Here is a 284,817-nt window from a genome sequence, read left to right as displayed (position 1 = left end):
CTTCTATTGAAGTACTTACCTTGTACCTGAAGTTGTCCATTGGCACAAAATCTACCAGCATGAGGTACTTGGCATATGGGATTAAGCCAGAAACTTTGATTTTACATTGTGGAAACATTCGTCTGAAGGAGAAATTAAATACACAGTGTAAGGATTTCTCTGTAAAGTGGGTATTGTCTACGAATGAAGCAGCAGGTCATGTTTACTCACTATTGTACCCAGTTTGGTAGCAGTATTTCTACAGACCGGCTATTGAACATTTTTACCATTTTACTGATGTATTGTCTAACCCTATGGGCTTATGTGGAATAGGCACCAACAGAGCAGCAGTTGCTGGTGGCCTGACATCGTTACTGCTTTTGTTTCTCTGATTCCTGCAATACGACAGTGGGAAACGTAGAAGAAAATATTTGGACCCGCACACAGCTCCTCGCCCTCTGCAGCTATCACAGCCCTGGAGGGTAGATCAGAGCATTTTCTAGCATGGGTAGAAAACGTGCTTTCATTTAAGAGCACATCTAGTTTTCCATTCCAGTACTCCCTGACACCACTTTCATCTTCTGACTCTGCAAAAAAGCTTTGACATCTACCTCCCTACCCAAAGGGATTATTTCAGCTCACAGCAGCTTTGACATAATACATTACAATTCACAATTTCATATTCTTTCACTGCTAGCTCCACAACACATGACTCATTTAAACTTTAGGGTAGTCTGTGCACACAGATTGATACTATTCTACACAATGCTCTTGCCTGCAAATGCAGACTCAAAACCAGGTATTTACTGCTCAGCTGCTGCTGCCTGTGACCCAGGCAAAGGAAGCCCAGGGCACTTTCCAGAGCAACCTCCCAGGGACAGGAAGAACATCAGCATTAAGGCCTGAGATAAGAGTACAGAAGTTTTCTCAGCACATCAGCCCCACTGTGACCTTTTGCACTTCACAGTTTGGATTTCTACGATATCCTGAAAATGCAATTCTTCTGCCGGAGGCAGCGAGATGCACATAATTGGCTAAAAAACTCGGTTTAATGGCAGCCATTCAAAAAATGAGCACTGGGAGATTTTGTTAGCAGTTTGGAGGGGTATGGTGTGAGCTGTCCTGCTCCCCTCACCTGCCAGATTTAGTGATGATCATCTCAGTTCCTATCTGATGAAACTTCATCCAGAGATCCATGTCCTCGAGGGTGACCACGATGGAGCTCTGCGGGTAGTGCTCCAGGCTGGGGGAAGGAAGAGCCTCACACGGCGCTTTCACGTCTGCCAGGAGACAGAGAAAATAGTAAGTTTGGACAGGCAGGAGACAGGGCCCAAGATGCAGCACCCACAACAGTGCCCCCAGCACCCTCCACTACAGGGAGCTACCGAATTTCACACGCTGTTGTAACAGACAGCATCTGTACGTTTGTCCATCACTCCTCCTGTCTGGTCATGCTACGTCTCAGCTCCACACGTCCATGTAGGGTACAGCGCTGGTTCAGCTCAGGGCGATCAGTGCTGAGATTTCACCCATGAAGGTCCTGGGTGCTGCTGAGAACTGGGGAGTCTGTGCCACAGCACATCTCTTAAAGAAAATTATTCTCCTTCAAAGGCTTTTTGTTACTTAGTCGGCTCAGAAGGCATAAAGGCTTTTCCAACAGGTTTCTTTTTAGCTCTTAAGTTCTTTAGTAGAGATTTATGTGTTGTACAAACTCAACCCGACCTCCTTTGCTCCAAAACTCACAGTGGCTGGCAGCCACAATCCACTTTCATTCCTGTTCTGCTATGATCAGGGTTATACAAAACACTTTACCAAGAGAATGAAATGAAAGCTGAAAGGATTGGAAAGATTTTGAGTGTATCACTGCGTAGTGGGAGAAAATGACAGGTAGGTGGTAGCAGAGGTGAAAAATCTCTCCAGAGGACACAGAAAGGATAGACACGAGATCCAAATGTAAGTGGGAAAGTGAAGTGATGGAGCCAAGCCACAGAATATTCTGAAAACAGGATAGCTGGTCTGAACTGGGCTGGGAGATGGAGACCACCGAGGAGCTTGCAATGGTGGTGGAAGGTGCCTCCTCAGTAACACCGCCCGGCACAGCGGCTGCCTGCACCCTGCCTGCACTTTCCCCTGCAGGCAGAGGACTGACTGCAGTGCTGGGGCACAGGAAAGGGCAGCTACTGGAGAAACTGTCTTTGGTGATGGTACCAACCTCCTCTGCAAAGCTGTTTGGATTACAAACCTCCTATAGGAGCTCCTTCCTATACTGTAGCTCACACAAGATTGCTGCTGTCATACTGAAAAGTGCAGGCGAAAAACCCAGTTCCATTTTAGGTCAAAATTGTGACTTGGTATAGCTACTGACGGACTGATTTCACACCCAGGAAGGCCTCACTAACACCGCCCTGCAGTCTGAAGGAGGTGTTGATAACTCTGATGGGCTGGGGGACACCCTGCGGACACCGGACGCTGCTGCTGGGGGACGCGCCATCGGCCGTTGGTTTAAAAGGGAGATTTTTCCACCTCTTACTCTGCATCAGATCTTATTCAGAGTATATCAGGAACAGAGGAATTTCCATCGTGTTACAGCTTTCCTGAGTAATGTCTTCAAAAGAATAAGCAAGAGAAGTAGACAACTATTTCCAGAGAAATCAGCAGTTTTCAGAAAGCAACATCCTTCCACAAAAACAACCCCATGCGAGTTCAAGGGGTTCTTCCCACAGCATTAGGAAGTGAAAGACATTTAAACACAATTTTGTCAGTTTGTAAAGGTCTTTAGGCATTTAAAAAAAATATCCTCTACCCTTTTCTGCTTTGATCCAACATTAATGAACTGGCTAAGAAGTGACACCTAGTTTGCTCACTAAGATTAGCCTGTTAACATGTTCTTACTAAAGCTTCCCCCATATCCTCTTGCAAAGACATGAAAGCTGCCATGAGACGATGCATTCGGTAGCTCAGTGCAGCACATGTATCAAAAGGAGTTACAATAAAGTCGGGCTGATTTCCCACAGGAGTCATCCAGTCACAAATACATGCAAACAGATTTTGATTAGCCACACAGATGCTCACTCCTGCCCCAAATGAATTTTGCAATTAACATTTTCGTAAGCAAATTCCAATGCCATTAAATGAGACTAAGACAAAAGAGTCCTTACTGAGGGGAGACTTCCAACGAAGTCAAGAGGAATTTAAGTGAAAGGAGATTGATGCTGAATTAAAAATAAAAGGCAGTTCTTACAACTTGTTTTTCACCAAAAAGAGTCCAAAATGCACTGGTGTAACGCTGGAAACCAAGACAGGAACAGTTTGCACAGGGATCTGGACGCCAGCGATGATGTGAGCTTGTGAACAGATCCGCACAGCCCAGCCTGTGCCTGCGGGTCCATCTGCAGATCCACTGGAGATCTGCTGTGAGGAGCCCAGGGCTGGCTGGAGCTAAACTGGGTAAAGTCGTACATCTGTTGTGTCTTCTCTGTAACTTAGTTTTAAGTATTAGTTGAAAGAAATTTAGAACTAAAATTCTTGGGAAATATTTAATCTATTTTAAAAGTAGTAGTGTTATCACTGTGGTGTAATACTGCATGTGGCACACTTTAAAACACATTCTTTATGCCAAGATGAGGTTGAACAGGAAGATAGCTGCTATGATAAAGGCACTGAAAATTAAGACATCTTCAATCTATTCCATGCTTGAAAATCAAGTCCCTATACAAATACGAGCAGTTTGTCCTTCAGTTTCTATATCTAGAACAGGCTATACATATATTTTCTTATCTTGGAGATAGAAAGGAGAGAAAGAGAAATGAGAATCAACTCAGTAATGCTTGCAGGCACAATTAGATCTTTGGACAGAAGATGCTTGAGTATAATCCACTCACCTAAACGAGTCTCTTAATTGTCAGCTACTGAGACAATGTTACAATGCCAGAAAATTTGTTGCAGCCTTCCCAAAATGTATGGAATAGGGTTTGCAATACCGGGAAAACTCCAAGGCGGCAAACGGTACGCTTCTTAGCTTCACTAATATCAGTTGTTATTGCATTTGTAGCTGTTACCTTCTGAGGGAAGAAGTCCAACACTAACAGCTACCAGTGTCCACAGGGAAGAAATACATGTCAATATATAAAGCTACCCAATAAATTAATCTCACCAATAACCAAAAAACCCCCCATGTTCTCTGACCTTATAATAAATGTCAGTAGAAACACCTCATTTCTCAGAACCACAAAGCTTTCTGGCAATAATAAAGTACCATATTTCTGTAAGTCCAATGTCTTCACCTCTCAAACGCACCCAGCCATCACCCAGAATATTTCTGCTGTGTGGGGTCACACACCAGAAACAACGCAGGAAGAAAATGAGGCGACTTCTCCAATAGCTGGAATCCTCAACATGATAAAATACCTAACACAGCCTGTGATTTTTTCTCCTGAAGTGGCAAAATCAGTATGAATCAGATCAACACAGTATGGACTGCTTTACAAAATCCCAAAACAACAGTGAAGGTGGAAATTATCTGAGCCATCGCACATGTATTTTGCTTATGAATGAAACAACACATTGCAGAGGTAGAGAAAGGAAGCTGAGAATCTGCGGGCACCTCTAACGCTCACAAGAACTGCATACCTGAACTAGGTGAGCAGTTGTTTCCTTCTGATGCAGAGTAAAACCCAGGATCAAGTCTGGGTTTCAGTTATCCTCACAAATGCAGTACCTCTGGGCTGGCCCTTATCTGTCATTGTGCCCAGCGTGACCATGCCCCAGACAGAAGAGCTTAACCACATGTTATAGGAAGGACTGATGAAGGAAAATATAAACAAAGCCCTCCAGAAATCAGAAAAATAGTATGTTTGGGCATGAAAGCTAGTAGAGGTGGGGTCCATCTGCTCGGGCTTCATACTTCTAAAGGGCAGAAAAAAAGACAAGGAAAGATGGAAAGGAAAGACAAGGAAAGGAAAACCAGGAAAGACAAGGAAAGACAAAACCAGATAGTTTTTATCAGAACTGTTCTTAGCAATATAAAAAAAAAATATTTCCAAAGCTTCCATGGCCTTCAACTCGAAGGAACGTTGCAGACCATATACAAGTAACACCTCTACCCTTCCGTGAATGATTGCATTGCACAAGGTGATACATATAAGCGAGTTACGGGCACAACTGTGAGTAAACCTTTGCTACCTTACAAAAGGTCTTCCGAGGCTCACAAAGAACACTCAAAACCATAGTTCCTCATCTATTCCTATTTAAAAATAAACCCAAATACACAAAACAAACAAAAAAACCCACAAAGCTAAAAAAATCCCCACCAATGTTTTGGAAATACTCTCCAGTGACATATAGACTACAATAAATGCTGGCAACCCTTCAGGAGCACTTCCTCCCTTTCTAAAATGATTGTACGCTCTTGGTGTAAGTCTCAGATCCTCCTGTGCGATAAGGAAAAGGAGGGAGACCTTTACCTACCTGGTAAAGCTTGCATCTTTCCATGTACTGGGGAGTCTGGGAGCTTGCACAGCTGAGAGAGTCACCAGAGTTCTTATAAGGGGAGCCAAAATAGTCCAGTTCAAAAGCAGGTCTGGTTTCCTGAAGCAAGCAAAAGCTCTTTCTTCTGAGATCCAGTGTCAAGAGTGAGCGGGATGAGGATGGGGCTCCACGCGCAGCCAGCCAAGGTGAGTCCCTGTTTTATGGAGGCTAATGAGCAGGGAGGAGCTTCTTGCCAGGGCTGTCCCCTTGCAATCCTTTGATGTCCAAAGGGACAAAGAGAGGAAGGATCTGCAGCAATGGCTGGGGCTAAGGGAAGAAAATCAAAGAGAATTAACATGGCTTTGACATACAGGAAACCCTACAGGGGAAATGCACCTTGATTTACTGCTAACGCACTTTTAAATGACTAGAGACAAGACCAAAAACATCAGCTGAAGACTTACCTACAAAATAACTATAAAAATATCCCCCCAAAAAACAGCAAGCAGGAAAAATTTCCTTCTGCCTATTCCAAGGATTCAAAATAATTTTCATCTCCAGAGCACAGAATCATTTTACTCTTGGTTTCTGGTACCAGAATCAGGGCTGAATTGAGCTTGTTCCTTCCCAAGTGGGTGATTAACAGCCTGTGGTAAAATTTGCTCTCACAACTGGGATGCTGCCCCAACGCATCCATTCACCAACAGACATCTTCTCCACTAACAGATACACATTTAACAATACCCGACCTCTGCACTCACAGCCTTTAACTGCACAGCTCATCTTCCCACCGCGCTGTCTTTCTACAGGAGGGTCCTCACTGCTCATCGCATCTGTTCTGATGCCCAGAACCAACTCTGCTCTGCGTGCACCATCCTTCAGCTGAGCTGCATGAGAGAAAGTTGCAGTTGTTTAATGACAAGGCCTTGCTGGCACACCATCTTACCCAACTCCTTCGTCTGACACCTTTCAGGGCTAATGCAAGCCATCCAGGCGTCACACGGTGGGTCAGGCACTGGTTTTAGGCCTTGTTCAAGGCACTACTCTCACTGAAGAAGGCTGAGCAGAAACTGAAGGACTTCAGCATTTTCCCTTAATTAGTTTATTCTGCAAGTGTGACCATTAGCTTTTGTGCTTACAAGTGCTAAGAGGCAGCAATCAAGTCTCATGCTTCAGGGCACAGAACAGCCGCTATACCTCGGTGAAGAAGGGAGTTCACAGAATCACAGAATCGACTGGGTTGGAAAAGACCTCAGAGATCATCGAGTCCATCGAGTTCTATGCGTTCATGTACAGAAACTGCTATGCTAACATTTAAAGGTCAAAGATGTCCAAAGAGGGAGGTCACAAGCAGGATATCAGTCTCAACTGGCCAGGGTTGGATGCTGTATAGCAAATTTAGGAGCTCTGTTCATTTTACAGAGCATTGCTGTATAGGTGCAGCCAATTCATGATCTAGTTTTGCTCCCGGTAAAACAAACGTTTTTAAAAAATGTTGTCATTGACGTTATTGGGACATCTGATTTTCAGTCTGACATACAAAACATACTCTGAATTTATTTAGTCAGTTTCTGTAACCAAACAGCATCCCTTTAGTTCTGCTTTTCTTGCCTTTTGGAGCAGGCAATGCAAGGACACACAAAGAGGACAGAGGAGTTTAACCAGAGGATGGACAGGCTCTTTTTCAATAGTATATTGAATTTTAGGCATCCCAGTACTAAGCAGGGGGAGGAAGGCCAATGCTTAGTGTGCCATCAAAGAACATTTAAAAGAAAGGGGCTAGAGAGTTCAAGAAGTCCTGAGGAGGGTTTTATAGCAGGAGATGGTCCGTTGGCTCCCGGCACCATAGAAGAACTACAACCAGCCTTCCCGACATCCCTTTAAAACTACTGGATAATGAGATCACAGGCCCTTCCCCTTCACCTATTTGGGGACGTCTAGAACTGGGGAGTCTCAGTACCACTGAGGAAAACAGAATGTGCTGGAGCAACTTGTAGCTCAACTGGAGATTATTTATTAGATAAGTGGACTAATGAATCAGAAGGGAAAAGATTGGCTGAAAACGGTATCAAGGTCAAATCTGTCCCGCCATGTCCTGCTTTTCTAGTGCTAGTATTTGAATAGTAGAAAGGAGAAAAGACAACCATCATCAGAAGACTGAAAAGGAAAAATAGAACAAAAATTGGGTCAGATTCAAGCTAGCAGCGAGATGGATCAACATCCCACACGGTTAGAAACCGCACAACAGCAGCGGCAGCACCGGGAATCTCAGACTCTTCACCTGACAGGAGCGTGGGATGTGGATCAGGACTCGCTGCTTCTCCCATCACAGCGTATGAGATGGTGTCCTGCTGCCGCTTCATTTGCACGCCCCTATCAGCACGTCTGAGAACACACATTTGCTACAAGTACTGAAATCCTTTTGGCTCTTCCCAGCTGATTGATGGGGAAGGTGGAGCCATTAATTACCCATGACTAGTTAACAACTGGCTTTCTCCCAGCCATCCTAGTTGCACTGGAAAGGTTTTTAAAGTGGAAAAAAAAAAAAAAGTGAATTTGTTACTGTTGCTGGAAAGTGTGGCTAACAGGAGCAATCCCCATGAAATTGATCACTAGCAAAGGGGGAATTTAGCACATCACCCTCTTGTCTGTCTGTCCGTGGAGTGCCCTCAGGCAGTTTGCTGGGCAGTCAGAGGTGAATGTGCTGGTGTCTAACAATTCACTGGTAAATTGGAGGCTGGCGGGGTGGAAAGGGATGGGAGAGATAGTAGATCTGACATGTGTAAGTCAGTGAGGTACAGAGCTCTGCTTCAAGCTCATTTACAGCAGCAGGTAAAAATCCCGCTGTGCCCAGCTCTAACAGTAGGCTGTCTCTCTGGGCTGAAAGGATGGGACATGTGATGACAAAAGCAGAGGCCAAGAGCTTTTGCTTTGCATCTCTTTGAGGAGGTGATTAGAAAGAAACATTCCCCTCTGGATTTTGTAGTAAAGCAAATGTTTTCTGGCACTTCTCCCACCTTAAGTGAAGCTTTAACCCTTAACACTCAGCAGGACCCTGTAGGGAACTGCTCTGCACACAAACCCTCCTCCATTCCCACCTTCTGAACTGGGAGCTCTCCGAGATGGGGTGATCACCTTGCCGTCTCTGGATGGTATCCAGGGCGCTCAGACTGCAGAAGAACAGATAACGCATGTCAGCTTGCAGGAGGTTTCAGCTATCGCGACCTGAGTCTGGAAGTGGCTGCGCAGGACACAGCACCTCTGTCCAGACAGAACTCCCAGGACAGACAGCATTCTGCCCCCGGAACAAGCTGAAGTGCAAGGTGTAAGGAGACCACCGAAACACAACAGAATCATCTTTGGAAAGAACCAGACTTGGATTATTGCTTTGTGCATATCAGCACTTGGGTGAAGCAACCAGCAGTCCAACTCCTGCAGGCTTCCCCCTGTGCACACAGCTGTGAGAAAGGGTTATTGTACCAGTTTTAACAAAACTGGGCTTAAGTGAAGCAATGCTGTCTGCCTGAGTTTGCACAAGTGAGGAAAAAATAACACTGTGAAAGGCAAACTGCATTTAAGAGATACTCCCCTCTGGAACACCAGGACAGCCTTACTGCCATTTAAATGCGACTCGTCCAGCAGATTCCCACCTGGCATATGTAGGCCACCACCCCATAGCGTCTGGGCAACTCTTTCTGAAGGATACTCTGCCATCTGCATGGGATGAATACTGAAAATGTGGAAAGACAGCGTGTCATCAACAGAACCTCAAATAAAACAGGCAGTCCTACACTGATAGCTATGCATTTTCATACTTAATTAAAAACATGAAGTGGCCTCAGACTCCCCAGACAGCTTCAGAATCCACAAACCTGACCCTCATACACAGGCTCAGCTCGCTGCGGAGCAAACGGGGCCTGATTATGCACACAGGGCGGGGGAAATGCTGTGTTTTTTCAAAGAATAAGCCCGATGAAACTATTACGGCCGTGCCTGCCTCAAAGCAACGCAACTCCTTGCTCTTCTTAGTAACCAATATCTCACAGAGAAAAAAGGGAATAAGTGCAACTGCTCAGACAGTTCTGAGCTGAGTGCCCAGAGCAGGGAGGGTCGGGACAGAACAGCCAAGCCCTGGCAGTGTGGGCACAGCCTGAATTTGGGCAGCTCTATGAGCAAGTCTGTCGGCAGCCTCAGGAATGGTAGAAGCCTGCAGAGTGCTTTGAGATCCTCTGAAGAAGTAGTACGTATAATTTCCTATCATGTAGTAGCACAAGGAACAGTTCCTACCCAGTTCCTTATGGCAGCTCATATAACGAAGCATTTTCTTCTGATGGTGGGAAATGGCATCTTCCCCGCCTCCTCCCCCTGCTTTTTACAATTGGGTTTGACTGCTTTTTCCTGGGAAAAGCTGCCTGGTGTCTTCAGGCACCTTACATGTGCATTGCCATGCGAGGCAACCCTACCCTGGGACCCCTGTGAGGGGCCTTGCAGAAGGCAGATCTCTGTGGGGCTGAAAACCCCATGCTGAGCCCCAAAATGTATGACCCCAAACCTTCCCTGCGCTCTCAGAAAGCAAAAATCACATTTGGCAATAACAGAACAGCTGGTTGGAGAGGGCCTGTTGGTAACAGCTCCATGCTAATTCACAACAGGCTCTCCGAACCCAGGTGCAGGGTGTGTGGGGACCGGCCCCACGCCTGCACCCACCCTGAAGAAGGCTGGATTTCAGCAGTGACAGCATCTGTTTTGGAAAGGAATGTGCAAAAGAGGCTCATATAAGTGAAAAGTTGTACATCATTAAGTTTAACACGAGGCTTTTCCTCTTGCAGGTTTGTGGATTGAGGTATGTGGCCACAAAGCTGTGCTCCTGAACTAAAGAAACAGAGGATGCTCTTCTGTCTCCCCTTTATCATATCCGCCCTCCCCAGCCCTCCTGGAACATGCCCCTCTTGTCCCAGCAGTTAGTTTGCATTGAGACAAGAAGGGAAATACTTAGCAGCCACTTAACACTGAAGGCCAAGTTTGGCCTCAAAGGCTACAATCCAGAGTCAAATGCAAAATATTTCTGTCTAGAGCTTTTTCAAGTCTTCACAGACTCCTGATGTTAGATGCAGGGCTTTCCTGCCAAGCCATTGTGTTTGCCAGACACAGCTCAGCACTGTGTCCCACTCAAATCCACAAAGAAATACATCCTGGAAGGACCTTCCAGCAGCAAGAACAGCTTTGCAAGACAGCCGGGGAAGGGTCACCAAGCAGCAGCAAACACCTCTCTGCATGGGGAAGGCTCCTCTGCCTCCCCGCACCAGGGACAGCCCTGCCAGAACCCACCCATCCCCATCAGGAGCCATAAAGGATCAGCCTTAGCAAACAGCTCTGGATTAACATTCACACATAAATACTTTTAGACTTATACAAGTGCACACACACTCATATGCAAAGAGAAACATCGTGCAAGGCTTAAAAATTGCTGGCAGTTTATTTAACCCCGAATTGAGCCGGGAAAAAAATCCTGAGCAGAATGGATTTTGCTGAACAGCCCAGCTGACAACGCTGCAGCAACCGCGGTTAAAAAGCTGATCTCTACAGGAAAACGCAGCAGCCCAAACCCAGAAGCTTGTATCTAAATTGCTGGACTTTTGAGATTGTAGAAACGCTGTCACGCTACTTTGGTTTCTGCAAAAGATTATTTTTGTCGGTGTGCAAGCATTTGTGAAGCCATGAAACCAACAGATCAAAAGCCAGGCTTCAATCATGCAAGGCAGCTTGCAAGTTACTCGGTTTTGCCAAGACAGATTTGTCCTATCAGTTCCATAAGGAAGTTTCCATATTCCATCCACCATAGTCAGGCCCTGGTCAAAACAGGAAATCAAATAAACAGTTTAATTCCTGATCAAAAGAAAATAAACAGTTTAATTCCTGATCAAAAGAACTGTTTTCAAAGAGCAAATGAAAACTGTTAAGATTTAAATGTTTTGGAATTTAAAACTAAAAACTGTTGTGAGCTCTACAGAGCTGAGTAGAGCTCAACATCATCAACTCTGAAGAGACTGTTTGAGGAAGATAAAGAACGTTACCAGAAAGCATGAGAGAATGATTAAATCATATACAGTAGATTATGATTCAGAGCATTTTACAATAAATCATGTTACTAAGATCTTATTACTGGATTTTTTCTTCCTTTTACAATATTATTTATAATTTTAAAAAACTGTAAAACTTTATATAACCATAGGATACATACAACTAAACATACATGTCATAGGAAGAAGGGAACAGAACCCACAACTCGTCTAACTAACCTGTAGAGTCTGAGCTGAGCTATTTATAGGATCTCTCATTAAAAAAATAGACAAGCTAGATTCATGTAGTATATCCTGCCAGACAGTTTTTGAAAGCTGATATAGAACATTATGATGGGACATCCATAATCTTTGGAAAGTTTGAAGTCAGTAACGGAGAACTGGAAATATGTGTTCATTTTAAGCAGAAAGTCCTTGGATAAGCTGCACTTTTTTTCACCCAACTTGTTCATCACCTGGTAGCAAATATTCAGGTAAGAATCCTTCAACATCACAAATAATGGAAAAAAAAGCACCTGTCAGGTTTCACAGAATCCTCAAATGGGTTGACACTGTCATAAATGTACATGAAGCGACATAATCAATCACAGCTACCCCTAATTTGTCTAGATTTTTTCCTCCATTCTTCTCATATTGGCAAATTCCTCCTACTCATTCTTTGTTGCAGCCACAGGCCAGGGTACAAACCCCAGGCAGGATCACAGACCCAGCGCTCCCTCCCCCTACCCAGCAGATTGTGAAATGTTTATGACCTGGCTCTTATGGCTCTGGAGGTGCTGAATGGCCTTCCCACCCCCCCCTCCAAGTCTCAGCTCCTGATGAGCAGCTACAGACCAACTTTTAGCCGGTTTGGTCCGTAGTTGTGGCTTTTATTGCCCAGTTTGTCTCTTCAGCTCACATTTGTAAGCTCCAGAGTGGATTTTTCCCTGGGTAACACTCTGCAGCTCAAAGAACTCTTCTTGTTTTTATTACATCCTTAGTGATTAAAGGGATATTTAAACCACACTACACCACGCACCCTGCTGTGAATATAAAAGCCTTAACATCATTTTGGATAGATGTGTTTAGAAAAATAAATAAAAAAATAGCCCTACTATAGCAGACAAATGCTTCTAAGTTGTTAAGAATACCGGGCACTTGAATGATTTAAATACATTGGTTGCAATTCCTTGGGAAACCAAAGAACAATGCATCGTTTTGAGCCATCTGAACAGTTATACAGGCAAATTCCACTGGGACTGAGGATGACAGAGGTGTGCAGTGACTGCGTTATACTGAAAATACTGGATTTCAGCTACTTAGGCATAAATGACTTCAATTTCTTCTCCTCTCTAACCTCATGATCACTAACGCACACATAATAGGTACCATTCTTAGAAACACAATCTTTGCTGTTGTGACGGCAAAACTGTTTCTAAATGACCGGCACTTTACAACCTAAGCTGCACCTGCTGATCAAATGGAGACACAAATAACGATATAATGTAAATTCAATGGAAATATTTAAATTCTGCTAAGAAGAGTGCTGAGGAGCGTGCAGGAGGAAAATGAAGTCGTATTTGAGAGCAAGTATTCTTTCTGAGCACAGATTAGATGGTTATCAATAATGAGGTTGCTGGGTTTGCCACCCCTTCATGCTGCAGTTACTGGTTTAAGCTTCTGCAGGGAGCTACTGCCAGGTCAGGCTCAGTGGAGTTAAGTCTGCCTGCAGCACAGGTTTGGGCTCACCACGGAGGAGCTGAAGGTTCTCCTCTTCCTCCTCGCTGCTGGCCTGCTTTGCTGCTTGGTGCTGCTCAGTTTCTTCCTCCTAATACAAAGTAAAAAACCAAACCAGATTATGACAGGGTGCAAGGAATATTCGCATTGTGCATTACTACAGCATGTACCTGGTGGCCCACTGAGCTCTGACTGATGCTCCTCTCATGACTGAGGCATTTAAAAACGAACTTTCCTGTTTGGATCCCCTGCTATTACGTTTACTCACATTGCACCTCAGAGCATTCTCAAAAACCCCAAAGGACCCAACTCATCGGTGTGACTTCTACACTTCTGCCAAGCTGGGCTGAAACCAGGAAAGTGCGTTAAAAAAAAAATCATTAGAGAGGAAACACCAGCAGCAAGATCATGCAAGTCTTTAGATCTATTTCACATACACTTGTGAAGTACTGGTTATGACAGGAGCACACATTTGACACAGATTCAAGCAGAGGGAAATGTCCAGGCTTCTATTATAAGATGCTGCCGCTTAAGAGCTTTACTGGTGATCTTAATTCTCTGTCAGGAAACTGGCTCTTTCTTCCAGTGACTCCTAAGAGCTGAAAAACCTGGATGGAGTGTCTGGGGGAGGGGGGTCAGCCTTCTCAACATCTTCTCACTTGTAGTGTGCACTGTCCAAAGGTGCAATGTTCAGGGTTTTCTGCTAGACATTTAGGTCTCATGGTAAATACCTACAACTACTTTAGTACAGTCTGAGGTGATAAAATCACAAGCATATTAGGTGACTCAGATGATGGACCACCTCCTCCCACCTGGCATTGCCACTGGTGTTATTTGCTGCTGGCCAAAGCTGCAGCTGTCGCAAAGCAGGTCCCCATTTTGGCACTTGGTGTTGTGAGCCACCTGCAGACAGGTTTCCTGAAAAACGCTACAGCAGAAGTGCACAAAGGCTCCATAACTCCTGTTCTTCAGAGGAGGCTGTTTCTCATTTGTTCAGGAGAACCTGCGTTCCTGCCAAAAAAACACAACGGGGTAGGTGGAGGGAAAATATATATGAAACAGTGTGGTTACAAAGAAAGTAAGAAGGGAAAAAACGGAAGGGAAGACATAGTGAAGGAAAATAAAAATGCACCAGGCTGTACCTGCTTCTGTCATTGGTATTCTCCTGCTGGGCTCAGGGGTCCTGCCATCAGCTTTTGCACCCAGCTAAGGATTTACAAAAATAAAATCCTAGATTTCCACACATCATAATTCACAAACGACCAGCTACTGACTCCCACGGGAGGCACGACTGCAATCTAAATGTTGCTGAGCCTGGCAGAGCACTCCTGTTCCCCACTCCTAAACCCAGGCCAGAGTGATGGGGAAGGTGTCAAGTTATTGAGCCACTGGGTTTCATCTCCCAAGAAGTGCCTTTGGGTGACAGTGGATACACTAAAGCCCTCAGCCATTGTGTTAGGGCTGACAAAAGATTGATCTGTATATGAAATAAGCTGTTTCTCTGCAATTCTGAAGCACAAAGTTTACCGGCTGTTGTCCTCTCTGCTTTCAGAGTGCTCCAAACAGCCCTCAGGGGAGAAAACAGGACTTCAGCTTACACAAACCAAGCCTACCTTGTTTATTTAACTCACACACCAAGCCATTTTCCATGTCCCGACAAACTCCTGCCATGCGCAGCTACTCCTTCCTTCCATCACAACTTTCTTTTCTATCCTTTGTTATCCAAGAGCAGTCCAGAAACAGAACATTCCCCATGCTGAAGTCTTCTCATTTGAGGCATCCAGGCCACAGCTATTCTTGCAGCAAACCAGGATGGTCAGTCCCTCCCTCTCTTGTTTCAGCCCTAATGTTCACAAAAGTGCCAGATTCAGCTTTGAAGTCCTTTTCCCCAGAACTGATGCAGCTCTGGCAGAGGCAGTGGGTACGTCTCATGGATCCCAGACAGGGATGTTTGTCTCTGCCTGGTGAGGTCAACCTTGAGACTGACTGCCCACCTTTCGGCACCTGGCTTACGGTCTCTGACCAGTAAAAATGCAGCAAAACCATTGACTGATCGTTCAAAGGTGACTGCAGAGAAGTAAAACTCACATAACAAGGGGTGTTGAGGAACAGAACTTGTCAGGTTCTGGTTTAACACTTGCTGCCTGAAGACAAATGAGAGGATACTTGCAGAAATACAGGTTCTTTTTCCATTTGCACCCAGGATCAGGAAACTTGTAATAAAGGAAATCATTACTGTTACCTGCATGTCCTAACTGCCCAGCTCTGGCTTCAGCAGTGCAGCCACTGTCGATGGTTTTGTGACACAAGGAACTACAAACAGTTTCTGTGCAACACCCACATCAGTTATTTCTCTCTTGCCTTATGTGAGATGGTGACAATGAGCCCATAGTGGGACTATCACAGTTAAAAAGTTACCTGATTAGCCTGGCCTCACAATTTCTTTGCCATTCCTAAAATTAAACTCAAAACTTGTGTCTTACCAATATTTTACTCGGCAACATACCAAAAGTATTTAAAAGCCTCAGAGACAGAAGCTGTGCTGAGGAATCCTGGGTTTCCTGAAGGCAGTTCTGCCCCAGCTTTTCCAGCAGATCTTCTTCAGAGATGGAATTAGGCCCTTAAGAGAGCTGTCATTTAAACGTAGTTACCAGTAAGAGGTCATCTCAAATAAACCTCAACATACTTATGCTCCCATCCCATGTTTAGCCAAACAACTAACAGATTTTCTTCAGCAAATAAACCAGAATTCAGCAAAACTAAAAGTAGCAAAATCAACCATTTTTAAAAAAAAAACAACCAAACAAACCATCATCTTCCACCATGCGAAATATTAAATGTACATCAGTATTTTAGCAGTAAGGAAATATTCTCAAAACAACAGTATCGCAGCAGTATTGCCTTCTGCTTTGGAAATGTGTTACCTTGATGTTTATATAGCCACAGGAGACCATTCAACAATGGCAATGTGTTAATTCCATTGACATTATCGCTCAAATTCAGTCACAGGGGCTGGTGAATTCTTTTTTTACATGGCTCTTTCATCTGAAAGAGTAAGGCAGGACATAATGGATGGTTAGTAACATACTGTTAAATGGTTACAAGACACAGGAAATTTCAACTGAGGCGTAGGAAAAAACTGAAATACCCAAGTAAGTCTTGATTAGAAAAAAATACTTGGTTTTGCTGCACAGAATTATCCCAATTTCTCAGCAATGAGAGCTAAGGACTCTCTAAAAAACGGAGTATGTTCTATACTTGCATGAGCCTGGATACTTGTTCATCTTCTCTAGAACACTGCTCACGTAAAGCTCTGCGTTATTCACCATGACAAAAACTCAGGTGAATTTCTGTATCACTCTTGTGTAACCCAACCATGGGAGCAGTTCCTAGTAGATTTTATTCATTCACAATGGAAAAAGAAACATCGTTTAGCCATAGTTTTAACTAAAATGGCATAGAAGATAAAATTATAAGCAACTGAAGATCTACAAAAATGTCCTGGCTTCAAATTCAGTGGACACTTGGTTTGTTTTTTTTTTTCCAATTTTCATGGTCTGGTTTGTTATTTGGGTTTTTTTTCCCCTTCCCTTTTTAATGTTATTTATTTTTACAAGTAATTTCCATTTATTAGAGACAGAAAATGGACAATAAATAGTTAATTGAAAAAGTCACCAGCTAGTGGGAAAGCTCTGATGCACAACTCAGTTCTTTTGATCCTTATGATTGAATCAATAAATTGATGGTGTTATTATGAAATAGGCGTGGAAAGTGAATATTGACAAAGCCCAGAGCACACACTAAGGAGGAGGCAGCTCCTAGTCCACCATATTCAGTAAATCCCACCAGCTCTGCTGCTACTGTTCTGAAAGCCACCAGGATTTCCTTGCTGGAACAATATCAACCACTAAGGATGGGAGAGAAAAGCTGTTAAAGAACATGATATTCCTAATAAACACCCTGGCCCAGGTGTCACACAAACCCAGGTATCACTAAGCAGAATCCATTTTATAGTCTTCCTTCCTGGAACTTACACAGATAACGTCAGTTGCTCTCCAAAGTTCGTCCACGTGCCACAGCAATCTTAATTTTAGGGAGAACTACTGGGGGAATTCTGACTTCCTCAGTACCGCTCTCAAATGAATCTAGCACAAGTCTAAAACTACAGTTTGTTCCTGTTTACTCTGATGGATTTGTTATCCAAAAGCTCACACTATACTGTCATTTTATGAGCACACCCTACCGTACCCAAGCCCGTTCTTCATAGTCACTTTCCCACATATTTCATTTGGGCTGAAATTTTTATTCAGCAGAGACAGTTTCACCTTTCTTGGGCATTTTACATTTTTCATTGGTTAACTATGAACTTCTGAGTTTGCATGTACTGAGGAAGTTGAGTCTATTTATTTTAAAGCACCTGTTTCCGATGGAAATTTCAGTTGTAGAAATACTTTAGGTCACTAAATAAATTGTATGCAATTTAAGCCCTAGGTGAAATATAAGCTGCTGATGCTCTTTGCTATCTTCATTGAAATCAACAGTCATTTATATTTAGGTCCTTTGTTGAATCAGGCACATATTCCAGATGAAATATTCTCCCTCTTCTCCAGTAGACTCTCTGAGCTTGGAAATAGCATTTACATATCTTCATATTCTTTGCATCCACTTTTCCACTTGTCCTCACAGTACTAAATAACACGACAGTTGCTGCACTTTAGATCTGAGTCGCCATTACTGAAATGTGACCACACACACACTGGGCATTAGAATGGTAATGTAAATATTTGAGTTTTGCCTAAATTGCAAGAAGTTAATCTCATTAAAAAAGCAAATGCAGCAGGAGTGCATATAAGCACATGCTATTTACTCTCTCTCACATTTAAATTGAATTATCAATTGTCTAAAAGTGAACTCATTAATTCAGACAGTAAGGTCCCCAGAGCCGTGATGTGCATCATGTGCAGTTGTTCAGGACCTGGTGTCTGCGCCTTCCCAGCTGCCAACACCCACGTCCCACATCCCCCAGAGCAGGCCGGGCACCTGCCATCCCAGCTGAACTGGGACACACTGGTAACCAGTGGGAGGCACTGGAAGACACAGAAGGATTAAAATACCTCCGAGGCGGCTGGATTTCTAGGAATCCCACACTGCTTTCTCATTTTTCCTCTTACAGTGAGAAAACCTGCTATAATATAGTAACAACTTCCCAAGTACAGGCCTGGTAAAACTTGCTGTTGCAGGAGAACCTTTGCTCAGTCCATGGGAAGACGGATTTTAGAGGGGATGAAAAGCATCATGGTGCATCCAAGAGTGTACCAGTAAATGCACTTGGCTTGTTTGGGGGCTACAGAAAGACCCATGTCCCTGTCTTCTCACGACTAAAACGTGAGCTGGCCGCAGTGCCGAGATACCAATGGCTGGTTCTAACCGCACTGGCACAATTTAAATGCTTCTTTCTGCAGCAAAGCAAAGGGATCAGCAGACTCCTGTTATCAACAAGAAACTCCCACGCTTCATTTTGCAGCAGAACTTTACAATGTGCAAACCCATGCTATTATTATGTTCAAGAAAGCTAAACTAAAAATCACCTTGTACCACTGCTACTTGCTGCGAGACAACACATCAGGCTCTTTGTTTTGCTCCGAGGAAAGCCCATTTACTTATTAAGCATAGGAAGCATTTCCAGCCGTGCTGTCTATTGGGAAGTGGTAGCAGCACTGTGATTTGTTTGAGCTTGCACTGATTACTTGAGGGCACAGCGTTGCAAATTGATGTTGGAAGCTCAGTAACTTCCACTATGAATTTCTAAACCTTTTTTCCTTTTTTTTTCCTAACCCACTCTAACTTAATGGAAATCTAATATACAGTCTAGACATTCCTAAGTGACACATTTCCATATTCAAACTACTGCTTTCTGACATTCATATAGCATGGTGGTTTTATATGTCAGCTCCATTAACAAGTTAAGCTATTCTTTGAGAACACATCTAGTGCCATCTCTTACGAGGAAAAGAAAATGATCACTGCAATCTTCTTTGAGGAGTTATATTTATATATACCCATGCACTTAAGAAGAGAAAATGTGACTCTTCACACATTTTAGTGTGGAACTTCAGGAAATTATCTCTCTGGTGTGACTTATATTACAAGGAATCAAAGAACACTTCTAACAACATCCTTTACTAATTACTACTGAACAGTAATGTGTTCAGTGCTATATTAGATAATAGTTCATGCAATGTGTATTTGCAAATAAAACTCAGTTGTGTATGATTTCTAGTGAACAGCCCTCTATATCTGTCATATCTCCTCAGAGCAATAAAAAGAAAAGAATGTGAATACATAAGACAGGTTCTTAAGCTAACTGTAGTTATACATGACAATTAAGAATTTACGCAGGAAGAACTGTGTCTAAAATGCCTTTGACCTGCCAAAGGCCTTTCACTTGTAGTTAGAATACTATCCCTCTAATTAAAATTAAATTAATACCATTACAATGTAGTTCTCATATGCTTATACCATATATGAACTTTGTAATATATTCCATTTATACTGGAATTCACTGTTGTTTGCAGGATCTCTGAAACAGAGGGAGAGAAAATACAAGCTGAGAAATAAAAACTGAGAGGGGATATCAGTGTCCAATCTGAAAGTAAATCTACTTTTTACCATATATGTTAACTTGGTTTTAGATAGGCAGTTTCCTTCAATAAGACAATGTACTTAGAGAGACATTGAGAAGTGCTCCTCCTACTGGGATTTTATAATTGAACACTTTTGTACCAAGCCATATGCACAATCATTTAATTGTGCAGATAAATCGTAAATGCAGGTAGAAGTGACTTTGTTTTTTCTGGTTTTGCTGTCAGTCCACAGCTCCAGCTCCATCTCACTTTCCTGTTCCATGTGCGTTTCTGCAAGATGACACCAGGACTCGATCTCACCTCCCGGCTACTTCACATAACAGAGGCTGTTATGCAAGATTTATTCCAAGTGTGAAAGGTACATATTTCTTCCATCATTTTCATACACATTTTTGTCCCCAAGTAGAATTTTACTTCAATGAAGCCATCTCAAAACACTTTATAGATCCATGAGTTTTACGCTGGTACAAACCTCATGCCACTGCTATGAGCTGTCAAAAGATACTCTTTCCCTCCCCCATTATAATGTGCTGCACATTAAGAAAATTGAAAACATGCAGTAGGCTTTTTATAGGGGAAAAAAACAGAAGGAAAAAAACGTAATTATGGGGCAAACATTTTCATGTAGAAAGTAAATATACAGTGGATCTGTTTTCCTTCTAAGTTGCAATATTAATGCTAACAAATTGAGATTTCATGCCCCCGCCACCCCACTATGGCCAGGAACATGAGACAGAATCCTGTAAGGCGGGTATAAGGATTCTCATTCCCTCTGCTTTGAATCAAAAGATGTAAGTATGAAAAGGACAGACAGTACAACTGCAGAGGGCCCTTAGGTGTAAAAGAGGTAAAATCCAGCAACGTAATTCAGTCTTTCAGAAGTTTAAAGATAGATCCTGTTCATCCGTTTCAGGGGTTGGGGGTTCTGGGTTTTTTCCCTTTTCTTCTTCTCTGTCCTAGGGCCCCCTCTAGCGCTCCCACAGCAGAAAGTGTCACTCTCAAATGACATGGGATGACTTTGGGCACAGGGCTACACAGGGATGCGCTCAGAGCCTTGAGGTGGCACCCTGCCATATGCCTTGTTCTTATTCATACATGACATTTTACTAGAGATAAACCCATCCATAATATATAATACTTTGGAGCTAACATACCCCTTGACATTCACAGCTGCTGTTCTGTGAGGTTGCATCTGAGCCTCCTCTGCAAGCACTGAACTCCTTTAAGACATGGTATAGAGCTCATGCTTGGTGCAGATGTGTCCAAATGTGCTTGTTTCATATACACTCTCCAAGGCCCTCAATCATTTTGAGGGTCAGCTGTGACCAAAACAAATCCACAGGCTGCAAGATACCTACATTACATGAACAAAGCTGCAGAGAGGTCAGGGAGCTCTATGGCAGCTTTGAAGACTGCAGAATGGGGGCTCTGGAGTTGCCTAACAAGTGCTTGCAGACAGGGTGTCATCCTCATACACGCACTAGATAAGCAGCACGAACAAGAGATGTGTGGTGAGATTTGCCCGGAGTCTCTAGGTGCTAAGGTCAAAGAGCCATTCAAGGCAAGTCAAGTTGTCCCCCAGAAGCCAAAACCACCTCAGATGCCCACCTGTTCCCCTTCCCAATGCCACTTGTTGCGCTGTGCCCCGCAACAATAGCCCTGAGTCCCACAGGGAAGTTCTCACCGAGGCAAACTTGGGCTCCTGCAGCCTGTGGTACAGCTCCTCAAGGTCGCTCCCAAAATCCTGACACAAGCTTCAAAGCTCAGCATGAGCAGATCCCTTGTCACTAGCTGGAAGAAAGGGAAGACGGCAATTAGCACTCAACACCTACGCTGAAGTTTGTACCACCATCTTCAACTGCAAGAACAAAGCTTCTTCAATCCAGCTTTACATGACTAAGTAAGAGATCACAAGATTTGTGCTTGCTGCTGCTTCTTCTGAGCATCACAACTCATTTACCCTGCCACCTTTTTCCTTAAAAAATATGACAAGCATCTAAGAGAAATGAGTGCAGCTCAGCGTGTAACACTATACACAAGAGCTATGTATGCCACTCATGTTTTTAGCTTCATTGAAACACCATCAGCAGTGCCAAAACCAGACTATTGAATTTAACGGTGTGATCCCACCCTGGCAGGTAAGACTCGGTCTGTTCTCACCTGGCCCCTGTGTCCAATAAGTCAATTTTGCCTCCTAGTCAGTTTTTGCTGCCACACCATCTTCATCTTTTCCTGGTCCCTTTCTCCCTGAACATATGGTGTTTATTTTGGTTGCAGAAGACATTAATTTCATTTTTCATGAAGAAATCTCATTCTAATTAAAAACAAAACAAAAAACAAGCAAGAGACAACAACTGACAAGTCCTAGTACATGATAAAATTAAGGAAGATACTTGGTATCTTCCTTGATTCAATATTTTGGTTGTGGAATGAAATATTAGCTTTTGAAGAATGGTATTTCTGAGACAGTGGGCAGAAGCCACCAGTGACAGCTGTGCCCAACAAAATTAATTCTTAGTAAGCCTTAGAGAAACAAATTATTGATGGGCTTAACTATACATAGATTATATAATCCTTGTGTTAGGAAATCAAACCGCATTAAACAGAACCAAATCCTAGTACTATAGACCTTAACAATACTTATGAGTGAAAGAGATATCCTACCATGTTTTAAAATAATGCCCAATAACAGCACAGAAAGTGTTTTTTAACCATCTACAATTACACTCAACATCCTATTCAAAATAATTACTTTTTCCATTTGCTTTGAAACAAAAACGTCTTTGTTATTTGCCTTAAAGTCTTAACAGTTTGGCTTTTTAATCAGCTACTGGCAGGAAAAAAACAAACAAGTCAAAGGCTTCACCTCACTTTAGGCATCAGACATTCCTGTCCCCAGAGCTTCACAGGGAAAACCAAATCAAACAAATACAAAAGCAAAATACTTCAGTAGCTGCCATTTATTTGTCTGGCACATTAGAAAAAAACCTGGGAACACCAAGATTTTAGAAACAAAAGTTACCCCGTAAATCCTGACGATAGATGTTGACATTTATTTACATTACTCACCTGGTAAGATGGAACTTACCTATACTTGGATTTCAAGTTTATAACAACTAGGATCAGACTGAAATCATACCAACTACTGCAAATAGACTCATAACTGACTGTAGTTTTACCATGTGGTTGGGTTTTTTTAAAATTTATTTCACAAAATTACATTGCCAGGCTTCAGAAGATGCCATGTAAAGTGAATACTTCTGTTTGTAAGGATTTTAAGCTCTTGCTCCAAGTACCTTCAGGGATGGTGCTTCAGACATACATTGTCTGTAAATGCATCCAGTGATCCTGGCACCTTCACTAGAATTCTACAATTCGGTTCCTTGGACAGAAGAACCGTGTGAGCTGTACTTACAGGGACAGTGTCACACCTGGGTAAGCAAACAGCTCCTCCAGTGCGCAGGAGCAGCAACACCTGTTGGGGAAGACAGGCCAGAGCTGAGCAAGACACCATTTAGTGATGAGCCGAAGGGCAGGACTTGAAGGAGGTGGCCTCTGCACTTCAGTCTCAGGAACTTCGTGAGATAAAATCCTTGAGCTACTGGAGCGCACAATGTGAATGAAAGATCAGAGACAAAAAAAATCCCAAAAACCAAAAAAACACACCAAACAGGAAAGAGTTTTGAATACAGGCTAAAACAAGTAATGCAGTTTGAAGACTAAAATTACTTCAGAGCAGATCAGCAAAATTCAGTTCTCTTTGCTGACAGGAACAGTTTCAACCGACTATTCTAACTTACCTTAACCAGCAAAAAACTAAATCCTTCACAAAAAGCAGGACTAGAAGTGAGAAGAAAGCTCAAGATCAGGCATTTTAGCAAGCTCTGGAGGAGAAGAAAAAAAGGGGGGGCAAAACAATGCACACCAGAGCACGGACCTAAGAATTTAAATGTTGGCTAAGCATTTAAGAATATCCATAATAGACATTAGCCAAAAGCCCAAGCAGTCTACTTTATTTGGGTGAAAGAGCCCTATTGAGAACAACTCCCAAGCTGCGTCCCATTTCTCATTTTTTCCCTGTGCTATCTCCTAGAAAATAAAGATGATGCCTGACTATCTGAGCTACCCAAGGCTATCACCTATGTTATACACAACATTCATAATAACCCACACCAAGGAAAATACCCATTTGCTTTTACCATTCAGTTACCTGATCTTTTCCACATCAGTTGCACCCAGCTCACCTATCACTTTCAAATTACCAAGTTACACAAACAGTTTTTAATAAGCCCAAGATGAATATGCTCACTTGCTTACAAATTACATTTTGTTCAAAACCACTCAAAATATGAGAATAAACTTGTAATACAAAGTTTGATGCTACTTTTTATTCAGGGTCCATTCACCATTCTTACGCTGAAGGAGAGCGATCACCCTAAGAGTGCATTAAATGCTAATTCGTACAGCCAAATACTCTACGTGATCCTGTTTACTATGTGTTGTCTTACCCCTTAGGTTGTTCGTGAGCACACAGACACACTCAGACGGGTGAAAAGGAGTTCAGAGCACATCTCTGTGGGAAAGTGAACCCCTTGCAGGCCATCCTGGCAACACTGGGGTTCTGGCTCACACAAAACCAAACCCATCGGAAGAGCTCCGGCAGCCTTCAGAAAAGGAAGCGGCTTCCCCACCCGCTTCCTTCACCACCTTCTTATCCAAGATAGAAAAGGAAGGGAGGAGCAGTATTTTTTCCAGAACCTTGAGCTCTCAGATGAACAGAGACAACAGTACAGTTCAACTTTATTAGAAAAAAACTGAAGTTTATACAAAGCTCTGCATTTTACAGAAAACCACCTCCCCCAAACACAAAAAATCTGACATTGCAAGCTGTATGCATTTTTTTCATATACATACATATATATATATGTACATACACATATATATATGTGTGTGGGCGCACGCGTGTGTATATATAGTGTGTGACGTATTTTTTTTTGCATGATTTGCATTCATTATTTTACGAAGTTAACATTCAGTAGAAAAAAAAAAAGATCTTTGTTACCATTATTTTCTCATATAAATAACTGCGAGCAGTCCCTCTGCAGATAGATAAAAAACACCTTTTCGTGTCATTCTGTAAAAAACAGACATTACTGAAATGGTACTGAAATCTTTCAAGTTTTTTCAATACCGCCATAAAAATATCATCTAGCCCCCAATTCAAAATGCTTGTTCAAGGCATTAGAAGAGAAAGGACTGTAAGATAATTCTGGAAAGATCCGTTCTTTAAGCCAACATTCAGGTAGATAATTTTTGCTGGACCTCATACACTGGTGCGAAATGAGCAGAAAGAGGAGGCCAAGCTCTCTGTTTGCCTGGAAACGCTGGTTCTTTGCCTGTTGTCACCCCGTCACATTCCAGCAAAGCACCCGGCAATGCCAAGGAGCCAACACAGGCAGCTCACCCCTCCCACCCCACAACAAAGCCACAGACTTTCTGGATGCAATTAAGACCTCTACCAGCTCAGCAAAATTATTCCTACTCCATTCACCTTAAAGGGAGCTGTTGGACCAATTGTGGCAAGGCTAGGCAGACATTAGGTTGCTGTATTATCGGGAGAAAAACTTAAATAGTGCAGAAAATCCAAAATGACAACTAAAGGAAAGAAAATGCTGTAGAAAAGAGCTACTCCCAAGGCTCTGGTTTGAAGAAGCAGGAACAGTAGAGAGATGTGAGTTGCAGCTCAAAACATCCTTGCATCTGCTGAAGTCGAAGGTGACGGCGTGGTCCAAATTAATTAACTGCCTGGTAAACGATGATTCTTTCCATCAAGCACCATGATGGGGAGAATGGCGAAGATTTTGAAGGCAATACAAGTGGTAGTGGTGATAACAAAGGTAATGAAAGTGAAGAATAGAATGATGTCGATTAAATGGAGAGTAATGCCAACAAAGATGTTTCGACCGCCAGAGATGCTGGCAACAAGAAGAATGGTTAAATGGTTGGTGTTGGTGATGGCCAGAATTCATTCATATGTCCATGTAGTCATCATCTTCATCAGTATCACTTTCCAGTGAGGACTCCTGGCTTGAGGTCTCTAAGATTTCCAAAGCTGGCTGACAAAGGCTCTCCTTCTTTACATTCGCTGCAGACTGAGCAGACAAAATAGCAGACTGATCCCAAAAAGAGAGAGAGAGAATATACTGCTAAGTAGTCAGGATAAACCCATGATAACAGGTATAAAAGCCAACTGGTTGTTATTCCTTCACATTCAATAGCTCTCTTACCTCTATAAAATATACAGCATCCTAATGTGAAAAAACATCTACCAGTAGGCTTCTCCACAGCTAGTAATCCGGTAATTTCCACTAACCTAAGAACTGCAACGGCTGCACCAACTTCCTCACCCACTTTTGTAATTCTTTTGAATTCCCTAAGAAAAGGGGTAAGAATAGCTATGATTTCTCCTGTGGCAAATATTTCAGGAATCCTTTAAATCTGGCTTCTGCTGATGACACAGAATAACACAGATAACAGCTATCATCTTCCACTACTTATTCCACCTCTGGTTATGAACTGAGACAGCAACTACGGCTCCTTTCATACAAGTATTTTATTGAGGGGAGAATTAAGATAAAAACAATAATCTAAAAAAATTACTGTTTCCCTTTTATTACCTTTAATTTTTGCTTGGTCTCTTCTGAAATGCTGCCCTTTGGAGAAAGGAGGGTGGGAGTGGGTGGAGTGACAGTGATCTCAGGTGGAAATTTGGTGACAGATGAAGGTATGAAAAGCTTTGGCATGTTGGGCAGAATGCGAGTTTTTACTCGGGTGCCATCTGTCTTGTTCTGCTGACTTCCCAAAGTCTGTGAACTGGAGCTGAGTTCAGGCTTGGAACTGGAGGCTAAACAGAAAATAATACGAAAAAAACAAGTTAGGAAGCTAATCAATGTTATCTTTGCATTCTCTAACTGCCTCTCCATTCTGTAATGCAACAAGTAAAGCTACTTAGCTTTACTTTTGAGTCTTAATTTCCTCCACCATAGCACTGTCTCTTTAATTACTGACACAGCAACTCCTCAACAATTTAAGAGAAAAATATCTGGTAACACCAATCAAAATTTCCTCATTACTTTCTTCAAATCCTGCCATAAAAACCTCATTTCCACATACTTCCAAGTGTCTCAGCTTGTGGTCTTTACAGTGTGAACGTGCTCAGACAGGGCTCATCTCTCAAAGTAAAGATGGATCCAGCCCTTTCTATACCAAGTTTAACATCCTTTTCAATTAAAACACCAACTCCTACTTCTCTTGGGAAGCAGGCAGAGGAGGGGTAGAAAGCATTAACTGCTGTAATTACGTTTTTTATGTTTATTGAGACTGAGTCAGGTTTTGTGAAAAATCATTTCCTTCTGCTAAATATTCCAGTGGTGCAATCCAAGGTGTGATCATATTGCCCTGTATAAGATTTCACTTAAAAGCAAAAAATCTGTTTTAAAGGATGCACAAACTACATGGCATGGTAGCCTGGTACTGGGAGGTTATTTATTTGGCTTTGCTGCCGTGGTATTTAGCATGTAAGTCAGGCAGCAAAAAGAATAACCATTAAGGGATGACCAGGCACTTTCCTGGGAGCTGGGACATTGCCAGGAATGCTGCTGAACTCTGAAATACTTGACTGGAAGATAGAGAAACTGAGGGAAACACATCACAACTATTCAATTGATTGATCCCTGCAGACTGATCTGCAGCCAACCACCCATTTCCAGAAATCTTTCAAGCACAGAAAGCTCCTACCTTGGGTACAAACATGTCCTGAATTTGCGCTAGTCACTGATTCCACTTGCCAACAAACAGGCTCTGGCGTTGGTGCAACAGTGGCCATTTTCATCTGCTGACAAAGTCGGGACTCCTGTTGCTGAAATCCAAGCCCCTCCAAAGGCACTTCAAGCTCTTCTTCCTCTTTATTAATGAAATATAATTCACAGGTTAAGAGACATCCCGATTTCTCTCCTAAGCCTTAATCCTTTTGCTGTCTAACCAACTGGTAGAAATTAGTCTTTAACCCTTGCTCTATTTCTAAACTGTAACATGACTGAGTGAAATTAAATACTGGCAAGCTAAGATGGAAATACCAACTTTTTCATGCTCAGTGCCATCAATTCAAACTCTTAAAAAATTAAGCGTCATTTAAAAAGTGGAAGAAAAAATTATTGATTATGACATTTTATTAGTTCTGTACATCTGTAAGAAGAACAAATGCAACTGACCATTCTCCTTTGGAGATCTGGAGGCTGCCAGCCCTGCAGAGCAAAATCCATCACCCGTAAGGATGCGCCAGCTGTGACCAATGGGCCCTCTCTGATCCGCAGCCACAGGTACCTGCTGCTCTGCAGGGTAGGTGACACTAATTACTGTGAACATCCTGTGACAGGGGCAAGTCTGGGGTGTATGAAACCAATACCAAGTTATACTAAACGCCCAATTTTCACTGATGTGTCCACTGTACCTACATTAGTCTGAAATTCTGAACTTCGCCTATTCCAGAACTTGGGATGTTTAAAACTCAGAATTCTTGTACGTGTGTGTGCAATCTCCTTATCATGAACCAGCTCTATCTGCTTTTAAATTAATGCAGTGTTAAACCAGTTTCCTTACACACTGAGCTGCATATTGTACATAACAAGAGCAATTTTCACTGAACTATTGAGAGCTACAGATGCCCTTACTGGGAAGAGCAGATTGAAACAGCAGCCAGCCTTTCAAGGCTATGGACACACAAGCTCTTATTCTCTGATAAAAATGAAGATATCCTTCAAAAACAAAGGGCTGTCTAGTCTAATTTGAATCACCTTGTATTTACACGGACTAAGGTGTTCATAGGCATCTCTCACAGACCAGCAGATGCAATGCATATTCACAGGCTAACTTGCTCTAAAATTCTTTATATGTTCACACTCTAAATTAATTTAGGATTTTGACAGTATGACGTCTTGAAAAAGAGTATATATATATATCTCTCAATCTTTCCTCATTGGAAAGATAATCTCACCCCCTCAAGTGCTGAAAACACTTCCCCATCTTCATCAACGTAGATAAGAACTTGGAATTTGCCATGGTAATATACTCCTGTGCGAGAGCTCCCCTTGCAGAAAATGCTTGAGACAACACTACAGCTTAACAGCTTGGTCAAAGCCAGATTAACGCAGTCTGAAAGATGCAACTTTTAAAACAAATTAGATTTCCTAGCGTTCTTGAATAATTTGTACCCAAAAAGACTTACGAAAGCAGGCTGTAAATTCTTTCATCCACCAATTTTCATTGGTAAAGAAAAGAAACCACCATCTAAACTTGTAGCTGATAGCCAATATAAGTCTCAGGGTAAATGTGTTTGCTTGTAGGGAATTCTCCAACAGTTCCCAAAAAGGAAAGGTCACACAGCACAAATCAAAGGCAGATTCTGTTCTGTGATCCACTCACTATCAAGCACAAAATGGAAAGATCTAATGCAGAAGAACGTAGTTCTCATTCTCAGCACTCTCTCGCACATTTCTCTATGGATACTTCAAAATACAGCACTGGAAGTAGGAAAATCATAGTTGCATCTATACATATGTTGTATTAATAGGCCAAATCAGCTTACGAACAACACAGAAGGAAGCATTTAACTACAGGAATCTTGATCAGGAAAATCACAATTCATCGTTCCCCGGTTTAAGCAGCAGAGGACGGCTGAAGGATCACGTTGTGTATTTGCCTGCCCTTTACACCAGATCCACCTAAGATTTAACCTCCTGCTGACAAAGTACAAGAGGCCACACGAAGAAGGATCAGCCCTGACGTGGCCCGAAGCCAACACACACATATCCCATTTCACCGCCAGCGCCTGGCGATGAGCTGCAGTCTAAACCCAGCAGACTCCCCCACCGAAATGGCTACAAGACACTTGATCAAAAGATAGAAAGAAACATTATATCAGCATTTGAAGACAAGCAAGATGAAAAGGATGATTTCAGAAGATCACTCTAGAAGAGAGCTAAGAAGTCAACTCCTTTTTAATTTACTCTTAAGACTCCAAACTCAGTCTTAAGCATCTAGGGTAAGTACTAACAGCATCTTTCTTGTCCACTTATTAACCAAGAATACAAAACCAGGAATTAATACAGCAGATACAATACTGTATACAAATAAACTGCAAATTCAACAGCCTCAACTATACTGCTAAGCACAAACAGTTTTGTATGCACTCAACGGCTAAATTACATAAGGGACTTATTAGTTCACCGTTCAGAATAAGAGCCCTGATTTGCATTATTGTTTAATGACAAAACTCTTAACTCTTATGCTGATTATAATCTTTGTTTAATTATAAAATATATCATTGCTTAAGCTGATTTGCTGTGCTTTATTTTACCTAAACTATGCCCCACTGATAAAGGCTCTTTTGAGCAGCCTTTTCCTAGGAAGATGCTACAAGACTCTATGAGCATCCTCATGAGCATCTCCATCTTCCATGTCAGGTTTGGTTTTGTTAGTTTGGAAGATCTGGTTTCATACTGTAATAAAAATAGATTTAATTAGAATAAAAATATGTGTCAGCCCTTTCTCATGTAGAAATAAATGGAAATGAAAGGGCAGAAGTCTGGCACACTAAATGTGTATCTCTAGCCCTGCACTTCTGGAAACAACACTTGTTAATATTCTATTAGGCTGCATCTTTCAGTACATGAGAAATCAAGAACCACTGTCTGTTAATCAATCCCTTGCTGTTAGAAGTGTTAAATATGCACTGACTGAATTCTATCCCCTGATTGGGTCACATACTTTATTCTTTTAGAACTGTGCTGTTTTAATTTGTTTTGTAATAGTCACTTGATCAGTATTATTTCTAAGTTAATGAACAAAATACTTCTTTTAAAATCTTGAAAAGGAGAAGAATTGATTGTTTTAGGTGTATATATAATAATTTATACTATTGATACTTTAATATAGTGCACAGATATTTACTACATCTTTTTTCATTACAGACAAAAAGAGCAAAAGGATAACCAAGAAGAAACACACAGCTGGATCTCCTGTTATTTGTCTAAAGCAGATTTCTGAAGAGAATACCTTGATATTTGTCTTCTGGAAGAGGGTGTTATAGCCCTGAACATAATGTCCTAGTTTTTCTAATAAAAACTTTCCCCAGGGAGGTAAAGACTCCACTAACTCATGAGCCACAATATTCTGCACAAGTCCAAGAGCACAAGAATATAAGTACAGCACATTCTGAAGGTTTTCAGAAGCTCAGATTTAGTATCAGCTAACAAATCTTCGGGTAATACCCCATACTTGTACTGCCCTGGCAGGTTTTCAAACATTAGCTCTGCAAACCCAGTTTAAAATAAAATCAGTTTCTGAAGACGTAATATGCAGCAGCCACTTGTCTCCATGCTGAAGATGGGACAGGTCCTGTTCTCTGGAGATCTATTGAGCACTCTCACCTTACAGCACAACACACAAAAATTAAGCACACAGAAAAAAACCCCACTGATTTGCAATGCATATGATTATTTCTATTGAAAAGTTCATCTCCAATCGAGCTGAATTACAAGTATTTTATTTTATCCTTCCCTTTCCCAGCAACTGTCTGAATACATACAAAAGAGTACAGACATAGAAAGAGGGACATCATACCTTTCAACATCTCCCTGCTTTACTGAGGAAGAAACAAGCTGAAAACAATTCAATGCAACAACCTACTCCAGCTTTCCTCTCCAACCTCTTTCCACTTGTTGCCAGGGTAACGAGTGTTTGCAGATGCCTATAGCGGGCGCCTGGGTTCATGACTTCATCACAGTTAATATTCTGTCTCTCTCTCTTTATACAGAGAATACACTATATACACTTACCCACGGACTATAAACATAGATTACACAACTGCTGCAGCCGTTTTTATAGTGAGACAATTTATTTCGCTATTCTGATGTATATAAATTGCGGAAAAAAAAAATACAGCAAAACCATTCACTTGGCAATTTGCAGATGTGGAGAAAGTTTAAAAGCAACTGTAGACCTGTAACCAGTAAACATCTGCTCTGGTCTCTCTGCACTGCCCTGTACACTTAATCACTTGGTTTAATCATGTTGTCAGGTATGAGAGACATTAACATCACAGCCTTATAAAACATTTTATGTGGAACTTAAAAAAATCCTTTAGTCATGCACTAAACCAAAAGACGAGCCCAGAAAATGTGACTAGCACCTGGAAAAAACGTTTTACAGTTTCTGAACGAAGCAGTCTGAAGTATTGTAGCACAGCTATGTTAAAGGATACAAGCAACTCACAGTGCATGCACAAAAACGTTTCTTTATAGGAAAAAGGAAGGAGCTGAGCTTTGAACTCCAGGATAAAATACTAATGTGATTTCAAAGGCGAATGCTTGGAGAAATGAACAGATAACAGCTTCAACCGCTTAACTAAAGCACTTGCACCGCTTGTATTCACCCCTCTACAAAACACCTTCCCCAGCAGTTCTGTGTGTCAAGACAAAAAACCTGAAAATACGTTACTATGATTTAGCAAATCTGTACTGCCTTGCCTTCCAACCACTTCAAAACAGTAAGGACTAAATTCCGCGTGCCTGCAGACACTAGGAAATACCTTACTAGTCCCAGTAAGAGCCGGTTTACTTTTTATTTTAATGGCCACTCACAGTACATGCAATTGTTCACAGAACTGGCTGTTACTTCTTCACCATAAAAGGTAGATATTATTTTCCATCACCATGAAAAAAAGTGGAAAACGGGCCTGATCCTTTGCTCCCTGATACAGTGGAGTCAGCATCTTACCACATTTCCAAAGAACAGTGCTAATGTGAAAACGATTAATTTTCTGTATTCCATCTGCCTCACCCTCCAGAGTGCTGGGAATTAATACAGCTTTTTTCCTCATACAGTAGTTGCAAAGTCCATGGAAAGCCTGAATTGAAGGAGCTCAGAGTTTCCTTATACACTGTGCCACTAAGTCAATGGAAAGACTGCACTGGACACAAGTTGGTTCAGCTGAACAGAGTGTGGTTGAGGATGCTGACGTACAGAAATAATGGGGGTATCAGCCCTCAACCTGCATCTGCCATGAGGTACCACAGCAGGCAGGGAGAACACCTGGTTCAGATGCTGCAGGTATACTTGGTAGCCTTTCCTTACTCGTTTTCCTTCTCCAAGTTCATTCCAAATATCCTGCCATGAAATTTATTTCTGAAAAACAACTACTACGTCATAGCTGTAGAAATAAGTATTTCACTTGAAATGCTAAATTCAGGAAATTACATTCAAAGCTGACACACACAACCATGTGTTAAAGATTAGGCATCAGAGTAATTTTGGACGCAAAAAACTGCAGAACACAAGTTCGATTGCCCCCTGAAATGGAAGAAATTCAAGCAGTCTGGTGAACAGAAGTTCACACTGTAATAATATGGCATTCTGCTGTATTTATCGCTAGGGTCCTGAACAGAGAGTCTACTGTACAATTATATGAGACATACCCTAAACTGCTTCCTAATGCTGATGTCAGCTGCCACAGAACAACATTAATGCAAATAAAACCTAAAGCAGGTGAAAGTCCTTCCTGGCAATAGTCCCTGGCCCATACGAATTCTCAAGTTACCAGGTTCCTGTAACAGCCACGCTGGGACCAGCCTAATGGCAAAGAAACTGAAGTTCCTGAGTTCAAAAACATCTCCTGCCACTACCAAGGTTCCCAGAGGCGCAGAAAGCTGCTATGCATGGTGATAAAGAAAAGCCCTGGAGTTCAATACTAACTTCTTCTCTCTTTTTAGAACAAAATAAAACTTCAGTTTTAAAAAAAAAAAAAGCTAGTATGGGCCTAGATCAAAAAGACAACAGTTTGATATTCAACTACATGACTTTTCAAAAGGCACTTATAAAAATACAGGTAACTGATATCTGTGTTTTAATATCTGGCTCAGCAAGCACACGTCACTTCGAGAGCATCACAAAGTGGCACCTGTGAATGGTAAGTGTCACTCAATGGCAGTCTACTGCTTCTGAATTTTATGTACTAGTTATCTATGAAAGCCCTAAGACCTTTCCTTCTCTGTCAGTATTTCATCCCTCTTTGGCCAGCCAGCCAGCAAAGCACAATGCAAATGAGCAAAAGCAGCTGTTTGAAAAATCTCAGAAGATTGTGAGGTGTCATTATGCTCTTTTAAAATAAATGTCTAAGTAACAGAACACCTGTGTAGTAGACTTACAACTACAGTCCTCTTCAGTCTTCACTTGTGCAGGAATATATGTAAATTTTATGCAGCTGGCAGTAATCTAAAACTAGTGAAACTAAAACGTGTTGTAACAATATAGCATCATTAGCACGTTCTTTTACAAAAGGTCTCCAGAAAACACGTTCCATTAGTGTAAGATACCCACAGGCCAGCAACTCCCTGGGATTTTCAGGGCAATTTAAGGGTGTACGGGGCAACAGTGTCTCTGGGACCACAAACCTGCCATTACTGTCCTATTTTTCTTACTGATCTACCATGTATATTTAAAAATGATGAGTTTTAATTCCAAAGGATTTTCTGCACAGTGTTGGGCTGAATAAATAAAACTTCAGGAATCTGAAGGGTAAAGATCAGAAATAGCCATTAAGCGTACTGAAAACCTCTTCTGGAATGAATCGTGATAGCAACGCAAATCAGCGTACTTCCAAAGAGGGAGAAGACACGGCTGACTGGTGCTGTCTGAGCACCAGGCAAAAAGGAATTAAGAAGTCATTCACAAACAGGAAACCCCCCGCTGACATTCAGCAGGGAAGTTGTTTTCAGTGTGCACCCATTGTGAAAAATAAAGAGCTTCATGAAAAGCACGGATCAGACAAGGAGAGGCGAGAACACCAGTGCTAAGAAGGCTGAGCAGCAAAGATCAGAGAGAGCAATGTCTGTGAGTGAGCTGCAGTCACCCCAGGGTGGTACCAATGGCCTGGGGTTCCAAGGGTTTATAGAAGAGTTTTGAAAGCCTTGGAGGAATTCAGCCTTTGGGAAGGGAGGAAAAGAGCTGCCGAAAACCAGGATAAGTCAACATGGGAAACAAAGAAGAAAGAGAAAGAAAACAGAGTAGAGGAACACGTGCATTTAAGGGAGAACCTTCATGCCAGGTAACTGCAATATGAAGAAGGCTCATATGAGGTCTTATGTCCTTGGCCAGCCTCACCTTTTACATGTTTCAGTTTTCTCTGAGCCATCCACTGAGAATAACTGTGCTCTAAAGTGTGATTTTGCATTCAGCAGAAAAAACAAGGTAGGACACTGACTGCAATTAAAGAGTGTTCAACGTTTCCACAACCAGTTATATAAAAAGTATCTGAAAGTTTGAATTGAAATACACAGCTAAAACAAGGCATGGGCAATAGGGTGAAATACTTTGGGCACTTTGTGTACAGGCTCTTAGAATCCATGTTTTGCCTTTACAAATTTGTGACAAGCAAACTCAGAAGACACCAAGATCAGTATGTGGCCAAACTCAGCTAAAGATGAGAACCTACAATCTGACATATTTCATTCAGATAGAAACAGGAACTGTACATGTCCACTGATGTCTGGATATCTAGAAACTGTGAGGAATCAAGGTGAACCCTCATGCCATGCGCTGTTTTAATACAAAGACAGATGCTGTCAATGCAAAATCACAGAGCTGACTTTTTTGCAGTATATCCCTCTCCCTTACACAAATGGCCTCAGTCTCTTGAGAACTCAGTATCAACCTAAGGTCATGTATCAGTTGTTAAAGTAAACTAAGTCACAGACTTCTGTGAAAAGATGCTCTTTACCTACACATAAAAGTACTGTTATGACCCTGATGCCCAATTAAAAGCCTATGGGATGAACTGCCATATTATAACATCATTACTGAATTCTTAGGACTTATCACTTCAAATCCCTCTTTATTTTGGACCTGTGTCTTTCAGGGAGTCGGCTGCTGCCTACATACACTTAAACAATTTAGCTTCATTGCTGACTACTACAATTGTGCTACATACCTGTCCACACCACTATCCTCACTTGCTTTTATTTCTTGTGCTTCTGTCTAAAAGTTCTACAGGTTGAAATAGATTCACACCTCTACTTGCAGACACCTCTGTTGCACCTAGGTAACAAACATTTGAAATTATAGCAGGATATTCACATGGCTTATAGAGTGCAACTTCCCTGTACAATACAGAAAGAATTGTCTTCCTTAGCTGAGAATTTCCAAGTTTGGACAGCTATATCATGACCTTGTTTTTATATTGAAATGCTTAAGCCTTAAATGGAAAAAAAAAATTAACAGGGGAAATGTGTTACTCTTCTACTCTGATTTTATATTCCAATTTGGTAAATAGCTGTCTATAAGCAAAACACATAACTTTAAATGATTCTAAGTATAAAAACCTTCTCTTGCTAACAAAACTCAGATGTGAATGTTTTCCTGTGCATTCCTTATAAGAATCATTATTAAAGTAAGGACAGTGAAGCAGAAGAAAATGTCAAGATTTTTCGGCAATTTAGAAGAGCAAAATCCTGGAGCAGTGTGACAGGCCAGAGAGGGTTTATCTTAATTATCCTATTCTGGATTCCCCAGAGGAAATTTTAGGCTAAGTCACAAAGGCTAATAGCCTCATGTACGTTTGTGCCTAACCGTAGGAAGCTCCCATGCTGAACCTGTCACTGCCATCATTTCACTGCTGGACTTCACCATGCTGCATGTTCTGTACCAGTCAGTCCTGTACTAGACACAATCTCCCTAAAATATTTACATAAGAAATGAGTGTCACAGCATCAACACTGCTTGGAAAGCCACTCTTTTCTGGGTGAAGTCACAGAAAATAATAGCAGCTCAGCCTCTCTGATGTGGAATACTTTCACATGAACAAATAGATACAGGAGGAGGTGACAAGAAGCAAAAAAGATGAAAACAGATTACTCTTGAAGTAGGAGGAGTTTTCACAGACACTGAGCTAATGAAAGGCAGACGAAAAAGGGCTGTAACAGAATTATAAATAATTCTTTTTGGAGGAGATGGATGCAGAGGCAGGAGAATTAAAAAGAAAAGACGTAACAGTAATTGGTGTCTCTCTCAGCTAGAGAAATGACCTGTCAGGCAGGTCTGAGAGACAGAAAGCCAGATACAACACAGGCTTTCAGCACTGGAATGAGAGCTCTGCTGAGAGCACCTCTTCATCTCCAGACACAGTTCCAGGGGTGTAATTCTAGCAGCTAACACTTCCACCCCCCTCAACCAAGATGGTGTAGAGAAAGCACGAAAGAAGAAAGAACGATATGTAACTTTACAACCCTAACAACGCCTGGGAAGTCAAAAGATTAAAATAAACACTCCAATCACAGCAATGTGGCCTGGGAAATCGCAGAGAGGATGCTCGTAAGTTTTGTTTGAAAACCTAAAGAATGCCTGAGCTCTTATCTGCACTGTCATTCCTACCAGTCTCCTTAGTAAGGGTACAACAGCAACTTCAGAGGATTCATTTTTTCTCTCCCCTGTTGTCCAGGCACAACCTGAATTACTCCCTGGTGAGCAAGGCTGCCAAGATATCTTATGACACCATGCAACTCCATTCTTTAGCTTCATAAGGACAATAACAAACGTGGTTTACACTGACTAATCCATTCCTTCCTTATCGTTCCCTTTTCCTTTCTTCCTGTCCCAAGACAATCTCTCCCTGGATTCGAGAAAAAGGAAAAACAGACGATTATAATGCAACTGCTAGTACTGGATGTTAAATTTCAATTTTGTCCTGTACTCAGAAATGAGCAAATTGGGAAAACTGATTTCTCCCTAATTTTCTCTTTGTTGCTGACAAATTCGGAAGATTATGTGCATTCAGATGCCAAGGCTGATTACATATGGAAAGAACTGAAATACCAGAAGTATACAGATCAAAATTTCAGACATTAACAAAATATCTAGACTAGATCAGAATCTCTTCATCAGTAATTAATATTATGCACTGTTAAATAAAAAAATCTGTGCGCTATTTCCACTGCATCCCCATTTGCCATTTTTCCCAATACCTGTATGTTTATCATTCATTCATAGCTTTATCTGTGCTCCTACAAATTTGCCTACGGCACTCTGAGCAGCGTTAGGGCCCGAGCTCATGAACAGATGGTGGGATCACAAGCAGCAGCAGATGCTTTTCCACACAGCGCTGCTGATGAGGCTGCAAGAAAGTCCAGGCTATGGAAGGTGCTCTGCCACCTTAACACATGCAGTGTCCCACAAAGCAGCTCAACCACCTCTTTTGTGCACCCAAGAGAAGTCTGAAACTGGGTTTCACCTTACTTTATTCCCTAAAGTTGAATAGTACTGCCTTGCAGTGATTTTGTGTACTGCTAACAAGCCAGCCTGCCATGACAGCAGTAAAGACAGCATTCTCATTTAATTCTTTCCTCGTCTAGACAAACTGTACATAACTGAGTACATAACGCAGTCCTAAACAAATCACACGATCCTGCTACAGAATAAGTAACATTTGTTCTGTTTTTTTCAATCCTTTTCTGCACTCTAACCTTGCACATAACCATACTAGGGCTATAAATAATATATTCCTATCATTCCAGTCCCACCAGATGCTTCTTTCCTCAAATGTGAAAAGTAAGAGTGATGATGCACTAACTTTATGAACCATGTAGAAGCTTGGAATTTTCAGTGTGTTATGTATCTCCACACACGTATACATGGCAGAGATAGCTATGCATCTAATCATGTTAATCAGGCACCTGTAAGTCAGATGTAGGCTGTCCACCAGTTTATTTCAACTGCAATAACTTCTAACTTTTTTAAAGATTTAAGGTATTGTAAAGAACTAGATCCTTGCCTCTTTGAAGAAAAAAAACCAAATGGTTTTATGCTACTAGTAGACGTAAATTCTCTATTTAAAACATATGACTATTTTTAAGCTGCTATTCCAGAATTTCACATGCAAGTTACATGTACAGAGGTCACTCTATCATAACAATTAAAATAGATATTAATTATTTAGATGTGCCCAATGCAGGACCAAGACAAAACTCCTGTTTGTGTAGCCTTTTGAGTGTGGTCTAGTGATCAGAAAATGGGCCAGAATCAGCACTTGGGCACTGACTCACCGTGTGGCCTTGGCAAACTGATCAGACAGGGCCAAAACATCCAGTGTCCCTGAGACTCACCCCGTGCGAGGTCACTCGTGCTGGGAGCAGTCTCTGCATTTTGAGTCCGGAGATGCTCAGCGTCCCTGTGTGACTCCTGGGATGGAGGTGCTGAAGATGCGGAGGAGGAGGAGGATGAAGAAGAAGAGGCTGGTTTGGATTTGGAATGCAGATCGTTCAGTCTCAGGAGATTTTCAGGGGTCACGATGTCTGGATTCACGGGGGTAGGATGCAGCGTGGCTGGTGCTACTGGGAAGAAGGTCTCTCTGTTGTCCTTGGTGTGCTTTGGGGTTGTGGGTGCTTCTCCTGTGAACTACGTGACACAAGAAAGGGCAGGCAGAGACAGTGAGAAAATAAACACCAGTAATTCTGCGTATGCTACCTGCTTCAGTGACCACTGCAGGCCACACAAAGTTTTGCAGACAGAAATCATTCCTCTAAAGTAAACATAAAAGCCAATTGCTATTATAAAGAAATCTTTCCCCTTCACAGATTATTTTTTTGTTCTTTACCATCTGTTTATCAAATTAGTGCTTGAACATTTATTCATATTCACATTTACAAGGCTTTATTTATTACAAACCCCTACATTTTCCTGAACTCCAGTATTAATAATGAATTACAAACTCTCGTGAAAAGACACGTTTTTCTCATTCAAAATTACATTGACAAACCCTTGACCAGAACAAACATCTCTTGTGCTTTAAGAGAGTTTGCAAAATATTGAAAGAAATTTTTCTAAGTGAATGATATGAGATGGGAGAAGGCAGAAAAATGCAGTTGCTTGCAAAGTAAGTGATCAGCCTAACTCCAAATTGTAAGTTTCCAATAACTGCAGAACTGAGCAACATCAGAGTCCAACTCAGAACAATGCCCTGGAAGACCCGTCACCTTTGCAGAAGTAACAGTGGCACTGAGAACAACACTATTCTCCAAAGCCAGAGCTGAGAATTTAACACTGTCATTAATTACGCAGACAGACTAGAAGGGTGACATAAATTCACCAAACGAGGGAACAAAAGTACCTATAAAACAAGTTTATTGTCTATAACTTTTATCAGCAATCACATAAAGTATTCTTGCCTGTGAGGCCACAGGATGCATTTATTTCATGCTCTTTACAGTCTTAATGGAGACTTATGGGACCATATAAGATGCGGATGAATGGAATCCTCAACTGTTTAACTGTCTCATACCTCGACCTCTCAAACCTCTACCATGAAGAAAAACTCATTTTAGCCATGGTGACAGAGTATGAGAGTTTGAAATAGAAATAAGAGTTCTGCTGTCAAATGTAAAAATCAAATTGGACCCAAATGGCCCAGATAACCAGAGATTTATTACAACGCCAGAGAAGTCAGCAGAATTTCACTCAGAGGACAGAGTAAGTTTCAGATGGAGAAATTACATATTTAAAATTCATAGGTGGAAAGCATACAAGTACACTTTTAAAAAATAATTGGTGGAATGTATTTTTAAAGTTCCTGAACTTGATTAATCAATCTCTAAAAAGCAAACAATTAAAACCTGCCAGATTATACGTGCACACAACAAATAAAGTATGGCAGCTATATTCACAATTACCATAGTGGATCAGAAAAGGTCTATTCTGTTTCTGAAAGCAGCAGGTTTCTGATGGTTAAGGCATCAGTTGCAAAACTAAAGGTCTCAAGATGCACAAACAGGATCACACAATCCTGAAGGAAATTAAACTGTAGAAAAAAGCCTTAAGCCAACAGTGAGATCACTAGAGGAAACGTTTTCAGCTGTGATTTAGACGGAAAACCCTTCACACCCATGCACTTCATTAACTAATATAATACACTATATGGAGAACTAGAAATTTCTCTGCTTGTATTGTATCCAAATTTTTTTCTGCAGAAATACATGAAGGTACTACTAGTTAGGTACATGTTTGTTAAAAATACATCTGCACATCAAACTGTACTGCTATAAAAATGCACAGCTATAGCCATAAACAGAAAGAGGACATTTGGAAAGTAACTCAGCAATATTTGGATGGTACTCAGAAGAAAAATGGTAAGTGAGAGAAGGAGCACAACACCACCCAGTAATTCCTGCTGGAAGGGACCTCGGGAGGCCTCTGGTCCAAGTTTCTGCTCAAAGCAGAGCTGACTTCAAAGTTAGGTCAGCTTACTGAGGGCTGCGTCCAGCCCAGTTCCAAGTGTTGCCAAGGATGGAGATTCCACAGCCTCTCTGGGCCGCTGTTCTAGTGCTTTATCACCTCCACAGTGAATATTTTTTTCCTATCGCTTCATCCAAATTTCTCTTGCTGCAACTTTAAATGGTGTCTCTCATCTGGCTCCTTCCTCTCTGCTGAAGAGAGCGATTCCAGACCCTCACCCTCCGTTAGCCCTAAGAAAAGGAATTTAAACCTGTTGCATATGTTTTACTGGACTCAGAAACGGAAGAAAGCCCAAAAGCCATAAATAGAAAGCTAAGAGGAGCACTACAGTGAGGCACGCGTCCTTTTCTCCAAAACATTCAATTTTTAGTGTAGGAATGGCAGCACCTCTGACTACTAAGTGATGCTATTCACAAAACCCAGGGCAAGGTAACACTCAAGACTTACAGCGCCACATTTCACCATCCTGCAAGCAACTGCCTCCAGGAAACCACGACTTCGTAACACTGCATTTGAGAAATAAACTCAGAAAAAAAACACATTACAGGAAGTCTTGAATTTGCCAGAAGCACTTTGTGTTCATCTATTTCTACTGCTACACCAGCACTGAGGCACAATAAAGACTGTTATCCACAAACGCGTAGTAGGAAACTGAGAAGCAGTGACAATCCTTTGCCAGTGTTTTATGTGGTTTCTCATTAGGAGATTCTTTTTAGTTTTCACTTTGTTGTGGCGCAAAGTCAAAACTACAGAAACTGTCCTTCCCCTCCTCCAACCCACCCCAGCGTGCTGAGCATCCCTATTAGCACCACTACATATTACAAAGCAGCTTTAGTCACCACGAGGAAATGAATCTTTTCTTACACTAGTGAGATGCTACTCATAGAACAAGTGCATGTAACTGAAATAAGATGAAGACTCATTTATCTGCCTTCTTCATGTCTGTCTTTGTAACTGCATGTTCATCTAGTCAAGACTGGATTTCCTTCTGGGCTTTTAAAAACAAAATGAAGCGCTGAAGAACACGCAGGACTAATTTCATCTTGACTACCACGCTGTCAAAGTGGATGGAAGAAACATTTAAGGCTTATTAATACCCAAACAACATGTCGCAGACTGTGAGAAAAATAATCCATTAGTTCCATAAATAGCCACTACCTTATGTGCTCTTCTTTAAAATACTTATTAAATATGTTCGTTATGAACTCTGTATAAAGCCAAAATGTAAAGGAATAATTAGCACGCATGTTTGTGTGAAATGTGACTACTTCTGACTGATACAGGGGTCCAAAGCAGTCTCCTTATCTGCTAAAACCCTGAATATTTTCAGCATTCTCCTCAAAGAGATCATTCAGCTTCAAAGAGGCTATGAACAAACCCTTCCTATGTTGAAAGCTGATGTGCAAAAAAATAAAGAAAATGCAGGAAAAATGCAGGAAAGTCAGCACTGGGACAGCCTTCCACCAGGGAAAGTGGTGGCAAAAGTGCAGGATTTTTTCACAGATGTTAGTGGAAAATATAGCTCCCTATAATTTCCCAGTAAGGCACTTCAAGTAGTGAAACAGCAGCAGCAAAAAGAAACTGAACATTAAGACAAAATGAGAGAATTTTACCTCTGCGATTTACTATCTGCAAAGTCATAAGCCAGACATCTTGACCAAGTCTATTTCTACCTTATTTATTGTTGTTTTCAAAACACATCTGAAAAAGAAAGAAATCCTACAGGAACCTTCCTGATGCTGTTGGAATGGGTCACTGCTCTGAGGCAGTGGGAAAAAGTAACAAACGTTCCACTGAAAGGGCAAGCGATGGTCTTCCCAGCAGAAGTTTCCGAGTGGAAGATGCTGGTGCTGCAACCATTACATAACATTTTCTTGTTGATTTTTTAAATCATTGCTGTGTTTGAGTTTAGCACCCCGGTGCTCTGAACCCACCCACAACAAGAGAAGCGCCTTTTTAAAAGGACATCAGCGCGTCGGCACAGAGCAGGAACCTGCCACACGAACCGGCTGAACGACACGCTGGCCACATTCCACAATGTTACCACTCCAACTTCTGTCCACTATTGGTTTTAATTAAACTATGCTTATTCATATTTTTACCTCTCCATCTCTCTGCAGCAACACTTGAAAAAAAATCTCCTTTGAAAGCCTTCTTCAAGGTACATTAGAACTAGCAGCAATTTCCATGATCCAGATTCTAAAGGACCTTGTATTTATCAGGATTACAATTTTACATACAGAAAATAATGAAGGTTTATATATCTACGATTGAACTGCACTCCATCCTAACAAAATCCTCCATTTACAAAATGCATAGAGGGGCCTAATGTCCTGCTGTACACAGGCAGATGTAAACCAGCAATGCTTCCATGTACAAAAACATCATTGTTGGGCCAAGAGAGAGGAGGAGGTAGGATGAAAAACATTGATGGACAAAGTAAAAGATAAAGACTGACTTTTTCTTTCCTTCATGTTCCCTTAATGATTGCTTTCTGCAGGAGACAGAAGGAGGAGAGTTGTTAATTATATCAAGAATACACCTCCAGGATAGAGCGAGAGGGGGATGCCATGGCAACTGGCAAATGCAACTGGGAACAAAACGGTCACCCTTTGGTAGGAGTGAGACCAGAAGAGAGTGCATCCTTTTGTCCCCTCCATCCCCACCTCCTCCCTCCTTGGCATCTTTGCTGCATTAATAAAGCATACAGACAACTCAGGAAAAATAATTTCCCCTGTAAGCAGCCTCTGACATCTTGATATGCAGGAAAAGATGAAAATTAGTAGCATGTGGGTGGAACAAAAAGGGGGGAAACACATGAGGTAGAACTAGAGGATTTTATTCTAATCATTTAATATTTTACTTATGCTTTCTTGCAGAAGGGTTTTAGCTGGGTGTTTTTTTGAAGAGAACAGTTTGGTGTTTATTTTGTTGCTGTTTGTTTTTTAAAGTGAGAATTCAAGAAGAAAATGCTCTAGACATTCAAAGCAGTTCAAACAAGTCAGTCTCAAGTTTTCTCCTTGAAGAAAGAAGTCTAAAAGACTGTCACCACAGTGCTGACTGCATTCCACAGCAGAAGGGGAAAAAGAATCCACTGAAGAGCCCTCTAGCTTCCCTCACAAAAGACATTTTTCCCTGCTCCAAATAAAACATCACATTCACTGTAAAGTCCAGACAGAGATTATAACATCACTAGAATGATGCTCCAGAGTCAATGTGAGCACTGCTGTTGTGTGGTTCCAGCTGCAGACCCCGCACAGCAAACCCACCCCTTATGAGCCCCTAAAGTTCTTCAGCACGAGGCTGCTGTTTAAGACCACTTGTCGCCAGCACTGGGAAGAGTTAAACACTGGTGGATGGAGAAAACAAGACCTCAGTTACCTGTTCTGGAACTAGAGAAGGGCAGGAACAGCAGCACAGAACACTGCTTTTCCTCAACAAAACCTGCTTTTCTATTACCAAAGCAGCAAAACTTTATAAAATCAGGGCTGACGCGGGCAGCCCACCTGAACGGCTGATTTGCATAACCTGATTGTGCCTTTGTGTTCGTAATAGATTTTACTTGTTTTGATTCTGGTGGAAGCTTCTTCACGAAGCATCATGTTTAATTAGATCTGACACCAAAAGCTGCTGAAGAGTTTCGACGGCAGGTTTAGAAAGGGAAAGGAGAGCACCTGGAGTTTGGCATCGCCAGCCGAAGGTGGTCACGGATGTGCTGCTTTGGAGGAGGTGAGCAAAGCTGGTGGTGAAAGGCAGGATTTGATCAGTCCCAACGGCACAGAGAGAGCTCAAGGTCTGGCAGCCGGAGCAAGAAAGGGCGGCTGAAATTGTCTTTTCTCTCTCTCACTCTTCAGGGATGGAGTTGGTCCCAGAGTACAGATTCTTTTTTTTGGCTAAGGCAGCAGTGAATCTTAAATAACTCAGCAATGTTGAAATAGTCCCTTCTCATGACATTTAGATGATATACTATACTGTGAGGAGCCAATAGACATTTCAGCTGCTACCAACACTACCCGTTCCTAGGGCTTTCTACATACAGTCCTGTACTCTCAAGGGTCACAACACTGGACAAGAGTCTCAGAGACATTTTGGAAATCTGCCTTTAAACACTGTAGTATTTTTAGAGATATTAAATCAAGCCCTGTGTGAAATTTTGATGTCTGAAATGTTTCAAGCTATCTGTTATATATGAATCCAGTTCTCAGGGTTGGCAATACACAGTATACACTAACACACAACCACGCAGTTCTACCTGTCGTGACAGTTTCAACACTGCTGAAAGCTGTTATTTCAGTACTAAGGTACTCAATACTAAGCCCATAGTAATAAAAATACCTTTTCAAACTGCAAGAAAAAGAGAAGACAGATGTGTTCTTAGACTGCAGTGTCTCCACATGCATTAATAGATATCCTGTGCACTACAAAGCTTCATCTTAGCTTGTGCTGCAATAACTTTCCCATGCTGGCATGTCCTTAACAGTATCCCAGACATTATCATTATATATAAAATGAAGAATTTAATATGACCAATTTTAGGCAGTCAGTGGAAAGGCTTATTAGAAATTCTCTAATTATCTAGAAGCCTCACAACTGCCTTCTGCCAGCACATCCCCTCCCCAGTCCTTAGGATCGCAGACTTAAGCATAATGCTATGTCAAGGTCCAACTACTCTGTCTCTTAATCTTTCATTCTCCCTCAACAAGGCCTCCTTGGTATTCCATTTCCAGGGACCATTAATTTCATATGAAAATCATAGTTGGCAAGACTAAAAATATATCTTAGAACACAGAGCAATAGCTGACTGCTTTCAAGATCTCTGCAAATCTTTTGGACAACATTCTCAGACTGAGGAAAAAAAAAGAACAAGCATCCTTCAAAATGCTGCTTGACCAAAGTGAATTAATCTCTAGTGTAACTTAACTACTAATGAGACACAGTGAACACTACTGGATAGCAATTTCAGCCCATTCGATAAGTGTACATAAAAAATCCTGCTCACAACTAAGAATTTAAAAGGACAAAAAGAGGAGGAACGACTTCCAGCTGCACAGCCACACCAACACCTGTGCCAGCACACACGAACATGCACCACAGCCCAGGAAGGAGCAGCCACCAAGGAAGGAGGTTTACTACCTGTAGTAGCAGTTCTCACTCAAAAGTGCTGGTTTAACTCTGCTCTGTCCTGCTATGACTCACTGCCACGTTTTCTAGAGGATGTTACTTTAAAGAAAAAAATAAATCAGAGAACTCCAACACTATCACAACTTGTAAGTTGAAGCAGAACTACTTACTTTCTTCCCTCTGTTACAAAATGCCCACCAGATGAGACAGGCTACCACTCTCCTACACAACCCAGCTGCAGGACAACTCACTTCATGACTTTAGATACTGGCGCAAGCAATTAAATCTCTCTAGAGTCACGATCCCACTCCTGATGGGTCATTACCAGTGGTCACACACATTTCTTTGGAAGCTGCCATAGTCTGAACTTAAGCAGTCTCTGGAATTTTAGTCTCTCATTTTAAAAAATAGTGCAACAGGCTACAGGGTCAATAGGCAATACCAGAAAATGGGAATACTTGAGACAATACTTTGTTAAATCCTCAGCATGCATTAGTTTAGTCATACGGTCAACTCAGCAACTTGTACAAGAGCAGCTAAATATGCAACCAGCAGCAAAACAGAATTCTCTGAAGGGCTGATGATTATACTGTTCTAAAAGATAAAATGGTATTTATTTTCATAATGTTTGCTCGGCAATCATCTGGAACACTGAAAACTGATCACTGTTGCTTTTGTGCTCTTAACTCTGACAATATGATAATAAAGATAAACAACAGCATTAATATCAGTGTTTAAGGATGTTGCATCACCACTCTTTAGAGTTTGAACCAAAGTGTGCTGAAGTTGACGAATACATCACTTTTAAAAGTTATTATCATCATCTTGAAATACTGAAATCTCCCAGCAACTAACATGGAATACATTTTTATATCAATTACTGGAATCTCATATGTTTATGTTAGTCTGTTCCCACACACCGTAAAAGGTTTTCCTTTTTGTTAAAAATAAATCACTGCACATTTTAGTCTTCTCCCCCACTTCACTTTCACATTAGATGTTACAAGCTCAGATTTTACTTCACCATTACAGTTTAACAGTGAATACTTATTACAGTAACACTGAACCCAGCCCTTAATACAAACACAGCACAAATTATTCAGAAAGTTAAAATCTCCGCCCAGAATATGGTAATATACATAGATTAATTTATGTTGTCTTTACTAGCAGCTTTTTCAAACTCACAAGTGTCTCTTTCATGGCCTCTTTGAATGACTGTCTCAGGTCTTCAGCTGCTGCTGCATTAAACAGTAAAAACTCAAAGGCCCCATTAGCAGGATCTGGTAAAGCAAAATTTTGTTTGCTATAGGAAAACATCAGTTACTCCTGAAAGTAAGAGTAGGATCCAATTACGTTTGAGAAGATGTTTAATTGATAAGAAGATGTTCAACTGATTTTGTTTAACCAGCAAAGTTCCTCGCCACACCAGGGCTCCAATGCTATAACATTTTATCCGGTTCTGGCCAGAGTACAAACAGGTACCCATTTCTGTTAAAGATATTACGGTCGAAGCGCCAGCACACTGCTGGGCATCTTGTGAAGACATTAAAGCTTTATGAACTATGAACAGCAGCCACATGTATAAAGGATCCCTTTCTGAAACACAATCTTCTATCTCTGGCACCAGCAGGGTTTATTGCCACCCTATGCAAGATCTCATGACAGCATATCAACATTAATTTCTTCAGTGAGTTGCATATTTCAATAAAGAATAATTCAATTTCAGCAGCTCTCCAGGAGCACAGGAGCTTATTGCAGTGAGGTTTTGTACCACCATCCTTTTCTGCCTCCTTCAAAGCCAGGAGCCGACCTTTCTAAGCCACTTTCCCATGTATTTAGCTGACTTTGTAGAGGAAGACGATAGAGTCTCATTGGCTCAATACACATTAACATTGCATCAGTCATGAGGATTACAGAGGATTTCTGAAATCAATTGAAAGGGTCACAGTACTGCCAAGCTATTAAAGAGATTAGATCTCATCGCAAAAGTGTAACAACCCACTCTGTCAAATTTAGTTTACTGATTGCCGTATTGTTTCCTGCTTATGCCTGAAGAGGCATGTAAAAAGATTTCAATGGAGTTGTTAAATATTTAGGTTAAAAACTCCAGCTGGTCTGGAAGAAAGTTGAAAAGCCATCATTCAAATAACTCCTAATTTTAGTTGCAAGTGAGAACTTCAATAAAGAAACCATATATTGCCTGGAACTGTAAAATACAACAGCCAGCAGAGAAAGACATACATCAAGGTGAGGCTTGTGTCCACTTCTTTTTTTTTTGACTGTCAATTTCGTGGGATAAGTGACTGAAGAACCCCAGGCCCTGCAAACCTACTCAAACTATCCAGTAACAAAGCACTTCCCTGGGCTGCAGCAGCTCTATACATGACATCATTTGTTTACAGAAGGCAAATACTTGCCAATTTAAAATAAAACAGGATTCGGTCTGTTGAAAGCAGACAGATGTCTACAAGAGCAGCTATTCCTGTGTCTCCACACTAATTCAGTGTGTTATACTAGCAGTAGGGCAGCTTTGCATGGCGTACAGGATCCTGCCAGAAACGGAGGAAAATGAGACTGTGGAATGTGATAATCTCAGTAGCTGGGACCACTTCCTAAAAGGGAACGTTACAAGCTTCAAAGTGCATCACATTAAGAGGTATGTTGTATTTCAAGTAATTTAACAGGAAATCTCATCACTTCCAGTGCAGTTACGCACTACCTCACCTATTTTATCTACTTTCCAGATCAGTTTGTGTGCAGGTTTTTCACTATTCTGATGTTTTGCCACACGCCTGAGTAACTGTTGACTGTGCTGGAAGAGCTGGCACAGCAGCCACATACCCAGAACCTTCAGGAAAGCCCAGCAAGGAACTTGGCTGATGCAGGCCAGTTTGTTGAGTAGCTTTTGAAGAGGTGAATACATCCAAAAAGCAAATTGTAAGGTTACCTCTTAAAGATTTCACATTAACGACTGATAGATAACCACCCCTTAAAGGCCTAAACTGTTTGCTGAATAAACCAGAAACCACAAGCTAAAAACAAACTGAGTAATGTAATAGAATTGAAATCAGATTCTCAATCATGCAAGTTGAGATAAAGATACTTGGTACCTGTAGAGCGGAGTGCAACGTTAGCAAAGGAAGAGCTGCTGAGATTATTAGCCCTCAGGGGTCAGAGAGAAGTCATTATCATGCATGAAATGCTCAGGAATGACGTGGACATTAAGAAAATTGTAGCGTGCCATAAATATTTCAATTTGAAGACTGTATGGGGTTTCCCCAAAAGCTTTTAGGCAACCAAACTGTCCTTCAAGCCTGACAGAAACAGTAACACTGACCCTAACAAAAGGGATGAGCTCCCTGCACTAATGTGACTCCACTTAGATGACACCACCACAAGGAAAGCAGATATTTCTAATTGCTGCAAACACTCAGTGACAGACTTGATTGTACAGACTCAGTAACAAAAGCATGTTACAAGCAGCCAGGGACTTCAGAGCTTACCTGTTTCTGTGCTGATGCTCCCATATGCACCTGGCAAAACTTGACTGCCTGTTCAAGTGCTACCTCTTCATCCACCTGAACACAAAATTACAACTAATGAATTCATAATTACTTAGCTCATCTATAAAGAAAATTCAATTCAGATGAAACAGGGATATAGAGCATATGAGTAAGGCGGAGAAACAGCACTTCTACAGCAGAACAGGGATCCTACATTATTCAGGAGCGTATACTCAAAGATATACAACTCTCTCTTAATTCAAACTAAAATTTAGCATGAACAAATCCCACATAATTGGTGTTACAGCTCTTAACTGATTTAAGAAATTTAGTTGCAAAACATGGAGGGTCCTACTTCCTCATCCACCCCCACCCTCTTGTTGAGGGAGTGGTTCTTCAGGAGATATTTATCTCCCCGACTTTTGAACAGGTATAGGGCAAATTTTATACTGCTTGGTTTGCAAATTATTGTTATTCTATAATCATGTTTAAGGTCACATAGAGAAATTACAATTAACGATAAAACACTTTACCTGTTTAATCAGCATGTACGTTTCAGACATGATCTTCTCAATTTTACCCAGGTCATAGGCCATAACTTTCTGACCTTGCTGCCACACTCGATAAGCATCGAGCAGAAGTGTTTTCCCAGACTCGACGTCCTCCAGTAATTTCCTCTTCCTGCTTGATCTCTGGACAGGCTCTTCCATAGGTACTGTGTGAACTATTCCTTTAGCTGCCTGCTGCTGATGTCTGGAGCTGATACTTAGCTCTTCCAAAGAAAGTTCTGTAGTCCGGCTTTCTGGAGCTCGCTCCTTTGAGGTCCTGCCAGACTGCAGACGCTCTGGCTCACTGCGTCTACATGAAGAATCGATTTTCTCAGGGTCAACAGAATATCCATCGAGATCCATAGGCTCAACTGAACCAGGCCTAGGGAGCTCTTTACTTTCCTTGTCATTCTTGTCCTCTTGTTCCAATATGTCCATAGCATTGGGAATTTGTCCCTGGGTCACGTCCTTTACTCCATTTTCAGTACTATGTACTACTCCATCTGACAAAACTGGCTTTTTGGGAAGGACATCTTTCCCCTCTTCAGCACTAGTTTTATTAGAGACGTCTGTTGTCATCCTTCCTGAAGAAAGGCTACAAGACTTGGAACTCTGATCTTCTGAGACCTTAATAAAAGAAGTAATTCTTCTCTGTTATTGAAATCGGAAAGCATTTGAACACAGCTATGGCTACCATGAATAATGACAACGTTACTGCTGAAGAAAATGCATTTACTCCATGTTCATTCTTCTTTATTCCTGAATATCAACTAATCCAAGCAACAAGTCTTACAATTGAAGTATTTAAATAAGCGAGTACAGAGTACATACACAGAGTTGCAGTGTTCTTCAGGATGTTTTCATTTACTTTGTTATGCCTATACTCAGTAAACTTGGAAAACCCTTAGAACAAGTTCTCCTTGAAAGTGCTTACCAACTAACCTTCCAATTTCCTGTTATCTTAACCTGGAAACTGATTAGTGTCTAAGCGACTTTTTAAAACTAAATCTAAGTTACAATTAAATGTAACGGCAGGTGTGGTGCTGTCGGGAACCAGCAGTAAAAACTGCTGAGGCATGCAATATCTAGCTGTCTGGTTTTGTTCTGCAAGAGGAATCTCAGTTCATTTCAAAAGGAAGCTCCCAATAAACTCCACCTGAAAATATAGCTGTTCTTATACTCCACGGAACAACCATCATTTGAAATTTAAGGGACAGTAAAACCAGACTTACTGCAACCCATTCTCAGTATTTGTCACTGGATTTCAAAAATGGAAAATAATGCTGGAAGAATGTTTTCTATGCAGTTGCATATAAACAAAAGGTATTAGAAGTAAATGATAACAACCCAGCCCTTCAGCCTCAGATCTAAGCCTTACCTGCGTCAGGTCGTTGAGTGTGTCCTCCAGGACTTTCACTGTGAGCACAAAGGCTTGTTGGGCCAGAACCTGGCGATCTGCATCACGCAAGTACTTCCTGTGCCATAGTGAGATAACACACATTAAGGTAACTGCTGGAAGCCTATGGGCCTTTAAAAGCAGGAACCAGGACATTTAGAAAAACACACCAAACAAAAAACACCGCCACAACAAATTTTAAACAAGTTAGAAGAAAGCAAACAAAACATATACAGTTACATACTGATATATAATACTGGTAGCTCTGTTTCCATATAACTCTCCCCTCCCCACCATCATCAAAAGATGGAATGCATGAAGCAAAAGGTAGCATTACCTACACACAGATGGAATGGGAAAAATGAGGAAAAAACACACCCAAATCACCAAAAAACACCCCAACACCACAAAAAAAAAAAACAATCACCAAACCTAGAGCAAACCAGACAACCAGAATTACAGCTCTCTTAAGCCAAGCCTCCTATGCCCCCCAAATACTAGCTTTATCAAACCTTTTCTTGAAGAAGAGTATTAGTCACACAAAGCTATCTTGAACTGTCAGGCGATTTTCATATTCTGGATAAAACGTGTGTGTGAGATTAAGGACACCAGCAAATCCTTTCTCGTTGGTCATACCAGTTGCCTTTGAATCTAGGGTTTTTAGAGCTAAAACACTTATGTGCTAATACCTTTTTTTCCTATTTAGTACTAAAAAAAACAATATTGTATGTGTAAAACTTATTCACTCTACAGCTTAATTTAATTGACTAGAACATTGTAACTTCAGTGCATTGTGACGCAATGCTTTAGCCCACTTTCAAGGAAAAATATTTCCAGCCATCAGTCCCACCTGAGTTTAACAGAAAACTGAATTTCTAATTCAGAACTGGCTAAAAAAATCAAGCAAATAATTTTGAAGGGTACTATTTTAGTCAAAAAGCCAACATTTTTCATAAACATATTTTCTCTCTACAGTATTACATTAATTGGGTAATTTAATGTTTTTTTCAGACAAAAGATACAGAAACCTGACTCCTCATTAGTTCAGTAATAACTAAAGTTCAGCTAAACCTCCCTCTATTTTTCAAAATAGGGTTGTTACAGGCATATACCAGACACACCCAGAATATTTGCATTTACAAATTCCTGCAACAATTGCAGTTCACCATGGCTGGCACTGGCTGATCCAACATGTCATATTACTTGTTTGTTAAATTCAGTCTAGACTTATAAATAACATAATATTTTTAGTACAACTGTGAGCTTGCTTAGGACAGAATTTAAACCTTCTATGGTCCAGTACTTCTGATATGCTAAAAGTCAAAGTATTTTTGGCTTCAACTTTGCTGAACATGTGGTGACATATTCCCAGACATACAAGCTATGCAAATTCACATGCGCTCACGCTGAAACACATGTGAAGAAACCTTCAATGCCTCCAACTTACTGCCCTTAATCTTTCAGTTCAACTTCTTAAGCATTTGCCAGAGACTAATTTCAACATTTCCCACTCAGTAAGCTACTAGAATTTTACCTCAATCACCTCAATGTTTTCCTTAGATGTTTATTTTGGTCTTCCCATTGATATGAATCCATATATAGCTCACACTAAATGGCTTCTTTTTTTCTTCAATAAGGTTAATGCAATTAAAATTAGATCACCCCTGAACAGGATAAGCTTTTTAAATAGCATCAGCTGCCGAGAGGCACATAACCATTGTTCAGCCCATGGGGGATTACAGCAGGATGCCTGGGCCATGACCTCCCTCACTGGTCATCGCTCTTACGCAATAGCCGACCAAGGGGTGCAGGTCACGATGCTCCATTCCACCAGCAAATCCCTCCATGTGACAGAAAACCTCTGCAAGCCTGTCAAGGCAGCTGTGTGGCTGCTCCAAGTACCAAGAAAAATGCTGAAGAATTCTAGACTCTATTATGGTATCGCAATCCTGACAAAACTTAATCATCGTTCCACTACTTTCCCAAGGAAATGCGTCTGAAGGCTTCTTTCCTAAACTAATAACATCTTTAAATAAAACATTCACACAGTGAACAAAATATATTCAAAGCTTTATGAAGTAATGGATTAAAAGAAATATCTCATACTTTCCCTGATCAGGGGTCCTCTGTAGCATAGATGAGACTTTCAGCAAGGTGTTGTAATCCTTCAGCTGTGACAGCACATTGAGCAGTAGGACGATAGAGCGGTTCATATGAGATGCAAAACTGCCTGGGCGGTCGATCTCATCCACGGGGATGCGCCAGATTCCCTGCAGGGACAGGAAAAGAGGAAACTCCTAAAGAGGGATCCAACTGAAAAGAGCAGAGATCTTATAATATAGATTGGGTTCTGCAGCAGACTGAATTTCACTGAGGGTCAGGGGAATAAGGGACAGAAAAACACTGTGGTCCTTCAGACACGGAGATCTGGATTTAAAGTCAACGGATTCCTGCCAGTAGCAAACAAGGGCGGATTGCAGAAGCCACAGCACGCCTTCTCAATGTGCCTGTGAACTATGGCGAGAAAAAAGTAGAGCAAAGCTTCAATTATCTTGTGCACTTTTCTTAAACATCTGTGAACTCACCTTCCTAAGCCAAAGCTCAACTACCATAAAAAACAAGGAGTAACTTATTTGTAAGTTCTCCTGGCCTGAAAGCTGCTGCTCTTCTGCAGCCACAGCAAGATTCTATTTTCAAATAATCTGTAACTAGACGTCCTAGGAACTTGGTTACTGCCTTGATGTCACCAGTGTTCACCATGGCACTAACCAGATCAAACCAGATTCCTCAGCAGCATCCATTTTCAAGTGGCAGATTCAAATACCTGTGCACACATCCTGAGCCTTCCATTAATAATTAAATTTCTGGGACAAAGGAATCTTTGAGGAGCAATGCTGGAGACTGACAGAAAATATAATTTAATTATGCTTAGTCAGCTCAGATTTTGCAAAGTCTAATAAGGAATTTTTTTTAGGTGTTTAACGTGGATGCTGTCAGCATATTAGTCAACCATATTTAAAAATGCAACGCAAACACTACTACGCTTGCATGTTAGTATTTCCATTCACAAAAGCTGTTGTTACATCAGCGCAAACCCTTCCCTTGTGCTTTATTTGGTTCTGAAGCTTCTCCTGTAGCAGCTCTGTATGATGAAAATCCTCTGGTCATTTATACCATTTTGTGACAATGCAGGAAAGAACAGTCTCACCAACAGGAGCACCTGCCTAAAAATGAATTCTGCTTTCCAAACCTGTTCAGAGAGCAGGATATACAAATATTTACTCTTTCATCCTTGTTTAAAGGTCTTGCTTTGATATCTTTAGCGTTACTTTCAGTGTGAGCAAAATTCTTCAGAACTTAATGCAAGGTGGAAGCAAAGTAAATGATTACTGCAGCCACAAATGACATGTGACCTACAGCGGACCCTCACCTCACACATGATCAGGTAATCTGCAGCTCTACTCCATAGGATGCGTAGCAACTTGGGGAAAAACACCACACACTATCAATACTTTTAAATAGGAAAGAATCACTTCAGCTACCTATAATGCACAGGCTATTCTGCCAAATTTTCTTACTCTTGCTCTCTATTCTTACTCTTTAGTGATCACAGCAAAAGCCATTTTTCCTCTTGCTTTCAAACTTTTTTTTTTTGCAGCTTCCCTTTCCCAGAAGGTACCTGAAACCATCCCATGGTGACCCCCCGGCACAACCATCGCTGCCTCCTGTCCCCAACTACCAACTTCCACAAGTACCTTCTGCGGCTTGGTGGCTCATCTGCTCAAGAGCTCTCAAGCACGTACAGATCTTGCAGGTAACAGTTCCTTAGAACAGCACATACTTCATTCAAATAGAGAAGCTTCTTCTTCCCCCAAACCATACAATGACTTTCAGGCTACAGATGAAACACACATTACGGAGTTGATATTTTTTTCCTTCGCTGCACGTATGTAAATTGGATTTCTGCCAAATCCCAAACCAACCACATGTCTCATGGTAGCACCACATTGCAACAACCTACTTCCCAATGTAACTATACAAAACAATTTATGGTCAAGGGAGATGCAGGCTGTAGGAATGGAAGACGGCCAACAGGGAGGTTCCTGGTCTTTTTCAGCATTATCTCATCCTTCATTTGAAGGAGGCAGATCACTTGGAGGAGCAGGAATCAGCTGAAAATAATTTTACGAGTCCTTCTCACACGTTCCATGTATACATTTTAATGCTACCCCGGAAATTACATTAATGCAGTAAAACCATGTGCAATGACAGAATGTGGTAAATGCAGCGAGAAAGCTGCGACTGACAAAGTCCATCTGACAGCTGCACAGCTGTGTGTTTTGGGGAATGATGCTCTTCTGCCTTTCTACATTGGAAGAGCTTAAATCAAAACTCACATTAGAGGTGTTTACATTTACTTTATCATTGCAATTACAAAAGAAAGGCTGATTTAAAAGGAAAGTCACTAACTTTTCAAGTGCTGACTTGCAGTTCTACAAATAAAGAACAGCAACAAACAAGATTACCGGCCCATGTTACATACCTGCCTGTTTCACATGCAGCCTCAAGCCAAAAGCAGAAACCAGCCTGTCATCAGGAGTCAGAACAATCTTCATTCCACCCACTGCAATTTTATTAAGCAATATGCAAAACATTGATGTTAAAGTGAGCTTATCGGAATTTATTTAATGAGCAATGCTGAATTCTTTTTAACGCTACAACTGGAGTCGGAGAGTAAAGAAAGTATCTCAACCAAACCTCTCCCAAAAACTTCTCCCATCAGGCATGAATTTTTCCTTCCTAAGCATTAACAACCTTCAGGAAGAATAATTCTGAATTCAGATCGCATACTGCAACTTTTTAAAAATATTTTTTTAAACAAAACTTAAGAAAGTTATAAATGTAAGGCTTGTAATAAAATAACTGCAGAAGAGACTGAAAAAAGTTATTCAGTTTGACTAAAGTTTTCCTACTTTCATTTGAAAACTCAGATTTGTTAGTAAAATATCTCCCTTGAAAGTACAAACACAGAGGGGTGCAGATCCTCGTGACAACCATTTGCAGTTCTTTGAAGTGGTTTGTTACTGATCATCACCACTCGGGTCACTTGACAAAATGTCTCCGGCTCTGGCCACCAAAAGGATTTTGCATCCCAGGCCCCGCTCCTGTTTGCAGCTGCAAGGTTCTCTTCTCCCTTCTGCAACAGCCAGCGATGCTGTTTACACGAAACCAGAGGAAGGAGTGAGACGCTTCCAACAACTCCAAAATGCCTTTCAAGATCCAAAACATCAAGCTGCCTTCCTGACTACACAAATACTGAAAGCTGGGGGCGGGGGAATCGAGCCTGAGATGCGCTGCTAGGAAAAAATAAACCTACGAGTATGAGAAAATTCTGTGCATTATTTAATACTGAGCTTTACATTAAGTATGAAACTGAATAACTAAGCCAATACACCACATTCCTGGTGACACTTTTTTCAGCACGAAACTTGCTGCGGAGCCTCCTGTTGCAGAACCGAAGGCTCGGGGAGGGTGAGGAGGCCAGTGCTGTGCGGGGCTGTGTGAGCACAGCCACAGACCTGGTGACTTTCGAGCTCAGTCACTGAAAACAGAAAGGAAGGAAGTGCTTATTATTCCTCCACGCTGCTCACTCCGGAACGGTACGGGAGAGGATTCCCTGGGGTTTCGGAATGCCTCTCCGAGGAGGAAGGGCTGACGGTTCTCAGCAAAACCAAAACTTCTCAGGGGCTGGTGCTGCTGACGCTGCAGAGCTCCCGTAAGCCATTTTCTAAGCAGAGATCAAACTTTACTCTCTCTGTGCTCCACGGCTTCTCTTCTGAACGAAATGGAGAAATGCTACTCATGCTTCTTCATATGATCCGATTCACATTTAACAAGCAAACACATAAAACTACTGCTACAAATATAGACCTACAATTAGTTATTATTCAATTCCTCCTTTTTTTTTTTCTTCTTATTTCCAAGGGGTCCCAGAAGTGCAAGTTGCACCACATAAAACAAACAATTCCACTGCTGCCTTCAAGTGATCAAAGCAAAAACAAACACTTTGTCATCTGGCAGCCTCAGTAATGTCCTACTAAAAGCCTTTAGTAAAAACAAATCTCATTTCAATATTATTTTGTCAGAAAATATGACAAAACTAGCAAACCAACTAACAAAGTGGGGCACAGGGAAGCCACCAATTAATAATGCAACAACCTACACAACATTTTAAAAGCAGAAGTTGCACTAAGCACAATTGCATAATCCCTGGAAAGCTCACACTTTCCTAAAGGTTTTCTGTTAAGTATCTGTTTTAATACAGGGTTAAGCACAATGTACTGAAGTACTCCTGGCTTTACTCAGGTCCTTTCTTCACATTACTTAGGTCAATGCGGCCTCTTGCCAGTTCCAGTGTCACCAGTAAAACCGCTGCTCCCTCCCCACGCAACCAAACCACCTTTTCTCATCCAATGTTAACATGCTCCCGTAGCTATTATTATTTTACTCCATCACCTGATTTCGGCTTTTCTTCTTTTCTACAGACAATTCTATTCTTTTTCTTCCTCAATTCCTCATTTCATCCATGCTGCTATTCAGTATGTAGGGAACAATTCCACCTCTGTGAACGGGAATGTGAGTAGGGACAAAAGTATTAAGAAATGAAAGCAGCTATATTCAGAATATTAAAATATTTAGCTGCAGGGACTTGTAGAATCAAGGAAGAAGCAACAGCCCCTGTTTTCTGTAACGTGGGCAATTTCAGAAAAATATTACATTTCAGAGTATTTAAGCAGCATCCCTCACCTACTGTTAGTCTTGTTCACACAGTACAGTAACAAAATATAAAAAAAATAGTATGATAACAAATAAATGACATTTCATCAGCCTGGAAAAGGAAACGAAAATAACGCAAAGCTGCAGCAGCTTCCTTTTGATAAGTCAGAACCAAGCAGGATTACGATTCCCAGTCTACAAGGTAAACATTGTCCATTTCTTTTTTTTCTTCTTTTTAAATACACACCCACTTGGAAGTCAACAACCAGCATGTCTGCATCCTGGAAGAACCGTGGAATTCTGCAGCATTATTTCAGCAAGAGAGCAGCAGGAAAAATATTGACAAATTAAAATGCTCCACATGCTCCAATTTTCATATGCCGATAAAGAAACATAATGAAAAATTTTCACCCCTTATTTCTCTCTTCAAAATACAATGTATTTTCAGAGTTTTAAATTTCAAATACTTCAATTTCTAGAAAGATAATTTTACAGTTGACGTGACATTAAATTGGTTTTAACCCTACGGAAAGAACACCCAAGCCATATCCTTGGAGAGACTGTTATGTGTGAGCATGAGTCAGGGACACATACACACGAGGAAGGGAAAGGGAGTCATGTCCTCGCTGCATAAGCAATTACATAAGGCCAGAAATGCCTCGTTAAGATGATGAGTTACAAGTTCAGGTGGAATTAGTGAAACAGAAAACGAGGCCTACAGATAGCCCTTGTGAAACACTGGGTTTGGCCCTTTTCCAGGCACAATGTGGAGGGTTTTGTTGACTCAGTCAGGAGGCTTGAGGAGTTTTCACTCAGATGGTTCCCATGTACCATGTGATTCCACAATGATGTCAACAAAAAGTCACATCATCTCTTTTTAAAGGGAAATGGCTAACTAAACTCTATATATATATATATATATATATATATATATAAAAGAATCCGCTCTACTCCACAGCTACAATGGAAAGGCAGAAGAAAGCGAGAAGAGTTTTGAAGGTGCAGTCCTGCTCAGGCAATGCCAGCGCTGCGTCCCCTCGGCAGCTCCGCGCTGGGTGCCTCGGGCAGACACCTCACTGATTGTGCATTTGTTACTTCAGTGTCATTTTTTGGGGTACATTTTGGGTTATGTCCTGTCCCTGTCTGAAAGAGCCTGGAATTCTTTCTTTGGAAGGATATAAAACACAGAAGTCCAAAGAATACAAAATGCTTCTAGATCTTCTAATAGGCAAATAACTTGAGGCAGAAACCTAGTGAAAGAATGTGAAACCCTCATCAGGAAAACTCTTACCAGGATTTTGCATTTCTTTAGGCATTCTCAGGGGCCAGCTGAGCATGATTTCTTTACTGTCAGAATAAATGGTTAGCAGGGCACATCTAGAGCCTGACAGGGCTTCTGGTTTTGCTTAACAGTCAGTCTTCTGTTGTTTTAAGGGGATTTTTCTGCTTAGATCTTTTCTGTGTATCTGCTACAACCAGACTGCCTGGCATCAGATGCAAATGGTACCCAGAGCTCATGAAACAAGCTTGGCACAGTCCATCCCTGTGCCTGGAACTGGGGGGGCTCCTGCATCAGCCCCCTGCAGACATCAGCAAACTCTTCTTTTTCACAACACGTGGGATTCTTTTAATTTAATGCCACATGTCTATGATATAGATACACACATTTAATGATATCACCTATAAACCTTTTACAGAGGCACAATGGCTTTTGGGGGATGTGGCTCACCTGAGCTATTGTAGGCTCTACTTTAGGCCTTCAAAATATACATAGGTAGGGGTTTTAGCAGTTTATTTAGGAACAAATCGAGATTACAGAAAAAGAGTACATTTCACTGAACAGGCTGTGAAGTTATTTACAAAAATTAAGAGAGCTGCACACCGGAATGTAATGAAGAACTGTCAATATTTTTAATGGCACAACTATAGACAAGTACTGCCAACCAGGAGAAAACATAAATTGACATACCTACCAGGAATGGTACCAAATAAGTTATACTCAACTGTGCACTATTAGCCATCAAATTCTAAAAGCCTTTTGGAAAGCAACAAGAATGGCACGTTCCATCACTGGCTGATATTTCAGTATGTGCAGACAATCTGGAAGCACAGAGAAATACTTGCATCTTTTTTCAATGCTGAAAAGAACAAAAGCAACGAAGAGCTGAACTGGACAAAAATTTAAAGTCCTCCAATGTTCTGACAGAGGTAAAATGACCGCAGGAGCTAGTGAAAAAGCTTTTTAATCTCAAATCAGAATTCCGTAAGACCTAACTAGGGTTCCTTATTTCTTTTTTATAATGCCAGCTTTATAAAGATATGTGTTTGCAAATACATGACTTCGTTCATATTTGAAGGTCACAGTTCTGTCTGAGGTTTCATGCTGGCTTAGGAATGACAGAAGTACACATCCTGGATGTCAAACTGTTTGTCAGCCAAAGCTGAGAGCAGGAAGCTGCTTATTTAACATAGGTAGTAAGAAACAAATATCCCATTTAAGTGCTTATGAACCAGAAAAGAAAACATGGAGTAGCAAAAAGGAGTCAAGCCTCGGAGAAGATGTACTCCTCTCAAACAACTAAAGCTCTACATGAGTTTGCACATTTCATCCTCACCAATTAAGATCTCTGAATTAAGTTATTAGGAGCTGATCTCTTCTCCCCCTGCTACAGCAGCGTCCATAGAACACCTCCCTTCTCTGCCCAACAAGTGGAGGCCCTGGATGAGTCCTGACTGCTATAAAAGGCAAAAAAATCTGTTACCGTTATGCACCCCTTAGCTAACCTCAGCACATCTTTTCTCCTCTGATACAGAAATTCATGCAACAAAAAAGAATTTCATTAACTCTGTTATTCAAGTAGTTTACCCTCTTTTTTGGGGGGGAGGAAGGGGGATGTGTGTTAAAGCTAATGCTATCTTGCTTTAGAGATTCCCAAGGCTTCCTCAGCAATACAGGGTTTAAAAACAAACAAAAGCAGTTCTTTATTGAATTATAAGTTAGTGATAATGTCTAATTCAAGTAAACATATAGGCAGCAGTGTGCCTAGCACCCCAACTGAAGTCGACTGATCTTTGATAACACCAGAGGAACAAGACATTGCAGAGAAGCTATAATTCAATTACCCTATTTACAGTAATGTAAATCACAGTATACGCAGAGGATCTTCAATATTCAACAAGCAGCAATACTACAACAGCTTAATCTAGCACAAGGCACGGCAGTGACTCAGTGAGCTCGGCAGAAGAGAGGGTACAGTCTGATGGTGTTTGATTTCAGGGATATTGAGACATAGGAATTGTTTGAGAACAACCAGAGTAATTACTGAGGGGGAGGAGGAGTGAGGAAGGCCCCAACATTTAGAGTATTTCATACTCCAATAAAGATGCTAAAACCACACAAAAGTCCCATTACTGAAAACAACCAGAACAATATCTGAGTATTCAAGATGTCAACCTGAATATGCTCCAATAAAAAAAAGACAATTCTTGCAGCTCCCTGGGTAATAAAAACCCCCACAACATATGCTTTAATTCCTAGAGCTTCTAGATCTGCTTCATGCAAAATACCCACAGCACACACAGAAATCTGCCATTGCACAAATAAACACATGCTGCAGTAAATTAAAAAAATAGAAACATGAAGCTGCCACAGCCAATGCCGCAAACAGCACGTGGCACTCGCTTTATGCACAACACCAGAATTTACTGCAATTAAGACATACGTTCTAAAATTATAAACATGTGACCAGACAAAGCTGACTGTTTTTAACAAACTGCTAATTAAATTGGAATCCTCTTATCCTCCCTCTCTCTCTTTAGCTCAATGAAGCAGCAACTGCTACAGCATAGTAGCTCATGCAAAACAGATACCGAACAACAGGCTTTTCTGTTAGGTCACTGTTAAGAAGGGGAATCTCCAGCGTGAGCCTGGCTGTCGTAGGCAGAACAGCAGAGTGCACACCAGAGATCACAGCTGGGCTGCTCTGTGCCAGACATGATTTTTACAGACCTACCGTCTCTTTTTTTCTTCTAGACATGAAAGCCTCCCCTTGCAAGCTTTAGGGCTGAATCGAAAACGAGGGTGCTAAATAATTCAAACCAGTGACGAGGTGGAGGAAGGAGACCAAGAAATCCCAAACAATGCAGACAGAAGAAAACAAAAATCCCTCACCCTTTCGTGCCCCCTTCCAAACTTCTCTCGGCTCCTCCGTCTCCCATTGCTCTCAGGATTTTCCTCTGTGCAGCAAAGCAGATCTGTCACAGCCTCTAACCAAAGGCGAACCGAACTAATTAAATAAGTATTTCCCAGCCACGACAGCGAATGTCATCAGAGCCCATCTCCTGCCTGTGCTGCCTGCTCGGCGCTGCGGGTGAGCCCCGGGGCGCCCGGAGCCGCCCAGCCCCGCCGGGGGAAGGGACGGGATTCCCCGCGGTACCGACCAGCTGCGCGGGGAAGGGTTTGAACACCCGCGGGCAAGCTGGGAAGGAGAAAGGCACGCCGCGCCGAGAAACGCCCTGCAATTTGGGGAAGCCGGCAGCTATTTGTGGCAAAGAGAAAGCAAACTTACTACAACAGCGCGTCTGGCCCCGCCGGAGCTCCAGGGAGGGCCCTGCGCCGCCCCCCCGCCAGCAGCCGCTTCTCCCCGGGGCATCACCCAGCAGCACCGGCTCCCCCCGGGGCATCCCCCCCGCAGCCCCGGCACGTTTGCTCAGCCGAGCAAGAGGCGCGTTTCGCTCCGGCCCACCGGCCCGGGCCTCCCCGCGGCGCGCTGGTTGGGGGGGGAAGTTCCCCTCGAGGCTCCCCCGCCCACCCCGCGCGGGGCGGCCGCTTCCCCGGGCCGCGGGGCCGCCCCCCGCACTCACCATTCCCGAGCGCCGGGCTGGCTCGGCCCGAGTTCCCCCGCGGAGCCGGAGCGCACCCGCCTCCGCCCGGGCCCCCGCCCCGCGCCCCCACCTGACCGCGCACCGAGCCCGCCTGCGCCCCCGCCCGCCTCACACTTCCTCTCGCACCGGAGTTCGCCCGAGCTCTGGGAACCGCATACCTTAGATTTCCTGCCGCCGCCGCTTTTTTTTCTATCTCTCTCCCCTCTTTCTTTGCAACTGGGGGCGGGGGGCGGCGTGCAGGGCTGGAGCTGTTTGCTCGGCTCTTGTTTGACATAGGATGTTGGTCCCAGTTATCGCCGAGCCTGGCTCAGAGCCATCCCACTTAGGGCAAGTGAGTAAACAGCTGCTCCTGTCGGTTTGCGAGCATTAATAAAAAACAGTTATCTGCTCCCACCTGTCCGCGAACCTGCCCAAAATACTCCGTGACCCAGTTTAACCCCGCTGCTGCCGCTTCAGTGCCCTTCACCGGAGGCCCATTCGTGACCTATTTTTCCCAAGCGTGGCCGGTTCCCTCTTCTCCCCGCGGGGCTGGGCCGGCGGAGCCCGCCGGGCTGCTCGGAGCGGAGGAGGGAGGCGGCGGCAGCAGCTGCAGCCATGGCTGCGCGGGGGCTGCGGCGCTGCGCGGTGACTGCGCGGAGCCCGGGGGGGCTGCGCAGAGCCTGCGCGGCCGCCGCCGCACGCAGCCGGCACAGGCGGGTATCGGGCCCCGCCAGGCGCTGCACTACAGTTCCCTTCGTGCCACTGAACCAGCTTTCACCAAACAGCAGGACAATCCTCCACCACTGTTTCCTTGTATTTGTGCTGTCAGATCGTTCCTTCCCCAGGGCTTTTTAACTGAGCTCCAGCTTCTGCAATAGCAGCAGGGGCTGGTGGCACATTTCTTTCACCAGTCCCTTGCCTCCTGCTTCATTACATCCTTCTCCCTTTCTCAGACTGTTGGAAGGGGAAAACAAAGGTCTACCCCTCGTCCTTTACCCCATACTTGTCTCTATTCAATCAGTCCCAAGACCCAAACCATGTGCCAGCCCACTGCCAACCTCAGAGCATCCAATCCTGCCTCAGAACTGGCTGAAATATTGTTCTCAATCTGAGCACAGCTAAACTTACCTTCTGTGCCCAGCCACTCATTCAGGCTCTACTCCCGCTTACCTTCATCACAAAAGTTTAAACATTTTATCTGTAGTTGTTCCTTTCTCTCACTTTTGCAGGCAGAGTAATTGCTTTGACTTCCTCCTCACCGTCCTAAGCATTGCAGGGGCTGGGTTGTTTCCCTTTTGATGGCTAGGATTATTCTGAAGTGCTCAAAATCTATCCTGTTTACTAACACCTCAGGCTTAATAAACTGCTCCACAACTGCAATAATCCCCACACGCTATGCAGAAGTCGGCTGCTAAAATTATCTTTCCCATCATTTTAGCCACTTTCTACCCATTTTTTCATTTCTTCATGTTCCTTTTACCACATCAATGTTAGGCTTCTCACACTGAAAGCCCCACATACATTGCCACTTCCTCCTTATTTCTCTACTTTATGTATATACATTTATGCTTAACAGCATCTTTAAAAAAAAAAAGCTAAATTATTATTTAGCTACCCCATTTATCTTTTATAAAATTACATTAATCAAAACCACCCATGTCTATCTCTCCACTTAAAATTGTAAGAGTCGGCTTTTTTTGTTTTAAAGCTAAGATTTCACTATGGGCATCACCACTTTCTAAAATAACCTGTGTCTTCATTGCTTCTCACATCTTGCTACCAAAGGCAATAACCCATTAACAATGCGGTTTGGGCACCACCACTTCAAAAATCCATTAACCTTTACTCTTTTTGACTGCATAACATGGATTTATGTTTTAAATACAGAACTGAAATGAATACTTACTTTCTATGTGTTAATGCAAATAGGCTTCTTTTTGACCTGCTCTTTCTCAGCTGCTCATTTAGTCCCTGTTAACAGCAGAGCTCCTATCTCCTCTGTTCCACTGGAGTTTTTTCCTATGTATTGTCATTTATTTATGCAAATTAAATAGTTGTTGTACCTAGAATTAAATACATCATAAAATGATTAAAGTTAATAGCTGAAGGACTGGATATTCACTAGACTGGAAATTATGTCATATAAAAGTTCTGCACAACTAAATACCTTTAAGCCATAAACATGGCAATGTAAGGATTTTGTTTTCTAAATAATACCTCTTATTTGTTGCAACGAACAGTCATGGTACCAGAAAAAGCAGCAAGAACAGACATCTTTAAATGATAATAAAGGGTAAACCAGAATTATAATACTACTTAGTTCCTAGCTTTCAAACTGCTTTACAAACAAGCAAATTTTTTAAATATCACTAACTGGAATATTTATCTGATTCATTATTGCTTTAGTATAGAAATATTTGGTAAAGGCCCATTACCAACTTAAACTAAGGAAACAAATTTGTCTCTTTAGAGTTTAAAAGGATATGGCTTTCCCACAGCTTATATGAGATGCTGTCCAATTCCAAAAGTTTCTTATGTTCCCCTCAGTCTGCAATTCATTAACCACCATCACATTTCCCAGGTTTGCACTGCGGCCTCCTACACAACACGTTATTCAGTTGTCTCAACCATCACAAGCAGAATGAATTTTACACTGTTTGCACAGGTAGGTGTTCGTAGCTTATGGTGCCACTGAACAAGAAAATTCCAATTAATTACCTAAAGGTAAAAAATCCAGAGGCTCAGTGAAGTGTACGTGGCGTTCCTGCAGGAACCAGCACCACATCACGGGACTCCCACATCTGGATCCAGGAGACCAGAAACACCCTGAATCCAGTACTGTTGTGACAAAAAGCGGATACAACTATTTACTTGGCGTTCACAAAAATGTTCGGGGCTGATGTCAGAAATAACCTGGAGGCATTCAGGTGCAGATCTGAGCTCCCCAGCACCCAGGTTCTTGGTTCAGACATGACACCATATCATACCAAGGCCTTTTCATTAATCCTTTTTACACAATGGGACTCTATTCAAGCCTTCTGCCTGATCAGGGGTAAACGATGATACAGTATTTTCTTTGTTGTTTAATTACTTGTAGACACTGTGCAAATGAGGGCTGTATAAACTCACATCCGCTTTTTAAGCTTAATTTGGATGATACAGGAACAAAACAATGCAACTTTATCCATTTTGGCAAGGAGGGACGGATGGGGAAAAAAAGACTGACATGGTTATTACAGGGAACTTGAAACATGCCCAGAGTCAACAAGATGACCTAACATTTGTCCTTTCAAAAGTAAATACTGATAATCAACACTTTCAGTTCAGCAAATCATCTCTGAGACAGAACAACAGTTATCCTAGGTGCAATGGTTAATTCTCAAAGACCACATCCTATACCTGTCTTTTAGTGATTTCTGATGGGAAAGGAGGAGGGCAAAGCACTATTCCAGACCTTTAAAAAGTGGCCAAGTTTATATTTCACCCCATGTTTCATTCTGTAAGAGTCTCATTTCATCAGGTGCTTTGCTTTTTGTCTTGTCTTGTGTTGATGATTTCCTCCACACCAGGGAGGGTTGGTTGGTTAGGTTGGTTTTGGTTTGTTTTTCCTTAAGTCTTCCACATCTTTAAATTGATAACAACCAGAGAACGTCTGAGGAACATCTCACTCAGAATCACCTACAGGACTGAGCTCCAGCACATGCTCTCCAGTGCTGCAATACCAGGAGCCAGATGGAAGTGATTTTACACTTTTAAGCATTTTTAACTTCTGTACACTGGGATTTCTTGATGAAACATTCTGTGGTGAATACTGAGTGTTGAGGAAGATTCCAGAGCCCTCTGCACTACTGAGATAAGGGTGCTAAGCTCTCCTTGCAAACACAGCACATGAGTTTAAGCTCCACATATCTGAAATTCTGTTCCATTTTCAAATAATTTTCTTCAGAGGATATGCATTGTAAATCCTACCAGAGTTCTGTTTCCACTAAGGAAGAGTCCATTTCATCCTCTGTTTTTAAGGAAGTAGGATATTGTTTTCACTTAGAGATTGCCTTTCTTTGTGTTGTTGCTGTTAGAGATAAAAGTAATCTCAGGTTTCCAGTGCAATAGAAGTCCTACAGGAACAAGAAATTATTCTTCCCTCAGCAGCAGTATTTGCTTCCTTTAACTCAGATTATTTTTAATCTTCCTGCAACGAGTCAGATAACAACAGCTACCAGGTCAGAATATCTGCCTAGAAAAACCAGTCTAATCCAGACTAGCAAGTTTTTGGTTTTATATAAGTATTTCCCAGGTGAATTCCTCTTTTCCGTCAGTGCTGGAACTACTGTAGAGATCACGAATGCTGAGCAGAACTGGCTGTTCCCACCAAACCAACAACAGATCTGCACTGAAGTGAAACCCACACGGCGGTCAGTAGGTAACAGAGAGACAGAGCTTAAGGAGAATAAATGGGGAGACCAAAAAATACATTTCATATATTCACCAATTTTGTTACCCAAAGATGATATCCTGTTCATATACAGGTTTCTATTTCTTGTTTATTCAGAGGTAATCTTAGTCCCCTCAAATTTCAAAGAGAAACACAAACCAGCAAGTGTCAAATCTGGACCTTCAGAGGACTTGGATCTTTTCTCAAACCTGTCTCTCTTCCATACTGAACCAGTAAGAGTAATTCAGTTCTTTCTGACAATTACTGTTTTGCCTCAAAACCACAACTTTGATTGTAAAAGACTATTTTAACCAATTCAATATAATTTTATACCTGACAAACTTACTCCCCTCAAAACCAGGCATTTCTATGGACAAAGCTATTATTTTTGGGAATTTCTTATCGACCAGATGCTGTTTTGTCTAGAGACAAACAAATGTAAAATAATACCTAATTATTTGTGCACGCTCTACATTTAAACTGCTGTTCTTAAAATGGCAAATGGAAGAAGAAAGAATAAATGCAAATGGAAAAATCGGAGAGGAATATGTCAAAAGGTAGCAACAGGAATAAGATAAACTGAAAGGAGAGCTGGAACAGAAATCTGTGGTATATCGTCTTGCTGTCTTCACCTTGCTGCCCACGTACTTAAAAGACTTCAGATTCAGACTCATCTCCTGGTGGGCCTTTCATTTTGTCAGCTGCAGTCTGCCGCTGGAGACAGCTCTCAGACACAAGTTTTCAGGAAGAAAGACACTTTGCTTTGCTTTACCTTATCGATTTGAGAACATACAGAGGCAGGAAATTTTTACTCAAAAAAGCAAGCAGAGACCTGTCAGATTTTGAAGGGAGAGAAGTGACATATTGAAAAGACAGTGACAAAATAACCCAGAAAATAGGCCTACATGTGAATGGTTTACCTGCCTACATTGTCACAGTAACGCTGTACCCAGAATACACTATGATTTCTAGCTAAGATATCATGAAGAGAGCAATACTTATGGATTCCTGATATTCAAAGAACCACCCCCTCTCCTTCTGCTTCAAATTATTCTCCCCTTTTCTCCCACACTTCATCAGCAGGGTCACACTGACTGATTGTGCAAACCCTTGGCTGAGAACTCTCTGGGCATGATGTGCAAGGCAGTTAAGTCCCATCTGTCTGTCTGTCTCTTCCTTTCTTCCCTAACTCAATCTTTTTGCTTCCTAAACATCTGGGTGCCAGGTGGCACCAGCTGAAGTCATAACTTCCATGACATGGTAGCTGATATTTCTGAATTTCAGCACGGGAATGGAATTCCCAAAATTTCTCATCCAGATACTGATGATCTTCAAAGAAGCCAAGACTGGTGGTTTTTTAAAAATTTCTTCCCTGGAAATTCTGTAGGGCAGCCCAGCAATGCTGAGAACCCAAGCACGTTCCCTGATCGAGAGCCACTGCACTTCAGCTCAAACACCCTCACCGCGCCATCCCTCACCACTGAAGTGCAGCCAACGCATCTTGAAGCTCATCTCCACTCTTCCCTTGTGACTGGAAATCGCTGCCACTGGACTCAGAAGTATTAATTCATGTTTTTAGCTTTCATACTTCTGTAAGACATGTGAATAACAACACATTTGGAGGAAGTGCATTAGGATCTTCTGTTAGTTTCTTCTCAACAAAATCTCAGTTTTGGAATTCAGTCAGTCACAGGAGGAGGACTAAGTCCTCTAGCCAGTTAGCTACTGTTAAAGATAACATTTCTTTCCTATTAAGATTAGTTTTACTGCCTAATATATTTTAAAATAATAGTTCTTTCATTTTTTCGCCTGCCTTAAAAAGTCTTTGTTCTTCAGCGTTATAACTGTTCTTCCTCCTAAAATACACATAAACACACAGGCACACACACAGACCAAAACTCAAAAACTCCTTTTACTGTTGCTCGTGTTTAATCCCTGCAAGACCAGAACGTGCTGCCTGCAGAACCCGTTTTCCTGACAACAAAGCATTCCGGATGCATCTTCCAATGTGTTCCCTTCCTCAACAGAGAAAACTACATGTCCTTTCTGGGATACATACATGGATCCATTGCACTTCAAGGACTGCAGACCAGCTATGAAATGGTGAAAAAATTCTTGTTTCATTCTATATTATTGATTTAGGGGGTTACTGTTACAAGATTAAGATGAAAAACAAAAAATAAAACCCCACCACCTGCATACAATAATGGTCACAGGGACAAAGTCTGCAGGGTAACTCCTGTATACGGCACTAACTGGTGGATTCTCATTTACTTAAAGTGAAAAAAATTCTTCACAAATATTTTTCCTCGCTTTGCTGCTCTTGCAAAGCAGCAAGAACATCTCATTATAAAAGACACGGAGGAGATGCAGTATGTTTAATTCAAGATTTGTAGAAAGGAAGAACTAATAATGAGTAAATGTGCCAATCAAATGCTATTTGTTTGGGTTTGCATTCCCATCAACTCTGGTAGGAAAAACAAGACTAGCTGTTGTTAATTTGAATTTTCATCAGTTTCTAATACTTTTATACCATAGTGTTTTATTTACAAACTATATGGAATATTGCTTATTCACCATTGCTATTTAAATATTATTTTTAAAGTTATTTTTTATTTTTGTTTTTTAAACATTTGGTATAAGTTTAAGCTTCCAAAATCTCAGTCTTCGTTTTGAATTACCTTTCAAAAAATTAGTCTGTATACGCAGTTGCATGTTTTACTTGAAATGCTAGGAAAAGTAAACTATTAATTCTTTTGGTCCTAAAAACAACATTCACATTAGTATAACTAATTCAGAAAAATACTTCTGCTTTCGTGCTTATTGGAAAGAAAATGACAATGAGAATATCCTGACCTAAAACCTGCTGGAAAGTAATTTTCAGTAAGACCTTTAGTATAGAGCTGTCAGACTAAGGGCAAACAAAGCCAGATGTTTTTCTTTTGAGCCTGCTGGAAAAACTACTTCATTACAGCATGAAAACATCACCTTTATGAGTCACCCAATATAATTTTTTAAAGATTAAGCTTATCCCATTGTCAGTAGTTCAGCTTATAAAGTAATTGGAATGTGCATTTTATTTCAATGCTTACATTCCTCTTATAAGTATTTTCTCTTATGGTATGAACAAAATGCTTTTGAAGTCATTGCACTTTATTCACATCAAAAGTCTCACCTTCATTGTACTACTATTCTGGCCTGTAATCCCCACTTCTTTTTAAAATCTGACTTATGATTCTATTAAAGTTTTTAACATTGAATCTGCCACTAGTTGTGATACACACATGGATTATAAACTTAAAACCAGAAGTGATAGAGTTAAAGCATCACAGAGTTTGGGCTGGTTACACACTTCTCCATGGATGAGCAACATAGATGTAAAAGCCTGGTCTATCTCCAGGTTTGTCCACATTTTTCCCCACTGGAAATACTTCAGCCACCTCAGAGTCAGTATCACTGGAAAAAGTGGAGCTCAGTGACCCTCATTCTGTAATTGATAGTTATACCATTAACTAAGAAACAAGCAACAAACCCCTCTTAACCCCTTAGTGCTGTCAGGAGGAACAAACCAGGGATGTGTGAACAGAAATCATTTTAGCTGTTACACCAAGCTCATTAAATTATCGCAAACATCTGAATACTTAAGAAAACACCATTATTTTATATGAATGACTCACACTAGTTCCAGCCTACTAAGCAGGAGATGATAGTTTAAGTGCTGATACACTTTGAGTATGCACACAGGGAGCAGCTCTGAAGAGATAAAGATTTAAATAGAAAATGACCTGGTAAGAGTATTCAATTCTGATTTTTGTTGTGTGTCAGCAAACCAAATAGCCAGCAAAATTCTTAATTCAGTCTCACTAACTGTTAGGAAGTGCTTCAAGGGAAAGGTCTGTGTTTCTTCTGATTTTTCTTCCTCTAACCTATAGAAAAATCAAACAACTTGATAAAAGCCAAATTTGTGAAACTGTTTGTTGACAGGAGGCGAGTAAGCAAACACCTGGAGATTAAATGTAAACAACTGAAAAGAACAAAGGTCATAAACCTCCTGGAAATAAGCCATTTTTCACTCAAGCTCTTCTAGGATCTTCCCTTGTTGGATCACAGCAATCCAGTTGAGTGTTCAGAGGAACAAGCTAAAATACCGACCACTAGGGAGTTCATTACTTTCGCTCACCCACTCAATCATATTTTAATTCCTTTCAGGAGACCGAGAAAGTCACCTTGTGTAAGTGGTCAACCCTTGCTCTTTCACATAGTAGCTATCACGTAAACTCCCAAAGTGTTCATATTATGCCAGGAAATCCTACCTCCTCCACAGGAGCCAAACAGTCTGGAACTATACACCATACAATATTCAACATTTTTACTCCTCTAACTTTAGGAATTTTGCCAAAGATGGAGTACTATTACTCACAGAACTTCTGCTTCAATACCTTATTGCAAGCTCCGCGCAGTGATGCTGCAGTCCGCTAACAAACGCTTCATATACCAGCTACCACCTAACAAAATATGTTCTTATCTATCAGCAGCTGCCACCTTCTTCATCTTAACCTTTTTAGTTGGACCACTTATATCCCACTGTAGCCATTAAATTAATATTTATCTATAAATACTATCCACTTACACAGATGTACATACAGACTTGTATCACGCTGCTGTCATCCCACATTCTCTTGTTTTCATTTTTATACTTAAGGCAATGTATATCCACGAAAAATACTTAGATCCTTCTGCTGCGAACTGTAATTCCAGGAATATTTCTCATTACATATGCTGTTTTAATAAGATAAAGTATATTTCACTATTAATTTTACTCTTCATTTTCTTCTTTCTATAAGGATGAAAATTATAGTTAATCACTATAATGCCAGGTAAGTTAAAACCATCACAGTGCAGAATGAAATTGTCCCAGGGTTTCAGAACGGCAGGACGATGGCTTTGTCTGCTGGTCACTGGGTTTGTATTCACTTGCTGCCATTTGGCTCATTTAACCTTCCGAGTGAGATTGGTGTTATTACACAGACAAGATACAGGAATGAAAAATTCTGTCATTATCTGGAATATGGAACAAACAAGTGCTGTACTGAGCAAGATCAGATACAGGCTGATACCTACCCCAAAAACGGCCCTGGAAATACTGACAAAATTAAATGTATAGAAGAGGAAACTGCCTCAATTTATGTCACAGAATCCTCTTAATATACAACTGGTAGAAACAGTTAATCAAGAAAAAACACACTTCATCTTGATTATATCACACACAGCTTCACCTAAGAAAGCAGCATTGAAGAAAACTGTTCTGAGTAGGTCTTGATTCTGGCTATATATTCATTAAGTGGATGTTCTTCGGAGTAATGCTATCAATTTTAGAACAAAAAGAGAGGGAATTTAAGGATACTGAGGTACAACTTCAGACACACACGCACTACCTGCCTGTTCACGACTCTTACGTTGAGCTCCACACATTGATAGTAAAAGGAGTTACGTCAAAGCTTTCAGACAGGGGCTGTGGAATTTTTAGGGGAAAGGGAAATGCCAATACCAGCTAATTAAAAACATTCAATTTTATGCCTTAGATTTGCTCCCGAGGTTCCAAATTTACTCTTTTCTGGTTTTATTTGGTTTGGTTATGCAGCAGTCCACACTAACGGAACTGTTCTTGCCGTTTATTCCTAGGATAAAACTGGGATAAATAATGCAAAGTAATAAGCTGCAAAAACGAGTCTGATAACTGGGTAACAGACCTATAATAAGAAAACATGTATTTTAAAGACATTTTATGGATCATCACCTTTAAAACTCTGCTCTCCTACTCTATTTAGAAATCTGTTTAGCTTTAAAAAAAAAAAAAAAGCCATCTAGTTTTTTTTAAAAGGAAAAACACTAAGTTTAAAACTAAGCCCATGACGTCTCTAAAGGTGGCTCTCCCACCCATATCTGATATGCAGCTGGCAGATGGAAAAATCAAATTATGGATTTATTCATTGCACATTTGTAAAAGGACACTCATCACACAGTATCCCAGCCAGCCTGCACCTTTCAAATACTGTTTAGAGTGGGTGAAACAGTTGCTGTTCAACTTTTAAGATCCAGTTTTAAAACTGCTTTATGTCCTGTAACGCACTACAGCCTCCGTGACAGTCTCTGTTCTACAAAGCCATATCTGCACTTATTTCAGGGTTATTTGTTCCCTAGCTTACCTTTGTCTAGAAATTCATCTACTCAACAGAAGAAACTTTTCCTAGGGAAATGGAATGGAAAAAAATAGCTGTTTATTATCCACTGGCACAAACGACAGTTCAAAACCCCATGCTTGTATCTCCAGGGATTTAGATTTATTGGCATCTTTACTAGCTGGGTCTCGGAAGCCTGCAAAGTTAGCCAGAAAGAACAGCGTGTATATATTGAGACAGAAAACTCTGTGAACGACAGACATTTTTCACTGATGAGTTCTGTTTTTCCAAGAGGATGGAGTGAAGAACTGTAAATAACATGTTGGGCAGAGGTTGAACAAGTTATCTAGCTTTTTATAGGCAACTTTAAGACTCCATTGCTTAATGTGTTTCTGCTCTTAATCCAATCACTATGAAAGTTTCACTTGCAGAGTTAACCCCTTGCTTACCTTTGTTTTCAGAGGTGGTATTAAGATTATACAGTGAGTGAGCACACAGAAGTAAGAGAATGAGAGAACAAACTCTTGTGTACCCTCCAGAAGCATTCTGCCAATTAAAATGATAGAAAATATGGGTAAGAGATGTATGAACAGAATTGCATTAACTTTACAAGGGAAAAAATGGGGCAAAAAAGGAAAACAGCCTGCTACCAGCAAAGAACAACTGTCAAGGGTAAAGCAGAAAAGAAATAATGAAATCTTAACTCTCATTATATAGGGGCAACTAATATCACAGTTTCCCACTTCCCCTTCTCTCAGTGGAAGCCGTTTGCCAGGCTAGACAAGAAAAACAATGGAAATTAATATGCTTACTTGACTAAAAGATATGGCTTCTCGCAAAGCTATCTTTTTCCACATAGAAAATGTCTGCCTGCTTCAAATATAGGCATTGATATGAGCAAATTTAATGGAGTCAGGGGAAACAGCAACTCTCTTCTATACCTCCGCTTTAATAAATTTGACTTTCAGCCACGGTTTGAAAGAAGGGCCAGGCCATCACTTCCTTATGTATTTTAATGAACCAAATTATCCAAAATCTAAGTGTTTATTAAAAAACTAAGTTCCTAGACTTAATGCGAAAACAACCTCACAAATATAAATTCATTTTAACCAACACAAACACGCCTTCCTAAATCTGCAGGCAGGTGAGACAATGATTTTTCGTCTGAGATCCTCTACCCTGTGGCTCAATGGCCATTCAGTGGTGGGCAGTGGTAATTCAGAAAATTACCAAGGACCAAAAGGGAAGAAAAACAAGGAGCACAGCATGGGAAGACGCCAATTTGGTTTCCCTCTTTGATCTTCCCAAATTTAACTAATACTGTGACCATAAAATAGCTGCCATTTGTACATCTGACTATATTTGCAAACTAAGGCACAGGATTATACAATCATTTGGCTCAGAAGGGACTCCCATAGGGATTTTTATTTATTCCACAGCAGCTTTCCAACACAAGTGTCTCTTCACCACACCAGAAATGGTTTCCTCACGCAGATGAAGAACAATAGCTTTATAATGACATTATTCAGGAACGCAGGAAAAGTGATGAAACGCTTATTAAAATTACTAAGGAAGCAAGCCAGGCAGGCAGCACGTCAGCTCAGACTTCTCCCCAGTGCAGAACAGCAAGGTCCCCGTTATCTCTTCTAAAGGAGAGGTCTGGGATGACCTGCCCAGCCTCGGCTCACACCAGCACCGCTGCAGCAAGGATTCCCCGCAGCACGGTGCCTCCTGACTGCTCTGAACTGTCAAACCATCCCATGAAGTCGCTTGCTCTTTCTAGCACGCGAAGAAAACACACAGCAGGGAGATGTCTTTTACTTAACATCTGAACACTTCATAGTCCGTGGAAAGCTGGCAGTAAGAATCTGCATTTACTGAGCGGCACTTTACAGAGCAGAAAGTTTGTGCTTTCAGGGCCTATTTCCTGCATGGTGAAATCACAGGTATTTCATGGCCATCTCCTGAAACTATTAAAGACAACTCTATCCTTTAAAGTAGGTAGGGATTTAACCAACCTCTAACCGATCTGCCTACCATAAGCATAAAAAAAGAAAAAAAGCAGCATAAAGATACTAGGTTATTAACATGTCATTATTGGTATCATTATTTTGTTTTACGCAACAGCACAGAAGGTCGGTGTTAATGGTGGAGGTCACCCTTCTAGATGCTTTTCTCTATACCACCTATTAAATGGTACCAAGCCTAATAACTTGTTTCAAGCATTATTTAGTTGCTGGAATCAAAAAGGGTTTTTTTAAAATTATTCTTCTACGGTTTCTGTTCCCTTGTGGTTGCATAAAAACGGCATCCAAAACACTCAGAAGCAAGACAGGCAAAATTGAATAAACTCTTTGTGATTCCTGGGATGGAACTTGTGATTTCTTTTATTTTTTGTTTGTTTGCTTGTTTTTTAACTTGAATTGGCATCCTCTCATCCTCATTGTCACATAAAGTGTTAGAAGCCCTAATGAGACCAACATTTATTTCAAAAAGTTACATTCAATCACGATCAAGCTAAAAACATAACCCTTAATTCTCTTAGAGGCCCCATACCTGATTGAACTCCAACTCTCACCACGCTGAGACACAGTCTCAACTCACATGGATGCACAGTCACTTTTTCCAAGTTCTTTCCCTTTTCCCCAATCTTATTCAAATGGCACTCATTTTCTCAGAAGACTCATGTTCCACATAGCAGATGTCTCAGAGCTGGAAGCACATTTGCCAACTGAAAAGACACCAACTATGAGCAGGAGGAGAGTAACCCAGATCTATCAGCAGCCAGGGACAGGAAAGAAAGAGCAGTAAAAGTTCTAGGAAAGTGATTTTAGTCTGTTGTTGCCTCCAGTTTCAGGCTTTTCTAGTATATGGTAGGAAACAGTGAATCTGAGGCTTCAGTCAAGTTGCCACAATCAGCCTTGAGGAGCTGCCCTGGACCCTCTGTGGTATTTGGTGCTTCTTCAGGTCAAAATTAGTAGAAAGCTCAGACCGGGCAGAACAAATATCTAGGATAGGTTCAGACCACCCTAATGGATTTCCCTCTCCCCTTAGATGATATATAACCAGTTATCTCTAACAGAGACATTAACTTCTGTAATGAATGTTTCATTTTAATTCAAGTCGTGGGAATCACTAATGCTGAGGTTACAGTTCAGGAGCTGGGAGGGAAACAAAAGAAGGCTGTATCAGATGAAAGAAAATCCCATACACTCAGTGCCATGTTTCTGACAGTGACCAGTATTGTATGTATGAGGGAAGACATAAAACCAATTCTGGCATTTAATGAAACTTCCTTGATATAACTGCCCAGCTTCCAGGAAGGCTGAGGCATGTTGCCTTTTTTTCTCCCCGACAGTCCCCTATATTAGGGACTTCACAACGGCCTTCTCTCCTGCACCTCACCTGTGTGGCTCTGGTTGTAGAGAATCCCAAACCAGAGTCAGCCTTTGCACCTCGCTCTCCTTTCCAGAATCAACTTTCCCCTGGTAGGACAAAGAGACTTAACTCTCAAGCTGAAACACAACTAGGGAAAGAACGTGCTACACAGGGAGAATAACAGAGAAAGCACCCACTGGTTATCACCATTCTGTAGCGAGAACTACCTCTAGAAACTTGCAGCACCAAACCTGGATGTTACTCTTCAACTGCCGCTCTGCACAGCAGAGCCCTCCAGCCAGCGCCCAGTCACACCTGCTATGACCAATGTCAAATCAAACTGAAATCACTATGATCTCCCAGCTCCTGGCTCCCAGTGGATGCTGCTACCTCAATTTGACCCAGCTTGCTCAGACCACAGAATGAAGAGCTTCAGGGATACAGCAGAGAATAAACATACTGTGTTTTGGAACTAAAAATAGAACAATTATCCTTAACAGTTTGCAGCAAGACTTCATGCACATGAATGTCTGCATTACAGGGTATTGTGTGCATGCACAGCTTTTGTACGTGGGGAACAGTTACCAAAGATGGACATGAAGATCTTTATTACAACAGATTATTATTACCACAGATGATGCGCCAGGAAAATGCAAATACTGTATATTAAACCATATGGAGAAGCTACTGGTACCCTGAGCTGAACCATCAAAATGCTTCTTCCACAATCACCACCCACCCACAGACTGATGAATCCCCATCATCTGTGCACAAAGTTTAACTTTGTTTTATTGATAGAGGCATGAAATCTTAACATATTAAAAAAGTGCCCTACTATATAAAGCAATGTTTTAGGTGGAGTTTTGGGGTTTTGGTTTGTGTTGTTTTGTTTTTCCTCCTGGTAAATTAATTTCTAATTTAGTAGCTATAGAAAACCACCCTGAAGCCCTCTTTGCAGGAAGGAATAGAAGTCTATATATTTACACATAAAGAAGAGAAGAAAAGCTAAAGTGTACCTGCACAAGCAGGTTATACAGAAACATGTAACTGGCCAAACAAAAAAGACATGGTATTCATTTATAGAAACACAGCTAAAACTCCTGTAAGTTTAACTGCAATAATCATTCATACAATGATTGTCATCACTAGAAGGGCTGTGAACATGCAAAAATCTCTGGTCTAGAAAATTAAGGCCATTCTTTTCTGTTTGGTAAACAAATACAATAATGCAGTAAGCATTTTTTTTCCCCTTAGAACTGAAAAAGGGAAGTTCTGTGCATCCTGATGTTTTTCTAATATGTCAAATACGAAGAAATCAGAGCTAAGTGAACACGCCTTTTTTGCTCATTCTGATGACATTAAAAAAATACATTCAAAGCCGTTTCAGTCGCAGCTGAGTGACAGCTAACAAATGAGACAACAGATCGTGACACACGGATCCAGACCAGCACTTCTGCAGTAAAATTTAACAGGAGGTAGCTTTACCCACCTTTCTTTTCATATGGGGTTGTCATAAACATTTAATAAATAATTCTACTAGGAGTATGCATGATTTATGAAGTGTCTGGGAGGAGCAGGCTGGCAGAGTCCCTACTTGTCTTTGACCTGCTGGCTTTCTCTCTTGCACACGGTTGTTTGTACTTGTAAAAACTGAGTCAGCTGTAATTTCAACAACCCTGAATCTTCTGTACCAGATATGAAAAACACTAGTGCTACTTGCTCCAGAAGAAAAAGGTATTTCAATAGCAAAGTATCCACAGAAGGCCACTTAGACATTCATTTAACTCTTCTGTATCATGAAGGCCAAAGATTTCTCAGAAACAAATACATTACATGGAAGCAAATAAACACTTCAAGTAAAGTGCTACCGTTGAAAATAACCCCAGAGAACATTAATAAGCTTAGAAAACCTTAAGGCTGGCCATTTAATTTCTAAGATTAGATGCAGCTACTTACTTTTGCAGAGCTGTGTAATTTCTGTTTTATCACCCGGCTCTGTGTATGAAGACTGTAGCTGGGGCAGCGGCTGTAACGCCATCTGCATGCAAGGGGTGACACACAAATCTGTGCTGAGCGCTGCCCCAGATGGTGCAGAACATTCACTCACCCACTGCCTGCCCAGGAACTTCGCAGGAGAACAAACCAGTTGAGGTTTATCGCAGACAAGGCCAGCCTAATGCTGAGAGACTTTTTCCAAGTTGTTCAGAGATTCAGGTTTGTCCAAGTCTGGAATGTCAGATGACACTAACAGCTTGTTTTCATGGGCACTTGTAGCCCTTTCTCTCTCGGATCTGGATTTCCTCACTGTGCTGTAGCTGTGTCATCTGTACTGGATCACTGCCACATGTTCCACACAGAGTGTTACTTGAAGAGGATTTTGAAAATATAGCCAAGTAGAAAATGAGACCACCGAAATATTTTATCAAGCTACATAATCGTCATAATGTACACTGTACCTGTTAACAGGGGACTAACCTACAGCAGGAACAAGCCAATACGAGCATTGATTCACGAAGGCCTCAACAAGGTGTTTTGCTGTCTGGGACACCTCATGTGCCAGTCAGACTGTCACCAGAGCTGAGACACACTGGACTTGAGTCCCCAAATTGAAGTTTCTCAAGCCTGGAGGCAGTGGTCTACATGGAAGACTCCACACTAACATTGTCTTTCTTTGTTGGCAGACAGACCTAAGTTCAAGCTAAGAATGTAATTTTCACACATCTTCTCTCTTTTGTAATAGTACTGCTGATACATTGCACTGGGCTAGCATATACCTTTTGTTGAAGGTTATCTTTTCTTTCAAAGTGTATTTAAGTTCTTATTAAAGCAAATTGATAATATTAAATTATGGGAATTTCTTGTTGATTTACAAAATATAACTATTATACAGCTGTCTAGCACCTATACTAGCACTCTTCGTCCTCCAGAGTATAAAAATATCAATACTCAGAATAAGAAATGATCTTTTTTTAAATAATGCTGGAAACATCCACCTATGGATACAATGGAATATATCTTTAAATTAAATTCTCTAGCATTAGCATTCAAAAAGTAGATGGCTTATGTCAACCACTGATCTTTCTAAATGCAGTAATTCACATTTCAAGTAGAAACACTCCCTTATACACACTGCTCAGTTCCTACTGCTCATCTTCCTCATACACAAAACCACAGGATACTCTTGACACTTGACCCTGCAATGATGAACAAGTTAGTCTTGATCAGACAAAGTTCATACTTGACTTGAAGCATGTTGAGTAATTTCATTAACTTCTATGAGAATACTTGTGTTATCTGGATCTGAGCCAAAGTATTCACCAGTTAATCGCGCTGCAGGATTCTGGTAGGGAAAGCAGGCAGATATTGCAGGGAAACAACCAGAGCAAAGCCATGTAGTCAAATCAGGTCACAACTGTTTGGTCTATATCAGACTGACAGTATTTGTTAATCAAAGCTTCTACCCAGAAAGACAAAATGACATAGAAGCTCTTTTTGCAAACTGATCCATTATACAATTTTGAACTACTGTCAGTATTCCTCAGTTGTTCAACCCAGCCGAGGGATTTTAATCAAAGAGCACTTACCTTCTGCTTAACAAAATTTTGCACAGGGGTGTTAATTAACACAACGTACAGCAAAATAAAGATCGATGTTAACAGATATAAAATGGACAAAAATTCACAATTAAAATATTAAAACAGAAACACCGGATGGGAAAGCAGAGACACAGAATTCTGTCACTTCAGTTATAGGCAGCTATATAACAGATACCTAGTCCAAGAAAGACAAACAGAACATCTCCAGGTTCACGCCACACAATGCAAGCTGCAATAGCTACAGAACCCTGTCACAAAAGAGGCACAAAAACCTAGAACACACCACAGAAAAGACAGAGATACTGAAGACAACAGCAAAGTGTTAAGTCGCAGTCACAACAGGGAATTTGATAGATAAATGCTCATGTAAGTCTCAGAAGTATTGTGTGTCCCATGTCACTGAGAGGCACAGGCAGCCTGGACAGTCTATATGACAGTGCTGCTACTACACGTGGCCTTGGAAATATTCTTTCTGCTGAGCCACACTACAAAAGCTGAATACAAAAAAGCTCCTTCTAACTCTGGAGATTTCTTAGAGCAACTAGCCCAACTTTGTCATGAGAAGTGCAAGCCTATAGTTGAGAAGCAGTAAACAAGAGGACAATTAAGATGAACAGAATTAGAATTTTTATAGATGGCTCAATCATCAAGTATATGGTAAATGATGCATAACTGAGAAATGTCAGTGCTTCTCTCCCCATGTTTTCAAGCCAGAAATAAGCCCTGTAATGTAGTTCCCTTCAAGAGAGGAAAATTCCAGCAAATCTCTCTAGAATGCAATTCTGCCTTTCCTTTAGCCACTCGTGGGGCTTATTTAATGTGCTTTTGCTGAATTTCACACTATCCTCCCTTTGCAAACCTTTCAAATGAGAAACAGGTGTTAAAATGAGGGCTGATAAAGTACAGGTGTGTTTATTTGCTGTACAAACTTACGTTGAAGAAGTTGGTCTTGTTCCTCTCGCAGAAGAGGCCCTGCGCAGGCATGTGCTTCAGCTGCTGCCAGGGGACCCCGCTGCCCAGCAGCACGTCCCGGGCCCACTGCAGGTTCTGTGGACAAAACGGGGCAGGTGAGTTGCGAGGAGGGGACAAAATTGCCACCACAGGTACAAAGGTACAAAGCTTGCGTGCTTTTATTTATTAACCTGCAATGTCATTTCTCATTTTCTAGGTCGCTGCTGTTCTGACAGTGTATGTAGAGGCATGTAATCTGGAGAAGACATCCCTCAGGAGATCACACCAGCTTGCTCTCGGAGCCTGATCAGCCCCAGCAGAGGGGTTCGTCGCTCCCCTGCAGCTGCTGAATCCAGCCTCACATCATCAAGTTTTGCTTTCTTGTCTTTGTTTGTTTGTTTGTTTTTTATAACCTGTCTTTATTTCATTGAGATCCACCCCCCACCTCCTATTATCTACAGAAGTCTGAACCTTAGGTATATTTAAAACACTTTAATTTTGTTGTTAAAAGCTGAATTTTAATGCTCAATATAAAATAATTTATATATAAAAATAAAGTATCTCAGCAAACAGTGGAACTTGCTGTCCTGGGTATCCCGCAGCCTTCCTCCACACACCAGTGCCTCCAGTCCCCCCCCGGCTCTGGAAGCTGCCCCTCAGCTCATCCCAGGCCTAAGAGAAAACACAACCTCTAGGCTTAAACTGCGGCCTTGTTTTTGTGGGGTGGTGAATTCACACCTTTCACCTCTACTCAGCCACAGCCCTTCATGTAATTTTACTTAACTTCCCTGTAAAAGTCCATGCCTGTCATCAAATTTGGTTAAGAGCCCTTAGTAAGTTAAGAAGAAAGTATCAGTAGGAGAGTAAATAATAGACAACAATTAAAAATTCATCACAGCACTCGCCCCTCCAAGTTCAGTGCATGAACATCTCTTGTGCAGATAACTGGGGACAGCTGTTGGCTTCAGGCAAAACATTACTAACAGATGGGACAATTATTAATTGTAAGGTTTCACTGACAGAAGTTTTACTTTTCTTCATTTTTTAATTTCAGTATTAGAAAGTCGCATTCAAGTCACATTACACTGGCTTTTTTAGAGACAACTTCACTATAGAGCAGATAAAAGAACGAGGAAGATATTTGGTTCACAGAGACAAATGAGAATGTTGAATTCTGATTTGTGTTCTGTGGGCTGGAAATATGCTTCTGTGAATCATAAATTTTATTAAATCATGGCCATCCAAGAAGTATATTCCACCTATAATAGCTTTTTTTTCTCACTTTGGGGGGTAGTGGGGGCTGGTGGTGCTGTTATTACCGAAGTTTTAGCCTGTCTTCCAGATTACTTTCTTTACAGGACTCTGGTGAAACAGTAAAAGCCCTGCTCAATCCTAAGTGCTTTTGTCCTAATGACAGTAATCATGCAGAAATCTCCAATGTCTTACCAGAGCTGGAGCATCCCTCCTGGCAAAATGCTGATTACAGATTCACGTTCAAGAGAGCTGAACATTGGAAATATTAAAGAGATATTTACGGATTGCAAAAATCCTTCATTCAGAGAGCTGATATAGGTACTTACACAAGACCCTCATGATTCAAGGGGATTTGGATAACTTTCTTTTGCTCTGGGACGAATACATGTTCACTCATAAATATCACAAGGTACTTTCTGGCTAGTCAGGGGAAGCAGTAAATTTAATTATTATCACTGAGTGCCAAATTTAATTAAGATTAAAGCAATCCAAGTGTGTAAACTCAACTGTATACTAACATTTTCCTACAGTACTTCTTTTGTAATATGTATTTCTGTAATCCTTATTAACCTAAGCCTGCAAAATCCTTTGAAATACATACAGAAGAAAACACAACATAGAAAAGAACCTACAAAAATCTGGTCTCCCACAAAAGTCATCCTGTTTTGAATAAAATCAGAATCCAGCAAAAATAAGCCTATCATAAAGCCCAAGATCCAGGCATGTAAATGCTTTATTTTATGCCAATCATAGTAATCAGAAACATAAGTAAACTCCAAGTGTGAAAATGAAGTAAAAATTTGCCTAATGTGTGGCAATCTGAATCTTACAGTTAAAACTATCACATAAAAGCTGAAGGAAAACAAAACCCTCAGGAAAGCTACCACCACAAAGCTTAAATATAAAACGCCAGTCTAAACAAATTTTAGCTATGAATGTTTCCCTGCATCTAAGTTTTACAATGAAATTGTTAAGAGATCATAAGTGTAGTGTCATGCTCTGGTGATCTGCTCTGCACGTTTTACTGACCATCCACCAGTAGGTATCTGATACATATAATTCATAGGCTTTTATTGAACAAGGTAACGACAGTAACCTGGGCAGGAGGGAAAAAGATCATTCAGACAAATGGGGCAATTACACGGTAACTTCACACAATCAAAACTAATAGGAATAAAAGATGTAGTTACAGATTTTCCACTACCCTTCTCCTTAACTCAGCATGATCAATTATTCCCAGTAAATATGCCTGAGCAGGTCTCAACTCATTAGATTTCACAGAGTCTGCTCTGCTTAGGCTTTAGCTGATGAAGTTATTAGGAATGGGTGAAGGGATCCAGGACACAGCAAAAGGGATTTATTCTTGTTGGCACACTGCTCGCCAGTCTGAAATGCTGGATTTAGCTGTCTGACTCAGGGCAATTATGAAATACTCCTTCCAGTTCAGCTGTTGCCTCCCACACCTTCATCACCCCGAGATTCAAAGACAAGATGACTGACAGGGTACAATAACTTGCAGAAATTTTTACCAGCATCGTTAAAGTAGAAAGGGAAAATCTCTTATGGTTAACCAAGTGGAAATCTGAGTCACCCGAGATGGATACACCTTAACTCAGTGGTGTCAGGAGCCACCCTTCCCTAACTTGGAAACTCCATGAAGTGTTGCTGAGACATGTACAAAACATCCTACTACACCTCAATCCTTCCCTCTGTTTTCTTTTACAGTCTGTTAGAATCCTTTGTCTGGAAAAAAACCCTACTGCTACTACATCAAATAAAAGCAAACTGAAAAAGACTATTGCCCATAAGGGCAGCCTTTTGCATGAACTATTATTACCAAACTGTTGCTACTTGAAATGCTTATATCTATTATGGTTTTAGATTATGCCTGCCTCTAAGTATATATTAAATTTACATATATATAATATTGTAATTTTTACATGTATTATGCCTAGTTTGGCCAAACTGTCATGACACTGACATTACATTATACCTGACAATAATTTCTGCATTAAGGGCTCTGTTAATAATGCACATAGTAGCATATACAAACTTAAAAATCCTAAGACATACAAACAATATCTGTGAGCAGAATCCTCCAGGGCTTACAGAGTATTTTTTATTTTAAAATAACAAAGCACATAAGTAAATATTTTTATTTCCTGACAATCTACTGGTTGCAGAGTATCAGTCCAGTTCTACATAATGATTCGTAAGGACCATAAGGCAAATACTTTTTTCTACAAAACTTTTTAGTTATACTGATGTACAGCGACTTGCCCAGTTCTATCTTTTCCTTCCAAACTGTGTCAACACCCATTTTAGAGGTTTTAAAAAAATAAATCAAAGGATGAAGATTTACATCAAGACAGAGACAAGGTGAATGGGAAACTAAAAGCACTGCCCAAACTGAATCACAGAATCCCAGAAAGTCAGGGATTGGAAGGGACCTCGAAAGCTCATCCAGTGCAATTCCCCCATGGAGCAGGAACATCCAGATGAGGTTACACAGGAAGGTGTCCAGACAGGTATTGAATGTCTCCAGAGTAGGAGACTCCACAACCTCCCTGGGCAGCCTGGGCCAGTGTCTGTCACCTTCACTGAGAAGAAGTTTCTTCTCAAATTCAAGTGGAATCTTTCGTGTTCCAGTTTAAACCCATTACCCCTTGTCCTACCATTGGGTGTCATCAAGAAGAGCCTGGCTCCATCCTCCTGACACTCACCCTTTATATATCTCTAAACATTAATAAGGTCACCCCTCAGTCTCCTCTTCTCCAAGCTCCAGCTCCCTCAGCCTTTCCTCACACGGGAGATGTTCCACTCCCTTCAGCATCTTTGTTGCCCTGCGCTGGACTCTCTCCAGCAGTTCCCTGTCCTGCTGGAACTGAGGGGCCCAGAACTGGACACAATATTCCAGGTGTGGTCTCCCCAGGGCAGAGCAGAGGGGCAGGAGAACCTCTCTGACCTACTGACCACCCCCCTTCTAATCCACCCCAGGTACCGTTGGCCTTCCTGGCCACAAGGGCCCAGTCTTGGCTCATGGTCACCCTGCTGTCCCCAGGACCCCCAGGTCCCTTTCCCCTACACTGCTCTCGAATAGGTCATTCCCCAACTTATACTGGAACCTGGGGTTGTTCCTACTGGCAACAAAGCTTCCGAAAATTCATCCAACTTTCCTGCACATTTATTCCAACAAAAAACAGCTACATACAAATTTGCTCTGATAACAGAATAAAACAAAGAGAAATAGCCTCCAAACAGTAAGCAGGATTTTGCGGGGGCTACAGGGGGAACCAGAACATGAAGCCAAATACAATGTTGAAAGATTTTTGAAAAGGATGATAAAAAAAGCATTCAACAACTATTTTTACTCATCTCTTAACAGCAAAACCGGTAATACTGTAAAATAGGAGAAAACAGATTGCATATGGAAAACTTGTTTTTCTGTGCACGATGGAGATCTGCCAATCCTCTCCTTTCCCAGCCAACCATGAGTTTTGGCCATCAGTCTAAATTCTTCATACAGATTCCTGGCACTGGTACATAAATGCTGAATTTTCCAAGATGGTTATATGCATTTCAAAATTAATTTCAGCTTTCTAAAGTTTACCAGTAATCTACTCTGCCTGCACAGCAACTCAACCTGATGCAATTTCTCTTTTGTTTTTTTGAATCAGGCCTATCTTCAGTATATCTAAGCATACTTCTTATTCCAGTTATTGCTGAAAATGCATAGATTTGTGTTTTAAGTGTAACTCCCACTAAAGACATATCAGTGTGCCATTAAAACCCAGACATTTGACATTGCTCTACAAAAGAACCTCAATGAATCATCAAAAAAAGAAAATTACAACCTCACGAAAGTATGTAGTATACGTATATCAGAATGAAGATTGTTAAGTAGTTGTTTTTTATGCAAAGAAGTAATAAAAAAGGACAGCGAGAGCCAACAATGCTGGTTGAAGCCAACCTGGTACCCACTCGGCTCAAACAGGCAGGAATCAATTCTTCTGAGTTCCAAGAGCAGATGAATTTAGAAAGCAATGTGTATTTCATACAGAAAAATTACAAATTGCTAAGCTGATATTTATATAGGGAAACAGACACAAAAAGCAAAAGAGAAGGCTTCATCAGGAAAAAAATAAAAGAAAATATTTTGCAAGTAGTTCCTCAGGCTAGGACATGCTATTTGAACCAATAAATCGAAAACAGGCAGCCTTTTTTTGTTGAATGTTGATACAAAATCATTTGTCAGCAACAGTAATGACAGATTGCAGGAATCTACGGCTCCTACTAATGATTAGCTCCATGGAAAAATTAACAACTGTCACATACAAACCGCATAAGAATGTTTTCGCAACAAGCTATCTTTAAAAAAGCGTAATATTTTTCTGGATAATCACCGTACAGTCAAATGGAATATTCATCACCTTTCAGTGGGCTGCTACACCATGCCACTGCTCAATTCACAGCACTACTGGTAATATGTTTTCTGCTGTAATTTGCTTCCATTCCTTTCCCTTTTCTATTATTCACACCAGCTTCAGCGCTGTTGGGGAAAAGAATTCAGGAAGCCACACAGTGCAGCATTTGACCTAACACAGGACTTCCAGATACAGAATCCGTGAGTTCAAACCTTGATTGTGACAATTAGTGAACTCTGATAATTTCAACCAACTGCTCATGCACATTTGACTAACTGATACTTCAGAAAGACAAAGGACTATAAATACAGAAGCATACACGAGTAAAAAAATGACGTAATGTGAAAACCAAAACAATGATAATTCACAAAAGGCTTTTGAAATCAATTATGAAGAATATGCAAGGCTCATGCTGGATGAATCAAGTTATTTTGCCATTGACTCAAGTAGGAACTGATACTATTACAGTCACCAAGACATCATTATTCCTGCTTAATCCAAAATCACCAGCTCATGAGCAGCAGGATCTCTGACTGACTTTCACTCAGTTATTTCTAAGCAGCAAATAATTTTGTCGTACTCAAGATGACCTCTATGCTCTCACAGTAGGAAAACTTTCATTCTACAAAGACCCAAAATACCCAGAAAGTCTGTGTCACATGACATGTTTACACCAATACTGATGAATTTCTGCTTCCCTGTCACTTTTCTGTCCACTCATTCAGTAAATAATTGCTGTAACGAGAACATCTGAATTTATGGGACAAATCGAAAAGGCAATTCTCTGCTGAATGACAAAAAACTGCCTAGTTCAGTAATAATTCACACACATGAATGAGACAACCTAGGAGCTGAAGACTTCACAAAGCACAGTTCCAATCCAGCCTGCATTAAACAAACTTACCTGCTATATTTTAACACCGAGACTGCTGAATTAGGATTAAAAAAATGACACTAGGGTTTGTTTACTCGGGCAATAAACACAGCTCATCAGCTGCTGTGTCAGAGGTCTGCTCACCTTGTGCGTCTTGCTGTATGTGTACAGATAGGCCAGGCGGTAGAGGCTCTTGTAGTGCTGGGGGAAGCGGCTGAGGCAGAGGCAGAAGGCGGTGATGCACTGCTCCGTCAGGAACTGCCGCTGCTCCTCCAGGTCCGCTGGGAGACCGGGAGGAAACTCAGCTGCATCTCCGCAAGGCTCAGCTTTCTTTTTGCAGTCCCACTGCGAGGGTGGGGGAACGGCAGCTTTGCTGGGATTGCCAGAACCAGGCTGAGGATCCAGCAGGATTTTTTGGCCAGCGGGCTCAGCAGGATGGTAAGATTCTGAACTCTCCAGCAGCTCTTCCGACTTTCCTGTGACTACAACATTAAGAGAAAAATGACAGTGAAAATTACAAAATGGCACATGACAGGTAGAAAATGAGAAAACTTAAATACCGCAAACAAGAATCCTTTCTTCATGAAGGCACAGAATTATTGAGTGGTTCCTGTGGCCTCTCTACCTACTGCCACATCCAACTGTACAAATACGAGACAAAGGGGAATTCCAGCTAATAGATTTTGAAACCATTTTTCCAGTGGAACACAGAACACTTAGTACTATTATATATGGAAAAATTTGGTGGAGAGCAATTCCACTTCTTCACTGAAATAAAGTCTCCAACAGAACAAAACATCTAATTCCACTACTTGTGCTCTTCTATGCACTGAATATCAGGACGCTCCTGGGCCATAAAAAGAAAGACATCTATACTTGGGGGAAAAGATAACATGTTTTGTTTGAGATTGTCTTCAAATAACAACTCCTTAAATTATTTGGAGACTTGAAACATTGAAGAAAGCATAAATAATAACAGAAGCCAAGCCAGTCAAAGGGCCACCACAGAATGCAGTTTATCATCATTCTTTCAGTGCTTCTGCATGCCAGAAGAAACATTTTAATGAGAATATACCAGCTGCCATTATCCATTAAATCACACATACTCTTTTCCTCCGCAGATCCCAGGGTCTCTTTGCCGGGTACCAGTGGATCGGCACAGGTGGTAGAAATCCTCTTCTCTGGGTAAGTTTTCCTCAGGCTGTCTTGAGAACTGGCAGGCTCGTTAAACATATCCTGCGTGGAACTGGAGTCAGACAACACGGCTGCAGTGCTATCCTGACTCCGCTCTGCAAAACAGAGAGAGAAGGAATGCACCATTTTCATACACATCAAGCTGCTGCTACTTACGTCTTGGTAACAGCAACTTAAAACTGCAGCCAGTCTGCAAGCATCTTTCAAGCGTAGTACAGCATCCTTAACAACCACCAATTCTGTTGTCTAAAAGGTATTTATTGTCTTCTAAGTTATGTACCTCAGCTTATCACCTTCATCTCACCCCTTTGTACTAAGGAATTAAAACTCCAGTCTTCTTTCACTAGGTATTATTTAATACTAATGTAATGGAGGACTCCCTGCTCCATCACATTTCTTCCTAGTATATAATCCCAGAATTTGATTCAAAAGCAATAATGCTTAACTTTGAAAAGTTAGGCTAAGGACACAATATTTCAACTAGTACAGTTCTATAAAATTTCCTGGGTTTTACTGTGCAATTTACTTTGAAAAGCACCCAGTATAATTTTAAGTCTAACACAAGCAAAGCTTAGTTGACAAGAGAAAACCATGAACACCACTACTGGTAAAAATTACTCGTGAAGGACAGAAAAATCAGCAACATTAGAGGGCTGAGACTTACAGGATTGACCACTGATGCCATCTATCCTGCAGGTGTTAGATGCTGTTCACCAAATGTTCTGAAAGGTGATTTGATACGGCAAATAAACAATTCACCTAAGGACTAGGCCTCAGAGAGATGGGAAGAGTCTTGGACTTCAAGGCAGTAGGCAGAAGAAGAGAACGGACTTTGCAGTGCAGGCTGGCTGCTGACTGCAGCACAGTCACAACCAAGCTGTTAATCTGCTGACGGCTGTTACAGCACAGCAGAAGTTGTACAGGATCGTGACTTTATCATGGGGGATAAAATTCACACCTCAGAACAACCGCGCAAGTGAAAACCTTCCGCTCATGTCTGAAACCTGCCTGATAGGAGCCAAGTTCTTCTGCATGAAGGGTTATCGGAGGGAGCCCTGCCTAAAAACCACAGCTCAGTATCTCCAGCAGAAAGATGTGGGCATATTCCCACCCCAATGGGAAACTGGCATTTTACTGTAATATTGTGCCAACATAATTCAGTATCGAACATAAAAATCCAACAGAGGCAGTTCTCTCTAAATCTGTAGCCTAAAAGATTAATTTCCAGTTTCTGCTTTAAGGTACAGGAATAGCGTAGGCAAGAGGCACATTACATCCATTGTCTAGGTAGCTCCACTGCATACTTATTCATTAATTTTCCTGATAAGATCAAGAAAGAAAATTAAAAAGGCAAAAGCTCGTTCTTTGAGATGAGCTGATAATTTAATTAAGTTTCTTCTGTTCCATCTGAATTGCACTTGTTCAGGAGCGAGCTATGGGCCTCCTATGAATTTATTTTATCAAATCCCTCTGCAGACCTTCAGCTTGCAGATCAGGTTCTGCTTATTAGAATTCCAACAAATTTAAACCAAATTTCATGCACTCCTTAGGCTCTTCACTACCACACAAAGAAAACCTTCCCTTTCAGTGAACAGATCTTAATAAAAGTGTATCTTGAAAAAGAATGGGAGAACAGTATTAGCTTCCTAATTGGAACTTATATAGTTGGTTAATGATGACAAGTTTTATACAGAAAGAATATAATTATAAAGAATGGGAAGAGAAGGATTCTGAAGAGAGGTCAGTCAAGCTTCAAATGACTCATTTATAAAGCTTTAATAACCTTCTGTGGTACAAATGGATACTATTGAACTCCCAGTTGGCATCAGGAAAAACATTTACAGTAGCTGCCTTGATATTTTTTTAAAAGGAAGTTTCTGCATCTGTGGCAAAGAGGCCGAATTACTCATCTAGGAAAAAAAAAAACCTAATTGCAAATTTCCAAATGTTGCCATAAGCCTGGAGGTCAGTTCTGATGTGTGGGTTATGACAGATGAAGCATTAGAATGTAAATGAAGAACTGCGAGACCAATATGCGAGAGTGAGATCAGAGCACTAGGATATTAGAGTAACTTCTCAGCATACAAAGATAGACAGTGATGTAGTGTGTTATATTTCAAATGTATGCATGACATGGAAGCTTCTTCCTATGGGGAACAGCTATAAATACCTCCTTACAATTAGCTAGCTATTTTGATTTGAAATTTCTACTAAAGTGAGAGTACGTCTAGGTATGTATATTCATTCTCCTTTTCTTTCAACACATTATTATAAATGATATTAACATTGGGCTCCTTAATCACTGAAAATCAGAGGAAGACTACTATAGAGACAATTATTTTAGACACTTCTTGAATGCAGTAGGTGCTTTCAAACTAAGTGGGCCTGATGAAAAACCCTGGAGTATTTCAGAAATTAGGAGCAGCCACCAGTTATTAGTATTAATTTCTCTAAAGTCACAGAGGATGGGTGAAGTTCCAGGGAATGAAAAATGAAGTACAGTACCTATCTTAAAAGGTCAAAGCTGTTAGCCAGCCAGCCTTCATTTTCAACAGAATTATTTGAGCATCAATAAATAAAACCAACTATAAGCACCTAAAAGATCAGTGTTAGTAAATGTGTGTGTATCCAAGCACAGATATTCACAGGTGCTTGTAAAGAATTACTGATTCTCTAACTAGAAATGGCCAAAATGTCATGCTATTGCAGAAGCAATTCAGCAAACTATCACACTTGAATGTTTAATCAGAAACTTCACAGGAAAAATATGTAAGAGTCTTCCTGTTCTACTGAGCACTAATGAAAATTAAGCTTAATTATGGTGTCTGTATTTGGGACCCGCATTTTAAAAGAACACACTGAATAACTAGAATGAATTCAGAGGAGAGGAGAAAAAATGATGAGACGTTAATGAGATGGTATATAAGAAAAACATTGGGAGAACTGGACTTATTTATCTTCAAAAAGATGAGGGAGAATTTCCAAATACATACAATTAACCAAAACAAAAATACAATAATTGCTCTTCATATTCACTAAGTACAGAGCAAGAGGCAATAGGTTTTAATTGCAGCAAGAAAATTGCCTTTCCTCCTAGTCTCCAGCTTAACTGTTACATACAGTTAAAAAATTGCAGAGAAAACCTACAGAATTGCTGGACATTTCTGAGAATAGGCAGACAAGTAAGTATCATTTGTTAGGTTACCTGAGCTGTATCTTAATATAATTAAAACACTCTATCAATGCATAAATGCTGCAGTATGTAATGCTGAACTCATGGCAACTGCACCAAGTCACAATCTAACTCTGCTTTTTAAAAGTCTGCGTATTTTTCATACATGAAAGTACTATGCACTTCTAGCCTAACTCACAAATGTATCTTATATACATATATATATATGGCCCAATATTATTATCTGAGTAGAAATGAAAAGAATAGGGAAAAGGTCTACTAAATGGGGCAAAAACAACAGAAAAAAATCCTAATAAAAATACGTCCTGATACCAGATTATCTTTTGATATATTTTGTTTCATTACTTTGTTGCATCACTCCATAGTTTTAGGCAGATTTCAAACAACATGACGAACTGAAATCTCTATTTGATATAAAGTCAAGTATTTTGTGTTTACTTATAAAGATTAAGGAAATGGGACTTAGGAGAAAAATTGTATTTTTTTAACTCATTCCTCATAATCTATTCAACATGTGATATTTCAGTGATTTCTACATCAGCCGATACCACCTACTCTGTCAACAGGCGAAAAAGAGCAGCTCTGGACAGAAGATATGAAAAGGTCAACAGGAAGAATCTTGTTAACTTTCCAAGGGATTAGTAAAAAATATTGTTACTGGGAAGATGTCATTGGGAAATAAAGAATTTGCATGTTCATCTGTACTGCCAAGAGCTTTATTGTATCACAGCAAGATCCTGCCAGCCACTTGGATCACTAAATAGCTGTCATTACTGAAACACATCTGTCCTAGATATTAGAAAAATATCTGTAGCCTAATTTGACTTAACTCTATGCTTAAGAGCATTTTAAAGTTAATCTTACCCTGAAAGACAGTTTTACTGGGTTGACTCCTATACTTCCCCATGCCATGCTATTCCTCCACACCTTTGTCACTTCGCTCCATTAACATTCAGGCACAACACCTGCATCTCTACCAATTCACAGTAAAGAGATGTGTTATACTTCGGGGAAGCTAAATGGGTATTTAATTTTAAAATGCAGCAAGAAAAAAAAGGCTCAATATTTTACTAGCCATGGCCCCGTGCCAGCATTCTGCCACATGCACCATAAGCCCTGAGGCCATAAACCATATTACCCAAACTGTGTCCACTCCCAGGGCTAAGGGAAGAGACAGGGATGTGCTAAAGTCACTGGATAAGCAGATGGACAATCCTAATGACAGAGCTCTGACTGCTGTGTGTGCTGATCAGGTACCTGGATCTGCTCTGGGTACAAGTTTACATGATTTATTCTCGGGGAGCTGAAGTACAGCTTCACAATGCCAATATGAATGAGGTATTCTGCCTCTGCCCATTAGTTGCTATGCAGCTCCACAACCGTGTTCTCTGCCCTCTATCCCTTGAAAATTTTTGGAAATTAAAGGGAAGGAGGAGAGAACTTGCGAAACACCTGCATGTGAGGGTAGGGAACAGGCTGAGAAAGCCAATAAGGTATAATTCACGTTTTCTGAATAGTATCTTTTTCTGTCTAAATAGCTGAAGGAAAATGTATGCTCAGTTATTGCAAGAAGCTATCCGAGATGCAATAAACAATCAGCTACAAGTCAAAAGTCAGAAACAAGTGGCACAGAAAGCTCATCTGCAGCGCTATGTACAGACGCAAACTCAAATTACAGTAAAGAAAAATCCGGATGCACAGTTCGGAAATATGAATAACTATATATTATTATCATCTTGCCTCAGGTACAGTTCAGGGGTATGAATAACTAACTATATATTATTTTAAAACATCTTATGCAGTAAAGGTGGGTTGGTCACAAACTGTGGATGTACTGACTCTCTCTTTTTGTCCTGCCCACTTGGCACCACATCTCCCCTATTCCCTATACTTATCTGTATGAGCATTTTGGTCTGCAGTCAGAAACATGATGTATCACACAATCTCATTCTTGAAACAGATTTCACCCATAACAGAAGACAACATTCAGCTCTGTATCAAAAGGCACTTGCACGTTATTAAAAACAAAAGAACTGCAGAGATTTGCGCATGGGAGCAGGTTAATCTCTTGAGGACAGCAAGTCCTCTTAATGTGTAAAGGGAGTTCTCCTGTAACATGAGTCAAAGATGGGAGTCTATGTTTTGTCCAGCTGCACTGAACATTGAGTGTGTTTCGGTAACTCGCAGTCCTGTATTGCTTTCCTGTCTTCAAGTGCAGAGCAAGTGGAATATTGAGATATTCTCTTAGTCAAATCCTTTTTACACAATCTCACACTAAATGTCAGTGTGATACTTCTACTCAGAGGTTAAATTGGGGACAGGTAAAAATGGAGCATACTGTAATACACTGGATCTGATTCATTATTCATGTAGTCTAGTGTGCTGTCCCCATGAACATCCAGTATCATGTGCCAAAAAGGATATGTACTGCAGACCCAAAGATTTCATTTTAAACTGTTGGAGAGAGAGAATTTTGAAAGGTAGGATTTTAATGTTCCAAAATGCAATGTGGACATTCTTTTTATCCACAGAAATATCCACTCCATCTTAGGAGCTTATTTAGTTTGACATGAGTGACAACCTGGTGGAAAAAGTTTCTCAGAGATCACCTTTGTCTCATCAGGATGCTGAGAACCCCCGTTTACAAACAACTGTGCATCTTCATAACATTTGCAGAATTACAGATCAACAAACTTTGAAGTGAGACTTCTCCCACAGCACGAAGCAAGGAGCCTTTCCCAGTGAGTTATCATGCAGGTTTTGCCAATTATTAAAAGCAAGCCGTGACAGGTAAAAGCAGGAAGAGAATGCCTGGGGAACAGAGATTTGTATAAAGGTTAGAGGCAGCACGGGCAATATTGGTTGCAAAAGCAATCCAGGCAAAGACAAACACAACAAAGGACATTTACAGCTAACTACACATAACATCCTACATGACATGGATGGAGACTTAAAACGATGAGACATTTTAACACTGCCATAGCAATGGATACTGAACACACCATCTGCATACCACCACAATAATATGGAATCGATAATTAACAAAACAAAGGCATATTACAGTAAAAGAGACTTCACAACAATCTCCCAGTCCACTTTTTGGGAAACAGACTTCACATTCAGATTTAAAAAAAAAAAAAAACAAAAAAAAACTTTTAATGCTTTCTGAACTAACCTTAACGCTTAGCACAAAATTTAGGTAAATTTAAACTGCTTGAAGTCTGTACTGCAGTCTTTCTTTAACACGTACATACATGCAGCCTGCATAAAGGAGGACATTGAGCATGTCTGTTCTGGTATATAAAACACTGGCCATTTAGCTGTGTAAATAAGGTGACATCCCAGGTAATTAATGTCTTTGTCCCTGCTGAGTTCCTGTTTTTTCTTGTTTCCTACTTTGCTCCTGGAAAATAAAAGAATCTAAACCTCAGGCTTCTACTATCAAATGGAAGTTTTCATTTTGGAGGGTTACAAAACAGCAACAGGCAGGAGTGATGACAGGAAAGGCAGGATCAGCAGAAGGAAGGAAAAGATGTTGCTGAATGGAAGGACAAGAGAAAGGAAGCTGCCATTTCTACACACATGACAGCAGCTCGTCAGCCAGCAAGTAACAGCTGCCACTCAGCAACACTTCTGTCTCCTTGAAGGACACATATGCCAGCAGCTGCCACGAGGAAAAGGAAGTTTAGTCACTTTACAAGCTGTATTTACTGGTTCCTTTCTTCCATTTTCATTAAACATATGACTTAAAACTAGTATCACTAGCATTCACTGGTCATAAGGGTTATAAAAGCCTTTCAAGCTCTCAATTTTAACAGTGATTTCTGCATACCCTGGTCTTTTTTCACCAGCAAAACATTCAGGAGAGCTACAGAACTACAATGACACATTTAAATATAATGTACCCGAAATAAGTTGGCCCTCTCAACTTCACCTATCTACAGAAGAGTGCTTGGAGATCAGAGTCCCAATACTTTCAAGAAAAGGTGTTTGACTGTACAGTAACTCATTCCTGCTTGTCATGAGATAATGTGCAGCACTAGAAGGCACATTGTTGGACATCTTGTTAAAAAAAAACAAAACAAAAAACCAAACAAACCCCAAACCCCACAAACAACATAAATTAATAGAAAAAGCAGGGCTCAGAAGGAACAGCAAGAGTTCATCTAGTCTGTTCCTTTTTCCATCAGGATAAATTCCATCTCCATCATTCCTGGCAGATGCCATATCACCAATTTTTAAAGACTTCAGTGCTGCAGTGCTATACTATCCCCAGGAACATATTCCAGTGTTTCACTTTTTTTTTTGTAAATAGTATTTCCTAATACTACTCCAACACTGTTTTCTAAATTGCAATTTAAGCCTAATACCTCCTGTTCTGTCTGCCATAGACGCAGAAATCATGGGGGTTTTTTGCCTCTAACTCTTTGTACAGCCTTCAACACTATTTAGCTCACACTGCTGTCACATCTCCCCTTAGTCTCCTCACTCCCATTCCATTCCTTCTCTCTTTCCTCTCGTGTTATATTTTCTTGAAGTGTAGCACCCAAAAATGGTCAAGAGCAGTCTCAAGTCAGCAAAGACAGGGATCCCAACTAGCATGTCTGCTCACGGTAACACAGGAAGAGAACTTTGTAGGTAAGACTCTGTATAATGCTCTAATTTTGCTTCTATCATATATGATCAACAGGCCTCAGAAAGAAAAATATCTAGGCTGAATTTAGGCCAAATTATTCATTCTGTGAACAACAATATAGACAGTTTTGTTTGCTTTTAGAATGGTTAAAAAAATCATCTAAAGAATAGCCAAATGATGAATATTTTCTTGCTATTTTTAGGAACAGTACAATGGAAATGCAGACACCAGTTTTCCTCAGTGCTGTGATTACATGCAAGATGTCAAGAGCATTTTACTTCACAAGTATGTGTTTTAATACCAGTAAAATGCAAATGCATGCAGAGGAGCACAGTATATGTAACAATATGAAAGTGGAAGACTTCTGAGCATTGCTCAGCCTGTTCGCTCCTTCCATATGTAATAGCCCCAAGGCAAATATTTCCATTTCCTGGGGCTCTTTACTATGCTGTATCCAGAGTTTAGTTGTGCCAGCGACTTACACAACATTATGAACGATGCAGTACTTTGCAATTCTACTTGTCACAGTTACACTCATCCTTCCTACAGATCGCACTAACTCTGCTGCTTTCAGCAGCTGACATTTTGAATTGCTTTGACAGCAGCAAAGCTCAGCCCAAGAACTGCTACTCCAGCCCTGGCAGACATAGCCCTTCCATAACTTGCACCTCAGGCTTTGCTAAGCTGCCAACTTTGCTCCCGCTGGGCAATTAGCATGCCACACGCCGTAATATCTTACTCTAAGTGAAGGTACTAACGACATATATTGGAATATTTTCCTAACTTACGTATCTCCTGGGAATGTTTCAACAGCCTTCAGGATGTAAGCAGATGTAGTCTTAGGCAAAACTGCTTCTCACAGGGAATATTATTTAGGAAAGGTTTAAATATTTGCTCCCTTCTGAGTTTGCTATGTCAAAAGACATCAAAAGGCCATTCACACTAACACACTACGTAAGATATCAAAACAGTCCAATGAATTACTCCTGATAGAAATGTAAGCATGACTAAAATGAACATTACTCAATTTAGTGCAAGAGATGAAGGATCTTCTGTCAGTTTCACCAAGATTTGTTGGGAAAAACAAATAAATTCACCTTCAAGGCCTATGAACATTTGTTTCAAAACTGTGTCAAAGTTATTTACAAACTCCCCTTCTTCGGAAAGTGACAACTGGAAGGAGCCCACCCTCCAGAACTAAATTCCTATCGAGAGAGGATTACTGATTTCTAAGGGGCCTGCCACATTCTACCAACACTAAGCTATACATAGCAGATATTTTGCTCCTTGAGCACTGATACCCACAGATCCAGATGCATAAACACACAGCCAGAAGAGCAGAATCAGAATAAAATTCTTAGACAAATAATAATGTCCAAGTTACTTATATAGTAACTTAATTTCTACTATATAAGTATACTGCAAAATCTCCACTGTGATACCACTCTACCTTCTGCATTTATAAGCTAATTATATGGCTTTATAAAGATGAGCTGCTAACCAGTCATTGTAAATGATAAAGAAAAATTAAAAGATGGTGTCTACTGGACTGTCATGCAAATCACTTCGTGCTGATACACAATATATTCAAAACAGTTGCCACCTGCCTCCTTCAAAAAAGGATAATACTGTTTTGGTTTGCCTTTTTAACAATTTGTCTTGTTTCAGCCACAGTTCAAATTTTGACCTGGTCATTTCACACAGGCATTGAAACAACATCCAGCCTTCTAAAGACTGAACTCATATCTTCAGTACTAAGCTCAGACAGACATTTAGCTCTGGAGAAAAAAAACAATTAAAAAAAATATGTACTGACAGTTCAATCAGCTGCATACTCCTCCTGTTGACATTCCCATTTAGACGAAATGACAGGTGCCAATGGTGGCAGGTGACAACTTTGAATTTAGTATTTAAAGCTCTGACTGTACATTGATTCTATTTAAAGCACTGAATTTATAAAGGTAATCAGCTTCAATATTGCCCGTGTTACCACAGACCCATCACCCTCCTTGGAATGAGCAGTTTGATCATTCCTGGTCAAACCCCCCCATGATTAGAGCACCTCCCTGTGCTGCCAGTATTGAGAACAGGGACTGTACCGTCCGGCGTTGCCTGCTGACGGGGTTTTTTACATTTGACGTAATCGTGGTCAACTGGAGTGGCTGTGTAAGGTGGGGATGTCAGACCTGGACCGGAGGATGAGGGGAGGGAAGTCCCAGGGCCTGGCACTGTTCCGGCTGAAGAGTGAGAGTCTTCATCAATCATACAAGCTTTTTCCCTGCGACGGGCAGGGGGAAAAAAGAAAAAGAACATGGTGTAACATCCTGGGGACGTGTACAGAGAACAAAACGAGACTACGCATTCTTACAACAGGAATCAAATCTTACTAACAAATCCTAAATAACAGGCATTTTAGCAAAGGTTATATTCCTGCCTTGCCACTGGTCAAAAATAAAACATTTCTTTATTTTGTAGTTGTTAACGAGAAAAATTATGAGGACTAGAGTATCTTATCCTTTAAAATAAAGGCCATTTGCTTTTGCTTTTGTTAATAGTTGATTAAAAATGTTAATTTAATAAATAAAAAACGGCTTCAAAACAGAGGACAATATCAAAATTGTTCTACTTTGTCCTCTTCCAGTCTACACTGTGCCAATTATTGATAAGATCTCAGAGCTGCGCATAATCTAACTGCTTATGATACCTGAAAACTGCAAACATTAGAATGAATTCTAATTGCTTTGGTTCGTATTTCATTCAGCTTCTTTTTAATAGCTTTTTATACAGCAGTTTATAAGCATTCTTTCAGAAGATACTCCTGGAAATTAGCACTCACTTTTCTGCAACTTTTGGGGTGTTCTTCTCCTCACCCCTGGCAAATGGTCCCTCAGAAGCTTCTTTCATGAAGCTAACTAATATCTCTGCATCTACTCCAGAATCTGGTTTCCCCACAAGTTTCAAAATAGAGGCATGAAGTCGAAAGTATACCTAGAAAACACCAAAGTCTACTCAGTCAGTAGAGAATTCATAGCTCTGCAACCTATACAAATAATCTCTTCTCTGTAGAAACTGCAGGAGCTAATACAGACAGTCATCCATTATGTAAACGTACCTAAATAGGATTTTTCCTGCCTTTGAAAGTTGCTTGTAAATGACAAGATCTGAAACCTGTAAAAATTTTATAATTGCAACCTATGGAGTACAACAATGAAAGCAGACATGGTCTTCTGGAAGCAACTCACCGCTGGGTATGTTCTACATCCATTATTTTTTACCAGACAACACAGTGAAAGCAAAGGTGTTATGACTACTATTCCAACTCATGCATGAACTTTATGCTTTCATGGGTATGAGACGCAGGTGAAATCCTAAAGGGGACTGACAAGAAAGTTGGAAAGGGAATTTTTACAAGGGCATGTAGCAACAGGACAAGGGATACTGGCTTTCAACTGAGAGTAGATTCAGATTAGATATAAAGCAGAAATTCTTCAGTACGGGGGTGGTGAGGCCCTGGGACAGGGTGCCCAGAGAAGCTGTGGACACCCCATCCCTGGAGTGTTCCAGGCTGGGTTGGACAGAGCTCTGAGCAACCTGGGCTGGTGGAAGGCGTCCCTGCCCGTGGCAGGGAGATGGAACTAGATGATCATTAAGGTCCCTTCCAATCCAAACCATTCTAAGATTCTATGAACTGTGTGCAGGAAAATCCAGCAGTAGAAATTCTGATGGTCTGTCCAATACAGAGATTGTATACGTAAACTGTCTTTAAAGCAAAAGCAGCCTGAATAACAGGCTCCAGTTTACTCCCCAAATTAGTCTTGTAAATGTTGCCAGACACAGAGCACCACGTACATATGCCCAATAACACAAACTAATAATAACTGGCGTTCCATTATCCGTAGAGAACAAGGTTTTCAAGCTTAATGCATTTAACTTCCTTTTACCTCCAATGCTTCCATGGCAAGTTCTGGTGGATTATGGTAGTGAATCTTCTTTGGATACCGGGCAGCCTCCTCATGCAAGTAATGAGCTGCCTGTTTGTAGTGAAGCAGATAGACAACAGGAGGCTGTTTCTGCTTCTCTGCGATCTTTCCCAGCATGTAGTGAATAAGCCACTCCTCTTCATCGCCGTCTCCCTCACAGCGAGATGCTGACGTAAAACACAATTTGGCTGTCTCCAACATACTGTCTCGACGCTCTTCCATCTGCGATCGAACAAAGTGTTGAGAATACATGAATTCACTGTGGATGGGATGTAAAATTCTAAAAATACACTCCAGCATGTGAAGGTGCATAAACAGGGTACACCATTTAAAATATTTTCAACCTAAGACGCAGCGCATATCCAAGTGATTGAATACATCCTCACGCCCCACATGATGTGTTTATGGATAGGTTTTTGTTCATTCCAGTAACCGCTGACACAAGTAACCAGAACAAAACAGTAGGACACAAGTGTAAGAATATGCTTATGAACACAAATCTAAAAAATAACAAACCAATATACATGTCTGCAAAAAGTAATTTTACCACTTTTTCAAAGCTGTAATTATCTTAACTCTTCAAAGAAAAGTTACTTGTTTTGTTCTGCAACTAAAGCCTGCTAGAGCCACCATGGACCACTATAATTTGTGAAGAAATGTAGTTCATCTTGCTTGCAACGCATCTAATTTTGAGCTGAATATGGCAAGAATACTTTTTTTTTTCCCCAAAGAAATTAAAACCAGCAGCATAAATTAAGGTTGGCTGCCAATAAAGTCACGTAAAAAAAATAGGTCAAATGACGCATTAATATCACTTTCTCCCTTTGAAAAATTCAAATTGTTGGGCTATAACAGCATCCTAAGCACTTGTTGCACTCCAGGAACTATACAACAACTTTTCCTTTCCTAAGTATTTTGTAAGAAGAGGAGAATAATAAGGTTTTTATGTATGAGAAGCACATTCCTGAAGAAGAGCTGTATCCCTGGAAGGGAGATTATATTGTTCTGCTGTATCTTTTATTATAATAGAGCTTTTTTCAGTATATTATGCATTTTTAATACATTTACTTGAAAAAAAAATGAAGATTCGAGTAGTCCTAAATAAACATTCTAATTTAATCCACATAATAACCCTAACTTTTTCATCACCATCGTGCATAAAGAGGTAATGAATTTATAACAAGGTTTTCTATGAAAATTCTATCAACCTCCCCATTTTGATCTATTGGTTGAGTAAATAAGCTCAAAAAAACACAGAAAAAGGGGAGGATGTCTTTAGATACAGGAGATGACATATGCACACAGATATCAGAGTAATTCCTGATCTTTTCACTATCTACATATGTATATATTTCACCTTTTCCTGGAAGCACTGTATGACATTTACAGAAAGGTAAGGTAAATATAATTCCCCTTTCCAGAAGGTTACAACAATTTTGTGTCACCTTCGAAAGATAATTCAAAGATCAGGCTCAAACTAATTTTACATAGGAAAAGAAATTAAAAGACGCTTTAAATTCTGCTTGACACCAGCAGCTTATATGAATTATTATTAGCATTTCCAATATTATTTACTAACCATACAGTCTAATACGTGGTATACGGCATGTAAATACTTAATTTAAAAAGTTATTACATAGGAAAAGATAATTTAAAATATTTAAAATTTCACACTGCTCTCAGGTAGATCCCACCTGCTGCACAACTTCAGAGGGGAGCTCTGATTTCCACTGCTTGAGCTGTCGCGATGCAAAAGAATGTAGGGCGTAGGAAATGGTGCCGTACTCTATCCACAGCGAGAGGTTGGAGCTGTCGATCTCCAGAGCTCGCTTGAAGCAGTTCAGGACAGGAGTGGAGTGCTTCCAGATCGGGCCGTCGCTTTTCAGTTCATTAGAGTTCAACTTGTCCTGAATACGACTTGCTCGAGCCAGAGCCATGCCAGCCCACGAATCAAACCTGTGCAGGCAAGGACAAAACACAGAAACAATTTCCTCCCTAAACATCACACTGAATAGCACAGATAACGTTAATTTTGTTGTATCTGCAACTTTCTCTTCCTTTCATTGTACGCTCTCTCAAAACAGACTTCTGCATCTCCTCCTCCCCTCATTGTGGAACAGACTCTATAGCCTAAATCATACTGATTTTACTAGAGAAGTGTTGCAAAGTGGTTTCCCAATAAAGCACTGTCCCCAGTAATTGTCACACATGAAAAGCAGATGAAACAACAAGGTGTATTTGCCACGCAAAAATAGCATATCTATACTTCTAATGGCAGCGCTCCCATTGATCTCTTTTCTCAGTAACCACACTGTCCTGCTCAAACATAGTCACCCTGTATTTCCGCAGGCCAGCAGACAGCCATTCTGACTTTCTGTACTGTTGGACTGGACTGCAAATGATCTTTAGCATAATTTTCCAACATAATATGACAAAACCCAAAATGCATTAACGTAGGAAAATTCTGACGAACAACAGATTGGTTCCTGAGAGGACTGTTCAGGATCTAGTCCTTTGTTTATTAGATCATTGACAATACAGTCTGAAGAGCAGCTTCCGTATTCCATAATCCTAAACTAACATCAGGGGTCAATGGTTCTGCAAATATTCAGTTTTACCATGATTCTGACACTAAAGAAATTATCTTAATGTTCTCACTTTTTTTGCTTGTAATTTCTTGGTGATTTCAATCAAAAACCCATTTCTGGGTCAAGTGACCTCAACAGTCAGATTCCTGAGGGGAATGGAAGGGAAACTGTAACACAGACATTTGAACAAGTACCATCTCATAAGACTGGGCTAAAAATACTATGCTACCACATAAAGCACCTCTGAGCAACAAAATCTCATACGTAAAAGTAGGAATGCATTCGGCTGTCATTTATTTATGAATTTCGGTTTTAAAGTATCAAAACTATAAAAAAAATTGGCTGTTGGTTTTTTTGGTAATTTATCAGGCTTCAAACAAGTTCTTAGCAATCTGCTAATCAACAGTTCCCTGACTAGAAGATTCAATAAGATTAAACTACAGCTATTTCTCTGTAGATTCCACATGCAAAATTGCTCTGTGCCTTCATACTCCCTTGTCCCTTTTTACGTGACTAGTTTTAGAAATAGTTTACTTGTCTCAAGTCTATCAACCAGGGTTTTTGTCACTGACTCTGATTTATCAACCTTAAGGATAATTAAAATGATAGCTTACATCTAATACACAAAGTCTATATTTAATCAGTACATTTAGAGATTATTTAATTTTATTTTAGAAGATTTATTCAAAACGTGCTTTATTTTTAAGATGGCTTAATTTTGGTGGTATTTCAGTAAGTTGTAAATTATCAAGAAACAAGGTGGTTTAGTTCAAATATCACTAAGATATGCAGCTGGATTCAAAAATACTGACCTGTTTGGACAAATACAAATGTCATGCATGTAAAATTTAATGGCCTTAGACTGTTCTTTATTCTTGAAATGATAGTCTGCCAGAAGATAGTACAACTCAGTCACCACTGGTGGAGAATAGTCTGCACCATCCGGGAGAGAGGGTGCCTGAAAATAAAGGTTCATATTAAATAAAACATTCATATTAAATGAAGCTGCACACTTGCGTCTTCCTTGTGGTGAAAGTAGCCTTTTCATCACAGAATATGAAGACATAAAATACAAAGGCAGTGAAAGCATTCCACAGATACACAGAGCACTTACAAACATTAATGAACATCTCATACTGACTCCATATTAATTAATATGACATCTTGCCATTCCAAGACTAAAAGCTTTGGTGTTGTCACTCTTATTTCATTTAAATGTAATTACCTGAAGAGATCCAAGATAATGGAATAAATCATTCCCCTAACTATCTCCAAGTCAACATAAAAATAACAACGGGAATTTTTACTCTTTTCCATTTTTTTAATCTAAAGCAATTAATTGTACCTTGCTGCATGTTCCTTCAATATAGGCAGATACAGCATCCAGGCTCAGCATAGGCTTGTCTGTTCGAGGAACAATAGTAGCAGTCTTCTTCAAAAGGTTGGCCAAATCAGCAGAAACAGTACTGGTTTTGTAGCTATCAAATTCCGGAAGAGTTTTAGGCTTAAAATATTCAAACATGAACAAAGCATCTTCCCATGTTAGATCAACCTGAAGAGGGAGGTAGATTAGAGGGGAAAAAAAACTAATCTCAAATTCCAAAATTCAAAAGTCTACCAATGACGAGTTTCTATGGTTTTTCTAGTTCATGAGAAAATATATATTGCTCTAGCAGGAAACAGACCTCCCAATAACAGAACAACAAAAGGTTTCATTAATTTATGCTGCTCACAAATATAGCATACTGCTCACTGATTTTGTATCGGGTAAACGCTAAAATCATCTGAGGGTTTTTTTAACAAAAATCAATGATGTTTCAAGGCTCAGGATTGCTGACCTGTTTTTCAGTTCCTCCCTTAGTACTACAACCCTCTTCCCAAGGCACTCTGTAGTAATTGTTCTCCCAAATTAAACTGAATTTCACGTTTCTTACAAACAGCTACAAAATATCATCATAGATTTCAAAATAAACTATAATATAATTTACTTGCATAATTTTTAACAGTGACATTTTTCACATTCATAAACTGCAAGGTTGGCTGCTAAAGTTTTCTTCTCTCAAGCTGACTTTTTTCCTCTCTACTTTTCCTCAACCTCGAACTTCTTCTCTGCTGAAAACAGGAAAGTCATGGCTCAATAAAACAGATTTGGCAACAGTTCAAAATGGCAAATGACTGTGAATAAGACTATACTACCATTTCATTTCAAATATCTGACCCTCTATATTCATAAAGCATCCCATATTTTCAAATGAGTTTATTTTCTACATGTAAAATACATGAGTTTTACAAGGAAAGAGAAGGAATCTTTCTCCAAAATATATTAAGGTGCATTAAAACTAAGCAAGGGTGTATTTTTCATCACTTAAGGATATTCCACTGACATTCAATAATATGTATCTTACCTGCTGTACTGAATGTTCTTCTAGGTATCTTGCTTTGCTTTTCTTGCTAGGAAAACCATATAAACAATAAAAACACTGTTCTAAGGCTGTTTCCAGCTCTTCCTTGTATGGATGAGTATCTTCAGAAGTGGATGCTGCGAGTTCCTTTTGTAGTACCTGAACCTACAACACCACAAATATCAATGAAAAAGTCATCTGCAAGCTGAAGATTGCGTCACGTTACCTCGTTGTCTGAAGGCAGGTAAAAAAAACTACATGAAGGAATTAGGCGTGTTTTTCCTCAATTACAACTAAATATTATGCATTCTCTGTAAACTAGTCTCATACAAGTAATGTCAATGGCACTGTAACTGCAACAAAGCACTTTTATTTTTTTTCTCTGTTGATTTATGAGCTCTTTATTCAATGAGATTCGATATCAGCTTAATGTTACAGACTTAACATCATTCAGAGTTTTCTACCACACACGAAATTGCTTCTGTGAATATAAACACTGCAGTTTGCCAGCCCAACTCTGAGAATAAGGAAGAGGCACAGAGGAATTTCTGCCCTAATACACATACATCAGTTTCCTTTGTGTGGAAAAAGGTAGATGGAAAAGACTCTGTGGGAAAAGAACAGATGGCTACTGAAAATCTGACCAAAAGGGATACAGAATTGAATAGTAAGAATAGTATTATACAGATGGCTACACACTAAGGAAAGTGGCTGGATCGATCCCAAATGTCTAAACACTGTAGCAAGTTGCTATTTTAACTTCAACGTTACAAGGAAAAGTACCCATCAGTAACATATTTTGGAAGATGCTATTGGCTTTCCTGACACTACAGACACTGCACATCACCATCACAAGGCAAAATTCTCTAGTTCTACATGCAAGAAGCTCATCTGTAAGTGCTGGGATTAAGATGTTAATTCTCTTCTGTTTAAAAGAACAAAGTACCACTTATTAAGAGCCAAAACCCTTAAAAATAACAGTAAAGACAAGTCTTTTAATGAAATTTTGAGTCACAGCTTTTGAATTCTTTGCAGTAACCCAGAATTGTTCTTAATGATTCAGACTGACTATTGCTAAAGGACTGAACTAAATATTAACATCTCTTGCACACCACCTTCAGCCACAAGCAGTATAATATGCTTAAGCAGACAGTTCATCTACAGAGCACAATCATTTAATACTAGTCTATAAAACACACTTTTTGTTTAACATTCTGAAAGCTGCCTTCCTCTTCAAATAATTCATCCCATTTTATCTTTGTCTTTCCTTACCCTTCCAACACCCTCTTGTCTCTGAAAACTAAATTCTTGTGCTCTATAATACTATATTATATTTTAGTTTAAGAAGCAGGCAATTCTGCCACTGAAAATTGAAGATTTTGTTCAAAGCATCTGATGACATTTGCAAAGATCTAGTAGTAAGTACATTCCCAGCTCTCAGTTACCTGTGGTTTATCTAGGCTCACAGGTCACACCACCACAAGCCCCAGGCTGTGGGTACATGCACGCTATACAGACACAGTTCAGATTCATCACTCAGGAGCACTGCATTTGAGGGCAAGCTGGACTCTGGAGCCAGGCTCTATTTTCAAGAAGCACAGTGCCTCAGCTAATAAGCCCTCTCGGCCCAAGGCAGATCCACAGAGGTGCAGTTCAGGTGTATCAGCATTATGCTCCTAACATAAGGGAGACCAAAAAGAGCAGGATGCGCAGATAATCTAATAGCCCTGCACTGAATTGGGCTCAGTTCAAACACTGTTCATTAGCTCCAGCCCTGCCAGGGTGAGCTGACTCCTGCAGAAGGCCTGAAGCTCTCCACACTATCCTTCCTGGCAGACTAAATCACTGTCCTGAACACACCACTGCTCAGACACAGAGGTGGATGCGGTCTGGTGCTGAGCTGTGGCTAATAAGCTTCAGGGAGTGTTAAGAAGGGGAATTAAGAGATTTCTGAGTAGGTCTGTGCAAAACTAATCATGGTTTTCTCTTGGCTGAAGGAAATAAACCTCAATGAAGTCAAGCTGAATCTGTAAAGTGCCACTGAAATATCCCTGCAGAGCATTGCCCAGTGAATGCCACACTGCTCTATTATCTGGGTTTTGCCAACAGCCAGGCTACCCCAGACCGCCAGCACAATTTTACTTTATATTAATTTAAACCACTTCAAGCTTCATCTGAAAGCAGCAACTATAGTATTTTTGGTAAAAAAAGAAAAAAGAAAATTCATGTACTGAGTTGCTCAGTATTGCTGCCAGCTATCCATATTCCTACTACCAACTACCCACATCTCTGCTGCATCCAGTTTTATATTTAATATCTTTAGCAACATGATAAGGTATGTCAGAGCTAATCACTCCATGCCTTTCAGCCAGATGACTTGCAGAGGTTCCTTCCAACCTGAATTATTCTACAAAGCCAACACTTACATAGAACTTGAGCAGAGCGCCATCTGAATTGCAGCACCAGGATCTTCTTCCCAAATACTCATGAGCAGTGTTCAGCAGCATGAGCGAAGAAGGCAACATAGGGGTATCAGGACTCACTGGAATAAAGAAGTTGGTAAGTATTTAAGAGTTAAATCCAACTAGTCAATGTTTCATCTGGCAAAAAGAAGTTTCCTTGGTGATAAGAAAGTGATGTTTGCATACCCTTCTGCTCTCTTCAGCCATCAAGATAAGATGACAAACAAGTATTTTGTTACTTGTTCTTCAGAGCTAGATGGTACAGAGCTCAACTATATACATAAAAGTGAATAATTAACTCACCTTCTTCTCCCTGGTTCTGCTGCTGCTGGCAGCAAAGGGATCGAAAAGCATCTTCCTCATGCTGGATGATCCTGTGCAGGATTATCCATGGAAGCACTGAGGAGACATAGGGTTCTTTTGGTTCTTCCTGGACTGCCATGCTGCAGTCTATGATCTAATAAAGAAACAGATATTACACAGACAGAGTGATAGGAAATAAAAGTCAGGTGTGAATCCTTCCCAAACAACCCAAAGTTAGTAATGGGTTTTATCCTAAGGAAATAACCTAAAGTTGAGCCTCAGCTTCTCACAATGAGGGGCAGTAAAAGCCCTACAAAAAAAGATCAGCTGGTACACAGAAAGATAGAACATTTCTACCTTGACATTCCCCTTGCATCGTCTTTCTCCAACTACCTATTTCTCTGTTAATGCTATGTATAAACAACTTAAAGTAAGCAGATGCACAGCATGAATTCTTAGTGTTAGTACACCGCACTACTGTACAAGAAATTTATCGACAACCTAGCAAGGAAGAACTTAATTAAAAGAATTCCTGAATTCTTTACCAGATTTTACAACAAGTTTTACAGACCAACAAGAATCATTAACAGATTCTAAATAAATTATGTAACTGAATGAATTCTGAGCAACACGATGCTGTGTCATGGAACAGTTGTCCTGGCATTCCTCACAAACAACTGTTCATTTTATTGCCACAGTGCCAGAAATTTCTGAAGTCCTATACTCTTCTCACATTCTTTCACACATACAACAGTCTTTCTATTGGTCTTTATGTACATAAAGAGTTGTACTTCTTATTACTACAGGAAACATTGAGGATATTACAAGGAATACTCTGTTCTCCAGGATTCCATTACATTCCGTAACATAGTGAAACACATAAAACTTCACAGAATGAGGGTAAGATTTTTGTGAGCAGTGAAGGTCCTGAGCTTTTACTGAAGTAAATGGAGATTTGCGAGGTGTGAGCACATTGAATTTTGACATTAACTAGACTAGCTTCTTAACAACTGAAAAGTCTACCACTTCTTAGCTGGATAGGAAAACACTCATTCAGTAGTTTGAAGGCTTGAAAGTACCTGTTTTAAAAGGCTAAAACTAGCTGTATTTGTAATGCTAGGAGCAGTCTGTACCTCACTTTTTTTTTCCCTGCCCTCTTCTCATTACCTTTGCCTATTTTACTGGAACAACCCTTAGTTTGGCCAGCACTTGCAAGCAACTCTTACCACATTCCCAAAATTTACAGGATTTTGTCTTCTAGCCCAAAGCATGTACAGCCAAGACCAGTGCCATAGCTTACAAACTGCACTCAGCCAGCTGAACCCGTCCTCGCTTTAGCATCATTTCAAACAGCATAATAAAATAGAGCTGTTTCTTGCATTAGCTCACTATCATTCTTTCATTGTTTTAGGCAGCTTGGTGTTTGAAGTTACGCGCTGCTACTGATTCTACAACAGGTTTTCTCAGTGTCTCTCATGTACTGAAATGAAAATGAAGATCATGAAGGCAAACGCTCATCTTGCCCTGACCTTCCCTCAATAAAAATGTATCCCAAAACACCACTGCGAGTGGGTGGCAATTCAGCCACAGCACCTGTATCACGTCTGAGGGCCTAGAGCACACAATAGTGCAAGTGAACAGGCTACCTGAATCAGGTTGGTTGTTAGTCGAACGAGGCTTGGTGTTACAGAAGAGTCTTTCAGGATGCTGCTGACTGATGATAATGAAGTATCTATTCCTGTGAGCAGTTGTGTTACCGTAGCAACCCACTCGTCTTTAGCAGAGGCTGCTGTCATATTAATCATCTGCTGAATTGCTTCATTCAAGGCAACTTCTGAGCATTCTAAGCATTGCTTGTAATCTTTCAGTTTGAGCAGGGAGTCCTAGGGAATGTAAATACCAAAAAAATCGATTATAAGGATGAAAGGTTTATTTTAAACCATGAGTGCACATCAGGGCAAAGCAATATACTATATACGGTTAATGTAGTTACTTTAATGAAATGATAACAGACTACTTGTAAATATGACACTAAAAAAGAACAGTAGGAGGTACATGCGCCCTGCACTAGAAATATACAAGTAGGATCTAAATTTCAAAAAAAATAATGCACTGAATCTTTCTGCTTTTATAAAAGACACAAGGGAAAAAATATTCTGGAAAGAGATGGCTGTAGATCTAAAATTCTAACAATATGCAGTTGATAGAGGCCCTACAGAAACTGGATTTGGATCTTTATGGTCTTGTGCTACCATTTTATTACTTTGTAAATAATGAAAGAGCAACTATAAGGCTAGCAGTATAGGAACATTCTCCTGCTTCTTTCTACTTTGCCAGGTTTGGGTCACCAGATGGCATGGAGGCTGCAGGATTTGGTTCAAGCCAGTTGAAAGAGTATCAGCCTTTTTTCGTACAACCTTTTTTTTCCCCTGGAGAACTGACAGGTTCAAATTGTTCCGACAGCTGAGCTCATTTGTACACTTATTTTCATAGTGTCAAATGGACTAAATCTATAGCAATTATACTGGATGTATCTATCAACACTCTTTCATTCATGCAGGACAGATACACTAGATCATAAACCAATCACATGCTATATCACTTTAAAGTTTCAGAAGGGTTCTAAGTCACCATGTGGTCAGTATCAGCAAAAGCAGGAAGTATTCAGAGCAGATGCAGACAGCATGAATCCATCCCCAGAATGTCTCTGCAAATGATTCAGATTTATTTGAATTTATAATTTTTCTGGCTATTTCATGTAGGCCTCAGACACCTGGTATCTTTAGCCACATCCTCAGTCAGCAAAAGTCAGCATATTGCTAGTGATGTCAATAAAGCTACACTACTCACACCATTTCTAGATTTGGTTCCATGTTTTGCTTTGTAATAAGACTTATTAACCATTAACACCTACTGTAGAAAGCCTTTCATCCTGTTTTCAGAAGTCTTTAACCCTTACTAAAAAAGTTATTTCAAGAAACAAAACAAACCTGTAGGAGAAGCAGCTGTGCTGGTCTCTCTGGTATGGATGTTACAAACTCCAGATGTTTCACTCTGCCATAACCATTGAAGCATAACGTTGGACGAAGCAGATGCACAACTGCATTATAATCCCCAGCCTCATGCAGTCGCTGGATCTCTTCCAAAGACTGGCATCTCTCCAGAGATTTGAGGTTCTTTTCAATCTGCAAACATCACAGATGACACAATCCAACTCTCATTTTGTCTACACATGCGTTTGCCAATGACATTTCACCTAACAGCTTAGTGAGAACTCTAAAACTACACTCAGAAATACAAACCAGGAAGAAAATGCCTGCTATGTAACACCTGAGCCATTCCACAGATTTTTAATTATTATATAGTACATTAGTTTAGTACTATAAAAATGTTAAGCCTTTTTTCCTCAAATCCCAAATTCACGCATTTCTACACTGCAAGAACACATCCATTAGATGGACTTCAAAGTGAAGACAGCATCTCCTGTGTTGGAGTTCACTCCCAAAACGGCAATAGAAAGCAGCCAGCAATCCCTTTGTTTAGAACTGCATGCAAACTGTTATGTGGTAAACAGAATGCTGAAATAAAGAGCACATTTAAGCAACGGTGAAATTTATGTTTAAGAAGAGAAAATAGAACACTAGTCTAATAATCTACTGTTCTACGTGCAGATACTCTTAATATTTTTATTTTGCATAAAAGCATTCTTAAGCTGCACAGGACCAAGAGATCAAAAAGATGCCTTTTTGAAAAGATGATGGCCTTGACGTCATCATTAAACTATGAACCTGTCCTTTCACTCTTAGAAAAATTCTAGGACAGATATGGTAAACCCATCACAAACAAGATAATTTATAGATAACCTTTGAAAACGGGAAGGATGGAGCAGGGAGAATACACCTGCAAATTAATTCTTACCTCTTCTAAGGAAACAACAGAATCAACATGTAGATTAGGTAACCGTATCACAATGCTGCCTTCATTGCCAGCTTTAGCTTGCATTGTACTGGAGCTCTGTAGCATTTCAGTGCATATATCATAGTTTTCAAGTGCCTGTTCCATGTCTCCCTATAGAAACAGTAGAGAAGAAAATAAATAAACAAAAAACCTCAGAGTTCTGCCTGCAGCAACAGTTTTTAAAGCACGTAGAAAATGTTTAAATTCAGTACAGGCACTGCCAGTATGATTACTGTGCATCCTCCCAAATAAAAAATAAATCAAATTGACACTCTCCAATTAAAAACAACTGGTATATCTTACCAGTGACTTTAATAACAGATAAAAGAGAAATAGAATTCACCTTGCATAAATTTGAAAGACTAAATTGGATTGCTTTTCCTTATAAAAATGGAAGAGTAAAACAGTAGAAATAACTCTTCCATTTGTGCAACTAAAAACATTGAGTCAAGAAACATTCTTATATCCTGCAAAGTGAATGCATTCTACTTGTTCTGCCCAGCTGAAGTAGATACTGAAGTTGAGTGGTCAGGAGAGAAATGCAAGCTGTGCAGACCAAATACAACTCTGTACAGCTGGAGATGGCAGCAGCCATATAGGAATTCTCATTTTTCATTAAGTAAGTTTATTGGAAAGTAATCCTTAGATGCAACAACTAAAATGAAGGAACTGGTTACATAGTTCACAACTGACTCACATCAATAGTTGACAATTGACTTAAACATAATTGATGCATAAACAAACTCTTTGATGTCCTGAGGAAGCAATGCTTGGAGAAAAAAAACATTGGGATCAAATAACATTTCTTTCAAATTATTCCCTTAGTGATAGGTTTAAAGCCCTCTGCGTCAAAAATCTGCATAATTTCTCCAAAAGAAGAATCACATTACCTTGAAAATGCAGAGAGGAGAGTAATTAAACATACAGTTTGCTTCAGCTGAAAGCTGCATTTTGGACTGTCTGGGACTTTGATAGCATCCACTAGCCCAGGTCCCAAAAAGTCCATGTTTTACAGCTACACATTACTACAAATAACTTTGGTCCAAACATATTTTAAGCAGAACACAAGTTAAATAGAGACTTACATATTAACCATATCTGAATATTAGCTTAGCATGTGAGACCTCCTACTTCATTTCCACCTCTACCCTTAGGGATAGTTAATTATTTAAAATGTAAAATGCAATCACTATGTTGTGAGCTCATTTTATGTGCACGCGTAAACAAGCTGACATTCCCAAATCAGCTGCAGTGTCTCTGAACACCACTGATTTCAATCTGGGAAAGGTTTTATTTGTTAAGTCAAAAGCAAAACGAACCTGCAGCGCTAGAAAGCGAGCTTTCAGCCAATATACCCGAGTGACAAACTCCATCCAGCCTTCCTCAAATAAATCTCGCTGTGAGGATGCAAACGACAGCTGCAACAGGTCTCCCAAGAAATGAGTTCCTGGGAAGTCAGGACCAAACTTCCCATTCACAGAGGCAGCAGGGCAATTTCGTGGAGAAACTGTAAATCAATTAATTATATTTTATCATCAAGTTACTAGCATCCCATGAAAAGAGTCCCACATACTAGTATTTTTAAAGTTCTGATCTACTTAAAGACAAACAACTGATAGACCAATAAAATGCAGATCTGAAAAGTATTCATTAAGAAAAAATAGCTCCAAGATCCAATGAATTCCCAGAAACACTTCTTCATATACCTTGAGTGTTTTTAGAGTCTGGAGAAAGTAACATCCGGTTCTCACCTGTAGAGCTCTTCCCTTTCGTCAGGAGCCACTGATCTAATTGCAGTTCCATGCAAGAAAGGCTCATCAACATCATATCCTTCAGAAAAAGCATGGAGGTATCAAAAAGGGAGAAATACATTAAAAGAATTTTTTAAAAACCCACTAAATTTGCAATTTACTTCAAAGAAAGCCTTCAACTTGTCCTCTAGGGATTTCTATTCCCAAGATATAACTAATTCTTCCTCTCCTTAAAGCTATATAATGGCATTTGCAAATCAACAGGTATAAAACAATATTTGGAAGGAGGATAAAAAAAAAATCCCCACTCATGAAAGAAGGTAGTCACAACAGCTTCACCTGATGTTAAAAAAAGTGACATCCTTGTTTTTGTATCTGGCTGAAATAAAATTATATTGAATTGCTAAATCATGCTTAAAGCATGTTTCCAGAATATAGTAAAAGTACTGATATTTGAGAAATAAAAAGTCTATATCCTATCATTTTTTCAGTAATTATTTCCATGAGACTAACTAAACTAGACTCGAAGGGGGATGGGGTAGTAGCTGGGCTTGCATCAGTAGGGCATCACTCTAGAGTTCATGAAGGCTGGGAGGCCTCCCATACCCCTGGGGTGAAATCGGTGTGCTCAGCTCACTCTCTGAAATGCCTGTACACCAATGCGTGCAGCATGGGGGGTAAGCAGGAGGAGTCAGAAACCTGTGTTAGGGCAGGAGATTATGACCTAGTGGCAATTACGGAGACATGGTGCGACAGCACACATGACTGGAATGTGGTCATGGATGGCTATGTCCTTTTCAGGAAAGACAGGCCAGCCAGGTGTGGTGGTGGAGTTGCTCTTTATGTGAGAGAACAACTACAATGTATTGAGTATTGTCCAGGCACAGATGAGGGGCGAGTTGAGAGTCTATGGGTGAAAGTTAAGGGGCAGGCTGGCAAAGGTGATACTGTTGTGGGTGTCTATTATAGGCCACCAGATCAGGGTGAGGAAGTTGATGAGGCCTCTACAGGCAGCTGAGAGCAGCCTCACAGTCACAGACCCTGGTTGTGGTGGGGGATTTGAACTTCCCTGATGTTTGTTGGAAGGACTACTCGGCCGGCCAGCCACAGTCTAGGAGGTTCTTCCAGTGCCCTGACGATAACTTTGTGAAGCAAAGGGTGGAGGAGCCGACTAGAAGAGGTGCACTGCTGGACCTCATCCAACATTCTGTGATTCTGTGAGACAGAGTATGTACTCTAGTCTTACCAGCTTATTACTGCTTGCTGGATAAAGTTCAGGAGTATATTAAGAATCACCATGGATCTCTGCCAAGTAGTTTTGTGCAGTAAAGAACATATTATATTCTGATTAAATTCATAGGAAAAAAGGCTACAGGTCCAGGTGTAAAAACCAGGTTCCTGTGAAAAGGTTCAAAAGCCCATACACGTTACCAGAATAGCCCCTCACAATCTTCAAAACCCAAATTTATTACACTAAGGATACATTGCAAATGAAGTATAAAATAAATTTAAGGATGAAAAAAATACACAAGCATGAGGACAGTGATTCATAATGAGAACGAAAGGAATACACTTACATTTGTTTAAAAAAGGGTATGTATATATGAATACAGAAATACAACAAGAAAAACCATCTGCTACACAGTGATACTTTTGTTTGTTTGTTTTGTAAACTAAGTCAATTGAACATAATTTTCAGAATTCATTTTTCATTTATTAAAAAGGAAAAACACTGATGATCTGAAAAAAAAATATATCTATATAGGGTACACTTGCATTTAGCATCACCCAGATATGTTCAGGAGCTCAAGAACAGTTACATGAGCTGCAGAGAGGGCAGTTTATGAAAGATGTGCCAGCTAGACAAGCAGTTCTGCAGAGAGCGCTCAGGAAAATCTGCACTGAACTGCTGGATTTCAGTCAGTACTTGTGGCACATAGGGAGCAACACAGTGGCAAAGAAACAGGAATATAAGGAAAGGTGTTTCATTACCTTGATGTGCTGATTACTTGAGTCCCTCAGTAAGGGATTGGGAAGACTGCTGCTGTGCTTCCTCCAGCTGTTGTAGATACTGAGGACCACCTCACACAAGCCAGGAGGCCACTTCACCAGGAACTTTTGGCTGATGACTTTTAGGTACCTCATCATTAGCTCCAAGATCCCACCATTGTTCAGGTTATCCAGCAGGAATTCATGAACATCCTGTTTTTCTAGAGGGCAGATAAACACAAAGCCATTCAGGTCTAAGGTCAAGGCAGACCAAAAGTACAAATAAGTTTCAACAGTGTTTTATGCACTAATCCTGCAGCAGTTCTCCCGCACTGCATACAGGCACAATGAAGTTCTTGTATTCTAATCTGTGTAAATGGGAAACTCCACACAACAGAGCTCTTGCACACAGTAATTAAGCAGTCCTCAAGACTTTAAAAAAAATAATTAATTAATAAAAATGACACCTGTTCCCAGATATTTCTTTGCCATAAAATTACACTTTTAAAAATCATGCATACTTTTGTATCTTTTAGGTATAAAATAGGAAAACACAGAAAATAAAGCTTACAATATGGAAGAAACACCAGAGGAACAGTGGGGGCTGTGATGATATCTTACCAGATTCCATAAATGTTGTAGAATCAAACGACATTCGATGCGGTCCAACATGTTGGAAATTCTCTTCTTTGATCTCGGACTGCACCTCATAGTTATTGAAAGGGTCCTCCTCCTCCTCTGGATCTAATTTCCTTAATCTGTGTGGAAAAAAAAAAAACGCACTATCAACAAAATCGTCACTAGTCAGTGAAACCTAAACATAGCATGCTGTGTGTATTCTATCAGAAGTACATTAACTGAAGCACATCCAGAGATTTACATCCAGTTCTGAAATTTTGTAACCCAAATTTTGTCCAACCCAAGATTACCTTGTTTGTTGATCTTCTCCAATTTGACATCTGCATTGTCCTCTAATTCGGTTTCATATTAATGAAAGCATTCTTATTTTTAAATTGTTTTTAGCAATTTTCACTAAAAAGAGTTTTAGTAAATTCATGAGAAGAAAATTAATCACATCTGCTTCAAAAAAATACATGGGTCTAGTGGTTTTAAGGTTTGGGGTATATCAATTAAACAAAACCCCAAACAGATTCCTCTGCTTAGCTCTTGATATTCTCATAAGGAAAGCTGCTGCACCACCATACCTGGATGGAAGGAATTTGACCAACAGCTCTTGAAAGTCAACCTTCTCCTCTTTCTTACACTTGGTGTTCCGGACTCTAGCAGATCTCCTTTTTGCCGTTTCACCACTATCTTCTGTAATTCTCCTTCGCTTCACCCCTTTCTTAGATTTATCACCTGCTGCTATGTCACCTAAAAACAGAATGAAAAAAAAAACAAACTCAAAACAAACCCAATACCAAAGCTTAAACTGCCAAACAAAAAGTAGATTATCGTTTTTATTTTTAAAAAGTTATTCATGGTTGACACTGCATTTTGTTCTACAGCAACACTTGAGATTCATTCTTTTCCTTCTGAAGATAGATTTTTTTTTTAAAATGGCGCTACTAAATATAAACTGGACATGGCATTTTGCATAAAAATGCTGGTCTGAGGCAAGAAGCAGACTTCCTGAAAATTCTGCATTATTAATTAGCCTTCAAGAAGTTTCTGAAATGGGAATTAGAAGAGTCTGCCCTGAAGTCCAGCAACACCTGTAAATTCCCATGAATATCAACAAAATACTAACAACTCCTTGACAGTTTTAGATACGTAAATACATAAACAGTTACAGTATAAAATATTCAAACTCCTTGCTACAGATTTAAATTAACTACAGCTGACAGCTTGGTTCTCTTGGTTTCTTAAAGTTACACATCAGCAGCTGAATAAAGACTCTTCACAACATTAGAAGTTCGACATGCACCACTGCTGGAATGGTGTCATGATTCTTCTAATCTTATAGACTGAAAAACTGAAGTATGAATCAACAGCATAAAGCCAGAAGAGGTTCGATACTCCTGCACTAGATTAGCAATTGAAAACAACAAACCAACTTGATTTTCAGTTCCATTAGACAGGAAAGTAAGTCCACTGTCCTGAACACTGGTCTTATGTTTCAGTCAGGAATCAATGATTTCCAGGCAGCTGAGGTAGCCTTCCTTTTTTAATGTGAATGGTTAACAGAATTTAATTTTATAAAGCCCAACTTTACTTCTTCTACCAGATGTTATGCATATGCTGAAAAGGTTCTGGATCCACCAACACACACTTTGAAGACAGTATTTCCCAAGGAATTCTGCAGTGCTTTTCATACCCAGGTAAGTATCTTTAATCTTAGACTGAAGTACCTTGCTCACCTACAGCAGCTCCTGGTTCCAATGAATTCTGACCGTGACTTGGAAAATTGGGTGTCGTTGGAGTAAAAGGTAATACAGGTTCTGGCATTGTCACCACTGGGTTGGTGCTGACAGGTGTTGGCTGAATAACACTGACAGGAGTGGAGGTGGGAGAAAGAATCAAGTGCTGAACTGGGTCTCGGTATTCTGAGAGATCGATTCTTTTCCCCAGGCTGGGCCGAGGAGGATCACATGTTGTGAGGTGGTGATACATGGCAAGTAAAGCTTCTCCTAAGCACTTCCACCTGCATGTGGAAACACAATGGCATCACAACTTCCTTAATTCTTGTCACATTATTTTCTAAATTATGTTTTAAAACCTAAGAGCATTCAACATTTTCTCCAATCGCTTAGAAATAGAAAGAGCAGCTTTTCAGTGGGAGAGGATACTCATCTGAGTGTCAGAATCTGGGCCCCCACTAGGAAAGCTAGAGAATATATTTCTATATTTCCTGTCATACGCAGCACTGACAACTTCAGGCCTGGAACAGAGGCCTTTAGGAGGTTTTCTTTTAGAATACACAACTCAGAAAAAAAACAAGAATAAAACACGGCAGCGGGCAAAAGTTTTCAGAAGAAGCTGGTGACTTGCTTGCCATAGGAAGGAAATGGGATTAAATAATGTGCCTCATTTCAAAAAAGGTCTCTAACAAAAAAAGGTCTATGCAGTGGTTGCTGAGGAAATTAATTTACACTGAACACTTAAGAAGTAGTGTCAAGGAACAATTTTCAGATTATGTATTCAATCGACAATAAAAAAAAAATCTCACCCTTAACCAAAAGTAGCAGCAACTTCTCTGCAACAGGACCTACATGTGGAGTACATTAATATTCCAGAAAAATAAGTGCAATAGAGATCCTGTTTGTCTTCACATGAAAAAAAAGTATTTCGAAGAAAAATGAAGAGGAACACCGTTGACAGCATAAATGGCTTCAGAGAAACCTTTTCAAAACAGGAAATATAAAGACGTACGTGAAAAAGGGAATTGGTTGGACCAGTTTGAGGTCTGGCTCCCTGTCACGCACTAGCAAAGCCTGTCGTTTCTTACGGAGCTCCAGGGCTTCATCTATGATTCTTCCTGTTTCAGCTGCACTCACATTTACATTATGGATAGACATGTCACTAAGAAATAACAAGAAATGAAGAGGAGTTAAAGTTTTTGGGGAGTTGGTTGTTTTTTTGTATTTCTAAAAGCCTGAAGAGATTAATTTGATACTTTCCTATAACTTAACATAAACAGTGTTAAAACAAGCATCCAAATAGCCTTATTTTACAAACTTCATCGCATGCATATAGAAGTGTTCACCATCCAACATCTTTGTTCCACCTTAAAAATTGAAAGATAAAGGGAGATGATCCTATTCTGTTTTCCAAACACTGAGAAATGAAAGGAAAGCAAGAGGTTTTGTTTTCTTTCTTGGACAGAAGGTTTTGATTCAGAAAAACATCATATGGCTGAGAAATTCCTTTCATTCCAAAGTGCGATTTTGAGGAATTCATGTCATCACCAACACAATTTGGAGTTGAAAATTACCTTGTATAGTCTGAGTCTACAAATTAATTTTTGAAAGGGAAGAATAATCCACACTTTGAGATATCACAATCCAGAAAAGAAAAAAATAAAGTAAGTGGCTAGAAACCCTGGCTTAATTCAGCATGTAACTCATTCTAAGAACCATAATTTGGGCAGCTTAATAAATCAGGGTCTCTAGAACTACTGAAACATACAAAGTGTTCAGATTGCCCTAATTTGTCAATAAGAATTAGGAGGACTCCCTGAAACCTAATGATATGAGAATACTGTATCAAGTCCCAAATTTGTAACTTGTTTAAGTGGTTAAGTGTGTGGTTGGTTTTTTTTTTATTTTTTTGTTTCCAATGAGGAAAAGAAAACTCCTAAAATAAATGCTGCAGCTATCAGCTGCAAATTAATGAACATATAAAAGGAATATGGATTACAAGATACCTAGGTATGAAAATAAGTCAGCAGCAGCAAACGGATTTTCTACCCCTACCTCTCTCCAAAGGTAATTACTGAAGAACATTTTGTCAGTAGCACCAATGCTTAAAATCGATTTATTATTCAGAAGACAGGTCAGCAAGATATTGTTGTAGCTTACAACTCTGTATCTCAACAGCTCTTCTGAACTACCTCAAACCCAAAATTTACTCCCCAAAATCAATCTACACTATAAGGTGACATTCACCATTTGAGGAACATCCTTAAGGAATCTTTCCGGAGGCAAGGCTGCTCCTCAAAGATCTTCTCCTTCAGAACCAATCCTTTGCTATACAGACAGTCTTTTTCCAGAGCTTTGCAGATAAAGTACAAACATGCTGACAGAGAAATAGAAATTGAATGGTCAGTTGCCACTTTGGCTTATTCAAAAGCTCCCATTTCTGGCCCACATTTACACCACTGAATTCCAACTAAACATGACACTTGCATAGACCAATAGCTTTATAATATGTCAAATAATTACATGCATATGGTTAAAACAACTTATTCTATCTTCCAAGTATTGTATCCAGAAAAATAATACCATTAATTTTGTTTAAACAATGTTGCAGTACATCTTTTATTTACCTTTAAGACTCCACTCCTGTACAAAAGAAACTGGAATCATAAAGCAGAATCACAAACATTTACCATTTCCATATTATCAAATGTCTTAACTGCACATTCCATTAGAGTAACATGCAATGAACCCCACCAGGTTGTTACTCACATGGGAAGTAACAAGAAGAAAATTAAGCCCATTCCAGTGGGACAAACCAAGGGATCAGATTCAGCACTTCGACCATCTTGCAACTTGTTTCCTAAACTTCATTTCAATCACTACTGGATATTACTCAAACATAAAGCCTTAGGGTCAGTTGTATCAACTACTGTAACTACAATTAACTATAATGAGCTATGACCTATAAATAGACTATAGTTTTATACCCCAATCCTGTAACTATGTAGCTGGAAATGACAAGACAAAAATCAACATACATTGAAAGGCAAGAGAACAGTCTACAGGGAAACTTCTTGTAGAAGCTCTGATCTAAGAGACCACAAGCATTTATTTTTGGGGTAACCAGAATTGATACAAATGGTCATGGTTTATCAAGAAATAAAGAATCTCTATCATAAAGTCAAAATCTCCATTATATCCAAGGTAATTCTTGTGCAAGACACACTTTCTCTTATATGAATGCTTGCTACAATTTTTTATTGATATGTCAAATTACATATTTCTTGAGACTTTTTTTGTGTACTGTACTTACTTGTGTAGTCACCAAGTGTGTACAAGATCGTGATAAGGTTATCTAAGCAAGGCCAATGATCAGGATTACACCTGAGACCTTCTTCAAAAGCGTGACGAGCCAAAGGTAGGCGGATTAGTTTTATTGCCACACGACCAATTTTATACCACAGGCTGACATCAGTAGAGTCCAGCATTACAGCCTAGAAAGCACATCAAACAACATTATTCATATTTCTGACATGCATGTTTCCAAAAGAGACACTATTGGTTTGGGGACTGAATGGTGGAGCAGTTATACCACAAAATACAGCAGAGAGTATACAGAATTCAGACATGCATACAAATGTATGCTGTAAAGCGCACACCTCCATTTTAGCAAGTTTTTGCAAATATTGAGGCTCTCGTGTTTTATTTCAGCCGTACTGTACCTCCAAATAAAATTCCATGGCTGTCTCTAAGTCATCCCGTTGTGCTGCTAACTGTGCTAGGTTTTTATAGGTGGAATATTTTAACATCAGGCCTGGATGTTTCAGCCCTTCTTTCTCATCGCCAGAAAGAACTGCCTAGAAATGATAAAACAAATGCAACACAGGCATTAGGAATTAGACAAATAAAGCAGCAAACAACTTTGCCAATTGATAATGCTGACATTTCTAATTAGCCAATAAGAAATGAAGTAACACAACATATAAAAACACTCTGTGGAGTTCCATTCTCTAAAGGTCACTGACCTCTCGCAGAAGACGAATCTCAAGCAGCTCATGATAAGCTTTAGCAGACTCTTCAAATCGATCATGTTTCTGAAGGTCCAGAGCTTTGTGGTACAAAGCAAAAGCTTCAGCTTCCTGTGGTTTAAAAAAAATAGAACCCATTTCATAGGGCAACTTTATTAAATATAATTATAACCTCATATTTATATTTATTACGAATATCAGTGGTTTCACACTTTTAATACTTTCTACTGTACAGCAGTCCACATCCAGAGCGTATAGCAGAACATTAGCCTTACTGACCTGATATAACTAATTTAAGTGAAGTTTTAGCTTGCTAAAGGAGGATTCAAGAGAGAAGACAGTAACACAACTTTCTTAAAAACAAAAAATTATGGTTAAACAATCGCTGCAACAAGAGAGGACAAAACTCCCATTAAGACAAAACTCCCTTAAGGAAACTGTGGGTTTACTTACTTGAGCTTCCTTTGTCTGTGTCTTATGGCTTTTGAAGGTCCCTTCGTAGTCATCCTCAATCGTGGAGCTCGCATTCAGGGCTGCAATTCGAATCTATAATGATAGTCGAGACACGACAAACGTTACATCTACACATGTCCCAGTCTCCCTTGCAAACTGGATTTTTCTCATTTTATTATTTTTCTTGGTAAAACTACATAAAGTTACAAGAGCTGCAGTGAATATAGTTATCACTATTTGCAAATAATAATAAGTCAAAACAATCCCCTCTACCCCAAATCTGCTGATAAAACAAAATTTCAAGTGTCTCACAAGAAACAGTTTCCCTAGAACGGACATGTGAATTACAGTGAATTTTTTAAAATTCCTATTCACCAGTAACTACAATCACTCTGAAAACAATGCTCTCATTATGCAAATTTATTCTTAGTCCTGGGGAGAGAAAATTTTCTATTTTATTTCTACCAAAGCACCTCAAAAACCATCTCAATAAGTCCTTACCATGTTCACAGATATTCACACCTTCCTTCTCCAGGATTAGGAGGAATGGCCTAACACAAACAGGTCTGGAAAGCAAATAGGATTAGAATATTTATTGTATCCATAAAGAAAGTATTCAGAAGTAAAAGACAGGCTGGAAATACTTTAATCAATAACCAATTAACTGTCTTATGTCACCACAAGGCCATGCCAAGACATAAACTGCTGTACCACATAGGAACAATAACATTCAAGTGAATTTTAACCAGGGGCAGAGAATAAAATACAAAATTAAGCACATTCATTACTTCAGGATGGCTTTCAAGAATCTAGTCCTGGTGGTGAGGAGGGACTGGAAATACTTGCAATGTAGCTACAGCTATAAGGTTATTCAGCTACTGTATTATATTTAATTACCAACTTCTACAGACCATCTCTAATGGAAAAACAAGTTATAACAACTGCATATGCATTTAGATCTAGTAGATTTATGCAAACAAAAGAAACCAAACTTTTCCTAGCTAGTATTTCTTCATACTGAAGGGAGGATACTAACATTTCCAGTCTTTTTAGCACTGACAAAAAGTTTAAAGGGGTAAATCCACATTTATAATCTGTAAGTCATTTTTCCTCAATTAAACCCAAAATTTATATTCTATTAACTGCTTGACACTGTTAGTAAAGGGGAAAAAAAAAAAGAGTTCTCTGCTGCTTTTTTAGAAACACTTCACTGCTACATGATAAAACCTTCCCAACAGCTCAAACAAAAAGATGACATATGCAAGACAGGCTAAACCCAGTCTTTAATATCGGGGACCACATTAATAGAACAGTAAGTCCAGAATTAACCACAGCAGGAAGCAGTGGGAGTTTGAACCATAAGCTGAATTAACTCATACATCATCGTGATTAGTTCTGCACATAGAGAAAATAATGCTTCAACATGAATTTCATTCATTCAGCAATGATCTTTTGCTTGCCTATGCGCCATGTACTATCCCCACTTGCAGCTAAATCAGACTGACAACTGCACAGCAATAAAGCATTTTTCTCTTTAAGTCACTAAATAAACAACAATAAAACCTCAAATCTCTTTTAAGACAAGGTTTCTTTGTAAACTTTGTATATGGAGAAAATACATGCAGAGATTAAAGGTTATGTCTTTCAGAAATACTGAATGCCACAGGTTTTGACAGAAAGTGCAGATGCTTATGACATCTAAATAAGGCTGTATGATCCCATATTAATTACATATTTAAACTGAATGCTTTTATGTTTACTTACAAATCTGCCTGTCTTCAGAATTATCCTCAAGTCTTCTGCCAAATCCATATAATCTTGCTCAAGGCAGCAGAGGAATTCAACAGGATAGAGAATACAGCCAAGAGTTTCCTTCCATGGCTGGACTGCCAGTGAAACGCAGCTATAGAAACGGTAATTCTAGTTTTTATTTATATAGAAAACATAGAACAATCACTAGCCCCTCTATTCTCTGTAGATCAGAAGTTGATGGAGTGTAACTGCACAGAACAGTGCAATACTTTCAAAAACCACGGTAAAGATGTGGCCTCTGCACAGCTTTTCTACTGGTCGGTTGGCCAGGTAGGGGGTTTGTTTCATTTTTTTTTCAAACCAGGCACTGTAGATGGTTGCAAACAAAACTGTGGACTGAGATACAACAGTGTTGTAACATGTAGGAATTTAGTATGTCACTACTGGCACTTTTAATGAGACCCTGCTATATCAATTAGCTGGGGAAAAAAATGACAAGTCTTTATAATAGAAGTATTACAAAACAGCTGGAAGTTGTTCAGTCACAAGAGTCTCTCAGCTATAAATCCGTGGCTGTAACAGGTGAGCACATCCTCAAAAAACAATGATACCTCTTCAAAGTCTTTTGCCTTCAAAATCTTATCTCCTTTTACCTTAGTTGTTTAAAACCTCAGTAAAAATTTCAAATGTCAGCTCTTGTTCCCAGAGCTTGTGTGATTCTCAGCTTCAAAATAAACAAGAGAAGTGACCTGGGCACCCCAGCTTTTGCTGTTGCCACACCTGGGATCTATACTGCAAATCCACACTTGTTTAAAAAAGAACACTTGATTTTTGTTTGTTTTTACCATTTAAAAGATCTCTCTCTGCTGCATTTTAGCAAAAGCTGCTTTTACCGAAGCACGGTCACTTTCCACAGAGGGACGCGGGGACGCCACTCACACAAAAGGAAGGAGGGAGCCCCGCTTGCCTCCGCCAGGTTTTCCATGGAGAGCAGCGGACGAGGCCCCGCCGCGTCAGGCCGGGCTCCCGCAGCCCTCACCGGCGGGCCACGCACGGGCACAGCCACGGGCACGGGAGCCTCCCGGCCCCTCCACGGGGGCGCACGGGACACTCACCTCGCAGGGCCGCCCCCGGGATGCCGGCGCTGCTCCGAGCCGGCGGAGCGCGGCCACCGCGGGGCTCCCACAGCGGCTCCCTCAGGCGAGCGGCGACTCCCCGAGCCCCCCAAGTCCAGCGTACCAACAAACGGGCTGCTTATTGGCCGAGCAGCCACTGAATCAGCCAATCGGAGCGCTGGAGAGAGGGAAGCGAGGAAGGGCGGGAGGGGGCGCAGTTGGAGCCGTCGTGTGAGCTGTGCGTGCTAAAGCTGAAATAAACTTCAGAGACCTTTCCCAATGGGTATGAAAATCATGCCAGAATTACTGGGTTTGCCTCCAACTTGCCGTGGTGGTAGCTGGAGAGGGGAATGTGCTTTTATGCCCCTGTGGAGGAGAGGTGCTTCTTTGTGGCGGCAGCAGGACAGTGAGGCAGCAACTCAGGCCAACTGCAGCACATCCCGGTGGAAATGATTGTATTTAAATATAAGGCCATATTGCAGTAAGTCTTGAAGAAAAGACACGGCACCTGCAGCCCTGTGCCAGCCCTCCTGGTGCAGGCGCCATGCAGGAAGGTTTTGAACAGACACAGACTGACAAGGGCGCACCTGGGCCTTGCTCCAGTTGCAGGATATCACCACATATCCAAATCCACCTCTGGTTACAACGGTCCCATCACAATGATGAACATAAACTTGCGCTCAAGCATTCAACTAAATCAGCATTTAGCGTCATAAGGAAGGGTCCTCTTCTTCCTGAATGTACAAACTCTGGGGTCCCATTTGTGGGAGAAAATAATGCCCATCTTTCCATTCTGACAAACCAAGAGCAGGGTTGCCATGAACAGCAGCATTACACTGTTGTGCTTGGAGAACAACTTCCAAAGCCATCGTGACTCTAATACTTTCCTGTCAGTAGTGCCCTTGAGCGTGCTCAGGGCCTCACTGGTCCTCTCTTGTGTAAACACACAGAAAGATTGTCCCCACTTCAAAAGTTTGAAACTAGGAAATGCTTACATTGTGTTCAGAATCTGGTTGTTACCTTTGAATTTGCAAACATGCCTACACAGAGTTCTCAAACAAAGGAACAGGGGCCATTTCTGGGAGCAGAATTATTAGTCAACCTTAGGCAGTTAAACCTGGGAAGTTACAGTCAGTACAACAGTAAAAAGATCCACCATAGCTGGGAGATATTAAGTCCAGATATCAGGCAGTTTCTGTCCATGGAAGAGGGACAAACTGCACACAGCATTCAAGAAAAGGGATTTTATAACATTATTGCCAAGCCCTAAACAAGGGGGAAATACCTTATTTTCTCCAACTAGGACACATAAGCAAGAGATGGTGAGAACATGTTTCCTACTCATGTTGATTCCTGTGTCTGTGCTCTAGAGTGGGCTTCAGGGAGCTGCACAGCCCTTTTGCAGGGTGTCTCTCAAGCCGTAACATATTGTACAAACCTGCTCTAACATTAGCTCAGTGGAGGAAAAAGAGCCCATCTCTTCAGAGCAGCACAAACATAAAAAGTCTATTCAGCAGCAGCAGTAGTTTAGGAAGGATAACAGTCACAAGCTCTTACAACTCCCAGAATCTCATTCCGTGCTGACAGACGCCAGCACCAAAAAAGTATCAATCAGCTCAGACCAAGGCACAAACACTTCATAACCAACCAACCTTGTGATTAATGTTTTAACTGCTCTCATAAGAAAAACTCAGAGTCCACGAACCATAAAATTCTCAAGATGGTCCTTGACCCAGCACTTTCGCTGTGATTTTGCATTATTCTAGAAGGTTTTATCAGAGAATGCCAGAACGCAGACACAACATGGAAAATGGTGGAAAAGTCACACTGAGGACCCCTTTTATTCAGACATCTTGTTTTAGTTGAAGAGACCTCTTGAGAAAGCACACAGCCCTGGGCAGCCATGAGACCTGTCTCCAAGTGCCAAGACCTACAAAACCCCAATGCTGTAAGTCAATAAACTGACACCAAATGAGGATTAGATAAATTTTATTAACAAGATAAGGTGTAGCCTCACTAGCCTGATACTCAAATTTGTGTTTGGTATCATTTTCCTGACAGATTTTGCAAACATACATGATGTTTGTTATGCATAAGGAGCAACCAATATCAAATGGCAATTAGAAGGAACATTTTCAACTATCTTGAAACCTCAACTCATAAACAAACAAAACTCCAGTCAGAATGTCAAAGGAGCACAGCCTTGCGTTCCCATAGAACCCATGTCCCAGGGGCACGTTCTCAATTCCTGAACTCCCTGTCTGCGGCCTGGACCTCACCAAGTCACAAAGTGGAAACTGATAAATGCTCATTGTCTGTGTAAGGCAGAGATAACATAATAAATAAAAAGTACCGTGCTTTTAATAAAATGCCATGTGTATTCCAGTTATAAAGTGAGGGAACATATGGGTCCTAAAAACCCAACACACTTCCCCACGGGGACAGCGAGCTGAAGACACCAGCCACAGAGCACAGTGAGATGCTGTATAGTCCTGAAACTCCCTGTAACAACAGACTGAAGAAAAGTATTTTGAACAACTGGGTGAATAACAGGAATTAAATCTGGCAGTAGCAGAACCTTACAAATATTTTCCTGTGGCACAGTGCAATTCTCCACAAGTGACTCCCTCCTCTACATGCTGCCATCAGCACGCAAACATTCAGCTGTGAAAATGTGGTGGACAAACAACATTTTGTAGGAGCAGGCACCACAAGTGGCAACGGTAAAGCACAAGATCTGACACGAGCCCTAACCAAAAACTACATAAATGCACAAACTTCCCTCCCAATAACCACTCCTCTTTCCAGGAAGGGCTTTTGGGGAGTCTGAAAAGAAAATAACTTGACTCCCTGGTATCAGCCAGCCTGGGACCCTTCCGCTGCCACAGAAAAATAGAAAGAAGGATCCTTCTGCCTTGCAAAGTATAAGGACATCTGGATGATCCCAGCAACCTCTCTGGTCCTCAATAAACCCAAATGTGTTCTGGAATTATACTTTTGGCTGCTACAAGAGAGCTTTTTTTAGGCCCACATATGGCCATCACCAGACTGCAATGGCTTAGCCACAGGCATGGGGAGAGTCCTTGGGCTAAGAGAGAGGCTTGAGACAAAAACCCTAAACTATTTTAGTAAAATCAACACAGCTGGTTGCCCCACTGTTTAGCTTTGTGTGAATCACACAGGTGAAGGTGCAGAGCTACGCAGATTTGATCACAAAAGGAAACAAGTAGACGGAACCGGTCATCTCTGGGTTGTCTTCACCATTGTTTTGTTCCAACAGGCCGCTCAAGGGATCACAGGAATGTCATGACTGTTCTGTTCTTGCCGATCTGCCAAGGCTCCAGCGGGAAAAAGCGGATGACAATCCTTTTTGGGTAGAAGAGCAAAAATGAAGTGGGCAGGAAACATTATTTTATTATTAAATATTATCCCTGCCCAATTTGCAACAAGATAGAAAATCTGCACTGAGCTCTTGCTGGCTCACACTCCATGGTGTTAATTTGACAGAGGCAAAGATAAGCTGCGTACAGGCAGAACACAAACAGGTGCCAGGCTTCATCTGCACAAACTGGGAAGCAGACTGAATTTCAGCACTGTTTATGGCAGACACTCGTCCATTTCAGAAGGACCCATGCAGCTCTCAATCTTGCCAGGTACTCACCCTGAGAGCAGGGAAATGCTATTATTCTCCCTGGGGAGATGGGAAAGGGGGGCAGAGAGGGACATGGCTTACCTTTGGGAACAGCCTTGCTCCAGCACTTGGCATAGCGACCCCACTGTGAGGCTCTTTGAACCAATTACACCAACTAGCACTAACCATCTTCAGAGAACAGTATTTCCCAGATGGCTCAACAAGTGTGAACCAGTCCACAGTTTTATCAGTACCTAACTGTGCGTCTGCGATTCAGCATCCAAGAGCATTTACTGTTTGCAATCGAGTCTTGGATCTGTATTAGACCTTAATTAATCTCATCGTCACCATCACTTTGAACACCTCCCTGTACTTTTGTTGGCCGTGTTTCACACGCTCACACACCGCAGAACCCCGACAGGTGCCCCCCCGCCCCCCGGGGCACACACGGCGCCCGAGCCCCGCCCGGAGCCGCGGCGGAGCCCCCGGGCCGGGCCGCACTCACCGCTCGGGGCCGAGGCCCAGCTTCGCCGTCAGGAAGTCGAAGAGGCGGGCGCTGTGCTCCCGGTTCTGCTCCGCCGAGCCCACCACGCCGATGGAGGACACCAGCAGCTGCGCGCAGGGCTCGGCCGAGCCCGACAGCACCATGGGCAGCCCGCTCCGCACCGTCACGTTCACCCGCTGCGGCACAGACATCGTGAGGCACAGACACCGAGCCCCGCCGCCCCGGCCCCGCCGCCCCGGCCCCGCCGCCCCGGCCCCGCCGCCCCGGCCCCGCCGCCCCGGCCCCGCCGCCCCGGCCCCGCGCTCACCTCCGCCGGTTTGCCCAAGATTTCGGCGCCGGCGGCGCAGAGCTCCTGGGCCAGCGCCGGCGGCAGCCGGTTGGCCGGCAGGCTGGTGTCGAGCTCCAGGAACGGCATGGCGGCGCGACCCGGCCCGTTCAGCTCACCCCGCCCCGCCCCGAGCGGCCGGCGCGGCGCAGCCCCGGAGGGGCGGGAGTTGCGGCCGGGTCCTGCACCATCCTCGCAGCTCCCAGCGCCACGGACGCGCTGCCCTGCCCGCCCCCCGCCCTGTGGCAGCCACAGGCGGGGCTTTGGCTGCTCTCTTACAACATCACAGAATCGTTTCGGTTGGAAGAGACGCTCAGGATCATAACCTAACCCAACTCTAGCACTAAACCACGTCCCCAAGAACTTCATCTACACGTCTTTTAAACCCCTCCAGGGATGGTGACTCCACCACTGCCCTGGGCAGCCTGTTCAATGCCTGACAACACTTTTCCGTGAAGAATTTTTTGTTTTACCCCAATCGCATCAGCTGGCTTTCAGCCTTCTGCTTTTTACCTTATGTATTACTGGGATATATATTAGAGTGTGAGAGCAAAAAATCACATCTCGCTGACAGAAGGGTAAGGTTGTAGGAAACTATAATCTTGCCAATATAATAGGCTCAGGCAGGGTATCTCAGCAAAGCATACGTCATGAACAATTTTGCAAAAACGGGTGTCCTACCTAATGGTAAGCACTCAGAATAGGGTAAAAAGCCCCTGCTTATATCACCCAAATCCCAGCTGCATATTCCCTCCCCTGCTCCCCATTGGTTGGTACTGCAGGGTTTACAGACTACCTGATGCTTGCCTCAGTTTACCTGTCTCATTCATCTAATCCTAACAACCTCCTCCCCTTATTGATTTATTTAAAATATGGATTCCTGGCTCTTTGGCTACCCTTCCCCCTAGTTAACTTTTTAAATACAGGAATCAGTGTGCATTCCAGGATTAGTTCAAAGAGACTTTGTTTTACATTAAAGATTCATAGTCAGATGTCTCTCAGTCCTCCTCTTGCTGGGGTGAGGTGCCAGATCAGTTGTAAAAAACAAAACAAAACAAAACCAAAAAAATTCCTCCTTCAATGGCTTCTTACAAGATGAGTTTTGTGATGGTCTTTACTGATGGTGGGGAGTCATTTCTGGTCACCACCATGGACCCCTCTGTACCTCTCTGTGCTGGGAAGGTTAAAAATGGAAGAGCAGTGATTTGTCAGAGCAACCAGCACTACAAGAAATTAAAAGGCAAGCAGAGAGGTTTATTGTTTTATCCAACAGATATAATTAGCAAACTAGCTTCTGCAAGGCACATTTTGAGCTCCAAAGTTGATAAAAGTGACCCTGGCAGGCTGCCTCACAGGGACAATCTAATCTAGAGATCAGAGGTGTCTAATCTAGAGATCAGAGGTTTCCCAGAAGCTGAGCTACTGTCTAGTGGGGGTTATATGTGCTTATTTACAACAAAAGGTTACGAACCAGCTAAATTAGAATGTCATCTGTTTTAAGGCACAGCACTGTTGTGAAAATTGGCCCTGTATAATGTGACTTTTTGGTTTTTTACAGTTTGAGACAACCCTAGTGAAAACTGATGGAATTGCTATTATTTTTTCCGGGAGAGTTGCTTGGCCTTCACTGGTGCTAGTGAAGACAATACTGGCTCGAGGAGCAGTAGGCATAAAACAGCCAGCTGTAAGGTTGGAAACAGATTTCTGGGAGAGCGATTGTGAAGAGAGAGGCTGTTAGATTCTAGGGTAAATGTGCAGGAAGATATAATCTTGTAAACAGAGGAGATGATCCTGAGTTTGTCACCAAAACGAAGGCAGTGGGGGTATTCAGTCACCCTGCAAACCCCCGGTGCAAGCCCATCACGACCTGATTGCTGGGAGTCCTTGTCTCCTGGGAAGATGCCATTTAGGATCCATTTTTCTACTTCTTTCTCATTCTTTCAAATACTAAAAATCTCTTCTAATTCCAAGGCCAAAAAAACCACTCCACATGACAAGAAACCAGCATATCAGAGGGTCTCCAAAAGGAAAAGAGAAGATTCAAGTGTCAGATGTCAGCAATTACAACAGGACATGGGGCTGTCACAAACACCTTTAATTTTGCATTGTCCTTTGCTCTTCATGGTTCACCATGTGAGTGACAGCTTGTTCATGGCCTCCCAGAGTTTTTGTTAAACTAGAGACATTTGTTTTATCGTTTCTGTCTTGGAGTGGGCAATAAAAATGCTTGTAGGGGGATGAATATACAACCAAGAGAGAACAGCACATCAGCACATCGTTTCAGCCATGCTCAGCCTTTGGAAAACCATGCTAATTTTTTCCCTCCTGCAGACATTTGCATATGTCATCATCCACTTAGCAATCCCACTCTCAAAATTAACAGAAAAAAAATCAGCCACTTCCCATGTGAAATTTAACTCGGTTGTAGACGCTACTTTGTGAATAAGACATGAATAAAAACATATTATTCAGCTATTTTGGGGGAAGAAAAGGTAGGAATAGATGCATATCTGTTTCTAATATGTTTGGTTCATGAAAAGCGGGCACCTTCAGTCATGTCGCTATAAAGACAAGAGAACATAATCCAACCCCAAAATTTCCTGCTAATGCAAGATGAAGTATATAATGGAGTTCTTTGTCCAGACAGAGAATTTAAGGATCTCTCTAGGCTCTGGACTGAATCAGTACTATCTAGGACTGAAACCTTAGTGAAAAACATCACCAGAATACATCAGGTTTTATAAAATGTCACTAGCCAAGACATAGTAGTACTGGAAAGAAAAGAAGCTATTTGATTAGCGAGAGAAGCAATTCCTGAATTATTTACGCATTTTGTCTTATTCCTTACAGAAAAAGTTCTTGGGCAAGGATTTCAGGGAAGGTTCAAGGGCAACAACTACTCGTAAATGGAAGTATGCAGAGATTTATATTCCACGAGTTTCTGCATCCTTTACAATTTGCTTTTTTCGACTGAAGAAAGTTGAAATGGTTGGATTCTCCCGGTTTTACCTCATAAATCGTGCTGCAGTACAAAAGAGTTTTGTATTTGAGCTACAGCTAACCAGAAATAAACACAGCCAAGAAAAAGAGCTCCAAAGCAACTCTCTGCCCTTGTGCTGCGTTTGTTGCTCAATGCCACAAAATCTCTCATTACTTCAGCTGCACGGGTTGACTTCCTTGGTGAACTTCCATCCAAAACAGTCTTAGAAGGTCATGTCTAGATTTATTTCCTCCTCTGCATTTTCTACTAGAAATGTGGATTGCTTTCACAGTATTAGAAAAAAACCAATTTGATTGCTATTATATTCTCTTTCAGTCAATAACTGTGAAGAGATTCTTTCAGTGTATTCCCTATATAATATCAACAGAGTATTTTAGATAGGCACTTATTCGAAGGCTGGCCACCCTCAGCTTTTTTAAGTGGCTTGGCCTTTACTACACACACCTCCAAGAACAGCTGCTGCCACATATGTACCAGCAAACTGAGCACCACCGAAACCCGGGATTTGAAAAATCAAGAGCAGTGATTAACCTGAAGAATTATGAAGGTTCACAGTTGTAGATGAATATGAAGAAACTTCTCACAGGAACCTAAAGCTAAATAGAAGAAGCGTCGAATGTACAGGAGCAGCCAAGCAAGATGCCTCAGCAATAACAAACTAAAAAAAAGATTCCATTACTTTCTTCACTATTGTGGCTGCCTGTAGTTTGCTCTGTACTTGTCTCTGCAAACGTGTGCACAGATCCTCATGTGAGGTGAAGATCAGGCATGCTATGCAGTGCTTGCCACTTGAGAAGGAGCCGCAAATGTTAAAACCACATAAAAACAACAATCCTCATCCTGCACTGTTGTCTAATGTTTCCAGTTTGCAGGCTGGTCAAACTTTGTCTAGAAATACTGTTCACATCTCCATCATCTCACATGTTAAATGACGTGTAGGGCCTCAGCCTGTTGTATAAATTTAATGTTTCACATCTTAAAACTTCCCCAGCTTCCACCACCAAAGACAAAGGAAAAGTTTGGGGAGGGGAGAGACACCCTGCAATTTCTGTGTTAGAATTACTGTGCTTTTTCCAGTTGCATGTAGAATTAGAGGTCAGAGAAGTTAAAAAACAAAGGGCAGGAAAACATGGTTAAGATAGGTTAATTCATTTCAACATCTTCATCAACAAAGGTGTCAGATGCTCTTTCAGCTGTGGATCGATCTGAATGTTGCTCAGTTCTTTGATATTGAGGAGCATCTCGTGGGCTTGGAAGAAAAGCTCTCTCCCCACAGCATCCTCCACCCGCCTGCGCCACTCCAGCAGCCTGGGTCTGTCCTCAAAGATGTCGCAACCGACTCCAACAGGCTGCAGAGAGGGGAGAGAGGAACAGTGAGGTGTTGGGCAGGCACTTCTGCACCAAGACAATGGGTGCCAAAAGTGTATCCGCAAATACAGGCAGGAGAAAAAAAAATGAAGAAGAGCACATAGAGCAGTACTAGGAAGGAGGGAAATGTCCTCTGGTCGGGTGTATCTATCTGGGTGGGAACAGCCAATATTTTAAAGGGCATTTACAAGTCAGTTCCTGAGCGCAGGAACAGCTGTTCTGAGCAGCAGAGGTGATGACCATTTATTGTGAGTGATTTTCAGCTACAGCATTGAAGACGCGGTGGGCTGACAGTTCCAGGGATAACTGCGCAATCCACAGTATGATATGCTATTAATATATTATATAGCAAAACCACAGCACAAAACACTAAACGTTTAATTGAGCTGATGTCTTAGTTGACATAATCTACCCCCCTTCTGCTTCCTGCCTGTGCCACTCTCAGGAATACAACGCTGCAGAGAAGCTGAACTGCTATTTTTCAAGCTCTGCAATACAGAACTGGGAGAAAGAATCACTTCTGGGCTGCAGGATCCAGGCACTGATGGCCTGGCAGAGAACAGCCAGTTTGTAACAGACTTAATTTGATTGCCTCTGCAATTCAGTCGTGCATCTTCCAGGCATGGCATGGGCAAGTACCATCTAAAGAAGAATATTCTTGTATGAGAATGGTATTGCTGTATCATTTTCTTCTTTCACCAGACCTGTCTGCTGTTGCTTCTCCCTTTTATATATCGCCTCCTTCTCCAGAGGTTGAAAATATAGTCACAATAAAGGATGAAGGAGAAGATGAAGTATTGTTAGAGAAGAGAAACAAGAGAAATCTGTTGCAGCCAGCTTTTTTTTCTGAACCCACTCCCATGTTTTCATTGGTTTAGGCCAGCTCTGCTGAGATATGCCCTTACTCCCTCCCCTTTCCAGAGAAGTGTTACCACACACTGCACCCCTCCCTGCCCAGCAGCATCTGTTTGCCCTTGCGCTGAGATTTTCTTACCCCATGCCAAGCACTCACTTGCATCAGCTCCACGATGGCCACAAGATCTGCCAGAGAGATCTCGCTCCCAATGATAAAAGCCTTGTCCTGCAGAAACCTCTCCTCAAATTGCTTCAGGGAAGCGAACAGCCCCTCCATAACCTCCTGGAGCTTCTCAGCAGGCAGGGGCTGCCCTGTGATGAGGGGAATCAGCACCTGAGGAGAGCAGGGACTAGAGAGTACAACTGGCCATCTTCTCATGGATTTGGTGGTAGTCATTTAAGTTGCACCCAATGGTTTACTTGTTATCATTAGCGATCCCGCAGCAAAGCTGCAGGAGCTCCATGGACTGCTGCAGTTCCGAGTAGCTCCTGGACAGAGAGTGCACAAGCTGGGACAGTGACCTCCAGCTCACGGGCAGCCACATGCAGAATGAAGCCAAGGATTCAGCTCGTTTTGTGCCTGCCAGTTCTGCTCCTCGGCTCCACCATGGTGGGTTACGAAAGAAAATGGGCAACAGCTCCAGGGAAGACAAATCTCTGCATCAGCACTGGCCGGAGAGGCAGGACTTGGCTTCCTCTGCGTGGCAGCAGCCAGCCAGGCTGGGAGTGGGTCAGCACCACTTGTACACCAGCCTTTCTGTGGCCTCCCAAGCATCATTCTTTACACCACTAGAAATGTTTCCAGAGCAATCATATAAGTGCATTCCTTGTCTCCATGGACTTGCTGGCACAGAGGGGAGCTGCTTTTCTGTGAGATTTGTCATTCACAGAGGTGTATGCACCGTTGGAGCCCACAGCATTCCACAAATATGCTGCCTCCACCTACCACAGCTAAAGAAATATAATTTCTTTAGAAATATAGTTTCTTTAGAGAAGCAAAACTAAAGATACAGATTTCCATCGGTGAGAGTGGACTGGATTTCTCCTTACTGCTAGTATATTCAACAATTCAAATTGGGATTGCTTAATCCAAGCCAGGGTTATTGCCAAATACATGTGGAATCCATTTCATCAGGAAATTCATGGCCAGTTCTCTTCCTAAGTGGTTCCAGTTATGCATGATGGGATCTCTGGGTATAACCACTTGAAACAGCATCTCCTTCCTTTTCTGTATCCCGGGGCAGTCTATCTTCTCCAATGTCTAGCTAATGTGCCTTCTGTTACATGGTGGCTTTATACATTTTCCTATTTTCCATTATTCTGAGGATCTTTTCTGTATCTGGATTATCTAATCATCAGCTGCAATGAGTTGGATTTCTTCCCCATGGGGCACTGCAATAGCAGCCTGCGGAGACTGGAAGAAACTGCTTCTCGTATGAATGTGACTCATATTTGAATTGCTGCTCTGTGCTCTCTAGCCAAAAATTCAAATGTCAATTAATCAAAAAGCTAAACGAGTCCTGATATGCTTTGTTAGGCAAGAACAAGGGCAAATTTTACAAAGGAAGAGTTAATTTCTTACCTGTTTATTGGCAACTCTGATTTCATCTGGAATTCGATACCACAGCTGTATTTGCATGGCTATATTTACACCTGGGTCTCTCCAAGGAGAGTTGCACTGACTGACTGGTGAGTTGGCTGGAAATAGATGTCCAGCAAAATCATCTGATGCTAAATGACTTTCTGCCTCTTTGCAGTTCTGTTAATTTTGCCTAAATGCAAATTGATCTGATGACACTGAATATGGAAATTCTGCCATTCTTTCTGTCCCTGAGCCCATTCCAGGGCAGTACCTAAGTGAGCTGGAAGCAGAAGGCTCCTTCTGGATTTCCACCCTGATGGGGCTGCAGGGACTGGTTGTATGAAGAATGTGAGGCTCTCTGTTTCCAGCAACAAATCACAGGCCAAAGCAGCAAAACTTCTGTGTCTGTGCACACTCCGCACAGCTGTGCAGCGAGGGGGAGGCCCTCGGAGGCAAGACCAAGTCTGTTACATATCCCTTCACAAATCCAGGCAATGGAAGTCTATTGGGCTTTGAGACCTTCTGTAACAGACCTGCTTTAATGAAAAAAAAAGACAAAAAAAGACTGAAGCTGCTTTTGCCAGATCCTGATGTTGAGCAATTAGGAAGAGCTCCCCCTCTTACAGCTCCTTCCAGCCAGGAAAGGCCTAGGTTTGTTAATTCAGTGTGACAAACTCTCTACAAATTGAGGCTGTTTGAATGCCTTTTAATATTTATTCTCCTTACCTTGATCCACATGGTCTTAGGAGCATTAGCCCGGATGTTAGCATGATGCCATGAGAGGTATTCATCTACCCGGGCCCGTTTTTGTATGTCTGATGGGTACCAGTGGTCGGGAGTGTTGTACTTTCGGCTCAGGTACAGCAGAATGGCCGTGCTGCTCCGGCAGTAATGGGAGACAAGAAAGGGCACAGGGAGTTACAGTGCAGAAGGTTTTCACCTAACTTCCCTCTCTTGCCCCTTCTGAACTTGCTGCTTCCACTAAAAAGCATCCAGATCAGGATTTGCGATGGAGTCTAGGGACCACATATAGGTGTTTAATTCACATGACATCAGAGATGGCACTTTGTCACCTTAGTTCTCACAAAAAGTTTAACTTGCTGGAAAATCACAGCACTGTCCTGTGGTGCAAAGCAATGGGGTGAACAAACAAACCTCCACAATTGTCTATCAGCAACGTTAACCCCACTTGTTCCTCGAATGTTCTGACGCATCTCTTTGAGACCTGTGCATGTTTATGCACTTGTGTACTAAATTAAACTCTTTAATGGCTTATGTTGCCTTTGAGCAAATCTGTCTCTAGTCCACAGCTTGCTTCCCTTCAAGTCAGTGGAAGTCCCAGCAAGGAGAATCCATAGAATCTTTTTGTGTTTGTCCAGAAGTTTATACTCTCATTGATTGGCAGAAGTCAGATGGAAAAACATGTTAGTCATCTGCAACAATATGTAGGCTGTTACTGCAAAAAGAGATGCCACAGAAAATCCTGTGCTGACAAAACAGAAGAAAATGCAGACCCTCCTACTATCCTGATACTGCTATAGTTCAATTATTTCAATATTATGACACCATAAACCATATTAATCTTATAATGTAAAACCTAAATTTTACCTCTGTAGGTGTTCACTTGGCCTTTATGACTAATTCAGATAAACACAGTTCTTTCATATGGTAAAAAGAGATTTTTATAAGCTTTAAACATTTCCTAGAAATGTTTATAATCCCACTTTGAGGTAACTGCATTCAAGGGAAGATCAAGAAGTTAAGTCACCTGATTTGTTTACACACTGAAAGATAATTCAAACAGGAAAGGGAAACAGAGCAAATGAGGTTGTATTATGACATATAACCAACATGTTCATAAATTCTGTGATCCTTAATCACTCATCTCTGAAATGCTGCACAGATCACTGGTAACCAAGGACGCCTAAGGACCGAGTTCTTACCATTCTGCTAGGGTGAAGTCTCCGTCCTTTAGAGCTGGTACTTTCTTCAGGAGGCTGACTTTGCCAGCTCTGTCACTGTTTGATGGCCCTGCAGACATGAACACACAAGTCTGAGGTCAGAAGTGCATCTGCCAGTGGATGACAAATGAAACACCTGTAGCCAACAGGACAATCAGTGAACTGTGTTAGGTTTTCCCTATATGGTCATATTTCACAATTAGAAGGTAATGAGGTTGAGGAATTAGTGTAACCACTATCTGCAGAGGGCAGTCGGCTCAGGCTGGGCACGTGGCATGGAGCAGTTCACATTTCCACACAGGAATTCTGTCGCTTGACTCAGGTACCAGTAACACTTGAAAAACTTACTGAAAAACTACTTCATAAGAGGCATTTAGATGCCATGTTGAAGGTGCTGGTATTGAAAACACTATTGCAGATAACCAGGAACAGCTGACTTGACTTGAGAACAGTGTGTCCTATGGCTTTAGAGACAGCAGGAAAAAAGAAGTTGGGATAAAGACAACTGAGCAGCTAAAATATACTTAATATTTACCAAGGAAGCGGGATCTGGAAAAGTTAAGTATGTGTGCAGAGCATCCTAACAAGAGCAGATGGCTGGTATTCCTGCTCCTACCGGCAACACCAAAACTTAGTAATTTTCCTGCACTATGTAAATGTGGCTGACCCTAGCTGGGATGGAGACACAATGGAAAGCAAGTGGAAAGCCTTGTGCCCACAGAGATTACCACAGTGGGTAATTAATCAGTGAACCCAACTGTCTTACAGACACACGGAGCAAAGTCTTTTTCCTGTTGTTTGTCTCTGAAGAGCAGAGGGAATTGAACGTTTACAAAGAATGCAAATGCTGTCAACATTGCTGATCCCTCGGCAGACACGCAGCTGAAGGTGTTTCCAGAGTTTTTGCTGGTATGGGAAAAACGTGAATGTCAGCAATGCCATAGTGGGCTCATGAAATAATTTATCCTGCCACAGTGGATATTCGCTAGGGACAGGGAAGCTCAAACACCTCTGCCCTGCGTCACTCCTGGCTCTGTGTGTGAACCTTCCTCTGTCAGGAAAATGCAGGAGAAGACACCATCCATAAAAGAGTTTAAACTCCGCTGTCCCTTGGAGTTTGGAGGCATTAACAGCTGACTATCTAATCAGGTTTTCAGTTTCCCACTTCAGGCACTGAACTTGCAGTTAAATGCCAAGGAATTGTAAAAAAAAAAAAAAGTCCAGAAATACCTACTTAAGACAAGGTGTTAGGAGTTTGTTTTGCTTGTTTTAAGTGCTCTCTAGGAGGAGACATGACATTCCAGGGTGCAAATCCTGATCAAATCAGCCTGACCAGCAGGAGGTCCTGTACAAAAATCCCTTTGTTTAAAAAAAAATGTTAACTAACAGGCAGTGATTTACAGCCCATCGCTCCTGTGATGTTGACTTGACTTATGGTGCTGTTTAACATCAGTTGCATCTGGTGTAATTAGTTCTTGATGTCCCCCAAGGATATATATACACACTGTGTGTGTTGCTGGGCTTCGAGGAATTACTTTAATAATCAGAGTATACCCCGTAAAAAAGCAGGGCAGGCTGCACATAGGAAGAATCATTAAGTGTAAGTCATAGTGCAGGGAAGGAGATTGACAGGTGGGTAAAAAAGAGCAGTGGACAAGACTTTACCAAAGTAGAAAGGAAAAAAAAGTCAGTCTATTTGCCAATCACATCCCTGTCTGATCACCTCCTCAGCCAAGGACTTCCCAGTACTATGCTTTGCCTTAGGCAAAAAAGTAACAATCTAGTAGGAAAATGCAATATGTAAATAGGCCATAGTCATCTTGCACAGTTGGACAAGTCTGAACAGCTGAGTGTTTCTGCTAAGTACAGGGCTCCCAGAGCACTCCTCGGCTGTCACTGTGACTAATTCGCTAGAAACGGCTGGAGGAGCATTCCTTGGGGACCCACAAAAATAGATGTACCACAGCTATGAGACCGCTCTGGGAACAAGAGCTGCACGGTCAAACCATTGTATTCAGGCTCTTCGGCAGAGCACGGTTTCAAACCACACAGGTTACCCAAGGAGCAGCTGGCCCCTCCCTCCCAATGGGCCAAGTGGAGCTTCCAGGGGCTGGGAGCAGATCCAGCTCTTGAGTGCAACCCTGGGCAGGACTGACCTGTTTCACCCTCCCCAGGCAGGATAGGATCCTCTCTTAATAGGACCACAGCTCAACCGCTGGGCTCTGCATCCCTCTCATAAGTGAGCGATCTCTCACTTCCACTACCTCCAGCACTTTGCTGACGTCCAGAGTTCAAGCGTTTCCTCCTTTGGCTGAGACTGAGCTTCACCAAACACGAGCTGACGTTGCCTCAGCAGGCAGAGGATCTTTGCATCGCTATTGATCTGGAACGGACCGAAGTGAACGGTCCGAACGGGCTCAACAGCGCGTCAGCTCCCAGCGCAGGAGCGGAGCGGGGGGTGCTCTGCAGGGAGCCCCGCTGCAGGGCGATGGCCGGGCAGCAGGACCCGCTCCTGCTCCTCTCTCGGGAGGCGAAGGGGCGCTTTTTGGGGCCGGGACCTCAAAACCCCCTCGCGGGATGCGCGATCCATGAGCGGAGCGGTCGGCCCCGCTGCCCAAAGGTCGCGGCCGGGATCCAGCGCGGTGCTCGGCCCCGCCAGCGCAAGGAGTGGTCAGCCCGGTCCCAGCCCCTCCAGCCCCCGCACGGGGATCGCGTTACAGCCCCGGAGCGCGGCCTGTCCTGTCCCTGCCCGCGGGGCAGCCGCCAGGCACCCAGCGCCGCCCGGAACGGGCCCGGCTGACAGCACAGACACCCGGGCGGGGCGGTGCCCACTGCGGGGAAACGGTGCCCGCTGACTCCCCTCACCTGCGCGGGACTGCTCCGCGCCGCTCCCCGCCGCCGGCTTCTTCCCCAGCACCGAGTCTGCCAAGAGCCAAGAGAGGGGCGCTGAGCCCGCGGCACCCGACGGGCTGCGGCCCGCCCCGGCCCCGCCGCCCACCACCGCCCCCGGGGCAGCTCGGCGGCGGGCGGGCGGCCGTGCCCGTCCCACCTTTGAAGAGCTCCACCTGCTTGAACTCGAAGGGGATGTTGTTGCTCCGGGCGAAGATGTAGATGGAGCGGCAGGGCTGCGAGAGCAGGTCCAGGTACAGCTCCAGCCCCATCCTGCGCCGCCCGGCCCGGCCCGCGGGGAGGCTGAAGCGGCTCTGCCGCCCGGGGCCGCCCCGCATGGGCAGGCGGGGGCCGAACCGTGCGCGGGCGGGGCCGCCCCGGGGCGAGGGACGCGCCCCCGGCGGGCGGGGAGCGGGATGGGGAGCGGGATGGAGAGGGGAGCTCCGGCCTCCCCCGTGCGAGGGGCAGGCTGGGGTAGCGGGGTCCGCGCCTTGGGGGAGCCCCGGAGCAAAGTCTCCTGCGGGGCGAGGACGGGAAAATGCCGGAGGAGCCCGGGAGAGCCTGCCCGACAGCCAGAGTGTGGGGAGGCACAGGGGTCCCTGTCCCACGAGGCGAGGCAGCCACGGTGGTGCTGGCATTGTGTCTGTATAAGGCAGCTTCAGGAAAAGAGGGTAATACACAAGTAACGGTAACATACAGTAACAGTAAAGTACTAACCTCAACAGAGAGGCTGGTTCTAGGCACTGGAGGAGCCGGGGCTGTCATTCCCCTCCACAACCTGTGCTGACACTGCAGGGGCTCAGCAGCTCACTCCAACCCACAGCATCCACTGCAGCTCTCACAAGGTGTTTTTGTAACACATCCCTGCAGGGATGTGCCACGCTGCAAACAGGGCCCTTGCATGACATCTTTAAGCCAGCGTTTGCCTTGCATCACTAGATCTCGGTATGGTTTTCAGTTCAGAAGATAATTTTTTGGTCATGTAGCCTCTGCCAAGCACTGTGAGCTGATGCCCTGAATGGCAGTGAGGTATGGAGGACTTCTCTGCAGGCATTACCTCTGCATAATCACAGCCAAGAGACTTTCCACTCTCTCTGGTATTTGTCATTTCAGACTTCTGCACAAGCAGAAGAGTTAAAGAAGCTCAGACTGAATTCAAGGCCTTGCACGGAGCACACGGTGTTTCACAGCTGCGTGGTTTGGGGAAGGTGACGTGCTGGTGGCGTACAGGGAGTTCTGGGACTCTGGAAGACAGAGTCACTGAACTGTTCAGAGCAAAGTCACCCCCAGTCAAACCCACCCCAGCTCAGCTGACACCTTTTTATCTGTGCCATGCCAGAGAGCTCATGTGTCACACACAAATCCTTGGAAAGAGCTACAGGAACCTCAGGGACGGGGAACTGAAGGAGCAGTTGCTCTATTACTTGTGTGAAGGATCGTTAGAAATGGTGGTGAAAAGGTTTGGATACTGAGCAGGGAGCTCGTTAGCTGCATAAATTATAAACCAGAACATGTTCAGGTGCTTCATTTTCTACCACTTAGCCAAGACTTCTGCTCTGAGAACTCCTTGGGAATGGAGATTATTTTTAGACTGGTCAGTCTGCCAGAGTCTGGTGAACAGGCTGCATCTCAACACGAAATATTGAGTCTGCTACACCACACACCTATTTTCAGAGTCATTATTCAGACTTAGAACTGTGCAATAAGATTTTTTCAGTTTCTTGGCCAGAATAGGGGTAGGAGCTGTGTACAGCCCTCAGTTCCCTGCCATATGGTTCACCCTCCAGAGCACCTGCATGTAGCACCAACGTGCTGGAGATCAAGGCTCACAGAAAACTGGGGCAGGCGCCTGAGTTCATGTCAAACTCCTTCTGTGCAAAGAAATCTGAAATGTTGAGGGAGTGAGGAAGAGGAGCGTGAGTGGGGCTCCGCACAGGTATGGCCTGTGAAGTCTTTGTGCGTCCAAGTGGTTGCATGTCCCTCCTCTGAGAAATCACAGAGAAGAGTTTATCGATCTCAGCAGTAGGTTGCAAGATCAGCAGCGTGGGTTCACTTTGTGCCTTTATTCATGGTTCAGTCGATCCATTGGTCCTATCTGGACTTCAAAGCTCTTTTTTGTGAGCCTCTTGGAATGTTCTTTCCTTAAGTTTCTCTCCAATTTGCTGACCTCACACAACCAAAAAGATTTTTTAATCTGGTCATGTCATGTGGCATTTGATTGCATTATTCTTGGCTCTAGGCTAGTGCTTCTAGCACTGTATTCTCACTGGGCTCCCTCACCTCAAAGGCTGTTTTTCCTCCCTGTACTTATCAGCTTTTTGGAAACAGGAAGAATACAGAAAAAATGCAGTAGTTTTTGCAGTTTATTTCTTAATTATTTAGAAAAGGTCTCAGTCTGTATGTCTTGTTTAAACATTCCAGCCATTCTGTGTATGCCAGCTTCATTTTATTCTAGAAATCACAAGCTCTGACCCATTTCCAGATAGCCCCTGTCAGGAATTGAGGAAATAGGATCAGAACAGCACACTGTAACCTCTCTCCATCCTCAGGTGACAGGGGGGTGGACGCTGAACAGACCTTGTACCAAGGCAGACGAAACGCTTGCACAATCCATTGGGTTTTGGCAGGCAGCTCTTGGGGCTCCCAAACTAGGAGCTGGAGCCAGCCAAGGGCAAATGACACAAATGACCAAAATGGGGGAGGTGGAGGGACAACAGAAGGCAAAGTACAAGGACAGGATACCTCACCTCCGCTGTTTAGAGTGAAAGAAACAGCAAGGCAGATTTGTCCGTTGTGCAGCTCTGTTGCCATCCGAGGAGCAACTCTGGGAGGTGTTTTGTCCTGCATGCACAGAAGGGCCCAAAATGCCTCTGGTGATGGCACACACAGCTTCACTGGGTGAGTGAACCTACTTAGAGCAGACAGAGACTATGGGAGAAGCAATGTAAAATCTGGTCCTGTCACCTTGACTGTGCAGGACCGAGGCCGTAGCCGAGCTGTGTGTTTACCCTTTGTAACAATGAGCTCTGGATGTAGTTCCAACTTGTTTTGGAAGACAGCTGTTCTTGCAAGAGCACACAATGGGTGACGTTTAAGGAACTTGTGCCTTGTTCAAACAAAGAGTATTGGCTCAAGACTCTCTATGTGGAGCTCTTGTGTTGCAAGTACCATAAATAAGAAAAAAGAGCCTTTATTTGCTTTGGCTCATGCAACAGTTTTGCATGCACAGCAGCCCTATATTGAGGTTTTGCAGGGAGATGAGAATCAAGGAGGGGGCTCTGCTAGCAAGACCTGTTTGAGGTCTGTCAAGTTTAGTGTTCAATAGCTCAGGCTTGCCCTTGGTTTTGATGGTTTCTCTGTTCTGCTTCTACTGGAACTGAAGCTGCGTGCGGAACTTATTGTGCTGGTAGGTGGAGGTTTGCTCTCAACAAAAAAGGGAGAAGCTGGGGGTTGGGAATCTGGGAGTTGGGCGAAGCACAAACGTGCTCATGGGAGGGTGTGCGGCGAGGCTGGGCAGGTCGGTGAGGCAGCAAAGGACCCGTTTTGCTCCAGCCGTGCGCAGAAGCCCGGCTGGGGCTGTGGGGAGCTGCGGGTTATAGAGAAAGGAAGCGGTCAGCAGTTCAGTGTAAACAGGCCATTTTCTTTAGACGTAGCACTGCTGGCGAGCTGCTACAGCAGAGCTGCAGTGCAGCGTCTGCAGGGGTTGCTGCTCGGGCACCAGCCCTGCGAGCACACTCGGGGCCAGAAGAAAGCTGCTGTCACCAGTTTTGCTGGCTGGAGTGCAATAGACCATCCTCAACGGACTTAACAATTAAAATCAGGTAAGAAGATGAATATCTGCTGCCTGTGTCAACACCAAAACTGCAAGAGTTTTGGGGCGTGTTCTTTCACTGCTGATGTTTAGGATTTCGTGCAGGTTGGAAAGGCGGAAAGTAAAAGGGACCAGTCTGCTTGAGCTCAGCCTGCAGGGACGTGTGTTGCAAGCTGTGGTTCATGGTGCCCTTTGCAACTGAAGGGCAGGTTTATTCAGGAAACAAATGCAGAAAAGGCAGCTGGCTCATTCCCCAAAACCAGTAAGGTCCAACTGAAAGGACGTCCGAGAGTGGTTTGAGCAGCTCCTTTCACCTTTCTGAGGATGGTAATAACTCGACTCGCATTAAGCTGACACCCAGCACTAAGCAGCCAGCTCTGGGGATGGTGTCACCAGCCAGCAGAGACAAACGGACTTCCAGTTACAACCAGAGCTTTACAAGGAGGAAAAAACAGTTCTGCAAACTGGAACCCTCCTCATGGCTCGTACCTGGAAATGGGAGGTCACAGTGACAGGAAGGCAGGAGAGGGACAAGGACAGGAGGGTGTGAAGGGCACTGCACAGGTGTGGAGGAAGAATCTGTAGCCGCTTCATTTCAAAACCTGATTACAAACCCAGACAGAGCTACAACAAGTGGTAAATGTAATCATTAATTTTACTGGAGAATCAGATGTGACAGGACAACAGTGGGACATTGACTGCGTTTGGGACATCACACAGCTCCCTCTGGCCCAGCCATGGCAGCTCTTGTCAAGCCCGGCTTGAAGGGATTCCATCAGCTGACAAAGCTGCTCGGGGACAGGCCAAGAGCACCGATCCGGTTTGCAGAGGGAGATCGTGGGGTTGGCAGCAGCTTCACCTGGAAAAGCAGCTTTTCTCAGCTGCCAAGGCTGTTCTTTATAAAGTATGACATGAGTGTATGGCTGAGGATATATATTAATGGGACCAACCCCATTCTTCCCAGAAGCTGGAGGTCTCATATGGGTACCCACACAGTGCCCTGCTCCACGGTGCTGTGTCTCTTTACTCGCACAGCTGAGGCAGCAGCCGGCAGTGGCCAAGTGCTCCCAGAGCCCTGGCAGCGTCCCCACCAAGGGCTGGGTCACAACCCATCCCTCTGTTGAAAAAGCAAGAATCTTCCAGCTGAGCTTGTTGCAAAGTGAAAGCCACTTTCAATTATTTTACTTGTTTCAGACAAATCTGCTCTGTCATACCCTCAGTTGCCTCTTCTTGTAGTGCTGTGACCTGGAAAACTCAAACCAGGGATGGAAAGGGCAATTCTAACTGTCCCCAGTTCACATATGGACCAAATCACCTCTGTCCTCAAGCAGATCTAGTGATGCTGGAGCAAGAAAGAAAAGCCTATAGGGCTGCAGCTCAGAAACCTGTAGTGGCCAAGAGGGGAAAGCAGCTCACTACAGTCTAAGATGTAGGTTTTTTCCCTTCTGAGTTGTGGAAAGGCTGTGATTTAAGTGCATTTTGTGAAATGGTGCTTCTGTATGATTTTTAGAAGGAATGCTGAAATACTGCAAAAAGCCTACACCATTTCACTTGACCAGCTTTAGGAACTCTTGCTTCATATACTCCCGCATCTCGGGGGCAACCTGATCAGCAGTCAAGTTCTTAACATTCAAGAGTGTTTGATGGGCTTCCTGGAAGAGCTGCTTCCCCACTGCTTCTTCCACCCGCTTGCGCCACGCTGCCAACTTGGGCCTCTCCTCGAAGATGTTGTGGTCGGTGCCCATGAGCTGCAGGGAGAGCAGGAGAACCCGGGAGTGAGTCAAACAACACACTGGCCAGTGATGGGAGCAGACTGGAGCGCGAGTGTGTGTTTGGCTCAAGGCAGCAGACAGTCGTCACGTTAGGTGGAGTTCATCTCCGGTTTTTAGCTCGTAGGAAGCAAGTGGTGTCACCCTCAGCAGCTGCTGGCCCTGGGGACATGCAGCGGAAGAGCTCTGCTGTGGCTAACCCATTAATTGCCTAAAGCAGAACACGGAGGTCCACGCACACTAGCACATCTCTTCCAAATATCTGTACTTTCTCTGCCTAGTTTGTAATTTATCTTTTTTTCTGAGGACCTTTGTCCATGCTATCTCACCAAAGTAGGTGTTCCCTGGCAACCTCAATTATGGTTAAACTCAAAAAGGAACAAAATTTAACTCTGCTAAAGAGTTAAGTGCAGGGACAAAGACCTGCCATGAAAGGTTGCTGGTGCAGCAGTCACCACTGCGCCTGGTCTGTCCCCAGCCCAGCGTCCACATCCCACAGGCTGGGGTCATTGCTCACCTGCATGAGCTCCGCCACTGCTACGAGATCTGCCAGGGAGACCTCTTTGCCTGCAATGAAGGGCTTGTCTTGCAAGAACTTCTCCTCAAACTGCTTCAGGACAACATTCAGCTGTTCAATAGCACGTTGCAGGCTCTCTGGAGGGGCCGGCTGGCCGGTGACCAGAGGCAGAAACACCTGGCAGGGAGAAGGAAAAGTTGCTTTTTACATGTTTCCCTCCAGACTTAGTCTGCTCCCTGTCACTGCCACCCTCTGAGGATCCCTCACCCGCCATGCCTGAGAACAACTGGTGCTGCTGATCTGCGTTGGCATTTTAACATTAATGTCCGTCTTCTTCATGCCTGCCCTTGTCTATTCCCTAGAAAGTCTGAAATTTCAGCCACAGGAGTCTCCTTTCCAGGGAAGGCTGAACCATCAGCAAGCAACTGCATTTTGTTTTCCAGTGGGAGGTTCTTTTTTCCCATGAAGCTGGGCAGAAGGCAATGAGCTGTGACTGGTGTTGGCTGCTCACCCGGGACAAATCTGCTCTGGCTCGCAGTGCATGCAGAGATGTGGCTGCAGCATGAGGTACTCAGGACACTTCAGTTAGGCTTGGCTGAGCAGCCAAGTCAGTTCCAGATCTAGTTTTGTTCCTGTCTGACACTTGGCTTGTACATGTGTGCCCTGCACACACAGGAGGTCCTTCCTGGGCCATTGCACTCACAGCTCTTAGCACTTAGTTTTTAGTATATGATGCTCTTACCTTCAGATGGAACACACTGCTCTCCTTCTCACGAATCGCGGTGTGCTGCCAGGACAGGTACTCATCAACTCTGGCCCTTTGCTGCAGGTCAGACGGGTACCAGTGATCAGGAGTCTTGAATTTCCGCGCCAGGTACAGGAGGATTGCGATGCTGCCCAGAGAGCAAGGCAGACTGGTGAGCTGTCACCTGAGACTGAAGCACCTCATCCTTTCTTCTTCCCCCGGATTTTGCACTGCTGGACCAGCAGCAGCACAAACCTGATCTGAGTTGGGCAGAAGTGCAGGTCACACAACTGCACATGAGTTTGTGCTGGCTTGACCAGCGGCTCGTGGACAGCATCATCTGATATTAATACATCAGCCCAGCGAGACAGATATGGGCTGCTGGTACAGTTATTCCATCCACATTTTTGAGCAACTATGAGCCACAGGCTGAGTCTGTACCAAATCTGAGCTTTGTATTGGCCGGCCATCCAGCAGCATCAGATTTACTGCACTGAACTCCAGCCTCCAGCTGCAGGCAGAGAGCAGGAGGACACCAGGACAGGTATTTTGGCTTAGAAACATTGCTTACATGCAAGCTAGCTCCAAGCAGCAGCTCACAGATTTTTCCACGATCAATGCTGTTTGAATGGGTTACATGGAAAGCTGCTCTTGAAACACACGTCTATGTTATGTACAAGTGGAGCAGATAGGAAGGAGTCCAATAATAGTCACTACCAGGGCTGGAGTCCCAGCAGAGAGCAAACAGCTCACTGGCAGAATCCGAGCGTTAGGAAAAACAACACTGCAGTAGGGGTTGGAGCTTATCTGAGCCTCACCTCTCTGCTAAGGTGAAAGAGCCGTCCTTTAACGCAGGCACCTGCGTCAGGAGATTCACCTTCTGGAACTCCTCCAACCTGTGCTGCCCTGCGGAGGGACATGAGAAGTTGTGCTTGGCAGTGATGTATTGTACAAATACAGTCTTGTTAAAGTCTATTAGCAATCAAAAAGTGCCGCAGGGTGAATATAGGGTTTGCTCTACGATGTTGCTTACTTGCTTATTGCCTGCATACCAGAACCGCCTCTCAACAGAGGTCGGAATGGTGAGAAGTCCTTTAATACCAACAGCACTTGCCAACTCAGGGCTTTATCAGCAATAAGTTTGTGCCTGGAGGTACCTGTCTGGTACGCACACAGAACACCGAGCTCCTCGGAGGTCAGGGAGCTGGGTATTGGAAATGTGAACCACAAGGACTGGGAGAAAGCAAGGGATATTTGGGTTTTTTTGCTGGGAGATAATGTAACTTATACTAAACTCTTCTTTTACTCCTCAGGTGATTTTAGTGATTCCATATAAAGCCATGGGTACTTTATTATAGATCTATCAATCAGCTCTTCATGCAAGTTTTGCATATCCTTTATCACAGCAAATACGGATTTGAGTTTGCTTTTAGGCTGTCTTCCAGCACTTGGCAAATGTGGTTAGTGACTCTTCCCCAGTCCCTTGGCTCACAGCCCATCTCCCCCACCCCTCTCAGAACGACGCTGGCATTCCCTGCACACGGTGTGCACATTCCAGGTCCTTGGGTGTCCCTGTGATTTCCACCCATTCTCACTCTTTCCACCCATTTCCTGGAGACTTACCCTGCCAGTAGCCCACGAGCTTCTCTGGAGGGAGCACATTTAACTCGCCAGCTCAGATCCGAGCACATTTTCTCTCACCTGGTCCTTACACCCCATGCAGTGACAGGTCCTGGGGCCGTATCCACGGGTGTGTGCTCATTTGGGGGCGGCGTGCCCGTACCCACCTGCCGAGCAGCTGGATGCTGAGCTGACCCAGCTGCAGGAACCCCCAGCGTGTCCCCATGGCGGGGTGAGCACACACTGCAGGAATGGGATGTACCTCTAGCATTCCCATGAGCCAAATTACACACCTTAATTCCCCTGACCAAAACAAGCACTGATGCCACAGGACGCAGATCTCTGGGAAACTGTGATTTAATTAACTTTCCTTCCTCTCAGTTCCCTGATACTATTATTTCAGTTGTTCCATTCTTCTTGCCTGCTGGTCTCCTCTCTTTGCACAAGTCTCACCACAAGTGCTTATTTATTGGGGAAGAAGGGGAAGAACACTAGATGAGCCTGTCCCCAGCTACAAACAGTAGCAACAGTTTTTCCTACCAAGACAAGTCATAAGAAAGCCATGGTAAGGTGCAACAATACACAGCTACGATGTGCAGGGGAACGCCCAGAGATGGAACCACAACATGCCTCAGGTTTCTTTGAGTCACAGGCTGGAGCCTTTTTCATTCCTTTATCAGTTTTAGCCCCAGGAACCTTCTCACCTTTCATTGTTTTTAAGTATTATGTGCTGTTTCTGTGCCTAGTTCATTACCTTGATTTCAAACCCAGCAGAGCTCTGGAAATGCTGAAGGATAACTTTTACCAGCTTCAGTTACACAGGAAGAAGATACAGATCTTTGGGTATCCTTTGGTGAAAACACACACTTCCTCTCAGGCAGGCTCCTAACAATTAGCAGTTGGTTTTAATACAAACCAAACCACCTTCCCTTCTTCACTTCTCAGTGTTCAGATCCCTGTCACCCCTGTTAATCCCTGCTAAGAGGAGACAAGCTGCTCTGCAGCAAGCGCTGTTGCTTACCAGAGTCCGAAGTTTTCTAAGTTGAATTAGAGAGCACAAATGGCACAGCTCTGCTGTCCTTACCCACACATGAACGTCCTACCTCTGCTGCTTTTTGTCTCCCATGTAAACACGGAATAGCCTCAGATCTATCCCATCCTGAGCGCTTCTCTGAAAAGCAGTGCTTTCTGTGGAGACTCTTTTTCCACTGGAGTGGGGCCGATATAAAAGTCATTCCAAACCTTTGAAGAGTCACATTTGTTGCAGAGGACTTGGTCTCACATTTGTCTCAGAGCACTGAGACTACTAGTCAAAAATCGGGGTTTCCTTAGGAAATTAGGTCCTGCTTTCACTTTAACATCAAGAGCCCTCTACAGCTGCAGGGCCACCCCGTCCTCTTGCAGCATCTCACACCCATGGGGCCAATTGAGTCACCGGGTTCCACCTGCGGCTCTGCGAGGGGAGCCCAGGGTCCCCACAGGTCTGTGCACAGTGACGAGGGGAGCAGCTGGGGGTCCCCGAGGTGCAGAGAACCCCACCGCCCCACCATCCCTCTGCCCCACTCACCCTTCAACAGGTCCACGTGCTTGAACTCGAAGGGGATGTTGTTGCTGCGGGCGAAGATGTAGACCGCCCGGCAGGGCTGCGAGAGCAGGTCCAGGTACAGCTCCAGCCCCATCCTGCTGCTGCCGCTTGCACCGCTCCGGACCCGCTCCGGGCACCGGCCCCGCGCTCTTGTGGCAGCACCGGCCCCTCCCGCGGGGCGGAGCCGCCGCCCCGGGGCTGCCCCACCGCGCTACCGGCCCGGCCCGGCCCCACCGCGGGTCTTGGCCCCGGGGCTGCCCCACCGCGGGTCTTGGCCCAAGGGACGCGGCCGGGAGTGGGAGGGCTCCGGCAGGGAGCGGGAGGGCTCCGGCCGGAGGGGCGGGCAGGGCTGTGCTCGGTGGTTTCAAAGAACAGGGGAGATGCGGATTCAAAGTTCCAAGCGAGCTCTGCCAGCTCGTGTTTGAACTTGGGCTCGGCTTCGCAACTGCCCAGGGAGCTTAGTGATAAGCAAAGTCAAAGTTAGGCTAAATCAATAGAAGTGCAGGCGAGGTAAATCTGTGCTTGGTTCATGGACATGCGCAGCTCTTGCGTAAGAGAACCTTTAGTTTCTGTTATTCTGGCACCTGCCCAGGACACACAAAAACTGCCTGAGTTATGCAATGGGCAGACACACGCTACCTCCCTGCTGTAAAACCACACGGTACTCCTATCTTTACAAGACGCAACCACCCTTCCTGACACCTATCCCTCCAACTTGCCCAGATAACATATTGCTAATGCTGGTGTATGTTTATTTTACTAAGTATTAAGCCAGAGCTGGACCGTTTCCTGCTGAAGATCTCGGAGGGCAGTTGCAGGCTCCAGCTATGCTGTAGCTTTAAGCATTCTACCAGGGCAGCTAAAAATAGGCAGTGGTGTGTGTCAAATACAGAGTTTTGGCTTGCAGTGATACTAGCCAAGCCCAGTATATTCACCTTCAACATCAGACATTTTAGCCTGCATTAACACCCATCTAACACTTAATAATACCTGCTGGTACTGAAAGTTGAAACAACATAGGCAAGGAAATACCAAGAAAAGCACAAAACTATACAAGTGAAAAATCCTTTCAACACTATCTCCATCCTTGTACCCAAGAATCTTTATTAGACACTGTTTTAAAAATATATATATCATCTATTTAAAAGTTGCAATGACTTTAGCCTAGAGCAGCTCACCAATCAACCCTGCTGTGGGCACCGTGCAGGTGTTCATGCATTTGCAGGTAGAGCTGCTTGTGCCGTCAGACAGAACCAGGAGCCGTCTCACAGCCCGCACCTCTGGAGAGCAGCAGCTCCATCAGGCCCCTGCTCCAGAGCTGCGTAGCAGCTCCATGGTGGTGGTTTCACACGTGCCAGTACATGATGCCAGGTCCTCTTTGAGATAACTGTATCTTTCTTTTTTTTTTTAAAGACAGTTACTGAACTCTGTTCACATTGTTCTTGAAAGGGGAAGACAACGTGTAACAGCCGACTTCAGATATGATAAGGCTGAGGAGTAGACCATTCCGGGACCATGTCTCCTTGCCATGCTGGGTAGCAGTCTGTGACAGATCCTGCTCAGCTGCTTCAGCGCCACAAAGCACGACCACCTCAGCTTCCATTCATTCAGGCTCGTTTCTGTGCTCGCTCGTTCTGTTCAAAATTAAAGTTGAGAAGGTGACTGAAGATGCGCTTGTCTCAGAGTCACACAGGAGGGACTTTGGGGAAGCAATGGGACAATTTAATAATCCTTTCTGCTCCAGTTCTCAAACACTGCTAGTCTGCAACTCAAAATCATCATTTTCAAGAGCAGATATTCAACTGGAGAACAGAACACCTGACAAATCATACAGCACAGTCTATTATGGAACCCTAGTCCACCCATTTGGCAAGTTAAATGTTGCCCCTGCTTTTGTCTGAAAGCTCCCAGCCTTCCCACTCGTGTATAAAGGAGGGCCAGCTAAAAATGCTTTCCTGGCCTGGAATACCCAACTTCTAGTCAGCATGAACTCTGTAATGACAACAGGTTCCATTTCTGCATTTTATTCGCCTGCCTCTGGGTAGCTGCCAAGATCCCAGATCCAAAGGTACCAAGAAAGGCAGAAAAGGAAACACCACGAACCATAGAACAGAACCATAGAATCATTTAGGTTGGAAAAGACCCTCAAGATCGAGTCCAACCGTAAATCCAGCACTGCTAAGTCCACCACTAAACCATGTCCTTAAGTGCCATGTTTACACATCTTTCAAATACCTCCAGGGATGCTGCCTACCTTTCTTTTAACAGAAAAGATCTTTCTGCCCTCCCCACCCTTTCTGAGTAATGATGCACCCAAAACCACTGCCCACACACTGCAATGTAAATGTCTCAGTAAAAGGATCCTGGATAGTAACACCTGTGCTAGCCATGACTTGCAATAAACTGCAAGCTGTAGTTTGATTTTTGTTTTTTTAATCTTCACCCCCATTTCAATTACCTTGACTGTCTTCTCAAGCTTACACAGAGCTTCCTCATATTGCTGCACCAGCGGCTTTAATGAGTTGCCCTTCACTGGGTGCTTCTTTACGTCTCGGATGCCGGCATCCTTCAACATCCGCAGAAACCTACGCTCCTGCGAAACAAAACCGACACGGGAGATGAGACATCCCACTCCCATCAGCTAGAAAACGAGCACGTTTTGGAATGTGCTGCCTAGTCAGGAAACACCTGAGGTCTCCAAGTCCAGAGCTCAGCTGGCTGGGAAAGGTGGGAAGCACTATGAACCTTACCTTCCTTACACCCCTCCATGCACCCTGATCAAACAAATCCCCCACCAAGTTCGCACCTGAATTCTAAGGACCAAGCTGAAAGCGACACCCACTTCTCCTGCACGAGCTGTTCTTCCAACTCTGAAAACACAAAAAGTAGCATCAGGTCAGTTTAGCCATTTGGTCACTGCCGCTATCACCTCCAAGAGTCCGATTCTGAAATTCTCCAGAGTTAAGAAAGTCTGAGTTTTTTAAGGCCAGCACAGCAGGACTGGCCACGTGTCGCACAGGATGAACATTGCCAGGGCTCATTTATAGCTGCTGAGCTGCTGCAGTTTTCTGATCATCTAGAAACCCAGCATGTGATTCTGTCCAGGACAGTATTTCTAGCTCCTGTAAAATACATTTTCCAAAATAGGGTGCTAGTTCTCCATTTCAATACTGCAATACATTGGTGATGCTACAAACTTAATTTTTATTAGAAAGCTATTTGCATATTAAAGTAAAAAACTGCAAAGCTAAAAACCCTTTTAAATGCACGTCACTTTTGCTAAATATTTCAAAGTAAACCAAGCTCAAACATCTTCCTGTTGTTCCCAGTTGTCTTACCGGTGAATATACGTCCTGATGAACTGTGGCGCATCATAGTTTATTACATAATTCACTCCTTTAATGTCGATCCCTCGTGCAGTGGCATCTGTGCTGATTAACCTGGTTTTAAATGTATATATATATATAGTCATTGTCAGATAACATCTCTTGCACTACACACACACACAAGCACACACACAGCACAACTCTCACTAATCTCCCTGTGGCCGCGGAGCACGGCAGCAGCACTAAGACACTCCTTGCTGTCCCGGGCACCATTAGCTGCCCGCAGACCCCGGAGCATCAACAGTCTTGTCACCTACTGCCGTGCATGAGAAGCTACTGTTTCCAGGTTCTCTACGCACTTGACACCGAAACAGTTCCCACCACACTGGATGTTACACACCCGTAGCTATATGAACATTCCATAAGGGCACTGAATACAGACAGAGAGGTGTGAAATTACAGTAGTCAAGGAGGAAATAAACACAGGGTTTGGATTTAAAAAAGAAAAAAATCCAGAAAATAAATATTGACCTTCTTCTCAGATACAGTTCCACACAGCTACCAAGATCACAAAGCAAGGCAAACACACGGATAGAAGTAAATCTGGATGCCAGTCTGATCAGAGATTTCTTTGGCAGGAAGCACTAATACTATATATAGTTCCAGCACCAAAATCCATTTTCTTCCAGTAAGTGCCAGACCCCAAGTACACACATTAAACTTGAGATTCACAGAACTGTATGTGTTTTGGACAACTATATGAACAAGCAGTTAAATTTACTGCTTGTTATAAAATAACGATCAGCAATTCAGATTACAGCTACATTAGAGAAGTCCAAATTACATGCAGGGTGAACAATTCAAAAGTCCCAAGTCCAAGTCTCACGTGCACTCTATAAACTGCTTCCTGCATGCCCTGTTTTACAGGGGATCCCTATTAACTGTGTTCTTGGTTCTACCTAGTTTTTTACACTGGAAATATCCTATGTTGAACAACATACGGGAAACTAATTTAAGACACTCACAGTTGTATTTTGCCTTGCTCAAATTCCTTCATGGTTCTCTGTCTCTCATTCGGAGATAACCGAGAAGAAAATTCAGCCACAGTGATTCTACCAAAGGCTTGAACCAGCAGGAACAATCTGCAGGTAAGTGGGATAGAAACAGTCACTTCATTACTCTGTAACATTACCTGACAGGTACCTACTAGAGTGATCTCATTTTTATATTCACCTGTGAGAAGCTTCTCTGGAGTTGGTAAAGCACAACACGCGGCTAAATTTCATTGTCAGCATGAAATGCAAGAGGAGCAAAGGCTTGGAATTCAGGTCACAAGGCACATAACATTGCTGCAGGCGACAGGAAAGAAGTTCAGAGACAAAAGTTACCTCTTGCCAAAGATGTCTTACTCTGAAAACCATTAAGTTTCCATGACCCACATAGGCTTGGATGTTTTACAACTAATAGCAGCAATAGCAGAGTCTACAACGCCACCCCCTTTAGAACAAGTCATGGAGGAAACAGCACAAAGTGGAGACGGGAGACCTGGGCTTTTCTGTTTGCGCTTCTCCATAGCAAGTAACAACACACGCTGCGTTCTTGTCTGCGCAGTGACCTGTAGCTATGTGCCTTGAAATGCATGTTATACATAGGGACAGCTGGAAAGCGGTACTACATTACTTCATACCTCCCTTCCCCATTGTTGGTGAACTTAATTCTGCATGAAGAAAGTTTTAATTAAAAAAAAGCAATCCAGTCTTAACCAAATGAACACTTAAGTAATAAAAACAAATGTGCAAAAGTAGAGGTCTATGGATAATAAATACCCCCAAACCCACTTTCACTCGGCACCTCTGTAATGCAAGGAATTGTAGGGAAGGCTTATTTTTTTATAGGGTAAAACCAGAAAAGATAATTCAGAGTTAAACAAATCTTCAAGTATAATTTATACAGGAGAATTAATGTCATACCTACCGATAGCCCCTCGGGGAGTGTGTATTTAGTGTCTTGTTCAGTCTCTGCTCCCTCCCCAAGACTTTTCTTCTCAGAATAGACAGACGTGAAGAGGCGAGGCTGGAATAAGTTCAGCTGCTGCAGTTTTTCCGGGTCCTGGGTGAGCGTGGCTGAAAACAGGAGTTTCTGTAAGGGTATCTGAGGATAGCAGGAGCTGAAATAAACAGCACAAGGAAACTGAGCTTTGAGGATGGGGCAAAGCAGTTCCTCCACAAGTGCCTTCATATGATATTATGAGGGAAGCAATTAACTCTTTTTGATGCTCTTATCCTGATCATTCCAACAGTTTTCCTTCACATCCATTACTCAGCTTGCCAGAGGGCATTACTAGAGTCACTATGCAAGTGAATCACTGACTTGCAATATCTGCGCCTTCTTTTGATGCTCCTTTAACCTGCTTCAGGAAAGCCTGGAGAATACAATACTGAGGCTTTGGTCTAGGAGACATCCTCTAGTATCACCTCTTCACTGTCTTTTTCAAGCTTTGCAAAAGCAGCTGCCTGGCTTGGGCAGACATTTCTCAGAGTGAGCAAGTTTTGGGAGTGCCATTGAGGGAGCAGCGTAAAGCAGAGCAGTGGCATCTAAGTGCTGATGTCTGAGCTACCCATCCAAAGAAACACATCTGGCAACTTACCTGGCTGCTGTTATAGGCCCTGGTTTGGTCCTTTGAAAAAGCGTGTTGGAGCCAGAGCCATTTTCCATTTGGAACGCAGCTTTGACAATTTGGTTCAGGCAGTTCTGGTGCATGTCATCAATCATACGGTCAGCTTCATCCACGATCTGATACACAAAGACAAAAGCCGCTACTTGTTAAATGCTGCCTGGCACTGGGCAACTTCTATTTTCTTTTTGTAATATTATCATTATCAAATGAAGGCAGAAGTTTCTACCCCAAAACTGAACTTTGCTTTTATTTCAGTGACTCGGTAGCCAGCCTGACATTCAAACTACAGACAAGTTCATCTGCACATGAACCTAATCCCTGTCTCCCAATAAGAGATACAAACCTCCATATCCTAAATAAGATTGCAACTCTGTTTCTGCACAGACTCTCATATGGTGGAAACTACTGCAGTCTGATAATTTAATCAGATCTTGACCAACAGGGCTTTGAGTTTGTGTTTGCAAGAGGCTAAGAGAGAAGGGGCAGTGGGCAGATACTTGGGTGTCACGAGTTGGAATGAAACATCTCGAGACTGTTGCCTGAGGATTCTGGAGACCAGGTCCATACAACAGAGATTATTTATCTACCATGCAAGAACAAAGCAGGAACTACAGCTGTAACAGACCTCACACTAAGATGGGAGACCTGTGGAGTCAACTCACCAGGAAGCGAAGCTGCGTCAGGCTGAACCCCGGGGTCTGGTTGATATGATCTGTGAGCCGCCCTGGCGTAGCCACAATAATATCAGCTAGGCTGCAGTAGCCTGTCACTCTGAAAGAACAACCAGCCCATCAGTAAGTTTCTCCCTACACTGTAAAGCATGTAACCAAGATCGCTGGTCAGCAGACCTTCAGATTTTCCTACTATTTACTTAACTGAGAAATAATATAATTCGAATATGTGCTTTACTTTGCGAGGCATGCAAAGGCAGTGCTGGACACTAACCCCTAATTTTAAATAAAAAACATAATTCTTCATTGCTCTTATAAAAAAAGCTTAGTTGCAGCAAAATCTCTTAACACTCCTTTGTACCTGTGGGTATAAAAGGTTAACATTTGCACTCTACTCAGCTCATCAAGAACCCCAAAATCTAATAATTATTGCAAGATAGCATGACACAGCTGCCTGTATTTTGACCTTCTACTTACTGAGATTAAATAGTTTACGATATCTTTAAACTTTATCAAAAGACTTTTTAACCTACTTTTTCTGCACAAGCATTTCCTGCTCCTTTGCAAAAGATTTCTGGCCAGTAATCAGAACAACCTTCAGACCTGTCCCGTCAGTGTAAATGTTGAACACTTTACTCACCTGAAAAGAGATGCACTTGGTTAGCCAGAACAAAAATTGGTTAAAGTAATACATTCCATTCCACTAACATCAAACCCACTGATGGGTCTTCAACCTCCCTCACAGAACAGCCAAGTCTGGACTGCACCAGCCCCTCCGTCGGCCCAGCTCTGCTCAGGGAGGTGAGGAGCCACATACCTGCTGTGCCAGTTCTTTGGTGGGCAGAACAACCAGAGCTCGTACTTGGCAAACTACTCGATCTAGCAGAACCTGCCAAAACAGAGGCCAAATGAGTCCCTGAAGGCAACGGGGAGAGAAGAGGGTTCTGGTATCTAACCTAGCAAGAAGAGATGGGCTTGATACATCCCCATGGAATTTTATGTCTCCATTTTACCCTCCCAAGTCCTCATGCTAAGCTTATCTGAGAAATGGAGTGGGATGCTGAGATGAAGGGGACTCATACAGCTCCCTCAACTCTGAGATAAAAACCTGCTGCTTTGCAGCCACAAATTCCTTAGCTTTTTGACCTACTTCTAAGTTCAGGTTTTGCTTGAACAAAAGCAACCCCAGCACCTTCCCAACAGGTATTTCACTGGGCATGAACTCACCTGGACTATGGGTATGACAAAAGACAGGGTTTTACCACTGCCAGTGGGTGCTGAGACACAGATGTCTTTGGGGCGATATCCTCCCTGCCCCATCAAATACCCATTGGATGCGCTCTGGAGAATGGCAGGAATCACCTCTGCCTGCACTGAACGAACACAGAAACAAACATTAATTACCGAGTCAACTGGGCTAAACCCAGTGCATCCAGACAAGCAGTTATACACAATGAATCTGTCTTCACATCTGTGCTGCTGTTGCTATAGACATGAGAGAGGAAGAAATCAAAACCAGTTGTTAAAAGAGACACTATCGGTTTTTGCCTGGCTCTTGTACACTCCCGGGAGCTCAGCACTGAATACGAAGGTTTCCCCCTCCATGAATTCAGCTACTTCTCATGCTCAGCTAGGACGTTACTCTGTTAAACGTTGGTTTCAACTCACACCTGTCTCCTTGTTCTTACGGTAGGATGGCACTGGACAGATTTAAAATCTGTGAATATCTGTCTGTAAGCGTCGTTTCTTTGAAATACGAACTACTCTTTCATCAACACAGAACATGCAACACAGCAACGCAGCCTTATCTGCCGAGGAGCAAAATGCACACCACCTATAGGCGCTGGAGTAAGTCAAGCTGTTACTTCAAGCCACCATATTTTGTGGAGCTACATTTATGACCAGATAACAGACTTCAATTACTCAGCTTAGATAAAGCTTTGAAATTAAATTGTTAAAACTGGTACGATCAGTTTGATGCACTAAACTTGGTTTTATGTTTTACTTCACTAACTACATAAGACACACAGCAAGAGACTGCAGGAACTATCTAAGTCAGTTTAGAAAGACATAAAAGCACGATCAAGGTACCTGGAAAAAAGGACTGTATCCCATTCATCTGCAGCTTTTTCAACAGCCGGGGATGAATTCCTGGGACATCTCCGACTGGAACTAGGTTATCCTTGATACGTTTTTGCACTAGTTTGGGTTGAGCAAGCCACTGTGGCAAGAAGGGCTGAACCTGAGGTGAAGGAAAGTAGAATAATAAAGCATTCCTGCCATCAAACAGGCAATGCCATACATAAATATGCATGTTCCTTCCTGGCCACCATCAAAACTCAGTCAAGCTAGTTACCTTCTGCACGGGCTTTTTGTCATAGTCTCCAAGAACCACCAGACTAGAGGGGGGAGGTTTTGCTTCCTCCTCTGAGGCTGCTATGGATGGCTCATCCTTTGTGCTTTGATTTCCTTCAGCTCTTTCACTGTCCTCTTTCTTCCTTGTTTCAGCTGCCTCTGTTTCCTCATCCCTCTTCTTCCTTTTAGAAGACTTCAAGTTGCTTCTGTTTTCCTGCTGTTTGGTGTCTTCTTCAGAATCTGGAATTTGGATAACAGGAATATAAAGCTACAGGTCAGAGCGTACTACAGAAAAGGGATGCAGGGAACACTTTACAATGTAGGACTTAAGCAACAACTTCCAAGCTCCTCTTTCTTCCTAAATCCAAGTGCAAACGCCAAACATTTCTTTGTTACTATGGAGGCAACTGAAGACTGAGGTGACACGCTTCCCTCCTTCCCTTACACTAAGCTGATCCTTGAAGTTTACAATATGGGGCTTTCCCCTAAAAAATGGAATTACTTTGGGGACATAATAAGCACAGGAAAGCAACATTTATCACCACGCAAATTCGGCAAGTTACTCGAAGGGCAAATTATGTCTGTTTCTCTGTTGAGAACTGTTGACCACAATGAAGTGAAATCCTACAGCCTCAGTTTATCGTTACCTGTTCCAGTTCTCTCTTGCGGCGCTTTGGATTTTCTTCTGTTTTCTCTTTTCCTCTTGCAGGCAGTGCTGCCACCTGCTGCCTCCTCGCTGCCCGCCCTTTCCTCGGAAGAGCTGCGGGGCTGTTTCTCCTCCAGCTTCCCCCGGGCCTGCGCACGGGGCCGCCCCTCGCTCCCCTGGTTCCTCTTTCTCTTTCCCCCGCCGGGCCCAGCCCCGGCCCGTTCGCCTCCATCCTGCTCGGGCTGCGCCTGCTCCCGCTTCTTCAGCTGCCGGGCCCTTGCCTGCTGCTGCAGCCGCTCCAGCAGCACCCGAGCCCGGTTCTCCGCCTCGGCCCCGTCCCGCTGCTCCTCATCCCCGCCGTACCTGGAACGGCGCGAACCTCCTCAGGCACCCGCCGCCCGCACCGGGCCCGGCCAGCCAAGCGCCCCCCACCCGAGCCCGTGGTGCGCGGGGACGCCGGGGAGCTGCTCCCGCAGCCAGACCCGGTCCCAGGCTGGGCCCGAGTCCCGACCCGGGCCCGAGTCCCGACCCGAGACAGATCTCGGCAGCGGCGGGACCCCCGGTACCTGTTGATGCAGAACAGCGCCATGGCCGCGCCGCCCGGGCGCACGGAGATGACGTCACGGAGACCGCGTGGCGCGCGGCGGAAGGCTCGAGAAGGCGGGGGGGGCGGTGCCGCGCGCACGCTGAGGGGAGGAGGGAGCGCGGGAAAGGGAACACGAGTGGGACAGCAGTCCGCTTGTCGCGGCTCCTGCGGCACCGGGACAGCTCAGCATCGCCCCGGAGAGGCGGGCAGAGGGCGCGCAGGGACAGCACAGGCCCCGGCCCGGCAGGCCGCACCCGATGCTTGAGGGACGCGGCCTCAGCAAGGCGGACAGAGCGCTCGGACTGGGGAAGGAAAGGCGCTCCGTGCTTGCAGGGCCCCACACGGTGGCAGGTTGGAAGAAAGAGGACAGTGAAAGAGCTGAAGGAAATCAAAGCACAAAGGATGAGCCATCCATAGCAGCCTCAGAGGAGGAAGCAAAACCTCCCCCCTCTAGTCTGGTGGTTCTTGGAGACTATGACAAAAAGCCCGTGCAGAAGGTAACTAGCTTGACTGAGTTTTGATGGTGGCCAGGAAGGAACATGCATATTTATGTATGGCATTGCCTGTTTGATGGCAGGAATGCTTTATTATTCTACTTTCCTTCACCTCAGGTTCAGCCCTTCTTGCCACAGTGGCTTGCTCAACCCAAGGTGGAGGGAAGCCTCCCCGAAGCAGCAAACACAGGTTTGGCCCAAGGACTGCTTCCACTGTGGCCATGGAGAGGACAGAAAACAAATCCAAACTTCAGAGCAACAAGAAACCCTGAGGGCATCTACAGCCTCTGGGGCCCAGCAAGGTACAAATCACCCTGGAGTACAGTGAGGCACCTGCCACTCAGTCTGACCATGCTGTGAAATACCATGTCTGAGGAACAGAAGCAAACCCGAAGTGTTCCTTTTGTTCGCTTCAGCAGAGCACAACATACAGTGCTGACTGCACAACTCCATCCCCAACCTGCAAAGCCTACACCAGACAGCTTATTTCTAAATCTTTATTTGTTTTCTACACAGAGAAAACAGAGGAATGTTGAAGCAGCAATATTTAAACACTAGCACGGAGCCATCGATCTGTGAGAGTGTACAAAACGCAACACGGGGCCATCTGTGCGGTGGTCTCTGCTAAGGGGCAGGATGGGGGGAAGTCCAGGAGCAGCCTCTTCACAGACAGGAGAGCTCTACGCAAAGGTGGAGCCATTCCAGCCCACATTGGCAGCGTTCATGTCAAAGTAGTTGACATACACCCTGCAGAAGAGACACAGGAGCACACAATAAGTATTTGTTATGTACTTTTATATAAAGTAATGAGACAGGACAACAGGGACAGTGCTTCCTGTTCCTCAGAAGAAATGTCAAGCTTCATTTTTATGGAGATCTAGCTGACTTCTCTGGCAGAGCATCCAACAGGCAATATCCTTTGGAGTCCCTGGAGCTGTGCTTTTGCCTTCTTTAAAATACCAACTCTTCAGTCAGGGTCTGCTCAGGCACCAGACAGTATTTGGTCAGCAGCATCTCAGAAGAATCTTCAGAGATCAAACCCTTTTGTTCCTGAGCACTGCAGTCCCTCACACATGTCAAACAGGCAGCCTTACAAAAGCCAAGCAGGCCCTCAGGGCTGGCTCTGCACTTCTCACTTCCAGACCCAGCACATCAGTGGCAGCAGGTTCTTGCCGTCTCACTGCTGCACAGACGCTCTCCCAAGGCCCCATGGCCCATGAGGGAGCTGGTCACCTGCTGGTTTCTTCTTTGCCCATCAGCTCCAGCCTGTTACTGCTCCTGCCTTGTGCCTCCAGCCTCCCATCACCAAAGGACATCACACCTCAGCAGCAAAAAAGCACCGTGTACAACTTGTTGGTCCTCTGGAATTTTTCAGTACTCAGAGAATAGGAAGCCCTTTAATGGAGGACTCTCAAGGGAAAGATGTAGGCATCAAACTCTTAAGTGGACATGAAAACACTACAAATTATCACTTTGTATTTTCTCAATCACATGGAGTTATTCCTGGCTTTTGCTATTTTTAAATGAACTTATCGAAGCAGTTTCAGAGAGCCAGTTAATAACATCATGTCCCAGCCTTACCTGTCTGCAGATATATGCAAGTGCTTAGAGATCAGATCACACAGGAGCTTGGTGTAGGTCTTGTTCTGCTGCCCTCCAATTTTGCCAATGCTGTACAGGCTGCAGACCGCGCAGGGATCAGTGGAGCCCCCAAAGGACATCATCTGATCAGGTACGATGTGCACAGCGATGTACTGCGGGAAGAGAGCAAACATTAACAGCATATCACCTTCCCTCTCCTACGCAAACTTGCTTTAGGTACCAACTTCGAGCAGTGCAATTGTGTACTGTACTGCCCATGGCAGCACACGCTGCGGGGGTCCCCCAGGCTGGCTCTCACCTTTAGGAACAAGGGTTGTGTTTGTGTAAAGCTGCAGGTGGGACGGGAGCTCCTGTCCACTACAGCACCGCCGCTGCACAGGGCAAAGCACACATGGCGGGAGATAAAGGCCTTAAAATGGTGTTTGTGTCACTCCCTCAAATCACTGACAAGACACCCAGCCCGTCTGCAGTTCAGCCTTATCGCGCTTTGGTTTCTCAGGCTGCAGCAGTCTGGCCTGAAAGCCGCTGTACCTGGCCCGGGATAACCTGGAGTAGCCGGGAGCGGAGCTCCTCGAGCTGTTCTCGGCTTCGCCAGAGCCTCGCTGGCCTGGCAGACACCACCCCGTCCCCATCGTGCCGCTGGCACAGCTCCGCGGCTGAAATCCCGGCTCCCGGGCACAAGCACAAACAAATCCCCGCCCTTGTAGCTGCCGGAGCACCGAGATCGCTGCAGGTCAGGCTCCGGGAGCCGCCCGGCCTGAGGCCGCAGGGCAGTCCGGCCCGGGGAGCGGACACCAGCGCTTTCTCCCGGGCCGCACAGAGCGGGCGCAGCCCCGCGGCCGCCCCGCCGGGTCTCTCCCCTCATTGCCGGGCGCCGCGCACGCGTTCGCCTGGCTCCCAGCCCACCCCCGGGCCCGGGGCTGCCCCCGCGCCCCTTCCACCTCCGGCAGCGCCGGCCCCGCCGCCCGCCCTCACCTGCGCGGGCTTGCCGGTGGCCTTGGCCAGCTGCTGGGTGAGCTCGCCCAGCAGGCTGTCGGGCACGGCGTCCTTGCAGACGTTGGTTTGGATGGTGAACATGGGCATGGTGGCGGCGGGGGGCGGATGGCGGGAGCGGAGCGGCGGAAACTGCGAGAGCGGTGGCGGCAGAATAGAGCGAGGAGGCGGCGGCGGCGCTTTTATTGTGCGGGGCAGCGCCGGCCTTAAAGGGACCGCGCCCGGCGGGGCGGGGAGAGGGAAGGGGGAGACGGGACTGGCCCCCCCGGCTGCTGCTCTTGCTGCGGGTTACGGCCTCCCTCCCGCCGCAGCGTTCCGGGCACAACTGCCCCCACTTTCCGCCGGTATTCGCGTGCTTTGTTACTACTATTGAGCATTTTTGAAGTTCTGTTGTAGTGCTCGTCCCTGGCACTGTGCCCTTCTGCGCTGGGCAGCTCATACATAACCCGGGATCCACGCATGTGATGCTACCGCTTTAGGTTTTGCAGGATCAGGGCCAAAAGGGGCTTGCCTTGGCTCCGAAGGGAATTATCTTCTTTTGCAAAATAAAAGCACATTTGTACGTTTTTTGTTTTAACCGTGTGTATAGCTTTAACACAATGTAAGCAGAAACATCTGACTTGTTGGCATGTTAATTATTCTCTAACGTTTTTCAATCAAATGGAAGGGTAATCTATTATTCCACAGCATCTTTATTTTCACATCGTATTTCTCTACTTGAAAAAGGCAGAAGTGATATCTTTTTTTTTTTTCCTTAGAAACGAAATGGTGCATGTCTATTCGGAGGTGAGAGGCAGGCTGGGAGATGAGCCTTACGCTGGGCTGTGTGATGCGATGCACGTAGGCTGCAGAAGGCTCATCTCCCCACCCTACCTCTTATGCTGCCATGACTTGCAGTGACTCAGGGCAGGCTGAAGAGAATCAGGCCCAGACCTCTCTATGCAAATCTTTTACACACAGGAATCGAGCATGTGTTAATTTTAACAAAGTCCAAGCACTGCTGCTGCTAGAACGCTTGACCATATGTACATGTTACACGTGTGAACACACATAGCTCTGAACAAAGAGTAAGGAATGGTATGGCGAGGTTTTGGAGTGGCACAGGCTGTAGCACTGAGAAGTGTCAGAACTGAAGCATTTATTTTTTTTAGCAATTGACAGTGCTATTAAGAACTAATGTTGTCAGTTCCCTGCTGTTGTGTAGTTCCACTTATTCCTCCCACCTTCCTGCCTCCCAGAGCTGTTGCATGGAGGTAGGGTGGGGATTCTGGCACCACCGCTGTGCTTGCTCTCTGGGCCGCCAGGCCAAAAGTAGCAGAGCGTGGGCATTGCTGCCACAGAGTGGCGAGACATCTGCAATTTTATTCTCCTTTGGCTCCTTGACAAAGGAAAATGCAGTGTGTACATTTTCATAGCTTCCAAAAATGCATTTTTAGAAGTTAACTAAATACCAATGTGCTTCTGCATACCCCTCAAGTGGTTGCACCACACTCATGCATTCATGATACATTTTCTGGATGTACAGCATCTGTTTTAAAACAGAATTGCCTGTGATTAAAATAAGAACAATGAAGAAATGTGTCTAAGAGAAAAAACTGAAAGGTAAAATGTTTTACAGAAATATACCAGAGAGCATTCTGATGATGTGCCAGAGACAGAAGCAAAGGCAGCTTTTACGTTCCCTGTTAGAGAGTATACTTGTTAGCAAGTGGAGGTGGTCTTAATTGTGCTCGTGCCATGAGGTGCCTTAGGAACACACATTTCAGGGTCTGGATGCTCTGAGATTAATTCTGAAAGCATCTTGCATAGAAAGGCTTCAGAAGACATGTGGGGCAGGCTGAAGCTTTACTGGAGCCTGACTGCAAATAGCAGAGCGGGGGCATTCACAGGTTGCGGTTGTATTAGTACATACCCAGCTACATCCCCGTTAAAACCAGAGCACCTGGAGCAGGGAGGAGGAGCTGGGAGAGCAGCAGAGAATGCTGGTGCTGTGGCTCCAAGAACAGGCAGAGGCAGCGTTCTCTGAGCGAGTGGCTCTATGAAAGCAGGTTGATTTCTGGAAAAGGAAACTGCCTCCCCATGGAAGGTCCTGCTGTGTTTAGGGCCTTTGTAGCCATTCTGCCAAAAGAATGTGTATCTCATGGCATGCTTCAATGGGCAGCTTGGCAAGGCTTTAAGTGAACAGTATTTAATAAGATATACTCTATTTAGATACTAAATAGCACATTGCTTTATTGGCTGTGCTGCCTTGATTCACCAAAGCAACTTTCATTTGTTATCCCAACAAAGCATTTTTTGCAGGTTGAGGTGCAGGCTTGTATTTAAAGACTGTGGTTGCAAAGTGAAGATGTGATGGGGCAAAATGGGATGTTCACAGTAGAGCTCAAACAGGGGTGTGATGGGGTTGGTTCTTCGAGACCAAAAAAAAGGTCATAATACACCTAACTTTAGAGATTCAGGGAACATATCTGTACTCCATCTTTTTATTTTACTTTGGAAGCAAATGATCTTATCTGACGCAAGGCTTGAATAATAAATATTTATATGTAAATCTTCCTTTCATAATTCACCACTTTGGCCTCTGGGAATGTCTCGCTGTGCCTCTGCCTCATTTTGAGCTGCGCTCTGATCTTCACTGTCACTGCAAATTGTTCAATGGATGAAAAGGGGAGGGCAGAACAGTGAACAGTGGGTTTTTCCACTTAGGCCCTCTGCCTATGCTGTGCCCCGAGGGATGCACAGCACAAGTGTTTCTGCTAAGCAGCTGGATGTCTATGTAGTGTTAGATCTAAGGAGGACCTGGACTGCAATCTATCCCTTTTAAATAAGACGCAGTCATGTGTTTCCTCCTTTTGAAGGGAGGTCTGTATGCCACATTGATAGCCACATCTATTGAATTAAATGTATTTTGAAATCAGGTCAGGATAATTCTATTTAAATTTGTCCAGGCTGTTGAGCATGAACAGAGCAAAGGCATATCCAAATGGAGTGTTCATCTTCACACAAAAGACTTAACTGTTTGTAAAAAAGAAAAGCTTCTGTTAAGAATATTTTGAGCAGACACCTTCCATCTCAACCACAGGCCTTTCCAGAGTAACAAGACATTCTCAGTCATAGGGCTCCTGCTGGAATTTTACTTTTATTTAAGCAGCAGACAAGATGTTAAAACAGCAGTGGGTGGCAGCAGCTAAGGTACTGCTGCCGTTTGCGTTTGTGCCAGATACGGATAACATGGCTAGAGCTGCAGGGCTCAAAAACTGCGATGAGGGTTCAGGAAGAAGCTATTACCACCGGAGGGCACCTCAAGCAAAGGTGGTGTTGTTCCAGCCCACATTGCCAGCACTGATGTCGAAGAAGCTGACATAAATTCTGAAAGGGAAGACAGACACATGAGCTGCAGAGTGCTGCGGGCTGGCCAGGGTGCTCCTGCAACAGGCCACACACAGCCAGGCTGTAGACTGTCCCCTGTGGCTTTACACTTACCAGGCCTTGCAGTCCCTCCTCCTGCCCCCCTTTAATCACTTGCCTACTTGCATCCTGGAGATCCTGTGTTTTTTCTACTTCTTGTTTTAAGAAGATCTCAGGATGCAATTCTTATGTCTGTACCTGGGCTTTTGCACATGTGAGATCTGTGGGTTCATGCAATGCCTGAACCTCTGTTATTTTAACTAAGAAATGCTATGCTTTCTGGGCATTTGCATTGCAACTCATACAATTGCTCCTTTCCTCCTTTAAACTGGAGAGTTGCTCTATGCGCTTGGCGTTTAGCCTCTTCAAGCAGCATGTTAATAGAAGAACACCAAAGGCCAAGCTTGGGATTAACAGTTTTAACAATCTGTCTAAAGTCTTGTCAGACAAGTTGTGGTATAAGCTCACCTGTCAGATGGTATTTTCAGCTGTTTGTTCAGCAGGTCTTAAAGCAATCTGGAGTAGACCTTGTTCTCCTGCTCCCCTATCTTGCCAATGCTGTAGAGAAAGCACACAGCACAGGGGTCTGTGGAGCCACCAAAGGATATCACCTGATCAGGAGAGATCTGTATTGCTATATACTGTTGGAAGAAGATGAAAAGGAATATTATTTTCTTTTGGCATATTGAGAAAGGGTTTGAAAATCCGAGAAGGTGTTTGTGTCCCTAAACTGTGGTAAAAATAGGTGCATGGCTATCAGTTATGCTTTTCAAATTTTCCTGCATGTACTTTGTTGCACTTTTAGGCTTCCTAAGTATTTTCCTGCAAGTCACAAAGGTGAGAAGGTATGAAATACAACCATATTCCTGTGATGTACCATTTGGGAATGGTCACTGCCATCACAATTCTTTCATCTGTTGCAGAATGGCTATCTTCTTAACTAAAAGCTCTAGCAGCACATAAACCAAAACATCCCAGGCACTCAGAGATGCTTTTCACTAAAATGCAAATAGTTTCACCCTTGTTCTTATTAAGTTACCCTGCAGCACAGATCCTTCCCTGTCTGCTGTCTTCTCCTTGGAGAGCTGCTGCCACACCTTGCCTGCCACATGCGAGGCTTTCATGTGCTGACGTCCTACTGTGCAGATTTGTGTTCTGTTCTAAGATGTTCACTGCTGTGTCAAGGGCCAGTACAAAGACATCATACTATTTAGGCTTGGGAGTCTTGGTTCCTAATAATTGCTTTGGCTGATTAAGGACAGTTGCGGGGGAAGCAACAGCACTTTGTGTGCTGGGCTGCCCACCTCCAGGCTTGAGCAACTGCCTCCGGCAGCAGATCCTCTGCTTTTGTACCCAAACACACGTGAAGCCCAGGGCAAAAGTGACTGGGTGGTCTGGAGTCCACCACATAAGCAGATTCTGCTGAAACACTCAAAATCAGGCAAGAGGCATGCATGGGGATTGCTCTCGAGGAGGCAATCACAGAAATGCTGAGTGTCTGACAACTGCTCCTGTGAACACCATGCACTGCTGAGAGATGGGTTCTGGATGCTCAGCTCAAGTGCACTGTTGGAAAGGAGGACCCAGCAGTAACATTTTTACTGACTCCAAGAGCTCGGTGGCCTGCAATACCTCCCAAATCTCCTCCGAGCCACGGCACTCTCCCTGCCTGTGCAGGAAGGTCGGGTGCAAGCGGTGGTGCGTGATTGCATCGCTGCTGCCCTGCGTTCCAGAGAGATTTCGCACCTCACTGGCTCCTGCTGCAGTCTGCCCTGCTGAGGTAAATGTGAACTGACACAGCAGAGGTCTAAATCAACATCCTCCTCATTAAACAAAATACAGCCTAATCCTACTTTTGTTCTTGATAGTAGGAAAAATAGAAGAAAGTATCTATGTTAATATTCATGACCAGGCTGCAATTTTCCCTGCTGCTAATACACAGTGTCAGATCCACACACTGGGGAATCCAGGGATCAGTTCCTTTGGCATCCATCTAGCTTCTGTTCTCTTCTTACCCACGTTTATTAGCAGCGCATCATTAGAACTCAGCAGCAATTAACCCTCTTGGTAAAACAAGCTAGCCTGAGTACCAGGAGTTGTCTGGGTAATTAGTCTTGGCCGTCATTTCCAGCTTGTTTGGGTGCAAAGTGCATCAGACCACAGCCGTACAGGATAAGCCATGGAGATCCTGCTGAGATATCACCTGCTTGAACCTGTTCTCCTCTGGCTGGACACCCTGTGCTCTAAACTTTATGCCAAATGAAGGTACGTATATGACTTTAACATCTGCCCCAGAAAACAGATTATTTAAAAAAAAAAAAAAAGTGTTAACCAACATTGTTTTCTTCTGAGATCAGTTTGAAAATGTTTGAAACAGTATTTCCAGTAGAAAAAAAACCTACTCGATGAAAAATAAAAATAAGGATTTTTTTTAAATGGTACCATTTCCTGCGAGAGGAAGGCTCTGCATTCCAGCCTACCCTAATCCTTTCCTTCTTTCTGTGTTATAACCAAGAGACTCTTGCTTTCCTATTGCCTCCTTTGTCACGAAGAGCTTGCATGTCCTCTTCGAAAAAACCAAAATCTCTTTGTTATTCCCTGTATATTTCTAAGTCCCCTTGCATATCCCTTCCACACGGCTGCACAAACCTGTTCCAGCTGCATCCCAGCCCTGGCCTCTAGCTTTATATTCAGGAGCTGTTATGCAAGAACCACCAGCTGACACACCCCCACCCCCTCCAATAGCAAATACTTTTTTGCTAGACTGATTTTAAGAAAATATTTTTTGAGGAAAGATAGAACACATCAGTTTTACATAAGAATTTCATTATATTACTGTATGTGTTGGAGAAAAAAAGAAGTCTTACTCTCATTTACAGTTAAGCCTGCTTTCTGTGGAGACAAGACTTATACAAGCCTAAAACATACTTCTGACTATTCCCTGAGAGAAGTAACTCTGGTCAAATGTGGCAGAGATTGATTTCCTACATTTAATGAGACCAACTGATTGCATAGGACTCCGTTACTGTCCCTAGAGACAGAGGAGCCCCTTTATCAAACAGACAAACTGCCTGGAAGAGACAAGGATCCAGGCTTCTCCATGTCGATTGGCTTTTTATCTGGACACCAAATCAATTTGATGAGAACAGCCAACCACATACAACTGTTTTAAAGTCTGTAGCTACACATAGCCTACATGTAAATATATAGCCTGCATGGAATACCATCATATACAAAGCTAGTTTAAATACTTCAAGTATTTTAAGACCTCATCAGAGCTAAGTTACAGCAAGCAAGTATTTGACATTTCTACAGAGAGAAGATTCTAAATACTAGTGAGTCGTAAGGTGTATTAGTTTTTAGAGGCTATTGCTGAGAAATAGCTCATTGCATATGCACAGCTGATTAAATAAAGAAAACGTTTGAGCATCTGGACTTATCTGTGCTGGTTTGCCCATTGCTTTTGATAACTGCTGGGTGAGCTCCCCTGTGAAAGACTCTGGAACTTTATCCTTGCTTACATTTGTGTTAACAATGAATTTAGGCATCTTTATATTTCAAGAGGGTTTTCTTTCTGCTCACTTTGGTCACAGCTTTATTTCTAACTCACCTGCAAGCTGACTTACCTCACTGTGCTAGTAAGCATCTCAGGAGCCTTTAAATAGCCAGTGCTACCTTCTGCAGGTACCCCCGGAGGTGTGGGAGTGCCAGAGGAGGGACCAGGCGGCGTGTGCCATCTGCTAATGCAGGTACTCCATGTACAGCTTTCCTGGGGGGAAAGCTGCTTTTTGTGGTCTGGAAATGAAAGCATCCAAAATGACACTTCATATTTGGATACAGCCTGGCCATGAAAACCAGTGTTTTAAAACAAGTGTTGCAGAGACTGAGAGTGGGAGAGTTATAATTTGTCTCTTTATAAAAGTCTCATTATTATTTTAAAAAATTAGGTGGACGCCTCAGTTGTGAGGTCTGGAACGTTTTCTGTGGAATAGATCATAACAGGAAAACCCCAGTATCACATGTTGTGGAGACTTTCCCTCAAATATGACTAAGTCATAGATACCTTAAAATTGGGGTCTTAATTTTCCACTGTGGTGAGTACTGGATTCTACCTACTTAGAAGAGGTTTGTTTTCAACTTGCTCCTTTGTTGTGCGAATAGTCCCATAACAGTCAACAGGATCTCCTGAGAGACAGGAAATCCACAGGCTTTCCAAAATGAGGGGGTTTATCAAGAGTGGAGTATGTGGCAATGCTGAAACCAGTCCTATTTGCTGCCCAGTACAGTCTTACATGATTCAGATGGGTCAGATGGTGTTTGGTAGGGGGTGTTCACAGTGAGATATGTTTGGGAAAGCGGATTGAAAATGCTGATGGGGATAAAAGAAATGGTTTGTTGATGTCTCCATGTAAAAGGTCTGGGTGTCTTTATGCCCAGCAGTTTCTGTGACTTAGGGGCTTTTCTATCCTCCCCATCCCCCAACCTGTGGAAAAGAGGGAGGTTTCTATACCTTGCACTAAATGCTTGTACTGCAAAGGTGTAACTTAAACAAATACTTAAAAAATGGTGAAAACCTCCATATGAACATGCATAAGTTGACTGTATGGTATATGTTGAGTTTGTCAGTTCCTTCACTGTAGCACCCTTGCTGTAAAAAGCCAGCAAATGAAACATCAAGAGACGGTGTCCATGTACAGCCTGTGTTAGTGGACTGCATTCCTTGTATCTAAAGCATTCTGAAAATAATGAAAATCCTGAAAAAAGTTCCAGAAATAAAAACTGTTTGTACAGACTTTTCAGGGCATGTTTCCTGTATTAAAGCATTACAAATAAACTCAAGTGATAGCTCCATCTGTAAGGTGAGGAACTGCCATTTGTAATATTGATGAATTGTAATATTGATGAATCTTTTCTTCAGTGATCAGTTGAAAGCAGGTGGCAAGATCCAAAGCATTTAGTCAGAAATCATACTATACTTGTTTGTGGTCACTTGGAAAAACTTTGACTGTATTTCCAATGAACTTCCTAAACTATTTTTTCTGCTGGTTACAATAATCACTCTTTATTCCCAGCTTGCTTACATAACAAGAAAAACGTTTCCAAAACAAACTCTTTCTTCTCTGGAAACATCTGATGTAATTCCCAGAAGCTGATGTACCAGGTGTCCTTAGACACCACAGATGCTCTTGGGAGTGTGCTGTATTTTATAGGAACCATTTTACTTCTTTCATGTACAATAATAACTCTGGCAGGTCCTTCTCCATGCCTGGAGTTACTAGGGTATTCTCCGCTGAGATTTTCATTACATCTCCAGACAGGTTTTTGCACAGTATAATTTCAACTTCAATATTTTTTTTGCTGTTACCATGGCCAGAACATTTTTTCTTAATTTACTCTGCTAAGTTTTGAACCCGTATCTGTTTGCGCCACCCTACATTACATATCCAGCTTTCCCTCTGTCAGCCTGCTAGTCAAATATTTCGGACTTCTGTGTTTCTCCAGACTCATGATCACTTGGACTTCTTAATCCTTCCTTCCCCTGGTTTCTCTTAAATTATTTTACTTGGTCCTTCATGTTTCTAATACTCCTCTCTGCACTATTGGTCAGCAGTTTCCTGGTTCTGAGGGCATCCGAGCTGGTGAGGTCTTGTTTAGGAAAGCGCAATAACAAACTGTTCAGATACCTGTGGCGCTGGGCAGACTCCTGGCAACCAGGGAGACCAACGGAGACCCAGGGCTGTGAGCAGAGCCTGTATGGATGTTCCTGGTGCAGGATTTGGGCCCTACGGACTGTTAATAAAATGTTTTAAAGCTTTGTAAGGTAGATTATCATAAAAGGGTTTTTTAATAGAAAAAAAAATCTTTATATTCAGTAGATCTCAAAAGGGAGTGGTGAAATTTCCTGTGAAAATGTTAAGCTATCAGCAAGAAATAAAATTCTAGGACAATAAAATTCATACCTATATTTAAAAAAAGAAAAAAGACACAGAAGAGCTTGCAGTCTGTCTTTAATGTTTGCTGTTTCATTCTATTGCAACATTGTTTCCTGTCTTTTCTGAGAGATGCAAATTTCTCCTCTGAACATTCAGAGTTTGGTGCAGAACAACTGTTCCTTAGGAAGGTTGTTTCCAGTGGCTGAGGTTTCTTTTTTCCCAAAATTCAGCTTGTTGAACTCTGCTTTTATCTCCATGATTGACTTTCCCTTGGTCTCAGGGAGATACAGGTAGATGAAAATTGCCGATAGAGCAAGGATTCCCAAAAAGATGAGGAAGCAGAAGGGTCCGAGGTTTTCCTGCAGGCAGAAATAGGAGACACTGTAAGGAAGATAAGAATCTCATTTCTATTTCCCTGCCCTTGGGTGCAAACTGTGTCTTAGTAATTGAAATTCCAATATGTGCTCAATACACAAACCAGGACAGGTATCAAACCAAGAGTTTCCGCTGGCCAGTTTGACCTGAGTCCAATTGCTGCTCTTCTGACAGGTCTGGGGGATTCCTGAGCAGGTTTGGTATTTGGACAGAGCTCTAAGATTTGCCTTTTGTTGCAATATACTGTTATTATTTTGTTCTGTGTCAGCATTCAGAAGTTAATTAGCCTGGAGCGAGGGATCCAGTTAGAGTAACTTACAACAATGAGTGGAAAAATCATCCCAAGTGCAAACAGTCCTGTCCAGTTGATGCAGCTGACAATCAGGAAGGCTGATGGTCTGGATGACTGGCTGAAGATTTCAACCATGATAGTTATAGTGGTTCCGGCTGAAAAAGGAAAGCAAAACACAAACTGGGTGTACTTTTCTTCCACAGTTCCTCAGTGCATCTTACTCCTGCCAAAGATCCTCAGAGTGGCAGTGGTAGAAAACAGCAAATGGGCAGAATAGGTGCCTGCTGGCAGGTGGCCTCTGCGGTGAGGGTGAAAGACCTTGGTTCCAGAAAGGGACTAGAGCTGCTGATTTAGATTTCTGTCATACATCCTGGAATTTTTCTTCTGGTGCCAGTGGATCTGTGCAGTTCCATATTGCACTGGTGGCCATTATTAGCACAGTAAATAAAACCAGTTCCACTTTTGGGTTCTGTGGTCAGTTCCACCTGAAGCGTGTTGGTAGTCATAAAGCTTAACTTGCTGAATTAGTGAATAATATACCTGGCAATGCCTAGAATCCTGGTTTTAGCTGAATATTTAAAAAATTGTTCTGAAACATCTGTCTCAAGCCCTCTGGAGAAGATGATACTGTATTTTAAATCATTAGATTCTGTGATCAGCAATAAAATTTGAGGCATCTATATCCTTTTCCTGTCTCCCACTTGTATATATCTGCCTTTCTCTTCTTAATTTCCACAACTTTACCATGGATCTAGCCCGTTCTTCCTCTGCCAGTTGTGACACCAACCAATACGATACCAAATTTCCACCCATTGATGTACTCACATGGTCCAGTTCCATAGAAGATAACAAACAGGAAGATCAAGATAACACTGAAGTAATGCATCCAGAAATACTGATGCTAAAAGTGAGAAACCAGTGATATCAAACCATTAGATACATGACAGAATAGCAGAGCTCTGTATTTTCCACCACTGACTCAAGTTTTGTTCCCAACCTGTGAGGCAAGAGTAGCAAGGGCTGATGCTGAGCAGCCAGCGAGCTGCTGCCTCTTTACCTGCAGCGACAGCGTCATGGTCAGGAGTGCCAGCACAGAGCCCATGAGCGTGTACCCTCCACACAGCAGCACCCTCCTCCCAAATCGGTCTATGAGGGTGGTCTGAAAAGCAGAAAATCAAATAATGCCTCCCTTTTCCATATGTTCTTTGCAGAAGACTTATCTGAATAACAGCCAGAAATCAGTGTCATTTGAGAGTCTCTTAATTTCTAATGAATTTAATTTGCTTCTTCAAAGCTAACTTGTTATTAATGAAGCTGCATCTATCAGTCAACCCTAGGCTATTGTTAGACAGTTCTCTTTCTTGTGTGCTAGTATATATACAATTGTGCACATGTACATATACATAACTAATCCAGAATACCAGAAAACTATTTTATAGAGTAAAAATTAGTCTAAAGATGTACAGTTATACCAATAATTTGGGAAAAGAGCTGCTTTCTATCCTGCATGTGGTTTTGCAGAAGCAGGAAGATGTGTCTTAGGTTATGCAAATCTTCCCTGAGCCCAGTTATAGGTAAGGTAAAGTACAATTCTTGACCGCATGAAATTTTTCCTTCAGACTCAAGTCTGAAAAGACTTACACACAGTATAGAGGATAAGCATTCACACAACCCAACTCCAAGGGACACGTATGGGATAGTGTGTTCTTCAAACTTGGCTGTGTGGAATACCTCGAAAGAATAGAAGTATATCTGAAAAATGGAGAGAGGAAATGCACCTGTGAAAAAAGTGTTGCAGTTGGGATGCCATTCTTAGCTGGTGTAACAGCATTAACTTAGGGAGGTTTGTAATGCTGCCTAGAGCTGTCTCATGTTCTAGGGATAAAGAGAGCACTCAACTGCATTGATTCCACAGAGCTGCAGGGTGGTCATGACAGTCATCGAGGTGTAAAGTTGCCAGCGCAAAGACCGGTCTTTTATTACTTCGAGGACACGCAAGGTTTTTGTGCTCTTCATTGCAGCCTTCTCCTTCATAATGTCATCAATTTCTGCTTGGTGGTCTCCTTCCCCCCAGAGCTTCCTGATGGCTGTTGGGGGCAAAGCAGGGAGTGGATTATTCTACTAGTACAGCTGTCATGAGTGGTTACGTTAAACCCCTTAGTCTGCCTGTCCATTGGCGTAGGGGGTTGTGTCAGTGCTGTCTGGTTCTGTCGTCTGATTGGGTCTGGAATTTTGACTCACTGGTTGTCAGTACAGCATATCTTTCTAACATTGAGTTGACTAAATTGTAAACAAAGTAAACATTTAGCTACATTTTATTTAATAAAAAATGAACTACCTAAAACCATTTGCTTTGAAGAAATAAAGTGGTACCCGCCAAAGTGGGAAAGCTTAGACATGTTAATAGAATATGTCTTTCTTAACCAAATAAATTAGAGTGAGTGAGGCCCCAGGTTAGCAGAGCTGTATTGCCGTAGGCGCCTCAGCTGTTTTATTTAGAATTGCCTCTGCTGTTTCTCCATGGCACTGCACCTTGCTGCACAGCTCTGCCCTGCTTGCTTGCCTTCTACAGAGGCTGTCACTAAAACATCAAATGAAGCGAAGTAAGTGTGGAAAGCAAACACTTTACCTTTCCTGCAGGCTTCCTCATTACCCTTCTGTATCAGGAGGTAGGATGGTGAATCAGGGAAAAATGGGAGGGTAACCAGTTGAACCAATGCTGAAAGTCCACTAGATGCTAATAACCACGGCCACAAAGCTTCGCTTCCTAAAATCTCCCTGGAAAGTGTATGTGAAACAAAATTATGCTGAGATAGTGGAATGAATGTTCAGAAAGTTTTTCTGAGTGATGAAGATTGCTCAAATTCCATTCAAGGGTGCAGTGGAGCAAAATCTGAATTGATAATTTGGCAGATTTCACACATTTGGCTATTTTTGTTTCTGTCAATTTTAAAGGAATTATTTGGCATTTTGAAAAACTTTCTAAATATCATTAGGATCCAATATAATGTCTAGAGAGCTAATGAGACTCATTTGACCACTGTTTGACCACAGGATCAAAACATTATGCTAAGACTTTTCATGTAATTACAGTACATTTTTAAGGGGAAGGCCCCTAGTAGAAAGGGTGTGGAAATAAGAAGAAATCAGATTATGAATAGTTAATTTTCTGTCTCCTGTATTTTAACTGTATGTTTGCCTCAATTATGATCAAAACTTTTTTTCTGGCATAAGCTGAGACCTGTTTTGGGGAAGATGAGTCACTTTGTCAGTCACTGACTAGATGAGGGGATAAGGTTACAGAAAGATTTCTATTACTTTTAGTGTAACCTGATAGCAAGATTGGAGTATTTACCGCAGTCCAATAACCTGTCCTGTGAGTTTTCCCAGTGTTAGAAAAACAGAAACTGTGGAGTTGGTGAATCCACGCAGCTTCTTGGGTGAAATCTCTCCTACATATTGAGGATGTATATTGAGAGAAAAACCTTTAACATAGAAGAGGATAAATGACAGTTAAAATATTTATAATAGCTTAACTTTCTGACTTCATCCTCTCTTACATTGTGTCCATTCACTCTGGTATTTGGAGTATAATTTCTTGCAAAAAAGTATTATGTCTTTCACTTTCATTAAGTGCGCAGTATATTTGCTTTATAAATCATTCTCCAAGAACAGCAATATGTATAGAGACAACCCTGAGACAGCCGGGATGCTTGGACTCCGCAGTGGCCTGAGCACATACCTGTACCAATTCCATAGAGAAAGCGGCCGACCAGAATCATCTCGAAGGACTTGGCTGTTTTACTGAAGGCCATGATAAGTGCAGCTACCAGAATGATCAGGTTGGCGCACATTTGGCACTTTTTTCTGAAAAAGAGAAAAAAAAAAAAGCCCATGAGAATTTAGTGTGAAATAAGCACTCTTGTGCTCTTTTGAGTGGCTGGAAGCATAGTACAGCAATTTCTGCTGTTTGGAGGAATGGCTGAAACAATTTTGCCTTTGGATAGTCAAAGTGATTCTTTAAAATTTTAAGATCCCTTAGATCTGAATTCATTAATATTTTTTGAGCTTAGAATTTAAGCAGCTGGAACACTTCAGCATTTCCTCCATACAAGTGGGGAAAGAGATGAAAGAGCTGGCCCAGTTTGTCACCAAGATTTTTAAATGGCTAGAACTCCTCATAAATTGTCAGGTTGTTCCTCAGAAATAATCTGAGTCTGTGGCTCCCATTCTAGAATGGCTCATATTAAAGACACTCCTTGCTAAATGGATGTGATCTGAGATGGCAGAGTTTTTAGAGGCATATTTCAAAATACACTCTGTGTGAATCATGGGCTGCTATGTTCATACGCCCCATTTCTCAGGCTCAAATCAATGTATTTTGCACTCTGTTGTTTTGCCGTGGTGCTCGCTAGGCGAGAGTCCTCTTGCACGCATTAAGGATTCACAGAGATCCTCTATTTAGAAGGCTGTGATCCAGCAATTATCGTGTGTTAAATAACCCGTGCGAGAAGTGCATGGTCTTGTTTCCAGTCTTGGGAGACCCTGTGGGTGTGGGATGAGGCAGTGTCCCACAAGAAATTTCTTGGGGGCACTTACCTGGTAGGACAGAACACAATTGCAGGCAGGCTAAGGTGGTTTGTTGAGACCCATATGAGGGGCCTCTGGATCAGTGGGTTGTGGAGCAGATCTTTAAGTGGGTCACACCAAGCAGATATGTTTGCCAATTTCTCTGCAAATGAAATTAGTGGTGTTACACAAAAGAGAGAACAGACCAGACTGGTGAGGAATCCTTTCTCCATCCAGTGGAAAAGATAGTTTGGAATTGACTTGCAGTAAAATGAATTGCCAAGAACATTGCCAAGATGTCTCTTGGATAATTCATTTTGGTGCTGATTGTATCTTTACAGCATAGTTACAGGCTTTTTTTTTACCTGTTCTGTTCACATTTTCACTAGATGCTAGAGTATATTTGAATATTTAATGTAATGTCATCACCCAGGATGAGTGCATTTAAGTGGAAATCTGTCTCTTATTTGACACTTAAGGATATCTTCCACACAGTGGTTTCCAGGTTCCAACACAAGACACACAGCTCCTTTTTTGGTATTCGAGGAGCTTGGGAGACCTTTATGGGAGTCATAGGGGATCTTGAAGAGAACAGGAGGCAGTTGCACTACCCTGCTGCTCCCAGAGGCCCCGATCCAGTGATGTGTTGGTGAATGCAGCCTTTGCAGAAATACAGTTCCCTGGGGAGGGCAGATAAACAAGGTAAAATACTGCTTGCTACTTGAAGAGGTGGGTGCGTGGGCAAACCAAATCCGTTTAGTCTTCAATCAGACTGCTTCAACCAAGAAGCACCTTGGCATTTCCCTGCACTTTCTGACTATTGAGCTGTTAGAGGAAACACTTACTTCCTATATTTTGTAGTCAGGTAGCCACAGCAGAGGCTCCCCAGGAATCCTCCCATCCCATAAACAGACACAATGAAGGACCACAACAGCATGATTGTCTCAGGGTGGAGGGGAGAGCCATGTCGCTCTATCCAGGTTTCATTAATAAACTTCCTGATGTGCTGAAAAATAAAATGAGATTTGACTGGACAATGGGTATAAGATCCCTTTGTATTATTTGGCTGTTGTACTTCAGATCTAGCCTATGGTTCTAATACTAGCCTTCTTGTGAGACTAAATTTCTTAGTAAAGCAAGTTAGCTGAGATCACATTGCAAAGTCTTTACATTTGTACCAGTCTGTAAGTTTCCTGACAAAGCATGCTAAAAGCACATTTCTGCCTTCCTTTGGAAGCTCCTGTGCTGTGTGGTAACAATTTATTTAAAACAGAAAGTGCTATCCTGTTGTTTAAAGGAGAAAAAGTTCTCTACGCTTTTTATGTTAGTTAGACAAAGAAAAGGCATAGGTGTATCCACTGAATGCTCAGTAATTTTGAGATCCATGGGTGAATGGATAGCTCGGGATCCCTATTTTCTGTTTCCAACCTCAGAGAGATGGCTACTTACCGCTGAAGGATAGCTGATGACAGAAATGTGGAATCCATATGGGAAACTACCACCAATTCCCAGCACAAAGATCAGTTGAAATAATCCCCGGAACTGAACCTGCAAAGCAAGAATAAAATACTCCATCAGCTTCTCATGACTCTAGATTTGTGCAGGGCCAGAGTCTATGTAGCCACATTTGCCCTTCCCTTCTGGATATCTGTGTTGTCCACTTCTAATCCTCTTAGACTTAAACATTTTTCTGAAATCTCTAACTTACTGCCAAAGTGCAATCCTCAGCCACAGGGCCACAGCAAGACTAAGTGCTACTACAAGAGGGATAACCCACCACTTTGCTTGCAAGAAGGAGAAAGAGTTTTAAAAGCTGTTCCCGATAGTACAGCTTTCAGTGTGTGCCTGCAATAGCTGACAGGTTGGCAGTCCTGCCTGTGGTGAAGAGGGAATGAGTTTCCTTGTCTGCAGTCTGCAGTAACCTATATACATCAAACCAGAAGTTATGAACTCACATTCTTACTCTTTTTTTTTTTTTTCACTAGACTTACAAATTGACAATTTTAATTCATAAAAAGGAAAGCAAAATAGCTTCTTGCTGGCAGTCAAGAAATAGAGCAAGAAATAGTTATCACTTCTTCCTTGTTTAAGACTATGGAAAGTCTTGATGGATTATATTAATTATCTTTAGATGAAATGAGGAAAGCAATTTATTTTAGAGCTTATGTCATGAATTTCTTAGTCTTTTGCAGTACAGTTAACCTATTCATTACTTTGGAAAGTAATCAGAGTGCTTAATAATTAGTATTATTTTCAGTAATTCAGAAAACAAAAATACAGTAGCATTGTCACTGGTGGAACTGCCAGGACTTTTGTTAGTTTTGATTGAATTTATCTTTTTATTTTATTTTACCTTGCTGCATGGAAAAGACCATGCAACATGTTCTTGGTAATATTTAAATGCAGAGAAGAAAGATGGTCGCTGTCCCAAAAGAGCTTACAATCCTTAAGGAATCTGGATCTTTAGTATTTTGTTAGCTTTGTCCTATATAAGGCAGAGCCCTGAGAAAAAGCGACCAGTTACTCACCAGGTCAGAGAAGACGGCAGCCATCTCCTGGGCCAGAGCTGATTCCTGTTGCTTACTGGTTAGTACCTGCCAAAAGAACCAAATGCTCACATAATGCAATAGCAGTGTCAGTGAACTAGTACCACATTACTGAAGTTAAATTTTACTTCAAAAGTTTTTAAGTTAATTACACGTATTTCAGCTGTTGTACAAAGTTTAGAATTGCTGGATTAAATATTTCAACCAAGGGTTGTGTCTAGCCCAGGTAAACAAGTTGGTTTCCCTTATGGGGAACATGTGTACTTCAAGATCTCTGTCTTGTGCAAGGGGGATAGAGAATTGAGACATCGATTTTAAATAGGACTGCAAAAATCATAATTCACTTAGTTTTCAGTATAAGATGAGAAACATAAGGACAAATGTATCTGTTGCGACTCTTAATTGAGGCTTGGACAGTGAACCATAGGACTTCGACATAAAACAGGAAAGAGCTATTCTCTCTTCATGTGACAGCAACTGGAGCTTGTCATAACTTAATCATTACTTAAAGCAATTGAAATGCTTCATCAGTTTGGGATGGGGGGCAAACTCAACTATTCTATAGTGGCACATCAGGCTTAACCAGCTAAATATGTAATAGTAGCTTATTTTCCTTTGCTGGGAAAGATTCAATGTCATGCACAGATTTTTCTGGTATTTTCATCAGCCAACATATTTATTTCTGTGTCTGTGATGACAAAATTATTGCTTTGAAGCTGCTCTGTAACCTTTATAGCTGGATTGATGTCTCTTCCTTCAGACAGAAAATCCTCAGGCTTTAACTTTATTTACTTAATAATTAAGAAGGTTTTGTATGTACTAAGTTGATAAAAGGCTTACTTATCATTTGCCATTTACACTTCAATTAAAGAAGAAGAGGACTAAGAAATCATAAATGGCTTATATGATGCAAGCAGTCATATTTATTAGAAAATACATCACCTGTAAGGAACATCAGATTGTCTAGCTAATGTCTGAAATGTAGCACGTAGCACCAGCCGGCCATTTGTCCCATCGTTATGTGACCCCATCATGAATTGACTCTGTTGTTGATGTGTGCTGAGAATTCATGGCGAGTTTTTTTCCAGATGAGGTTCTCCAGCAGATAAACTGTTGTTAGAGCACAAATGAGACTCTCCCTTTGATGCTAGGAATTAATTTCCTTTTCTGTAAATCATGCAAAGTTGAAACAACATGATGTGCATTTGACAAAGGAAGGAAATGCCATGTTAGCTGCTAGTATCTGCCTTGCTTGGATGATCTTGGGGGAAGACACAAGCACGCAATGATGAGTAGCTACCACCATGGGGCTTTCCTTTGCAAATGAAGCCTGTTTTCTTATGTTCTACTTCATCACTTCTATTTAGTACAGTTTACACACATTGTAACTTTTACTCTTTGCTCTTGTACTTTCGTTTAGGACTCCTGCTTTTTGTAGGTTAAGAGTCTTCCTCCTGTAATGCCCTCAATGTGTAATGTCTGTTGCATTCATGTTGATTAGTTACTGTGCTGCTTCTGTGCTCTGATTACTTACACTATGCTGAGGCCCCCTTTGTTAGACACACAGTTTCATGATTAGTGTTAACGAGTAGCTACAGATAATCTTTAGTCATAACTGTGATCCGGACACTGAATCTCACAACATCAGGTAATTTAGTCATTTAACATCCAATTTTACAGTCCCCTGTGACACACACGTGCAAAGCCATGCAAAGCCTTCCCTAATAGAGGCCAGCTAGACCAGACCTACTGTTTTGGTGTCTAGCTGACAGCAGTTCACTGAGCGAGTTTTTAAGTGTTTGTATTTGCCTCAGAGTCAATACCTGAGACGTATCTTACCTATCAGCTGATATCTCTGAAAGAAAACATACATCTAGTGTTCCTGAAACTTCTGAATGACTGTCCTCTTTGTCACCTCCCCTGTGTGTTTGAACCATACTTTTTTGCTGTTTCATGCCATGAGCAGACGGTTGGCAGAATACAGCTCTTGCTCCACTGAGCACAAGCAAAGGCTGACCTGTGCTCCAAATAGCTGTTCCGCTTCGTTGTCACATTTATGTTCCATAGGGCACCTGCTCGCTTCTTGGTGGGGAAGCTTTCTTATGGGGAAAGCTTTCTGAATAACATCTAATGAATAACTGAGATGGGAGATCTCACTAGCGAGTCATGCTGCCAATGCTACACAATACCACTCTGCTTACGTTTGCAAAGACTCGGGTGTTGTTGTAGCAGAATGAAGGGTGTTGTCAGAATGACTGGTTAGGAAAAGAGAATTCTGTTTTGCAAAGTTTAGATTTCCTTTCTATATTGGTAGTTGTCTCCAAATGACTCGTGTTTTTTGGTCATGTTATATATGTATGGAACACTACAAAATTATCGAGCTTTTCTGACTTTAAGGACACTTTGTGTTTTGTAGATTATCTTTTAGTGAGAAATCTGAAGTGTCCCTCAATATAGGAATAATGAAAAACCCCGGTCACGGAGGGGTAGGCACACCAGTCACTTTTTTTATTAAGGGAGATAATGATGTTGGGAAACAAACATTTGTGGATGCCAGAAGCTTTATTACAAGACAATCTGACATTTTAATTTATGTTTAACATTTCCAATTAAAAATAAGCAGCAGTTAAGATGAGCAATTGAATTCATATTTTGAATAACTTTATCTGAGTTGAATATGCCAGCCAAAGCAACATAAGAGAGAAAAACACTTCTTTTACTGTGCAAGTCTAGAGTTTGGGGTTTAATTTGTATAGTATGCTCTACTTTGAGCCTTAGCTTTGTTCATGTTCTTCCTAATAGTATTGTTTTGCTACTAGGACTGTGAGAGCCTCTCATGAACAGAGGGAAACATGCAAAAATTCAGCAAAAAATTAAATTTGCATCGAAGCAAGGATGGCTGCTGACAGGGAAAACTTCAATCCAAAAGGGCTGAAGTCTGTCAAACTTGATACAACACAAGGACATGGTATTTGCATGGGAACCTGGCAAGGTTTGATTATTCAGTCAGGTCTAGAGAAACAAAGAATTTCTCTCCTATGCCACTAAATTTTTTCTTTAATCTGTTATGGCTTGAACCCTGGCCAGAGGTTGTAAAAACACACTCAGAAATCATAGAAAGAGGGGATCACAAGTCTTGCCTTTCTCTGTGGTCAGCAGAGTGTTTATGAATTCTTCATGTAGTTTCAGTGTGTATTAGTTGCTCAGCTGAGATTTACACATCAGTGAGTTAAGCCAAAATGCTCGTGATTCGCAGGAGTCTGTCCTGTTAGTGTCAGCCACCATTCCTTTTTTAAGCTGCCCAGAGTGGAGTGCTTGTCAAAGGTGCTGGTTTGGCAAACTGGGAACCTTGTAAGTGGCAGGTATGAAATCTAACGGTCCATTTGGACCAATTCACTAGTCAGAAAACAACAAATGTCTTTTTTTTTTTCTTCCTTTTTAAGAAAGCCTGACTCCTCCTAATGGCCCATCAAAGCCTGGTGCAGAAGGCGTAATCTTCTGTGACATGATTTGAAATTGTTGGAATATGCTTCTTTTTAAAGTTTAGCTTATTAAATTCTTCTGTGATTTCCACAATCGATTTCCCTTTTGTTTCTGGAAGGAACAGGTGGATAACTATCCCTGAAGTGAAAAGTAACACCATAAAGATGAGGAAGCAGAAGTGCTTGAGTCTTTCCTGCAGGGAAGAGCAAAGTTAGAAGGAGAGTGAGATAAGCTTGTCTTTTGCATTGTCACTTTCTTGGCACAGTTTTTATTTGGGTCCCAAAGTACTTTGGATCTGATAAGGAGTTCTTTGCATTTTTACCTTGGACAAGTATTTCAATCTGAATAAATATCTTGGGCAGATCATGGCCCTTCAGTTGAAAAGTGGCCTTTGGAGAGCAGGTGCTGAGCTCACTGTGACTCATCATGGCACTGTCACCTCCTGTCACCCTCCCTGCTCCCGCATCTGACTTGAGCTCGGTGTCCCAGGGGAAGTCACTCACCACAATGAACGGGAATGTTGTTCCGATCACAAAGACACCCAGCCAGTTGACAACCGCACCGATCACAAAGGCGGGTGGTCTGCACGAGAGCTGTAAAATTTCAGATCTAACGGAAATTGTGGCACCAGCTGAAAGGAAAGAGCAATAAGAGTTATTGCTTGTCGATGTGTTTGATTTGAACATTTGGATTGAGTGTTACGGTTACACAGTCAGCTACTACCATGGACTGGCATTCAAAACACTTGTGTATGTTGCTCTTTTTTAGAAAAGAAAATGTTTGTGGCACCTTCTAGATATCACCTTGTTGAAGTGGCAAAATATTCAAATATATTTATTTGGGACGTTGAAGAATTAGATAGTTAACACCTGAGAAAGTCTGACATCTTCTCATGGAAGAAGCTGTTTAAGAATGGAGTGACAATTATTATTACTAAGAAGAATTGCCAGCACGATGCTGCTGGATCACAGATGAGTGATCTTCCCAGATTCACTTCCTGGGCATTTCAGTTACGTTTGGAGTCACAGGACTTTGACAACTTTGAGTTAGAAAAATAACACAACTATGCCATAGGAGAAGGCAAATATTTAAAAAATAAGTAGACTTGAAAAATAAAAAGTTTTTAAAGAGGAGTATATTCTAGGAAAGGAGTTACTCCAAAGTAGGTCTTCTGCACTGCTGTCCATGTGGGATAAGATGTGACATTATACAACACTGAATTTAAAAGATCTCTTGCTTTTATTGTTCTTTTTCTTTTAAAAAAAAAATATTTTACCCATCTGCTTTTGCTCTATTTTTGCTGTATTTTTCCACTTTTTGCTGTGTTTCTTTCCTCCTGTTAGCAAAATTCAAACCTGATGGCATTGAAGTTTATGGGCAATGATTGGACCCACAATATTTAAATGACTACAAGATTAGGTTAAAATAATTGACTTATGCTAAATATTATGCAGTATTTTCCTAGCCATATTAATAAGCTCACATGACTCAATTACTTTATTTCTTTTGAATGAGTACTTACCTGGTCCAGCTCCAAACACAACTACAAACAAGATAATCAGACAAAGGCTGCAGTATGGCATCCAGAAATACCAGTCCTGGGGAAAAACAACCAAACAACATAACAAACTTCTGGGTCCAATCTGTTAATAACCACAGGTGAGAAATGCTGCTTGTTTCCCCACACTGTCACCTCAAGAAAAAATGTACCGTGTAAGGGAACTGGCAGAGAAATGTGCTTTTTCCTGTGGATGGAACAGTGAGATTTTTGTTAGCTGAGCAGAGAAGCAGGTTTGCTAGTATAGAGCAGCTGTCGGGCTTGGAAGCCTTCAGTTAAAGGAAGTCTGAATGGTACTTTTCCACCCTGTCCTTTCTTCTTGACCCCATGATGCTTACCCCAACCCTTAGAGATATGAGGATACCAAGTCATATCTTTCTTCACTTTTGTTAAGTGATGGGTTTAATAACTGATACTGCAAAGAAACTTCCCCAGATCTTAGTCAAGAAGATATGAGAGTCAGTGCTTTAGGAAAAAAAGATTTCGCTCTCCTAGGTTTGAGATCCTTCATGAATGAAACAAAAATGGAAGTCTGCTGCCACCTTGCTTCAAGGCTAATTTTGCAGTAGTATCTATAGAGGAGCTCTTGGATGATACTGGTAATTCAGGAGACTTGCTTTTGAAGAAGCTACAGCAAGGACAGTGTGATAGAGGTGAACTTGACTCCAGTCTGTGAATAGATATGTGCATTCCTAGTGTCTTCTGCAGCAAAGATAAATTTTGAACAACCTAATGCAAAAACTGTGGGGTTTTGTTGTTACTTGTTAAAACCTGCACAGATAGAAAGGGCCATTTTCCTAGGACTGCCTTCTGATCTGTGCTGCCCAGTGTGTGATGGGATCAGGAGTCAGTGCCAGTCTCCCAGTGTTTTATCTGCTCCTCGCTGAGCTCCTGGGATCACATTGGAAAGGAGGCAGGAGCACAACAGAGCACTTGCTGAGAGAGGGTTTAATCCTATGTATAGACAAGCTGAATCTTTAGGATGTTCCCCCTCCAGAGGGTAAGCTGTTAACAGAGGAGTTATTTTGGCACTTCTAAGGCTCACTTTCCTTTCTCAGCAGTATGGTCCTCAATGTGAGCAGAGGTTAGAAATAGAACAGATAGAGAAATCTGCCATTAAAAGAGTTTTCTTACCTGTAGGGAGAGAGTCACGGTGATCCCAGCTAGCAGCAAACACATGATCGAGTAGCCTCCTCTCAGGAGCACTTTCCTGCCCAGTCGCTCAATGATGGAGCTCTGAGGGACAGAAGTCACACTGGTGTCAGTGCCAGAAGGGTGAATTTTCTCCCATTCCCCTAGGAATGTGACTTACACAGAGGACAGTAGCTACGAGTTCAGAGAGCCCAACAGAGAGGGTCAAATAGGAGATCATTCTTTCATCAAAGCCAGCAGCCTGGAGGACTTCAAAAGTGTAAAAATAAATCTGAAAAAAAAAAAACGCACCAAAAAAAAAAAAAAAACCAAAAAGAAAAGCATAAAACAGTAAGAGAAGAAAAGAATGGATTTCTTCCCCATATATGTGTGACACTACCCTAGACAGGAGCTGCTAACCAAGGAGCATGCATCTCAGCTTTGCAGTGAGCTACAATTCTGCACTCTTTTTAGTAGTATTCACTTTACTGGCTGACAAATACATTCTAAAATGTAATTAATTAATTATTTTCATAAAAGATAAAATGTTGGGATAAAAGGACCTCCAGCTGCTGCAATGTAATTAGATTTGCAGAGTCCTGATTTAGATGCTTTCAGAAACAGCCAGGTATATCGTCTCTTCTAGATCCCATCCAAAAACATCATTGTAGGATGTTCTCAAGAAAGAAGAGCATGAGTTATGGAGCGTGAGAGGGTAAAATAAGCATCTTTTCAAGGATCTCTGCTACTGTTTGGAGATATGCTGAGATGATAAAGATTCCAGTTTAAGCTGTGTGAGACTCGACTGTGTATTTCCTTGACAAATATATTATTGCATCGTGCTGTTAGAAGAATCATGCAGGCAACTGCAAAGCTGTGACTTCAAAATTATCCCAAAGAAGTTCAGCTGTGAGGAAGAGGGGGAGACCTGGAGAAGGTGCCAGAACAGTGAGCATGCTCATTGATTGTCTCTAAAGGTCGAGTAAGCACACTGTTATCCCAACATCTTGGGGTGCCAAGAGTCAGGGGCTAAACAGCAGCAGTTGCAGGGAGCAGTAACGTAAAACTGCATTGCAGATTTTGCCAATATAGGGTGGGCTCATTTGTAAAAGCAGGTTCTGGGGCCTTGTGATGGCTTCCAAAAATGGTTGTTAAATAAACGTGACTACCAAGGAAAGTAACTCCAGCATGGACCAAGAGCTGGGCAAAGGGATGTCACATGAAAAGCCCAGCCAAACTTTGCAGACTGCTGCTGCCCTGCAACAGGGCTGGCAGACAGCAAGTTGTGACCTGAAAAGCCTGAGGAAAATGAAGAGAACTCCTGAGAGCCATGATGTCTCTTTTAAGGTTGTCGATAAGTGTTTTGAGACTTTAAGGGGGAAATGCACTCAACTGCATTGATGCCACATAGCTGTATTGTGGCGGTCAGAGTAACTATCATGTACAGCTGCCAACGGAAAGCTGGTTCTTTCATTAGCTCCAGGACACTCAAGATCTTCGTGTTTTTCATTGTTGCCTTCTCTCTCATGATGTCATCAATCTCTGCTTGGTGATGGCCTTCACCCCAAAGCTGCCTTATGGCTGTGAAGGAGAAGGAGAGTGAGACTTGCCATGTTAATTCGTCTCTGTTGTTTGTTGCCTAAGGAGTTTGTTGACTAGGTGATGTGAGTGTCTGGCAGTGCAGCATGCATGGCTGTGGTCTGACGCACAGATATCCTAGAATGTGCTCCCTCCTGCACAGAGGGACCTATTCTGACAGAGAGGCCAGTGGGGTGCACAAGGACTCCCTCCCTGGCCATGGCTTCACTTGTCTCCCTTTTGTCTTCTCTCAGGATATGAGCAGGGTACACAGCCAACAACCAGAGCCAAGGGGTGCCCTGCAGAGTCCTGCAGGGCGAACAGCCATTTGTCATTTAGGCTGACCGCACAGACATTGTCAGCTGATGTGCAAAGTTTTGTAATACATAGCTGTAAAGAGAACAAGTTTCATGTTCTCTGTGGGAACTACACTAAAATACCCTTAGTAGATATTCCTTAGACATGAGCAAGGACAAACTTCGTCCTTTTTTTCCATATGGGGAGAGTAAACATCACAAAACAATTGAAAGTCAAGTGAGGAAGAGGAACCTGGAGCCCTCGGTTACCTTTTTTGCAGCCTTCATGGTCTCCTTTGTGCATGAGGAGATAAGGTGGGGACTCAGGGAAGAAGGGCAGAGTCACCAGCTGGACCAGTGCTGGAAGTCCACAGGAGGCCATCAGCATGGGCCACAGGGCCTGGCTGCCCAACAGCTCCCTGGCGGGGATAAAACGTGTGTGTAGGATAAAAGTACATTGCATTGGTTTTGAGGAGAGAAATGAATAGATGGAAAAACAGAGGAAGAAGCAAAAGGTAGAGGGGATCCATAAATTAATTATACCTTTGTCCTGAAATTTGCCCGATGGCTTTTCCCAGTGACCAAAAGAAAGAGGCAGTAGAGGTTGCAAATCCACACATCTTCCGAGGGGAAATTTCTCCAACATATTGGTGGTGTAGGGGAACACAAAGACCTTGAGATGGGGAGAGAATTGTGGGAGAGAAGAAATAAGACCTTTATAACATTCATTAAATTGCATGTAAATAAATAAGCATTACAGAATATATCTGCCTTATGCACCAAATTGTTTATCATACATTAGCCAATGTACAAGATTTTTCAGTATTAGATTTTCTAACCCTTTCTACAAAAGTGTTTGGTTACTGTCTTCTTTGCACAATGCAGTTTCCTCATCTTAAGACATGTACAGTTTTCTCTTTGGGGTGCAGGTGTAGCCTCATCATAGTATCTCTTGCAAGCCTTAGCATATTTTAAAGGAAAAAGAGCATGCAAGTGCTGAATAACTAAACACCCTGTAGTAACATTTAATTTACTTGTAGCTAACCCATATAATCTCAACCTTTTCTGACGTGATGCCATAGGAGAGCTGTATGGTAGATCCACAGTAGATTAAAATACACAGTGCTATATTCAATGTTGATTTGTATATTATTTAGGGGGAGATGATAGAATATTTCTTTTCCACTGTCAAAGAATAATTTTTACGATTTCAGGCAGAGTTAATTTTTCCAGCTCTTGGTGAAGCAGTTAATGACAGACATTCTGAAAACTAGTCTGGGAACAAGAGCTTTTTCCTGACATAGTGGTCACAGCCCCTTCATCTGTTTTGAAAGGAGCATGTTCTTCTCCTGGCTTTATGTGATGGCAAAGTACTGGAGTTATCTTTAACAAAAATTAGGTGTTTGCGTGAGGTATGATGCAGATTCTAGATCACAGCTGCTGTGGGTGCGTAGTTCTCAAAATACAGCTGTAGTTCTTCGATATAACTATATGTCAGAGAAGCAATGTAAAAAAAATTGATTACTTGAAAAATAGACATGAATTTCCAATGAAAGAAGATAAAATAGACATCTCTTTGAATATCCAAGCAGAATGGAAAAGCAACTCTGTAGGAGACAAACAGAAGGCATACAGATACCAGCACAGGGTGTTGTTGCTGTGTGTGGTCTGTCTGCCAGGAGTGATTTTGTTTGACTATGCCCAGCTCTTTGTACTAACCCCAAGGACTTAGTGCTTGGACACAGGTCAAATACCCTTATAGAACATTCCTGAAATATGTTCAGAGTCAAAATTAAATGGCCACAGCCATGAACAGCCTGGTTCTTTGGAGCTGTATGGGAATACTAGCTTTAAACCATATACCATATAATTTCCAGTACTGTTAACTAAAATTTAGATAATATTTTACATCTTTTTCCGCCAGAAAAAAATGCCTTGTTTCATATTGTATCAAACCATTCCTGACAGCTCTGAATATTTATACATTTGGCAAACCTGAATTTCATTTGATATCAGTGAAATGACTAGTAATTTTGCACTTTATTGCTGGCTGTTATAGAACTTCTGACAAGGGATCACTGACTTGAATATTTTATTTTCTTAGTGAAGGGTTATTATTTACTTTGAATAAAGATGTAAAATTTTGGAAGAGCCTGCTGACCTGTTGGAGAAATCACTTACCGGCACTTATTCCACACATGAAGCGTCCAATTAGAATCATCTCAAAGGACCGAGCTGTTTTACTGCAGCCCATGATAGACGCTGCCACTATCATGAGCAGATTGTTGCAGAGGAGACATTTCTTTCTACAAGTGCAAGAAAGTAAAAAGCATTTTTGTAAGTCAGAAGGGAAATGGCAGTTAAGCTTCTTGCATGTAGGATGTCTTGGGTGAAGCTGTCTCGCTGGTTTTGTGAAATTATATATATGTGGTCCAGGACAAAATGAGCCCTTCCACACGACTGGCACTGGGCACCCTGGACTCAGGATGTGCCTTGGCACACGGCTAGACCTGGGAGTTTGGGGATACTTCTGGGCTTTGTAGTGAAGGAAAGACTTAAAGCTTTTTGGCACTTGAAAATCCATTGTGAAACACAGTGATGTAGCACTTAGGAGCATCTCTGTGCTGTTATATTTTGAGTAGCTCCTTCAAGAAACCCATTTTGTCTTCAGCTGGGGGGCTGCCTTTTGTCCTTGCCACGACTGACCCAACCTGAGTAACTGTGTCTGGTGTGACACCAGAGTTGATGAGCCTGTGCCAAAGGACAATGGCAAGAAGCAGCAAATTCTCTTGACACCACTGTTGAGCTGGCGGTGTGACAGCCACGACTAAGCCTAAAATCTGACTCACACTCAAAACCTCAACTGACATTTTCTTAAGTTTAAATTGACAAATTGTCTTTAAATACACATACTTGCCATACTTGGCAGTCAGGTATCTGCTTCCTGAAGAACCCAAGAGGCCTCCTATACCAAAGATGGACACGGTGATAGACCATAGCAACAGGAGGTTATCCTGATGGAGGGGGTAGCCGTATCGCTCCAGCCAGGTTTCATTAATGAAAGCCTTAACATGCTGAGATAGAAAAAAGAATTTTTATTAACAATAACTGTGATTCTAGTGCATGTATTTTGTTATATTTAGAACAAATATTTGTAGCTCCAGCTAAAGTCACTATGTAATATAGACTCCAAGAATATGCATTAGCTAATAGACATAGTGTAATAAAGCATTCTGTGTTCATTTTGCCACTAAAAGGAGTTTGTTCTTTGCGAGTTTTGTCCTTGAAATCTGGGGAACTGAGGCATGGACTTGTACTGAAAATAGTGTGAACAGCCCTGTAGAGTTCTGCAAATGTATTTTGAGTTTTCTCTCACATACATGGCAATAATGCCAGATTATACAGCACCTGTTCAGTATAGTTCCTAAATATTCTCACTCAGAACTTGGTGTCTGAAGCCTGAAAATAACACTTTTCCATAAGGTGTTCTCTACAAAATAAGAATGTCTTGCTTCTAGACTCCAGTATCTTGGATGGAAGCTGTACCTGTGATAAGTGGAGACAAGCAGACATTTTCCTAGAGCTGTTTCACTTGACTTGTTGTATTTGTCTATGCAGATGGACAGCTATGAAAGTATGAAATGAGACCACTGCAGCAGGCACACGTGCTGTCGGTTTATAGGGAAGACAGGTGCCACCCCTGTCAGTGCATCTTCTGAGGAGCAGTTCTATAAACAATAACTTGCAGGTCTCTTTTCTTCTATTTTCAACACTTCGACATGTTCTGCTTTGTCATGGCAATGGGAATGAATCATGAGCAAACTGCGATTAAACCCTCGCTGACTGCCAGACAGGAGCATCCTAAGCAGGAATGTAGACTCAGTGCCACTGTTAACCAGTGTGTTGAATTAATCTTTGCCTACCTGAGACATGTAGGTGATTGAAGAAATTTGAAAGCCAATTTGGAAGGTTCCGCCGATCCCCAGGACAGAGATCATTTGAAAGAGCCCCTGGTACTGTACCTGCAGAGGTAGAACAACATCTTCTTAAATTTGTAGCCACATCAAGCTGTTCTTTGAATGTGTCTTTCATTCTCCAGAAACATCTCATTCGTTCAAGGGATTTGCAGATAGGCATGTTCCCTCTGCTTGCCCTGGTGTGAAGTGTATATCCTCCTGTGATTTCCCTGCATCCAACTCAAGTAAAATGCAGCCTTTAGCTACAGAAACGGTGATCCCTCAGCTCAAGTTTTGTGGCAAAGGCTCCTGAAATCACACACAGCAGCTAAAATTTTTACAAAGAAGTCTGAAATCGGGAAAAAGTAGCCCAGGCTGGCGTTGCTTGTAGCATGTTTTTCCACTCAGATTCCTGTCGGTGTGGCAGCACTTGGAAATCTGCTGTTTTTCATCTAGATGGAGAGGAAGGAACAGCAAGGAAAGGTTTTGGGACAGAGGTTCCCTTCTGCAATGGTTCTGCTCAAGCTGTGCTGTAGGAGGACAGTGTGGTTTCTAACTTATTACCATCCTCAGTTCTGAACTCTTGCCCCACCTGCCTGTCTCAAGCAGCATAGTCAACTTAATCTAGTGGAAGTTTTGAGAATAGGCATCCCACCTTGACAGTTTCTGTGATTTGTTTTTTCCTGGTTGATTAGAGATCTCAAAATACACAGCCTGCACTGCTCTTAGGTTTACTCTACGTAAGTCTTGGCAGCAGGACGCAGTGAACATGCCATGAATGAAGGAAAAATCAACAGCCTTTCAGAGATACGCTGCCATATTCCTCTTTCCTGGACGAGAGGTTACGTGTGCTCATGGGAGCCCTTTCTCAAAAAGGTTTCGCTCCAGTTGCAGGTGCCACATTGATGTGTGAAGCAGCAACTCTGGGTTAAAACTCAGCCATTACCAGGATATTAATGCTGCAGACTCACACAAACATCCCTGACAAGATGTCACAGCTGCCAACATCCAGTCCTGTTCCCTGCCTGCCATTTCTTGCACAAAATAGTGATATGTTAACAAAACTATTTTTCTCCAGCAGTTAAGCAAAGCAAATTATATTTGAAGATAAGTAAATATTTTCCAGTAGATTAAGACATTTAAGAAATATTAACATATTGATTAAAATATTACAAAGATGGATGGCAGGCCATATGAAGTGCAAACGTCTGTAATACCTGAACGTGGTGCGCAGAACCACTTCTGAGATGCTTTTAGTAAGTAAGAGCCTTGTTGTCTTAACTGAGATACTGACTTTGTTTTCTTTGAAATACTAGTAGAGCACAAAAGTGTCACAAGTACTTACCAGGTCTGATAGGAAACCGGTCATCTCTGGTGAGGGGCTGGTTGTCCAATGTGTGATATGTCTTTGTCATCACAGGCTCCTGTCTCTGTGTCCTGCCTGCTGCTCTGGCCGTGGGCATTTGGCTTCAGGGACCAGGGTTAATTTTTTACTATTTCATCTTCACTCACTTAGATTTACTTTGACTGGCCAAAGTTAACACTGCTGGATTAAATATTTCAGGGAATAATTGCATCTAGTCCAGTCTGCGGGGGAAAGTTTCAAAACAAGGGAAGTTTGCACCTGGGGAGTAGCAAGGCCTCTGGAAAAGGAAAGGAGAAGAGTCCAGGCAAAAAACTCTGAACAGTTTTCCAGGAGCAGTAAAGTACTTCTATGACATGGACCGACAAGTATATCTGCCATAATTTGCACAAAGCAAAAGGCAGATGGTACAAGATTTAGATACCGTCATTTATTAATAAGTAAAGTATGTGGTGTTCTGTTTCAGATTCATTGTGGCAGTAAATATTGCTTATTAGATGAAAACCAGGCGAATTCTGAAACACACAACCCTTCATTGGGCTTGAAGTAGAAGCAGCAAATTTCAAAGCCTAATTCTGCTCTCCTGACTTTATGTATCAGTCTGTAGTGAGGAAAGTTATTTCTTGTCTGGTAGATATGGGGGTGTTTGTCATCCAGATGTGGTGAAAAGGCGGTAAGAGATATTGTGCCCTGGCGGATGCTTTGGGAATGGAGCATCTGGTCCTGCAGGCTCCACTTGAAACAGCCAGTAACTAAGACCCACTTACTTATGAGAGTCATCAAAGAAGGTAAATATTCCCTAATGAGTTAGAGTGGGACAACTGAGATCTTAATCCCTTGGGTTTCAGCTTTGACACAGAACAACTCCCAAACCAGTGCTCCAGCTATTGGAAAATCACCTTTGGTTCCCAGAGGCTCCTCTTGTGAGGTGGAGCCCAAACTGTGCCTTTACATGGCTTCTGCTCAAGACAGCGCTTGGAAGAGAGAGGTTTGCCTGAGCCTTCCATGTGTGGTTGATGCCCTGTGCTGTTCCTGCTTTCAGATCTTCTCCTTGCTCTTACTCATGCCAAGGCTTGGGCTGGGGACAGATGGGACAGTGGGGTTGGACTGGAGCCCTCAGTGAACACCCACACTCGCCCTCGGGACTTGTACTTCCAGTTCAGAAAACACAGGATGCAATTATTTACAGAGGAGTTTACTGCAAGTACTGTGAGTCTAAAGAAATGAGCAAAAAATACATGTTAATAATAAAACCTTGGTTACTTGTGTAATTCCAACTATTGCCTATATAATTGCATACCAAATTGTGTTTATTTTGGCGTGCAATAGCATTTAGAATGATTTGGCATTTTTGTTAGTATTTTCTTTTGAATACCAACAGTTGTAACTTTTTAATTGTACAAAAATACAAGTTGCATAGCTCTTGACAACTTACTGTTTAAAAAATTTAATGTTTCCTTTTTTCTTCTCAAATTGTATCAAAGTGGGGAAGGCTTATGTCATAAGGGTTTCTACACTCCTTGAAAATACTCACAGATGAATGTCTTCAAATATTCTTGGGAGTGCAGGGCAGTAGAGTGGCAGGGGTTTTTTCCCTTCTGCATTTTTCATTGCTACTATTTTCTCCATCTTCCTCAAAATGGCCATTCCTTCCTGGTTTCCCAGGCCCTCTTTTCAACCTCTTAATCTTTGGCATTTCTAATGTATTTTCTGGAGATGCTGCGTAGTCAGTCTGATTCCTGCACCAGTGTGTCCCAGGCATGTGCTCTGTTGCTCATTTTGGTTGCAGGACAGTTTCATTCCCTTTGCTGTAAACTTTGAAGATCATGTTGCTGTTAGTGATCAGGGCTAGAAGACAAGAAGTTGGATACTCACCAGGTGTGAGAGGAAACCAGCCATTTCCCCTTGGAAAACCTGCCAGCCCTGAGAGCCCTTGTCACCTCTGGCAGATGAGAGATACGTTTTCCACACTTAGAGTGTAAGAAGTTGGATTCATAGCATGGAGGTTAAATTCTAACTTCGTGGCTTTTAGTGAACTGTGTCCTTCTCCAACACTGATCAGGGCCTCTTCTTGATGATTTAATTATTCCAAGACCCAGATATGCCAAGCTGATTACAATATTGGTAAATATTTGTCCTTCTTGTATTGGGAGTGCTTCCCCTTACTCGCACTGCTAAATAGCTGCATGTCCTGTCCTGGGGGGAGCCAGACGGTGCCACCATCCTTCCCTCGGGGAGCAGGGTCCCCTGCACCTCCCTGGCAAGCAGATCAGGCACAGTGTGTTCTCTTCCTCTCCCGTCTACGACAGAGGTAAACCGTTGGTGTTGTAGCCGAGCTGCAACACCTCTTCTTGCATGCTATCAGATTTTCAATTGCTTGAAGTGATTTGAACAATTTCCTAGTTGCAGGACATGAAGTATCTGAATATTGGCATATTGGGTCCTTGCTAACAACCAGTTCTTTATAGAGGGTCACACCAATTCCAGAACCACTCAGAAGTCTCACCCTTACCTCTCTGTAACAGTGGAGATAACTACTGTGTGCCAGGATGCTCATTCTGTTCTGGCTTGAGAAATTATTTTAAGAACTACTTTTCACCTTAAAAAATTGATTTTGAATCAGCTATAAGACTTGACTATTTACGAAGAGTGTAAGTTAATTCTTGCTTCCTTCAGGCTTCTGTGTTACATGTAACATTTTGTGCTACACTGAATACAACATAGTTCACTCTGCACTACACAGATTCAACTCTGTGTGATTAGTGCGGAAAGGGGGGTGTGAAGAGGGGGTCACGGCTCTGATGGCAGCAGCAGCTTTGCCGAGGAGCACGGTGGAAGGGTGGAAGCCCTGGCATTGCTCCTACAGTTTACGTTTCACCTGACAGCACCTGACAACAGCCCAGGCTGTCCCAGGCTGAGTCACGCATTGGCCTTGCTGAGTCACGTGTTGACCTTGCTGAGTCACGCATTGACCTTTTTCCTGCAGGGTGTTCCTGGAATGCTCCATCCAGATCCTCTGCCTGGGTGTCTCGTTGCACATCGGTGCAGTGAAAGAATTCAAGCTGAATTCTTCTTTCTACCTATTCCATTTTTATCATTCCCAAAGTCTTCATCACTTCCACATCATCTGTGGTTGTGTATTTCATTCTTTCTGCTCTCAGCACAGATTCCTCAAACGTTATCACTTCCCCTTCTAAAACACCCCGGAATCTGCCTTTCGCTCCAATTACTACTACAAAAATCTCTCTCTTTATTTAGGTTTTCTCTTGCTTTTTACAATTCCTCCTCTCAGTCTCCAGTCGCTTCTGTTTCCTGTATCAAATCTGAATGTCATATCTCCATTTTCAGACCTTTTCGTGCTGTACTGCCCCTTGCAAGTCTATTTCTATTTTCCTTTCCCCTCTCAAAGGGGTTCTGCCAGACCAACAGCAAACCACTTTGCTGGACTCAGACAGCAGGGTACAGGCACCTTAGGGCAGGGATGTGCCTGGGGGAGCACATGGGCCTGGATGAACTAGAGGAGAAAGGAGGACTTGTTCTCTGAGCTGAAGAAGTGAAGCTTGGCTGCTGAAAGCGAGGACACACATGGCAGCTCTGGGTCTTTCTGGTTTTTAAGCACTGTGGCCAGGTTTTAACATCTGGCTGATCAAATATTCCCTGCAGAGCCCTGTTGCTCTTCCTCCTGGTGTCTGTGTTTCTCCCAGAACACTCAAACTGCTGTCACATTTTTGTCTGGCCTCACACTTTTGTCCAGTGGTGTAATATGGAAAAAGCAAAATTTAAATGCTTAGTGTAGTTCTTATTTATTTTCCTAAAGAAGAGGACAGGACAAGTCTTTCTACCTAGGATTTGAAGACTGCTAGAAATGTGCTTATTCCAGACCCAGTACTTAGCTCACCCTTGGCTTGGAGGGATTTTGTTTTCAAAGATGCTATGTGTTGCATTTGTGCCATCCTGGAAATCAAACAGACGCACTGCAGATTCACAAGTACTCCTTTCACCTTTATTCCCAATCCATGCTAGTTTATGGGAGTGTTAATGATTTGCTATGCTTTTCCTCTTGCAGACAGTATTTACTAGCAGGAGGGAAGAAGGGAAGAAGTCAGGCATGCTGAACAAGATGTTACGAAAGACATGTATAGGGAAATGAGGGTTTAGTGTCTTGTAAGACACTAAACATTTCCTCACTTGTACTGTGTACTTGCTCTCAAGTCTAATTGTTAGAGGGGAAACACTGCATGCCATTTCTGGCTGCTGATAGGCAAGGTACTCTTCTTCCACTGGATTGAAGAGCTAAATGCTTCATCTGGGGAATCTCAGCAGCACCGACTTCTTAATAGGAGCAGATAATTTCAATGTGAAAGCTCTGTCCCCTTTTTCTCTCTGATTCACAAGTATTCTGTACATATGAATCTTCTACGCTTGCTTCCTCCAGTAACTGTGGAGTCCTGGTTTTGGTAAGAAAAATAGCAGATCCATTGTTTTCAGTTTACACAGATGCTAACTTTCAGAGACTGACAGAGATCTTACATCTTCATACAGTGTGTTTAATTTTTTTCTGCAGAGGATTTAGTTCAACTCAGATTTCAGCAGTTGGAGAGAACCACCAAGTTCATCCTGCACCCTGCTCTGCAGGTGATTATTTTAAAAATACACATTTGTCCTGTTTGTGGAGCAGTGGATTCTTTCTTGCTTAGTGAGTCTTCTTGGCACTACAGTAATAAATGAGTAAAATATGGAATGGCAAGTTTGTTATTAAAGTCTAGTAACAATCATCACTGAGCAGTTAGTCTGCTGTAGGGCTGTCTGTCTCTTCTTTCCACGGTAGTTCAGACGGTTGAATTCCTCCATGACCTGCAGCATGGTCTTTCCTTTAGTCTCTGGCATCACCAGGAAGACAAAGATAGCCACGGACAGACAGTATATCAGGAAAATGATGAAACAGAAACTACCAAGACCTTCCTATGGGAAAAGAAAGAGATGTGTTAATATAAATTGATCTAGTTTTCTTTCTCTTATGATATGGAGTTTCTGGTTTTGTATTTACTAAAACACTTGGTCAGCAACTCAGTTGATGTAAATCCTGCTTGCTGCCACCTGGGGAACGGCACTGGGTGGTAAAGTGAACTAATTCTCCTTTCCTGTTTTAAGGAGGCAAGTTGTATGCTCAGCAGACACTGAATGCCATTGCCTGACAATTCAGAGAAGTGCTGGGCCTCAGTTACTCTGCCTTTCTGCTTCATCCTTCTCGTGACATCTGGCAGTGTTGGTGCCTCTGTCACTGCTTCTGTGTTTGTCAGTGTCACATAACTGTGTGTGGAGTTCACGGCATTTGTGGTTCTGCTACATTTTCACAAGATATCTGGGCAAAAAGAAAGAGGCCATCAGAACTGCAATTAGTTTGGGCTCTGTCCTTTGCATGAAGTGTTGGAAAAGAGAAGTATGCTCTGGGTTCAAGAAGAGTCCAGCCTCCCCTGAACTGACACAAGACACCCTACTTTGCTTACCACAATGAAAGGGAACAAAAATCCAAGGATGAAGAGTTGGGTCCAGTTTGAAGCACCATTCAAAACATAAGCAGCCGGTCTGTATGACTGTAGAAATATTTCTGTGGGCAAGGAGCATGATACTCCAGCTGAAAATAATGTTGGAGAAAAAAGGAAGCTTAGAAATTTTGCAAGATGTTTCTGTAACTCACACCTCATATTGCCATGTAAGTTAATGGTTTTAACTGACCTGGAAGTGTTTGAGGTGCTGCTTGGCTCTTCAGGAGGAAGGCATGTAGGAATGCAATAGGAAATCAAGTTTTACCTCCTATCACAGTATGGAGGGGAACATCTAGTCCTGTGCTGAATCAGGAGCAGGGAATTCACACTAACTGTGGAACAGCTATGCCTGAGACATCTCCTAAAGGCTGCAGTGAGGAAGGAATGAGCACGTGAAACCGTTCCAGTAGAAAATACCAACCTGGCCCAATGCCAAAGCACATGATGAAAATAAAGATGAGTGCAACAGAGCAGTACGGTACCCAGGAAAAGGCATCCTATGAAAAGCAAATAAAATCAGAAAGGAAAATTTTATTTATCCAGCTCCATTAGAAACATTCATCACTGCTAAGTATGTCAGTGTTAAACATGCATCTGTTGCCTCCACTTCCAGAAGCTTTACAAGCAGGTAGGCTGGGTACAGACCTCTGTTAGTATGATGGTTTGCCCCAAAATACTCCTACTCCTGCTAAAAAGTGATTTGGGGGGAGGGAAATAGTATTGATGTCTGCCATGCAATAAAATATGAAGACAGGATGCAGCTCTAATGTGTAAATGGGGTCTTACCTGTAGTGACAGTGTGACTGTGAGGAGCCCTAGCACCAAGGCCATAACGGTGTGGCTTCTCCACAGCAGCGTCTTCCTCCCCGCACGCTCGATCAGTGAACCCTGCAAGCAGGAGGACGCGCAGTCAGCTCCAAGGGACAAACCTACAGGCAGGCACTGCTGAGCTGATCCCGGAGCCGCCTGCGCCGCCAGGCAGGTCATCTCTGAGCGTGTGGCACCTCCTCAAGGGTGAGTAAAGGCATCTGGGGACACTGAGCAGGACCAGGAGCTGCAGCGAGGAGGGTGAGGTGGGGAGATGCAGGGAGCATTGCTTGGATGGAGGAGGCCTGAGGTGACACCTTGCAGGCAAAGGGCAGCCAGAGAGGACAGCAAAGTGGAAATGTCTGGCCTGTTAATTGCCATGAATCCTGCAGCTGTGAGTCCCACTGACACGTGGGCACAGGGGCTGTCACCTGCCCATCCCACAGAGGGGGACGGGGACTCCCAGCGCTGGCTCAGGCTGGGTGGTCATTTTGAGGGAAAGACTCTCCTGTCCTGCTATACATTGAATAGGAATGCCCATGTTTGCAGGGTGTGTGGAGATGATTTTCTGTGATCAGTGCAAAGTACTATGGTTGATTTGTTGCACAAGTTTGATTCCTGAAGCTCCATTTTAAGATTTAAATGAACCACACATTATAGCAGAATGGAATTCAGCTGAAGAGCCACTTACACTCACAACAGTAGTGAGGATCTCGGTGATCCCAATTCCCAGGGAGACATAGTGGGTTTGAGCATGGGGGATTCCGGCTTTGATAAAGACATTGTATGCATAAAAGTAAACCTGGAAAGAACAGAAATGTGTGAAGGCTGTACCCATGTGGTCCTGTTTACACCAGCTTCTGTCTTTTTTGACAGAAAAAATCTAATCAGGCCTTAACAAAAGAGAAAATATTATTCTTGGTTTCAGTAGCTAATCCTCAATGCTTTCAGAAGGCTTATTTGTGCAGAACAGCTTTTACTAGCAGCTCTGTCTTGAACTCAGTAACAAATACAGCCTTTTTCTTCTTTTTTCTGCTTGATTTTAGCACCACCTTTGTCTTATGTTAAAGATTATAATTCTATTTGACATCTTTCATGTGTTTTAGTTTATGAGGAGCATACAGAGAAGCAGACAGTACATACTAAGCAAATGGTTTAAATGATCTTTCTAGATCACCTTTAAGCCTTTGCAGTGATTTTGATAGTCTCTATTTTTCTGGCTGTGACCACTCCCAAAGCATGAGAAATTCCGCTGTTAATATGCTCAATTTCTACTGGTCCTTCACCGCATAGTTGCTGTTGCACTAGTGGGGGTAGCAAGGGGTCTTATGAATCTTTCAGTCTTTCTGAATTTCCAAAATTAATCTGGAGTTTGAAACTTTTATACTTTTACTATAAACTGATTTTATATAATAACTATTCCAATACTCAGTACTATCTACTGAACATAGAGATATTGCCAGAGGAAAGGAGAGTATACATCAGTAACCGTGATTGTCTATAATCTGATAAAATGCAAAGGTAAAGGATTTAGAAAGAAACCCAAAGAGGCAAAAATATGGAAATGCACTGCCTGTGTAAATTATAATCCTGACTCGTGTTGTACTGAAATGGCTGAACGATTTTGGTCAGTACATTCTAGAATACAGAGACCCAGAAGAGGTTATGCTGTTCTTTACTTGTTCTGTATTTGAGATTTTATTTTATCCTCTTGCATTCTCTTATCTTAACAGGGTGATCTATAGAGATGCCTTGCTAAGACACTTTCTGAAACACATTTCCCAACTCATCCCAGGTCCCAAACATCCATGGGAAAAGATTGTAATAAACAGCAACAACAGATCCCCTCCTTACAGCCACTGTTGCAGTCAGCAGTTTACTACTTGTTGCAGAGCTTACTTTTTCCAAGAAACTGTAAGCAATCGAGAAAGCAGAGAAAAGCAGCACACATACCACATTGACGCCAATGAACTGCATGCATGCGACGACAAGGAAGAGAGTAATGAGCTGCCAACGGACAGCTTGGTCACGAAAAAGATCACAAACGCTCTTAGCCCTCTCTCCATGGATGGCTTCTTGCTCTGCCAGCATGTCATCTATTTCAGCCATATGGTCACCATCTCCCCAGAGCTGCTTCACTGCTGGAAGGAGAGAAGAGAGAAGATGAGTCCTGGTCCAAGCTCACCAGCACAGACATTTAATCAGAGGATTACTCCCTGCCTTGCAGTGTCTTTTTTGAGCTTCAGGTTCTTTGCTTCTGGGAACTTCCTAGAGATCTGGGCTGAGATTAAACACTGATTCAGTTAATTGCTGTCTATTTTCATCCATAAATCTTTATCATGACCTCACCTTTGGCCAATAGCTGCTCACAGTGTTTCAGTGTAAATCAAGCCTAAATTCTTACCAATCCTTCCCCAAGTACCTTCCCACTAAAGGTGCAGTTCTAGAGCACACACCAAAGCACAGAGAAGGAAAAATTACTCCTACATAATAATAATAATAAATCCACATCCAAAGAGTTCTCTTTTTTGATAGTTAAAACCCCACAGTGGATGTTTCTCTGTTTATGTCAGTAGTTGCTGTTAGGGTTATTGATGAACTGGAATGTTCACGGATAAAGTGCATCTCCTTCTTACACTGAACCAGAAGGTACCAAATCCATAACCTGACTGTTCAGGGAAGAATCTGTGCTGGTGGAAATACAAGCTCTGTGTGTTTGCATCCCTCAGAGGAAATGCTACTGCCAAGAGAGCACTAATACCAAACCAGAAGAGGCTGTCTTTCATTCAAGCTTAAGGTGGTGTCAGATCCAAAAGACCAAGAGTCTTTTTCCTGGGTGTACCTCTGTTCCAGGCCCACGTTGGGCTTTACTGTATTTTCCACTTTTTGCTAAAATGAATGCTTTTTGGCCCGTTTTCTTACCTTTGATGCACCCCTCCTTGTCCTTTTTGTCAATGAGCAGGTAGCGGGGAGAGTCTGGGAAGAAGGGGAGGGTGAGAAGCTGCACGAGGGCAGGGACCGCATGTGCTGCCGTGAGAACAGGCCAGAGAGCATCCACTCCGAGAACTTCCCTGAAACAAAACCAGCAGAGCGAGAGGAGCTGAGCAGCCGTGTGTGCTGGCCACGTGAGCAAACACAGACACCGGGTGGTCCCTTGGCGCTGCTGCCTGTGTCCCAGCAGCTCTCACCCCAGAGTCTCCAGCATTTCTCAGCCCAGAAAAACGAAAATGGACAGTGGAGAGTGCTGTTGCCTGCAGCACACGAATTACACAGTGTTGCCACCTGTAGCTCAGTGGCCGGCTGTATCCTGCGACAGCTGTGGGCCCACAGGGACAAACGGTGTCCCAGCACATGTGCTGAAGAAAGAACCTGTGGTGGCTGATCTCCCTGCTTCTGATCCAAAGAGTCTCAAGTTACAGTGAAGACGAGATCCACAGGTTATCAGCCTGGTACTGACGGCCCCAAATAGCAGCCACCGTGTTTCCTGCAGCTTTGGGAACACTGTGGCCAGAATGACGCACGCCCTGGGAACAGGACAGACCATTTTTGGGACAGGACAGGCAGAAGCAGCCTGTGTTGAGGTGAATGAATCCACCATAGGTTTCTGGTTTTGTGTGTATGTTTGATTAGTGGATGTGCTCGTTTGTGTGTATTTTCAAGAAAGTTTGGCTGGATCTGATATTCCCTGCTCCTTCTAAAAAATTAAAAGGTAAAGGTCAGTTCTTACAAAAGATGGATTTCTTGCAAAACCATTGAAATCTCTTCAAGCAACATAATTCTTCAGGATTCAATATTTTGTATGATTTCTGTTTCCCATTCACCTAAGTCAGGAATTTGGGCTGAGCTAATTCAGTCTGGCTGCCCAGGGTACCCTGAAAACATGTCTAAAATTAGTTGCTGATTTGCCTAGTCATAGGCTTGCATTGACATCTGCGTATATTTTAATAACAGAATAAGTTAAATAGGTCTTAGACCTCCTTACCTGAGGCCCAAAGCAAATCCTGTGAACTTTCCGAGGGCAATGGCAGTAGAAGCTGTTATGGCAAGCAGCCCACGGAGATTCCGTGGGGCACACTCCCCAGCAAACATGAGGTGGATATTCAGACCTAAACCTGCAGTGATGAAGGACTGTTAGGGCAATTCACACTCTCACAGGTCTGGGGTTTTGGAGGGGACCGCTATGGGCAAAGCATCTTCCTAGTACCGTGATCTTGCATCTTTGCTAAATATTTCACTAAGCAAGTGCGTTCCTCCAGGAAATCTGTTCCTCAGCAGGCTGGCCTTCTCTTACAACATTTCCTACAGCTATATACACAGGATTGCTGTTGTTCCCTTAGATCTCAGATGATATGTTTCCGTGTCTACTCAGGATGCTATGTGCCTTATTTTGTGCTTGAAACCAATGAGTTGGCAAGTGCTACATATTCCATTTGCTCAGTCAATTAATATTTATACTCTCAATTTTTTTTTTTGCTGGTTAGTATTATCTTTGTCCAGCTGCTCAGGGATCAAACCCACTTACAGAATTTAACCTTCTGAGGCATGTGTAAATGAGAATTGCCCAGCTTGAAAACTGTTCCTTTGTCTGTAATATGGAAGGCAGCGTCAGCCACAATGAGCAGCAGCATAAACAACAGACATCAGCTCTCCATTGAGTGAGCATGCTCCCTTGAAATACTGTGTTTGGCCTTTTTCACAAGCTGGCAGTACTTTCTATATGGATTTGATGTAAAGATAAAAGAATGAGAAATGGAGATGGCACACATGATTAGTTTATGTTTTCTTATGTAGTTAAAAATGCATTCAGCAATCAGGCCCTTTGAAGAGTTTAGTTGAAATCTGTGATCCTTATACTCAATCCAGTAAATCCTTGTGACCTTCAGTCACTGCTCTCCCAAGTATTTGATACCATATGTAGTAATGCTAATTTACCTACACCCATTCCAGAAAATAATCTTCCAGCGATGATCATCTCAAAGGATCCACACAGTCGGCTGAGTCCCATCAGAGCTGCGCCCAGCACAGCAGGGATATTGGCGAGCAGCATGGTCTTCTTCCTGCAATTCATTTAAGTTAATGTGAGCATAAATACCATCCATGTGTCATTCACAGCCTGATGGAAGTGGCATGAATTGTACCGTGGTTAACACCTCTGTGCCGGTTTCTGAGATCAGCTGCAGTGAGGGAAATGGGAAATGGGGAAACTTTGTCATGGACTGATAAGCTAGTGAAGCTTTTGGTGCCTCTAGGGCAGCCAATATCTACAGTGAACAAGCGGTTGTCTATGAAATTCACTTTAAAATGCATGTACTCATGTGAGTTCTCAGGACTGGATTTGCTTTGGATTTTATAAGGGAGAGGGTAGGATTTTCTTTGTGATCACTGGCAGATTTTGCCATTCTGTTTCTTCACTGAATGGATCCTCCATCTGAAGTGGCTCTGGGCTGCTCACAGTGCCACTTGACCAGCAGCCTTTCTCCCAAGACACAGTCACTTTATTTGCAGTTGTGGGTATAAACACAAAGACTAATGTAATCATAATTCCTACCTTCCAAATCTAACAGACAAATACCCGGCAGACAAGGCCCCCAGCAGCCCACCGATGCTGAAAACGGACACAATAAAGGACCACATCAAAGTAATCAACTCTTCAGTGGCAGAAAAGCCATATCTCCTCACCCAGGTCTCGTGGATGAAACTTTTGATGTACTTTAGAAGAAAAACAGAAAAAAATGGACTCAGTCAACATATTTTTGCATAGTTGCACCTCTTTTTTACTTCTTTTACCTACTTACTAGTCTTTTAGATACATTTCTATCAACACCTTGGTTGAAATCTTAGCCTCAGTGAAATCAAAGGGAATTTTGCTAATAACATTCCTGGAGTTAATGTTTTAGCAACAAGGTACAAGAAATACTGCAATGAATAAATATATCAATATTAAATATCAGCAGTGAGTACAACTAAGAGAGTGGCAGGTTGGTCTTCTGCTTATGTGTTAAACCCCAGTCATTTTGCTACCTGATCTTCACTGCCGTTCCTGCTTGTCTGTCTGTGTCTGTCCACTTGCTGCATCCTGTCTGACTCCTTGGGTGAAATCCAGGTTTGACTTCAGCTGAGTTGAGTGAGATAAGGATTTGTCCCTCAATGTGGCCCATTGTCGAGTCTCTCTGACCTACTGTTCATAACCTCCATGGCACCTTTATTCTTGATGAGGGTTCCCAATGTGGTGACAGTATGAGCTCAATGTCCTAAACACCATTCAGGATGACAAACGCCTCCCCTAATGTTCCTTTTCCAGCTGCAGGTATCAGTGCTGACCTCAGCTCTAGACCTATGGTCCTCCCCTGTCCTGTTTCACCTCACAGGCACTTAGACATAGTGTGTGTGGCCAAGCACGTGGTATGAAGGACTCCCTGAGCGCTGGAAAGGACAATGTCCCGTGAACAATCACCTCAGTAAGGTGACAATGACTGACTTTATAGATATCACTCATCCCCCCCTTTCTCAGTTCTGTCACACCAGACAGAAGTTAAAACCCTATGAACACAAGAGCAATAGCAGCTACTCTACGAACAAGAAACCATAATAGGTCTAGTTTTGAGAGCAGAAGTGAAAAAGTCGGTGATTGCATATAGAGGCTGGAATGCATGAGAATGGTGAAATCCGTACAGGTAGCTCTGTTTTTAGAGCTGCCCATGCTTACCTCAGCAGGAGAATTGATAACGGAGACCTGCAACCCATACTGGAAACCTCCACCAATGCCCAGGGCAAAAGCCAGGAGGAAGAGATTGTAGCTCATTTTCTGGTAGGAAATTTAAAAAAAGCAAACAAAGCAGGTACAGCTATTCAGATGTGCCCCCAACTCTCCTGTTTCACCTGCAGGACCTCTGACAGCTTGAGCAATGCCACACACCTGCCTCTCTGAGACCAAGGAGCCAGTGCAGCAGAGTGCAATAGAACACCACAGCTACTAAATCACAGAACAGTGAGAAATTTGAGGAGAGACAAAGCTCGTAGGCTGTTTCCCAGAACCCAGTTACACACTTCAGTGCTTCTGTTTTCAGTTTTGGCAATGTTAATCTGCACTGTCATACGGTAACTAGCAGTGAGAGCATGGTGTAAGCATTATGTGCATGATTTCCATCTCTTTGTCCTTCCTTCTCCTTTCCCACTTGTTGCCTCACCTAAATGAATATTTTGCTCAATGACTTGGCTGAGACCTTTCTTAGAACCATTAATATGTCTAATAGGAGGCTTAAGTATACCCCCACACTATAGTACTGTGATATATGCACATCCCCATCATCCCTTCCACTCCCACTGCTCTGTTACGGAGTGTCCCAAAGATATTCTGCCTAGCAGGGATGCCTTGATGCTGCAGTTCTTTCTCTAGAACAGATCGTATTCAAAAGCAATGCTGAACAATGCCAAATGTTTACAAGCTGATATCTAATCAGATGAAAGGCATTGCTTGAATGGGCATGAAATTTATCCATGTTGCAACATTGTTGGCTTCAAAGGAGTCAGTTCTGAATAAATTTGATATTTGGCACACTCATATTAAGTAACAACAACCTCCTGTTTGTCAAGCACTAGGAAGAAAGGAGATTCCCAGTCTCTACTACTAGTCATTCCTGCTGTCCTACATGGTACAAAAAGTACCACACATCATCACAAAAGTCCCCATCAGCAAGAAAATCAGTAAGCCTTACTCTAAGTGCAAACTTTATGTCACACCTGCAGGAAATTTCTTAGTCTTATCCCTGTTCTGTGCTATACCACCACTGCTTGATTTTTCTCTTGTAACTCTTGGGATTTTAAATTCAGGATGATTTTTTAAACTTAATATCCATCCTAAAATTGATTTTTTAAAACATTTTTGTTTTATCTTTCTGGGTATCTGTTCCTGTACTTCCTTGACTGGAAAGGATTGTCTTCCATCCTTTAGTGTTTGCATATTTCAAATACTTCGTTATTCATACCTTTTTTATTGTGGAGGACTTTTTCAGTCTTCCTCCATCTATCAAATCAGGTGAAGTCCCTTGGTTTGTTCTCCCCTATTATGGATTAGACATTATACATAAATGTGCTCTTAAATCCTATTTTCTTTGCTTATTAGACATAATTCTTTGCAATATATTTGATATCTTTCAGATATGACCTCATACTATTATTTTAACCACATCTGATTAAAATTTCTTTTTCTTTCTGTACTTAATTTATGCAACAAGTCTTTTAGAATAGCAGAAAGGAAAAAAATATGTACTGCAAAAATTATATTTGGGGAAAAAAGAGATAAACATATACCAACTTGCATGCAAAGGCAGTCATCATCTCCGGTTGCAGACTAGGTCTTCCCTGATGCTTTCTTTGGTTACTTTGGAAAAAGTGACTCTATATATAAAGTGGACCCTGAGATAATATTTCAACACGTCATTTAATTCTTTCTCAGCATTTACACTCCCTTTGGTTTGTCATGAAGTTCTTGCTGTTTGGTTTGCTATTGTTGTGCTGGTTACTGATGAAACAGTGGATAATTTTGGTGAGCTGTGCATTCCTGCCAGGTCACTAGGGAAGAGCAGATCCAGCAGCAGTGGACAGACAGTAAGAGCTGCAGGAGATGAGTAAAGGACAACAAAAAAGGCCCTGATGGAAGCCAAAGTCCAGGGACTGGCGCGAACTAGAGTGGACTGGCTTGGACTCCCGAGGTCAGGTAAACAGTTATCACATGTAAAGGAAAAGTTCCTGACTGCAGCTTTGAGCCTCAGTACAGCAAAGCCTTCTGAAGCCTGACTTGACCAAGCCTGGCCAAGCCTGTGCATTCACATCTTCAATTACAGGATGCGTTGACACTTTAAGAGCAATGGTCATTGCCTGAAAGTTCAACTCTGCGTCCCTGTAATACATGGTGAATGCTTGGAAAGTTGCATGTCAGTGTAGAATCCTGACTGTAAAATAAATAAATTACATCTTTTATCCATAATTCTCAAAGGGCCTCTTTATCTAGCAGTCTCCCTGGTGGCTCTCTTAAAAGGCTTTTACAAGTTACTAAAACAACTTAGGGGGAAATTCCTTCTGGTGAGTAGCTGCACATGGTGGTTCCCCAGGTTGGGATGCTGAGGGTCTTCGGTGTCTGGAAGAATCCCAACCCCAGCTGGGTTGGAAGTGAGAGGTGGCTTGTGCAGAGGAGCATTGTTTGAGGACAGCAGCTGTAACTATTTTTCTCTGGTGATGATGGTTATCAATCATGATTTGATTTGTAAACAATAATACCAGCTATGGGTCTCTGAGGATCACTTTTCGAGATACAGTTTTGCCTAGCACTTCGCCTAATGAGAAAATTAACCTCAACAAATGCCATGTATTTTTTTCAGTTGAAGGTGTTTTAATTCAGTAATAATTCACCAACTTGCTAAATGCTTCAATTAAAATGTAACCAACTAGACCAAGTAAAATGTAACCTCTGTTTTTCTTTGCTGAATCAGTTTAAAGACACCTGATTTCAAGCCATAGTCAGAAAAAATGCCAGAAATTGAAATTAATGTTTTCTGACACATGTACATGACTGTCATACAAATAAAGCCAAAAGAAAAGAGATGGCTGGATCGTGATTTTGAGAAGAAACTGGAAGAAACTTCACCCGTCAACCCAATGCCCATGAAAGGCAATACCGAATGAGGGGTCTTGCCCTGTTCTGTACCAGGTTAATTAAGAAAAAACAGTATCACATCTGAGTCTTTTCCAATATGCTTTATGGAGACAAGAACATGCTGCAGAGAATGTTCTGCTGTCATCTAAATCTCCACGTGCAAAATAAACTGCTGCCATCAGAGCTCCTCACATCACTCAAACCGCAGCAGAGCGCAGGTGTAAAACCCACCAGATGCACCAGCAGCATCCACAAACCTGACTGCAAAGGTACTTGTGCTTTACAACATAGGACTGGAAGGCAACAAACAACCCATGAAGAAAACCAGTCCAGAATAAATGGTCTGCAAAACAATGTCCAAGAATCTGTTGTATAATAAGCCACTTAGCAAGTACTAGAAGCTTTCCCCCTCATCTGACACGTTTTTAGAGCTGAAAATAATTAACCACTCACTATTGCTCAACAAGTAATGGTCTATTTGCAATCACTTAATAACAGAAAGAGAATATTGGTCATCCATGCCCCAGACTAATCTGCTTCCAGCTTCACATCAAAAGTAACAGTAGGGAACATGAAAGACATTTGGTTTAGAGGAGTTCTGGCCACTTTCCTCATAAAGATACTTTTCATGGCAGTGCTGTCTTGCTGTGTGTCTGCCGCTTGCGGTATTCCTGGCCCTGTCTCTTTTCCCCATCACTACTATACATATATATATAACACTATATTGTTGCTGCATTGCCAACAATAACAGCAAAGCTGCTGTTTCACAAAACATCTGGCCTTTAAGACTGATCATGGTATTGTAACATACTTTTGTCCTGCAAAGTGCAGTTTTTGAAGGGCTTGACAAATTTCAAAGTATTCAAAATAAGTGAAACTTTTTAAAAATGCCTCTTTGCCCCTACTCGGGTTTTACGACACCTGAATGGAAATATAAACCTGTTCTGTATTGCAGAAGGATTCTCTTACAAATGTTAAGTAGCGATGTGGTGCTACATCAGCTGCAGCCACTAAGTGGCAGGAGAAGTACGAAATTTCCTGCGTGAGGCTCGGAATCCAAGATGCCAGCAGTGTGCTGCCTGTGGCGTGTGGCGGGGCTCAGGGGACTGCTTCTCACAGCTTCCTGAAGAATAACTTGTTCTCTGGGAAAACAGATGTAGCTGTACGTAACTGTATAAGCTATTATAACAGACACTGATGTATTGCTTAGGCAGCATGTATCAAGAACAGTAATACATTCAAAAAGGAAAGCTCTGGTTTATTCCTTCTGTCTGCTCTGAATGAGACCAGGTTTGGGTAGATCTCTTCCAGGAATAAAAACATGTATGCTGTATTAGACAAGAGCTTTCTCCTTTTTCCTGGCGTCTTATCAGCAGGGACCACCTAGTGCAGGTCTGTGTCCCCTCAGGTGACAACATACAGAGTCCCAGCCTGCAGACACCAGGTGGAGGGTCCCTGGGTGTTCTAGTCACTGAGATGTATCATGGGAGCCTTGGAGGTAGGTGGGGATTATCCCATTTCCAGCTCCTTAGACAGAGGCCAACGTGTCAAGGCAAGTCTCTAGCCGGATAAGAGACGAAGGAATGCAGCTCACCCAGGCAGTCTGGTCTCCATCCAGTCCTTGGGCCTGAGCACCGTGAATCTCATCAGACTGTCTCATTTCTGTTACAGTCAAACATAGAAATATATCTTTCTGCAGTGACATGGTCAAGGACTGCCTGCTTAGACCACTGTATTGTCTTATTTTTCCAAGGCAAATATATGCACATTCTTCTGTTTTACAGGAGGTGAAGGCAGTATTCATCACAGTCCAAAGAAGATCCTAGAAGCACTGGGCACCAATGCACAAGGGCAGAATGAGAGAAAACTCATTCCTGATGGTGGTTAAACCAGAGAGCTTGTGATCTGTGCAATGAAGTGAAGTAACTGCCTGTGGCAGCCGCTGGACAGAGCAGGGAAACAGCAGGTGAGCTCATGGCAGCCCCAGGAGGTGGGTGAAGTCCTGCAGGTGGGCAGTGAAACGCCATGGACCATAGCACAGGCTGTGCACAAGCCTCTCTGTCCCAGAAGGGACATAAATTGGCTGTTGCTGTGAGCAGACCTGTGTATGCAGCTGGCCAGTGGCAGTTCCTCTGTCTTTTCTAGTAACAGCCGCCTTGTTGAGTGGATGGATGGATTTTTTTGTCCTGTGTAGCATCTATATGACTCGTGCTTCGGTGCTGACAGGTGTTCACATTGCGTGTTTCTGACTGGCTTCCTGCCAACTTAAAAAACCCAGTGTTCCCAGTGTTCAGTGCTTAGGATAAGTACTCTCAATTTCAGAGTCACAGTTGGTTTAGACAAGATATGTCCAGTCTTGGGGTCTGTCACCAGGGTATAACCACCACACTGCAGATATTCAGACTCCTGGCTTTGGGAGCCTGCACATAAACCCAGCAGGTTTCCAGCACCACCGTGGGGATCTACCACCCTCTTCCCTCAAATACCTTTTCACTGAACTCAGATCTGCCATAATTAAGGTGAAATATGATGCCATGAACATGGGAGACTAGTTATTTGGAGAATGTGATGGCAGTCTCTGCCTGTGATTATCTGACTGCAGGAATAAGTATGAATCCTACCATTAGGAAACATCATCAACATGTGCTCTTTGATCTACCATGCACTGAGAGGTTCCTGAGCATTTTCACCCCAAGATTCTCTAGACCAGCTGCAATTACACTGCAAGAGGAGACAAGGGGCCCCATTTCCATCTGTGAGGTTTGGATCTACAGGATGAATTCTGCCTACAAACTCTACACCGTAAATTGCAGGAGAGATTTGGAGTGGATCTCTGGCTGGTTGTTGGCTCCCTCCCAAGCTCTAGCCCGGCTATTTCTGTAAACCCGTCTCTCTTTCCTGTAAGGACCATCACAGTGAAACAGGAAATAAATCTGTCTGCTTGTCCTGACTCTCGCAGGACTCGCTCAGAGTACGGAAGACAAATAACATCATCTACAAACAAGCAGCTTTCTCAAGAAACAGTCAGTGGGTCTGCTAGTTTTATGGTGAAAGCAGTGTTTATGGAACTTAGCTGTTAAAATGCATTTTCTTTATACGAAATGAGTGCCCTGCTGTGACACCATTATTCTGTTCACTAATGTTCCTTAGAAAAAACCCACAATTTTTGTGAGTTCAAGACACTGTATAAGATCTTCAGGAAATGAGCTTCATTGCCAAGGTTTCTCAGGGCAGAGACCCAATGTTGACAGAGCTTCTGCCACCACAGAGTCACTGGGACGCTTTCCAGACCAGCGGAGATACATGGAGCTGAGTCCTCTGAGGACACGAGGGCTGACACAGCCAAGGGATCTAGCTGCTTTTCCTTGCCAGCTGGGATTTTTGGATGTCAGGAGAATGGCTCTATGTTCTGTGCGCTGGATCAGCAGCCTGCATTTTCATCCTCCTGATAAGCAATAGAGCTTCTCTGGGAAAACTGAGAAAGCCCAAAATACTAAAAATAGTTGAAATACCCTTCTCTTAGCCCATTGTGAGCTGTAGGTCATGCTGTGGCTGAACTATTCCCTTTCCTTCCTTCTTTGTGCCAGACACTGGTGCAGGCAGTTAGCTGAGAGTGACCTGAAGGCCAGAGAGAACAAACTGTTTGGCTAAACAAAATCTCTGTTCCTGTGTGCGAGAGAAGAGCATTTAGACTCTGCCAAATGGCAGCAAATGTCACTGCATGTTCCTGTCGAAGGAGAGCAAGATATGTGCAGCAGTGTCGGAGCGCCAGACTCATCCTGATGTCTTATTTAACACTCACTTCACATAGAGCTTTTTATTAGAACTGTCCCCTGGCTTATTGAGAGACACCTGGACTGCGACACATAGTCCTGCCTCTGGTGAAAACCAAAGTACAAATACCACTTCTGACTCCTTGTATGGGTCAACAGCTGACAGCATGCTAAGCTGTATGTGCAGCTGAACATAGACGTCTTTTTATAAGAAACAACCATTGTTTTTCAGTTCTCTTGTTGATTTGGCCACAGTGCTTATGAAATGGAAGTTACAAAATAAAGGTCCTTGAAGGATATTCCCCTGACAGCTGCGGGAGGTGACCTATGATGCAGAGGACAGATCACAAGGCAGAAGAATTTAACAAGAGTGATTAAGCACTGGAAAAAATAACTGTGCAAAGAGACAGATGTTTCTTGCTTGATGTCTTCAACTCATGATCAGAAGCTGTTTTGGAAGAGATGCTGTATTTGGATATGTGATCAGACTCTGATCAAGGAGATTTAGGTGAGATCTTTCTCATGATATGCCTCATGCTAAGCTATATATTTTGAATTAAAGCCCATAAGAAGTAAAAATAACATAAACTTTGATTTACAGCAAACCCTGTGCAAACCACATGTCCTTGGAGGGCTGAGCTCTATGTGCTATCTTTAGTTTCTTTCTAGCAAACAAACAAAAAAACCCATCCAATTATGTATGATTCACTTTCTTCTGACTTCAGCCATCACACTGTAGAGTTAGCTGATTTGGGACAGAAAATCTTTCAATGAAGGAGAAAGAATTTATATATGGTCATTAAACATGGAAAAGTAAACATCTCAAGTGCCCGGGGCAGTTATGATTACACAGCTTATCTGTGCACAGCGGGTTCCTGGAGCCCTGCTTGCAAAACTGCACCAGAAACTCTTAGCGACTACTCTGTGGTGGATCCAGAGCTCTTGGCACCTGCTGTTAATGACAACGAGGGCTGAGTCTGGGAGCTGAAATAACCTCGCACTGAGGCTCCCTGGCTGTGCTGGCTCGTTTGTGGGGGAGCTCAGTGCTGCTCTTCCCAAACCTGCTCCCAGTGCCTGTGCCGTGCAGTGACCACATCCACATGGCGTTAATGGGCATCTCAGACATATCATGTCCTGGATGGGTGAGACCTTGTGCAGAGCTCGAATGGTCTCATTCCCTGGTGGGGGAGTCTTTCAGAGTGGGCGGTGGGGGTTATCTTTCATTTTAAATGAAGAGAAGAACTGGGGCTCTGCTGCAGTGGGATGGAGCGTCGCTCCAGCTAAGGAGCTTGGGTTTAGGTGGTCAGGGAATGAACTCTCCGTTGGGTGCCCTGCAGCCCAGCTACGTGTCGTCAAGCCAGGTATGACATGCCACAGTAGGACACATTGCAAAAGCTCATCGGATGAATTTACAAACAAAATGCCAACGGTGTTAAATAACAGAAGGCACGTGTCACCGTCTGGATGCTCCTCAAGTGCGTGGCGGGGAGAGCAGCCCTGGCGAGGGCGTCACTGCTTGTTAAGGCTGTGCTGACACGGCGCACAGCTCCTTTCATCCCATGACCCCGGGGAGTGCTGTGCTGAGCAAACTGGGGGCTGCTGCCTTTAAACAAAGCGTCTGTTTATTCTTGAAACAATTAGCGAGGGCAGTTAGATCTTGAACTCGTTACCGAGCCCAAAACAATTACGATAAAAACAAGTTCCAGATGGGCTCAAAAGGAGTTGTTTTTGTCTTTACTAAATTAGAATGGATTCCATGTCTTCCAGTTCCTTTGGCATTTATGGACAGGAAACATGAATTACACACAATAATTTACTACAATCAAAAGAGATGAACACTGCAACAGCCCATTTATCTTCGCTCATGTGCCTTCTTGAGGTTTATGTGCTGTTTAACTCATGGGGAGAGCTAATAGCTTTTTTCTTTGTTTTCTAACTCTCTGCTATTTTGGTTTGCAGAAACTGAGCCAGGAAGCTATCGAGTTTCTGTGGCAGGGTTAAGCTTACCTGCAAGCCTGGGGAAATGCTTGCATGTTCCTTAAAATGACCCAGAAATGGGGAAAACAAAACCAGAGGTAACAGAAGGTCCAGTAGTGGTCTGTCACTATGTATGTGCAAAACAATTCCCTTTCGGGAAATACAAATATTTAAAAATCAAAGGCCAAATGAATCCACAGTGGCAAGTGTGCGACACATGCTAATTCTGCTTTTCCAGGAATATTTTCCTCTGAGTTGGTTTGTGGATTGTAAATGTTTACAGTACAAGTCACTGTCACTAAGCCTGCAGATGCAGAATGCGTGAACACTGTCTGGAAAAGAGAGTTGCCTCTGGTACCATCGTGTTTCAGCTCTTCTGGGAGTGACTTGAGCACAAGTTACAGATGGTAGTTCTTCCAACCAGTTCCACAGGCAGCTCCAAGAGCCCCCCGGCATAGACCTTTTCCAAAGCCCATCCAAAATGGTCTGGAGTCTGGACATCAGACATGTTTTTATGGAAACTCTGAGTTTCTGATGTCTCAGGTTTTGAAACCGATGCTGTGCATTGACTTAAATTCAGCTGCTTCCAAAAGGAAGTGGAACCTGGGGGATGGCAGGTGACAGTGGCACGTCACTGCTGCCTGGTGCTGGGCAGGTGGAGGACAACAGGACAAGGCAGGAGGAAATCAGCAAAGAACCTCCTGAGCTGCATTTCTGTTCTGGCAGTGCCTCATACCTTCTTGCAGCTCAAAGAGTTTGGATTTGCTTTTTTTGGGCTAGTTAGACTCCATGATTTGATAGAAGGCGGCATGCTGGCATCACTACAAAGGTGTATAATGTGAACTCAGCGGTGTGGCTAGGCTGATGTGAATTTGTGGAAGGACGTAGCTCCTAAAACCCATAAAATGTGACAAGGATTGTAATGAAGACCAAAACTGGCCCTGGGTGCACTGCAGTGCACAAAGTCAGCTTGGCTGAGCTCTGAAGGGACTGAGGTCATGGGCAGAAAGCAGCCTGGGAACTGGGGGTGTGCCTGGGATCTGTTTGGCCTCTTCTGCTGTGAGATGGTGAACTTCCCAGTGCCTTTCATCACTTTTCCCTCTCTCCTATGAAACTTAGAAAAGAAGGCCTTAAGCAGAAGCCTGGACAAGTAAAGTTTTCTAGTTGTATCTGGCAAACAAAGGGAAAAAAGAGAAAATTGAGAAATTGCTGACTTTTTTTTTGCATTTTGTGCCATGTCTGATTTGTACACAGTCCTGCACAGACCCAGGTTCCCCCCTCGGTTCTGTTCCCAGGGTCCCTAACACAGCTCTGATCCGCAGCAGCTTCTCCTTCCCCCAAGAGGAGCTCAGGGGCAGCTCTCAGCACCTCAGTGCTCGGGAACCCATCCCCTGCTCCCCCAGTGCCCACCTGGCTCTTGTCTGCTCCCTTCTCTCCCCTGTATGTTGCTTTAACCTCCCGTCCCCTCATCTTCCAGCTGGTTTTGTTCTTCATCAAAGGGCAGTCAGGATGTGGGTGGTGGAAAACACAGACTCCCCCTCGCCCCGCCAGTGATTTAATTTGCCATTAACTGTGGGTTTAAAGGGAATTCTCAGGGCTCATTAAGGCTCTGGTGACAGCTTAACCTCCTCCTGCAGAAACCCTACACCAAGCCCATTCCTCTGTCTGACAGCAGGTTGGCTGTAACGTTAGACCTAGACTAACGTTAGGCGACTCTGGGAAGCACTATCGGCAGAGAGCAGGGGATGTCAGGTCCATGCAGACCTGCATCAGGCCGTCCTTGCAAAGCACGTGTCATAATGTGCTTGACACAGTCCTGCAGACAGCAGAGACACCGCGCTCTCCTCCGGCGCTGAATGCAAACGCTGCCGCCCTTCCCCAGGGCACCCCCGGGCCGTGCCCGACCTGCTGTCCCTGCTGGGACCCGCCGGCTCCCGGCTCCTTCCAGCGAGCAGCCCTGCCCGGTGCCGTCCCGCACAGCCCGGGGACGCAGCTCGCTGCTGCAGCCGAGAAGAAGTCGAGATTTTAGTGTTAATTACAGAAACCCTTTGTGCAGCAGCGAAGGCCCGGCCCTTCTGCCCGGTGCGGCACCCGGCACACCGGCTGAGGCCCACACGGGTGCCCCAGCTCCCCACCAAGCGACCGCGTGTTTCCCGATGGCACGAATGACCCGCCGACAGCCAGCCCTCGGCTCCCGCATGCCGAGGGGCCGGCCGCAGGGGAGCGGGGCGCTCGGCGGGCACAGGGCTGGCGGGGACACCGCGCGGGGTACAGCCCCGGGGGACCGGGCACTGCCCCACGTGCAGCGCGCGCATCCCAGCCACGCCCCCGCGGCCCTTCCCTCCTGCTGATTGGCCGTCTCCTGAGAGGCACGTGATCTGTTTTTTCCTTTCCCCGCCTCCCCTCAACCACCAACCCGCTGCCATTGGCTGCGTAGGATGGTCCCGCCCCTAGTGGGCGGCACCCCGGGGTATCTTTCCCTCCCAGCCCGTCACCTGCTGCAGCGGGTCCATTCCGGGTTGGCGGCGAGTGGAGGCCGGGGGCATGAGGCGCAGTCCGATTGGCCAGCTCGGGCCGCCTGTCGCGTCGGGATTGGCCAAGCGTGGCCCGCGGGGGCGTGGCTGTGGCGGCGGCTTGTGGGGGGTGTTAAAGGGCTCGCAGCGCAGCTGGGTGCTGTCGCTGTGCGCAATGGCCTACCAGGGCTTCGCGCAGGAGTACCTGGGCATGCCGGCCGTGACGCGGGCCTACACCACCGCCTGCGTGCTCACCACCGCCGCCGTGGTGAGGGCACTGCGGGTCCCTGCGGGGGGAGGCTGAAGGGGGGTCGGGGTCCCTGGGGGTGCAGTGGCGGGGGAGCCAGGGGGCTGGCTGGGGACAGCAGGTGCCTGGCGCTGGTGGCAGCTGCTCTGCCTGTCTCCCACAGCAGCTGGAGTTCATCACCCCCTTCCAGCTCTACTTCAACCCCGACCTCATCTTCAGGAAGTTCCAGGTGAGGCCTTGCCTGGGCTTCTGGGCTCCTCTTGCCCCTTCCTAGCAAGGGGTGGGTGTGACAGGCTGGGCCCTGGGTGTTCCGCTCCACAGGGCGGTCAGGGAGAGCTGTAGGATCCCAACGGGCTTCCTTCCCACTATTCCAGCCTTCTCCGGTTGGCAGGAGACTGGTCTCCAACATTGTGTCCTCTCATGTTACAGGTGCCTGGGTGGAGATAACTTCTTCCAGCCTTTCCCTGCCATATGCCATCTTGGCATGTCCTTTTTTCCTTTACTCAAAACCCGTGTCATCATTTACTGTGACACTGAGATGTGTGACCAGCTGATGTCAGGCTGTGTGAGCAAGGCTTTATTGCAGTGAGGTCGTTAGGTTGAACAGTGATTTACTTTGCCTCTGGGTGCTGCGTCGTTGCTGTTCATCCCTGCCAGAAAAAGTAGGGACACCTTCCCCACACCTGGAAGAGCAAGGTTCTCTGATGTAGGCAGTGGAGGGAGGTCCCGTGTGGAGGTGGTGCAGCCGTCTGGTGTCCTGGGTGGTTCTGAGCAGATGGATGCATGACTGGGCATCCCCAGGGGACCTGTCTGTGGGGGGACCTGTCTGTCCACCTCCTCTCTCCTCTCTCTTTTTCAGATATGGAGGCTGATCACCAACTTCCTCTTTTTTGGGCCCCTGGGATTCAGTTTCTTTTTCAACATGATATTTCTGTATCCTTTGGTCTCAGTAAAGCGCTCTGCTCCCTTTTTGGCTTAGACGTGGTTTCCCCATGTATCTTCCTCTGCAAGCTGACTTGTCTTGGCAGCAGTCTAGGGCTGTGGATTCTTCCTTGGCTCTTTTGGTCTGAACTGAAGCCATTCCCCAGATAACTGTGGCCACCTCCTGCTCCTCCATCTCTGCTTGCTGCAGGGCAGCTCCTGCCAAAAGGCTGAAGAAGCTGGCAGTGCTGCTGCTCATACTGGAGAGCAGTGCCCGTTCCTGGGGTGAGCTCTGGCAGGAGCACAGCAGATGCCTCTTTATTTCCTGGGGTCAGTGGTATGAGGTGAAGTTTGCACTGTTCTGCTCTGGGGCTTGGACACCTGGCTGACAGCTTTCTGCAATGAAATAGCTTGCAGCTGGCTTATTCCCCACAAAGTCATACTGTGGGGACACAGGGTGGCCCGTTGTTAATTTCCTATACTGCAACCCCTCCCTTCTCTCCCGCTCTCAGGTACAGGTACTGCCGCATGCTAGAAGAAGGCTCCTTCCGTGGAAGGACGGCTGACTTTGTCTTCATGTTCCTCTTTGGAGGGTTTCTCATGACAGTATCCTTTTGGTGTTTGCTGAGATGCTGTGGGCAGTGTGGGCTTGTCTGCTGACGCTCTGTATCCACTGTGTGCTGTGGTCTGCGGTGGGTACCTGCCTGCTGAGCAGGACAGCTGGCTTGGGAACCTTGTTGTAGTTCTGAGTTTCCTAGTCACAAGACACCCTGTGCTGCCCAGAGCTGGTGCACAGGGTGGGTGTGTTTTTCCTTGACTCGGTAGTTTCTAGCTATTTGGACTCTTTGCCAGCCTGTTTTTCCTGGGCCAGGCTTTCACCATCATGCTGGTGTACGTGTGGAGTCGCAGGAACCCTTACATCCGCATGAACTTCTTTGGGCTTCTTAACTTCCAAGCCCCGTTCTTGCCCTGGGTCCTGATGGGTTTCTCGCTGCTCCTGGGTAACTCCATCATCATCGACTTACTGGGTGAGTCAAAGCTGGTGGGTGCTGAGAACAAGGGCACATGGCAGCCACAGCGCCATCTCTTGGTTTCATCTTATTTAAGATGGTGGGTTTCCAAAAGTGAGCTGGCTGAGGTTGCTGGGTGACCAGCCTCCTGCCTGCGCTCTTGCTTGTGACCTGCGTTTTGCCGTGTCCTCCCAGGGGCAGAAGTTGAGTATGGTGAGCTCTGTCTGGTCTCCCGGGTGCCTGGTGCTGCCTTCAGGCTGATGGGCTCCTGCCTACCTCTGCACCGATCCCAGCAGACAGCCTGGCCCTCCGGCACTGCAGCACTGGGGGCTCTGGCAGGAGCTGGGGCCTGGGTACACAGCCGAGGGATTCTTGGAGCTTCATCCTGCTTAAGCTCCCAGCAGCTCTGGCTCAGCTGGCGAAGGAGTCACAGCTGGGCCTGACCTTGGTGACATCTCTCCCCAGGGATTGCAGTGGGTCACATCTATTATTTCTTGGAAGATGTTTTCCCCAACCAGCCTGGAGGAAAGAAGTTGCTGTTAACTCCCAGCTTCCTGTAAGTAAAGCTGATTCTTTCTGGGCTTTACTGTGTTGTTTCCCAACCTGGGTCACTTTCACAGCGAGCTGTGGTCTGTGACAGCATGGGGTGACTGTAGAATGCAATCGCACACTGATAGCACTTCAGCTCAACAGTTTATGCTTCTGCTGCAGAAGGTGCTGGCACTTTGCACATTATCTACATACGTGCACAGGGTGCATAAAGTGGTTGCTGGTACCTGAAGCTTTGCTACTTGCCCTGGCTTGTTCTTACTGCTTGTGGAAGTGCTAGAGACGGGTAGCATTTTTTCTGATGTATTTGTATAGTTGAAGAAAGCAGAATATGTTCTGCTTCGTGCTGATGATCAAAGCTGACCTAGAGATCAAGGCAGTAGGTACTGTCCCTGTTCCACACCGAGATGGACAAACAGTGCTGGTGCAGCGTGCAGGTGGCTGTGGTGTGCAGCCGAGCCCTCTGAAGGGCTGGACAGTCCTAGGACGGCTGGGGGTTTGTCCTCAGTTCACTTTCCTAACCTGCCTGCTTGGTGGGATGGGTATGTTCCTTGCCAGGAAAATGGTGTTTGACACACCTGAAGAGGATCCCAACTATAACCCTCTCCCTGAGGATCGTCCAGAACACCAACCCAGAGACTGAGACCAGAACCAGCAGCAGCATCCACAGTAACTCAGAGACTTCTCCATGTGGCCAGATCCCTCTCTTCCGGCTGGACTCACGCTGCAGCCCAGAGATCCTACTGGAATAACGCCAGCTGCCATTCCGATGTGTGATGTCTCACTGTTTGTGTGGGTAACCCATCTTCCCCTTGTGCCAAGTGGTTCCACAGAGCTTTGCACAAACTGGTGAATGCTTACAGGTGTCACAGGGACAGGGGCTGGATGTTGTGATGGCTCCTCTGTTACCCAGTGGGGAACAAATGGGGTGTGAAACCAGCTACTCCTTCTCTTGCTTCTTTCCCTGAAGTCCCCACTCCTTTTTTGGTTGTTGTTTCCAAAGACTCTTTACATTAAAGTCTTTATTTTTCAGTTGTGTGTCCATTCCTGCCAGGGGCAGAGGCAGTAATTCACCACTACTCATCAGGGCTTTGCTCAAAACTGCCAGGCTGCTTGCTTGGGCTTTTCTTTTTTGGTGGGCAAAGCAGAGCTCAGGCTGTCTAGAAGACGTCCTTCCCGTCTTCTGTCAGCAGGACTGCAGAACGTGAGAAGGGGTGGGAGGGGTGTCTAGCTGGAGAAAGGAGCGCCTGGGAAAGGACAGGGACAGAGCCAGACACCTGATCCAGGCAGTGACTGGAAGTAGCACTTGACACTGGTAATAAAGGCTGTCTGCACATGTGGTGTAATTCCACTCATGTTTAATTTTTTAGTTCTGAAACTTAAACATCTGAATTTTATGGGAAAACTAAACAAACTAGTCCCTACCATGAACAGCTGTACTGAATGGATTTGTCCACTCTTGCTCATGCAGTACACACCTGTGCTGGTATCTCTCAAGGCCTTTGGAGTCAGTCTGCAAACATTGTACTTCAGGGCAGCTCATCTGGTAACAGTGCTGTCTGCTCAGGTAGACAAGCTTGCAAACCACCCCAAAAACTATAAAGAGAAATATGAGCAACCAGCATCCAGTTAAGAGTGATACAGAAGCCTTGGGGTAAAGAAGGACTGAACAGCCTCTGAACAACTACAGCCACACCTCTGCGGGCTTCTCGTTAAAACACCTTTTCTACGAGAAATCAGACTTCATTTGACTGACCTATGTGGCTGCACTTATGTTTCCCTCTAGGATGGGGATGAAAGACCTGCACAGGTGCTAATCTTGTTCTAGAGGGCACAGCAGTACTGAGGGCTGAGCAGCCACAGACTTCACAGGTATTTGCTATGTGCTTTGTTCATGACTTAAGAATGCAGAGCTGGTGTTTCAGTCTCTGGAGTTTGTCTTTTTTGCAGATGTTCTGGTTTAAATTGCTTCTGAGATGGGACTTTGAAATGCAGAAGCTAGGCTGGGGCTCTGGACTAATCTCTGTGATTACAGAGCAGGAAAGCTGCTCCCAGCTGTTCCCCAGTAGTCCTAACACATGGAGAAAGCCAGCTGAAGTTGTCATCCTTCTAGGACTTGGTCCCCTGGGCTGTCCTGCCTCACCCTTGCCTGCTTGGAGGGACAATTCCTGCAGCCTGAGAGGCAGAGGAGGTCCTTGTAAACCCACTACAAAAGCTGCAGTCCTCACGTACCTTGTTGTGAACTTTGGGTAACCACAAGCTTCACAGCAATTCAAAAATCGCACCACAGATGCTAGTTTAAGGCTACAGCAGCTCCGTGCTTGTTTTGGTCAAATTCCATGACGTGGCTGCTTGCAGAAGTACCTGATCATGACAAATAGGCTGAAGTGTTCTCAGGAAGAGCTGGAGTTTTTGTGTCCATGAAGCAAAATACATTTTCTATGTGGGAGGCATCCCAGGTTTTGTCTTACCCACTGAAATAACCTTTCAGCCTCTCTAATAAGGAATAACTGATAGAGTACCACTCTGGCGCAGGAGCCTAGGATAAGACTGCAATAATATTATTGCTAAATTGCAAGTTTTTGGTTTTCTGCAGACTAACATCTGGAAAAAGCTCCCTCCCACCCAGGAATCAGAACTGGCTCTGTTATTACTCAAGTCTAAACATGATAAATTAAGGCCGGAAAGTGGTTTTTGACTGTGCTAGTAGTGTGGGTGGATCAGCAAGGACTGTAAAGCCCATTGGCTTTATTAGAAAGGCCTGAACATAACTGTTGGGCTGCCAGCAAAATCTGCCCTGCTTGCAACACTCGTCAGTTCTGGCAGTGAATGGTAGGAATTCTATCAAAGAGCTGGTGTACCTCAACAGCACTGTACATTCTCATTAGTCTTTTAAGCAAGCTTGAATTTTTTTATCTCACTTTAGTGGTTTTGTTTTTAAACTCCCCAGGGAAAGAGGTTGTTTCTAGGGTTGCAAAATCCTCTCACTGCAGCACTAAGGATGTTTAAGACACCTGCTTTGCTTTGTGTGCCATGTAACTGGCAGCTACGTGCGCTGACAATGACCCCAGCAAAGCCACCTGCTGAAGAGAAGCTGCAGTCTCAGTGATTTCAGGCTTCAACTTCTGCACCAGTTGGAGGCTGTTGTTCTCCAGATGCAGTCTTCACAGAAAAAAGGGTTCAGCACACACCAGACTGACATCTGACAGAAATCAAAGTCTGTGACTTCAGTTAAACTCTTCTACCCTTGTCAAGTAAGCCAGCTGAACACCTCACTGCATTTGTTACAGACCGCACTAAGTGTGGAGAGACCAGTCCTTTACGGAGTTGTTTGCTTCTAGTTTTAAGTCTTGTTCTCACTTTCTCCTGCTGAAGTAAAGCACTGGGTTTCCACCACGCTTCAGGAAAAGTGAATGCATGTGAGTGTTCAGCATTATACCCAAAAGCATTAATATCAGGTGCCAGGACTGCTCAGCTACAGAATAGCACAAAACATGGTGAGATTCACTACTCATTCAAACTTACTGAACTCAACCTAAGTAGTATGCATTCCTTTTATTTAAAAAGTTGTCCTAATAGTGCGTGTTGCACCTATACAAAAGAATCTTTACACTGTCCACACACAGGTATATAAGGGCTCCAACAGCTGCCACGGGTCTCAGCTACATCACACGCTAACGGAGCGTTCCTGGTACGTGGCATTTAGGTGGAGGGGATGGGGGCAGGAGTCAGCAGTACTGGGAACTCTTGGCAAGTGGAATGTGCGTCCCCCTGAGGGACAGAAAGACCCCTGCCAATCCTAGATCCATGTGGGGAGAGGAGTGGGGATAAAGTCTGTAGGAAGAGCACCAGTGTCACAGCAGGAGGATTACCAGGCAGGAGCAGTATTGGCCAAACGTCTCATGCGCCTAGGAGAGAGAGAAAGAGGTACAGTGAGTGCTGTGGTACAGCCATGTGAAGTCTTACTAAAACCAACACGCATGGGGAGTATGCCACAGTTTTGTGACCTCTGTAGACAGGTTCACTGCAAAGATGGACCTCCTTGGTCACCTCGGTGTGCCCCTGTTGATAAGGCTAAGACTATTTTCAGTAACAGCTTTTAAGGCACTTTTGCTCATTAACTTGGATTGAACTGATTGCTACTGAGAACTGTTCGCCAGCCACAGCTGAAAAGCAAAACTAATTATAGAACTATTAATCAGCAGTAAAAAAAAATCCTGGGAAAGAGCTGAGCCAGCATATTTACTGTTCCAAAAGATACATTGTGGGAGACATTCTAGCAGTTCGTTTATATCTGCCAGGAGCAATTTCACCAAGTAGGAGCAACTGCTCTCGACCGCTCCCAGGAGGGTCAACGTCAGTCAGGCTGGAGCTGGGAGCTTGCTCTCTCCTACATCAAACAGCGCTTCACCATACATAAAAGGAAGCCTTGTGGCAGGATTCTAGGTAGCATGACAGTGCGTGGAACTCCAATATTTTTGATGAATGCTTTCCTACAGAAACAAATCCCCCTGCACAGGCAGAGAGCCTGGAGGTAAAAAAAAAAAGGAAACTTTGCTTCAAGCAGAGATTTAAATGTTTGTGGAGCAAGGTGGTAACAGTTTAATATGCTGAAGTTAAAGGAATACAAGTTTCTCTTGTGGTGTGCAACTTTGAAATCCAGCCAATAGGTTCTCAGCGGAGAAAAACAAATATTAAAGCTTTTAACCTCTGTCTTAGAGACAGGCCAGAATGAGAACTGTCTGAACGAGCAGCAGCACCTTGTATTTCTGTCCTGGTCTCTGATCTTCTTCTCCATCTCGGCATCTGTGAGGGTTTCCAGAAGAGGGCACCACTGGTCAGCATCCCCTGTGTTGCGAATAGCAATTTCCACGGTCGGCAGAGGGTTCTCGCTGCAAGGCGGGCAGAAGGCAACAAAGCAACATTTATCAGTGGACCCAGAGCGTTCTCTGGGCTCCCAGTTCAGATGCAAGACACAAGGACAACAGAGCATCATTTACAGCATTTCAGGCTTAAGTGTTCATTCTCAGCCCCGCATAGTATGGTCTGGTTCCCAGAAGCACACCAGGGGCTGATGGTGAGAGTCTTGTGGAGCCTCAAGTTTCTGGGAAACCAACTACAAGCATCTCCGTTCACCACCGCAGAGACGTTTGCCAAAGCACTGTGGCTGACGCCGTTCTCTCCCACGTCACTGGCTGGCAGAGTTCAAACCCTGTGAGCACCAGCAAAGTTCACAGCAGTTCATGAGTGCTGGGAGCACTTCTCCCAGAGCAGCAGCTGAGCAGGGATTGCTAACAGGGCTCCTTGTGCAGCCTCACCGTTCTGCAGCTCTGGCTCCTAGCTGTGGTTTCCCTAGCACACCTCTGACAGCTCTTCCCTGGCAAACAGCTTTCCGGGAGCCTGACAGTGGAACAAGTGTTGTTCTCCCAGTTGCCATGGAAATATTAGTCTTTCAGAACCTGCTGTTGCAACCAGGGGCTGTGGCTACTCCCTGAACATGGGATGAAACACCAGGCTCTGTCCCAGATCACAAGATCTGCTCCTCAAGAGATCTCTGCCCTGACCAGCTGTATTATCACACGCACAAAAATATTTACTGCTTCATTAGCCACTTTTCAGTAAAAGTCAACAGAAACTGACTAGAAGTAGCTTCCCAAATATTGACAGTGGAGCCGGAAGCCCAACATAAATACAGAGGAGCCTCAGAATGTAAATGTTTGCTTTGAATTCCAGCAAGCGGCTCGGCCTGAGCTGCACCAGTGTCTCTGCGAGAGGAGCCCCGTGGCAGGTGTGCGCAGACGTCCGCCCCCTCCCCAGGGACGTGCCTCCCTGCACAGCGTTTCGGCGCTCGTGGGCAGCTCTTGTTCCCCCAGGAAGGAACTCAAACACTAACTGCCATGGGAACAGACGTCTGCATCAAAGCTATTAATCTAGAATAACAAGTCTTCAAAGTAATGCTACAATGAAAAATTAATCCACAGCCTTTGGTATCTGATCCTGGGAGGAAGCTTTAGTCAAATCTACTTCCAGTATTGCTGATGTCTGCTAAGCAACACTCAAAACCAGGACTTTCATCTTAGCCCCAGATTGCTACACATTCCAGACTAAATGTTAGATCTTAACTGGCTTTTTTGACTTGACAGCATGGTCTCTATCTCATTTTCCACAGTTAACACTGAGCACCCACTAGAATTCAACAGGGGCTGGAAAGCAAGCCTCGTGTGCATAACTGAATTGCGGGCCAACTCAGACACCACACTTTTGTACTGTAAAATCAGAGATAACTGGAAAAATCCTCTCTTATCTCCCAGCCGGGATGTGGGTTTGGGCTGTGAAAGTACCCATGCCATCGTTCAGGTCAGAAGGCAGAACGGTGGCTATGAAGTGCTGTGTGCTGCCACTAGGAACACTCGGTACCAAGGGGCGAAACGTCATAGCGCACCATCTCCCTGCAATCCCATCAGCATCAGTTACCTGTCTGTTTCCAGTCCTGCCCCTTCCACTGGGATTTCAGGCTCTCCTTGTTTTGCACAGAGCAGGCCAGCTGAAAGAACTGCCCTGCTTTTTGTCAAATAAAAGAGATTTACCTCTCCCTCAGATGATTAAGAGGCACATGACTTCCCAAAGCCCCAGTCCCTGGAGATATTAAGGTTCCTTTGATACATCTAAAGCAGACCCTTTTCCTTACATCAGTGGAATGACTTCGGAGCAACCACTACTCCTGCGGTTTGGGAATTCAGGAACTAACCAACCACAGAACCCAAATATCATTTATCACTACAAGGTTTCAAAAGTACTCCTTTGCTGGGAGAAAAAAAGGAAGAGGTGGACATGTTTGTACTATGACACAAAATGAGGTTTAAATTAGATGCTGCTTCCTCCCTGAACAGCTCGTGTCTACATATTTATTGGGGTAAAAAAAAAAAAAAACCTTTCCTAGGTTTTGATTCTCCCACTTGCAATATTGCCACGGTCTAACAAAGACCTGAAATCTACCTGTTTAAATTAAACTACCCCTAAAAGGACACACTCTTTAGTAACCACAGCCAGATCTATGTTTTCAGAGAGAATGCGTAAAGTTGGCATTAATATGAGAGCCTGGGCAGCTCTGACTAACAGTTTACTTGCTGCAAGATTTTCAGGATAAATATAACCTCCAGAGGAAGCGGAGTGAGCCTAGTGGAAGAGCAGCTGTTCCAGAGCAGATCAGTGCCTGTTTTCCACAGAAGGGTGACCAGACAGGAGGATTTCAGATGGAGGAGGAGGAAGGAACAAGGCTCTTGGCAGCAGCCGGCTGCCTCACAGCCTGCAGCTCCACCTTGCTCACCCCACACCAGCGACTTGGTGCCTTCTCCCCGAGGCGGGACAGGGCTGCGTGTTTCCCTCTGCTGCCCAGGTAGGTCATCCCGCTTCCTTGAACTGACCTCTACTAAACTGCTGTCAACATCACCATTCCCTCACCTCTGCAAATACTCTCAAACTTCCCTGACTGTTACCATGACCTGAGGTCACAAAAACCTCGCAGCGCACATGACGGGATACTCACAGCCTGCAGACTCAGCAAGATGCCGAGGATAACATCAGTACAGCAGCTCACCACAGAACAGCGCACGGCACAACTGGAAACCATTATCATTAGGAGACAAGTTACAAAGCTGACTAATCAAATCAAACCTGAGACTGCTGCGTTCCAGCTGTGAGAAGGGCCTCCTATGATCAAGCGAACTTTAACTTCAGCCAGGGTAGAGAGCTACAGTTTCAATCAGTCTTAGTTCAAAACACCAAAGCTTGAGACAGCTATGGCCCAAGTCAGGCAGAGACAATGAAACAGAAACAGATCCAGGGCTCACCGTTAGCATACATTAAAAGAGCGAGACACAAGGCTTTCAGTCACTGTTAATTACATTCTTTCCTTCTGCAGCAAAACCTGACATTTCATCAATATTTGGCCCTATTACACCCAAAAGGAAAAAATATGGGAGCACAAGCAATCATAAAGAGCACAGAATGGGTGCAGGTTGTAAGGACCAATTTCAAATTAAACTTTCTGCATTGGATCAGCTGGCTGTTCTAAGATTCACTGACGCCAACACCCATGAAGTACAAACACACGCCCGTACCAGGAAGGTGACAGTCCCCTACCTGAAGGCGTACGTCTTCTGATGCCAGCTCAGCTGTCCCCGGATGCTGTAGGCAATAGTAGTGACAAACTCCCCACCCAGGCCAAGCTCTGAGCACAGCTTCAAGGCGAACTTCTCTGGTGAATTCTCCTTCTCTGACATGTCCCATTCAAACTGGTCTACAAGGGAGATGTTCCCTACGTGGATGTTTAGCTGGAGACAAGAGAAGAAACAGGTCATTTGTTTCCATTCTCGCAACAGTCAAAGGTCATTTAACTGAGAGGCTGGAGAAGTGGAGAGGTAACTCCTAGTTCATTGCATCTGCAGAGCTCCTTAACTCAATATTTAATTGCAGTAGCATGAAGACAACTCAGCTTCGTTTACCAAGGTTCAGTTCTCCCAAAAGAACACGACAATGGTTTAACTGAACTATTTCATTATCTCAGGGGCTGCCACATGAACGTTTAGTAATCTACCACCTTGGTTCTGTTCTCAATACAAAGGACAAAATGCAATCTGGACACAGGACTGGAATTAAGAGCTCCTTTGCTCTGAGGGAAGCCTTTGTACTCTTCCTCCCCCATAACATAACCAGAGAAACCCAAATGGTTCATTTCTCATTCTACTGCCTTCCTGTTTTACCTTAATAATAACTCGTTGGTCTGACTGATCTTCTAGGATACTGTCAGTTGGGTAGGACTCGATCTGTTGTCGGATGGCAGAGGCAATAGCAGGGACAAAGGTCAGAGGATTCAAATCCAGGTCATCGCAAAGAATCTCAGAGAACATTTCTGGGGTCATTAGCTTTTCTGGGACAGAACAAGCATGAAGAGACACTGTTAACTTTCCTAGAAATCAATGTCTGCCACACACACAAAATTAATCCCACAATGTGTCAAAGAGAATCCCCAATGCATCACCTTTTGCTTTTAAAAGGGTGTTTTGTATCAGGTTTGTAAGGACGTGCACACTGACACAGGGACTTACAGCCTTCCCTGCTGGCTCCACGGAGACAACATAGTTGGGTCTAATAAACCCATAGTTGTGGGTCTAATAACCCACATACACAAAGGAGCCAACTGTTTTGTGTTTAATGTACCTCAGCTAACAGAATAATCTCAGACCACTGAACTGAAAAACTGCGTCAGAACAGGCCAGTTAAACTTTTCAGATTACACGTGTCCAGGAATGACAGCAACCCATGGAAGTGGCAGAGCATTCCCTAAGAGACATGAGGGCTGAATACAGCCCACAGTTTGAAGTTTTGTGTACAGGGAACAAGGACATGCACACTCATTGTTGTTCTCTCTTCATACTCAGTGATGGATACAACTCTCTCTCTCCAGCCTCAGGAAACTCTCTTTCCTACGTACCATTCATGTTCCACGTAAATGCGTCTCTGAGTTTCTGCCCATCAATTTCCATATCAAGCCTGATCGGAACCAGAACCTCTGGCTGGGATGCGTTCTCATGGATCACTGCTGGGTCATGGTCATCAAAGCTAACAGAGAGCAACAAGACAGTAAATGCAACTAGCACACGACATCTGGCACCCACAGAGGGAAGGCAACGTTTATTGGAAGCAATCCCCAAACTTCAACTCCCCCCTCAGTCTTTAGACTCCTGAATACAGGTTTACAGGGCTATGGCAACCAATACCAGTTAATGAGAGGCAGCCTGTCCTTCACAGGCAGGGGTTGCAGGCTCCTGAAATTAAAACTGTTCAGCAAATAAACAGAAATCAGAAGAAACTCATCAGGAAAAGAACAAACCATTTTCCTGACAAAAGGAAAGCCTCTGCTCTGAGCCATGACTGGCCGCCGTAAAGAAGAGCTTCAAGACACACAGTTAACTAAGAACCTCCATATTAGCAACCTGGAGGTCTTTTGTCAGTTTGAGATGAATCACAACATTATAATAACAGATCAGCACTACCCTGGCAGCATGTCACATTGGTAACCGTTCCCACTTTTTGGGAGCAGGAAGGTGTCTTACCACAGAGGGAACGTCCTCTTCTTATCCCTGCCCATGCGGTTTCTGTTGATCGTTGTTGAGCATGGCACAGCATCCAGGTGATGAGAGCTGTTGGGCAGGGTCGGCACCCACTGGTTGTTCCTCTTTGCCTTCTGCTCTCTGAAGAAGAATACCACATTAAACTGCACCCTGAGCACCACCGCTGCTGCTTAACAAATGGTGTGATTCTAAACTTTTAAGTCCTATTATAAGCTCCTGCTGTTTATTCTGGAACCCTCAGCAATATTGTTCCACTGAGAACTCATGTTCCACACCAGCCTCTGGGAAGCCTGTTCTCCAGCTCACAATTATTCATCAGATATGAATCCAGGTGCACCGTTATAAATACTAGGTTCATATTAACATTTGGATTTTGTCCATACTTTACAGAAGGGCTGCTGAGAAATATGAGGTCTCCAAAAGACAGTACGTGCGGGGAGTGTGTGTTCTGCAACACATCTGTTACAGCTGGAATGCAATAATTGCAAAAAGAGCTGTATCATCAAACACTTATGTTTCTCTTCCTGTTGTATGTGGGCAGTAAGCAAATCCATACGCTCTGGAGATCTTCATTTGCCCAACACTGTGAACAACTGTCAGCACAGACTGGCAAACTCCCCTCTGCACAATGGCCTGGGTTTGTGCAGTTTCTCACCCTTCCTGCCCAAGCTGGCATCTCCCAAGCAGCCCCGTTCTGACCCTGGTCCTCACCCACGCTGGTTACCTGAGGTAGGTGGGAGGTTCTGTGCTGATGGACACTGCCTTATACTTCTCATCGTTCCCATCCAAGATCTCTTCCACTTCAGAGGCCTTTAGCAGCGTCACGCTAGTGGCTAATGTCGTATAGCCATGATCTAGTACCGGGAAAGATGCCAATCATTAACACAGATGAGTACTACAGAGCAATGTAGCATTAAGAGGCTGCAGAGTGAAAAGCTCTCCCTGATGCTACCGGAGGGACTGAAATAGGTCACCCAGTGGTATGAGCATCTGCCCCAAAAGCCCTTTGGGCTACATTTATCTTCTCATAGACGTTTTATTTTCAAGAAAGGTTTTGACATAGCGTTTTGTACACATGGGATCAATGGAGATGACAAAACTTTCCACTGGCATTTCTGAGTTGCCAGGAGCCTCCACACTCCCTCACACCTCAGGACGCTCAGCTGCTGGGCTAGATTACTTGCACAGGAGGGACCAGAAGCCCAGCTGCAGTACCTGGCACTAAAGAAACATAATCAGGTTCTGACATCCATCTAAACAGCAGGAAAAATGTGACTTTCCTGGGAGCAGGGGTGGAATGTCTCAGTTAATGCACAGCAATCCCCACCACAAAGGCTAGAGAAGAAATACAATTCAAAAGACAAAAGCAGTATGACACCTTGGAATGGCTGCGTAGTGACAGAGCCAAGATTTGCAAGAGGCATCAATATCTCTTTACCTTGTATAGCTACACTGTTTATACTCTATTAAAAATATCTTTCAATTGGACTAAGAGGCGAGACACAAGGAGGGTAGAATTACATGAGCTTTCCTCAGGTAATACCATGGGATGAACCTCCTTCCAGGGTGCAACATACTAATAGACTCTGGTCATTTCTGTTATGAAACTTACTTAAGATGGAGAGGAACAATACAAAAACAAAACTTCAGGGGAAAAAGAAAAAGTCCTTAAGGCCTCATAATTATTAGATAAATTTTAATGTGCTTTTACTTAAGGAGAGGAAGAGAAAAACAATTCTTTCCTACCCTGAGTTGCCCTTTCCAATCACACAGTTTAGCTCTGCACACCTACATCTGTCACAAATGATGTAAAATCCCAGCCTTCTGGGAGGAAAAGCCCAGAAAACAATAAATCCTCAGTGGACTGAAAGGTTGGAAATAGAGACGCAATGATCAATAGAAAATCTGATAAGACTTGGGAAAGGGGGAGAAACCTCAGGACAGCTCTTGTTCAATTACAGAGCCCATCTGTAATTGAGAGTTTGAGAGTCCCACTAATGTTCTGAGAAAGACGAGTTCAGCATGTGATCAGGAGCACAATTAGGGCGACCACAGGGAGAGATCAGAGGAAGAGGATTAGACGTTAATATATACTGTAATAGCACGAAAGCTCACAGTGGAGATTCTTTGTCTAGCACAGCTAAGAATAACACGCAGATAAGACTTACATCTTCTGGGACTGTGAGACCGCTGATTTTCTGTTAAAAGAAAAAAATAAAGCAACAGGTCAGCAGGATACTTGGAGGAAGGAAACATAAGTCCAGAAGGAACTATTTATTTTTATTATGTTTTAGTCTAAGAGCGTACAAGTCACATTGCTAAGGAATTTAACTGCCTGGTTTTAGTCTCCCACCAAAAATAATACCGAGGCAGTCACATCAGTAGCAACACATCACAACACATTTTTGGAGGCACATTCAGTCCCTGCAAGAAGCAAAGCTTAAAGATGCACATTTTCAATGGGGCATCCTTGCAACATTCCCACCCATTTGACAAAAGAGAACAAACACCCCTTTGTCCGTAAGTCTCTTCTGGAACATGGCATTGATTCCAAGATGTGGCTTTTGCTTTCCGATGAATGCAGCCAACCCCAGGAAAGCCACGACGGATGTTTCAATTTTAGAACATTTTTGATCAGTGTATGTTTGCTGCCAAGCTGAACCAGGAGCTACCGGTGCCACCACTGCAAAGTGCTCTGTCACTGGGACAATCTGAAATTATGTGCACAGCCCTGAAGGTGAACAAGCTTCTGAATTGCCAGAGACTGTTTTTCCAAGGCAAAAATTTAGATTTCAGATAAACATTACTGGGAATGTTTTCTCATCATCTCACCATGTGAAGAGGCCACTATCTTCTTCCTTTCTTCCACTGTGGCTAGTCGCCTCCAGAGCGAGGGGTACCTCTTGTACAGGGAACCCCGAAACATGCGCAAGTAGTTGCCCACCTACAAGAAGAAAAGTGGAGACTTGGCCTGGTGTAACAGTATGTCCTGGTATTCCATTTAAGAGATTTTAGCAGCTCTTTGTCATGATAAGAGGGACCTCCTAAGAGGATGTTTTTGTTTGTTTTTCATGGTAAACTACATTTGGCTTGGCATCATATAGTGCCACAAATTTTCCAGCAATACAGAGAATAAAATTTTTATCAGCACTTATTTCAGTAGTCCAATAAGAAAAAACTCCCATCCATTTACAATAACCCATTTAATAGGTAAAAACTCCATTCATAACCTTTCTTTACTTCAATTTCTGTTTCAATGCACAATGCTCAGCAGGAATTAAATCAAACCAGCTACCCAGCTCCCTGACAGTTATTTTTACTTCAAACCTGTGTGCCATCTAGACATTGCTCAAATACAGCAAATGCCCAGAGACTTGTGTTTTGTTTTACATCCTTTGAACACGTAAAATGGGGCCGGTGCCAATAATCCTCTTTCAAATTTACTTACCATCTGTAAAGCAGTTCTGTTCTTCCCGGCACAAGCTCCTCACCTGTGCTGAAGGCTACAGCAGGACTTGCGGAACAGCAGAACTATTTCTACACTCCAAAATCAACTTTTTAGGCTGGTAGTACTCTGGCAGATTGTTTTTATTCTTTGTTTGAAAAGACTGATTTTGATCTTAACAGCTATTTTTGAGTAATTTTCAATCACACCTGTTGCTTTACTGTGCCCAGCAACAGACAGAAGTTAACGGTAGATCCCTTCCGCAGGTCTGGTGTGGCAACCCCGCAGATGAGCCGACTGCAGCTACGGTTCTCTCAGACTTCACATTTCACACAAGAGGGCAAGGGGCCGTTAGTCCCTGTGCAACCTACACAGCTGGTGGTGTAACTTCTCCAATATTTCCTTTTTTGTACCGAGGGTGGGGGCTAGAATATTTTTTCCTGTTTCCAGCCGTGACCATTTCCCCGGTGCTGAAGCCCCGACGTTTCTTGCTTTGCTAAGATGTGTTTTCAGGGAGCAGAACAGCTCCGGCGTGAGATGCAGGCTCAGCACCCCCAGGCCGCTCCAATGCTGCTCAGGGCTGAGCTGCCTGATTCCGCTGTTGTCACCCAGCACAAAGACCTACGCGCGGGCTTAGCTACCTCGGGCTGTGTGAAATCATCCATAATCCCGCACGAGTGGGCTACACGGAATTCACCAGTGGGAGCAGGGCCTCGAATGGGCTCCTCGGGCTGCGGCCACTGAGGATCCGGGATCCACATCCACCCCGCACCGTGCGCGTCCCCGGGCCGTCCGGACCGCGAGCGCTGGTCCCGGGCACAGCCCGGCCCCGCAACCGGGGAGCCGGGGCCCGCCGGGGCTGCGCGGCCGCTGCTCCGCCGGGCTCCCCACAGCCTCCCCCGATCCCGTTCCCGGTCCTGCACCCGATCCCGGCCCCGGTTCCCGCCCAGGCCGCTGTGCGCGGGGCCGCACCTCGGAGCCGATCATGTAGAACTCGCCGTCCTCCTCCAGCTGGAACTTCACGGGCTTCTGTCCGAAGGTCTTGCTCAGCGCCATCATCATCATCGTGCCGGCGGGAGCGCCCGGCGGCCTCGGCGCGGAACCGGCGGCGACGGCAGCGACAACGGGCGGCGCAGCGGCCTAGTCCAGCACCGCTCTGCGCCTGCGCGCCACGCCCACCCCGGCGCGCGCAGAAGGAGGGCCCCGAGGGGCGGGGCTTAGAAAAGAGGCGGAGCTTAGAAAAGAGGCGGTTTATTGTCGCGGGGCGGTACATAAATACAGACACACACACCTATGGGGACGGACAGACAGACACCTGTGACTGCGCCCCGCAGCGGGCTAGCGGCCCCGCTCACTGGGGTGTCCCCAGCCGCTCGCTCGGGGGTGAACGGAGAAAAGGAACAAACCGGCTGCAGCCCCCTGTGCTTTTGGGCATAAGGTTCTGTAGCCGGGAGGGGTGTGCAAAGAGCCGGGCGGGGCTGTCCGGGCTCGGCCCCAGCCCGGTGTCTGGGAGCGCTGGGACCCGCCGGTGCAGCCCGGGGCGGGAGCCTGGCTGGGTAAGGGCACAGGGAGCGACGAGGCAGCGTCCAGCACTGGCACCCAGCACCGCGGGAGGGAGCGCCCCTTGTCTATATACAAATCGGTATAAAAATCCTAACGTGTACTAAAGATACAACACAAAACCGGGAGCAGGGCTGTGGCGGGCTGCTGGGACGCGTTCCTCCCGGGCAGTCAGTGTCCTCCAAAGCCCTTGGCTAAGCCTGAGAAAGGTGTCCCTGTGGAAGCCGCCCTCCTCCTTCCAGGCCAATGTCTGGAGCAGCAAAGGGCTGCTCTTGTGTGCTGTGTAAACATAGAAAATGCTGGCAGATCAGTTGTACACGATGGGGTCCAGGTTAATTAGGAGAGCGTGATCCCGTTCCAGGCTGTCTTGATGGCTTTTGGGATGCTATTGCTGGAAGAGCGTGGCCACATTAAGGGTTTAGTGACTGCTCTTGCTTGCAAAGAACATGGCAGATGGTTTTATATTGAAAGCAACTGAAGCTGGGGCTGCTGGAACTTTGCCACTTGTTGTGACAGACACGTGTTGTGTCAGATGCTGAGCCTGGAAAGGAGCCGGGAAAGGCGGAGGAACCCTCCATGTGGCTGCTGGAGGTACGGGCGCTGGAAGGGGAGAGTGGAAGACACGAGCACCTCCTCATCTGAAGGAGTTGGAGGAAGGTGTACAGCTGAAGAAGTCCTGGCTGATCTGGCGTGGGTAGCCCTCCAGCACCTTCACTTGGACTGGATCAAACTTCCAGTAATCTCGGCCTCTCAGGAAATAGGCAAAACCTGTGGGTGAGAGAGGAAGAGTTAGGAGAGACAGGGCTGGCACAGCTCAGAGCTCTTTCCTGGCATTTTGTCTTGTTGACACTCTGCAGCATGTGCAGTACCGAAAGAGGGCATGGAAGAGGCAGGGGATGCTGCTGGTCTCATTTCACCTGAACACAGTCTTGTGCCGTACGCTGTTCTAGTTATGATGGGAGTAAGCAGGATTGTATTTTATATTCCTGGTGGTTTTAAATATGCTGTAGCCAAGTAGCGGCCTGGCCCTAAGAGAGCAGAGGACATCTAGGACCTGAGCAGGGCCCATGCCAGGGAGCGTGTGAACAGCTGGTACTGCGGGGAAGCAGCGCTGGGATTTAGGCTGTGGAAGCAGCGGGGAGCTGTTCCACCGCATCCTTTGAGAGAGGCAGTGACACCTGTCATTCCCAGCACCCCGCCTGTCCCCAGGGTTTGTGTGGCCCTGCCATGCTGTCTCCAGCCTGGGCCACATCTGAGAGGACTCGGAAATACTGAGAACAGCCTGTTTGTTCAGGACAGCTGCCTGGGCTAAGTGTGGGTGGTGTTCCTGCTGTTTTCTCACGACTTTGTCATGAGGAGTAACAGCTGGGTAGGACTCTGTGGCCATTTCTTGGTCAGAACTTTGAATTCTCTCTATCAAACACTTAACTCTTGATTGTTACAATTAATAATGACAAAACTTCTCACTTTTATGGGAGAAGCCTCAGTTCCCTACCCCCTGGAGGGAGCCTCCTCTCTCTCTCTATACACTATATGGCATGCTCTATGGCTGGGGAGCATCCACTGCCACCAAATGTCTAAATCTGCCCCATTCTTCCAGCTGGGAAGTGTCATCAGCCTGAGCGCCCGCCCCAGAGCTGGCCACATCCCTGCTGCACTGACCCAACTCATCCTGGAAAGCCGCGTCGATCTCCTGAGGGACGCCGCGCCAGTCGGCCATGGTCCGCGGGTAGATGTTGTCCACCTGGCGGGTGTGAGGGTGGAAGCGCCAGTAGTTGCCTCCACTGAAGATGTAGATCTTGTTCTTCTCAGCCCCCCACACCAGGGCTGCCTGCACGGGGGACGCAGGGAGGCCCAGCTCCACAATCGGGGTGGGACCAGATACCCGTCTCTCACCATCGTAAATCCAGTACTGAGAATCTGGCGAGGAGACAGGAAAGGGAGACAAGTGTTCCGAAGCTATTTGGTACCTGATAATTCAGCAGTCAACTGCACAACTGGAGCTGGTACCTTGGCAGAGCTCCCAGAGAAAGCTGTGTGGGAAGGAAAACACCACCAGTCTCATGGAAACTGTTACTGACAGGTGCCCAAAGTGCCACCAGTGCAAGGAGTTGACTCCCACCTCAGTCCAGCCTGAGGGTGTCAGTGTGGGGTGAGGAAGATCATTGTAGCAGCTGTCTTTTCTCTATTTGTAGCAGTTATAATAAAAGACTTGTCTGGAGGGACCAGCCTCTACCCTGCAGACTCAGTGCCTGGAGAACACAGAACATATGTGGGCATGCACAGGCACAAAGGGGGCGTGCGGCTGTAAAGGAGCGAGCTACAGAAACCAGGGAGAAGTTGCCAAGCTGAAATAGAGACTAGAAGCACATTTCCAGATTAGATTAAAATGGGAATCTCTGTAATTAGCCTGCGGCATGTAATACTTTCCCCTTATCTCATTTTAACTCACGGTAGGAGCCTGCCAATTTTAGCACTGTGAGTCCCTGTGTGCAGGTCAGGTGCTAAGTGATCTGTCTGTGCAGGAACGCTGCTCTGCCGCCTGCTCTGCTCTCTGCTTCTGGGTTCCACGGTGCAGACAGGGCATGCACACCCAGGGCACCTGGGTCCCTACATCATCCTGCATCCCCGCTGTCACATTTACACTTGGAAAGAGCATTAAACTGGAGCTGAAATAGGGATTGTTGCTGGTCTTGAAGCCCAGAGATGGCCAGGAGGAGATCTGGCCCCCCGTGGGTGATGGGTTTTTAATCCCCAGGGCAGCAGGAGGTTGCCTGGCTCTGCACACAGGCTCTCTGCGGGCTCGTTCAGGCTGGGGGTGCTACAGAGGCTGTGTCCAGGTCTCTGAGGAATAGACAAAATGCTGTCCATCCCCTGAGCAGGGACGTGGGGGCACAGGAGTTTCACAACCTGAGAACGTGTCTGGGGCTCTCTCTAGCACAGTGCTCCCCAGGGCAGCGGGGGGGACACAGCAAGCGTTTCCTTCCTCCTCCTCTGCCAGCAGCGTTGCCAGGACAGAGGTTCAAGTCAAACATTTGTGTTCTAGAGGAGGAGAATGGGATATTTTGGCTGTGTCTAAAATAAAAGTGACCCCTCCTTCTCTCTTCCCCCCTCAATATCTGCTAAAAAGTTTGAGCTAAAAAGAGAAGAAAACTAATAACAAGCATCACTGGATTGCTGAGGATGCCCAGGAGGTTTTTTCTCCCAGCGACTTGTCGGGTCCTGAATACTCCTCAGTAAAGATGCGTTTCCAAACTGTCTGATCCCAGTCCAGCTCTTACCTTGGAAAAACCAGATATTGCCCAGAGGGTCCTCAAAGGTGGCATCGACAGAGCTGGGGATCCCCTGCCAGTGGCGGGAGGCCAGCGCTGGGTACCCGTCCTGCAGCTTTCCAGCTCGCAGCCGCCACACGTAGCGGGACTTGAAGAAGAACAGCTCCCCTCGGATGGTGGAGGCGGCATCGAAGGCTGTGTTGCAGGCATCAGGCTGCTCGGACTGCCAAAGCGTGGCCGGTCAGGCGCAGGGACTTGGGGAGGTCCCCTCGCCCAGGCTGGGTTCAGCGGACAGTAGGTCCCCGTGTCCAGGCAGCTGTCCTGCCATTAGCCCAAAGTCCCCTCCCTGCATCCCCTGGGGTCCAGACCTGTGCCCGGCAGCAGGGGTGGGGGACATGGACACCAAAGCACCTGTGAGCCAGCTGCTGGTGGGGACAGTAGCCAGCTGCTGGTGGGGACAGTCCCGCAGCAGGGAACAAACTGGGCTGTTCACTCACCTCTACGTGGGTGATCTCATTTGTTTCGAGGTCCGGCTGCGGTAGCGATGCTGGCGGGGTTGGGGTCGGGTCGGGATCCAGTTTGGGTTTCCCGTAGAGGTACTGGATGCCTTGCTTGTCATCCTCACTCAGACTCAGCGGGTAGCGGAATATGTAGAAAGGAGACATCAGTGACTTGGAGACAGCTGTGTGCTGCAGGCCCAGGACGTGACCAAACTCATGAGCAGCCACTTGGAGGAGGTCAGTGCCTGCAAAGGGAAGAGATGGGAGATTCTTTCACCTGCTCGTGTGCCACCCGCAAGCTGTGCGTGCAGACAGGACGCCTGTCTCCTCAGCTCACTTCTACCCATTACTGACAGCACACGTGGTGTCTCATAGGAACCTGATGCCAGGCAAGAGAAATCCACCTCCTACAGTGCTTGCAGGTTGTTGTTCCCAGACTTTTCCTCTGCACCTTGTTTGCTTGTTGTTTTAAGGAGTCAAAGGCCATAATAAATGGATCCACTTGTTCAGGAGCACTGTGAGTGAAATCAAACACTCAGGTACTAGCCTGGACATGTTGGTAATTTGTAATTCTGTCGCCAGGGGCTCCTGCACCTCATCAGCTATCAGGAAGAAAAGGGTTTTCCATGCACTTTTGGAGAGGAGACATTTGCATGGAGAAGGAAGCCTGGCCCATAGACGTAGGTGGTGGGGTGGTGAGGTTGGTGTTTGTCCACCCAGCCTTGCAGCAGTTGTTGGCTGCAGCTGGAGCGTGCCAGGTCCCAGTTAGATCATGTCCACTGTGCAGATAACTGGTGTCAGGGGGGGAACACTTGCTAATGGCTGTTGTCACACAGACAGCAGAGGGAGCTCATTTATTGCTGGACTGTAGCAAGACGGCGACATTTAGAAATAAATCTATAACAAATCCTCCAGGGTGAAAGCATGGGTCTTCTTCACCAGACTCCAGCAGATGTATGGAAGATCGCATTTTAGGAATACATGACCTGGGAGCATCTGGAAAAGGAGGGGGGAAAAGTGAGTTTCAGTATGCAAGAATGTCATTTGGCAGGTGATGTTTAGCTTCCAGTGGATCTTTTTTGAAGTTGATAAATCTCAGGGAAAGATGGAAGAGAGGCATATTAAGCAGTAAAACTTCTGAGCAGGGCTGTTTGTTGACAAGTCTCAGCATATTCATTCACTCGCTTTCAGCCAGAAATTGCTCTGAGCTGCAGCCCAAGTGATGAGAAAGGCGGCGATGTGAGTCAGGCAGCAGCGTGGCTCCGAGCGGGGTCTCCTGGCTGGTCCAGGGGGGTAGGTCGCTTCAGATGGGATGGGATGGGATGGGATGGGACGGGACGGGACGAGGGAGGTGCAGCTGGGAGGAATGCCTGTGAAGGGCAGAGGGGAAGGTGAGCCCTTGTCTTCCTCCACTGGCCAGCTTTACGTTGAAGTGCTGAATTTGCATGGCACTGACCCAATTGAACGGACACATCTAGGTCAGCTGAGAAAGTGGGATTTCTGTGTCAGTGATTTATTCCAAACTTTCAGACGGTTCTGTTTAGTTTGGCAGGCTCCTCACTTGATGCTTTCCAGTGTTGGCAGATGGGCTGTGCTTTTGTCAGGCTCTCTGGGGGAGGTGAGCAGCCTGCAGGAGCTGTGCTGGGGACAGCCTTGTGTCCCTCGCAGAAGGTTCTCCACGTGGAGCCCTGTGTCCTGCACAGCTCTGGGGTGACCCCAGGGCACACCTGAGCCCTCCTCCCACTCTGCTCTCCCACCTGTAAAATGAGGCTAAGGATTTCCCCACCTCACTGAGAGCTGAGATAAGGATTTATCCATGTTTATATCATAAAATTCTTCTCAGCATATTAAATGGCAATTAGCTGCAAGGAGCTTTTGCAACATTTATTTATGGAAGATGTGGAGGGGGAGAAAGGCCATGGAATAGGCCTGGACTGTGCTGGGAACCACCATCCCTTTCCAGTTCCTGGTTTGCCTCCAACACTGTCTTTGTGGGAGAATGTAGGTAATTCTTCAACAATACAGGCAGCCTCAATAGAGGGTGAAAACAGCAGAGTCCACCCTTCGCTCAGGAGCAGAAACTCTTCTGCAGCAAGATCTGGCGCTCTGTGGTTCCTGTTGTGGGTCAGCATGAACAAGGTTGGGGACACAGCGGTTCTGTGCCCCGCACAAGCTGGCAAAGTGGCCTTTGGGGGAGCCCATCCGAGCTGTGAACAGCAACAGGGACAAAACCTTTGAGAAACCCCAGAGAGGCAGAGGTTTCACCTGGGCTTTGTGAATGTGTCTTTGTCCCTGTAGACAAACTGGGAAGGAAGAGGAGCGGCTGACCTGGGTTAATTTTGGTGGGTCTTCCAGAAATGGATGCTTTGGGCACTGATCCAGATGGTCCCAGGCGGTACTGCAGTATCTCACGAGATACTGTCACACCAGACCCTGAGTGCCCGAGCGGAGCTACCAGCTTGGGTCTATTATTAGAAAAAAAAAAAAAGAGAGAGAAAAAAAAAATCCCCAAATGAAAAAAGAGTCTTGATGTGGTGTTGTTTACGGTCAGAGCATTCCCAGGCCACCAGGGCAGAGCTGGAGCCTGGTAGTTTCCCTTTATGGACTTGTTCAAAGAGAAAATACTTTGTGGGCAGGCGGTGAACACTGCACGCATGCAGGGGCTGGGGCTGAGCCTGTCCTTCAGAAGACAACAGTGTCACCCGGTGCTTGAGCCTTCATCCCTTCCCTGCTCCATTTCTAACAGCTCCTGGGTGCAGTTCCCAAGGGGCAGAGCATGTGGCTGGGCAGAGGAGCCGGCTCTCAGGGGTGTCCCTCTTGCTCCCCCCACACAGGGGAGTTCTGGTCCTGGACACAGGCTTTGCTGCGGCTGAAGGGTGACAAGAAAAACACTGAATACTACCAGGAGGGTTGTAAGTGGTCCGAGAAGACAATGCACACCACAAAAAAGATTGCTGCCTCTCAGTTTTACAGGGTGCCTGTTCACACCACAACTGAATCACTTTCTAGCGCCCTGATAAGCATCCTGGAGCATCCACAGCTCCGTGCGAAACAGTACCGTACCCAGGTTGTTCCCAATCGTCCAGGTCTCGTCATAGTCAAAATGGACGTCTCCCTCACGGTGTGTCTTGGGGAAGAACGCGTGTGCCAGGATCCCTCCAGGCCCATCGAAAGGCAAGTTATCCCCATGCCAGTACCTGGAGAGGAGACACACGGCACCTCAGACCAGCAGCCGAGCACCTCTGGAGAGCAGCATCGTCTGGCCAAAGGTGGGAGGCACTGCCAGGGGCAGCAGCTCTGCCTCTCACCCCACGTTCATCCCACCAGTCCTGATCGACGGCTTTGAGCCCTTCGGATTGCCGCAACCTTGGCTCTGCATTGGGGCACTGATGAAGCAGAGCTCGGTCACACCAAGCCCTGGGGAGCTCCTGTGTTTTCTCAGGGATGTTTCTCTCCTCCCCCCATTCAGCTTCCAGCCCAAAGCTGACCACGGAGCCTAAAGAAGTAAGGAGTTGACTGCTTGAGCCAAGATTAAGTCAACATAACTGAGCAGCCAGGAGATGTGGAGGGGCAGCTGGCAGCGAACCCAGCCAAACGCTCAGGTCCTCACTCACGCCAAGTCCACTGCTGACTGGTGAGGGAAACCCAGGAGAGATGTGGCCACCTGGGCGAGGTGAGGGAGGCACAGACACACAGCGTGCACATGGCAGCGCTGCCTCGACGGTCTCCACTGCCTTTATTAGTTTCATGCAAACATGCAGCAGAGGGAAGACTCTGCCACTGTGCATGTTTTGCCAAATGTGAATTTTAGGCTGGGAGCCAAGATTCATTTAACCAAGAAACTATATTTGTCTTTGGGCAGACGGTTACGTCGTTCAGTCAAGGGACAGGAAGGAGGACCTGAAGATGGAAAATAAAAACAAATGCTTGGGAAAACAGCCTGTGGGCAGAGAAATGTAAATATACCAGGAGAATTAATGAATGATCAGCAACAGTACTGCGCACAGCCAGCATGGAACAGCTGCACTTACACTCGGCAGCCCATAGCTGACAAAAATAAAACACCAAAAAAATCCCAGTGTCTGAAAGCAGAAACATGAGCCTCCACGCAAGTCCCAAGTCCCTTAGTTGTGTGCTGGCAGCTATTTGTTCTGGTGAGAGGTTGGGGTCTGGTCTGCGAGGCTGCGGCTCTGGGAGGAGGGAGCTGCTGCCCACCCTGCTCACCTGGTGAAATCGATGACGATGTCGGCCCGGCCCTCCTGCACCTCCGTGAAGGTCAGCGGCGTCACGTCGCTCCAGACTTTCAAAGCTTCCTCGATGGTCCTTCTTACTTTAGCTTTTACCAGTTGCCACGGGAACCTGATAATTCTGAAAGGCAACAGACACTAGATGAGGAGAGCATCAGCTGCTGTCCTGTGAACGCTGCTGTCATGAAGACACCAGCTGTAGGATCACGTCACTGGGGCTGCCACCCTTTCTCAGCGCCGGAACATCTCCCATCCGCAGAAGCACTGCTCCAGCACCCTCCTCCGAGCAACATGTACAGCAGACAAATCCCACCAGTGCTGAAGTGATGCAGCATTTCCCACGTCTGTCCCCTGAGTCCAGCCCCACAGAGCTGCCCGGGCGTGCTGGGGTGTGATTTCTGCTCCTCAGTCTCTGCGTGTTTTGCCCCTGGAAACCTGCGCTTGCTGAGAGCAGCTGCTGCCTCTTCTGCTCTCCTAGAGCACGGGCAGACTGTGAGCTGTGCCGCAGAGGGAGCTTGCTCTCCCTTCCATTAACAGTGTTGGTGCGTGTTTGTCTCTGCTCTGTTCCGTTAACACTGTTAACAAAAAAAAAAAAAGGAAGAAGTCCTTCTGTTATCTATAGCCTCCTAACACTATGAGGGACTGTCTCCTGCACTTAATTAAACAAAAGATGATTTACATGCTGTCAAGGTCCATATGAGTATGCTCACCTCTCCACTCATGCCCCTGTGGGCAACTGGGCGGCAGCACAACCCTCCCACAAGCCTGTGGAGCAGATTCACAATTGAGAATGTGTGGGGTGATTTGGGCAAAGCTTTACACTGAAGTCGTGTTTATGGGAACATCAATAACAGCCGAATAAAAAGGTCTTTTTAAAATAAACTGTGAAGTGAGCCCACAGCGGGGCGGCTGGGGAAGCAGAGGAGAGGACTGATGGTGGAGACCGGGCTTAACACGTATCAGGGGTTTGATGTCGGGAAGTGAATGTATGGATGTGGGGTGTTGATGTGGGACTGACGGAGGGGTGAGGCGACGGCTGTGCAGCATGTGTTTGTGCAGGGGTGGGTGGGCAGCTGTGTTTATGGCAGGGTGTGCGAGGGGATGTGGAGGTGCTGCTGGCGGTTCAGCACATGGCTCCCCTGCCGTACCCAGACTTGGGGCTGCCCTCTAGGTCTTGCAGTCACATCACAGCATGATGGGAACTTCAGACTGGGAGGTCTGAGGAGGGAGAAGCCAACCTGCCTGACTCCCGTTTCGGGCCTCTCTTACTTGTAGGTGAGATCGGTCTTGTCCCAGCGTCCGCCGGAGAGGACGAACCGTTTCTGCCGGTTCCGCCCGTTCTGGCCGTCCGGCAGCACCGGCAGGTCTGGCACGCCGCAGCGGGGGGGGTTCCAGTGCGTCACCTGCTCATCTGTGCCCACGGGGAAGCCCTTCGTGGGCACACCAGTCCCCACAGCGTTCACCAAGGGAGACAGCCAAGGACTCTGCTCCTTCCAGGTGTGATGCTTCCGAGACACGTCCTAAAAGGGAAGAGCAAAGCCGCGACTCCAGTGTTTGGGCAGAGAGGCTGTGATGCGGACTGGCGAACACCTGCCCACAGCAGCCCCGCGGCGGTGAGTTTCACCTCTGCCTGGGGCTGCTCCCCACCGGTGGGGCACAATCTGCTCCCCACAAACACCCTCCGTCCCTGGGCCCTGCTGCTCCCAGGCGGGTCGCACCGGGGAGGCACCGCGTCATGCCACAGCACCCCTAGGCACGGGGCTATTTTTGGCCGCCTTTTCCTTGGCAACCGGCCGGCAGGAAATGCTTTTGCAAACTGTGGATGAGAACCAGAACCTTCAAGAATGAAAATAATCACCAGGGAGTAAATTCTCCCCCTTTGCCCCACATCCTTTATTCCCTCCTGGCCCTGGGTAGAGGTGATATTGATGGGAGGAAGCCTTTAGTCTCCAGCACGTGGTTATGCTCCCCGTTGTCGCTCCCATGTGTTCCCTTGCTGTCCTGCTGTGGTGAGCAGGCTCCCAGCGTGGCTGGGGGACATCACAAGCCGGAGGGCAGGACACACAGAGCTGGGGGATGACTCAGCCCAGCCCATGGGGCAGAGAGCAGCAGAGACCGTCCCTGCAGCCCCTGTTACTGCCTGAGGTCACTGATTCCACAGGGACCCCTTGCCTCACCATGCCTGTGACTCTGCTTGGGGATAAGATCACCTGAGTTCTCCCACACTTAGTTGGAAAAGCACCGTTCCTTTTGACAACATTAATTAATGCTAATTAGCTGACTTCCATTGGTTTCCCGCCTGACAGCAGGACTATGGGGCCACCACAAAACATGACCCAAGTGTAAGCCCCAGTCTGCTGTGAGGGGTGAGAGGTGCTTGGTCCCCGTGCCACCATCTTGCACAAGCCAGAGGTCCAAACTCAAAAGTCTTTTTGCCGGATTCCGTGTAGGAAATTGTAAAGATATCTGAGCAGCAGGAGGAGCTGAGATGCAGCAGTGACACATCTCTACTCAGACAGGCTTCGTGTCACAGAGCTCCAGAGTGAGGACCTGGGGTTTAGGGATCCCCTTCCTTCCCCTGCAAAGAGCTGCCTTCTTCCCGGCCAGCTCTCCCGGCTGCCCCACAGGGACACGAAGGGCAGGATGCCAGGGCTGCCGTGATGCCATGTAATCCGTGTGCTGCCACCGCTCTGCTCCCTACAATGAGCCCATTCATGCGGGCTGGAATGAAGTGTGAAGCCCTTGGCATTAATTCTGCCACCGAGCTCCCAGCTCTGCAGTGGCCTTGTGCCTCTGAGCAATGCTTGGATGGACACAGGAGCCAGGGAGGTCACATAAGGTGCAGTTTAGGTGTCCGGCTCTTCATGCATCTGTCACCACTCTGGTTAGCTGGCTTTTCCTCCCCAGCCAGACAAGACACCCTTGGTGGCTTGGCACCTGCCTTAGAAACCATCAACCCAACCCTGGTGTCCCAGCACACTGTCACACACCACAGGAACAGCACTAGCATCACACACAAAGAGAGAAAGCGGTTTTACATCCTGCACAGCAAAGCCTGCCCAAGCCACCAGCTGTGGCCCTGAGAATCCCTCAGGGGACGTGTGGGAGGAAGGCACAGGGACTGGCAGGTCCCCAGGGTCTGCACCGTGCTGCTGAGCCCTGCCAGCTCCGAGGTGCCTGTCTCTCGAGGAGGAGCTGCCTGGCACCCTGCCTGGGCTGGCAGCCAGCGCCTGCGACGGACGGCTGGCAGGAGGAGCTGCTAAGGTTCATGTCCTGGCCAACACCTTGCTCCAGCCCACATGAGACCCTCTGCCAAGCACACAATGGCAGCTGTGTCATCTAAGCCCAGCCTGGGGGGCCGCTTGGCTCCTTGCTCCTGGTTGCACGCAGGAGCACCCACTACCACTAGCGGCAGGTTCTGCTGCCCGAGGACACGGGGTGAGGAACTTGTCTGCTTTTCCAGGACAGCCGCACTGAGGTATGTGTGGAGCAGTGGAGACGGGCCCTGGGGAGAGCCCTCGCTGTGGAACTGGGAGCACTGGGGAGCCCGCAGGAGTTGCCCAGCTAGGTGAGCGGGATGGGGCTGACCTAGAGGAACTTACTCCTGTTTTTTTTTGTCTTGGCTACGCTAAATGCATCTACCTGGTCTCCCAGGAAACCCCGTTGTTGCCTTCCTGGTTGGGGGCACTGGCATAAACAGGAGATTATCCCCCTCCTCCCAGAAGGGCAGAGGAGGATCTGCCTATTTCCTTCTTGCCCTGAGGGACCCCATGTTCAAGGGCAGACCAGAGGTAAGTTTTCTCCCTCCTCTTTGCTTAACTCAAGGCCACTGGCATGAATCCCAGCTTCCAGCCACTCAAACCCGTTGTGCCTTAGGCAGGACCTTCCCTGGTCCTGCCTGGCCCTGGGAGGCGACGCAGGGTGGCCCTGCGAAGGCTCTGGGTGGGGGCAGGAGGCGAGACCTGCCCTGCTGCCCCGCGTGCTGGCTGTGTCCCTGGACAAACAGCGAGTCTCTCCTTGTCGTCACTGCACTGACATCAGCACCATGGCAGGAAAGGGCTGGAAAATGCCACTGCAGGCACAGCCGGCGAGGGGAAATGTGAGGGTTAGAAACCGCTCGCCAAACAATACTCAGGAGACACATCAGGCTGGAGATTTCGGTTTCCTTGACTGGACACACCTTGCCACCGGCACTTCCCAAGGCGTACATAATGCACCCTCTTACTTAAGGTCGTATCCTTCCCACCAGCGCTGAAGCCACCCTCTCTCGGGGTGACCCTGCTTTGTTACCAGCTGTGGTATTATGTGCTGTAATGCCCCAGGTGTAACCTTAGGGGTCTGCTTAGGGCTGTGCTGCTGCTGGAGCAAGTGCAAACCTGTGAAAAGAGGATGAGGAGGGCACTGGCTGTTTGGTCGCCATCAGGGCATCCCCATTCATCCCATCGCACCACTGGAGGGGAAGGGATTACTGAGAGAAAAGCATAGGAAAGTTCCTGCAGCCCAGGGTAGGCGTTCAGAGCCCGATCTGAGGCTCTGGCCAGGGCTCTGCGCAGCCACTTGCGCTGCCCATCACAGTCTAACTCGTGGCTGGGGCGGCCGCTGTGCATGGGAACAAAGAGCTTCTGGCCAGGGGAAGAGGCCAGGGCTTTGCAATAGAGACTGAGCACCAAAACATCTGTGCAACACGGCTGCAGGGGGGCTGCCAGGCCCAAAAGCAAGGGTTGGAGGACAGCAGAGGAGCAAAGCTACACACAGAGCGCTGTGCTGCAGCCTGGCCCCCGCGAGAAAAGTGCCTCTTCCTTGCAGCCTTGAGACCAAAAGGCTGAGAGCGAACAGGAGGGAGAGGACAGATCCCACGGGAGAGCAGGAACCACAGACTGCCCACTCTGCTCCTCGTAGCTCTATCTGCCCTCAAGTGCTGTGATACAACCGCCATCACCTCTGGGTCTGCCGGGGCCAGATGAACCCCAGCCAAGCTCCCCAGGAAGTGTCCCAGCCGTCCCGAGGAGCCGGAGCATCTTTAACCTCCTCGTGTTGGGCAGCACCCGCCCTCCAGAGCCTCCCGGGAGCAGCAGCAGCCGGAGCAGCACAGCCACCCGGGAATATCAGCAACACCCTGTAGGAAATACCTCAGGAGTGAGGCCAGTGCCTGGTACTGACAAACCCAGCACCCTCCTCTGCCTGGGTCCGTCCCCTGCTGCCTGCCCCGAACTTAAACTCGTCTCCTCTGTCATGTACCTGATTAGCTGGGCTCCTGCAGCGCGGACACGACAAGGGACCCCCCTCCCCGTCAGACAGGAGTGACTGGACAAGTTACAACGCGAATCCCATCAGTCTTGGATACTTCCCTGTCATTGGGAGCTGTTTCCTCTTCTGCTCATGGGTTTTTTCCCCACCTCCGTGTCCCTTCTGCTGCTGCTGCTTTTCCATTTCTCCCTGCTCTCTCCTTCAGTTACTCGGTGTTTGTTTGCTCCCTCCTTGGCTACAAGCACCCTCCACCCATGAGCCTGCACCTCAGAGCGCTCCTGCCCTTAGTTCAACACAAGGGGAAGGTGAGCAGAGATGCTTTCCCCTGCTGTTCCCACATAAGACAGTTCTCTCGCCCCATTTCTGTCCACTGGTGGGTGGCTGTGCCCCCCAGGGACTCTGCAGCCCCTGAACAGGCTGCAGCAATGTTGCTGCCCGAGAGCAGCACTGTTGTCCTGGGCCACCGAGTGCACGGACAGCTCTTTGGCCAGCCTGCCTCTCAGCCCCGTGTGGAGTTGGATTTGAAAGTGCAGCTACAGCTGATGGTTAGTGGTAAAACTGGAGCAAGCTCCAGGTCAGGATGGGTCCCAGAAGCTGACCGGCCCTGGAAAGTGCTAATGCTGCAGGTGAAATTTCATGGCAGAAACAGATTGTATTTGTGGTCTGGTCAGACCGTGAGCTACGTGTGCTCCTGGTCAAGACACTGTTAGTGGAAACAATAGAAACCTGGTGGAAACAATCCCCAAGGAAAACCACCAGGGTTATTGATCCTACCTCCCCAGAACAAGGCAGACGCTCCCAACCCCTCTAACTACAAATCCTTTGCTTACACAAAATACTTCTGCTACAGGACCAGCTCCTTCACGCTGGGCTGCAGCCCGGTCCTGCTGCACACGGAACCAGGGGGAACACAAGATCTAAGGCCAAACTTGGCCAAACACGAGGTGCCGCAGCGCCCAGCCCTGCAAACACAGCTGGGGGTTCCTCTCCGCTCACTTGCCCGCTCCGTGGCACCAAGCAGCATTACCTCCCGGGGTCTGACAGCTTGTTTCCGGATTATTTGATGGTAGTTGTTGTTGGCAACAAAAAAAGGAAAATGTTTATTTTTCCTAAGCAACGTAGAACTTGAAACATTATGGACTGCAAATGTTTATGCTCACAGACAGAATGAAGAGACCCAGGCTCTGATGTAGCAAGAGAAAGCAAATGAATAAACACTGTAGGACTATTTTTATTGTCAGACACTTTAATTATGTGACAGTTTGTGAGTCTAAGTCCATCAACAACACTGCAACCAAGCTCCTGGTGTCACCCGAGCAACAGTTTGCCAGAAACAGGAGTGCTCACAAAGCAAACAAGCCCCAGGATAGCAAAAGGTTTCAAGAGCCCTTAATCTGATGACCTAGAAGTCCCCTTGAAACCAAGAAACCGCTCTAGGATGCGGCACGGTCCCAGCAGAGGAGGAAGGGCGTTGAGATGTTTTGTTCACTGTGCAATTACACCCAAGTTAAGGTGAGCAATGGGCTATTGGTGCTGAGCCCAAGGACACCAGCCAGGACATCTCCCACTGGATACGGCCACCTGGCACAGTGCAGCCCTCTCCAGAACCGGGGGATGTTCTACCCTCCGGGAGTGTGCCCTGCTTGGATGTGCAGGCTGGGATCTCCAGACCCCCAAGACAACCACTGTGCCCCCCCAGTCTCCTGGAGATACCTGGGGGTGGGACCCCCTCCGCTAATTTTCACAGAGCCACTTCTGTGAGACAGAAGTCCCACTGAGAGGAAGAGGTCTGGTCATCTGTGGGTCTCCCCTGCACCAGGCCCCCAGTGAACCCCTGACGTGGTGCATTTTTCATTTCGCTGGACAGCTGTGCGCAGACTTGGCAGCGCTTCCATTCACGTTACAGGCCGTAAGAATATCCAGGGAGCTCCTCATTTACCTGTCTGCCCATTTGGGATCAGTAGGAAAGAGCTGACAGCATCTGTGGTGTGAAAAGTCTCTGCAGGACAATTTTCCCACGGAAGATCCTTTTTCTGAACAAGACCTACACAGTGCACCTCACCTCTGTGGAGCCCACAGGTGACGGTGCCAGGGCCGGGGGAGCAAGTGAATTGCAGCACGAGCTGGAGTGGGGGATCCCCCCAAGTGCTTCTCTCCTCCCGGTTCTCCTTCCCCATTCCCCTTTGCCAGCTGCACGCCCAAGTCTTGCCACACTGCAGGGCGTGAGTGTTGCATGTGAAAGCAGAAACACAACAAACACGCTGGAGAATAACCACTTACATGTGTTTTGAGTCTCTCCCAGAGCAGAGGATAAATACGCCTAAAATTACCCCGACACTCACTGCAGTATTTAAATAGCCAAACCAAACAGTGCAAATCAAACCCTTCCTGCGGGAGCTGCCCGAGCCCTGAGCTCCCGGGCTGTGGGGAAGGCAGCACCGCGTTTCCAGGGGGGATCCTGCCGGGTTTGGGGCGAAAACTGCAGGATACAGCTCCCAAGGGATCACGCTGTCAGCTGGGAGGGTGCCCACCGCTTCTTCGCAGACAGAGAGTTTCCCAGCAAACGGACTGACTTTGATTTCCCTGGGGAGCCGAATGCAATGCAGGAATTCAGCGTCTGCATGTGCGCTGCCCCGCGGACTGCAGATCTTTTGTTCTCAAGTTTTACAGTGGACACCAGACACAGCCTGTATTCTGCTCTCAGTTTTCTCTTTCTTTCTTTAGGTGCTAATGTAAAAGTGAAGGAGATCCATAAGGTTTGCTACAAAGAACACGGCTCCTTCTGCAACTTGCCCGGTGTAGCCTGGCATTAAAATGAATCTGAGCCTTTCATTCCCTCCCCCCTCATTTACTGCTGTTGTGACTTGTTACTGGAGCACCAAATAGTCATGGTGCAGCATCCTGCAGCCCATCTACTGGCACAGCTTGAGAAAGCCACCAACGTCTGGCCTGGAGGAGCCTGAGTCTCTTTTCCCAGCTCAGCCCCTTTGCTCCTTCCTCATGTATCACCCAACAGCAAAATGTGCTGCTGGTAGACACAGGGAAACATCAATTTGTGCAGAGAGACTTAAAGAACCCATGGAATCGAACATGCAATGGCATGGCAGGGATCCACAGTAAGACAGAGCAGAGAAGGGCTGTGCATGGGTCACTGCCAGCCCGGCAATCCCACTTCAGCCAGTCTGCAACCGCAGTGATGCTGGCTTTGCCTGACAGGCAGTAGAATAACTTTCAGAAGACCTGACACCAGATAAGGAACCCCATAGGGCAGCTAATGGAGATGAGAGAACTGCTGTTGGAAAGTATGGGACATCATCTGTCCATCCCCAAACCAGTGCAGCCACCATGTCTGCAAAGACTGAGTGAAATACATTGGTCTGAAACCCCAAGCTCCACATGGCTGGTGAAATACACAACACAAGGTGTTCCTGAACAAAACATACCTGTAAGAGCATCGCCTGGAGTTACTCCAGCCAAGAGGAAACTATTAGCACTCCCAATGCAGAGCACTGCCCGGGATGAGGAAGAAACCATCTCTGGACAGCAAACTGCCAAATGGGGGACCTTCTTCAGGAGGGTGACGGTAGATTAGATGGATCAGGAGCCTGAGAAAACCTGATCCCTGCATTAACTCTATGTTCTCCTAGAAGTTTGGTGCATTCCCCTGTTTCAGGCAGGTCCTTCCCAGCCCACCACTTGCTGCCTTCAGATTGGGATGAAACCTGCAGAGCGGTGTCATAACTGGGGTGCAGAGTGTCACCATCTGAGCGCTTGGCCTCATCTTCCTCACAGGCAGAGCAGAGCCACGCACGGTGACATTTTGTTTAGAATAATACAAGCACTTTGGGGGCTAAGGCTGCTCTGCGCCAAGTCCCAACCCACAGCATATTTAGCAGCCAAGTTCGAAAGTACTCAGATGACAGAGCTGATAATAAAACCATCGACAGAACCTGAACTAATCCCCTCGGGCTGCTACTGGGCATTTGCTCTGTCATTATTTTACAGCACACTAGTGAAACGCATGTATATAATAACCCAATTACGCACGCACACATTCCCAGCACAAGGAGCTCTCTGTCTTCTCCCGTCCCCCGAATCCCTCGCATGCCACTGCTCTTCTCCGGCAGCAGCCGCATCCCTGCTGCTGGCAGTTCCATCCCAGGTGCTGGGATCTGGCAGACGTGTGCAGGAAGAAAGAGCCGTGCTGCTCCCCTGCTGCCTGCACGTTCAATTCATCCCTTCAGCCTCATCTCCCCGTAACACTTCTCAGAATCGCCAGCGCAGCATGAGGGGGGTGTTGTGAGCAGGCAGCGAGTGCTCTGCTGCCTTTAAAGGAACGGGGGATCCCATGTCCTCTCATAAACCCTCTGTGTCCTACTCACTGTTTTTCCTTTGCTTGCTCCACAGAATCATAGAAACATTTGGATTGGAAGAGACCCTCAAGATCATCAAGTCCAACCATTAACTCAACACTGGCACCAAACCATGTCCCTAAGAACCTCATCTACATGTCTTTTCAACCCCTCCAGGGATGGTGACTCCACCACTGCCCTGGGCAGCCTGTTCCAATGCCTGACAACCCCTTTCGCGAAGAATTTTTTCCCAATATCCAATCTAAACCTCCCTTGGCTCAACTTGCAGCCGCTTCCTCCCGTCCTATCACTTGTTACTTGGGAGCAGCCTGTGAAAACTCCCCTTAACATGCCGAGAGGAGCCCGCGGAGCGGGGGCGCCTGGCCGGGGGGCACCGCTGGGGCATTACCGGGCCAGGGGCGGCCGGTGACTCCCGGCATCCCGGAGGCAGCTTGGGGAGTGGAGGGACGGCAGCACCGCGGGGCAGGGGCGGCTGGAGAGGCCGTGGGGGGACACGGAGGCAGCGGGTGGTCCCGACTCACCGGCTTGTGTCGGCGGGCGGGGGCGGCGGGCGCGCAGTGCAGCAGAGCGGCGGCCAACAAGGCGGCGGCGGCGGGGAGCGGCGGACGGGCCATGCCGGGCGGAGCGGGATCGGACATGGGGCAGAAGTGGTGGTGGGGGGTCCCCCTGCTGAGCCTTTTATCCACCCCACCCCGCTCCCGTAGCCGCCTGCCCTCCTCCCCGCGCCTCCTCCCGCTCCTGCCTTTTGTTCTCCCCGAGCCGCGGCTCTGCGGGCCGGTGGGACACGGGCCGGTGGCATCGCGGGAGGGGGGTCCGGCCCGCCCCGCTCCGCCCCCCTCCCGGGGGCGGGACCCCCTCCCGCGCCTGCCCGGGACCAGCCCCGCCGTGCAACCGGATCCCCCCCGGGGCTATGCATTGCTCTGGTGTCAATGCTTCCAGCCCTGCAACTGGTTTCTACTGGGATGGCTTTACACGAGTCAGTTTTAAGGTGTCTGCCACCCCTCCTGCATAGGGGTAGCAAGGACTAAAAATAAATACCAAGGACAACAAAAACAAAACACCCAGCATAATCCTTGGATCGGTATTACACTGTTAGCATGAAGTTCCTGTTAGTCTCATTTCTTTTACTAATTTAATTCCAACTCGAATGTGGATAAATGTAGTAGTTTCACCTATGCTGAAGTTCACGTTAACGAATATACTTGCTTCTAAATGTTCTCTGCATCATGAAGTTAAAAGCAATTTAAATATTCTGCATAATAGGGGCTCTAAAACTTCATACTAGTGGATGTGCTAGCATTTAACTTAAATTTGTGTGGAATGTTATTAAAAGCTTTCCACAAAAAAACCTCCACCATTTTCTGTTGAGATCAGGCATCATCCTTCTAGCAACTGCATATTAAGATTGTTAACAGTTGGACTTGATGATCTTAAAGGTCTTTTCCAACCCAAATGATTCTGTGATTCAAAATAATCCTTAGACCCTCAGGGTCCACTGAGACCTCCCAGTCCCATGGGGAATATCTGATCTCTGGGTTTACCTCTGTCTGTGTCCCTGCTTTGCCTGTGCAGAGCTCTGCTGAACCAGCAGTGTCCTCCCAGCCCTTCACTCAGCATTTGCAAGAAGGCTTTCCCTGTGCGGGATGCTAAGGGAGGGGAAGGAAGGGAACACTCCTCATTTTGGAGATGCCAAGGCCCCCATCCGCTCAGCCAGCTGGAGATGGAGGCAGCAATGCCCAGATCTGGTTTCTTGGTTCCTGTTTCTATGGGAGAAGCCCTGGACTGTGTCAGCATCCCCTCGGAAGACTTGCGTTTAGCTGCAAATTGTTTCAAGAAATATATGCAAATAAGAAAACTTTGATCTCCAGCTGCCGAGGCTGGTGTGCAGGGAGTGGGTAAGGCTTCCTGACATCCCGAGCTGCATTACTGTTTTATTTGTCTGTGATCAGTCGTTCGTGTTTTGTTTTATGGGAACCATACTGAGGATGTAAATAGCGGGTACGGTAAGCAGATGCGAGAAGAAAGAGGCTGGCTGTGGCTGAGTTTGGAAGGTGCTGCCGTGCTTTCTGAGCAGGCTGTTAGCGCAATGTCCCCGCAGCGGAGCCGTGCGCTTGGTGTGTCCCCAAGGCCTTGCTTGTGAGAGGGGAGAGGGAAGGAGGGAAGAAGCAAAACAGAAGAAGCAAGGAGCTGGTGTTCCCAGGGCTCAGACTTCACACTGTGGAATTTACCCTTCTCCTGCTGTTCTGGCTGTGTCCTGGGAATGCAGAAGAGATCCTACTTTCTTGCTTTGCTCTGAGTCAGACAGCTGAGTGCCAGCAAGAAAAGCTTTCCTGCCTTTGTCTCTCTTTTCTTTAGTGTCTTTTCTGTGAACGCTGGTGTCTCTGGGAGCTCAGTGCCTCCCAGCCCGTGGCAGCGGAGCCGGCCAGTGCCCTGGGGGAGCGGGGAGAGGCGTGGGAGCAGCCACGGGGCAGCGACAGGCAGTTTGGCTCATCTTAATAAAGGGCGACTTTGGAAGGGGCTGTTCTGGGAAAGACGGTCCTTGCAGAGATGGGACCACGGGTGAGAACTGCTGGCTCCCGCCAAGGCACTCAGCACAAAAGAAAGCGCATGGTGTGTTTGGGATTACAAATATTTCCCAGACGAGCAAGTAGATGTTTAGCCGCGGGAAAATGGCCTGTTGGGCGTTTTGGGGGCTTGTGTGCTCATCTTCTGCAAGGGCCCTATGCCCAGCCTGCTGAAGTCCTCTTTACTAGTGCAGCAAAGAGCTGGACTAACTCAGCCCATGGATCACTTGGGTGTGAAGCTGCTGCTAGGCACTTTGGAGTGCGAGGAGGTGAGGGAAGAGGTCTCTGATGAGAGAGAAGGGGAAAGGGGAGGGAGGTGACAGAGAAACTGAATTTAAACGGATTAAGCCTGTCTGTCCAAAGCCCTTTGTTTCCTGGCACCTCCCTGGTGTGACTCTCACAGCTGTATTCCGTCCTCTGGGGACCTGGTTTTAGGTTCTCTGCAAAGTCAGCATGAAGCTTTACACCTCCTGGGCATTTCCCTGAGCAGCTGGAAGAGGGTCCAGGAGCCAAATCCCCAGGACAGAGAAACCCTTTTGATTTCTCTGATGTCTTTCCTCTCCTCTCTGTAGGTAATGGCCTCATGAATTGATGTCACCAGCACCACTGCTCAGTGGGTGACAAACGGGGACACATCCACATCAGCCAAGTCTCTTTTCTCACCCTCTCACTTTCAGGATTCCCCTTTTCTTTAGCCCTGGCATCTTGTTTTTCTCCTGGGCAGCCAAAGTGGGTGTTTGTACAGGTGGTGGTAGGTGCAAACACGGCTGGGGTCATGTGCTGTGAACTGCCCTTGTAAATAGCAGCGATCAGGAGTATTGCTTGAAGAGGCCTTGAATTACCTGCTTCTCGTCCTCAGCTGGCAGCCCAGAGCATGGGCATGGGGAGGGGGCAAGGAGAGGATGTGCAGTTTTAGCGGAAATTTGGCCTTTGGTCCTGGACTCACAAGTGAAAAGATAAACTAATACATAAAGTAATATGTAAAGATTTCTGCTGGTCAGCAAAGCGCTTTACTTCCAAGCTCTTTTTAACTTTTCAAATGTTTTTAAAGGAAAACGACTGGAATTGTGCACAGTGTCCTGGATCCAAACTGTGCGCCTTGAAAATGCCAAAATATTTGATTTGTGTTTTCTTTTTTTCCAGACTTCAGCCTAACTAGGCCAACGCAACAGTTTCACTATGAATTTCCAGAAAGTTTTTCTTGACCTTCCACTACTTATTTTGCATTTATTTGGTTTTGTCTTTAAACAAAACAAAACACCTTCCTTGACCTTAATTCTGGGTTGACCAAGGTGGTGCAGAGTCTGCCGAGGTGGTGACCCGCCTGGTGTGCTGCCCCTGCCCGAGTGGGGCAGAGCGCCCGGCTGAGTGCGCGAGTCCCTGCACCGCTGCTACTGAGAGGTGCCCACAGCCCCAGCGAGGTGCCCACGGCCCCAGAGAGGCGCCCACGGCCCCAGAGAAGTGCCCACAGCCCCAGAGAGGTGCCCACAGCCCCAGAGAGGTGCCCACAGTGTTTTCTGTCTCATCTCCTGCCGCCGTGCCAGGAGCCCAGTGCACACAAACAGTGCCAGGCTCCAGTGAGAAGCACAGCCTGCGAGATAAGCCAGGCAAGGAAAACACATCCATCTTCGTGTCTCTTGGCCTGAGACAGGGTTTAATCTGCTGGCATTTTCCTGGCGTAGGCTCAGGGCGCACCACAACTCACCTGAGGAGCCAGTTGCCGGGGAGCCAGCTCCCGTTCCTGGCGAGAGCTGTCAGCCCAATGGGCACAGAGCACAACGGCTTTGAGGAGCTGGTGGTGGAGACATGGGGACGGGTGCTGACCCACACTGAGCCCCTGTGCAGCACGGACCTGGCTGCACACCACCAACACTCGTGTTCATCACACGGAGCACAAGGGCGAGACTCCCTGCCCAGACTCCCTGTGCCCGGCCGTGCAGCCGGCAGAGCCCGGTTAAACACCTTCCAGCCGGGACAGCGCAGAAGTGGCGGGGAGATACAGAGCCGAGCAGAGACTTGACTCCAGCCCGCGGCTGCTCGGTGCCTGATAAGGCGCTGCTAGTGCCGTCTTGCAGCGCTCTCGACCTGCCAGCTCTCTGCAAGGGAAACGTCCTGGTGAAACACCCCCCACCCTTGGCTCCCTCTGATCCCCTCCGAAGTAGAGCTGATGGAATGTCTCCTGGGATGTGATTCCCTCTTGCCTAAGGGGGATTGCGTTAATAAAACCCAGTGTGAAATGCAGAGGCATTGGGGAGGAGGCAGGCAGGGCTGGTGAGATGAGGCTTCTACGAACAAGTCGTGGGTCTGCTGGAAATGTCCCATCCTGTCCTCTCTCCCTCCCCCTGTCCCCGGAGCTGAGCTGTGGAATTCAAGGTGTGGGTCGAGGCTTTTCTTCACGCACATTTCTGCTGAAAGCAACCAAACCCCTCACCTCCCTTGCCCTCCCTCCTCCTCAGCACCTCCCTGGAACAGGTACCGCTCACTCCCTGAGACCTTGGGGCAGTAGCAAGGAGAGAGTGCTCCCCGCATCTCACCAGGACCGGGGTGGCCGTGCTTATATGGGGAAGCAGCTGGGCTGGTTGTTTGGTGCTGGATGAGCAGAATGGGGATCCATGCCCAGCATCAGGGCAGTGTTGTGGGCTCCGACTGAATGAGGCCATGTGCAAGCAGGGAGGATGTGAGCTGGGAGGAACCAATGACAGGAGAGCGAGTAAACTCCCTCCAGAGGAGATAATCGGAGGAGACAGCACAGGTGTGTGCGTTGGGGTTGGTGTCTTTCTTGGCTCCCATCGGGATGCAGAGCAGCTCTCACAGCTGTTAGTTTTTGCGGCAGTGAGGCAGCATGCTGCAATTCAGAGCTCAAGCTGCCCTAGATGCTGTGGGGAAGGATGTGTCTGTGACCCACACCATGTTACCACTAACAAATGTCACTGCGATAAAGTGGCTGCCAGACAGTGGCAGAGCTCAGTTCCTGAGATGTTTTTGCATTTTCTCTTGGACCACAGTTGCTGGACCGAGACTGCATTATCACAAACCCGGTGTAGAAGCCTGAGATCCAAGGAAGCACCCAGAGACCAAACTGAAGACTCCAAAGAACCATCTAAAAGGAGCAGCCCGAGAGCTTGCACACATGAATCCAGCACGGCACACACAGTGCCCGGCCTTGGCAGAGAGCTGCTCGGGCCATCAGTTTTGCAAAAGCCAGAGAAAAAGGTTGCACTGTTCCTATGGAGGAACCGGTGGATGGTTTCTGCATTGAGCCCATCACTCCATGGCGGAGGATGCAGCTGCAAGAAGAGTTTCAGCTGAGGAGCTGACAAGCCAGAGTGCACAACTGGGCTTCCACGGGCATTTGCAGGGGAAACAAGAGGAAGAGGAGATACCACTGGCTTATTCCGCAGAGGAAAGAAAAGACGGGCTCCAGTATTTAGCTGGTGGCTGAGAAGAGATGTTGGAAGCTGACGGCTGGACAGCCTCAGTAGGGCAGGGAGAGCAATGTGGTGATTTAAACTCATGAGACGCTTCGGAGAGCTGAGACAAAGGACCCCAAATGGCAGGTGGCTGTGATCTGTTTGTGTGGAGGCTGCGGTGCCGCACAACACCTCTGGCTGCCGTACGGGCCATGGCTTTGCTTGGGAAGGGGGAGATGGGGGAGGTAGTTACTGTAATGTTCCTGTTCAAAGCAGTAGCTGTTCATGGGTTGGTGCTAACGCCTCCTGAAAGGTCACGGTTGCCTCTGCCTTCCACACTGACCCCATCCTGGCTTCTGTATTCACTCACATGGCGTTTTACTGCAGACGCCTCGGAGCCACCAGCATTCCCGGAGCTGTGCCTGGGGACCCACCAAGTGCACTCTCCAGAGGCGTGTGCTGTGGGTCTGCGGCAGAGACGGGAAACCGAGTGCGCCGGCCCTGCTTCTGGATGTGTGGGTACAAAGGACACCGAACTCCTGAGATGCAGCTGCCACTGAGGAAGAGGAGACTGGGGGAACTTCTCTTTCCACTGTCCCCAGCAGGACATGAGAGCATCCACATTGCACATTTGGTCCCTTCCTCCACCCGTGGGTCACCGGGGCAGGTTTCAGCGGCGCAGGTAAATGCAGAGATGTGCCTACACCTGCAGGGACCCATGGGCATGGCTGAGAGAAGCCTCTTCTGATGGGAAGAGCTCTCTGGGAACCCAGAGCAGCACAGCGTGTGCTCCAGCGCTCAGGCCCTGGGTTCGAACGGGGAACACTCGTGACGTGAATAGATTCAGGTCCAGAGGACCCTTCAGACCGAAAGTGGGCTAGCACGAATGAGTTAAAATCCTTCCGTTTGCTCGGTGAAATTTATTGAAAACTACATTGTTGATCTGCTGAAACTCCACAGCTGTTGAGATTGGCCTCGGGGCAAACCACATCCAAGAAATGGCATGTAGATCCTGGGAGCACAGACTTGAAAGCTGAAACGGCCCTCGGTGGTGCTGCCTCCCCTCCTCGCAGCCCCGTCCAGCCGTCTGCAGCACCTCCACTCAGACGCCGCCTGTTTCCCTTCCTCCCTTTTCTGTCTTGCAGGTCCAGTGACTTCATTTCACAGCATCATATTTTGGCTAAAAAGAGACGGAGGAAGGATGCAGCTCTGTGCCACGCTGCAGGGCGATGCCGTCGGATGTCACCTACCTCTTTGCTACCCCTCAGGGGAACGGCGGTGAGGTGGAACTGCCTAAAACATGCCCCTTTGCTTATGAAAAAAATCTGTGAATTCCTTTTAGTGGTAGCAACTTGCTTGATTTATATATATATATATATGTATTATTTGTCAGTTACAATTTCTGCTTACGAAAAACTTTTTAGGATAAAAAAAGTAGTGCTTGCTTATACCTGGCCTGAAAGCTCCTTATGGACTTCGGAGGCTGGAATCAGCCTCTAGGCACAAGAAAAATTAGGGCTAGACAGAGTACAGAGATTACAATAAAAGCAGGACACAAGAAACCCACTGACTGCACTTCAGTCATAAATGATTCATGGAGTAATTTTGAGTAACAAACACATTGGTAAGAACTGTAGGGCTTTTTTTCTTGTTTGGGAGGAGGGGATTGTCCACAAACAAAAATACTGGCTAATTCATCAGACACTTTCTTCTGCTTTGAATAGTTTGCCCAGATCCCTGAGCAACCACCCCGTGCAATTTGCTGTTAACCTAAATAACTTAAATTCAGGTACACCCAGAGCACTGCCCAGATCTGCCCCTGCACGCAGTAATTAGGGTTCTCCAAGCGCAAACCTGCAGCTCGGGAGCAGGAGGCTCCGGCGGCATCTCCAGGTGGCTCCTGCCGTTGGTGGCCCGTGGGACCGGGCAGGGACACAGCCCAGCGTGGAAACGGCTTCCGTGGAAATGTCCCACTGGAGGGTGGGAAGCCGCCGCCTCGTGGAACTGCAGCCTGGTAACAACAGCTCTGTCCCCGGGTGGAAGGCTGGGGATCGCATTCCTCGCTTGTGAAATAACCCCTTGCCATCCAAACGCTTGGGGGATTCCTTGATCTCTTTGCAGCCACGTTTCAGCTGCGACAGTGTGAGGATTTAAGCGAGACAGACTCTGAAGGGGGAGATGATTGTCTGCTCTCAGAGCAATGGGGACAAAGCAGTTGGAAAAAACAGACCTGCTTTTTACAAACCTCGTCTTACCTGCTTCTGCTCCTGACAGGAGGGAACGCGCAGGCCAGCCAGTGCACCGAGTTATCCAGAAACTACTGTTTTTGAGTAAATCTTTCGAGAATGATTCAGGAATTAGTTACTGTCTTTCAGATTTATATGTCCCGTAATTCAGAATTAACCTTCAAGTGTAGGCAAGCCCTAACTCTGGAGCTATGTAAGGAGGGATCTTCTGAAGCTGGGGAAGAGAGAGAGGCACAACTGAGGCTACTTGATTGAATCCAAGATCAAATCTAGGCTGAAAAATATGGGAATTAGGAAGTTTGGCCAGGGAATTAGTGACAACTGCTGCAGGGATATTTAGATGCCAACCGGGCTGGCTGCACAGCCCAGGGGGAGGACGGCTCCAGGGACCCCCCGAGCAGACGTGGGGTGGGTGCTGTGTGCAGGTGGAGCTGTGTACACTCAGCCTCTCAGACAGCCACAATTCATTATCTCATTAGTGAATGCAGGGGAGCCGGGCTCCTCAGCACATACCTGGCCTCCCACAGCACAGAACAACTTTGCGTCTAATTAATCAAATCAAAGGGTCCCCCAGACGCAGCTTAAAGGGACGCGCTCAGCTTGAAACGCGGGCTCCTTCCGTGAGTTGTTCTGCATGTGGTGGAACTAATGAACCTCCATTTCTCATGGCTGGGGGTCTGACATCCCCTGCACCCGTGCAAGTGCATCCTCTCCTCCCCCCAGCACATGCCCAGGTTCTTCCTACAGCCAGGGACAACCCAGAAGGGACAAAGAGCCTCCATGCGTGGATGGGCTGCAGTGACAGCAGAGAGCTGAGCTCTCACCGGGGTGTTCTCATAGTAAGGGTCTCCTTGAGGTCACCCTTTTCTTCCCTCTTGTCTTTTATTTCTCATGTCTCTAGGTCCTGTGTTTCCCCACAAGTGCTCATAGCTTGGAGGGATGGGGCTGCTCGGGAGAGGGAACTCTCTCCCCAGGACATGTGGCTGGGAAAAGGAACAAATGCAGGTGCTGCTGGTGCAGGGGCTTTCCAGTTACATCCTCCTGCTTTTACAGCTGCTTGGCTCCCTCCCCTATTAGCGGGCAAAAGAAGAGGCAAATGCTGAAACTCAAATGCTGCTGTTCCAGCCGCAACCAGAACTGCAGAGCACAGCTCCCGAGCCAGGCGAGTTCCCTGGTGCTGCAGAAGGAAGGATTTGGGGGTGTTACCCCCTCAGGAGACCCAGGTTGTGTTTGTTTGAGGCACAATCCCGTCCCTCAGAAGCGGAGGAGCTGCAGTGCTCCCCCTGCCCGCCCAGCTCCTGCGCCAAGGGGGCGGCTTGCTTTACAAACGCTTTTCTCTGCCCCTCGTGCTGGAAATCTGATTCTACACAAACACTTACACAGGAGCTAATTGCCAGCCCTGCAGTGACTTGGCTCTCTAATTCCTGCCAGTCAATGAACCAGCCCAAGGAGCTGGTTTTCATAACTTGCTGAGTGTATGAACACAGCCCTGGAGACACAACAGAGCTGGGATTTTTTTTATTTTCCTGGACAACTTATGGATCCTTCTCAAGTTTGGAAATTTCTTTCACTCCACAAGGCATAAGGAACATCCAAAGACAGAGCGGACAACCAGGCCTGTCTCAGGGAGACATCAAGCAAACCAGGACCCACATTAGCCCCAGAGGCCAGCTGGGGTGCCTGGGGAGAGATGATTGTCAAGAAATTGGTTTGAAGGTAAAACTGGCGTCATCCAGCCTGTCTGTTCGTGATTTGAGGGCTCATCATCATCATCTCTCCATGGATTCCTACTTCCCAACAACGTCCACGCCTTGCAAATGTTTCCTTGATCTGTTGGTTTGTATCCAGAGGGCTGCTGCAAAAATTATTGTGCTGGCCAATGGCTTAGACCACATCATTCCTCCCCACACTCCTCCCTGGCAACCACTTTTGTCTGCCTCAGTTGTGGACGGTTCATCTTCCCCCTCCCAGCCCTTCATTACCCACCTCTCCCCCACCCGTCACCTCCCATGCCACAGAGGCCGCATCCATCACCCACTTCCAACAAGCCCCTTCACGCTCTGCCCACACCTGGGAGAAGGAGCCTCTGAGCATTTGCAAAGCCACCGAATCGCCCTCCTTGAAACTCTGCTTTGTCAGGACACCTGCAGAACCCTTTGCAGCAGAGCGGCTGTGTCTGCCCTGCCTGCGCTGCCTGCGCTGCCTGCGCTGCCTGCACCCACTGCCGTTCCTCCAGCCCTGCCCGCACCCACAGAGCTTCGTCCTCCATCGCAGGGACCCACGAGGACTCCACAGCACCCAGCAGAACACGGGCCTTTGGTCCAAAACCGAGCTGAGCCATGTTTGGGACGGTGATGGTAGTGATGGTGAGTTGCTGCATCTGCAGGTGCTGAACGTGGGCGCAGAGAGGTGCTGGGTCACCAGTGCACCCCCAGAGTGTGTGTCTTGTCCCAGCTGGGCTGCAGCAGGGTGGGACAAACTGAAATGCAAAGTCTGACCCGATTTTGGAGGGAGCAGAGCTGTGGTCAGTGTGTCCTGTGGGGGTTAAACCCACCACACGAGTATAAATCATTGCTCTGCCGCTGCGGCCCCTCCGTTACGGGGGTGCACGGCCCCTCCCGTGGCCCCTCCCTTCACCACGGGGCCGTTAAACACGGGTGCGGGGCTCGGGCCGGGCCGTGCAGTGCCGGGCGGGTCAGACCCCGGCACCGGCGGCCCCGCTGGAGCTTGCCGCCCGCTCGGGCAGGGTCAGTCCGGGCCTCTGTGCTTCACTGGGGCGGGGCCAGGCCAGGTGCGGGCACATTCGCCGCCGTTTATTTAGCGGAGATGCTGCGGGTGGGAGCCCAGACGGCGACAGCGAGTCCGTGTGCGCCGGGCAGGGGACGGGCGGCAGCGGGGCCGCCTCGCTCACATCCCCCACGGTCCCGGTTCAGACAAACACGGCGCTTCCGAAGGACACAGACCCCGCAGCTCCTGCCCGTGCCGCTCCCGGTCCCGCCCCGGTCCCGCCCCCACCACCGGCACCGCCGGGCCCGCGGGGCGGGGGCGCCCCCTGGCGGCGGCGGGCGGCGCACAGTCGGTACGGGCGTCGCGGGGGGCGGGGTCTCATCTCGCCCCCCTCTGCGCATGCGCTAGACGGAAGGCCCCGCCTGCCCTCAGAGGGGCGGGGCGAGTGGCTTCGGCCTCTCGGCTGAGCATGCGCGCAGCGTCACGTGGTGGCGGCTCTTCTTAAGGCGGTGCGTGGGGCGGGGCGGGAGAACGGCGAGACGATGGCGCGAGGCAGCAGGAGCGCGGGACGGCGCGCGGCGGCACCAGCCCCGGCCCCCGCCAGGTACCGGGAGAGGGGAGCCGGGTGCCCGGGCTCTCAGTCTCCGTCTGCTCCCTCTGACTCGGTTCTCTCCGCAGCCCGCCCCCAGCGGCCCCGGTGCCGGCGGCGCAGCCGGCGCAGCCCGGGCTGATGGCGCAGATGGCGAGCACGGCGGCCGGCGTGGCCGTGGGCTCCGCCGTGGGACACGTCGTGGGCAGCGCCCTCACCGGAGCCTTCAGCGGCGGCTCCTCCGAACCGGCCAAGGCGGCGGCTCCCGCGCAGGTGCGTGCAGGGCCGGGTTGGTGTCCTTGTCCTGCCCTTGGGGGGCGGCGGGGCTGGGCGGGCCGAGCGGCCGCGGGCAGCGGGACGGCCGGTGCCTCTGGGCCGGCCCAGCCGCGCGGTGAAGGACGCGCAGCGGCCCAAGGGGACGGGGCGAGTCCTGCCGGGAGGCGGTGAGAGGGGTCGGCGCTGCCCCCGAACCTCCATCCCTGAGCGGGCCCTCCCTGCAGGAGCTCCGGCAGCCACCCGTGTACCAGTCGCCGTACGGACCCTGCCACTATGAGATGAAGCAGTTCCTGGAATGTGCCACCAACCAGAGCGACCTGACCCTGTGCGAGGGTTTCAACGAGGCTCTGAAGCAGTGCAAGTCCACCAATGGTGAGGCTGCGCCCGGCTGGGGACCGCTGCCAGGGGACACCCGAGAGGGCTCAGGGGTTGTAGGAGCAATCTGCTGGAGTTATAGTGCCCTTCAGGGCTTTAAATAGGAAGCAGTCCTGCCTTTTTACCCTGGACTGCAGAAGGGAACTGGAAAGGGCAGGAAAAATGGTCCTGACTGTGTCTCCGTGAAGGTGAGGGGGCTGTGGGTGCATTCTCCGAGGTTTCTCTCTTGCTGCTGTGGGAAGCCTGCCGCGTCCGGACTTGATTCCCTGATTCTGTTGAAAGCAGATGTCAGTAGTTATGTCTTGACCTGGTCAGTGTAGCTCAGAGAGTGTTTAACTCCAGCTGCTGGAACATGCACCTAATGCTGAACTTGTGTTTTCTCCCTGCAGGTGTTTCTTCTCTCCTGTGAAGAATCTGCCCCCTTATAGGGATGAGGGGTCTGGTGTAGAGCCCTGCTGTCTGCAGGGAACAGAAGGACGGACAGGGGTGAGCTGGAGGGAGCGGACTGACCAGACAGGGGTCTTATAGTGGTAATTCACTTCAGGACTAGTAGAGAAGGAAAGGAATGGTTGGACCTGTGGGATATTGGAATTTGGATAGTTCTGTATTCATTACAGATGAATAAAGGAGTTTATTCAGACCTATTGCTGTGCATGCTGTTAGTTTAATTCTAAAGCTAAACTACCAAAACGTTAACAGTGTCAGCCACTTAAAGGACAAGGCACAATAGTGTATTTCCTGCAAACAGGAGGTGCAGCCAGCAAGGACTGTGCCTGCGTGACCTGGTGAGTGCAGATCCACAGCTGAGCAGACGCTGGGCTGGCTGCACTCCAGACAGAGGAGAGGCTGGAGATGTAGTCTGAGGTGTGTCCTACAGGGTTTTCAGTGGCAAATTATTTTTTCCATCAATACACTGTTGAGGAGCTGTTCTGACCCCAGAGCGAAGAGACTGTGACTTGCCTGGCTGTGTGACGCAGGTACAGTCGGCTGATCTTACTTAACAGCCTTAGTGTGTTATGCAATGTTCTCAAGGTCACCAGCATCAGGTGAAGTTCGGAGCCGCTTTCCTCCTGCAGTCGCTACAGCAGAACAGGAGCACGAGTGCTGCCTGCGGACTGGCCATCGTTGGGACTCGGAGCTGCTGTATTGCAGCCGTGTCTGCTGCTGTTTGGTGCTGGGAGTGTTTCAGGTTAGGAGTGGGGATGAACATTTTGGTTTGGGGAAAATGGTTCTGAAATGTCTGTCTTTCCACTTCATTTCATCAAAATGAGTAGGCAAAAGCAGAGAGCTGGCCTCTGCCGTTCCCCTTCCACAAACTTGTCCTGGTCACAAAGGGAAAGAGCTGGAGGTCACAGCTGAGTCACCAGAGGATATTTTAGCCATGAACTCTCACCAAGTTTGTGAGGGTTGAGAAATCCCCAGGGCTGACGTATGCCAGTAGTCAGAGCTGGGGATCCGATTCAAATAGCAGAGGGAGCAAAGGCTCAGGATCATGTGAGTCTGGCGGCTTCAGCCATGAGTGTCTGGGGTCAGGCAAAGGCTCTCGGCCAACTGGGCAAGGGCAGGACAGGGTCTGCTTGTTCCACCAGCCACAGATATCTGCTCTCTGGAGCTGAGGGCCAGGAGTTGGGCCAGGGCACTGGGCCCACACATCTGGGAGCACAAGAGCTCTGCTGGCAGCTGCCCCTCTGCCCCACAGCTCTCCTGGTTGTGTCCAGACAAGCAGAGCCCCTTCCAGTGACTGCCCAGAGCTGCCAGGCTGGGAACTCATCCTGCCTCTGGCCTCCCTCCCTGCACTTACAGTAACTCAGCTCTGCTGGGATGGTTGTCCTCTGGGATTCATTGTGTAGGGGTTAAAGATCTGTCTCTTCTTTGAAACAGATGAGGCAAAGGCTGCTGATGTGCCATGCCTGTTCCTGGGCATTGCTGTGCATCACAGGGCCATGTCCATCCCTGCCCTCATGGTGCTGATGAAGATGGTCCAGGTGACCAGCTGGCCCAGAGCAGAGGCAAAGCTGATGCTTTCCCCATGCACCTCTATATATCACCGTAACGAACATGGCACTGCTCTGAATTGCAGACTTTTTACAGTCTTGGGGTGTTTCCTGCCCCCTTGTTGATCTTGTACCTTGTCTAGGCTGTGATGGTGCCAGATCTGCCCACACTGCTCCTAGCAGAGTGCGGTGATGCTGCAAGGGCAGCTGTGGTCTCATCTGTGAGATGCCGCTGGAAAGGCCTTCCTCAGGACCCTGCCTGCTCCCGTCCTACTCTGGAGCACAAGGTGGGGGGTTTGCAGCCTGGGGGGAGCTGTGGCAGCTGTATCTGCGTTACAGAGCAGGATGAAGCCATGGAGCTCAGCAGCAAATGTGGGGTGGGGTGGCAGTGAGTCCTGGTCCATGCTGTGCCCTGGCCTCATGGGGTAGCTGTGCTTGGACAATGATGTGTCAGTCTGGGAGAAAACCTGCTTCACTTGGATGAGTTCCTTCTGTTCACTGAGCACCTCTCACACCTCATGCTGGTGGAACAGGGTGAGCATGGGGCTGGGCTGTGTGGGTAACGGCGTTTGTTAGACCAGCTGACAGACAATGAGGAAAAAATAGGCGAGCTGTTGGGTGCCGCAGCCTGTGCTCAGAGCGCTGCAGCACAGCAGGCGTCCGGCTCGCTGCGGCCTGTGCTGGTGTGATGGTGGTGCTTCAGAGACACAGTGCTGGGGTGGTCTAATGAGACAGAGCTGTGCCTCAGCTCCATTTTCCCGCAAACTCAGAGAGTGCACTGGGCAAGACACGTCAGGAACCCCTTGCCAGCATCTTTGCCTTGGGGACACCTTGGGTGTGGAGCTGGTGCTGCAGGGGGCGTGGAAAGGGCTATCGCTGGATGGTGATGTGGTGGCACTGGGGGCATGAGCTTATCTGTGAAGGGCAGGAGGTACCCGCTGGGTATGTGGCACTGCAGAATCACTGCCAGCCGCCCTGCTGCCAAGGGCTGGGGGGTGACCAGCCCCTGACTGTGGCTGGCTGCATAATTGCGTGACTCTGGCCCTGTGACGGGTGCTAGAGACAGGAGAGGCTTCATGCCCCGTCAGTCTGGCAGCACTTTGCAGTAACGCTCTGCTGTCTTTCTGCACGAGGCACTGGCTGTGCTGCAGCCCTGGCTCGCTGCTCGGGCTCCCCTGGGAGACGTCTCCTGGCAGGTGACTCTGACTGTTTGCCTGGGGCTGCTGGTTCTGAGGTGGCCCTGGCAAAGTGGCAGCTCTCCCAGCCTGTGCCATGGGGCAGCTGTTCTTGTCACGGCCATGGAGCTGCTGGAGAAGGGAGCAGCAGTTTTCCTTCTGCGATGAGACAGCTGCCAGGGGACTCCGGCATGTTCTGTCATTGTCCCTGGTGCCACCACATCTTCAGCAAGGTGCCATTCAGGCTCTTGGCCCCCTGTGCATCTGCTGGCGGAGGGACTGAGGCAGGAAGGACATGGTCAGCGATGCCCTCACACTGTACCCCGTGCCCAGGGCAGAGCGCGGTGGGGTGGGCTGTGTGTGCATCTGTGCACTCGGAGGAAATGGCCAAGCCTGGGCTGAAGGTGGGTGGTGGGTCACAATGCTCATCTCTCGCCCCACTGCTTCCAGCCCCTGCCTGAAGCCCAGCTGCAGCAATGCAAGCAACGCGGGAGCTGGTGTCCCCAAGCCCCCTGTGTCATTTACATACGCCTCGCCAGAGCCAGTGGCACAGCAACCAGGGCTTGTGCAGCACCGCAGACCCTCTCCAAAACAGCCTCCCTTCCTTTGTCCTACCATGGCCCTGGGCTTCATGGTCCTGCTCCTGGCAGGGGCGGTGGGGACAGGTAAGGGTGGTGTGGCTGAGCGAGCTGCTGTCCGGGGGTGGAACTGGGGGATGGTGGGCAGGACTGGGCTGCGTGTGGTGGATACTTGTCTGAGCAGGGCAGTTTGCTCCAGGGCTGTGCGGTGTGATGAGCAGGATGGAGGTTGGGGAATGGGGTTGCCTCAAGGGAGTAGGGGGATGTTTTGGGGCTGGGGGCGATGTGGGACATGGCTCAGCCTGCCAGTAACTGCATCCTTGGTGTGTGCAGCTTCCAGGGCTCAGCCTGTGCTGACCCAGCCACCCGCCGTGTCGGTGCTGCCCGGGCAGACCGCCCGGCTGTCCTGCACCCTGAGCCCCCAGTACAACATCAGCTATTTTGGCATCTCCTGGTGGTACCAGCAGCGCCCGGGGCAACCCCTGCGCTATCTGCTCTACTACAACTCCGAGCAAGACAAGCACAAACCCGCCAACATTTCCGACCGCTTCTCTGCGACCAAAGACCTCGCCCGCAATGCCTGCATCCTCATCATCGCGTCCGCCCGCGATGAAGACAATGGCAGCTACTACTGCTCCCTGTCACAGGCCTTCAAGTGGTTTTAAAAACACAAAAAAAAAACTTTTGGCTTTTCCCTTGCAACCCTGATGCCAAGCCCTCAGCAGGGAGACAGCAACCTTAGGAGGGGTGGATAAAGATCCTCTCACATGCTTGAGCAAGCCCAGCAGCGCTGCGTTGTCCTTTGAGGTGCAACAACGTCCTCTTCCACCCCAAATCTCCAACATGGAGCGCTGGGCAGCCTCACACGGTGTGAGAGCTGCTAGGGCTCAGCCTGGGATCTCCCGCTGTGGTGGGAGGATGACAGGCTCTGCTGTGGCCGGGTGTCCCAGGCTCTTCTGGCACTGGGCACAATGTGGGCTTGGGCTTGTTCACAGCTTTGGCTTCTGCACCACTGGGCTCACTTGACAATAAAGGTTAATGCTCAACCCCACAGCTTGTGTCACTTGTATCACACATGTGGTGTCCCGAGGAGCCATGTACAAAGGATGAGTGTCAGGAGGATGGAGCCAGGCTCTTCTTGGTGACAAACAATGGTAGGACAAGGGGTAATGGGTTTAAGTTGGAACATAAGTGGTTCCACTTAAACTTGAGAAGAAACTTCTTCTCAGTGAGGGTGGCAGACCCTGGCCCAGGCTGCCCAGGGAGGTTGTGGAGTCTCCTTCTCTGCAGACATTCCAACCCGCCTGGACACCTTCCTGTGTAACCTCATCTGGGTGTTCCTGCTCCATGGGGGGATTGCACTGGATGAGCTTCTGAGGTCCCTTCCAACCCCTGACATGCTGTGATTCTGTGATTCTAAGGTGTCGTGCCCAAGGTGCCAGGTCAGCAGGGTGACCCAAGGGTGCCGTGGCAGTGGGTTTGGGGGAATCTCTTGGGGCTGGATGGGGCTGTGTCACCCGCGCCTGGCGGAGACCCGCGGTGCCCTGCCAGGGGAGGTCTGTTCCTCCTGTCATCAGCCCCTGTCTCCTTCCTGTCGCCCTCAGCGGCTCCTCACGTCCCCAACGCTCCCCCCGCTGCCATTTCCCCTCAACCCCTGGTGACCCCCAGAACTTCTGAGAAGAAAAGAACACGTTTAAACATACCGGCATCGGTGGGTACCTTATATTAACATTTTCACGCAGAAAGATAATGCATTTTTGCAAAAAATTGTAACAGATTTCATTGGTAACACGGGGAAACACCCCAATGCGTTCGACGCCCGCACTGTGCGGGCAAAGCTGGCGTTGGTACTGGGGGACATTGGCATCCCGCACCGGTGCAGCGTGTGCCCGTGAAGGTCAAGATAACAGCAAGGAATCTCAGCTAATCACAAAGATCAACAGTGTGTTTTCTTTCCAGGAACACCATCCCTTCACTTGTCCTGATGGATATCGAGGCTTCCACAGTTGTGACTTATGTATATACCAGCTAATCGAGGATGATGTGAAAGCAGAAAGAACTGAGTTCAAGAAGTACTGAATCATGGGCACACCTGCTTGCTGGCTTCTCACCGCCCTTCATTCCCCCTCTTGCAGTGAAGTCGAAGCGGGGGAGGCCGCGGGGGGGCGCTGCTGCTGCAGCCTTGGACTGAACCAGCCGCAGCACTTTATTGCTAGTGAGCTTGTAAAACAAAACCAAACAAACCACCACATCAGCCTTGGTTCGCAGCCAGAACTTGAAACAGAAGAAACTGCTGATTAAGAGAAGGAGGCCCATGGAAAATATCCTGTCTTTAAGGAGGAGCTGCTGTGTTCCTGGCCTAAGGGAGTCACAGAGTGTGGTGGTGGTAGCTTAGAGTTGAACTTATGTAAAATGAGCATAAAATAATAAATCCACGTCTTCATGTGCCTGGGACCTATTCGTTATTCTTCTAAAAGGTGCAGAGGAGCTGGAATGTGGTGTGAGAGCTGAAAGGGACCTGCTGTTTGCTTCCCCATACTCAATCCTAAAACCTTGCAGGGGCTGTCAGGGACCCATGGACTCTAACTGGTCCAGCAGAGCCAACATGCCTCCATCTCAGGGGCATCATGGGCCCAGCGGTGCTGCTGAGAAGCAGCAGGGTCTGTCCTGCTGGCCCCAGAGATGCCGGGGCACCCATGGGCAGTGGGGTGCATGGCTGTCAGGGGGTGCTGGTGAGGAACTGCAGCTTGTGCTGGGCTGGCTGTGGGTGCGGAGAAATGCCCAGGGCAGGAGGAGAATGGGAGCGTGGCTGGAGGAGCTGTGCAGAGGGATGCTCTGAGGGTTGGTGGGTGATGCCAGGGTCGTGGGTGGGCTGAGGTGGCTGCAGAGGACACTTCAGCAGAGCAGGGTAGCAAAACAGTCCTGCCAACTTTTGGCATGTGCCCTGGCTGATGTTGTCTTTAACTAAACCAGATCGCATTTGTGTGGAGCCCTCAATCCAGCTGGTCACAGTCTTGTGGCTCCTGAGAGCAACCCAGGTGTGGTGTCTGGTGGGAGGCTGGACTTGGTGTTCCCAGCCTAGTGACCCATGGAGACAGCAGCCCAGGTGCCCAGGATCTTGGTGCCTCTGGTGGGCTAGAGACCTGCCTGCAGTGTTCGGGGAGCACCGGACCAGGAGCTGCCAGCGAATGTTTGGGGTCCATTTACATGGAGCAGCTGTACCCAGGTGAATGGGGACTTAAGAGGGAGCTGGGGTCCACAGCACAGCCCCATCATCGTGGGGACACAGAACTGGTGGGATCACACAAGGCCTGAGTCCCTCTGCTCCTCATGGTGCTCGACCACAGCTCAGGTGACACCTCCAGACTCACTGTACCCGGCCAGGGACTCTGAGCACAGGGGTTCTGTCCCCATCCCACTGCCCAGGGAGGTCTATATCCATGGGACACTGGCTCACCCCCATCTTCTCCCCTATCTCCCTCTCCCTCTCCAGGTTCCCTGGTCCAGGCAGCGCTGACTCAGCTGCCCTCGGTGGCCACGACCCTGGGAGGAACCGTCCAGATCACCTGCTCTGGGTTTAGCAGTGACAGCTGGTATGGTGCTGGCTGGTTCCAGCAGAAGGTCCCTGGCACTGGCTCTGTCACCGTGATCTACAATAACAACAACAGACCCTCGGGCATCCCTTCGCGATTCTCCGGAACCCGATCTGGCTCCACGGCCACGTTAACCATCACTGGGGTCCAAGCCGAGGACGAGGCTGTCTATTACTGTGGTGCCTGGGACAGCAGCAGCGGTGGCTTTGATGTCTGGGAACAATGAGGAATAGCAAGCAGGACACTGTCTCCAGAGTAAAAGGAAGGTTTTCAGCCCTTCTCCCTGCTGCAGCTGGTGGTGCACCAGGAGCCCTGAGCATCAGGGATCCTTGGTGAGACCAGTGTGCTGTCCTGCCACCTGAATGTGGGGCCATCAGCACCAGTGACGACTCAGTGTAACCCTGGCTGTGTCACCCAGCAGGTGAAGCAGGGTGTGAGAAGCAGCTCCTGCTCAGGGAGCCAGGAGGGAGGTTGGGAGAGATGTGCAGGCAGAATCCAGCCCTTGAACATGGGGTCAGAGTTCCACAAGGGACTGTGCCCTGGCCAGGAAAGGGTTTGAGAGGATCTGCAGCACAGCCCCATCGTCGTGGGGACACAGAGCTGGTGGGATCACACCATGACCTGATTCCCTCTGCTCCTCATGGTGCTTGCCCACGGCTCAGGTGATACCTCGAGACTTGCTGTACCTGGCTGCGGCTCTCTGGGTACAGGGGTCCTGTCGGCATCCTGCTGCCCAGGGAGGTCTGTGCCCCTGGGGCACTGCCTGAGCCCCCCCTTCTCCCCTTTCCCCTCTCTCCTCTCCCTCTCCAGGTTCCCTGGTCCAGGCAGCGCTGACTCAGCCGCCCTCGATATCCACTACCCTGGGAGGAACCATCCAGATCACCTGCTCTGGGGGCAGCAGCAGTAGCAGTGCTGGCTGGTACCAGCAGAAGGTCCCTGGCACTGCCCCTGTCACTGTGATCTATAACAGCAACCAGAGACCCTCGGGCATCCCTTCGCGATTCTCTGGAACCCAGTCTGGATCCACAGCCACATTAACCATCACTGGGGTCCAAGCCGAGGACGAGGCTGTCTATTACTGTGGTGCCTGGGACAGCAGCAGCAATGCTGTTAAGAGTCACATAGAGAGATGTGAAAGTGAGGTATACAGGAGTTAAAAAATGAGGTTTTCTGCCTTTCTTCTTTATGCCTGAGCAGAGCTGTGGGGCTGGGGTAGGTGCCCGTCCAAGGACATAACTGTGTCGTCCTGGCTGTACCATGCTGTGCTGAAGGTCACTCTGGGGCCAGGGGCACTTAGTTTCTGTCCGTACTGAAGGTAAAGCGTTGCCTTGTCCCCAGCCCCACTGCCTCTTGCTCCTTGCAGCTCCATCCTCTTCCTCCTCTTGCTGCTGGAGTTGTGTGGGTGCTGGAATGCTCTAGCTTAGAGCAGGGCTCTGCTTCCCATAATGTGCCCATAACCCAACAGGGTCCCTTTTCCAACTCCGGCCCTAACTGTCCCTGCTTCTGCCCACTCTCCTCACGGGACCGTGGCCCTCTGGCCTTGGGCTCTCTGTGTGTTGCTCTGAGTCTCTGTATGGCATTGGGAGCTTATGGAACAGGGGTCGCATCCCTGTCATGCAGCCTGGGGAGGTCTGTGCTCCTGGGACACTGGCTGACCCCCGTTTTCTCCCCTCTCTCCTCTCCCTCTCCAGGTTCCCTGGTCCAGGCGAGGCTGACTCAGCCACCCTCAGTGTCCATGACCCTGGGAAGACCCATCCAGATCACCTGCTCTGGGCTTGACAGCGGCTATGCTTATTCTGGCTGGTTCCAGCAGAAGGTCCCTGGCACAGCCCCTGTCACTGTGATCTATGGTAGCACCAATAGACCCTCGGGCATCCCTTCGCGATTCTCCGGAACCCGATCTGGCTCCACGGCCACGTTAACCATCACTGGGGTCCAAGCCGAGGACGAGGCTGTCTATTACTGTGGTGCCTGGGACGGCAGCAACAGTGGCTTTGGTGTCTGGGAACAATGAGGAATAGCAAGCAGGACACTGTCTCCAAAGTGAAAGGAAGGTTTTCAGCCCTTCTCCCTGCTGCAGCTGGTGGTGCACCAGGAGCCCTGAGCATCAGGGATCCTTGGTGAGACCAGTGTGCTGTCCTGCCACCTGAATGTGGGGCCATCAGCACCAGTGACGACTCAGTGTAACCCTGGCTGTGTCACCCAGCAGGTGAAGCAGGGTGTGAGAAGCAGCCCCTGCTCAGGGAGCCAGGAGGGAGGTTGGGAGAGATGTGCAGGCAGAATCCAGCCCTTGAACATGGGGTCAGAGTTCCACAAGGGACCGTGCCTTGGCCAGGAAGGGGTTTGAGAAGGAGTGGGGAATCTGCAGCACAGCCCCATTGTCATGGTGAATCAGAGCTGGTGGGATCGCACCATGGCCCGAGTCCCTCTGCTCCTCATGGTGCTCGCCCACAGCTCAGGTGACACCTCCAGACTTGCTGTACCTGGCTGCGGCTCTCTGGGCACAGGGGTCCTGTCCCCATCCTGCTGCCCAGGGAGGTCTGTGCCCTTGGGGCACTGGCTGACCCCCCCTTCTCCCCTCTCTCCTCTCCCTCTCCAGGTTCCCTGGTCCAGGCAGTGCTGACTCATCTGTCCTCGGTGTCCACTACCCTGCGAGAAACTGCCCAGATCAGCTGCTCTGGGAGCAGCAGCTACTATGGCTGGTATCAGCAGAAGGTCCCTGGCACTGCCCCTGTCACTGTGATCTATAACAGCAACCAGAGACCCTCGGGCATCCCTTCGCGATTCTCTGGAACCAAGTCTGGCTCCACGGGCACGTTAACCATCACTGGGGTCCAAGCCGAGGACGAGGCTGTCTATTACTGTGGTGGCTGGGACAGGAGCAGTGACGCTGTTAGAGTCACACAGAGATGTGAAAGTGAGGTATACAGGAGTTAAAAAATGAGGTTTTCTGCCCTTCTTCTTCATGCCTGAGCAGAGCGTCGACTCAGCCGCCCTCGACGTCCATGGCCCTCGGAGAAACCGTCCAGATCACCTGCTCTGGGAGCGGCAGCTACTATGGCTGGTACCAGCAGAAGGTCCCTGGCACTGCCCCTGTCACTGTGATCTACGATAACAACAAGAGACCCTCGGGCATCCCTTCGCGATTCGCTGGAACCCAGTCTGGCACCACGGCCACACTAACCATCACTGGGGTCCAAGCCGAGGACGAGGCTGTCTATTACTGTGGTGCCTGGGACAGCAGCAGCAATGCTGTTAAGAGTCACACAGAGAGATGTGAAAGTGAGGTATACAGGAGTTAAAAAATGAGGTTTTCTGCCTTTCTTCTTCATGCCTGAGCAGAGCTGTGGGGCTGGGGTAGGTGCCCGTCCAAGGACATAACTGTGTCGTCCTGACTGTACCATGCTGTGCTGAAGGTCACTCTGGGGCCAGGGGCACTTAGTTTCTGTCCGTACTGAAGGCAAAGCGTTGCCTTGTCCCCAGCCCCACTGCCTCTTGCTCCTTGCAGCTCCATCCTCTTCTGCCCTTGATGTCCATGACCCTGGGAGGAACTGCCCAGTTCAGCTGCGCTGGGAGCAGCAACAGCTATGGCTGGTTCCAGCAGAAGGTCCCTGGCACAGGCCCTGTCACTGTGATCTATGGTAGCACTGGCAGACCCTCGGGCATCCCTTCGCGATTCTCCGGAACCCGATCTGGCTCCACGGCCACGTTAACCATCACTGGGGTCCAAGCCGAGGACGAGGCTGTCTATTACTGTGGGAGCTACGATAGCAGCAGCGGTGGCTTTCGTGTCTGGGAACAATGAGGAACAGCAAGCAGGACACTGTCTCCAAAGTGAAAGGAAGGTTTTCAGCCCTTCTCCCTGCTGCAGCTGGTGGTGCACCAGGAGCCCTGAGCATCAGGGATTCTTGGTGAGACCAGTGTGCTGTCCTGCCGCCTGAATGTGGGGCCATCAGCACCAGTGACGACTCAGTGTAATCCTGGCTGTGTCACCCAGCAGGTGAAGCAGGGTGTGAGAAGCAGCCCCTGCTCAGGGAGCCAGGAGGGAGGTTGGGAGAGATGTGCAGGCAGAATCCAGCCCTTGAACATGGGGTCAGAGTTCCACAAGGGACTGTGCCTCGGCCAGGAAGGGGTCTGTGAGGGAGTGAGGATCTTCAGCACAGCCCCATTGTCATGGTGAAATGGAGCTGGTGGGATCGCACCATGGCCCGAGTCCCTCTGCTCCTCATGGTGCTCGCCCACGGCTCAGGTGACACCTCCAGACTCACCGTGCCCAGCTGGTTACTCTGAGCGCGGGGATCCTGTCCTCATCTCACTGCCCACGGAGGTCTGTGCTCCTGGGGCACTGGCTGACCCCCATCTTCTCCCCTCTCTCCTCTCCCTCTCCAGGTTCCCTGGTCCAGGCAGCGCTGACTCAGTCGCCCTCAGTGTCCACGACCCTGGGAGGAACTGCCCGGATCACCTGCTCTGGGATTAGCAGCTACAGCTGGGCTCATGCTGGCTGGTACCAGCAGAAGGTCCCTGGCACTGGCCCTGTCACTGTGATCTACTACAACGACAAGAGACCCTCGGGCATCCCTTCGCGATTCTCTGGTTCCTTATCTGGCTCCACGGCCACGTTAACCATCACTGGGGTCCAAGCCGAGGACGAGGCTGTCTATTACTGTGGTGGCTACGACAGCAGCAGCAACTACGGTGTCTGGTGACAATAACTAATAGCATGTGGGACACTGACTGCGATGTCAGAAGAAAGTTTTCATCATTTATCCCTCCTGGCCCTGCGGCGTTGTGGCTGTAGGGCTGAGGTAGGTTCCTGTCTCCTTTGCATGGCCATGGCTGCGAATGTCCTCCCTTTGGTGTCCCAGAGAACTGTAGGTTCCCTTGGGTTCTCTAGTGCCTGAGGACCATTGTTCCCGTTCCTACAGAATTCCCAGTGTGGCCTTGTGTGCCACCCCACTGCCTCTTGCTACTGATGACCATGTCCTCCTCCTGCCAGAGCTGCCCTTGTGCTGGGATGAGTTGGGCTGTCCTCTGCTCCCTAAATTTGCCCATGACTGTGGTCGCATCCATTCTTCTATAACTGTGGTGTTCCATGTACTGGTGCCCAGGGAGCTCTGTGCCCCTGGGGCACTGGCTGACCCCCATCTTCTCCCCTCTCTCCTCTCCCTCTCCAGGTTCCTCTGGGAGGAACTGCCCAGATCACCTGCTCCGGGCTTAGCAGCAGCTATAGTGCTGGCTGGTACCAGCAGAAGGTCCCTGGCACTGGCCCTGTCACTGTGATCTACAATAACAACAATAGACCCTCGGGCATCCCTTCACGATTCTCCGGAACCAAGTCTGGCTCCACGGCCACGTTAACCATCACTGGGGTCCAAGCCGAGGACGAGGCTCTCTATTACTGTGGGAGCTGGGAAAGCAGCAGCGGTGGCTTTGGTGTCTGGGGAAAATGAGGAATTGTTAGTGCTACACAAGGTGCAAAGAGGAAGGTTTTCGACCCTTCTCCCTCATTGCCAAGCAGAGGTGTGGCTGTGGGGCTGAGGGAGGTTCCTGTCCCATCTACAGGGGATCGATCACTGCCCTGGTCCTGATACCACTGCCACTATTCCTGATACAAGCCAGGATACTGTTGGCTTTTTGCCACCTAGGCACACTGCTGGTTCATATTCAGCTGGCTGTCAATCAACATATTTTCCACCTTTCCAGCTGCTCTTCTCCAAGCCTGTAGCGCTGCATGGGTTTGTTATTACCCAAGTGCAGGCCCTGGCACTTGACCTTGTTAAACCTCATAGAATTGGCCTCAGCCCAATGATCCACTGGTCCAGATCCCTCTGTATGGCCTTCCTACCTCCAGCAGATCAACACTCCCACAAAATTTGTTGTCATCTGCAAACTTACTGAGGGTACACTAAATCCCCTCATCCAGATCATTGATAGAGATTAAAGAGAACTGGGCTCAACACAGAGCCCTGGGGAACACCACTCGTGATCAGCCACCATCTGGTTTTGGCTCCATCCACCACAACTCTTGGGCCCTACAGCCAGTTCGTTATGCATCACAGAGTACACACATCCAGGCCATGAGCTGCAGCTTCTCCAGGAGATGCTGTGGGATACAGTGTCAAGGCTTTACTGAAGTCTAAGTACACAACATCCACAGCCTTTCCCTCATCCACTAAGTGGGTCACCTTGTCCCCAATGTCGTGGGGACATGGAGCTGGAGGGATCGCACCATGGCCTGGCTCCTTCTCCTCCTCGCGGTGCTCGCCCACAGCTCAGGTGACACCTCCAGACTCACTGCATCCAGCTGGGAACATGGCGCACAGGGGTTCTGTCCCCATCCCCACGGAGGTCTGTGTCCCTGGGGCACTGGCTGACCCCCGTCTTCTCCCCTCTCTCCTCTCCCTCTCCAGGTTCCCTGGTCCAGGCAGCACTGACTCAGCCGGCCTCGGTGTCCACGACCCTGGGTGGAACAGCCCAGATCACCTGCTCTGGGGTTAGCAGCTACAGCTGGGCTAATGCTGGCTGGTACCAGCAGAAGGTCCCTGGCACTGGCCCTGTCACTGTGATCTATCAGAGCAGCAAGAGACCCTCGGGCATCCCTTCGCGATTCTCTGGTTCTGCATCTGGCAACACGGGCACGTTAACCATCACTGGGGTCCAAGCCGAGGATGAGGCTGTCTATTACTGTGGGAGCTACGACGGCAGCAATGCTGATCAGTGTGATGGCACTGAATAATGGGAAAGTGGGAGAAAAGCAACAGAATCAAAGTTGGGTCTTCTGCCCTTCTTCCTTGTAGCTCAGATGAGTCATGGCTGTATGGATACAAGAGATTCCCATCCTCTCCAAGGACACAGTTGTCAGTGTCCTCCCTTTCACACTCCAAGGCACAGGAAATGAGTCTGGGACTGGAGTCCCCTCATCCCTGTCCCTACCAAGGCACAGTGTAAGTTCATCCCAGTCCCACTGCCTGTTGCTGCTGGAGCTGCCCCTGTGATGGGATGTGCTGGGCTGGCCAGGGCTCTGCTCCCCAAATATGCCTTTAGCCATGTTCAGGCCCCATCCCCACTGGCTCTGGCATTCTCCGTCCTCTCGCTGCTGCCAGTTCTCCTTGCAGGACCCTGGGCCTCTGGCCTTGGGCTCTGAGTCCCTCTATGGAATCACGGCCTTTGGGCACAGGGGTCCTGTCCCCATCCCACTGCCCGGGGAGGTCTGTGCCTCTGGGGCACTGGCTGACCCCCACCTTCTCCCCTCTCTCCTCTCCCTCTCCAGGTTCCCTGGTCCAGGCAGCGCTGACTCAGCCGGCCTCGGTGTCCACGACCCTGGGAGCAACCGTCCAGATCACCTGCTCTGGGATTAGCAGCAGCAGTGGTAGCAGTGCTGGCTGGTTCCAGCAGAAGGTCCCTGGCACTGCCCCTGTCACTGTGATCTATTGGGATGACAGCAGACCCTCGGGCATCCCTTCGCGATTCTCCGGAACCAAGTCTGGCTCCACGGCCACGTTGACCATCACTGGGGTCCAAGCCGAGGACGAGGCTGTCTATTACTGTGGTGGCAACGACGGCAGCAACAGCTATGGTGTCTGGTGACAATGAATAATAGCAGGTGGGACACTGATTCCAGAATCAGAGGAAGGTTTTCAGCCCTTCTCCCTCATGACCCAGCAGAGTTGTGACTGTGGGGCTGAGGGAGATTCTTGTCCCCTCTGCATGGCCATGGCTGTGATTGTCCTCCCTCTCATGGTCCAGAGAGCTGGAGGTGGCGTTGTGGCTGTGGACCATTGTCCTTGTCCCTACAGAATTCACGGTGTGGCCTTGTCTGCCACCCCACTGCCTCTTGCCTCTGACAACCATGTCCTCCTGCTGCTGCCAGAGCTGCCTCTGTGCTGGGAAGTGTTGTGCTGCCTTCTGCTCCCTAAATTTGTCTGTGACTGTGGTTGTATCCATTCTCCTCCAACTGTGGCATTCCCTGTACCGCTGCACAGGGAGGGCTGTGTCCCTGGGGCACTGGCTGACCCCCATCTTGTCCCCTCTCTCCTCTCCTTCTCCAGGTTCCCTGGTCCAGGCAGCGCTGACTCAGCCGGCCTCGGTGTCCACGACCCTGGGAGCGACCGTCCAGATCACCTGCTCTGGGATTAGCAGTGGTAACAGTGCTGGCTGGTACCAGCAGAAGGTCCCTGGCACTGGCCCTGTCACTGTGATCTATGAGAGCAGCAAGAGACCCTCGGGCATCCCTTCGCGATTCTCTGGATCCACATCCGGCTCCACAGCCCCATTAACCATCACTGGGGTCCAAGCCGAGGATGAGGCTGTCTGTTACTGTGGTGCCCAGGACTACAGCACTGGTCAGGATCCAGGTGCCCCACAGGTGGCCCTGATTCGGTGCTCTAGGTTTACTGTCACTATCTGCTGTGTGTGGCAGTGACCCTGAGGGTTCTGCTGGAGCACATGGAAGTGGCACAGGTCCTGGGACTGCAGGCCTGTGGTGTGTCTGTTTGCGCCTGCCCTCCACATGTGTTGTCCTGTGGCCCAGAGAAGCTGAGGAAAAGCCTGCTGTCATCCCTGGGCATCCTGGTCTGGTCCCTGGGCTCCCTGCCAGTTGAGGGCTGATGGTCACCCTCCTCTGGTGACAGCACCTCTGCCCAAGGGTGTGAGGGGCTCTCCCCAGTGGGCACGGGGTGCTTTATTGAGGGTGCTGTGCAGAAGCACTGAAGGTTGTGGCAGGAGCTGGCGGTGTCTCTGGCCTTGGTGGCAGCTGTGGTAGGGGTGAGAGAAAGCGTGGGCAGAGTACTGTGCAGGGCACTGCTCTCAGTTCTCCTGGTGCACTCCCTGAGGGCCTTCT

The 284,817-nt window shown here is 45.2% G+C and overlaps 15 protein-coding genes and 2 gene segments (V, D, J or C); 5 read left to right on the top strand and 12 right to left on the bottom strand.

Annotated features, from left to right (window-relative positions):
• LOC308046886 (T-box-containing protein TBX6L) overlaps positions 1-2,470 on the bottom strand; it is a gene marked incomplete at both ends in the record, with an annotated part of 7,286 nt that extends 4,816 nt beyond the window's left edge. The window contains 3 exons of the mRNA XM_080354983.1: positions 20-122; positions 1,115-1,350; positions 2,375-2,470. Of these exons, the coding sequence (XP_080211109.1) occupies positions 20-122; positions 1,115-1,350; positions 2,375-2,470 (435 nt within the window). The remainder of the gene's footprint in view (positions 1-19; positions 123-1,114; positions 1,351-2,374) is intronic.
• Positions 2,471-24,841: 22,371 nt separating this feature from the next.
• Positions 24,842-126,780, bottom strand: CABIN1 (calcineurin binding protein 1). The gene is made up of 38 exons (XM_080355504.1): positions 126,678-126,780; positions 125,575-125,713; positions 124,312-124,376; positions 123,811-123,903; positions 123,355-123,468; positions 123,052-123,186; positions 122,643-122,823; positions 121,577-121,706; positions 120,342-120,491; positions 119,321-119,613; positions 118,175-118,343; positions 117,591-117,727; positions 116,973-117,190; positions 114,981-115,059; positions 114,549-114,736; positions 113,191-113,340; positions 112,263-112,457; positions 110,919-111,155; positions 109,273-109,426; positions 108,934-109,049; positions 106,511-106,672; positions 105,451-105,657; positions 104,918-105,063; positions 103,212-103,473; positions 101,479-101,739; positions 100,374-100,525; positions 99,637-99,815; positions 89,621-89,803; positions 88,659-88,996; positions 81,945-82,058; positions 53,893-54,056; positions 51,769-51,865; positions 50,376-51,017; positions 49,843-49,917; positions 39,094-39,385; positions 27,683-27,847; positions 26,563-26,789; positions 24,842-26,058 (listed from the first exon to the last, which is right to left on the bottom strand). Exons 3-38 carry the CDS (start codon positions 124,312-124,314, stop codon positions 25,915-25,917), a joined length of 6,552 nt encoding a protein of 2,183 aa, XP_080211630.1. The 5' UTR covers positions 124,315-124,376; positions 125,575-125,713; positions 126,678-126,780; the 3' UTR covers positions 24,842-25,914.
• A 2,775-nt stretch (positions 126,781-129,555) lies between these two features.
• On the bottom strand, positions 129,556-131,392 carry DDT (D-dopachrome tautomerase). Its single transcript, XM_080355573.1, has 3 exons — positions 131,121-131,392; positions 130,814-130,989; positions 129,556-130,043 (listed from the first exon to the last, which is right to left on the bottom strand). Exons 1-3 carry the CDS (start codon positions 131,226-131,228, stop codon positions 129,971-129,973), a joined length of 357 nt encoding a protein of 118 aa, XP_080211699.1. The 5' UTR covers positions 131,229-131,392; the 3' UTR covers positions 129,556-129,970.
• Positions 131,393-135,287: 3,895 nt separating this feature from the next.
• Positions 135,288-143,066, bottom strand: LOC308047014 (glutathione S-transferase theta-1; the record flags this gene model as incomplete). Of its 2 annotated transcripts, XM_080355218.1 has the most annotated exons (6): positions 135,288-135,488; positions 136,520-136,696; positions 138,671-138,821; positions 139,888-139,975; positions 142,771-142,827; positions 142,955-143,066. In XM_080355218.1, the coding sequence occupies 6 exons, from the start codon at positions 143,064-143,066 to the stop codon at positions 135,288-135,290; spliced, it is 786 nt and encodes a 261-aa protein (XP_080211344.1). The 2 variants fall into 2 exon arrangements, with proteins under 2 accessions (XP_080211344.1, XP_080211345.1); XM_080355219.1 differs by lacking the exon at positions 142,771-142,827.
• Positions 143,067-148,000: 4,934 nt separating this feature from the next.
• LOC308047015 (glutathione S-transferase theta-1-like) lies at positions 148,001-152,935 on the bottom strand (the record flags this gene model as incomplete). The annotated part of the gene is made up of 5 exons (XM_080355220.1): positions 148,001-148,353; positions 148,892-149,068; positions 149,634-149,784; positions 150,455-150,542; positions 152,824-152,935. The coding sequence occupies 5 exons, from the start codon at positions 152,933-152,935 to the stop codon at positions 148,153-148,155; spliced, it is 729 nt and encodes a 242-aa protein (XP_080211346.1). The 3' UTR covers positions 148,001-148,152.
• A 1,079-nt stretch (positions 152,936-154,014) lies between these two features.
• DDX51 (DEAD-box helicase 51) lies at positions 154,015-163,106 on the bottom strand. The gene is made up of 16 exons (XM_080355599.1): positions 163,083-163,106; positions 162,518-162,879; positions 161,872-162,110; positions 161,607-161,757; positions 160,743-160,888; positions 160,333-160,404; positions 160,049-160,155; positions 159,507-159,615; positions 158,815-158,960; positions 158,142-158,334; positions 157,401-157,516; positions 157,193-157,309; positions 156,180-156,281; positions 155,648-155,711; positions 155,300-155,434; positions 154,015-154,475 (listed from the first exon to the last, which is right to left on the bottom strand). The coding sequence occupies exons 1-16, from the start codon at positions 163,103-163,105 to the stop codon at positions 154,449-154,451; spliced, it is 2,109 nt and encodes a 702-aa protein (XP_080211725.1). The 5' UTR covers position 163,106; the 3' UTR covers positions 154,015-154,448.
• Positions 163,107-164,180: 1,074 nt separating this feature from the next.
• On the bottom strand, positions 164,181-166,281 carry MIF (macrophage migration inhibitory factor; the record flags this gene model as incomplete). Its single annotated transcript, XM_080355503.1, has 3 exons — positions 164,181-164,343; positions 165,178-165,350; positions 166,174-166,281. The coding sequence occupies 3 exons, from the start codon at positions 166,279-166,281 to the stop codon at positions 164,277-164,279; spliced, it is 348 nt and encodes a 115-aa protein (XP_080211629.1). The 3' UTR covers positions 164,181-164,276.
• A 9,403-nt stretch (positions 166,282-175,684) lies between these two features.
• Positions 175,685-183,320, bottom strand: LOC308047113 (solute carrier family 2, facilitated glucose transporter member 11-like; the record flags this gene model as incomplete). The annotated part of the gene is made up of 12 exons (XM_080355372.1): positions 175,685-175,891; positions 176,227-176,354; positions 177,025-177,100; positions 177,257-177,358; positions 177,841-177,951; positions 178,099-178,286; positions 178,829-178,977; positions 179,555-179,684; positions 179,942-180,066; positions 181,614-181,774; positions 182,218-182,316; positions 183,297-183,320. 12 exons carry the CDS (start codon positions 183,318-183,320, stop codon positions 175,685-175,687), a joined length of 1,500 nt encoding a protein of 499 aa, XP_080211498.1.
• Positions 183,321-186,783: 3,463 nt separating this feature from the next.
• Positions 186,784-196,685, bottom strand: LOC308047114 (solute carrier family 2, facilitated glucose transporter member 11-like; the record flags this gene model as incomplete). Its single annotated transcript, XM_080355373.1, has 12 exons — positions 186,784-186,990; positions 187,301-187,428; positions 188,320-188,395; positions 189,490-189,591; positions 189,668-189,778; positions 190,880-191,067; positions 191,631-191,779; positions 191,904-192,033; positions 193,542-193,666; positions 194,274-194,434; positions 195,284-195,382; positions 196,662-196,685. 12 exons carry the CDS (start codon positions 196,683-196,685, stop codon positions 186,784-186,786), a joined length of 1,500 nt encoding a protein of 499 aa, XP_080211499.1.
• A 4,749-nt stretch (positions 196,686-201,434) lies between these two features.
• LOC308047093 (solute carrier family 2, facilitated glucose transporter member 11-like) lies at positions 201,435-209,834 on the bottom strand (the record flags this gene model as incomplete). The annotated part of the gene is made up of 11 exons (XM_080355336.1): positions 201,435-201,641; positions 202,187-202,314; positions 202,647-202,722; positions 203,012-203,113; positions 203,724-203,834; positions 204,986-205,173; positions 205,955-206,103; positions 207,015-207,144; positions 207,965-208,089; positions 208,581-208,741; positions 209,739-209,834. The coding sequence occupies 11 exons, from the start codon at positions 209,832-209,834 to the stop codon at positions 201,435-201,437; spliced, it is 1,473 nt and encodes a 490-aa protein (XP_080211462.1).
• An 11,252-nt stretch (positions 209,835-221,086) lies between these two features.
• Positions 221,087-224,323, top strand: DERL3 (derlin 3; the record flags this gene model as incomplete). 2 transcript variants are annotated; one of them, XM_080355310.1, is made up of 7 exons in its annotated part: positions 221,087-221,215; positions 221,358-221,423; positions 222,054-222,127; positions 222,628-222,721; positions 222,948-223,143; positions 223,591-223,681; positions 224,233-224,323. In XM_080355310.1, the coding sequence occupies 7 exons, from the start codon at positions 221,123-221,125 to the stop codon at positions 224,315-224,317; spliced, it is 699 nt and encodes a 232-aa protein (XP_080211436.1). In that variant the 3' UTR covers positions 224,318-224,323. The 2 variants fall into 2 exon arrangements, with proteins under 2 accessions (XP_080211436.1, XP_080211437.1); XM_080355311.1 differs by having other exon boundaries at positions 221,123-221,215; positions 221,361-221,423.
• Positions 224,324-227,214: 2,891 nt separating this feature from the next.
• Positions 227,215-238,400, bottom strand: SMARCB1 (SWI/SNF related BAF chromatin remodeling complex subunit B1). 2 transcript variants are annotated; one of them, XM_080355254.1, is made up of 10 exons: positions 238,225-238,400; positions 236,640-236,751; positions 235,976-236,005; positions 234,532-234,661; positions 233,790-233,927; positions 233,168-233,295; positions 232,437-232,603; positions 231,817-232,007; positions 228,435-228,566; positions 227,215-227,582 (listed from the first exon to the last, which is right to left on the bottom strand). In XM_080355254.1, exons 1-10 carry the CDS (start codon positions 238,315-238,317, stop codon positions 227,543-227,545), a joined length of 1,161 nt encoding a protein of 386 aa, XP_080211380.1. In that variant the 5' UTR covers positions 238,318-238,400; the 3' UTR covers positions 227,215-227,542. The 2 variants fall into 2 exon arrangements, with proteins under 2 accessions (XP_080211380.1, XP_080211381.1); XM_080355255.1 differs by lacking the exon at positions 238,225-238,400 and adding an exon at positions 237,256-237,767.
• Positions 238,401-239,446: 1,046 nt separating this feature from the next.
• MMP11 (matrix metallopeptidase 11) lies at positions 239,447-257,089 on the bottom strand (the record flags this gene model as incomplete). The annotated part of the gene is made up of 8 exons (XM_080355371.1): positions 239,447-239,580; positions 240,475-240,732; positions 242,094-242,307; positions 242,582-242,829; positions 245,648-245,781; positions 246,809-246,952; positions 248,101-248,351; positions 256,973-257,089. 8 exons carry the CDS (start codon positions 257,087-257,089, stop codon positions 239,447-239,449), a joined length of 1,500 nt encoding a protein of 499 aa, XP_080211497.1.
• Positions 257,090-267,896: 10,807 nt separating this feature from the next.
• CHCHD10 (coiled-coil-helix-coiled-coil-helix domain containing 10) lies at positions 267,897-269,282 on the top strand. The gene is made up of 4 exons (XM_080355308.1): positions 267,897-268,002; positions 268,077-268,260; positions 268,488-268,635; positions 269,028-269,282. Exons 1-4 carry the CDS (start codon positions 267,941-267,943, stop codon positions 269,045-269,047), a joined length of 414 nt encoding a protein of 137 aa, XP_080211434.1. The 5' UTR covers positions 267,897-267,940; the 3' UTR covers positions 269,048-269,282.
• A 2,975-nt stretch (positions 269,283-272,257) lies between these two features.
• LOC308047036 (pre-B lymphocyte protein 3-like) lies at positions 272,258-273,229 on the top strand. Its single transcript, XM_080355253.1, has 2 exons — positions 272,258-272,472; positions 272,719-273,229. Exons 1-2 carry the CDS (start codon positions 272,424-272,426, stop codon positions 273,048-273,050), a joined length of 381 nt encoding a protein of 126 aa, XP_080211379.1. The 5' UTR covers positions 272,258-272,423; the 3' UTR covers positions 273,051-273,229.
• A 5,162-nt stretch (positions 273,230-278,391) lies between these two features.
• On the top strand, positions 278,392-278,915 carry LOC308046885 (Ig lambda chain V-1 region-like). The segment is given in 2 exons: positions 278,392-278,437; positions 278,578-278,915.
• A 1,266-nt stretch (positions 278,916-280,181) lies between these two features.
• On the top strand, positions 280,182-280,684 carry LOC308046884 (Ig lambda chain V-1 region-like). The segment is given in 2 exons: positions 280,182-280,227; positions 280,368-280,684.
• Positions 280,685-284,817: the final 4,133 nt, after the last annotated feature.

This window comes from Nesoenas mayeri (assembly GCF_963082525.1).
Source record: "Nesoenas mayeri genome assembly, chromosome: 17".
NCBI lineage: Eukaryota > Metazoa > Chordata > Aves > Columbiformes > Columbidae > Nesoenas > Nesoenas mayeri.
Note: the sequence above shows the minus strand (reverse complement) of the source record. Positions and strands in the feature narration are given on the sequence as shown.

Excerpts from the sequence above, each read along its gene's own strand:
- CABIN1 (XM_080355504.1), bottom strand. Across the intron at positions 122,824-123,051 it reads CCATGGAATTTTATTTGGAG|GCTGTAATGCTGGACTCTAC; the intron begins GTACAGTACGGC and ends TGTGCTTTCTAG. Across the intron at positions 51,866-53,892 it reads AGGACCCCTGATCAGGGAAA|GAAGTACTTGCGTGATGCAG; the intron begins GTATGAGATATT and ends ACTATGGCACAG.
- DDT (XM_080355573.1), bottom strand. The coding sequence starts at position 131,228 with ATGCCGTTCCTGGAGCTCGACACCAGCCTGCCGGCCAACCGGCTGCCG. Across the intron at positions 130,990-131,120 it reads TCTTGGGCAAACCGGCGGAG|CGGGTGAACGTGACGGTGCG; the intron begins GTGAGCGCGGGG and ends TCTGTGCCGCAG. Across the intron at positions 130,044-130,813 it reads CTGGGCCTCGGCCCCGAGCG|GATTGTCATCCGCTTTTTCC; the intron begins GTGAGTGCGGCC and ends CTACCCAAAAAG.
- DDX51 (XM_080355599.1), bottom strand. The coding sequence starts at position 163,105 with ATGGCGCTGTTCTGCATCAACAG. Across the intron at positions 159,616-160,048 it reads GAAATGCTTGTGCAGAAAAA|AGTGACAGGCTACTGCAGCC; the intron begins GTAGGTTAAAAA and ends TTGTTCTTTCAG. Across the intron at positions 157,517-158,141 it reads CACTCCCCGAGGGGCTATCG|CAATGTTATGTGCCTTGTGA; the intron begins GTAGGTATGACA and ends TGTCGCCTGCAG.
- SMARCB1 (XM_080355254.1), bottom strand. The coding sequence starts at position 238,317 with ATGATGATGATGGCGCTGAGCAAGACCTTCGGACAGAAGCCCGTGAAG. Across the intron at positions 234,662-235,975 it reads GTCTCACAGTCCCAGAAGAT|ATCATGGCTATACGACATTA; the intron begins GTAAGTCTTATC and ends TCCCGGTACTAG. Across the intron at positions 232,604-233,167 it reads ATTTACGTGGAACATGAATG|AAAAGCTAATGACCCCAGAA; the intron begins GTACGTAGGAAA and ends GTTCTGTCCCAG.
- CHCHD10 (XM_080355308.1), top strand. The coding sequence starts at position 267,941 with ATGGCGCGAGGCAGCAGGAGCGCGGGACGGCGCGCGGCGGCACCAGCC. Across the intron at positions 268,003-268,076 it reads CCAGCCCCGGCCCCCGCCAG|CCCGCCCCCAGCGGCCCCGG; the intron begins GTACCGGGAGAG and ends TTCTCTCCGCAG. Across the intron at positions 268,636-269,027 it reads GCAGTGCAAGTCCACCAATG|GTGTTTCTTCTCTCCTGTGA; the intron begins GTGAGGCTGCGC and ends TTCTCCCTGCAG.
- LOC308047036 (XM_080355253.1), top strand. The coding sequence starts at position 272,424 with ATGGCCCTGGGCTTCATGGTCCTGCTCCTGGCAGGGGCGGTGGGGACA. Across the intron at positions 272,473-272,718 it reads GGCAGGGGCGGTGGGGACAG|CTTCCAGGGCTCAGCCTGTG; the intron begins GTAAGGGTGGTG and ends TGGTGTGTGCAG.